Genomic DNA, 220671 nt, shown 5'->3' on the forward strand with positions numbered 1-220671 from the left:
GGAAAAACTCCCTTCTCCCTACACCTGAGGGGCTGAATATTCTGAAGAGAACACACCAGGAGGCGGGGTAGTTTCTAGGGAAACCCCAAGGGGGAAACCTCCACTAGGTTCTTAGGAGTTGTGGGCCTAACAGTCCAGGCCCATTTCATGGCCTGCTTCAACACACGGTGTCCTTCTCCCGCCAGCTGTCTCTAGGAAGGGAAACGTGGCTGGGGAGGGGCTCCTCCATTGTGTGGTGTCATCCATCGTATGGTCTAGTGGCTCTGGACACTTTACCTGGGGGATACCAGCTGGCGAAGAGGAGGAAGGCCCAGGGAAGTGCAGACTCTGGGGACTCTGGGTGCTAACGGGCTAACCCGGATGCAGACGTTCATGGATTCTCATCCTTCCCACCAGCTGGTGATCCCACCTTCTCCATCACCTCCACACTGTTTTACCTCCGTTAAAAACAAGCTTGTTTCTAAGCGGCACCTGATGGGGCACCCGCTGTGGCACCCGCTGCGGCACCCGCTGCGCACCTGCTGGGGCACCTGCTGGGCCCGGGGTGGCCTCCTCGGTGGGCAGGGCCTCCCCAGGCTCCCCAGCTCACAGCCACACCGGGTGGAGTCCTTCCCAAGCCTCCGATGTCTCTAAGGGCTTCAGGCCTCTGACTGGCTTCTGCTTTCCTCCTCGGCATATAAGGGCCCCTACGATCCCAGGGGGCCCGTCCAGTGACCCAAGTTCAGGTATTCGGGGCCCGCTGCCTGGCATCCTTAACTACGTGCATGGGGCTGCCCGAGGTCCCTAACCACGCTCACAGGCCTGCCCGGAGTCCCTAACTATGCACACAGAGCCTCCTCCCCAGGTACCACCTGGGCATCAGCCGCATCACCAGGGTGGACCTGGTAGGGACAGCGGCCACTACATTGTGAAAGGCCAGGCCCAATGCCTTCCGTGCACTGTGGCTGTTTAACCATATATATAACCAGGGGACGATTACTGTCACCAGCAACCAAAATAGCAAAACCAGCAATCTCTTTATTCTTTGTTTCCAGACTACCCACCTCTAGTTAGCAGGCTGCTTTCACGTATCTATTACCCTGGATTCTATTTTTCAAAGTTAAATGCAAAAATTAAACACTTGGGGCGCCCGGGTGGCTCAGCCCGTGAAGGGTCTGCCTTCAACTCAGGTCGTGACCCCAGAGTCCTGCTCAGTGGCAGCCTGCTTCTCCCTCTCCCCCATGCCTATGCTCTCGCTCTCTCTCTCTCAAATGAGCAAAATCTTTTAAAAAAATTAAACTCTTTAAAGGATATGTTTGCTGTATAAGCAAGGGACGAGGTATGATTTAGGTTTGTTTGGGTTTTTTTTAATCTCAACTTGCCTTTTCTCTATATGCTCATTTCCACAGTGTGGCCAAAAATCCTGATGCTGAATCCGTGATCGTGGCATTTCCATGGCAACACACCAGGGAACCTCAAGCATAAGGCTGCGTTCACTTAACAGCATAAACAATTCACCTGATTACGGGCTATTAAGGAGCCAGACATGAGGCCTTGTGAGTGGACGAAGAAAGTGGGAGTGGGGGTGCTCTTTAAACATACACTGGGACCAATTTGGGCAATCCCTAAGAAACCAAGATAGTAAGAAGGATGCTGATAAGACGGTAAAGGATTCTTCCAATTGGATTTTGCAGAAATTGGGCAGCTTCTCAGCTAGCTGACTTTGTTGTGTGCCTTTGCAAGATTCAGGACGGTTTCTCTCTGCACAAAGTGCAGAGTATGAAATCTCTCTCTCTCTCCTTCTCCCTCATTATCCGCCAAAAAAGTATTCCTTTCTCGCCACATAAAACACAAAAGTGTTTCTCACACAAAAGTGAGGTTATGATATACTCTTATTATGAGTATGTTATTTGAAGCCAAGACAGAGAAGAAAAAGAATATCTAATTTGGAATTTTACATCAGGACCGAAGCCCGGAAAGAGAACAGCTTCTCAAAAAATCATCATTCTCGATGCTTCTCTAAGTCCGCTGAAATGCGTGGCGCTGCCCAGACAGGCACCCTACCAATTGCCACAGCAGGCTGCCTCCACCTCTGAGTTGAGGTTTCTCCAAGCAGAGACCTCACTGAAGTACGTCCAGGCTGTCAGCCCCTGCTGAGACTTCGGTCTACCTTATCGCTTCTGGAAATTCAAACTCTCCTGGGAAAAGAAATGGGTCGAGTCACATTAAAGTTAATGAGTTTTTGTTAAATACAGTATCTTATTATCTGGCTTCTCAGTGCCCCCCACTTCCACTAGCTTTAAAGGAAAAAAAAAGGGGTGACTCAGTTTCCCTTTAGGTACATCCTCCCGATCGGCTCCCAAGGCTGTCCTTTTGCATCTTCTTCCCCCCATGGTGCTCTTCACTGCGCAACTCAAATTTTGGCTTCAACCTACCCCCCACCTTCCACCTCTGACCCTACATTCATTCCGCATGCTGGCTCTCGTTGGTCTGCTGGTTTACCTGTGGACAACGGTCCTGAGGCTACATCGCAAGGGTCTACACATTTGATAACCCCAGTCCTGGAAGTTTTAGCACAAAGGACTCTCTCCTCTCTGACAATGACACACTTTTATCAGAAACTAATTAGTGAAGTTATTACTCAGCAAGGTTGCCACTTTGATCTGATTGAGCCCCCCAGGAAGGCCAAAATAGTCAATAAAGGGCAAAATATTCAACACTGCCTTTCAATATCCTCAGAAACTTTGGGTGTGACCTAGCGAAGAAGGGCCTGGTGATCATCTGCAGAGCAACCACGTGCAGCGTCTAGCATCCATGAGCAGTCAGCTCAGCGGGATCTGAGCTTCCTCTTGCAAATGGAATTCCATCTTGTGTGGGAAGCTCAATCACAGTTATGACTTAGCCTCTGAAGACTAACAATAAATTATATGCCTCAATAGGCCAAGAGAGGGTCAAAGAGGCCCTGGAGAAATTCCAAAAATGTGACAGACACAACGTTGGTGCAGTGAAAAGAGCAGAGGTCAAATGTCTCTCAGCTCTCAACTGGCAACTTACAAACTGGTCACCTTGGACTGGTTGCTTCAGTTCTCTGGGCCTTGGTTTCCACAAGTATGAAAGGCGACATTAAATGCATTGTCCAAAGTAGGATATTTTGAACAGTGATGGGGGGGGGGGGGTCCTGTGAGCAATTACCCCAGGATAGCGGCAGTAAACCAGGACTGTCCTATGAAGTCGGGGGGGCCTGTGAGCAATTACCCCAGGATAGTAAACCAGGACTGTCTGGTTACCTGTTCAGGGTAATTGAAATTCGATGCCTTACACCCCAGAGTTGTCATAACCATAAATAAAAATGAACTCAACATTTACTATGTAGTCAGCACTGGGGGCAAAACTTTTCGTTTTTATACCTTTCTCCCTCTCCTATGGGAAATAGAAATATAATTTTGGAGCACCTGGGCGGCTCAGTTGGTTAAGCCTCTGACTCTTGGTTTTGGCTCAGGTCATGACCACAGGGTCATGAGATTGAGCCCAAGTCGGGCCCTGAGCTCAGCAGAGAGTCTGCTTAGGATTCTCAATCTCTCTCTCTTCCTCTCCTGTGTCCCTCCCCCTGCTCCCACACATGTATTCTCTCTTCCTCTCTCATAAATAAATAAATAAATAAATAAATAAATAAATAAATAAATCTTTTCTTAAATACCCTTTTTTGTGTTAAAAAAAAAGGTAAAGAAGAACACAGTCTGTTAGTACTCAATACTGCGTAATGAAGAGGTAACTTGACATCCAATAATCTTTATGGCTAAAATCTATTTGCCTATTAAAAATAGTCTAAATGAAAATATATTTAATTTATTTTCACCGTATATACTCTACAGTCCACGACTATAACCATGCTTGTTAAATGAGTAATTGAATGAGTAAGTCACAAACTCGTCTCTCATAGGTCGCTCTGCTTCTCTCTCTACCTTCTATCACATATGAATGGAGAGAGGACAAGATCTGCAGTCAAGGAGCCCTCGATGCCTGGCTCTAGCAGTTATGGGATCTTAGGAGAGTCACTTAAACTCTTGCACTCAATCTTCTTTGTCAAACTCGCAACCATTGACCCCTTTAAGATGATGGCTGGGAAATACCTAGTACCTCCCCTGACATGCAAAAACCGACAAATTAGATCAGTTTTCTTCCTTCATCCTTTCTCCCCCCTTGTGGTGTTGCCATTTGGGCCCTAAGTTTATATCCTGGCCCTCAGATATAAGCTTCTTTGAGATTTCTGGTGCGTAAAAACGGTTCCTGGTCATCACACACCGCAGTTCAGGTAGACTGGTCAATCCCTGACTACCAGCAGCGGTGATTTTCAGTCACATTTCAGAAATTTAATTACAAAAATATGGAAATACAGATTTTTTTATTGGAGTTTAATTTGCCAACATATAGCATAACATCCAGTGCTCATCCCATCACGGTACTTATACGGAAATACAAATTTTGATGCAAATTTTGGCATCCCTTGTTAAAAATCAGAATTTCTCATGCCTCCCAATAACCAGAAGAGGGCGCGCTAAGATTGAAGTCGAAACTGCAGCTTCGTAAAGTTAGTAACTATCAAATTTTCAAAATAAGTGAACTCTGAACCAAAAATACCTGAGTGATACAAAAAAAAAAAAAACAGAAAGACAGCAAAAAAATATATTTGAGTCTTTATTCAAAGATTTTTAATTTTTTAAAAAATGTTAAATACAATCTAACCCCCAAAGTGGGGCTTGAAATCACAATCCCAGGATCAAGAGTCTCACGTTCTACAGACTCGGCCAGCCAGGCACTCCTTTATTCAAACACTTAAATATGGACTAATTTATTATTTTTTTCCAAATGAAATACAAACTCTAATTTTATTACCATGAAATACTTTTACTAATGCATATTTATAAAACAGCACGTTCACTCATATCTGAATTTATACAAATATTTAAAAGGTTTCCCAAGGGATCCCTGGGTGGCGCAGTGGTTTGGCGCCTGCCTTAGGCCCAGGGCACTATCCTGGAGACCCGGGATCAAATCCCACATTGGGCTCCCGGTGCATGGAGCCTGCCTCTCCCTCTGCCTATGTCTCTCTCTCTCTTTCTGTGTGTGTGTGACTATCATAAATAAATTTAAAAAAAAAAAAAAAGATTTCCCAAGTGTACCATGATCTGTCATTTTTTTTTAAACTATTGAGATTTTAATTCAGATTGCTATGGATCTATACATAAATTTGGTCGTTATGTATTGACTCTTTCAAACCTTGGGTATAGTACATTACCTCTTCTCTCCATTTATTATATTTTATTTCATGTCTCTCAAGAATGTTTTGCTTGTTTTTTTAAGTTTTTATTTAAGTTCCAGTTCGTTAGCATACAGTGTGATATTAGTTTCAGGTGTATAACATAATGATTCAACATTCCATTATTTGATGTTTAAAAATATTGGAGGGTGGTGGTGGAAGGTGGGGTCATTGCTCCCTCTGTTACCCTCCTTCTAGTTTTCTTTCTTCTGGTCGCTAAAGTTTAGGGGTATATTCCTAAGGGTTTAAAAATGCCCAAGTTCTGTGATACTTAGCAAAACAAATTAGTCTTTTGTTCATGTATGCTCAAGCCTGACTGGTTCTTACTTTCTTGGTCGCCAGCTCTATCTATCTATCCATCTACCCAACTATCTACCTAACTATATCCATCCATCCATCTACCCAACTATCTACCTAACTATAATTTTATCAGTCAGAATTTATAACCTATACATTGACAACTGATGGGAGATCAACCAGAAACTATGAAAATCATGATTATTTCATGACTTATTTCCAGCAAAGTGATACAACAGCAGGCATACAAGATCAAGCCATGAACTGCTTCAATTAGTTAAATGAGATGAAGCATCAAAAGGAAGAAAAGTTCATCTCCATTCAATCAATTATGACTTAATCGTATTTGCTACAAGATAATCAAAGTAGGGGCACCAGGGTGGCTCAGCTGGTTAAGCATCTGCCTTCGGCTCGGGTCATGGTTGTGGGGTCCTGGGATGGAGTCCTGCGTCGGGCTCCCTGCTCATGGGGAGTCTGCTTCTCCCTCGCCTTCTGCTCCTCCCCCTGCTTGTATTCACTCTCTCAAATAAATAAATAAAATCTTTAAAAAAAAAAAAAAGTAAAAGTAAGGGCTTGGGGAATTTGAATAGAGTTCGGCCACTAACTATCCACGTGGCTTTGGAAGCAAGATTTCTCATATCCCAATTGTGAACGTAAATAACAGTCACTCTTCTACAAGGCTAGTTGTGTGCTTGCTTCGGCAGCACATAAACAAGGCTAGTTGTGCAGACAAAATGAGATACGACATGTGAAATTCCTCACAGAGCACCTGTAACATAGAAGTTCAATATAAACAGCTTTCTCTTCTCATTTTGCAAGACCTCTGTCATCAAAGTCTGCATTTTCATATCAATCACTCACAGAAGACTCTACTAATCCGATTTCCCTACAAAGCTATCTCATACATGGAACTGATAGTGGATTATATGATGACTGCACCGATGCAATAACAAATTCTAATAAAACTTATCATTTTTTGAGCAGTTTATCAAGCACTGTATGGCACAAGCTGGAGTTCATTCAGTCGTCGAAGTCTTTTGAGACAGGTCCTTGCTCTCATCCTTTTACCTTAGAAGGCACGAAAGAGGCTACTTAATTGAGTTAAACCACACAACTAGTGATCAACAGAGCAGAGGTGTTTGACCACAAAAGCCAGAATTCTTAACCATTGCCCTTTTTTGCTCAAGTATATTCTGAAACAGAAAGTTGGCCTAAAAGCTATTTGCAGTAGGGTTTGAACCAGTATATTTTAACGGATGGGTAAACAAATTGATTATATATGCATGTGTAACCAATTCTGCAGGTTTGGATGAGCTGCACTAGCCTGAGTTTTACAAAGAATTGGTCAATTCTTTTCAAACTGTCAAATCTATGAGGATAATATCATTTATAATGTTGTTTTATTATCCTTTGAATGGCTGTAGTGTGAGGAGCGATGTCACCTATTTCATTCTAGATATTGTGGATTTCTGTTTTCACTTTTGGTCTTAGTCATTCTTGCTTAGTGGTTTATCATTTTTATTGTTTTCATTTTGAAAAAAAAACCATTAATTTTCTCTGTCATTCTCCTACTTCAATTTCACCAATTTCTGCTCCTCATTATTTTCTTTCTTATGCTGCTTTGGATTTATTTTGCTCTTCCTTTTATAGTATCTTGAGATAGAAACCTAAATTACTGCTTTGAAAACTTTCCTCATTTTTCAGATAAGCATTTAATGCTATACTTCTCTCTGTCTCTCGGAACTGCCTTAACTACATCCCACGTATTTTGATGCGCTGCATTTTCATTTCCATTCTGTTCTTTTTTGTTGTTTCCTTTTAGATTCATTTTTGGCCCAGGCATTTTTAAGAATGTGTTGTTTAATTTACATGTGTTTGAAGACACCCCTATTTTCTTTCTATTATTGGTTTCTGGTATGATTTCATTATGACTAGAGAATATACTCGATACGTATTTGACTTCAATTCCTGGCATTAGGGCTCTGGCTTCCTTGATTACTCTTCCATGGAGACCTATTAACAAGTGCTTTCAGCTGCTCTTGACCAAAGTGCTCTTATCTGCCAGTAGGTCTGTTGGTTCATCATATTGCTCAGATCTTTTACAATCTAGGTAACTATAATTTTGGGTTTCTCTACTTCCTTTTTCAGTTCTATCAATTTTTGCCTCATGTCGTTTTTTCCTTCACCTATGTTTGGTGTGTGCAGCATTAGGTTTGTTATGTCCTCTTGGTTTTAGTCTAAAATCTAGCACTACAGGGACACCTAACTGGCTCCATCAATTGAGCATGAAACTCTTGATCTTGGAGTTGTGAGTTCAAGGCTCAAGTGCAGAGCTTACTTAAAAATGTAATGTCCTTCCTTTTCCCTAGCAATTTTCATCTCTCTGAAGTCTGCTTCATCATTCTTTTTATTTTTTAAAATATTTTATGTATTTATTTAGGACAGAGAAAGAGTATGAGAGAGAGTATGAGAGAGAGCAGCAGCAGCAAGAGGGGCAGAGGGAGAAGCAGACTCCCTGTTGATCAGAGATACCTCCTCCCAACACGGAGCTGGATCCCAGAACACTCGGATCATGGCCTGAGCCAAAGGTGGACCCTTAGCCAACTGAGCCACCCAGGTGATCCTTCACCATTTAAAAAAAAAATTAATATTGGCATGTATATCCTTTTCCATCTTTTTCTACCCACCCATGTCATTTAATCTGAACTGCTTCTTATATAGCACGTAGTTGGGTTATTCAGGAAGTTTTTACGTTCATTTCATTGGCTTAAAATCTACACACAATGTGACTAATATTCATTAGAAGGCTGCTTTGCCTACTTATATTTTTGCAGGTGACACTTTTTCCAATTATGGAACTGTAGGGAATAGAATGTTCCTGTCACGTGCCCCAGGCTGACAGATAAAGATTTCTCTGGTCCCAATTTCATAGCTTGTGCAGCTCTTTGATGCTTCTAGCTTTATACAGAGAGCTTAATTTCAGGTCTTCATATGCACCTGTCTTTATTATTATTATTATTATTATTATTATTATTATTAAGTAAGCTCTACACCCAACGTGGGGCTTGAACACATGACCCTAAGATCAAGAGTCACATGCGGGGCAGCCTGGGTCGCTCAGCGGTTTAGCACCGCCTTCAGCTCCCTGGCGTGATCCTGAAGACCTAGGATCGAGTCCTATGTTGGGCTCCCTGCGTGGAGCCTGCTTCTCCCTCTGCCTGTGTCTCTACCTCTCTCTCTCTCTCTCTCTCTCTCTCTCTCTCTCTCTCTCTCATGAATAAATAAATAAAATCTTAAAAAAAAAAAAAAAAAAAGAGTCGCATGTGCTACCGACAGAGCCAGCCAGGCACTCCAATATGCACGTGTCTTAAAGCTTGGCTTCTCCATGTCTTGGTGGTTGCAAGCCCCTGGTTTGAGCACTACTATGTGTTTTGTGTACCTGTCCCACTCACTGATTATTTCAAGCTCACCTGTGTTTTAAGAAACCTTGTTGTTTTATTCGGAGTCCTCTGTGCCTTGGACCTGAGGATTTTCCTTCTGCATTATTATAGACCACTCAACTGACTGGAAGGCTTAGACCTGATGCTCCTCTCTGATCCACAAGAAAAGCTGAACCTGAGTTTTGTCTCCATGTCATCCACAATCTACTCTATATTATCATGTAAACCAAGACTTATTTTTCATTATTATCAATTCACTCTTGTTATTTAGCCAACACGAACTATGTGCCAGGTACTCTTCTAAGTGTAAGTTGACTCATGGAAACCTCACAACAACTTTGCAAGGCGTGTGTCTTTACCATCCCCATTTTACAGCTGGGAAAGTTGAGGACACGTGCGAAGTCGCAGTAACTTTCCCTGAAGTCATAAACCAGTCAATAGCAGAGGCGAGATTTTAATCCAAGCAGTCTAGCTCTAGACTTCATCCTTTTAATGACTCTGCTCTCCTCCACATGACCTCCCAAACTAGTTTCCTAAAATGCAGAGTGAATGACAGGGAGCCGAATTCCTTGCCTTACCACACGAGTTCCTCCAATAGACTTCCCCTGCCTGCTTCGACTGGTGCTTCGCCACCTGCACTTTGTCTAAACCCTCTTCAAAGGCTCTGGTCATTCTGGACTTCTATTTCATGAATATCCCATGTATCAACTCTTTGCAATTTCGGTTCTGCTACCTACAATGACCCTTTTTATTGTCTCTGTCTGGCACGTTTATACTCCTTCTTCCAGTCTAAAGTCAAAGTTCCTGTTTTCCAGGAAGTTTTCCTGGAGTACCCTTGCTAAAGTTCATCACCGGGGTCCTAATCACATTATTCATTTATTACTACTGCACAGTTGCATTATGACTCATTTATTCAATTGCTGAAAGCCTTGCTGCTTGAGAGTAGAGTCAGAGTACTTTTTATTTCCGTGTCTTCACCACCCAGCCCGCATGTTGATCCCGTACAATACTAACAGCGGGCAGCTTGGACCAGGATACTTATCATGTGCTGAAATTTCAGTGTTTTTATACAAGCTCTCTTGAATACAACTAAATCTTTGAAAGGTGAATATAACTCCATTTTTTATATGAGAAAATCAAGGATCAGAAAAAGACACATGACACGTAAACTGGAGAGACATTTGTCCCCATAAAAGAAGTTCAGGCATAAGGAACTTTCTGCAGGGCTCTAGGCATCCTTATTTAGCAGAAACCAATTGAAGAACTACTTACACAACTGAAAATATTATTGTAATTGGATTTGAAGATATGCTTTTGAAATGTAATAATTCACTTCCGCAATGATACTAGTAGAATACCAAGGATGCACAGAGAATTAGAAATGAGAAACAATGATGCAAACCACCAAGTTCACGTTCCCTGCATCTGAGCAACAACCTAAGAGAGCTCTCTCCAGGGAATAACTGGTATAGCTCTGATGCTGGAAGGTCCCAGGACTTGAAGCCAGCCGTCAGAAACAATAGCTGTCACCAAAAAAAAAAAACAAAAACAAAAACAAAAAACCTGGTAAACAGAGACCTTATCTTGGTCCCTCAATAGCATACAAACAACATAAATTTATGTTATTAAAGGTAAGGAAAAAAAAATGGCCAAGAGGGTTAAAAGCAGTCTTCTTCCTTTCTCGTCACAGAAGAACATCGAGAGCTCCTTCTGAAAGTCTGGCCACTTAATAATTTGCTTATTCACTCCCTCATGCTTTCCTTCAATAACTATCATGTAGTCCCTACTCCACGCCAGGCACTGTTCTGTGGGCCTAAGACACAGGGAGAACAAGTCCAACAACATCCTCGCTTACGCAGCAGGCCCGTGTCCTCCTCCGTGGAGGTGAAACCTCCTGCAGTGGGAGTTCATCACCCGATGACTTTCTCGTTTCTCCTGCTTTTGCTTTGGCTTAGCGAAAATCCTGATTAGCTGATCAAAGAAGCCAGCTGAGTTTCCAAAGTGCCAAATGCCCCTCGAGTCAAGGGCCGAGATACTCGGTCAATAGAACAAGGAAGACGTATGGCCTTTAAAACCTTGAGCTCTGTGACATAAGCTTAAGCTGTCATGCTTATGCTTTCTAAAGTGACAGGAACAGCCAATCTGGGGAAATGGCTATAGAAAGAGAATCTGATCAAGGCAAGGCAATATCTGCAAAGAAAAGGAATAGGACAGCGAGTCCCATTGGATACCCAAGAGCCACCAGAGACAAATATAGATAATACAAAGGGCATGAGTTCGTGTCTCTGAGTTACAGCAACAGTGCTTCCTTCCAAATAAAATTAACTTTTTCCAGAGCAATTGATTTAGCTTGCTGATTTTTCATTCCCAGGTGGTCAAGAAGGGCTCCATCCTTCTCGAGGACTGAATACATTATTACGGCTGGAGCACAAATGGCTCCAAGTTACTGGAGAAGAGATGGGCCACTGGATTCCCCTTTATAGCACTGACTCACCGTGTATTCTTAGACATTCTGGGTAGTTTCCTTATTTAAACCATGGGGTCCGTAGCACTTGTCGGTAGGAACGTGTGTGAACCCTCAAGGAAAGTTTAGTACATGGGCCTCGTGCTCAGCGTCATATTATTCCCCCAATTGGAACTGGCTCTGTGACAGATTTCAAATACCAGGATCCTGCAAAGCAACTGCAACAAGTCTGTGCATTCCTGGCAAAGCTGAGAGCACATTCAAAATATTGGTGCATCTGGTTTTCCCTAAGGCAGCAGCTGCAGCTGCTCCCCTTGCTGTGGGCTCTGGAGTGACAGCCCCGGTTGCCAGGGTCACTGTCCCTCAGGAGAGAGATCACAGGGCCAATCTCCTTTCTGTTTTGGCCACGCAGCTCACAGACGTCAACGGGAGACCCGACAGCGTGTCGGGCAGGAGATCAGAAGCCTCTGAAGCAGGAATGCCTTCGTCACATGGAGAGTCACCTGTCCCTCGTGAGACCAGACAGCCCCAGGAGGGAGAGAAAAATCCATCTGAATCTCCGCCTCTCTTGGTTCTCATCAGTGAAGACAAGCAAACCCTGAAATATGAGCCTTGGTGCTGACATCCATAGCTAAAAAAAAAAAAAAAAAAAATAGAGTGAGAAGACTGAGGCCTTATTTTAAATGGCTCTGGGGGTGGGACAAGGGCAGTTTAAGAAAACATAAGCAGGCAACATGTTTTTCCCTCCTTTCCCGCAGCTGTTTTTTCTACACAGGATTTCCTGGTCACATCATGGGGAACTATGTAAATATGCCCCCTTTGACTTAGTGGCAGAAATCCATTTCCTTTCAGGCAACTTCAAGGAGGAGAAAGGACCCCACCCCCCACCCCCCAAACAGCCCAAACCAAAAAGCTACGAATTGTCATATAAAATTTGATGGGAAAAAAATTTTAAAGACACGCAAAAACATCATTCTATAATCCATTCTGGGTTGCCTGAGTTTTGTTTTGTGTTGCTCTTTGGGTCAAACCTCCCATTTACACTGTGAGACACCCTGGACTTGACATCTTGTAATCGTCGTTCAAGGTAAATTCCATTTCTTGAAAGGTTTCGGCCTTGTGTGAAGCCTGGGGTGATTTGCCATTAAGAGCACATCCTCTTGCGCTCCATCCTCGTTCCCACCTTGTTTTATGTGTCGTGAGAGTAAGGGATCCTCAGCTGATGCAGACGTGGGTGCTTAATTCAAGAAAGGAAAATGTTCTACGATGTTTTTTCCACACTAGAAAGGAAAAAATAAATAAATCCATGGAGCTAAATGGATCATTTACATTCTTATCTAGATGATTCTCTTTCTGATCCTGTCTCTCTCTAACTCAGAACATTTAATACTTCTACATCAGCGCGATTCAAATCCTTGAGCAGTAGCCTGAATGTCTCAGCTATTTCTGCCTACTTGAAGTGTCCTTGGCATCTGCTGAGCTCAAAGATGCCTTACAATTATTCAGTTGTTCACCGCTTCTTGGGCAAATGGTCTCTCCTTCCCTCTCTCTTGCTTTTTCTCTCTCTCTCCCTTTCTTTTTTTTTTTTTTTTTTAATTTATTTATGATAGTCACACAGAGAGAGAGAGGCAGAGACACAGGCAGAGAGAGAAGCAGGCTCCATGCACCGGGAGCCCAATGTGGGATTCGATCCCGGGTCTCCAGGATCACGCCCTGGGCCAAAGGCAGGCGCCAAACCACTGCGCCACCCAGGGATCCCCCTTTCTCTCTTTCATAACAGGAGTAGTTATGAGTTGTTATAAATAGGAGGTACTACTGTTTAGTGGAACATTCTTTGGAAAATGCTGTTGTGAAAAAAGAGCTTTATAAGATTGAGTTCCCTAGGACTATACCACGTACTACACCAGTTGCGACACTTTGTGTGGAACTGACGTGTGAATAAGCACTAAGCATCCAGCCTCCTAGCTTCTCACTTCTCCTAGGCAGGCCAGAATGGACTAGATAATTCCAAGGATGTCTCTCTTTTTTTTTTTTTTTTCCCCAAGGATGTTTCTTGAAAGTCTCATAGCATCATGTAACATCAGCCTGTGTTCTCTGAAACACCCTTTAGAAATCACAGATTTAGGGGCACCTGGGTGGCTCAGCGGTTGAGTGTCTGCCTTCAGCTCAGGGCATGACCCTGGGGTCCTGGGATCGAGTCCCACATCTGGCTCCCTGCATGGAGCCTGCTTCTCCCTCTGCCTGTGTCTCTGCCTCTCCCTCCCTCTGTGTCTGTCATGGATAAATAAACAAAATCTTAAAAATAAAAGAAAAGAAAAAGAAATCACAGATTTAGAACATAGCTAAACTGCACGAAAAGTTTCGCAGGTTTTGAAAAACACTTGACATTCATTTTCCAAGGTCAGAGATTATGTAGATTCTCCGTAATCAGCCCACTGCCTGGGCTGCTATGCTTCTGTGGCCATGGCACTTGCCACCACTTTGAATTACGTTTTCAAGTTCAACCCAAAAGACATCACTGCTCTTCCATACAAGTCCTTCCACCGAAGTGATTCAATGATGCTACGACCACACATGGGTCCTTCAAGTCCTCCAGAACACAAGGTGCTTTTTCTCCTTCTCAGAGCCTGAGACACCAGTTGATATCCCACTCGTATTCAACTGTTCATCAACTCAGCTGTGTGTTTGAACATGGCAATATGAGAGCCCAATTTTTAGACATCAGCACCTCTGGTTCCCCTACCACTCCTTAAGCCAGTGGCCTCCTACCTCAGCCCCCTCCGATTCACTCAACTCCTGTCATACAGCAGTAGCTCTCGTTGGTGGGCACCTCGTCTATAAAATAAACCATGCTTGGTATTGATATATTTGGAGGTCACCTAGCCACGAAGGTTACTTAAGGCAGCATCCTTCACCTCAATGAGCTCAAAAACTGGGGATGGAGAAAATGTGGGAAGAAATAACGACCGAACCGAGTACCGAATATCTTAGAAGGGTCACCAGGAAGCTTCGCTGAGCACTGAGGAGAGTGACTCAGTCTCAAGGAGTTCTGGGAAGATTCCCACAGGGGACGAAGTGTGAGGTGGGGCTTGAAGACAGGTTTCTGTGAGGTTGAGATGGAGAGTACAGGTTAGGGTTGACAGGAGATGACCCTGGAAGTGGACGAGTAGGGCGAGGACAGCAGATGAAAACACCTTTCCACCTCAGTGAGAGATCTAGACTCTTCCCTCAAGGAGATAAGGGCCTTGGGAAAGTTTTAACCTTTTACCCGGAGAAGTGACATAATGAGGTCCTGTTCATCCTCTTTAAACTGTTTGCTGGGGATAATGCAAGGTTTGCCCCCAGTCTTAAAACGCTTAAGTCAGACTTATTGTCTCTGACTCTCTTTTTACATTATTTTACACACACGGCAAAAATAGAAATGAAAACAAGTATCTAATCCCGGTCTCCAACGGGAGTGAACTGCTTTTAATTAAAGCTCTCAACTAAAAAGCTTTGCCCTAGTTTGTTCTTGAAGAAATATACTTTTCTCAATAGTTTGTATGTGGGAACGGCTAGTAAGGTGTAGCTTCATCTACATGTAACCTTCCTCTGTCATTCCAAAGTCTGTTTCTAGCAACAGGAGCTCAAACTCTGTCTCTCCTCCTGTGACAAAATGGCCTCATTTTGGTCAGAAAGACATGGGGCGTCTGGCTGGCTCAGTTGGTGGAGCATGTGACCCTTGATCTTGGGTTGTGAGTTCAAGTTCACCCGTGTTGGGTGTAGAGATTGCTTAAACATAAAAAAAAAATGTTTTTAAATCTTAAAATAAAAAAAAGAAAGACAAAATTTATACTAAGCATATGATATTTCCAGTAGGTCTGAGCCAAAACATAAAGCTAATTTTTGACACAGGCACATAGTCATGAAAGCACCTTTGAAAACTCTCTTATTTCTTTCCTCTTCCTGGACAAGGGTGAACTTTTAAGGCATCACAAAGTCCTAAAGCAATTAGATTCAAGTCAGCAAAATTTGATGGCTGGTTCAAAAACCAGATGGGTGGAATCTGGTTGTTATTGCAAAGGAAACATGTTACCAAACCCTCCGGTGTGCCCGTGGGAATGTGGAAGGCAGAATTCAAATGGCCATGTGAGACGGAACTGATAGTACCAGACAAGTAAGCCCCTTCTTGTCTCAGTTACTTCATTATCCACGCGTGAAATGAGAGCGTAGTGCCTTCTTGACAGGGTGCACGTTGGCGCTTAAGCGAGAGGGTATGCGCAAGAAAAGCACCCTTGTCTTTCACACATTTTAGTCATTTTCACTGAGTAACTCTAAACATGTGACTCAGCTCTTGGGAACACTGGCCTATAGAACCACATCTCTTTGACTGTCACCCCATGAACCAGGGTGCATGCCCTCCTTGCAATTAAAAAGTCCTGATTCCAGAATTTGCTATGTGGCCCACCAGGCCCCGGCACCAAGGCATTTTCTTGCCCTCTTATAATGAAGTAGCATGAGAAAGATTTTTGGTGATGTCATTCATAATAGGGGTAGGTCTATGTGTTTTCTAACCTCAAAGTTTTTTCTACCTGCAGGTCTCTGGGCCATTATTTTCCCCCTAAGCTCTCCAGGCTGGCTTTCAGAATTGTTCCTCTTCTGGACTCTTCACCCTTACCGACCCCTTCGTCCGCATTTCTTTTGGCATTGCTCTTCCTTCCTCTCCAGGAGCAAAGTGCCCTCCAAACAAGGAATGGCTGGTTATTTTCTTTCTTCCTTGAGAAAGCCCATCTGTTTCAGGCTTGAGCCATGTTTTTTGTTTTTTGTTTTGGGTTTTTTTTTTTTTTTTTTTGGTGTGTGTGTGTGAATCATTTACCCACTGACCCCTGACCCCGCATCTCTTCCTGTTTTCTGATGGTGACACCCTCCGACCATCCTCTCCACCTAAGCCTCCATTTCCTCCCAAAGTGAGTCCAGACTCACAAACAGGACACTTGCCAGTTGCCCGGACTCTGAAGTACCATCTCTCCCATCTCCTGGCAGCTTGTTTGGCCATCACACCTCATCAGTGGCCAGGCTGTGCTGCTACTTCCTCTGCAGGACCTCAGGCATCTGCTTCTTCCTCTTGGGGTAGCAGGCAGACACCTGAATTAGATCTTCTTGTCTTTGACTAAACTGGTGCTTGTGTTCCTTCCGTGCCACATGTTCCCATTTTCAAAATCTTGAATTTATTGTTACCCGTTGCTATCACTGTTTCCACCCACCACTTACTCGTTCACATTTTCCTCGGGCCTCTTCACTCTGTCCTCTGTCCTGTGTCATTTGTACCTGGTTTGGAAACCTGACTCCAAAGCATCCTGCAAACATATAATTTGCTGTCTTCATACTCCTTTCCTCCACAATCCAGTTGAGAGAACTTTCTCCCAATACTTCATCATTGACTTGATGTGTAGTCTGCAGATATAGTCAACGTCTATACTTCCAGGCGAGGATGGGCACAGATCAGCTCTGTCCAATAAAACTTTCTACGATGATAGAAGTGTTCCTTACCTGCATTCTTCTACCCGGCACCCATTAAACGCATGTGACTATTGGACACCTGAAATGTGCCTGGGGCATCTGAGGAACTGAATTTTTAATTTTCCTTAATTTTAATATAAATAGCCACACATGGCTAGTGGCTAGTGTATTTGACAACACAGTCTAAGCCTAGGCCCTAAACTATCAAATGATACTGTGAGATTTGAACCCATTAAAGCTTTACAAGGATATAGGGAAATTATATGAGAAATGAAAAATATTATTACAAAACAACAAATTTCAAAATCAAAGAATAAGTGATTAAATATCGCAAAATATATTTTGTCTGTTTTAAGAAAAATTATTTAAGAACTCAAGAAATTTGCGTTGTTTCCAAATAATTTGTTTTTCTTTTTCTTTTTTTTTTATAAGAATTCCGAGTATACTAATAATTGCCAAGAAATCAAATCACAGCCAATTGTAAATTAAATGAGTTTCTTTTGGCCAAATTCTATCAAAAACACCACCATAAAAACTCCTAAAATTTGTATAGCAAAAATAATGTTCAAAATGTACGGTTTAGCTGTGTTTGATATGATACCATGTGGGGACTCTGCAAGAGGGCCTTGTCTATATTCAAGCATAATCTCCTGATCTAACAGAAAATTTCAAACTATGCACCCAATCTCCCCATTCATCTACTCAGACCCATCTTTAACATTTCCAAGACAGAGCAGAGTATAAATGGGAGTTCTTGCCCATGCTCACTATCCTTCCCATTTCACTTCATCCTGTACCAGGAAAAACACCTTTCATGCTTATGGACTTGGTCCAGCCTCTTTGCTTTCAGAAGTCATCCTAGGAATGTGCATGTCTGTGGCTCATTTTTCCCTTTAGACTAAAAACACCATTAGAAGGACCTGGAAGTGAAGGGGTGTCTGGGTGGCTCAGTCAGCTGGGTGCCAGACTTTTGATTTCCTCTCAAGTCATGGTCTCTTTGGGTGATAGGATTGCACCCTAGGTCAGCACTGCACATAGTGGAGAGTCTGCTTGAGATTTTCTCCCTCTCGCTATGCCTCCCTTGCTTGTACTTTCTTTCTATCTCTCTGTAATAAATAAATCTTAAAAGAAAAAAAAAAAAAGGACTTGGAAACAAGGGATTCTGGTATTGCTGACTTGGCAATACCAAGGTACAAATGATGCTTGACCCCAGGGACTCCTTGCTTTGTGAGTAGAGATACAACTGGTGGGCCATAGTGGAGTCCTGTAAAGTATGGAGCCTGAGTAGTACTGTTTTTATCTTTCTATACTATCCAGAATATTATTTTGCTTGTTTGTTTTTTAAAGATTTTATTTATTTATTCATGGGAGACACAGAGAGGGAGGCAGAGACACAGGCAGAGGGAGTAGCAGGCTCCATGCAGGGAACCTGATGTGGGACTCAATCCTGGGACCCTGGAGTCACGACCTCAGCCAAAGGCAGATGCTCAACCGCTGAGCCACCCAGGTGCCCCTATTTTGTTTGTTTTTAAATCTACAGTTAAGGAAATATTGCTACCAGGGTGCCTGGGTGGCTCAATTGGTTAAGCATCCTACTCTTGATTTCTCCTCAGGCCGTGATCTCAGGGTTGTGAGATTGAGCCCTGCATTGAGCACTATGCTGGATGTGGAGTCTGCTTAAGATTTTCTCTCTCGGGCAACCCGGGTGGCTCAGCAGTTTAGCACCTGCCTTCGGCCCAGGGCGTGATCCTAGAAACCAGAGATCGAGTCCCACATCAGGCTCCCTGCATGAAGCCTGCTTCTCCCTTTGCCTGTGTCTCTGCCTCTCCCCCTCTCTCTCTCTGTATCGGTCATGAATAAATAAATAAAATCTTAAAAAAAAAAAAAAGATTTTCTCTCTCTCTCTTTCTCCCCTTCCCTTCCTCCCTTTGTAAAAACAAATAAATAAATGAGCAAATAAATAAATTGCCAAAAAAAAAAAAAAACCAGAAAAGAAAATATTGCTGCCACTGGACTAAAAGCAGACTTTGCCTGTTATGATACTAAAATAATAGGAATCTTAATGATAGAATAGCATGTGGCCTATAGCAGATAATAAGTAAATATTTGTTCAAATATAAGTGATGATTTTTCAAGAATTTTCTTACAAAAGGATGGCATTTATATAGAAAGAATATGGTTTTTGAAATTGGATAAACTTAAATTGCATTCTCTTTCATTCAGTTATTAGCCACGACCTCAGTTGGTAGGGATAAAACAAAACTCTAAGCATTTTTTTTCATTTCTTCCAAATTTTTTTGGTTTTTTTGTTTCTCTGTCTTAATGTGTACTCTATTAACTGTGGTTGGCCACCTGTTAGTGGCTACCCCCAGGCTAATTTAGCTCCGTAGTTCCCAAAGTGTGGTCTATGAGACCCAGGGGGAGCCGGTGGCGGGGGTGAGGAAGAGGATCACAAGATTTTTTTCAGGAGATCCATTAGGTCAAAACTATTTTCATAATAATACTAAATGTTACTTGCTTTTCCCACTGTGTTGACATTTTCAACATAGGTGCAAATGGAAGAGTGGGTAAAACTGCGTGCCTTTAGCAAAAATCAAAGCAGTAGCACCAAACTATACTAGTAAGCAGATACTGTATTCTTCATTGCAATGCACCCACAGTTTAAAAAAAAAATTATCGATTACATTTGGGAATGTCCTTGACAAAACAGTGAAAATAAATTTTATTAAATCTCAGCTTAAGGATATACCTTTTCAATCTTCTCTGTGACGATTGGGGAATAGTGAAGTAAAATGCTGTCTCAAGGAAAATTCTTTTGCAATTAAGCTACCAGAGGAACGACATACTTTTTAAATGACTTACCATTTCAACTTGAAAGAACAACTGAGGAAGTACTGTTATTTGGTCCCAGGTATTTGGCCACCACTATCGTGAATGTGAACAAAATGAGTGGGTATCACTGTTACCACTATTGTTTCTAGCTTTCAAAAATTGGAATTTTTGAAAAAAACTTGTATTTACCATTGAGAGCTTGATACGTCCTAATTTTTAATGACTTTTCTGATAAGATGAATGGTGATATTAACAAATGCAATTTTTGATATTATATAACACAATTTATAAACATTTAGAAAATCTTCATAATTCAGTAGACCAATGTTTTCCAAGTGATCCCTGTATGTTATGAAAACTCATGAATGGGTAAAAGATCCATTCAAAGTGCAAGCCAGGCTAACGGATTCTTAAAAAAAAAAAAAAAAATGCTAAAAATTCACTGACACAGTTTCAGATTTCATGATGTAATAACCTTTAAGAAACTACCACTCATTGAATTTGGTGTAGTAATAAAGAAAATCCACAATTACTTTCAAAAGGCTATTAAAATGCTATTCCCTTTTCTAACTACATATCCGTGTAAAGCCAATTTACTTCATCTACTTCAATTTAAATAGCACTCAAGTGAATACAGAAGCAGAAATAAGAATCTAGTTGTCTTATACCTTAAAGGGATTTGCAAAGATGTACAACAATATCATTTTCCACTAATTTTTGTGTGGGTTAAGGATATTTTTCATTAAAAATGAATTAACAGGGCAGCCCGGGTGGCTTGGCAGTTTAGTGCCGCCTTCAGCCCAGGGCATGATCCTGGAGTCCTGGGATCGAGTCCCACATTGGGCTCCCTGCATGGAGCCTGCTTCTCCCTCTGCCTGTGTCTCTGCCTCTCTTTCTCTCTGTGCCTCTCATGAATAAATAAATAAATAAAAATCTTTAAAAATAAATAAATAAAATAAAATAAAAATAAAAATAAGTTAACATGTAATGGGCTTATTATCATAATTTTTAGATAAATATTTTTCATTTTTCCATTTTACTTTATAATATGGTAAACATCAATTCGTATAACTTGCATAAATAAAAAGGCTTTGAGAATCCATAATAATTGTTAAGAGTAATAAAGAGCTCCTGAGGCCAAAATGTTTGAAAACCATTGATTTAATGGATCTTGACCAGTATTTTCTAAATGCAATAAAATATAAAACAGCATCGTATTTTTGTATTACCGAAATCATATTTTACATTAATTTTTTATGTTTTAGATTTTATGGGCAAATATCATTTATTAAAACCTTTGTTACAGTTGTGCAGATATATATAAGTGCATACTGAGTCACAGATAAAATTTATTTTTTACTATGTAGTCAAAAAGTTTGAAAAAGTAATGTACTACCTCAACTGCTCCTTAAAATCAGGGACTGTCCTTTTTTATCTTTCTAGACCAAGATACTTAGCACAATGCCTGACATATATGATGACACAATAAATATAGAACGAATCCTGTCTCTCAATTTGCACATCCTATGTGTCAGCAAATCCTGTTGGGTCTGTCGTCAAAACCTGCCCAGGATCTGACTTCTTGCCATGAAATCCATGCCACTCTCATTTCTACTTTGGATTATTGTAATGTTTGTATGGTAATGTTCACCCTTTATTCAATTTTTTTGCCTAAACTCTGTTCTTAACACAGATGCCAGGGCAAGACTGTCACCTCTCTCTGATGTCAACTCCTATTATTCTCCCCCTTTGCTTATTCCCAACTACTTTATCCTCTTCCTTATTCCCTGAACATTCAGAGCTTATCACGGGGACTTAGATTTCAGCATTATAAATACTCTATTTATACTAAGGACAATGTATTAACACCTTCTTCCACTGTTGCCTTTTGCCACCTGCTTTTCTGCATCACATTTTCCATATCCTTGGATGAATTTTTCTACAGTAATTTTTGTGTGTATGCATGTGTATTTATTTATTTACTTACTTACTTATTTTATAAATTTATTTTTTATTGGTGTTCAATTTTCCAACATGTAGAATAACACCCAGTGCTCATCCCATCAAGTGCCCCCCTCAGTGCCCATCACCCAGTCACCCCCATCGCGCCCATCTTTCTACCACCCCTAGTTCGTTTCCCAGAGTTAGGAGACTCTCATGTTCTGTCTCCCTTTCTGATACTCATCTTTTTTCGCACCGAGTAAATGGTAATGACCATTTGTCACTGAATCACCTTAACCAAATGTTAATAAAAGCGTGGCAGAAAGCAGTTGAGAAATTAGCAGCCCTTACGTTGCATATTGCCTGCAAATCAGATACCAACCTATACTAACAGGGAAGCTTAGCTGAAGTAATGTAAAAGTGTAATAATAACTCAACATTTCCTGGAATAAAAAAATAAAATTCTTCAGATGGACCTGTTCTAAACTAGCCACAGGAAAGTTAGGGAACAGAAATCTGAGGGCACCCAGGTAGCTCCGTCGGTTAAGCATCCGACTCTTGATTTTGGCTCAAGTCATGATCTCAGGGTCCTGGGATGGAGCCCCAGGATGGGTGGGCTCTGTGCTCAGGGAGCAAGTCTGCTTGAGGGTTCTCTCCCTCTGCCTCTACTCCTCCTCCTGCTCATGCTTTCTCTCTCTCTAAAATAACCAAATCAATCATTTAAAAAAAAAGAAAACAGAAATGTGAACTGATATTTTAAGGAAATAATTTCAGTAAATTAATCCATGTCTGAAGTAAAAGAGGGCTATGAGCTTATTGATAAAGTGGTCCTGGAAAAAGACATAAGACTAAAGTCACAGACATGCTGACTCTTTCCTTCGCATGAACAGAATTCTTGAATTTCCTCTTATTTGAAAAGGAACTTGGAATTTCGATGCTAAATTGTTTGAGCAACTAGGCTTTTAAAAGTTTTTTTATTTAATTATGTTTCTGTATTTTCTGAATATTCATATATACTTTTGTTAAAGGGAGATAAAATTTATTGTACCTAGAAGTGACGTATGACCATAAATTTAACTTCTGTGGTAATTGGAATTCCTTTCTTGGAAAAAAAAAAAGGTAAGAAAATCATAGGGCAAGGTAGACTTAGCAGTTACTTCCCAGATAGCAACAAACAGAAAAAATTTCTTTTCTGTCCATGACTGACTACTTGTCCTGCTCCAGCCACAAAATGATTGTAACTCCTGTCAGATTTCTGCGACATTTCTTCACAAAGTAATTGTACTTTGGAAATATTCTTATAGGCTCTGAGGGACAGGTAATAATGCTAGAATATGCTTTTATTTATGATAAAGGAAATGATCAAAGCCAAAACTGACATGCAAAAGAAAAAAATCACAATCAAATATAAATTAACATAAAAAATGCATCACTTAAGACAGCTAAAGATAAAAAGAAAGGGAGTTTATGATTCAAAGAAAATTGGCATCTTTGTCAAACCAGTCCCCACAGGAGTTTGAGGCTCACTGATGTCCCCTTAAGCCTGAGACCTAGTCCTGCCTACTTAGTGTATTCACTGTTACAACTCACTCGGGGATGTCCCCAAGCTTCTCCTTCCTCACCCATCTTCAATCTCTGACATCATCCAGAAAGGTTTTTTTTTTTTTTGAGATTTTATTTATTTATTAATTAGAGACACAGAGAGAGGCAGAGACAGAGGTAGAGGGAAAAGCAGGCTCCCTGCAGGGGAGCCCGATGTGGGACTCGATCCCAGGACCCGGGGATCGTGCCCTGAGCCCAAGGCAGATGCTCAACCACTGAGCCACCCAGAAAGTTCTTAATCAGTGATACATGATTGTGGCTAGGATTAATCTATTCTCAATGTCCAGTACTGTGGCTTTACTACCTTAACTAATTTTTTTCGAATGAAAGAACTCAATCAAATGATAGTACATGAAAGATGAATAGGAAATATACAATGGAGAAAGTAATCAAGGGCATAGCAATATTAATGAGCAATTAACGAGCAGTTCCTTACTTCTCTATTCTTTTATTTATTTGACCATTTAACAACCATCTATTGTGTGCCTACAAATACTGTTAGAAAGGTGTGGATGAGATAATGTTGTTTTTCTTAAAGTTCTTCTTACACTCTACTATCTGGCTGTACCTGCAAACCTCAAGCTACCATAGCTAATGAGTTTCTAGATGGCATGAAAAATTATAAATAGGTTTATTATTTAATGGTTTCTCATTCTTTCAAATTCTGTAAAGAATATATTACAATAGTATCTCTTAGCCAATTTCCTAGACATTTAAGACAGCAGTTTTGTCAACAAAATCCACTAAGAAGAAATTTTAAAAATAAGAGATTATAGCACAATAATTTTATAATTTTAGAGTTGTGATAGCGTAGCTGCTCTATGAATTTGGGATGCTCCATTTTTAGAATAAAAGAATCAGAAGCAACAATAATAGATCGTTCCAGAGGGACATCTAAAAGTGGAAACTGACTCTGAAAAGGCATATTTAATCCCATTTGTAAAACATTTAGCCTAATAAACGCCATGACCACTGAGAACCTTTTGACATTTCCTTTGCTCCTCCTCATTTTATTTTGCTTTTCTGTAGTGAATATAACAAAAACCCTTAAAATGAATAGGCCCTGTACGCTTGTTGAGTGACCACCAAAAACGGGGCATCCGAGAGAGGATGCCCTCTTGCCTGGCAGGCCCTCCGGAGAAAGGAGACCCAGGACGGACATTTAGACAGCTATAAGGGAAGGAAGCCACAAGGCCCTGAGGTCGGCCAAAGGAAAAGAAAGGTGTGGAGTCAGTTTCCAAGTGACCTTTAGACCTTGACTCAATCTTGGGAGTTCTTGCACAGCCCCCCCTCCCCAATTCCCTTTAAATGCATCTCTGCCCGGGCTCTCAGAGGACACCACTATTCCTCTTCAAGAATGTGTTCCAATTAAACACTTTCATTATGTTCTGATCAATTTATGAAAAGCAAGCAACCAAACAAACAAAAAAGCAAGATCATTCTTCCCTTATGGGATAGATAACTTCGGATCATGTAGGGCAAAGTCTAACACTGTGTGTGCTAACTCATTGAATTTCACAGGAGCTCTAGAATGGATGCCCTGCAATTAAATTCGATTTGCATCAGAGAGAAGGAAGCAGTTGAGTGCCCTTGGTCATGCCACTACAACTTCAGGGCGGTGACTGGGGTCAGAGGCTCAGAAATCTTCAAAGCCTCGAGGCCTCTTTAAGCCCCTTCCTAATCTTGTTTTTCTAATGGCTGTCTTGTTTACTGAATTTATCAGAACTTTGTTTTCCTAGCTAATATGATTTGCACGAGTAGTACCCAGCCTGTAAACCTTCTGGCTCCTGTAGAGCAGTGATGCCGGTGGACCCACAGCATCAGAGAGCAGCTGCGTTATCTCCTCGAGTCACGAAATCCCCCTGGGTCTCCGCATCTTTGTCTGTAAACCTAAGGAGTTAGATTTGATTATCTTTGAGCTCAAGGATTCTGTTGTTGATTTTCCATTCTGGGAAAAATTATAGATGTCACAGATGTTTCCAGAGTATAACTGATTAAATCTCATTAGATTATTTTTGTCCATAAACAAGGTCCAGAAAGATGCTAGTAAACATGGAAATAAGGAGGAAAAATGTCTCATTATTTCTCATCAGACCTATTTTTAGACCTCTAGGAAATAGAGAATATAAGACCAAACGCCCTAATTCAGATTTTTATAGTAAAATATACATAACAAAATTTACATTTTGACCACGTTTAAGTGCATTAGGTCCATTCACACAGTTGTGTAATCGTCACCACCATCCACCTTGTTCCATCTTCTTCTCCACCTTAAACTCCTTACCATCAAGAATGAACTTCTCATTTCTCCCTCTCCCAGGCCCTGTTGCAACCATCATTCTTTCTGTCCCTATGATCTTGACTACTCTAGGGACCTACCTCATAGAGGTGAAATCATATAGTTTAAGTATTTTTGCCATGGCCTTATTACTTATAATGTTTTCAAGCCTCATCCATACCATACGATGTGTCAGAATTTCCTTCCATGTGAAGATTGAATAATATTCCACTGTATGTGTACACCATGTTTCATCTTTATCCATCCATCTGTATGTAAACACTTGTGTTGCTTCTACATTTGGGATATTATATATAATGCTGCCATGAATATGAGTGTACAAATCTCACTTCGAGTTCCTACCTTGACTTTTTTGGGGAGTACATACCCAGAAGTGGAAATGCCTGGATCATATCTAATTATGTGTTTTATTTATTGAGGAACTACCATACTGTTTTCCATAGCAGCTACACTATTTTATGTTCCCATCAACAATATTCAAGGGTTCTAATTTCTCCACACCCTCCTCAACACATGTGATTTTCTTCTTTTTTTAAGATTTAATGTATTTATTCATGAGACACTCACACACAGAGAGAGAGAGAGAGAGAGGCAGAGACACAAGCAGAGGGAGAAGCAGGCTCCTTGAGGGAAGCCTGATGTGGGACTCGATCCCAGGACCCTGGGATCATGACCTGAGCTCAAGGCTGACACTCAACCACTGAGCCACCCAGGGGCCCCACATGTGATTTTCATAATAGCTATTCTAATGGGTGTGAGGTGGTACCTCACTGTGGTTTTGACTTGCATAACCCTAATGACCAGTGAGGCTAAGCATCTTTTCATGGACTTATTGGCTATTTTTAGATCTTCTTTGGAGGAATATCTTCATGTTTTTTGCCCATTTTTAATCAGATTGTTTCAGGTTTTTTTTTTTTATTAAGTTAGAGGAGTTCTTTATATATCCTGATATCAATCCCTTATCATATGCGGGATATGCAATTTTTTCTACCATGCTGTGGGTTGTTTTTACTCTATTGCTAGTGCCCTTTAAAAATTAAAATGTGCTTAATTTGATGAGGTTGAACATTATTTTTTTTGCATCTATATGTCCAGTTTTCCTCACATCATTTGTTAAAAAGACTGCTCCTTTCTCATTGAGTGGTCTTGGCACCACTTATCTAAAACATTTGATCATGTACATGAGGGTTTATGTCTGGGATATTCTATTCCATTGGTCTATATGTCCATCTTTTTTTATTAGGTTTTTAAAAAATATTTTACTTATTTGTTCATGAGAGACACACGGGGGGGGGGGGGCGCGGGCAGAGACACAGGCAGAGGGAGAAGCAGGCTCCATGCAGGGAGCCCGAATCAGGACTCGATCCTGGGTCTCCAGGATCACACCCTGAGCTGAAGGTGGCGCTAAACCGCTGAGCCACCCAGGCTGTCCTATATGTCCATCTTTATGCCAGTACCATACTGCTTTGATTACCTTGGCTTTGTAGTACAAAACTTGAAATAAGGGAGTGTGAGCCTTCTAACTTTATTCTTTTTTTTTAAAGATTACTTTGGCTATTCAAGAAAAAGTAATCTTTTAGAGAGAGAGAGAGAGAGAGAGAGAGGGAGAGAGAGAGGAGAGCAGGGACGGAAGGAAGGCAGAGGGAGTGAGAATCTTAAGCAGATGCCACGCCCAGCACAGAGCCCTACGTTGTGCACACAACCCTGAGATCATGACCTGAGCTGAAATCAAGATACAGATGCTTAACTGACTGAGTCACCCAGGTGCCCCAGAAAACAGTAATTTTTAATGCAGAAGTAAATGGACTTAAAAGTTTAAGATATGCATTTTATGATAGACATTCAATAAGATATTCTATTCATGAATAAATGAGAACTTGTTTTTAAGGAGCTAGTTCTCTGGTCAGGGAGATGTGTTCTAAATGTGATACAAAATAAAACCATAATGAAGGAAACTAAAAGCTATGCAGATTTCAAGAAAATGAGATACTGTTTCTGATGAAGGTTAACAAGGAAGACTTCTTTGAGGAAGTACAATTTAAACTAGGTCTAAAAAAATGGGAGAACAAGTTGAGGAAAGGTATATTTATTGATTAATTAGTTCTTCTATCTTCTATTTCTACCTTGTTCTATGTGCAATGTAGAATATTTCCAGCCTGTTTTTACACTCTTTTAAAAGCTGTGATTTAAAAAGAAAATATAAATACCTGCTTAGATAGTATTCTATACTTTGTCTCATTGTGTACTTTCCTAACTTTGAGGAGTAACTGCACAAATCTTTTCAACAGACTTTCTGAATTAATGATGTTTTAAAAAATCTTGCTAAAATATCTGTTTTAACATTTTATCAGGGAAGTTATAGAAATAGCAAATAAGCATACGAAAAGATGCTCCAGGTCATAGGTCATCAGGTAAATGCAAATTTGAACAATGAGATATAACTACGGTACTTATTACAATGGCCCAAATCCCAAACACTGATAGCACCAAGTGCTGGGAAGAATATGGTGCCACAGAAAGGTTCATTCATTTCCAATAGGAATGTAAAATAGCACAGCCACTTTGGAAAATAGTTTGAAAAAACCAAACATACTTTCACTATATGATTCAACAATCAGCAACTTGGTATTTACCCAAAGGAGCCGAAAACTTATGTCCACACAAAAACCTGCACTTGAATATTTATGGAAATTGATTGATTGATTGATTGATCTTTAAGTAAACTCTTGGCCTAATGTGGGGCTTGATCTCATGACCCTGAGATCAAGGGTTACATTCTCTACCAATTGAACCAGCCTGCTGCCCCTGGAAACTTTATTAATAATTACCAGAGTGAGCTTCTTGGAAGCAATCAAGATGTCCTTCAGTAGGTGAATGGATAAATAAATTGTGGGTATATCCAGATGCTGGAATATTATTTGGTACTAAAAGAAATAAGCTATCCAGCCATGAGAGGACATGGAAGATTTTAAATGTATATGACTAAAAATGAAGCCAATCTGAAAAGACTACATACTGTATGACTCCAACTATATGACACACTCTGGAAAAGGCAAACCAATGGAGGTAGTGAAAAGATCACAGGTTGCCAGGGGTTGGGGTCAGGGAGGAATAAATAGATAGAGCACAGGGGATTTTTAGGGCAGTGAAAATACTCTGCACAGTACCATCATGATGGATACATGTCATTTATACTTTTTTTTTTTTTTTAAGAAAGCTCTACACCCAACAGGAAGTTTAAACTCATGACTGGAGATCAAGAGTCATATGCTCTACCGACTGAGCCAGCCAGGCACCCCATGTTATTTATACTTTTGTCCAAACCCACAGAATGTACACCAAGAATAAAACCTAATGTAAGCTCTTGACTCTGGATGATAAGGATGTATCAACCTAGGTTCATTAAGAGTAACAACTGTATCACCCTGGCGGGAGATGCCGATAACGAGGGAAGTTGTGCATAAGGGTCAAGGGAGCAATATGTATATAGGAAATCTCTGTACTATCTACTCAATTTTGCTGTGAACCTAAGAATGCTTTAAAAAACTAAAGTCTGTTTTTTTTTTTAAATGGTCTTTTTTGAGTTTCTCTTTGGGATATTGAAAAAGTTTTGGAAATAGGTAGTGGTGATGGTTACGTGACATTATGAATGATATTTAATGCCACTCAACTGTACACTTAAAAATAGTTAAAATGTTAAAATTTACATTATGTGTATTTTATCTCTACTTTTTAAAAGGTCTGTTTATTGTCTGGTATAATATTATTCTAAATAGGAACTTTTACAGATGTTGTACAGAAATTTAAAAAGTACTGTAATCTAGGGCTTATGGGAAATATGGAGGCCATGATAGAGAACCAAGAAATATTGGTAATTGATGTTGTATAAGTGCTTTTTATGCTCCAGGGTAGATAAACTGATGATGTGGCATTAGAAGAAACAAAAGAGCTTCCAGAAAATTCTGGAAAGTCAACTAGCAGATTTTAATTTAAATGATATGTTTAAAAGCAATTAAACAGGGAGATAATTCTCTAATTCTTCAGGATAAATCCCAGAGAATACATGAGGCTGGAAAATCAAATTAGCAGAGCAATTTTTAACATGAAAATAAAGGGATAGTGCCTTGTGCCCAGTAAAGATTTTTTTCTCCTCCAAGAATCCAGAGGAATAGAGAAGAGAAGTCAATCCAGGCCCAAGCCCAAAAAGGACCCTGGAGACCTTTGGCTTTTTCTCAACCATCAGTGAATCCTCTCTCCCTTGTGGTTTTTCTCAAAGATGAGTCATGCATCTGGGCATCAGCTCTCCCTTCCTTAGTAGTCGCCAAACATCCTTAATCTAAAATTTCACAAACAGTTAGAAAGAATTACTTGGTGTTTTAAAATAATGACAGCTGACTTAAGAGAAATGAGGCTGTGAGGCTCTCATTCCACCCTACAATGGACCTTCAGAAGTTGTTCCTTCAGGACCCAGGCAGTAAGTAAAGGAAGAAAATACTACAAAGGGTCACAAAATAAGACGTGGAGCATGATGGTTATATTCACTATCCTGACTGAAGTGATGGTTTCTGTGACTCATACACATGTCAGTAGTCATCAAATTGTTCAACTTAAGTATAAATAGCTTATTATATGTCAATTATCTCCAATAAGCCTCTAAAAATAAACTAAAATAAAATAAATACATCTAAATAAAATAAATTTTTAAAGTGTTTTTAAGATTGTATTTTTAAGTAATCGCCACATGCAACATGGGACTCAAACTCACAACCCTGATCAAGAGTTGCATGTTCTATCCACTAAGCCAGCCAGGAGTCCAAATAAATTAAAATGTTTTTAAAGAATTTGCTCCCTTAGAGACTTTCCCACTGAAGTAAAGATTAGCTCTGTCTGGCTTTCACTAAATTAGGAGCTCGCCATTATGTTCAGCAAGTATTTAAGAACCACTTTGTGTCATGAAGGGAAGAAAATGAATAGAACAAGAGGCCCTGTCTTTGAGGAGCTTTCAACATAAAAGGAACTTGATATACTCTATCTTTGTAGAGAAGATCTACATGTGCTATGTGTTAGACTTATGGTGTATTCATGATCCATGGTCACTGATCAAGCACTTTCTATGAGCTATGGCTATTTCTAGGATTAGGATTTGGGACAATACAGATGAGTGACATGGGTTTGTGTGGTCATGGAGCCCGGAAAGTGAAAGGCCACGCACGGGAGAAGAGAATGCGAGTCAGATCTGTAGGTAACATCCAGCATTTACTGCACCCTTTCCATGTTTCAGTTTCTCTGCCAAGCACTCGGCTTTCATTAACTCATCAAATCCTCATCAAACTTCTTTGAAATAAGAATTAACGACCCCAGATGGAACTAGAGGGTATTATGCTGAGTGAAATAACTCAATCAGAGAAAGACAATTATCATATGATTTCATTCATATGTGGAATTTAAGAAACAGAAAAGAGGATCATAGAGGAAGGGAGGGAAAAATAAAACAAGATAAAATCAGAGAGGGAGACCGACCACCTAAGACACTTTTAACTCAAGGAAACAAACTGAGAGGTGCTGGAGAGGAGGTGGGGGGATGGGATAACTGGGTGATGGGGCTTAAGGAGGGCATGTGATGTAATGAGCACTGGGTGTTATATGCAATTGATCAATCACTAAACTTTACCTCTGAAACTAATGATACACTATATGTTAATTAACTGAATTTAAATAAAATTTGAAAAAAATTAACAACCCCATTTTAAAGTTGAGAACACTATTAATCCACATAATTGCATAATTTCAGTAGAAGTATCTCTGTCAAATAAATGAAATCCCTTTTTTTGTTAATAGAAAACAAATCCCTTTAAAATCCCTTTTAAAAGGAGTTCTTTAAGGTCACACAGCAAAAGTAATTCAACCCTCGAGTTTTTTCCTATAAATGTGATAACCGGAGGCATCACATTGTTTTGTATCCCAACTCCAGTATAAAATATGTAAAAGTCTTTACTCCTCTATTCCCTTTTGATGAATTCATCAGAAAAAGTTCTTAAGCCCCTGTATGACCATAATGAAAGAAAAATAAAATGTCCTAGCAGCATTAAAATATGTTCAGATTCTCCTAGTGAAGCTCCTGAGACTGGAGCTGGCAGTCCCATAGGAGCACCGAGTCGCACGGGAAGATCTTGCCTCGTGACAGACACAGTGCAGAAATTATGCTCTGGGAGTGCACAAGCAGAAGGTCTGCATCATTCTTTCCTTGTTTGTTTGGTTTTGGTTGTATTGTCTTGACAGTTGAAGCAATTCATCTATATAATTCTCTAAATTATTTACAACTTCAGTACAAGGCCTACAAAAGAAGAAAGCAAATATGGCAAGTCTTTACATTTGCAGAATTATTTTCTCTGCACAAAAAAGAGAAGGCTATTTCTTTTGTTTCCTCATCTAAGTTAGGTTAGAGTTATCCTCCCTTATAAATCAAAACACTGGAAAAAATTAATAAATAAATATAAGAATATTAAATTTGGGAAGCCCATTCACTGGTTCCAACCATCAAGTCATTCTTTTTCTATATTTTGTTGTTAGAAGAGGGATTTTCATTGGACACACACACATAAGAAAGGATTTTTAAATATTTTATTTATTTATTCATGAGAAACACAGAGAGAGAGGCAGAGATACAGGCAGAGGGAGAAGCAGGGGAGCCCAATGTGGGACTCGATCCCAGGACTCGGAGTCACGCCCTGAGCCGAAGGCAGACGCTCAACCCCTGAGCCACCCAGGTACCCCTGAAAAAAAAGGTTTTTAACAGAAAAAGCCAAACTACAGCTTTCAGAAAATTGGGATATGACCCCCTTTAAAGGACAGTAACACTAGTTCTTAAATGGTAAACTTTTTAATTCATTAATAAGCTTAGAATTAGAATACCATAGGCTCACTTCCCTTGAGTGTCCTTGCTCTGCTTAAGTAAAAGCCAGCATCACCGGATACATTTTCCTTTTCCCTTGAGCTTGCCTCTCCTAATTAAGAGAGATAGTAATGGCACTTAGATTTCATCTAATCTGGCTTTAGGTAATTATGGTTCATTGTAGCAATTACAAGTTACATTTATAATGAACAATAAAGGGAAAAACCTTTCAAATTCAGTTTATTAAGCTTTGCAAACCTGCTACAAAATGGGCAGTCAAGATATATTTACTGGGCAATCAAATTCTTTTGTGAGAATGTCGAATTAAGTCTAAGAAATTTATGCCAAAGGCTCTCTTTCCATTGTAACTGAGCCCATTTCCTCCACAATTCTCCCATAATTTATCCCAAAATAGCACTGCAGTCTAATGCTTCCTTAGTTTTGTATAGAGATAGCCCACAATATTAACTTGCACTGCCCATAAAATATGATCTTAAAAAATATTTCATGGTATTTTTTTCTATAGTCCTTCATTTATATGGAAATGTTATGAGAGCCAAAACCATCACCTCTATATCTTTTATTTCTTTCTGTAGTTCCTATCAGCAGGTCTCACTTAAATTCCTTCACTAGGAGGGCCCCTCAATTACATTGAGATCCAACTGGAACCCTAATATCTTTTAGAAGTTCTTCTAACTACGACCAGATCCTTTGTCAAGTGTTACTTACTTAAGAGTCTCTCTCTCTTCCTCTCTTCTTGCCCCCCACCAAAAAATTTTAAAAAGTAAATAAATAGATAAATAATAAAAATAACTTGATGGCTCTGGTTCAAGATGGCAACATAGGAAGATCCTGAACTCACCTCCCCCTAGAGTCACACTGAATCTACAGGCATATGTGGAACAATTTCCCCTGAAAGAAACCCTAACAATGAGCAGAGACCCCTTCACATTGAGCAAGTGAGAGAGAAACCACATCAAAGCAGCTGCTGCCATAGGACACCTCTACTTCGCCTGGCTCTGATGGCCAGAGGGCACATGCCTGTAGGTCCTACATAACTATAACCAACAGGGAAAGAGTTCTTGAACAGATGCTACCACCAGGGCACAGAAAGAAGCAACACCCAGAAGCTCAGTCTTTCCACAAAACGGGGCTATTAGCTTATTATCATAGCTGCAACCTGACAGGCATACTATAAACCTTTCCAAAGACCTCACAGGGTGCACATGGTCTTTGTGCTCTGCCTCTGCCATACTCCAATGCATGAGCATCTCTCAGAGGGGAACTCTTATACATGTCTTGTGCTCCAATTCTTACTTCTGCTACCCTGGTTTTTGTAACTGCCACCTTGGTCACTTGGCTCTGGTAGGCAGTGGGGCTTACATTCCTAGGTCCCACTGGACTATAACAATTGGAGATACAATTCTTGGCAGATGACCACCCCCTAGGGTGCTGTACAGATAGCATCCCCAACCTTTCTGTGAAAGAAGCTTACTTGTTTCTTCCATAGCATTAGCCTTAGCGGTAGGCTTCAGGTTTGGCACCCATCTAAATGCTACAGAGCTGCTCTCAGGGAACATAGGTCAGGGCATGCTGTCTTTGTGTTTTCTCTCTACCTCATTACAGCTCACGAGGTTCTTCCAGAAAGGAGGTTATATGCTCATTTGGAGTCTTGATTTTTGTGACACTTAGGGGACACTTCCAGATTGCCTGGCTCTGGTGGCCAACAGGACTTATGCTTGTGGTCCTACAGGAGTGTATATATTTGGGTCTTGTTAAAGCTGCTCCCTGAGGGTCTGACTTCCAATCAACTGAAGCAAAGTGATGACTGTGGTCCTTCCCTTTAAGACACTGATTAGTCTTGGCACAATCTCAACAACTGGAAGATATTAAAAATGAAGTAGTCTGCTTGGACAATCACAAAGATTTGAAAAACAACCAAGAACTAGAGCACGGGTGAACAATAAGGTTTACTCCCTACACAAGGCCAAGCCTTCAAGACTAGGAAAGATGGCTATTTCATTTAATGTAGAGAAACCAATACAGATTATAAACCAATATACAGACACAGAGGAATATGTTCCAAATGAAAGAGCAAGATAAAACTCTCAGAAAAAAAAAAAATTCAGGAAATGGAGATAAGTAATTTACCTGATAAAGATTTCAAAGTAGTGGTCATAAAGATGCCCACTGAACTTGGGAGAAGAATGGATGAACACAGAGTTTCAACAAAGACAGAATATTGAAGAAGTCACAAGAGCTGAAAAATAGGGGCACCTGTGGCTCAGTGGTTGAGCATCTGCTTTTGGCTCAGGCCCTGAGCCCAAGGTTCTGGGATCGAGTCTGCCTCAGGCTCTCCACAGGAAGCCTGCTTCTCCCTCTACTGATGCCTCTGCCTCTCTCTCTTTGAGTCTCTCATGAATAAATAAAAATAAAGTCTTTTTAAAAAAGAGCTGAAAAATATAACTGAACTGGAAAATACAGTGGTAGACTAGAAGGAACAGAAGAGAGGATGAGTGAACTTGAATATTAGGTAGAGGAGCTCACCCAATCAGAGAAGCAAAAAGAGAAGAGAAGGAAGAAAGGTGAAAATAACTTAAGGGACTTATGGAACAGCATCAAACAGACCAGTACGAGCATTATAGAGGCCCTAGAAGGAGAAGAGAGTGAGAAAGGGGCAGAAAATTTATTTGAAGAAATAATCACTGAAAACTTTCCTAACCTGGGGAAAGAAATAGACATATAGATCCAGGAAGCCCAAAAAGTTCCAAATAAAATAAATTCAAGGAGACCCACACCAAGACACATGTCAAAAGTTAAAGACAAGGGGAAAATCTTCAAATCAGCAAGAGAAAACAACTTATTACATACAAAGTAACCTCCATAAGAAGACAAACCGATTTTTCAGCTAGAACATTGCAGGCCCAAAGGGGATGGCACAATATACTCAAGGTGCTGAAAGAAAAAAACCTCCCAACCAATAGTATCTTACCCTGAAAAGCTGTCATCCAAAGCTAAAGGAGATCACCACTGCTAAACTAGACCTATAAGAAATGTTAAAAAGACTTCTTTAGGGCAGCCCTGGTGGCCCAGCGATTTAGTGCCACCTTCAGTCTGGGGTGTGATCCTGGGGTCCTGGGATCAAGTCCCACCTCGGGCTCCCTACATGGAGCCTGCTTCTTCCTCTGCCTGTGTCTCTGCCTCTGTGTGTGTGTGTGTGTGTGTGTGTGATGAATAAATAAATAAATAAATAAATAAATAAATCTTAAAAAAAAAAAGACTTCTTTAAATGAAGAAGAGGCACTAATTTGTAGCAATAGAACATCCAAAAGTCTAAATCTCATTGGTTAAGGTAAATATATTGTAAAGACTGTGGATTAATCACTTATAAATCTAGTAGGAAGGTTAAAAGACAAAAATAGTAAAAATAACTACAATATTAGTTAAGGGATATAACAAGATGTGATATGTGACATCAAAAACATAAAATGGGGGGAAGGATTTAAAATGTAGTGCTTTCGGATGTGTTCAAACTTAAGTTGTTATCAACTTAAAATGGACTGTTAAAAATATAAGTTGTCATATGGAAGCTCATGGTAATCACAAAGCAAAACCCCATAGTGGATACACAAAGATGTTGAGAAAGAAATCTAAGCAAACCAAAACAGTCATCAAACCACAAAGGAAGAGAGCAAAGAGGAAAGGAACAGAGGAACTACAAGACAGCCAGAAAACAATCAACAAAATTATAATAAGTACACGTCTATCAATAATTACTTTAAATATAAATGGACTAAATTATCCAAATAAAAGACTAGAGTAGCTGAATGGATAAAAATTAAGATCCATCCATATGACGTCTACAAGAGACTCACTTCCTATGTAAGGATACACACAAATGAAAAGCAAAAGGTTGAAAAATGATAATCTGTGCAGGTGGAAATGAAAAAAAAAAAAGATGTAGTAGCAGTACTTACATCAGACAAAATAGGCTTCAAATAAAGACTGTAATAAGAGAAAAAGAAAGGTCTTACATAATTATAAATGGGTCAATCTAACAAGAAGAATATTTACACATTTTTATGTACCTAATATAAGATCACCTAAATACATAAAGCAAATGTTAACAGACGTAAAGAAAGAGATAGACAGCAATACAGTAATTGTAGGGGAATTTAATACCCACCTTACATCAATGAAGAGGTCATCCAGACAGAAAATCTGTAACATCAGTCTTAACACATTAGATCAGATGAAAAATAGCTTAATTTGTAATATTAAAGGCATAGAAGCAAAATAAAATGCAAGGGGCCTACTTAACACAGAACTTCTGAAGAGCAACATGAGTATAGCTTATTCCCATCAAACTCCAACAATGCAATCATTGTGGTAATGGTTTGGAACTGCAGTGGTGATACGACTCTAAGAGGACTTTCTAGGTAAGCAAATCACATTCAAGGACACCAATAAGTGACTTTAATAAATGGTTTAGGGCAGCCCGGGTGGCTCAGCAGTTTAGTGCCACCTTCGGCCCAGGGGGTGATCCTATCCCAGAATCCCAGGACCCGAGTCCCATATCAGACTCCCTGCATGGAGCCTGCTTCTCCCTCTGCCTATGTCTCTACCCCTCCCTCTCTCTCTCTCTCTCTGTCTCTCATAAATAAATAAAACATTTTTAAAAAGTAAAAATAAAAATAGTGTAATCTTTAAATCTTTTAACTGTAGAATTTAAGTCCTGAAGCAGTAAAATGACAACGAAAAATACGCGGTAATTTTACTCACCCTTCCACTTTCAAAAAAATAAGATAGTTGAATCATACCTACCTCACACAACACCGGCTTCTGTTTGCCATCTTTCAACCCAGAATCCTTCAGTTTTAGGATTACAAGCAATTATTCCAAAAGAGCTGAAGGTATTTTTCAGTCACCACCCTTGTACTAACACCAGAGGTAGTAGTATTGAGAATCATTTCCTACACTCCTGACCCTGTTCATACATGCAGGGCCACTGAATTGAAGGGCATGGCTCAATCCAGCTCACCCCCATTGCTTCCTAGGAATTAAGATCTCCCAGTAGTCATCAGTCATCCTATCCTCACATGCACCTTGCTGAACATTGGAACACACTCCCCTCTGGAAGATAATCTAGTTTCTATAAACACCCGTCTCACTGAACTCAGAACTCAGAATATATCTAGGTAATACACCTACATCTGCATTTAAATCCGTTGGCTTTGTAATTCCATTGAAATGCAACAGAATCCAGACCCCTTAAACAAAGTGTGCCTGCAGTCAAAGCTGTAGAAGTAAAATAAATGGATCCCACACTTAATTGCCTGCAGTCCATAATGTAGAAGAGTGGAAGGGAGCACTCCTGGCAGCACTGAGGTATAGCAAAGCTCACAATAGGGTTTCTTTCGAAAATGTGTGGGTTGCTTTTTTGCTCTGCACTCCAAATACCCTGCAGAAGGTCAGGATTTAATTTGCCAGCCTTCCATTTCAGGGTAATTTGAAGCATGCTTCTTATAGTTCACCCCTCCCCCAATATGATGAAATTTAGCCCATGGAGCATATTTCCATGAGAAAGAGACATCTGTAGTTCTGGCTTTACACAGGCGTCACCTCAGCATTCCTTTCTACCTACCAAAAACTTTTTGAAAAAGGGATTCATTTAATCTCCTTTTTAATGTGACCCAATATGTTTTCACAAATGGGAGATTTTTCTCAAATGTGGCATTCATAACAGTCTGCGTGGGTGTATGTGGCATGAGTAAATCAAACAGGGAACCTCACCATTTTGACGGTCTGATTTAACTGGACCATTTTAAAGCACTATGAGCAGCAAGAGCAAATACAGACAAGCCAACCAAGGAATTTTTCAGCCAGTCCAATTGAACCACATAGTTATTCACACAGACAACCCAAATCACCTGAAAAACTCTGAATTTAATTATATTCCATGCTTTTAGGGATTTCACTAGAGATTTTAAAGACAGGAATTATCCCATGCCCTACAAAAGGAAATATTTGTGGTTAGTAGAGATGTTCCTGCACGGTCTAGCTCCAGCGCTCCCACTCCTAATCATTACATCATCTACTCAAAAATCTCTGAAAGCACGTTTGGGCCAGTACTAGATATAATTGGTTAATTCCATAGGAAGCCTGATTCACTGGTGTTAATTTGAGCCAGTCTACACTATTGATTTTCTATTTAAGCATCAAAAGGCAAACGAGCCAGTTGAGTTTCATGTAGAATAATTAGTTTATAATCTGTGCATTTAAACAGAAGGCTGAATTGGAGGGACTATCTTTGACTAGATTTTAGATTTACTCAACTAAAACCTATGCAATCTTCCATTCCAGTCCTGTAATTTGCTGACTTTGGTAGTTAATACCACAGTCTTCGTGCTTCCAGGACTTAGTCTTGTGAAGGTGTGCTCCAGGATACCTGAAGATCCCAAAAGGATAACCGAGGAAACGTACTTACTCCAGAAACCGGTTAGCAATTTCCCAGCTGCTTCAGAGATGAGAGAAATTCCCTCACATCTTGCATCCAGCTCTTCAGCTCCATGGTTCAGGTAAAGGGAGATATTGGTTACTGAGCAATCAAAGGGTGGCCTTACACTCAGTAGAACTAGATAGACGTTCTACTGGATAGGAGGACATCTATAACCAAGATGAGTTCTGATGATGAAACACGCATCTATTGCTCTCCCAAGTCCACAAAAGAACTCACCAGAAGAAAGAAACTTTATTCAGAAAAATTAAGTACAGTTAAAAGAAGAAAGAATTCATTTGATGAATAGGAACAAAAGAAAAGTCTACTCCAGGAAGGAATGATTTTTTCGGTATTAGCTTCAGGGAGGCAGGAAGCCAGCGTATGAGGTCTTAAAACAGTGTCCACCTAAGGTATTCATAATTCTATCTTCAAACATGATGCCGTAATTGACTTGATAATAGCCATGAATAATTTTTTTGCATCAAGTAAGCACATATTTTTTAAGCACTTACTATGCGTTTAGCTCTGTTTATCTTAGGCAATGTCATATATATTTTTTAGTGGTCTCTGTAAAAATTCTCTTTGTGATTCTATTCTCCGAGGGTCACTATACTTGCATTCTGCTTCAACTGTATCACTTTGGATATATAAGAATGCTAATGCCACCCACCTCCTTTGAGACTGCATTTCTCTTTCTGCTTCCACTCAGTATAGAGCCAAAAGGTCTAATGTTTGAATCCTGTCCCAAATATTTAATTCCTGTGTAACTCAAGGCACATATTGTAACGTCTGCAAATTTCAGTTCTCCTGCCTGCCAATGATGATGATAATGGCATTTTTCTAGTAAGGCTATTATGAAAATAAAATGAGGACACGAATGTAAAGCACTTATAATGCAGTCATTACGGTAAGTGCAAAAGAAATCTTACTACTCTCCTAAAAAAAGCAAAAGCATGTATGTTCTTATAAAGGATTCGTTTCTGCTCTAATAGAGGTTATCCTCTCATGGAAAAAAACAGACAATAGGGCAAGAGTTGTGTGGGAAGGACGTTCTAGATAAGGAAATCTGCTCCGCCAGGGCAATACCCTAGAGAGACCCTAGGAGAGCGCGGGCATCAGTCAGACTGATATCTGGGGGTAAAACATGAAAGGCAGCCCAGGAGAAGTGCATAGGCCCTAAGGAGGACATGGTTTTGGGGAAAAAGAGCCAAGGTGTTCACAGCAGAGTTGGAGGAGAGAAGGGTCATCCTAGAGAAAGTCTCCTGATCTTCCAGCCACGGTAAAGACTTTTTGTTTCACTCAGCTGAAAAACCAATGAACACCTTTGAGCAGAGCAAGACATAATCCAATTTGTTTTTTAAAAAAATCACTCAGGGGGGCTTCCTTCCTATTCAATGACAAAGGATAGCTTTGTGTCTGTTGTTTTCTTTCTTTCTCTTTCCTGTGCCTTTAACCAAACTCCTATTTTCTTTCCTAAAGGACTCCTGTTTCTATCTTGAAACACTTTCAAAGGAAAACAAACCCATTATTTTTGACAGGGAAATAGGCTTGGCTTCTGTTTGTCTTGGGGCAAAATGGAATTTTTTGCTATTCAATGGGACTCATTAACATTTTAAAATGAAACTGATCGTTTTAATTATGCCAATAAAGTTCTTTGGTTTTTCTTCATATTATTACAATCACAAGTCCACTCAAATACTCATATCAATGTATAGACTTAAGATGTTACCAGAAGCTAATTACTCTACAATCATATATGTAAAAAATATGCTCTCTAATCAGAATGCTGCAAATTTATAACTATTCTTAATGTTAAGATTTTTAATGTTTATTGATTTAAAAGGTGTTTAAAGTATAATTTTTTACTATGTGGTCTACTTATCAGTAGAGCAAAAGCCAAGAAGTCCGTCCAACCATGCCAGCTATGTGTCAGCAAGTGAATCTCTTACCCATTTACGATCTGGGTTCCTTGTCTACAATATGAGGATCCTGGGTAGAAAATGATAGGTTTCTTTCTATGAATGGTATATCTAGGTAAGTTGTAAACATTTCAACTTAGCATTTATATAGTGTGTCACTCGGTCTTTTCATTTAGTCTGAGTTTCCAATGTGTGTCCCTTAACTTACTGTTTTTTAAACTTTTTATATAGGATCTTCCTTCATAGGCAATACCTGACTAGCTCCATGTAGAGTACAAATGGATTTTGAAAATTAATAGTATTTGTTTATAAATCTTCATTTCTTTCCACTGCAATGAACTTTTGGTTTTTCTATATGTAAGTATATTGGTTTTAAATTCTCAATGGAAATTTACTTCTTAAGTCCCTGGGAAATGATGTAACGGTATTGTATCACCATTGAATAAACAAGTTTTGCCTGAACTTAAAAATTTCTTTCTATGCTGTTTTATATACCCCTACCAAAGTGTTTCTTATTTCAAATGGCAAAAGGGGTTGTATTTTTAAAAGTTAAAGCTTATTTTAACTCATCGTACCATAGGCACATATTGAACATCTAAAAAAATGTGTCTTGAAATCTTGTGCCTGGAAAATTCTTACTGCTGAATTGCTTCTCCTGGAAATCTGGCCTTAATTTGCATTGAATTTCAATGACTTCCTTAAGCAAACACCTGGAGTTCCTCCAGTCTAATGGAAATGAGGGTCCACAGACACAATTGTGCAAAAACAGTGAGTTCTTTGGCAGTTTTAGAAAGGTTGAACTCTGGCCATCATCCCGACCACAAGCAGTTCACACTGTTATTTCCAGACAGGCAGTGCAAGCAAGGTACAACATTGCCCTTGCTAGAGCAAAAGGATTAGAGCTCCGATACTGGTGCAAACTGGTATTTGTACAGTGAAGCAGTTTCATCGTCATGATGAGTCATGCTCATGACTCGGGAGGCTTCTAAATAACTGTGGTTTTGGACCTTGGCCAAGTCTCCCCGTCCCAAAATGGCATTCCCTCCAGAACCACTTGGATGATCTAGATTTTAGAGCATGTCAAGTATGGTAGAGAAGTACATACTCCAAAGACTGCTGTGCCTCTCTGCTGCTACCCGAGAAGCCGAGATCCAAGGATTTCTTAATTTCCTTTCTACCTCTATTATAAACCAGCTACAAAAGTTGGAGTTATTCCAAAGAAAAGCAGTCATTGGTAGTGGATTTAGAAAAAGGAGAATTTAGAAGGCCAACTGCTCAACAGCAACAAAAAAGAGGAAATGAAGCAAAGTTCACTACATGTCTGGAAAATATTAAATGATGCAGAACAATAGGAAATTCAGATAGAATATAAAAGCATAAGAAAAGGAAATCGACATATAAGCAGACTAGATTTTGGAAGAACATTTCCCAGCCATACATGCTGTACTCCCCGGTGTTATTGGAAACTTGAGTGTTTTGTATGGTACTGTGAAATTTTTTCTAGTGGGAAAAATTTCTGTTAGAAATGAAGCTACATAGTATTACAGCATGAACAGCTAGATGACTAGGTTGACAAAATGAGATATGCTGGCACTAAGGAGAAGATAAGAGGCTTATTGTAATGGCCATTTGGTGTTAAAAGAAAAATCATGTGTTGAGACACAACACCAAGGGGTCAAAGAGTTCTCCCCTCTGATGTAACCAAGGAGCTATTTAAATGCTTCTGAAACACGGGTACCTGGCAGTAGTTGTGGAGTCTCCTGGATGGATTATTTTACTCACATTATATCTGAAGGCTGGCTAAGAAGGGGACATTTAAATTTCGTGCAATTCCCCTAATTCTGTCCAATCGGCTTCTAATGTGGAGTTTTGAGCTAATCTTGCCAATGGAGGGTAAAATTTTCAAACATTTACCGTTTATTCTTTCAAAATATATAAGTTTTGTAAGTTAGTATGCAAGATGTAAATGATGAGCCCTCTGTGAAGTGAATTAAATAAACATAGCCTCGCAGCCCTGGAGTTCAGTCTCATACAGAAGACTTAATCTTCCCTAGGAAAAAAAAAAAAAAAAAGATGCAGGCCAGTAGAAAAATAGGCAAGGGGTAAAAACAGGTGATTCCGAATAAAAGGACAATCGGTCATAAAACAAAAAAAGAAAATCGTGTGTTGACAAGGATAGTCATGAAATTTGCTCTGTGAGTATATGACAGAGTGTAGAGCAGTAACGAATTTTTCTCAAAGGCATATTTCCAAAAGCCATCAAATACATAATGTGGTTTTCATAGATACTTTTCTAAATTCTGTGGGATCTTGTTATATGCAGGATGTTTCTACTGTAAATTTTGCTAATTTGTTTTGAACCTTTTCATTGTTCCAAATTTCCAACAACATTTTTGTATTCAAAAGGATGTCTCAGGGGTACATAGGTGGTTCAGTGGTTGAGAGTCTCAAGTCGTGATCCCCAGGTCTTGGGATTGAGTCCCACATTGGAGTCTCTGCAGGGAGCCTGCTTCTCCCTCTGCCTGTGTCTCTGCCTCTCTCTCTCTCTCTCTCTCTGTGTGGTCTTATGAATAAATAAATAAAATCTTTAAAACAAAAGTGTGTCTCAAATACAAAAAGTTTATGAAGCAATGACTTACTTACAAAAATGATTTTAGTATGAGGTGGGGAAAAATCACCCTAGCTTCAGTTTCTGGGTATATACCCCCATGGACCATGTCACCAAGACCTTCCCCAGAACTGTTTACATGTGCTGAAAAAAAATTTTTTTTGAGAAAAATTTAATCTAAAAGTTATCTCTAATATTGTGATTAATCTTACAGTCATTACCTGGCCACAAAATGATGCTTTTAAAGACATTAAATTGGGGTACCTGGGTGGCTCAGTGGTTGAGCATCTGCCTTTGGCTCAGGTTCTGATCCCAGTGTCCTAGGATGGAGTCAAGCACCAGGCCCTCTGCAGGGAGCCTGCTTCTCCCTCTGCTTATGTCTCTGCCTCTCTCTCTCTGTGTCTCTCATGAATAAACAAATAAAATATTTTATAAATAAATAAATAAATACATTGAATTGGGGCACCTAGGTGGCTCAGTTAAGAGGTTAAGTGTCTGCTTTGGGCTCAGGTCATGATCTGGGGGTCCTGGGATGAGCCCCAAGTTGGGCTCCCTGCTCAGCAGGAAGTCTGCTTCTTCTCTCCTCCCCCCTTAAAAGGGGGGAGAATCTGTTGCTATGTCTCTCTCTCTCTCAAATAAATAAATAAAATCTTTAAAAAGAAAGACATTGAATTATTTAAAATATAATGTAAAAGATATCATACATTATACACCCCGGGGATTAAGCTATTTATAAAAAATAGTGAGTTCATAAAGTACAATTTTTTCCTTATTATTCATTGATGATTTAAGTTTTGGATTTATAACATATGAAGAACTAACTTTCAAAATTTAGCTACTAATCCATTATTTGAAGATTCATTACCAGAGAAGCTCTGCAGAATAACGTGAATTTCCTTAGGAAACAAATGGATTACATGAAGTCAGGTGAGGAAAGTTTTTTTTCACCTATTCACATAAGTGTTGTTTTTTGTTTTCTTTTTTTTAAAATCTAATTCTGAAATTTTTGCCCAAAGGAGAAGAAAAATGTAATTAAACGGCAAACTTGACCCCATCCCATGAATCCATACCCATTGATCATATTTAATTGCTTAATTTGATCATCTTCCAGAATATTTTAAAATTATTAATAATGTAAGACATTCATTTAATCCTGAATGATTAAATGGGATTTTGCAATATTACTTCTCTAAATGAATTTTTTATAAATGTTCAGTGCTTAATAAGCCTTCAAGTAAGGGAAAAAAAAGATATAAAAGAGAGATGATAAGCTTTTCTGCTGAGTGTTATACATAATCTAATTTGGATAATACAGTGACTTAGTGTTAATTTATCTCAACATTCACTTGTATATTAGAATGAACAACTGGTTAATTTAATAATTTGTTATAATTCCTTTGTTTCTTGGGTATAGTTTTAGTTTGCCTATTGTTATGTAATACTATGGAAATATTAAATTGTTAATTTCAATATGGCATAAAAACATTTGCCCAGTGTTTTCCTCTTTATAAAACAAAAAATTATTCTTATTATGTGGATCTTTCTCCTGTAAATTGGGGGTTCTCAGTAGCTGTCGGTAAATTAGGTTATCATTTCATACATCTCTAAAAGCTTTTGCAAAGAACATAAAATTGGGCAATCTGTTCATTCTGATTCTACAATTCTGGTTCTAGAACTATGCTTTTATTTTATAGGATACTATTTTAGTTTTAGTGGTCCCGTAAAGTCAAGATAACCCATCTATAAAATTCTCTTCCATTGCTTTGCCCTCATTGCCAACACCCATTGCCTTATATCCTTTATTTTTTTGATGTGCCTGCTAAAATTCTGGCACTTTTAATCCTTATAAATTTTTGAAAGATAAAGTCCTGCTTGCTGGAAAGCATTCATAGAGTAAGTATAACACATAAAAATGACTATTTGGGAAGGGGTCATGAGGTATACAGAAGCAGTAGAAGCCAGCCTAACAGGATTTGTGGTGGAAGTACTATGCTATAATCCTACAGAGTAAGTTAGTAACGGGAGACTCTAAAAACTATAGCTTGTTGGAAAGACCAAGATGTGAGACCTTTAAATACATTTCCTATGTCTACTGACCTATAGGCTGATACCTGATTTGTTTCCCCAGGAAAATCATGGGTGCCTATAAGAAATCATTGTTGAATAAAATGAAATGGTAGTGCCTGACTGGTTCAGTCCATAGAAGAATGCAACTCTTGATCTCAGGGTCAGAGTTCAAGCCACACCTTAAGTGTGGGGACTACTTTTTAAAAATTTTTAAGAGGGGAGGGCAGAAGGAGAGAGAGAATCTTCACCAGGCTCCACATCTCTTGTGGAACCCAACACGGGGCTTGATCTCACAACCTTAGATCATGACCTGAGCTGAAATTAAGAGTCGGTTGCTTAGCTGACTCAGTCGCCCAGATACCCCTGGGGTAGAGACCTCTTAAAACAACAACTATGTACAACTAAAATAAAATGTATTTGACTGTCATTACCTGGCTGATCTATAAAGCAAATTCATATATCTATCATAGACAATTTAATATCTTTAATATACACCAATCAATACATAGAAAGATGGCTAAATATTATGATAGGAGAACTACAAATAGTGAATAAAGATATATAAAAAACAGTCAGTATTATCAGCAATAGAAGAACTACCAGCTGCTTGGCAAAGGGAGGAGGAGCTTAGTAAATTGAAAAGACAGGCCATTCTCTCATGGTCTGGGGGCCTACATGGAAGGAATATGTGTGTCTCTCTATACAATGTCACATCATTTATGGAAATCTTTTTTCCTATTATCCTTACAGGAACCAAAATTATCATCTCAACTCCTCCTTTTGCTTTGACTCTGAAGTTTTGGTCTTTAACAACTAATATAACAAAAATGAACTGAGTTGGAAACTTTTTGTTTAGGCATTTTCTTCTTTTTTAGTTTGGGGGATTTTTAAAAAATGTATTATGTGTTTACTTTATTTGGCAGTAAAGAGAAGAAATATAGAATTAAGTGTCTGCGTTCAGCTCAGGTCATGATCCCAGGGTCCTGGGATAAAGTCCTGCTTTGGGCTTCCTCCTCAGCAGGGAGTCTGCTTCTCCCTTTGCCCTTCCCCCTGCTAGTGCTCTCTCTCTCTCTCTCTCAAATAAATAAATAAAACCTTTAAAAAATTTCTCAATGAAAATAACTGAGAAATTAAGAAATGGTTAAGGGATTTAGAAATGTGGAGACCTTAAAAAAAAGATTGTTCACTCTATCTAGATGCAAAAGCTAGCAGGCTGATTTTTCCATTTATTTTATTATTTATTTTGCCATATTCACACTTTCTTCTTAGGAATCACAGAATATTAGACGTCAGTGAGACCTTATAGGTTACCATATCCAACCCCTCTTCACTCAACATGGGAACAGAAGACACAAAAACTAAATGACTTGTCCAAATCATTTAACCAATGCATGCCAGCTTTGGCACTAGAAATCATGATCTTTTCACTAAACCTCAAGTTGATTGGATTGACAAATTAATTGCTTCTATGTATTTTTTCACACTCATATCAAGGGTCTAATGTTCCTGAAAAGGGTCTCATATCACTTTCCCAAGGGCAGTTCAACATTGGGTAGCTCTTCAGCAGACATATCCTTCTTTTTCTTTTCTTTAACGATGTTATTTATCAGGGCGCCTGGGTGGCTCAGTTGGCTAAGGGGCTGCCTTTGACTCTGGTCATGAATGATCCCAGAGTCCTGGGGTTGGGCCACATGTCAGGTTCCTTGCTTGGTGGGGAGCCTGCTTCTCCTTCTTCTCCATCTGCCCCTTAGCCTCCATGCTGTCTCTCGCTCTCTCACACAAATAAGAAGAATCTTTTAAAAACAAAACAAAAAAAAAGATGTTATTTGTCTATTTGAGAGAGAGTGAGTGATCTGGGGGAAGGAGCAGAGGGGAAGGAAGAGGGAGAGGGAAAGAATCTCCAGCAGACTCCACACTGAGAGTGGAGCCCAAAGCAGGGCTCGATCCAGGGACCCTGAGATCATGACTTGAGCCAAAACCGAGAGTGGATGCTGGACTGATTGAACCACCCAGGTGCCCCCTTTCTTTTCTTAAGGTGAGAGTGGAGCTATGTTATCTACTGCATCTGACCTCTTTTTCTATGGTTTTTAAATGCCTTCTCTACCATCTGCTCTGCATTTCTCAGAGAACTATCAACCTCACTGGCCATTTTAAAATTACTTTAGGAGTAGTGTGTAGAGTCAGGACTATGACAAAAGGAAAGACTTTTAAAAAGTATGAAGTTATCAAGAAAGGAAATGAATAAAGTGCATATTAATGGAGAACATCCAGATATAATTACATTTGAAACCAGTAAATTTAAGGTAATGGAAATAGATTTGTGTGGATGTTCCTTCTGGAAAAAACAGGTCAGACAACTTAGTCCATTTAATTATAATAATTTATTCAATATTTTGCTTGCTAAGAAAGCAAAGAAGGATTTTTATTTTTATTTATTTTTTTTTAAGATTTTACTTATTTATTCATGAGAATACACAGAGAGGAGAGAGAGAGAGAGGTAGAGACACAGGCAGAGGGAGAAGCAGGCTCCATGCATGGAGCCCAATATGGGACTCGATCCCGGGTCTCCAGGATCACGTCCTGGGCCATAGGCAGCGCTAAACCGCTGAGCCACCAGGGCTGCCCCTAAAGAAGGATTTTTAAATGCTAAATAATATGGCTAAATACCTTCTTCCAGAACACTTTGTAATCATGTTGTGATCCCACAGGTTTAGTGAAACTATTTCTTCTAGCCAAATCCACTGTTATTAATTAAATTACTCCTTAAAATTCTATCTTCTGTTATATCCTACTTCTCCACTCTCACCCTCTGCTCTTAGCAAGTGGGTATGCTTTTATTTTTAATAAATACCACCTCCACTGAGCTCCTGGCTAGAATTCTCTGCACTTTTCCTTCTGAACTTAACTGTCCATGAGAATTTTGCCCCATAGCTCCACTCCTTTGTTGAAAATTCCAAATTGAATGCCTTCTTCCTTATTGCAGACTAGCTCCATATTTCCAGCTATCTAGAGGGCATCTCCCCTTGCTCAACACACATTCACTATTGAGAAGACAAAAGTGTAGAGTTACAAAGAAGAATAAAGAAAAGAATCCTAACCTCAAAGTATTTACAATTACCCAGTGATCACAATGAATAGACTTGCAGAGGAGCTAAGAATTCATTGAAGAGATTAGTGGGTGTTAAAACTTTAAAGGTAAGGAGGTTGTAGGCTGCAAATGTTCCTAGGACTCCAAAAATCAATCTAAATATCAACAGCTAATGGAAGGAAGCAGACTCTTTTATCTTTAGTCATTCTTTACACATTTTTTGTGGTCTACTATGTGTTAGATACTCTTCCAAGCACTGGAGCTGGTTTTACAGCAATGAAGAAAATACACAAAATGCCAATTCTTACAGAGTTTGGTATTCACATGGAAAAGTCAATGAACAAACAAGTGAGATAAATGAAAAAGAAAACTTCAGGGCAGCCTGGGTGGCTCAGCGGTTTAGCAGTGCCTTCAGCCCCCGGGCTGTGATCCTGGGGTCTGGGGATCCAGTCCTAGGTCGGGCTCCCTGCATGGAGCCTGCTTCTCCCTCTGCCTGTGTCTTTGCCTCTCTCTCTCTCTCATAAATAAATAAATAAATAAAATCTTAAAAAAAAAGAAAAAGATAATTTCATGTGGCAGTAAGTGCTATGAAGAAAATGATTCCAGGTGATGTGACTGAGACGGTTACATCTGGGCTGATATTCCAACAGGGAGAAGAGATAGGCACAGAAAGGGTTTAGGGGAGTATAATCCAAGTAGAAGAATAGCAAGTGCAAAAGCCCTGAGGTCAGAATAAGCTTGGTGTATTTGTTGGGACAATAGAAGGCTTACTGGTGTGGCTAATTAGTGTGGGAAGGAGACATTATGAAATGAAGTTGAGGAAGTGGACAAGAACCAGATATGTGAGTCTTAGTCTATCAAAATAAGAGAGTTAAATATTGACTCTAACTAGTCACAACAATAAATTGATAGCACTTTATTACACAACATAAACACATTTACTGAACTTGTCATTGAAAACTGAACAACTGGCAAAAACCACAATATCTGTCAATATTTAACTAGTGTTATTTAAGACTCAGAGACAATGACTCCGGGGACATGAATATGTTCACTAGAGAAATGTGCTCTCTGCCGACTAAGGATATTTTCACAGAGGCTATGTTCAATATCTTTTGGTTGAAGCTTCGGCTTTCCAGGTACCTACATACAAGGAAGGAAGGTGCCCCCAGAGAAGGCCCTCATACATTAGATAGAGATTCCTGGAATTTGGTCTTTGAATCCAATTATAAATTAATATTTACTTTGTCCCTGTTTTTGGTTAACTCCACTCTGAATCTACTTGGCTTTATTTCATCATGGAAGAGGCTAGTTAAATCTATGTGAATTAACAAAGTGTATTCATTTATTCATCAATCAATGTTTATTGAGTTTCTTACTATTCAGTTGATGCCATGCTGTGAACTGGGGATATAAAATGTGTAAGTGAAGGCCCTACCTCCAAGGAGTGTGTGTGGTATGATGGGAAAAAAAAGATGAACAAACAAAAACAATTACAAGACAGTGAAATAACTGCTATGTTACGTGTTGGCAATGGCCAGTGAAAGTGAATATTGATACAACCCAAGAATCCCTTTTGTGTGTGTGTGTGTGTGTGTGTGTGTGTGTGTGTATGGAGGAGGACACTTGGTGTGATGAGCACTGAGTATTTTATATATGTGGTGAATCACTAAATTCTACTTCTGAAACCAATATTACACCATATGTTAACTAACTAGAATGTAAATCAAAACTTGAAGCAAACAAACAAAAACAAAAATACTTTCAAATCAAGCCAGAGAGAACAGGATAAACTAGGGAGTTCCTGCTTAGTTAAAGACCCAATTATCCCAACTCATTAAACTGTTCTTTCCCTGAAACTAAGAATACAGTGCTACTGATAAATAAAAAAATAGGGTGAAAATATAATTAAAATCTTTGTCAGGAAACACATATTTGGAGGTTAATAATGTCTCTAAAAACAGTAGCATCATAGTGAATATTAGTGTTACTTAAAATATTTTACTGAAAATGCTCTCTGAGGAAGGCTATATACATATCCTATGAGTGCTCAGGAATAGGAGTCATCTGTTTAGCAAATCATTCATTGTCTTCAAAACTAATTGTAAGATGGTTTAGCAATAGCTGAAAAGTTCCTTTTCAAAGTGGTTAATAGAGCCACATGGATGTAATTATTACAACATGCATGTTTTTAAAAACAGAATATATTCCATGCTTTCACGTCTAAATTCCTGAAGAAAGCCAGATACAGTAAGAAGACATTTATTACTGGACAATGTGTTTCAGGGGCTTGGAGCTTTCTCTTCTCTCTCTCTTTTTGATTTTATTTATTAATTCATGAGATACAGAGAGAGAGGCTGAGACACAGGCAAAGGGAGAAGCAGGCTCCCTATAGGGAGCCTGATGTGGGACTCAATCCCAGGACCCCGGGATCACGACCCAAGCCAAAGACAGATAACTCAAACACCGAGCCACCCAGGTGCCCTGGAACTTTCTCTTCATGTGAGAATCTGGTCACATTTCTCCTGGAGCCATCTTCTCAAGTTTCCACTCTGGATTAACTCTGAACTTCTATATAAAGCTCTTAGGCCTAGTGTCTTAGTCTGCCTGCCTTAGTCTAGGCTGCCATAACAGAATTCCATAAACTGGATGGCTTATAAACAGAAGAAATTTATTTCTCACATTTCTGGAGGCTGAGAAACCGGAGATCCAGACACTGGCAGATTCTGTGTCTGGTGAGAGCCTGCTTCTCAGTTCATAGCCTTCTCAGTGTAACCTCACATGGTAGAAGGGGCAAGGCAGCTCTCTGGGGTTTCTTTTATGAGACTACAAATCCCATTCATGAGTGCTCCCAAAGCTCCGACCTCCAAATGCCATCAAATCAAGGGACTAGATATCAACATATAAATTTTGGGGACACACAAACATTCAATCTACAGCACCTTATTCAAGCTTTCTTCTCCCTTTCATAAAGAATTTATTTTGTCTTTATCTGTAAATTACTGAAGAGGTTGCTGATGTTAAAATAATATGCTAAGAATCAACTTTAAGACTCTATTGATTAATAGGAAATTGATCTTTTTCCCAAATGCTTATGTAGATGCATGGGGTATAAAGAGACTTTCCGAAATGCCTTTAAGTAAACTCAAGACTTCTAAGTAAGATGAACTTTTGTTTATTTACACAATGTAATTCCTGGTTTCAATTTTTTCTCTCACATTTTATTTTAAAAGTTTTCTGGTGTACAGAAAATTTGAAAGAATATTATAGTGAGCACCATGAACCCAGCACCTAGATTTTACCATTAACATTTGACTATGCTTATTTTATCACATATCTATTCATCTGCTCACCTTTCCATTCCATCCATTATGACATCTGTACATTTCCCTCAACTATTTGAACATTCATATTCAAATATGTTTACATTTTCTCTTAGTTTCTGGGCTTTGATAAATGAATATACTAATGTAATCTAAGCTTTTACCAAGACATTACCTTAGAAAATGTCCTCATGCTCCTTTTCAAGCAATTTCTCCTTCTATTCTCAAAGCCAACTATTTTTCTGTTTTTTGTTTTTGTTTTTGTTTTTTTTATAATTTTCCTACTATGTATTAGATTGGCCTGTTTTAGAACTTCTAATAAATGAAATAACATACCAGGTACTCTTGTATCAGTTATCTCTCACTTAGCATAATATCTTAAAAATTTATCTGTTAATGTGTGTATCAATAGACCATGCTTTCTACTTTTTTAGTTTTTAGTATTTATATTATATAATTATACCGTATATTAAATACATACATTTAAATAAATTCCCTTTACTTCCAATTTGGGTTATTATAAATAAAACTCTTATCATCACACTTCTATTAGTCTTTTTGTAGACAGATATTTTTTGTTTTCTCTTGGGTAAATACCTAGGGTTGGAATTACTAGGTCATAGGATAGACACATGTTTAGTATTACAGTAAATTGTTATAACTTTTTAGGAAGTTGTTATACCCTTTCACATACCAGCAAGTATGTATGAGAATTCCACTTGCTCAACTTTCTCATTAACATAATTCTAGCCATTTCAATGGCTATGTAGAGGGAGCCCTTTAAGGTTTTAATTGAATTAATTTACCTGGCAACTAATGATGTACACATTTTTTCTTGTGCTTACTAGTCATTCATATACCCTCACTTGTGAAATTTTCTCTTCAAACTCTTTGCTCGTTTTTTTTTTTTTGTGGGTTTTTTTTTTTTTTTTTTGGTTTTTGGTTTTTTACTTTTTTATTGTCAAGCCATAGGAGTTATTAATACAGGTTGGATACTTGTATTAATACAGTACAAGTCTTTTATTATTACATACATGTTTTAAAAATATTTCCTCCCAGGCTTCAGTGATCTTTTACATGAGTCTTTGATGAACAAATTTTAAATTTGATAAATTGATACTTCACAATTTTCTTTTTATAGTCATTATTTTCCATAATCTAAGAAATCTTTGCCTATGTTCGAGTCACAAAAACATTCTACCATGATTTCCTTAAAAACCCAATGATTAAGGCTTTTAGAGTTAGGCTTAAGAGCAATATCCAATAAATTATTATGTGTGGTATGAGAGTAGAGGTCAGGGTTTATTTTCTCCCAAATGAATAATTCTTTATTCTAGCATCCCTTATTGAAAATAGTTCTTTTCTTTGTTATATTGTTTTGGATCATTTATTACAAAATCAAATGATAGGCAGCCCCGGTGGCCCAGTGGTTTAGCGCTGCCTTCAGACCGCGGTGGGATCCTGGACACATGGGGTAGAGTCCCACGTCAGCCTCCCTGCATGGAGCCTGCTTCTCCCTGCTTGTGTCTCTGCCTCTCTCTCTGTGTGTGCCTGTCATAAATAAATAAATAAAATCTTAAAAAAAAAATCAAATGACTCTATAAATCATGGGTTTATTTCTGAGGTATATATCTGTTCCATTATTCTGTTGGTTAATCCTTAGGGGAATACCCATATGGTCTTGATTTATTAAGAATTATGTAGTCAAAAAAAAAAAAAAGAAAAAAGAATTATGTAGTCATGTTAATCATGAAATCAGATAACATGTATCCTTCAGCTTTGTTTTTCTTTTCCAAGATTACTTTGCATATTCAGATCCTTTGCATTTCTATATAAATTTTTAAAACTATTTGTTAATTTTTACCCAAAAAAGCCATTGAATTATGATTAAAATTGTATTAAATCTATAGATCTATTGAGGAGAATTAAGTTCTCCATAATATAGCATCTTGGAATCCATGAACATAGTATATTTTTCCATTTACGTAGTTTTTCTTTAATTTGCCTCAGCAATATTTTGTAATTTTCAATGTAGTGGTCTTTCATAACTTTTGTTAAATTTACTGCCAAGTATTTTATGTTTTTGACACTATTTAAAATCATTTTTAATTTCATTTCCTAATTGCTGCTAATACATGAAACACAATAGATTTTTACATATTAATTTTGATTCCTATGATATTATTATATATGCTCATTACTTCTAAAAGCTTCTTTGCAGATTTTATAGAATTTTCTTTGTAAACTATTGGGTTATTGGTGGATAAAGACAAACTAACTTCTTTTCCCCTAATATTCCTTCCTTTTCTTATTGAATTAGCTAGCTTCTTATATTAATGAATAGAAATGGTGAAGGTGAACTCTTGTCTTATAAGATAGGACACCTTAAAACTAAAAATGAAAGAAAAGAATAAACTCAGAATAAAGAAATTTTCCAGAAAGCAATATGTCATTTTTGCTTTAAACACTCATATGAGTTTAAAGAAATAAAAACAAAAAATATTTTATACTTATAACAATACAACACTTTACATTTCTGAAGCTCTTTTTTTTAAGATTTATTTATTTATGATAGACATAGAGAGAGAGGCAGTGACACAGGCAGAGGAATAAGCAGGCTCCATGCCAGGAGCCCGATGTGGGACTTGATCCCAGGACTCCAGGATCGCACCCTGGGCCAAAGGCAGATGCTAAACCGCTGAGCCACCCAGGGATCCCCCTTCTGAAGCTCTTAATGTCATCATCAGTAAAAGATTGATATCTAGTATCATTTCTCCTCAGTCTGAAGAACTTTATGATCACTTATAGTATGGTAGGTTTTCTGGTAGTAATTTCTGTTTTTTCTTTTATCTGAAGTGTCCTTACTTAATCTCTCTCTCTTTTTTTTAAAAAGATATTCTTTGATTTTCAAATAATCCCTCCATCTAATGTAGGGTTTGAACTCACAATCCCAAAATCAAGAGTCACATGCTCCACCAACCAATCCAGCCAGGCACCCCTAAGCTTTATTCTTGAAGGATATTTTCACAGGCTACACAATTCTGGATTGACATTTTTGTATTGTTGTTTTAACACTTTAAAGATACTGTTCCAATATCTTTTGGCCTTTACAGTTTCAGATAAGTCAGTGATTATTTGAAACAGTGTTCCCCTGTGTGTAACACATCATTTTTCTGATTGCTTTAAAATTTTTCTTTTTTATTTAGTTTCCAACAACTATGATGAGCATAGTTTCTTATTTATCTTGCTGAAAGTTGGCTGAAATATTTGATTGCTAAATTGGGGGGAATTGGGGGACATTATTTCTGTAAGTATTTTTCATCTCCAAGCTTCTCTCCTCTTGAGACTTCAGGTACTTGGGAATTAGATATTTTGCTATTGTCTCACAAGTACCTGAGGCTTTTGCTGTTCAAAAAAAAAAAAAAAACGTTTCTGGGGATCTCTGGATGGCTCAGCAGTTTAGTGCCTGCCTTCGGCCCAGGGTGCGATTCTGGAGACCCACATCTGGCTCCTTGCGTGGAGCCTGCTTCTTCCTTTGCCTATGTCTCTGCTTCTCTCTCTCTCTCTGTGTCTCTCATGAATAAATGGATAAAATCTTAAAAAAACAAAACAAAAAGAAAAACAAGAAAAAAATGTTTCCTCTTTACAGATTAAATAAATTTTATTTATGTATCTTCAAGTTTAACTGACTCTTTTCTCTGTCATTTCTATTCTGATGTTATACCAATACAGTAAATTTCAATATTTCAGATATTGTATTCTTTCAGCTAGAATTTTCATTTGGTACTGTTTTGTGGTTTCTGTACTCTTACTTAGTTTTCTAAATTCATTATGAAGAGATTTTCTTTATCTTATTGAGCATAAATGCTATCTGTTCTAAAGTCCTGGTCTTCTACTTCTAACATCTGGGTTATCTTGTGTGTGGTCTCTGTTGATGGTTTCATCTTCTGAAAATGGGTCATATTTTCCTTGTTGTTCATGTCAACTAATTTTGTATTGCATCCTGAATATTGGGAATGATGCAGAAATTCTCAAGTCTTTTTATTACTCCAAATTGTTGATTTTTAGAGATATTTGGATTTGGATATTTATTACTTGTTGGTTTTGTTTTAACAAGTAATTAACTTGGCTAGATTAAAACTATAAATGCTGCACTTTGTAGCAGCTTCCATCTCAGTTTAATTATTTTATCTTTAGCTTGGCTGTTTGGTGGCTGCCCCGAGCATCTGTGTTTCAGGGTCTTCCAGAGATTTTGGCAGAATGAATTCACAGAATTTGTGGCTTACCCTTCTGGCTCTCTCCTTATGGGATTTCCCTTTTACTTTTTGGCAGTTGATGTTGCACTAAACAGTCCTCTGGCCATTCAAACCTCTGAGTTTTCTAACAGATTTTCTGCCACTCTGTTCATCATGGACAATGGTCTGTCCTTAGGCTTACGGCATAGAAACAGGAGACGCATCATGAGCCAGTTCCTTCTTTCAAAGTCCACTCTTTTCCAGAATCTCCTGCTTGGGCTCATAGTCCGAGATTTCAGGTAGTTTTTTTGTTTTGTTTGTCTTTGTGTTGTTTCACTTTTGTTTTTGATGTAGAGTTTATAGCTGTTATATAAGAGAGGCTCAGTCCACTGGGAACTGACATGGCTATAGAAGCAACACTTGTGGTTCTAATTTTTTGAAATTTTAAAAACACATAGAACTCTTAAGTCTCTAAGAAAAGAAGTTCAATTATAGTGGCTATCATGTCAAGGAAAGTAGATAAGTATTTCAAACAGTTGTATTTTCTATTGAATTCAATCCTACTTTATTTTCATTGCCTTCAAGAGAGTCAACATCCTAATATAATTCCACTGCTGCATTTTATTGTTTTAACTGCTGGCATGTTTTAAGCCTGGAAGGATGTAATTATCTACAGTTTAGCTAGTGGTAGTATTTCAAACTTATAGCCCTTAGAGATGGAATAAATTGAAGTGATCCAGGTAAACCCTCTAATTATGCAAATGAGAAATTAAAGACCAAATGATTATGTGATTTAAACATTAACACAGATGGGAATTAAAGATTCCTGATGTTGCATGTCCAATGAAAGCTATTTGGATTAGGGGCACCTGGCTGGCTCATTTGGAAAAGCATGTGACTCTTGATCTCTGGGTCATGATTTCAAACTCTACATGGGGTATAGAGATTACTTACATAAATATAAACTTAAAAAGGTTTATTTGGACCATATCCTTAGGGATTTTACTTCCGTAGTATATCCTAGGGATTTTACTTCTGTTGTATATCACTACATATTACTAACTCTATCTACTCTTTCTGTTGGATATCTTTAGGACCGTATTACTTCATGAGCTACTAAGAATCACAGAGGTTTCTGAGTAGTTGATATGCATAGGGCAATACTGGTATAAGTTGAAAATTAAGTTAGATAATATTTATAAAAGCACATCTTAAGAGTTCTCGGTACAAAGTTAGTGTCCAATATATACTTATTCTTCATTTTCTTCTTACTTCTCATCTTTCTTATTATTAATTGCTCATACAAGAGATTTGAATTCAGGGAAACCAAGGGTAAGTATCACTCCTATTCTTTTTTGGAAACTTTGATTTTCAAATATTAGTGCAACTCTCCCATTTTCCCATCCTTTCTTCTCCCCTTGTCTTGTTTACTTACTATTTCACTGCCTTCTCACAACAACTAACTTCAAAGAGACAGGTAAGTAAGCAGGGTGAGGTCAGCAGAATCTCAAGCTATGGTTAGTGAGAAAGGACTAACTGTTCTCACTCCTTTCTAAGCTAAAGAAATTGAGAAAGAAAGAGAAATAGAGAGAGTGCAAGCAATAGCACTGGTTTAAAAATAGATTTAAAGTCAAAGAGCTTCTAGCTCATCCCTGTATGTAGCTTTGCCTCTGTTTTAATCACCTTTTAATAAAGATTATAATACTAATCCAGGGATAGGAAAACTTCACCTATAAAGGGACAGATAGTAAACATTTTAGACATTGTGCACTGTTTCATATTTTTCTTTTTTAAACAGCTTCTTTAAAAATGTAAAAACTATTCTTAGCTTGGGAGCTGTACAAAAACAGGTGGCAGGTTGTAGTATGCAGACTTCCGTATGTTAGACGTTCTATTGTCTAATGTTGAAGAACGAGATGACATGATACACATGAAAACACATTGTAATTCATAGTATAGATAGGAGATATGTGTGGTATTATTATTAATGACAATAATTGCCCCTTGTCATTGCGGGTGGGGGGGGGAGCCAAAGGCCTGAGGGAATTGGACATAGGTAAGGTAAGCTTTGATAGAAGGAATAATGGAGAACAATTCTGAGCCAGATTAGTATATGGGTGACACTGTTTTCCAAGGACCAGCATAAGATCCCAACCAGAATACCATGCTGCAAGGCAAGACAGAGGAAGCACCAACACACACACACACTTCACAATGTTTTTCCACAGCTAACCTTTGCATAGCTAATCTGGCTGCTTTGGAATTAGAGGAAAATTCATGTAACCAACAGTCATAGTCCTCCCTAGCAAGGAACATGCCATGATTTGGTGTTTATTATAACTTAATTGAAAATAATTCTTAAATAAAAGTTAAATGTCTAAGTTCCTATTTTTAACAATTCACTTAATAGTCTTTCAAGTGATCATTGCAAATAAAACGAATGAATGATCATACACTCTCAGTTTTCACTGCTGCATTTTAATGAGCATAAATAGAAAGAATTATATCTAGACTTTAAATGCCTTATTAATCATAAAATTTTTCTGGAGGAAACAAAGAAAACGGTTTCCCAAGAATCAAGTCTTGCTTGATTCAAGTTCATGGACAGTTATTTATCACTGGTAACATTAAAAATTATACTAATTTTATTACTTTATTTTCCCCAGGAACTAAAAAGGTATATTTTATTCTTAAAATAATAACATCCTCTCTGAAGCATAGGGTCTGAGAGGATTTGCAAATCCATGACTCACTCTGACAACTGGAGGTCAGCAGATTATGTCCCCGTGTGCCCGTAGAATTTCATACACAGACGTCATTTTGAGCAGTGCTGGCATGATGCTGAACGGTTTCTTAGGTATTGGAGAGCCTGTGCCATCCACCATTGTTGAGTTGTAATTCACATTATCTCTTAGTCATGTCTAAAATTGGAAGCAAGTAATTAAATAACAAATATCATGCATCACAGAACAGGCTGGATAATCATGTTAAACACATTGACTAATTCCCTAACTTAACTATTTGATGTAAAAGAGGAAGCACTGCGTCAAATGATGAGGCATAGGCATCATAAGTTATATGAAGTTGAGGGAAAGGGGGAAAATGTGCTAGAATTCCCAGCCACAACCCCAGACAGAATAATATCAATAGAATCTGATGGTAGAAGAACCTAATACAAGTCAGAAGCACCGTCTTAAAAATGTATTTATGAGTCACAACCTATTCACATTTCTCATAGGATTTACTGACTTGTATGACTAACATTAGGACTTTTAAAATGACATTGAAAATGAAAGATTGACTTTTTCTCCGAAATGTAAAATGCAAAAATAACTAAATTAGGCCAGCAAATCTTCCTGTTTATTAATGCTTACTCCGTGGCCTTGATCCACGTTCTCTCTGCTGGGGATGCTGTTTGTCATACGTGTGGCCCCCTCTCTCTTTCTTCTGGTTGCTGCTCAAAATGTTCCTTTGTCATTGAGGCCTTCCTTAACCAAAATATATCAAAATATGTTTAAAAATATATATATAATCAATATATGTATAAAAACAAAAATATATCACCACCCTCATATACTTCATCCCCAGTCATTTCTAGCCCTTCGCTCTGTTTTGTTTTCCTCATACTACTCAAGTGACATAAGCTATGTTTATTTCTTTGTTTCTTAACTTTCTCCCCCTTTCTTTTTTTTTCTCCCCCTTTCTTAAGTTCCACAACAACAGAGTAGGGTTTTTGTTTGTTTTTTTTTTCTATTTGTCCACTATTCTGCCCCCAGTGGATAGAACTCGGCTTGGGGCATAGTAGATGCTCGACAATTATTAAATAGTAGTCACCATTAGAGATAGAATCTGTGGGATATGGCAATAGACGCAAAGTGGTGAAGGGGGACAAAAAAAGTGTTTTTGTTTTTCCTGATTTCCCATCAGTAATCTTACGTCTTTCTAAAACAGGAAGATTTGCAGTTAATCTAAGGTCACACTGGAGTGGGATGGGCCCATATCCATTAAGACTGAGGTGCCTCAAGGAAGAGAAGAAACACAGAAACATGTGGGGAGAAGGTGGCCGTGTGACAACAGAGACAACAATTGAAGTGATGCTTCTACAAGCCCCGGAATTCTCTCCTGCAGATTTCAGGGTGAGCATGGCCCTGCGGTTGCCTTGATTTCAGACTTCTAGCTCCCAGAAAGATATAAGACAGTAAGTGTTTGTGGTTGTAAGCCATCTAGCTTGCAGTCTTTTGTTACAGCAGCCCCGTGAAACTAATACTTCTCCCTCTGGCCCGAAGGGAGAAATGCTCAGAACCCAGAGATGATAGCACCTATGGCCTTTGAGGGAGGGTACAGACAGCCTCCAGGGACTTGGCAGATTGAGAGTCAGAAAAATAAACATTCCAATTCTCTGATCACCTGCTAGCGCCTTCCCTTGGTTGAACTTCACTGGGTGGCGGAGGGCAACTGGAGCCCCTGGTGTGTATCCCTAGGCAGCCAGGCAGAGAGACACTGTATCCCTAGGCGTCAGCCAGGCAGAGAGAACACAAAAGCAGAAGGGGACTCAGGAAAAATACGATATCCAACACAAAGTTGCTGAACAATTTTGCGACACCTTATCTTTCTTGCCTCATCTCCTGTCCTTTTTCTACATGCCCAGTAAGATCGGACACCAGGACTACTAGCTGCCACCCAAGGCACCATCATGCGTTCTGCTATCACATGTTTGCTCACATGGTTTCTTCTACTGGAATATTTACTATCCTCACAATAAATAAATATTATAATAAATAAATAATAATAATAATAAATAATAAATAAATATTCTACTGGAATATTTACTATCCTCCGTCTCTCAAAATATAACTTGTCTCCCAGGCCCTCTATGAAATGTCCTGAGATCCACCAAAGCGGAAACCCCCTGCATTGTAGCTCCAGTACTTCTGAATTTATAGTTCTACAATCACACCCACCAAAATCACCTACTATTGTAGTTAGACATCTGTCTTCTCTCTTTAATTGAGATATTCCTCAGGGCATGGATCATGATATATGCATCGTTTATGACCGTTCACCTATATATTTCATGACGATGTGCACAAAGTAGGGATTATTATCTACTGGTTAAATAGAAGATGATAATTTTAATATTGGAGTGAAATTTAGTGCCATCCAGTTCAATCTGCCCATTTCACAGAAGTAAAACTGAGGCCCTAGCATTAGACAATTAATGGCAACATGGGACTAGGATACAAACATAAATTTACTTAGTCTGGAGCTTTTCCATTATATAATTATGGGATTAAAGCCACCATCCTCATAAAGCTCATAATAAGAACTTCAAAGTCTTATCAAGATAAGAAAAATAAAATGCAAATGAGTTAGCAAAATGTGAATAAAGAGCTTTTTAAGACACTTGCATATTGAGATTTTTTTTTTTTAGGTATTTGAGAAAATATTTTGAGCTTTATTGATTCCACAATGTTTGAGAAACAGCTTGTGGTATTTAACAGCCCCCAAAGGCAGTTGGGTTCTCCCATTCCAACCTGGTAGCAAGTGTGTTAAGAAATAAATAGATAATTATCTTCCATAATTTAAGAATAAATATAACCGAATGGCTTAAACTGTCAGCTTAAAAAGTTTCAGAATCATTTAATCCTTTGCTAGATGTTGCAAACAAAATGGAAAAGCCAACTTCAAGCAGCCCGCAAATCAGAAGGGCCCATTCCTTATCTCTGTTATATAAGGCAATCAACTTTCTTGTGTGACAAGAACAAGATAATGCGTTTCTTTTTCTTTTTTTATTAAAGATTTTATTTACTTATTAGAGAGAGAGAGAGAGAGCAAGCATGAGTGGCAAGAGGGGAAGAAGAAGAGAGGCAGAGGGAGAGGGAGAAGCAGACTCCCCATGGAGCTCAACCGTGGGGCTCCATCCCAGGCCCCCAAGATCATGATCTGAGCTGAAGCCAGATGCTTAACTAACTGAGCCACCCAGGGGACCTTATTCCTCTTTTTTTTATATATATATATATATATTAAACTTGGCTTATTCTTGCAGTAATTGATACCATACCTGCTCAATGACAGGTATTTCTGCTTGGGAAAACAAAGAAAATGAAAAACCTATAAAGCGAATGAACTTTCACTTCTGTAGTGATGTAGTTCAGGAAGTTTCCAAGGCCACCTTCAGTTTCACTGATTCTCTAGGACCTTTAGAACTCGGCAAACATGCCTACTCATGGGAAACGTTTATTACAGCGCAAGGACACACAGATTACCATCGGTAACAGGCAAACCTATACAAGGCACACTTCCAGAGAGACCAGGCATGAAGCCACCAGCTGTCCTCTCCCAGGGGAATTGCCCGAATAGTGCTTATTTCTCCCAGCAACCACGTGTGACAACATAAATGGCATACTGCCAGCCCCGAAAGCTCACCAAGCCTTGGGGTCCAGGGTTTTTATTGGAAGTCAGTGATGTACACATGGCTAACCACCCAACCACCCATGTGATTACTCTTAGTTCCCAGCACCTCCAGAGGTCAAACTGATATCACGTGACCTAAGACCTCCCACCATAAATAACACTGTTCACATAGACTATGCGGCATGGCCTAAGGACTCCAGGTCAACAAAGAGACTCATTTCCTGCAGGCGGAGCCTAGGGGGGACTCCTAGGAGCTGGGGGCAAGGATCAAGTCTTTCTGTAGGCAAGGTTAACCTTGACTACATAAGTGTCTCTTGTAAACTTAGAGTATAGATTTCTAAGAGTATAAGGTGCTTATCCTGTTGTTTCTGCCCTGAGCCTAAGGTCTTCAATCTGAGCTTCCAGGCCTTCTCAGTCCATGGCAGCAGGCTGTGTCTGTTATTTTTCATGGTGCTCTATGGGCGAAAAGAAATCCCTACTAGTAATTAGGTCCAAACAACTTACCAGTAGTTGTTTTCATGGTGTCCAAGAAGAGGTGATGCTGTGATTCCTTGAAGAATTTTATTTTACTTTATTATTTTTAAAGTAATCTCTGGGGCACCTGGGTGGCTCAGTGTTTGAGCCTCTGCCTTTGCTTCAAGTCATGATCCTGGGGTCCTGGGGTCGAGTCCCGCATCGGGCTCCCTATGAGGAGCCTGCTTCTTCCTCTGCCTGTGTCTGTGCCTCTCTCTCTGTGTCTCTCATGAATAAATAAATATAATCTTTTAAAAAATAAAAATAAAAAATAATCTCTACCCCCAATATGGGGCTCAAACTCATGACCCTGGGATCAAGAGTCACTTGCTCCACCAACTGAGCCAGCTAGGTAACCCAAGAATTTTGAATATCCCACGGTGCCCCTAGGAGTTTGCTCTTGTGCCTCAGGGCAAGTTGGGACATAATTTGAGAACCATAGTTCCATATAATGCTTAAGTCACTAAGGAGACTATTTTGTCATTGTTTCTGTCCTTTAGAGATGCTTTGTTGAAAAGTAATATATGTGCCGAATGCCAGGAACTGAGCTTCCCCATACAGGTAACATATGCTCTGGAGAGTTTAAAGTGTTTCTCAGATGTTTTAAACTTAATAATAAAGGAAAATTGGGGGAAAGGATTTTTTTTCTCCATTGAACGAATTAGTAAGCTAAATTTTCCAGAGCTTGACATAGGATCTAATAGACATTAAGAAAATGTTTCTTAAATTGAATTGTAACACAAATAGGAAAACTTGCTTAGCTTAACTGTCACAAGGACACATGCAAATGACATCTATTAACACTAAGCCTATTTCTCTGTTCATTAGGATGAATCTATTTTACTCTTTTAAAAAATCTTTTTCTCTCTTGTCCAATCTAAAAGCAATAATATTTTGGAAATTTTAGGAAGAAGAGAATCATAACAACATCAACCTTATACAATAACTTCTATTAATTTTGTCCTTATTTTGTAATATATATGCCTACATAGTTGTAAGCGTATCACACACTACATGGTTGTTGGTTTTTTTTTTCTTTTGCCTTTTTTAACTTAACATCGTTTTGTAAACATTTCCCATTGTTCTAAACAAATCTGGTCTGAATAACCTTTTACTTCTTCCCTAATTTGGAAGCGATTTCCTCTTGCTAAGAAAAATCTCTATGCTTCAGAGTTAAAAGTATTGTTTTGTACAAGTGCATCTTTGGCTCTGTTACTTTGATGCTTGATTATACTTTAGTTTGCACAAAATTATTTCCTTCACTGTGAATCACCTAGCAACGGTGGTACTGGGGGCTGTACAGAAAGATTTATCTTGCTCTTGCTTACCGAACCAGTGAAGCATTCCAGTCTCAGGTCCAGGGAGGAGCCAGGGTGTAAATTCTCCTGACTTATGCTATAAACAAAGCCTGTCAGGGGAAGGCTGTGACTTGACATCCTTTTTAGAAAGAGAAGCTAAGGAACAAAGAGAACATATCTCTCTATTCATGTCGCTATATGCCTTGGGAAGAGGAGGTTGGGGATTCCATATGCAGAGCCAGGGCTGACATATTTCTGGAAAACCATAGCCACGATCATAGAAAGTTTGAGTTACCTTTAAACTGCAAAGTCTTGGTGACTCCTTCAGTGGGGAGGGAACCGAACCAGTTCTCTGTCCAGGAAGGGTCAATTTTGCAGTTAGCGGACCTCTTTTTGTCTTAAGGAGCTTCCACGGTGTGGGTTGAGAGACGGGATTTCCTTGGCAGAGTACTCGTCTGGGAATGAGTTTGTGCACTCAAATAGATGAATGAATCTGTGTTTTAAAAATCAAGGATTGGTATTATGGATGTAGAGGTATTAATTATGACTGAGTTTATCTCCGAAGACTTTTAGATCACTATTGTCACTTTGGAAGAGGCAAAGAGGTAACTCAAGAAGAGTAAGATGAGGAAAGGAAGCTGTCAGAACCATAACTTCAGGAATAGAGAATCGTAATGACGTAATGCTACATTGTAAATATCCAAAGGGTAATTGACAGTCAATATTTGATCTTGCCCTTTTTTAAAAGAATGTACTTATTAATTAAAAAGTGAGATGTTATTTACAGCATTTTGAATTAAAAAAAAAAATTCCTTAGAATGTTTAGAAGAGTAGACTCTCTTGTAGCCTCATTATTGATGGGACTATAAATCGGTGCTAAGATTCTGTGATAATGGGGATCCCTGGGTGGCGCAGCGGTTTGGCGCCTGCCTTTGGCCCAGGGCGCGATCCTGGAGACCCGGGATCGAATCCCACATCAGGCTCCCGGTGCATGGAGCCTGCTTCTCCCTCCGCTTGTGTCTCTGCCTCTCTCTCTCTCTCTCTGTGACTATCATAAATAAATAAAAATTAAAAAAAAAAAAAAAAAAAAAAAAGATTCTGTGATAATATGTGCCAAGAGCCCCAAAAGTACATCTACCCCTTTTTTGAAGCAATTTAATTTTTAGGACTTTATGCTATGGTATATTAGGAAGGTAACAAAGGTTATATGCTAATATACGCAAATATTAACATATGCTAAATATTACATATCTTTTTAGAAAATTTATTAAGATTTATTTTATTTTATTTATTTTTATTTTTTTAAGATTTATTTTAAAGAGAGAGAGAGAGAGAGTGAGCCTGTGAGTAGAGGGAGGGGGAACGAGGGCGAGGGAGAGAGGCAGACTCCCTACCCAATGGTGAGCCTGACGCAGGACTTGATTCCAGGACCCAGAGATCAAGACCTGAGCTGAAATCGAGTTGGTCACTTAACCAACAGAGCCACCCAAGCACCCCTAAGTGTTATATATCATAAAATCATAAGTAATCTAATTTGAAAAATAAAATAGAATTGATTAAATACATTATGATGCATGTATGTTGTAAAATTCTATATGGTCATGAATCATGCTGATGTACAGATGTTTTGACTATATGGAAAATATTCAGGATATATTACTAAGGGAAAAAAGCAGAAAAAGGGAATATACCACTTAATATATTCTTATACACATAGATGCAAACACTTGAACGAAATATCTCAATACAGTAACGATGTATAAGTGGTTATTTTGGGTAGTAATAGATAAACTTTGTCCCCTCGTTTCTTGCTGCTGTCCTTCTCTTCTTCCCTCCTTCCTTTCTTTCTTCCTTCTCACTTTCCTCCCCTTCCTCCTTTCCTTATGTTCCTTGTCCTCCTTTTTATTCTTGGTTTCATCTACATTCCAAGCATTTAGGCTTTTATCCTAGAAGTTGAAGGAATACACTGTGTGGTTTTTTTTTTGTTTTTTTGTTTTTTTGTTTTTTTTTTTTTAGCTTTATTTTATAAAAGCCTGTTACTTGGATTTAGGGAACTTAAGGTAGAAAAAGAAAGGGAAACCATTGTGTCCCTTTCTTTTCTTCTTGGTGCTCTTTCCCTTAATGTTCCAGGCTCTCTTCCTCCACAGGTGAAGAAGAGAGAACAGGAAAGTGAGGATCAACATTCCACTGTGTCTTTCAGGAGCAGACCTAGAAGACCACTCCATCCTGTTCATTCCTCTTCAGGAGTGAATTAGTATGTGTGGATTTTTAAAATATTTATTTATTTATTTATTTATTTATTTATTTACGTATGTATGTATGTATTAGAGAATCTTAGGCAGATACTGTGCTCAGCAGGGAGCCTGATGGGTGGCGGGGGGTGGGGTGGGGGTGCTCTATCTCACACGGAGATCGGGATCTGAGCCAAAACCAAGAGTTGGATGCTTAACTCACTGCACCACCCAGGTGCCACAGGAAATGAATTTGTTTTAAAAATTAAATGATTTCTATTTCTTCTTGCTTGTTTGGATATCTGAAAGACTGGTAGAGAAACAAGTCAGGTGTTTGCTATATAATTATTTTATAATATTTAAATGTTATGCATTTCTTCTCCACAGCAGGCAAGAAATTAGTTTCACCTTTACCGTGTAAAATTAAAATGAATCATAGCTTTTCTGACATCTCATAACATTTTTCTAATAAGTTAATAAATCTCAGCTTTTTAATGTTCAAATTAATGTCTGAAGAAAAATTTTCAAGGGCACCAAAAGTAAGTCATGTTTAAAGGCCAAGATAAAAAAGGGGGGGAAAAAGGAAAAAAGGGGGGGGGGGGGGCCGGGCCCGGGCCCGGGGGGGGGGGCCCCCGGGGGGGGGGAAAGGGGGGGGGGGGAAAAAGGGGGGGGGGGGCCGGGGGGAAAAAAAGGGGGGGGGGGGGGGAAAAAAAGGGGCCGGGGAAAGGGGGGGGGGGGGGGCCCCCAAAAAAAACCCCCCCCAAGGGGGGGCCCGGGGGGAAACCCCCGGGGGGGGAAAAAAGGGGGGGGGGGGGGGGGGGGGGAACCAAAGGGGGGGGGGGGGGGGGGGCCCCCCCCGGGGGGGGGGGGGGGGGGGGGAAAGGGGGGGGGGGGGGCCCCCAACCCGGGGAAAGGGGGGGGGGCCCGGGGGGGCCCCCGGGGGGGCCGGAAAAAGGGGGAAAAAGGGGGGGGGGGGGACCGGGGAAAGGGGGGCCGGGGAAAAAAGGGGGGGAAAGGGGGGGGGGGGCCCCAACCGGGCCGGGGCCGGGGGGGAAAGGGGCCGGGGGGGAAGGGGGGGGCCCCCCGGGGGGGGGGGGGGGGGGGGGGCCCCCCCCCGGGGCCGGGGGAAAGGGGGGGGAAAAGGGGGGAAAAGGGGGGGCCCCCGGGGGGGGGGGCCCCCCCCGGGGGGCCCCGGGGGGGGGGGGGGGCGGGGGGGACCGGGGGGGAAAGGGGCCGGGGGGGAAAAAAAAAAAAAGGGGGGGGGGGGGGGCCCCCGGGGGGGGGGGGGGAAGGGGGGCCCCGGGGGGGGGGGGGGCCCGGGGGGAAAAAGGGGGGCCCCCCCCCCCCCCGGGGGGGGGCCCCCCCCCCTTTTTTTTTTTTTTCCCCCCCCCCCCCCAAAAAAAAAAACCCCTTTTTTTAAAATTTGGGGGGGGGGGGCCCCCCCCCCCCCCCCCCCCCCCCCCCCCCCCCCCGCCGGGGGCCCCCCCCCCCCCCCCCCGGGGGCCCCCCCCCCCCCCCCCCCCCCCCCGGGGGGTTTTTTTGGGCCCCCCCCCCCCGGGGGGGGGGGGGGGCCCCCCCCCCCCCCGGGGGGGGGGGTTTTTTTCCCCCCCCCCTTTTTTTTTTTTTTCCCCCCCCCTTTTTTTAAAAAAAGGGGGGAAGGGGGAAAAGGGGCCCCCAGGTTCCCCGGTGGGGGCCCCCCCCGGGCCCCCCCCCCCCCCCCCCCCCAAACCGGCCCCAACCCCACCCGGCCCCCCCGGGGGCCCCCCCCCCGGGGCCCCGGGGAGGGTTTCGCCTTTTTTCCCCCCGGGGTTTTTTTGGGGGGGCCCCCCGGGGGGGGGGGGGGGGGGCCCCCCCCGGGGGGGAAAAACCCCAAAGGGGGGGGCCCGGGGGGAACCCGGGGGGGGGGGGGGGGGGGGGGGCCCCCCCCCCGGGGGGGGGAACCCCTTTAAACGGGAGCCGGAGCCGGAGCGGGAGCCGCAGCGGGAGCCGGAGCGGGAGCCGGAGCGGGGGGCCCGGGGCCGCGGCGGGGACGGGGATGCCCCGCTGCACGCGCCCGCCGAGCCGGAGCCGCAGCCGGAGCCGCAGCCGGAGCCCGGGCCCCGCGCCCGCGCCGCCGACGAGCTGGTCCTGGACGTGCTGGGCCCGCGGCGCCCGCTCTCCGCGCGGAGGCAAGTGCTTTGCTCCGTGTTCTGCGTGGAGAACGACCTGCCCGAGGCCCCCGCCGCCGAGCCGCAGCGCCCGCCCCCCGCGCCCGCGCCCGCGCCCGCGCCCACGCCCACGCCCACGCCGCGGGCGCCCCCGGTGACCAGCGCGCCCCCCGCGCCCCCCGCGCCCCCCGCGCCCGCCCCCGACGGCGGCAGCATCGAGCTGGACTTCTACCTGGCGCCCGAGCCCTTCCCCGCGGCGCCCGGCCTGCCGGGGGCGCCCCCCTACCCGCAGCTGGCGGGGCTCGGGGACCCCTACGGGCCCCTCATGGTGCTGATGTGCCGGGTGTGCCTGGAGGACAAGCCCATCCAGCCGCTGCCCTGCTGCAAGAAGGCCGTGTGCGAGGACTGCCTCAGGGTCTACCTGAGCTCCCAGGTGAGCGCCCGCCGCCGCCCCCTCCGCGCCTTCCCGCGCCCCCCCCCACGGCGCCCCTAACCCGACGCGACCTCCCTCCGCGGGAGCCTCCGGCTTCAGCTGCAGCCTGCTGCAGGGGACTGTCGCCTGTTCATGTCTTTTTCCCCCCCCCTTTTTAAAACTAAACTGCCAAGCAGGAGCTTGGGCGACAAGGGTGCCTCCTGGGCCTGGTGTCCCGGAGACCGACAAAGAGTGGCCCCAAAGTGCCTTCAGGTTGCATGGAGTTGGCCAAGCGAAGGACTGGAATTAATATTTTAGGCCCTGTCCCCTGCACCCCCCCCCCCATGAGGGAGTTTTTGATGCTGCTCCACTTGTATGTGGACGAGAAGTGTTACTTACTTTTTTCATTCATTCATTCATTCATTCATTCATTCATTCATTCATTTATTCATTCATTTATTCAGGCCTGGGCCCTTGCCCACTAGCGGCTTCCTTCCTCCCCAGCAAAGTGAGGTACTTCTCCTCCCCGAAGCTGGGCCCAGGCGGTACTTTAAGAGGGAACAGAACCGAGCAAAACAAAGAGCAGCGAGGCCAAGAGGTTTAACAAAAAACAAGCAGTGCTGACACTCTCCTCCCCAGCTCCTTATTTGAAAGCTTGTTTTTTTTCTTGGAAAGCTGCAGAGTGCATGAGACCAGCTTCCCCTCACCGGTGGGGAAGGACTTTTTCCAGCAGTTTCCAGTCTGCCGGCCTCTGTCGGTGTTGAGCACCATCTGGAATGCCCTTTGATCCCCTGTCCGATTGGCCTACTTGGTCTTTGCCAAAACCCTGGTGGTTCAGGTGCCAACTTTTTTGGCAAAGTCTTAGGCCCCTGCTTACATACTTGCAAAACACTTCCGCGTGTGTTGCACGCACTGCAGTTGTTCCTTCTGTATCTGTTTGCTTGGCCGGACTGTGAGGTCACTGTCTCGTATGTGACAGTTTTATGTCCACTGCCCTTCCCGTCATAGGGTTTCATGACACTGGTCGCAGCGTTCGGACCGGGATCCCACACGGGGAGGTTCCTCTGTGTTTGGTGGGTAATCCACGCTGCTGTGTGGACTCAGAGTGTGTCCTGTGCCCGACCAAAAACCCGAAGGGAAACTTGGAATGGAACGTTACACAAACAGTAAGGTGGCCAAGACGGTGGAGATTATCCAAACGCCTGGAAGAGGCCGGTGTCTCTTTCATGCTTTAGCCCCAAACAGATACTTAAACCGGCAGGAATGTCTGCTCTCATTGTGGTAGCTGCTCTGACATCATCGGCAAGCAGATATCGGTGCCATCCCGGTGCAGATCCCTGGGGTGGGATTCAGACGTTCCCAAGATAGGGGCCCTGCTCCAAGGAAGTCACCAGGGGAGCAGATGTGTGAGCAAGAACAATACAAGGTAGCTCCTGATGAGATGTGGACAGGGTAACAATACTTAAAGGCTGGATACAAATGCAGGGGTTTAGAAGTTCAAGGGAGGTAGCCGGAATTGGGGGTGGGGGGGTGGGGTTCTGCATTGCAGTTTGATTTCCTTAAGGTGGGCCCTTTCCCCAAAGCAGATTTTTTTTTTTTTAAATCTCCATAAGTTAGTTTGAGGAAGTCAGCATTTTGATCTGTAGTGGAGAAGAGAAGGAATGGGGAGTGGAGGGGTGGCAGGGTGAGTGTGGCGTCCTGCACAACCACTAAAAACTTCTAGGAGGCGAATCTGAAGCTTGCCTGTCGTCGTCATTAGGATTGTACGAACGTCCCTGATTTTCTTCCAAAGTATGGGACAGAACTTTCAATAAAGAAGAACATGTTTTATTTAAAATAATAAACAAGAAAAATATGAGTCATGCAGGCCAGGCACGCCTCTACCTCAGGGCTTTAGTATTTGTTGTTCCTTGTGCCTGGAATATCCCCCTAGATACCATTCCCTTTGCTTGCTTACTCCTCCCCCTTCTCTCTTTCAGTGGTGCATGCAAGTGTCATCCAAATGGCCTTCCCTGGCCACACTTTATAAAGTTTAGCCTCACTCCATGCTCCGATCTCCCTTTTTTTTTTTTTTTTTTAATTTTCTTCATGGTATTCAGATACTGTATTATACCAAAAGAAAAGAAAAAAGTTTCTTTCCAACGAAGACAAATTGATACATGTTTGTTCCCTGCTGTATCCTTAGCACCTAGAATGCTGTTGGAAGTAGAACAGACACTCAACTAATAGTTAATCGAATTTAGGAAGAACTGAGTGACAGAGAGGATGAGGGTCACCATGGCCAGAAAGTACTATTCTGCTTAGGCACCGAATTCTACTCCGAGCTTCTTAATGTTTAAGACAGAGGACAAAGTCTTACAGCAGACAAAAAGAATAGGTTTGCTAAGTTTGCTATTAAACTTAGAAATATTCTAAGATTTTTTGTTTAGACAGATTTTTGGTTTATATGAAAGTGGCATTTTTCCCAGTTGGACAAAAATGCAGGCCTGTGGTTGTAATATTTCTGGTCTGTGTTAATGCTAAGGTCCCTTCTACTCAAAGGGTCTGTGTTTCCATGTCACTTCACCTCTCTAGGCCTTAATTTCCTCATCGGTGAAATAGAATTGCAGACCATGATCTGCACTGACATACCCGTCCTAAAGCAAAACAAAATCAGACTACAGAGTTGTTTTGTTGCCTTTCTGAGCCAGATCAAAAGGGCACAGTGAGTGCTTTCTTTCTCATTTTATAAGCTTTCTTGGGTTTGACCGACTAAAATCTGTTAAGCCGGAACTTGTGGGGCCCTTACGCTCTTTTAAAAGAAAATGATATATTTGAAAGAAAAAGTTATCAGTGACATTTTTCGTCATTTTTTGAATTTGTGTCCAATAGTGCATTGTTTAGCATCATTTAAGAAAATAGAGGGGAGCCGCCTCTCTTCAGCGTTTTATACAAATATCTAAAAATGCATACTAAATGTGAGTTGGACTATTGCCTGGTTACATTCCCGTTCTTCTATAAGGAGATGCCGAGTTCTTTGAAGGAAGGTATGAGCTTGGAAGGTAAGGACACAGATTTTTAGATGATGTCTTATTTCCACGAGTGCCACCACGGGCTGGATGTGCAACGAAGGCCGGAGAGGAGATTGGGCATTATTTCAGCACAGAGGAAGCAGATTGGGCCATGACTTAAGTACCTACAGACTGAGCATTAGAAATAATTGTTTTATTTCTCAAAACATAATTCTCCAGTCATCACGGTGACTGGGTCTGCAGGGAACCCCTCTTTGTGGGATGGCTTTACAGTGTGGTGTGTGTCATCCACCCTTCACGTGCCATGGTGGAGAGGTGAACTGATAAATCATAATCCTTGGCACTAACTACATGGGTATTGTCGACTCGGAGGCTCTAGAGCGCCATGACCCAGGGGAAGCTAATATATATATATATATATATATATATATATATATATATATATATATATATAATATTAGTTTATATTGCCTGCGTACATAAATCATCGATACTTTCATTGTGGAAGTATTTCCCCGTGACCTGTGGCTAAAGCACACAGTCCCGGGGATGTCTGCAGCCCCTTGCAGGTCAGTGAGCCATTGTCAGCGTTGACCTTCTCAGCTGGTTTGGCCTCTACCACATGTCCCTGGCAGGAAAGGTGGTTGCCTACTTTATTTCATAGAGAGATACCGTGCTTGTTTCAGAAATCCCCCTCTGCTGTCTTTCCTTTGTGATTTTGGTTTTAGACAGGAAAATATGTTACAACACAAAGTATTAATATTTAGCTCTCTGGGTAGAGGAGAGAATTGAGCACACCAAGGCCTGTCTAAAGGTAACAGCTGTCGTGGCTTTCATCGCTCGGCTTCAGAGCGCTCCCAATTGGCAGATGCATATGAGTTGGAATGTATACACCTGTCAGGGGAGTATTAATAGAGACAAGCAACACATTTCTTCTACAGATTGTGAACAAAACAGCTGCGAGATGGTGATGTCTTAAAATGGCAGTTTACTATAGTCACCCTAGAATCAGTGACCTAAGGGTGACATCTTATGTATCCTATTATTAAACTCTGAGTCATGCAGACCTTTATGGGTACAAGTATAACCTACTTTTCCCCCCCGTTGAATCTTAAACCAACCTGTATATTTTTAGACACTAACGTGTTCAACGTGGAGTTTGAATGCAGCCGTCTTCACACAGGTGAATTTTCACATTCCGTCATGCCAGGTGTGATTTCGATAGCCCTGAAAATGTGAAGAAGAATGAGACCGAAATCTGTTAAGCCACTCTCCACATTTGGAAAGTGAGAGTTAAGGCATATGTCAACTTAGGCTTCCGTGCACGGATTTTTGCCTGCTTGTGCTCACGTGTGTGTTTGAAGGGTGCGATAACATTTGCGTTCACACCTCACTGACTCATGCCCTTATTTCTCTCTTCTGTTTCTAATAATAAGTCTCTGATAACTTCTTCATTCCTCTTTAATAATCTTTTTCCTTTTACTTTTCAAAATCTGATTTTAGCTGGCATTTGACTTCTGCAGAGGAGCCTCCTGGTGAGGGCTGTGTTCTGGGCCAGCAGGGCCTAGTCTGTGGGCCGCCTGGGTGTTTCCCTTCCCGTCTCTTCCAGCTGTCTGGAGATGAGGCTGGGAAGCAAAACCCGGCGCTGTGCTCCCCTGCCTAGGAGATCTCAAATAACACGGCGAGTAGGAGTATTACTACTTACCCAGGGCGTCAATGGAAACCTTTAGAGTGGTGATTTTTTTTTTCCCCTTCTGCAGTAGAGCTCAGCTTTTATACTGGAAGCCTCTTTCTTATTCCTGATGTGAGAGAGAGAAAAAAGAGAATTAGGACTTAAGCTCCCAGCTTTATATTGAGTTTGTCATGGGCACTGTCGACAGACACCTGATTGGTAATTTCTTATAATTAATGTATTCATTTATTAGTGTGCCATTTATGCATAAAACAAACATCTCTCGGGTACCAGTAGGCCAAGTACCATGAGATACTCTTAAATGCATTACGTTCCCTCAAGGAGCCATCTTAGGGCCTTCTACATTATGCATGGTGTTTTTTCTCAGCTTTATCAGGTGGTATAAATAAGCTTCTAAGTTGCCAGACAATTGTGGGTCCCTTTTTCTCTCCTTACTTTTTGGGAGGATTTTATTAAACCTATTCTGGAACACCAGTTTACCGTTCAGTAAACATATTACAATTCCTCCTATTATGTTTAAGCCAAGGTAATAAATTCATCTGTTATTTATTTCTTAATATACATATTTCTCAGGGCTTTAATTGTTGGAAATAAAATATTATCAAATAGCTTGCTCCTCTCAAAATATTTACTACTTTTACTTAAAACATCATTTTGCTAAGTTTGTTTTGGATCATTCATGACATTAAGGCAAATCTTTATATTTATAATATTTGAAACATTTGTGTATGTTGTTCAAATTCACTTTGTCAGAAGAGCTTCATCTGATAAACTAAATGAACCTTCCCAAATCAAATTACGTCTTAAAATCAAAAGCGTCTACAGGAAAATTATTTCCAAAGTATGTCATTCTCTTTCCACGGTATCAGTATTATTTGCCTCATCAACTTTGGGGTTATTACCCTTGAGTTTTTAAGTTTCCACAAATAATTTACTTTTAATTCACTTATATATTAAATACCTATTATATATCAGTCGCTGCTGTAGCTGTTGGGGATTCAGAGAACTAACAGATAAACAGATAAAGAACTAATAGATAAAGTCTCTGGCTTCATGGACCTTATATACAAGGCTGGGGGAAGATAGATAATAAAATAAGGAAAAAAATTAGTATATTAGAGGATAATAAGGACTTTGGAGAAAGAGACAATAGAAGGATGATAAGGAATGGTGGAGAAGAGGTTGTTCTGGGTATACTTACAATTGGGGGGGTGGCTATCAGGGAGGGTCTTACAAGGTGACCTTTGGGTAGAGATCTTCGTCGGGGCAGTCAGGGAACAAACCACGAGGCTATTTAAGGAAGGAGTAAGTATAGAGTTCCAGAGATCAGCACGTGCTTGGGGGTGGTCCAGAAACGGGAAGGGGATCCATGTGGCCGAAGCATAGGGAATCAGATGGGGAGTGATAAGAAGCAAACAGCAGGTGTGGGAAAGCTGGTCAGAGAAGACTTTAGGACCCTAGACAATGTGTGTTTCCTCTGAGTGGGATGGGATGCTACAAGACGACTTTGAGCTAACCAGATACAACTTAACCTTCAAAAGAAATTTACTGTGGCTCTTGTGCAGAATATACCATAGGGGTCAAGAAGGGAAGACATCAGGAGACTATGGCAAGGATCCAGAGAGATGGTGTAGTTCAGAGTAGGGTGCTAGAGGTGAGGAGGGCTTGAGCTGGTTAAATTTTGAATGTATCGTGACAATGGAGCTGACAAATATTGCTGATGACTGAGTGTAGGATGAGAGGGAAAGAGCTACGGATGACTCAGGTTTTGAGCCAAAGCCATGAGAAGAATGGGGCTGCCATTTAATGCGATGAGGAATCGTAGGAGGACTAGGTTTCGGGAGAATTGGGAGTTCGTGCTAAGTTTCAGAGGCTGTTTAGACATTCACAAAGGGATACCGGGGAGGCAGTTGGCATCTGGCATTGAGAAGAGGGATGGGAACAAAAGAATAGACATCTGAAAGTTCTGGGCGCGTAGATGGTATTTAAAGCCGTGAGACTAGATGAGATCACCTGGGAAGTGATAGCAGTTAGAGGAGGACTGAGTCTGGGGCCACAGCGACGTTTACCAATATGGAACCTGGGACATGTGAAGGAACCAGGAAGGAGTCTAAAAGGGAGTGGGCCAGTTAGGCAAGAGGGAAACCAAGGTAGAGTGGTTACCCAGAAGCAAACCCATATGGTGCTTTGAAGAGGGAGGGGTGATCAGCTTTGTCTAATGCTTCTGATAATTTCTGCAGGATGAGGGTTGAACTTGACCATCGATTTCCCAACAGGAGGTTATTTGCAACCGTGAACAGTACTGTTTCCATTGGCACTGGTGGGGTTGACTTTCTGATTATAATGGGTTTGAGAAAATAGGAACAGCTCCATTTCTGGGCCGCAGGTAATAGAAGGCTACATGGTGAAGCTCCAGGTCAGGGAGATTGAACGCCTTGCCTTAAAGCACGTGGCTGAGAAATGGTGGAAGTGGGATTTAGGTCCATATGCCTCTAAAACCCATGGGCTTTTTACATTGTTTACATTTATCATCTTATTTCTAAGCTAAATATAGTTGTTCTATTTTTCCTTTAAATTTATATTTGTGTCATATAAAAATCACAAGCCTTCTAGTCCAAGAAGGAGAAGAAACTTAATTACATATTTTGAGGAAGTGGAGGATGCTTGCCCAGGTCCAGGGATGGGATGGCTACCAAACCCGGCCTCATCTTCACGTAAGAAAATCAGGAGAAATTGAGTCAAGAAAAGCTATAGTTGGGCTTACTGTCAAGTTTTAATGGCAACATAATCTCCTATTTCTTCCTGACTCCCTGGCCATTCCTTTTGTTTCCATTTGGGCTTTCTCTTATATTTCCATCTCTTACTGTTGGCCATGTCCTGACCCCTCTTGGTTCACACTTTCTACTCTTAGTTGGACCAGCTTATCCACTCCCAGCGTTTCAGGTAACACCTATGTTCTCTTGACTTCCAAATCTTTTCCTCTAGCCTGCATCATTCCTCACCTTCAGCACCTGTAACCATCTGTCTCCTGCACATGTCCCTTTGTCCCACCCACAGCCACCTTCAACGTCTCAAAACTAAATCTCCCTTTTCTCATTGTCCTTCCCGCACCCTGAAGCTCTGCTCCTCCTTCGGGGTCTCCTTTTCCATCAGCTGTACCCAGGTCAGAAACTTGGGAGTCATCATTGAGTTCTTCTTCTCCCTCACCTCTCACACCTAATTAATCGCCAGGTCTTCTCAGTTCTACCTCCTAAACATAGTTCTATCCTGTTCTCTACTTCTCTCTATTTCTCTGGACATCTGCCTGCTGAGGCCTCCACCGCTTCTGTCCTGGATTCCAACAGCAGCTTCCCATTTGGTCCCAGTGTTCCAATCATGACTGTTTTCCAGTCTGTTCTCCACACGACAGCCAGAGTTCTTTTTAATAAGATGCTCGACTGGTCTTGGCACTCCCCATCTTAGCCTTTCTGTGTCTGCCTCTTACTCTTAGAGTCTAAACAGAGGAGTTTACGCGTGCCTGAGTGCGTGAACTCCCATTTGCTGGTCCCCTCTCAGCCTACACCCATATAAAACTTCTTTTTGTTCCCTGAACACTCCGTGACTCTCTTCATTATGAGCCTTTACCTTCAGTGACATGAGGTTCTGTCTTAGGAGGATCCACTTTTTTTCCTCATTCCCTCAATTCTGTTTGCCTTTCATGTTTAACTGATTTTTCTAGTCTCAGCTCAGGCACCTCTTCCTTTGGGAATTCTTCTAGGTTCCCTATATCTGGATTAAGCATCCTTCCAAAATTTGACAACCCTCTGTACCTCTGGTAAGATTTTCCTTTCACTTTTTTTTTTAAAGGATTTTATTCATGTATTCTTGAGAGACACAGAGAGAGAGGCAGAGACACCTGCAGAGGGAGAGAAGCAGGCTCCTTGGGACTCGATCCCAGGACCCCAGGATCACAACCTGAGCTAAAGGCAGACCGTCAACCACTGAGCCACCCAGGTGCCCTCTTGCACTGTCTTTAAATTTCCCATTTCCTGCTCTATGTTCCATTAGACCGTAGAGCTTGAAGTATGTAGAGCTCATCTCTTTTGCTAATTCGTTTCTTACCTCTTGACATGTTGGAGGCATGAAAGGAATATCTGTGGAGTGGACTTATTATTTACTCCATAGAGAATTAATACGCTGGAGGCTGGTGTTGTCAACGTTGGAAGTATTGCATTAGATAGCTAAAGCGATATTTTAAAATGAAAATCTCAACATTTCATTATCTTGCTCAGAAACCTCTAAGACCTTCCCGTTGCTCTCTGTAAAGATCTCAGTTCATAACACTGCTGCTGGGGTTTGGCCTCTGTTCTGCTCATTCGTGCCTTCTCACTTCCAGGCCTGCTCTCTCCTTCCCTGGCTGAGTGAATTTCTCCTCATTCTTCAGAGCTCAGCCTTCCTTAAGTCTCCAGACTCAAATCAATCTGCCGTGAAGGCTTTCAGAGGCCTTTGCCCCTCTGCAGTCATTGTATTTCTATCCCCTTTTGTAATTATATGTGTAAGTGATGACTTGATGTTTGATTCATTTTTCTGCCCCCAACGCTCTCTTTCAGCTGTGTTGACAGTAAGCAGTCAGCTCAGAGCCCAGGATGAAGTAGGTGCACAATAAATATTTGTGGAAAGGCTGGGTGGATGGTTGAAAGTAAATTATAATAAGTGTAGCTTGGTGGAACAATAAGGTGAATATTTGAGCCTGAATTTCTGGTATCTTATTCCACGGTATATTTAAATTTTGAGTATGATGGAAGGCTGCAGCCTGTGTCTCTATCCTGACATCCCATTTATCCCCAGAGGTACCTCTTTAATTATAAAACCTCTTCCAGTTATTGTGTCCCCTGTGTAACAAATTCCTCCAGGACCGAGGGAGTTCAGACTACCATTTTATTTTGATGGTGGTATACCAGCCAGAGACTTGGGGAGGGCTCAGCTGGAGAGTTCACACCTTTGACTTCTCACGCAGTTGTGGTCAGATGCCAGCTCATTCACGTGGTGGCAGCTGGAGCTGGCTGTGGGCAGGGGGCTCAGCTGGGACTATCCGCAGGAGTCCCTGCCCCTGGCCCTGCCAGCATGGTAATCTCGGGGCGACAGGCTTCTTACATGGGGGGTGGCACCTGCTGGAGCCAGAGTCTCCAGGGAGCCAGGTAGGAGCTGCATGATCTTTTCCACGCAAACCCTGGAAGTCACTCTGTGTCACTTGACAAGGCAGTCCCAAGCCCGCCCAGATTCAAGAGGAAAGAACTGAGACCCCAGCTTTTTTTGTGTCTGTGTGCAAGTGTCAAAAAATTGGGGACTGCATTTTTAAAGCATCACATTGCTTCAGACAAATAAAAAAAATGTTGTTAATTCAGGTAGGAAATCTTTTACACCTGAATTTTAATTCTTTTTATTTAATGTCTTAGCGATCATTTCATTAAATAGTTCCAACTCATATGCTTTGGTGTTGTGTTTTCGTGCTTTATTCTTGAATAATTTAATAAAGTTTTATCTAGTTTTAAGCAAAGCTTTGGTAGAAGCCATTCTCTTTATTAAAATTAAATACTGTAGAATTAAATTAATTCCACTGTAATGGAAATATCTCAAGGTCGGGATCAGCTTCTGGTTAGTCTGAATATTAACCCCAGTTAGAATTATTCTATAGAATATAATTTCCTTTCCGTCGTATCAAAATTTTAGCTTCAGTAATAGTTAAATTATTATTTGGAAAAGTTACGTATCTTTTTCTGAGTAAGAACAGTCGAGGTAACATATTTTTCTGTAGATCGGGCCCGTCCTGTACGGAAATAATACTATTTCTAATGATGCCTTGGAATTGACCACCCTCGTTAATCTTTGTTAGTTTGGCCCACTGTTGGATATTTATTGTTTGTGATATTCTAGTTTGATTGGGTTATTCTATCATTTGATCAATGATTTCTAAATTTCAAGTAGCATATATATTTTTCTTAGAAACCTCTTCCAGACTGAGGACCTGCATACCCTGAAACAGACGGGTTATATGGCTTTTATGAGGTGCCTTTTTTCCCCCCTCTGGTTCAGGTAACTAAATTCTGGGCTTATTCATTCATGTGAATGACTAATCCCTTTTTAAATCTTCCTAAGCTATTTGCCTCAATAATATTCTCTACTGTAAGATTCAGAGGCTAATTATAGGCTACCTAGCAAATTACTTCCCTTTTCCTGGTGTCGATTCTTGCTTTATTTCCTCACATGATTATATTCCTCACACTGGCCATACTCAGTGTTCCTGAAGCTCATTAGCTCTGAGTTGTATGTGGCAAGTTAAACCACTGCAGTCTTTTCCTCTGGTTGCTGAACAATTTGAAACAGCAGGTAAAGTAAAATAAAATAATTGCTCATAATATTTCACCAGCATTTTGTTTCTTTTGATGATACTATTTTTTTTCTGATGTTCCCTGTTTGGTTAATTAGTTTACGTCTCTGTAGAGTGGTAGGATCAATTGAGACGTGACCTTGATATGGCCTACTCTCAGTGCACCCCTTTTAGGTAAACATCTGACCTTGGTGGGGAAAGTGAACTTCTTCCCATAGTTCTGTACAGAGTAGGTTTTGTTATGTTTTGTGGTGTTTTAATTCTCCAGCTGGAGATGCCCATGGTGGGAAATGACAGGTGCAATCCCAAGAGCTCTCATTTTATCCTACGTTTAATAAGTTATACCCTTAACTTCAGTGTTTCTTAAAATTTCTTATGTTATCATTTTTCCTCCTCATGATTGTGAAAGCTACACTTTGCAAAGAATAGGCTTCTAAAAATAAAGAAAAATATTATGTGTCCCGTGTGTTGGCATTTTATGCTAAAATTGCATATGTGTGTGTGAAGGTCTCAAGATTGTTTAATGATATATCATAGGAGGATTATTTGCTGATCTTGATTTGTGAAAATCTGAGTATAGTCATTTATGGGTAAATTCATGTATTTCAGGTCTAGTTTAAATCAACCAAAATAGTTATCCCTTGGGTTTACCTTTTTAGTTATTCGTTTTTAGTGCCACCTTGTGAGTCATTGAGGCTTCAAGGTAAAGGGAGAGCTTAGGAGCTTGGAAAGAAAACACTTGAAAGAACAGTAATTTTTCCCAATACTTTTTTTTTTTTTTTTTTTAGATTTCAGGATTTTTGAAAAATACTTTGTTCAGTTATGTCTTTTTCTTTAAAAAGTAGATCAGTAAACTTTAAAAACTTGGAAACAATTTTCTGTCCTGCTTAAAAATCATCCAAATGAATTGCTTCCCAGGTTTTAACCCATTTGTTTAAAAATTTATCGTTTTCTGATGAGTTGTAAGGATAGTTCATTGATAGGGATCCCTGGGTGGTGTAGCGGTTTGGCGCCTGCCTTTGGCCCAGGGCGCAATCCTGGAGACCCGGGATCGAATCCCACGTCGGGCTCCCTGCGTGGAGCCTGCTTCTCCCTCTGCCTATGTCTCTGCCTCTCTCTCTCTCTCTCTTCTCTCTCTCTCTCTCTGTGACTATCATAAAAAAAAAAAAAAGAATAGTTTATTGATACAAGGGAAAATGTAAATCTGTTGGCTGAATTTCTGCACCATTCTTTGTATAATTGGTAGATGAGACCCAAAAATAAGGATAATGATTTAGTAAGTACAGGTAACTATGCTTTTTGCACTCTGTGCCCACATGGAGGTGTTTTTTTTTTTTTTTCAGCCCTGCCAGTCATTAAAACAATGTATCAAAAGGAACACAGACCTTAGAGCATCAGTATCACCAAATGCTGAGTGAAAAGCATTAAAAATAAGGAAGCTAGTTCTAACCTATTCCTTTCATAATTATTAATACTTTTATTAGTAATAGTAAGATGTTCTGCATCATTAACTAGAAAAAATAAAATCAGGATACTGAATAATTTATTGGAACTTTTGGATTATTGTGTTTGAATATCCTTTTGGCTTGTTGTAATCTAGATGGATTGGACAGATCCCTGTTAGTTTGCTCAGGGTGCTAATGAGGCCAGGACCAAGCAGGCAGTCTCCTCCCAGGGGGGTTAATGTCACGCTGATCTGTGGCCATAAACTGCCCTTAACTCTGCACAGTCATATCACAAAGTGACCGCTTCTGAACATAAGACTGTGGCTGAGACAAGATCAAAGAATTACTGTTTATCTCATCATTAGTTCTGGAAAAACAAATTGAAGCGCGTGTTCCAATAGATAATCAGTGAGTTACAGAGATGTTTACGTAGAGCAATCTTTTCCACTGGCCGAGACTTTCTTTCACTGTGGTCTGAGCTATAAAGATCTGCGCTCTAGTAGGCAGTTGGGTTTAAAGGAATCAAAGGAGAAAGGGGGAGCTAGAGTACCCTTATTCTATTAAAAATATTTGCAGAACACAATATTTGCTTAGCACTCTGCTGTTCTCTATGGGAGGTGACAGTGTATTCCCCTTAAGTAGTCTGTGATCTGTCCTTGTGGCAAATTTAGGAATTCAGTAGATGAAAAATAAACTCTCCAGGCAAAGATTAAGGGATGTTTATGACTAAATTGTGTGATGCAGACTGTTGACTTAAGTGGTTCTAGGAAGAGAAAACTGTGTTTATGGGAATAGGAAAATGTTTGACCTTGGCTATTGTTTTAAAAATGGTTTTTAATACATAGGGAGAGGAGAAGAGGGTTAGGGGTAGGGCATCTCTCCAAGTGAGGTGGAGTGAGCAGGCATGCGTGTACACTCAGGAACACACTTGTGGAAATAGGGTGTGCAGGCCACCATGACTAGAGAGAGAAGCTCAGATGGATAGTATGGCAAATAAGGTGGAAAGGTGAGAGCTGAATGGTGAGCAAGGGCTAGCAGAACACAGACCTCAGCACAGAGCTGAGCACCATAGGCAGAGGGTCCCAGTGTCCTTCTGCAAAGCCAGGACCACAGGCCTACTGTGTGTCAAGGACAGAGAGCCCCGGGGGGAGCGTGGTTGGAGATGGCTCACAGAGGTCCATGCAGGCCAGATCCCGTAGAGTTGTGTTGCCCTCTATTGATACAGAATTGATACGTTAATCCAAATGTGATGGGAAGTCATCGGGCCATTTGGTAGAACTGTAAGATGACGATTAATGCTGTAAAAAATTCTGGCCTCTTTCTGGTGAAGGAATTTAGTTTGGGGAGTGGGGTGGCAAGAAGAGCAGCGGGGAGGTAGGTGGGGAGGCAACTGCAGGAGTTCAGAGCAGACATGGCGGTGGTTTGAACAAGTGTGACTGTCTGCTGTCCTATCACTTTTCGAACCTCCCTCCATTCCACTTGGTCTCTTCTCACATTTTACCTGTCTGGGATGGATTGGTTTGGTCGGTTGGTTGGTCTTAATTGTTTGACTCCAAAGACACCATGTAAAAAGTCACCAATCAAAAAATACGAAAATATCTCTCAAACAGGTGTACATAATTATTACTTTACTGATGGAAAGAATCAATTTATCAAAGAAATTGAGTTGTCCTCTGCTACTTTTTTGCACTTTCCTGTTTTTAATCTTTCCTCAATTTATTCTCACCAGTTCACTTTTGTCATTATTTAAAACAAACAGGAACTGAGACCTCAGTTTCCCACAGATCACAGAGGTCTTACTGGTCAACCTTCAGCTGTAAGAGGAAGTTGTTAGAATTTTTTGGTAATTCTACTTTGTTCTTGTTCTTACTTTTAAAAATGGTTTTGAACGACTGTCATGTGCTTCCTCAGTCAATTCCTACCTTATTACACATGCCTGTCTCTTCTAATTCTTATTTTCCTCACAGTATTCTCTTTGGGTGTCAGGTCTAGTTCCTCTGCCTTTCCTGGGAAGGGCTCTGGGGTCCGGGCTTACCCTTGCAGGGGCTGTTTTATTTTGGCTGTGGCTGTCCTTTTCCTTGTTTTTAGTATGAGTACCTGAGAAAGCAGCTACTTAAAAAAGAGATTTGCTTTGTTGATTTTATGCAGAGTAACTGAGTTCCCCCTCAGCCTATACTTTCATTTGTTTATTTTAGAGCATCCTGAAGTGTTTCCTCTAGTGACACTCTGTCGTTGATCGTAAAACCAGAAATATTTCAGTTGAAGTAATAAAATGTCGATGTGATTTTATTTTAAAAATTATGAGAAAACCCTAAGTCTTTATCTTTAAAATAGATTTGATTTGTTTCGTATAGGGGTTGCCTAGATTTTAGAAGAATATAAACCCTATACATTTGTATTGTGACAAGCTTTTCAGTTGTCTCTCCATTAACTGTTACCACTGGATAAGAGTAGTTTACAGAACAGTAGTCTTTACTAAATTTAAAATATTTTCAAATTAGATAGAGTGACTAGTCCTACTGGGTGGCGTACAGGAGTACGCCATGGTTATAAAACAATTTGAGAAAAAGTAAAGTAATTTAACAACTGGACTTTATATTTTATGGTTAGAATATTCAGTTTGTAATGCCTTATTTCAATTCTTTGCAAACAATTTCACTATCTCACCCCCCGTATTCATCTTCCTTTCAAGAATCAGATCACTTCCAAGTGAGTTCAGTATTTTTCTTCTATAAGTATGAATGGGATTTGACTTTGGGATCTCAGTACTTTAGCATTTTATTTTTCTCAGAAGTATTTATTTTATTGAAAAATAGAAGCTAGTTCATATGGTAATACAAAATATTTTTCCTTTTTTTTCCTTTTTTTAACGTTTTTTTCAATGTTTATTTTACTTTATAGATACTTTAATATTTTCTATAGTAAAAAATGTGGTTGATACTCATTTTATGGAAAAGTCCCATAGTCCAAACCCCATCCTCAGCCACCCAAAAAAGTATTCCTGCATTGCATTTTGTATAAATAGCACATGTATACAATAATTCATAGCCATTACCATCTTGTAGACTATTTATTGCTAATAATAGATTTGCATATGATGCTACGGTAGGTCCTACCTGAAAACAGTTGTTTTACTTATGTGCCTACAGTCTAAAACCTTTAAAAATTTTCTGTATGATATGAAAACATTTGTTTCCCAACTTAGCTTGGATACATCATTGATTTATCAGAAAAAAAGTGTCATAAGTTGATGCTGTTATGGTACGTGAAAGTAATTTCCTTGTTTCTGATGAGAACAGTGGAAATGGATTTGGAGTACTTGGATGTTATCTTTGAGTAAGATTGAGGAACTGCGAAGGGAAGTCATTCATCTTTCCTTGGCTAGCAGGTTGCTTTCTGTGAGAAAAGGGAAGAAGTAGATGTGTAACTGTCATAGTAGAAGGTCCACTTTTTAGAGTACTTTGTTTTAAAGGAAAAAAAAAAAAAGAATGCTTTCTGTCTCTTGTTTGCTGCTTCAGCCTCCTTGCTCCTCCCAAATAGTTCTTTACTTGGTAGTCTTATCAATTTATAGATCATCTTTAGAATAGTTATAAATGCCCTCCCAAATAGTTCTTTACTTGTTGGTCTTATCAGTTTATAGACCATCTTCAGAATAGTTATAAATGCCCTAAATCTTATGCAAAATCCTTTCCCTGGTGAGTAGCTCTATAACATTTATTGAATTTTCATGCCATTTTCCAAAAATGATTTAGAGCCACTAACTTTGAAAGGTTTTTTATGTCTTGGGAGCTAGAGTCAGTCCAATTCTTGTGATGATTTGCTTTTCATGATAATCAAGGTATTGGGCTAGAGATCTGAATAGTCATGTCTGTTTAGTATAGAGAGGAAGGCACAAAGACTAGAGGACTGAAGTAGCACATGAACTATGGCCAGGACAAATATAAATTTAGAGCCTGAGTAGTGGCCTAGTGGATTTACATCCTACACTCTCAGTCCTGGAAAGGACCTTGGAGGTCATCTAATTTGAGGTAGACATCAGTGTATCCAAGCTACCTTTTTTTCCAATCACACATTTACATGAACAGAGATGACCAGTAAGAAATATTAATACCCATACTGGCCATTCTAGTCCATCTTCCATGATCACCAACACTTTTGTAAAGGGGGAGGTGCATAATAGTGATCTTTTATCCCTACTAAAATTACTTAGTTTCTTCCAGTGTCTTGTGGATCTGTTTCGGTGTAGTGCTTACTTATGGGACCAGTAAAAAGAGCTTGGAGTTAGGAGATTTAACTTCAGTTTTTGCCATATAATAACCATATATAACTCTTGGAAAAGACATTTAATGGGTCGGTGTATAGGAAAGCTTGCACATTGCACAAGGTGTTTATATCATGAAGCTCATATGAGTTTCATAAAGGGAGACTTGCATAATACAAAAACAAGAAATAGGATATTGTAGCTCCACTTCCCTCATTAATACTAACTTTTAAAATCCTAAATAAAATGCAAGCAAATAAAATTCAGCAGATGCATTTCAAAAAGCCACTCTTACCTCACAATCAAGGAGAACTTACCTTAGGAATGCTGATATGCTTTATTTGTTTATTTATAATTGTTTGATTTTATTCTTTTTTTAAAAAAAGATTTTATTTACTTGAGAGACAGAGAGCATGAGCAGGGGGAGGGGCAGAGGGAGAAGCAGGCTCCCCTCTGAGCGGGGGCCCTATGTGGGGCTCCATCCCAGGACCCCAAGACCACAACCTGAGCTGAAGGCTCAGGACTGAGCCACCTGGGTGCCTCTGCTCTGCTTGATTTAACATCAACAAATCTATTTCATATTATTTATCATATTAATAGATCGAAGGAGTAGAAACCATATGATAATTTTAATAGATGAAGAGATAACATTCATTCAAATAAAAAGTAACATGTTTCTTAGGATTTTAGAGATATATAAAAAACTTATACTAAATATCAAATTTAGTGGTGAAACCTTAGAAGCAGAAAAAAGACAATGAATCTTGCTTCTCCTGTCACTGTTTAGCTTTATTGTGGTGTGGATACCCCAACCATTGAAATAGAAAAAAGAAAGATATATAGTTTGGAGAGGAAGAGAATAATCTCCATTTTTTAGAGGATAAGATTACCTAAAGAGAATATGCAAGAGAATTCAGAGATAAACTATTAGAACTAATAAGAGAGTTTAGTAGATTAACTAGCTATAGCAGCAACCCACAGAAATCTTGGGTATACTATTCACCAGCCAGAACCAAGGAGAAAGAGAAATTATGTTCAAACAGGTTCCTAGAAGTAAATCTAAAGACATGCATGATCTTTACACAGAAAATATTAATCATTGAGGGAAATACAAGAAGATCTGAACTAATGGAGAGATATGTCCCATTGGGTGGGAAGGTGCAGTGTCTAAAGATGTCAGTTTTCCTGATTAGCCTATAAATCTAATGCATATCAACAGATTTATGTGTTGAAAATAAAGGTTTGAGATTAACAAAGAAATTTTTAATAAATAGGGAAGGAAAATTTGCCCTCCTAAATATCAAGACATTTTAAAAATAAGCTAATTAATGCTATACCTTTTTTCATAGATATACACAATTAAATCAATGGAACAGAAAAAAAAAGAGCTAAGAATGAGAGCCAGTAACTTGTATTCGGGGACATAATGAAGATTGACACATAAATCAATGAGGAAAGAGTAGACATTTCAATAAATGTATAAGGATGATTGGCTTTCCGTATGAAAGTTAAGATCTCATCGTGTAGAGAAATGAAGCCCAGATATATTAAAGACCTCTATGTATAAATCAGTTTTTAAATCTGTTAGTAGGATAGATTTTCAGAGTATGTGTAACCTTGGTATAAGAAAAGATTTCTTAGGTAGCTCTGAGAAATACAACTCTAAAAGAAAATGACTTATTTCATCTCAGTGAGAAATCTCTGAGGGGAGAAAATAAAACTTTAAAGTAAGGTAAAGGACAATTCACAGCTTGGGAAAATGGTTTTGGAATATATCTCATAAAGGATTATTTTCCCTCCTGTATAAAAACTTCTTCAGGTCAATGAGAAAAAGATCATTCAATAGAAAAATGCAACGTTTAACACATGGCCAATAACATATACCAAAAAGGTTCATACTCATTATTAGGACTTTATATGATTCATACCAGTGAGGGAAACAAGTTAATAACAACAAAATGAGATATTTCACACTTAAGAGTGCCAAGATCAAAAAGTCTGATGCAAACCAAGTGCTGGTTAGAATATGGGGAAAACAGAATGTTCAGGCACCACTGGTTTCTAGAAAAACTCCTGCACATGTGTGAGAGGGATGTACAAGGCTATGTTTTGCAACATTATTTGTAATAGTGGAAAATTGGAAGTGAATTTCCATCATTAGGAAATGGATGAGTGAACTCTCATATATTCATAAAGTAAAATACCCAACTGCACTTAAACCTAAATTAACTAAATCTGTATATATTAACATAAGTATATGTGTGTGTGTGTGTGTGTGTGTATATATATATATAATACAACTTTACAAAACAACCATGTTTCAGAATTTTTTTAAAAGATTTTATTTATTTATTCATGAGAGAGAGAGAGAGAGGCAGAGACACAGACAGAGGGAGAAGCAGGTTCCATGTAGGGAGCCTGACGTGGGACTCGATCCCAGTTCTCCAGGATCACACCCTGGGCCAAAGGCGGCGCTAAACCACTGAGCCACCTGGGCTGCCCTGTTTCAGAATTTAAACTGTTTCAAGGCAGTGACATTTTAAAGCGCACCGAAAGTCATGACCCATTGTTCAGAGATATGTTTTTTGTGTAGTATAAAAATAAAAACAAAGCTGACTTTCTAGAGTGTCTAAAGAAGAGAAGGATAGTAAGGAGTTATATTTTTATCTGTAATGTTTTATTTTTTTTCATAAAGTAGGAAGCAGAAGGATAAAATGTTAATACCATTTACTAATAATGTGTGTTGTGAACATGTGTATGTTACACAAATCTACTTTTTAGTATGTGCTTGATATTGGAAAGTAAATATTTTAATTTTTTTTAAGTTCATTTTAAATACTTTGAGGTACCCTTATGGGATCAGAGATAATGAACACTGCATTCTTGAGGACTGTCCTCTTTTTTTGTTTTTTGTTTTGTTTTGTTTTTTTTTCAGAGTGGGGGCGGGCAGGGGAAGGGGAGAGGGGCAGAGGGAGAGAGAGAGAATCTTAAGCAGGTTCTATGCCCAGCACAGTGCCCAGCACACAGCTCCATCTCCCGACCCTGAGATCACGACCTGAGCCAAAACCAAGAGTCAGATGCTTAACCGACTGAGCCCCCCAAGCGCCCCAGATGTCTTCCTTTCCTTTATGATGTTGGTTTTGCTTGTTGCCACGTTGGCTTTTTTTTTTCCCCACATTGGGAAAGATGTCGTTTTGTTGTCAGAGGAAGGGGAGGACAACTATCCCTTTGATGTTTTCATAAAAGGATCTCAGGTACCTTCTGAGATATTTTTACAAAGATATTATATGCATGCCTTCCATCATCGATGTCTTTCCTCCAGTTGTCCTTAGCCTTTACTTAAATCTATTTGATTATTGTGTCTCCTTGTTGTAATTGGACCTAATCGTTTCAAATAGATTTTTTTAAGTCTGAATTAAACCAATCTCTGGACTCATTCAAGAGCTTCTTTGCCTTGCTTACTGAAAACAATTTTCCAGCATCAATTGCTTCTTTCTTCTATATCATGGGTTGGCAAATATTTTCAGTAAAGAGCCAGATAGTAAATATTTTAGGTTTTGCAGGCCAAGAAGCAAAATCAAACATATTATGTTAGAACTTATAAGCAGAAAAAAAAAAAAAACCACCAGGTTTCCACATACATTTTTATTGACAAAATTGAAAACATAATAGTTTTTTATATTTGTAATACAGATCTATGAAGAAGAATAAAATTCTTTCTTTTGGGGTAAGATTTTGCTTCACTGGGGTTCATAATATCCCCTGTCATCAATACTAATTGCCAGTATTCATCTGTTACAGCTAATCTCTACTGACATTGTACATGTTTCATCTTTAAAATATCTTTTCACACAGATAAGTATTGACAGACACTGATACCATCCCTCCAGCATGTATGCATATTCATTATTTGGAAGTCCTTGATGGGATTCTATTAGATTTTTCTCTTGATATTTACCCTTTAGAATGTCGCATTACACACTAATTACTTCCAACTTGAGGGTGGGGGGAAGCTTCTCAAATTGCATAGTTTCAGTGCATTTTTAAAAACATCTTTATGGAAATACATTTAACATGTCATACAGTACCCCCATTTAAAGTGTATGATTAAATGTCATTTAGTATTACAGGGTTGTGAGACCATTACCGCTAATTTTAATATATTTTAGTTCCTTCTTAGAGGACCCCCATACCTGTTAATAGTCACTCCCTGCCCCCTCCACTCCATGCCCCCTGTCCTAAGAAACCACGAATTTACTTTCTACTTGTATAGATTGCTTATTTCATATAAATAGTGTCAAACAATAGGTGTTTTTTTTGTGACCGACAAATGGATTTTGAAATATGGAGATTTCCATTGCACTGCATCACGATCCAAAATAAATAGTTGTTGGAATTATAATTTGAGTTCAGAAAACATATCTGCTGTGAATTTGTGTGGGAATGGAGACCTTGTTTTAATTTTTGGCAATGCAAGAAGTTTATAAAGCCATTTGACATTACTTGTGACTCACATGTTAGTTGTCAAAATGATTTTGCTGCATTATGTCTTCTGCATATAAGTGCTGTAGTTCCTGCGGGTCTAGGTTGAATTCATTAATAATTATTGTAAAGTTTCCAGCAAAAGCTGATTTCCAAAGATGGTTAAAGATGATTCTTTTCATTCAGCGAAGTCTCAACCTGACTATTCATAAAGTCCAATTTTCCTATCACTTCAAACTCAGCATTGACTCCTCAAGTGACAATAAGTACTTTTTGACGTATAAAGAGCCGAGGCAAATGACTTGAAATCATTGGCTTTGTTTTTAAATTGACTATTGATTTTGCCTCCAATTTCTTTAATTCTTTGTGAGCAGTGTTCTCACCAAAAGGCTGTCTAGAAACCTATTTTTGGCAGCCACAATAGAACATAATTTAATTAAGTTACAGTTGGTAAACAGCTTTCTTTGGTTGTCTAACAAAGATGCCATTTGAAAATAACTTTGGCTACAGCGAGTTTGGTCTTTACATTTTGTGAAGACAATCTGCTGTGATGTGATAATTCTGCTTTAAATTTTCCCAATTGTCTAACCATTGTTCTCCTCTGAGTTGGGATTATTTCGATGAGTCCTTCGGCTGGTAATGTTGACATAGAGCGTATTCTTTTAGAATAGCTGTGGTGTTAGCGCATGACAAACAAAATGCTTCGTCGCCTAATTCAGTAACAAAATAATCCACGCTCTATGGTGTTTTCCAAGCATGACATTTGAAGTCTATTTTCTCGTCTTTTGGCATATACATTGGTAATAAAAAATAAGATGTCACATTACAGCAACACCTGGGGCACTTGAAATACTCTCAAGTTATAACTATCATTGTGATTCATGGTGCCCTGAGCAGCAGTGGGAATCAAAGTGTCACATATGATCTCTTATCACAACTCAGCTCTGCCATCGTTGGAACAGAAGTGGCCTCAGGCAATGCATAAATGATGAGCATGGCTGTGTTCCAATAAAGCTTTATTTGTGGACACTGAAATATGAATTTATATAATTTCCCCCATGTTGTGATATATTATTCTTCTTTTGATATTTCTTTTCTATCATGTAGAAATGTAGAAATCACTTATAGTTCATGGGCTGTATAAAGCAGTTACCACGCCAGATTTGGCCCAGGGGCCAAGTAGTTTCATGAACTCTGTCCTGTATCATTGATTTTTTCCCCCCTTTATTGGATCTTTTTCATCAGCCTACAAACCAGCAGTTAATTGCTGTTTTCTTATTTATTTTTAATTTTTTTTTTTAATTTTTTTTTATTTTTATTTTTTATTTATTTATGATAGTCACAGAGAGAGAGAGAGAGAGGCGCAGAGACACAGGCAGAGGGAGAAGCAGGCTCCATGCACCGGGAGCCCGACGTGGGATTCGATCCCGGGTCTCCAGGATCGCGCCCTGGGCCAAAGGCAGGCGCCAAACCGCTGCGCCACCCAGGGATCCCTATTTTTAATTTTTTAAAGATTTCATTTGTAAGTGATCTCTATACCCAATATGGGGCTGGAATTTACAACTCCTAGGTCAGGAGTCACATACTCTACCGACTGGGCCAGCCAGATGCCCCATTACTATTTTCTTTTTTTTTTTTTTAAGGTAACAAAATAAAGAAATAAAAATCTTTGTATGGCCCCATTTTCCCTAGGAGCTAGTATTCCTTTTCTCTGCTCACCAATTCTTTGCAAAAACTTTTACTCCTCCCATTCCTTACTTCTCTTCTTTCCATTGTCTCTTGGAAACACTTTAATCAAGCTTAGCTTCTACCTCTCCCCTGTAAACTGCTCTTGTAAAGGTCACCATTGACCTTTATATTGCTTAATCTAATGGCTATTTTTTTTTTCACTCTTACATTGTGTACTTGATTTCTCAATGGTATTTGACATAATCGATCACTCCTTCCCTTTGAAACACTTTCTTCATGTTGCTTCAGGGGCACCCTAGTCTCTTGATTTTTCTCTTTCCACACCAGATACTGCTTTTATGATTCTTTGTTAGTTCCTTCCTTTCTGAGTTACTTCTTAACTTTTAACTCTCAACAGTCTTGGTCCTCTTCTCTCCTCCGTGTATGCTCACTGCTCTTGTCATCTTACCCAGTTTCTGGCAAATACGCCGTTGATTCTCCGCTCTGTGTCTCCAGCTTGGGCTGTTGCACTGAACTCCAAACTGCTTTGTCCATCTGTGCGATACATTCCCCCTTGACTGCGCAATAGGCACCTCAAGTTTAGCATGTCAAAAACTCAGCTCTGTAGATTTCCTTCTAAGCCTGTTCCACCCATAGTGCTCTCCGTCTCCCTTGATGGCCATTCCACTTTTCCAGTTGCTGAGACAAAAATTGGGATCAATTTAGACCCTTCTCTTTTTCTCACATTACATTCTTCTATTTAGCACGCAGTATTATTATCAGCTCTGCCTTTAAAATAGATCTGAAAATCCAGGCTTCTCACCATTTTCGGCACAGTCACTGTGGACCAAAACACCATAATTTCTGGCCAGGTATCCAGCAATAATATCTTAACTATTCCCCCTGCTTCTACCCTTACACCTCTGTAAAGTGATCTCAAGAATGAAGCCACAGGGATCATTTAAATTTACTATGGTTCCTCAGAGTAAAGGTTCTGAAGGCCTGACATGATTTGTGACCCTCTGATCGCTGCAGTTCCCCTTTTGACTTCTCTGACTCCTTCTCCCCTTACTCCTGCTCACTCAAGATCCCGTTTCCTGGGACACTTTGCTGTTCCTCATTCACATTCAAACTCTTGCTCACATTAGGACCTTGCAGTAGCTGTTGACTCTCTCTAGATGCGTTCTTTCCCTGACACTTACGTGGCTAACTTCTGCTTCCTGTCCTTGCTCAAATGTCAGCTTCTCCTGGTGGCCTCTTCATAGCTCCCCATGTATAAACTCTCACCCTCATGCCCACATGAGCACTTTAAATCCTTTCTTAATCTGCTCTATTTTTCCGTAGCCTTATTACTTTCTAATAATGCACATGTTGCTTACTTATTGTATTTATTGCCTTTCTCTCCTTGCAAGATGGTAAGCCATGAGGACAAGGATTTTGTTGTGTTCATTTTGTTTGATGAGGCTTGACTACTTGCCATGTAGTACGGACTCAAAAGATGTTTGTTTTAAGTACAGTCCCTAATATGATTTTGTAAATTATTTTTCTGGCTCTAGAATGTTAAGATTTTAGAAGAGATTGTAAGCTGGAAGGGATTTTATCCAGTGATCTCTAGATCTGTGCCGATAATGGCATGATGCTATTTAACTATAAATTTAAATTTATTAAAATTAAATAAAAAATTCAATTCTTCTAGTCTCCATAGCAACATTTCAAGTGCTCATGTGACCAGTGGTTATTACGTTTGACAGCACAAGTATGGAACTTTACCGTCGTCACAAAAAGTTCTATTGGATGGTGTTGCTCTGGGCCCTTGGAGCCAGGTAGTTTTCCCAAGGTCCTATAGGTCGTTCGTCCAGAATTAGGAATGAATGTAGAGGACCCAAATGATTTATGAAAATTACAAAGCAGTGCTTGTCACATGATATCCCTGGGGATCTTGTTAACATTGCAGATGCTGATTCAGTAGGTCTGGGATGGAACCCAAATTCTGCATTTCTTCCAAGCTCCAAGGTGATGCTGGTACTGCTGGTCTAGGACATCACACGTGCAGTTGTGAGGCTGGAGACCACATTACAAAGGTTAAGAAATAATTCCTTGTGATACTTTTTTAGTAGGAAATTTATTAATTTTTATCACAAAGATACACTTTTGTAATTAGGATCATGTTTCCTAAATAAAACTAGCTGGTAGCTTTAATACTGGCCTCACACACAGCTACATGTAGTAAAACACGTTCCCTATTCTCAGATGAAAGCTTCATAAATAATACATAGTCAAGCAAGAGAAAGCAAGAAACTGAGATGTTGTAGAACATTCATTTTAAGAATGTACCTGACATAGGATGCTTTGTGATGCTTTATATTTCCAATGGTGTGTAGATGTAATGCTATGTAATAACTACTCTGCTGATCCTAGAGCAAAATAATGGATTATATTAGTTCATTTGGGTTTGTATAATTAAAGTTTAGAATAATGTCAGGATGAAAGAGGTTTCTCTAGTTGAAACTGGGTTTTTATTGTTATTCAGAATTGGGATTTGGTTTTGGGAAATATAAAATTAACTTTTTTTTTTTTAATTTTTTTTTAAATTTTTTATTTATTTATGATAGTCACAGAGAGAGAGAGAGAGGCAGAGACACAGGCGGAGGGAGAAGCAGGCTCCATGCACCGGGAGCCTGATGTGGGATTCGATCCCGGGTCTCCAGGATCGCGCCCTGGGCCAAAGGCAGGCGCCAAACCACTGCGCCACCCAGGGATCCCAAAATTAACTTCTTAATGATAAAATTACATTGGGGATTTTTATTCCAAATCTTTGTGAAGAATAATTGTTCAGCAGGATATTATGCTTTTTTGTAATATAATTTGTGGTTAAATTCTGACTTTAAAGTACTTGGAAGTTTAATAAATTTATCCTTACTTGCTAATAAAGCTGATCGGCTTCTTTTGCCTAAACCAGTTTGTTTCTTTGATGATGAAGTCATGGTTAGGTATAAATAAAAGACACTGCTTCACAGCCTTCTAAATTCTCCAATTTAATGGAATATTTGTGCATTCTATAGGCTGAGAAGCCAGTATCGCTGACCCTGCACTACACTAAGATTATTTGCAAATTTATGGGATATCATGGAATAATAGATATAACAATGAACTTCAAAATGAAAAATATATGTGATATCATATAAACTTTCTTTTCCTTTGTATCATTGGGCCAGTTATTCCTAAAGCTGACTTAACATAAGAAATGTGTGAGGCACCTATTAAAAATAGATTCTGGAGCCCTGCCCAATGAAATTCTGGTACAATAATTCTGGGATGGGGCCCAGGAATCTGTATTTTAACAAGTGTCTTTGGTTTTCTGGCGAATAAATTAGTATAGAGTACTTAGAATAAAGTTATAAAGCACTAATGGGGCACCTAGGTAGCTCAGTTGGTTAAGCATCTGACTCTTGATTTTGGCTCAGGTCATGATCTCAGGGTTGTGGGATGGATCCTCACATCAGGCTCTGCACTGAGCACTGAGTCCGCTTGGGATTTGCTTTCTCCCTCTCCCTGTGCCTCGCCCCCTGTTCACTCTCTCTCTCTTTAAACAAACAAATAAATAAAATCTTAAAAAAAAATCCCACAAAGCAGTAATAAATATTAGCTCGTTTCCTCCCCTTTCTCCCTTCCTCTACTTCCTATTGGTAGTAATAGCAATATTAAAGTTATTAGCTCATCTATTGACCAGCATGTATTTAGTTCTTGTTTTTTTTTAAAGGGAAAGGCTGAGGAAATATTCTCTCATATTTCATATTAGATTATTCTCTAGCTACACAAATATTCACTGAGTGCTTTCTAGATGTTACATGTACTAACTAACTATTCAAGGTCTTGGAGATGCAAAAGTGGACATGCCATATTTTTAAGTCAAGGAATTGTGAGCTATACAGATAGGCATATAAGTAAAAGCATTTGCTTGCAGTGTGGTAGGTGCTACCTTTGGGGGGGGCGGTGCAGATGATGGGAGAGCACCTAGGAGGGATAGGTAGATGTTTGCCACCCGCTGGGGCTCTGGAGGTATCAGCAGGTGTCAGGTACAAAGATCCCTGTAATTTAGGGCAAGAAATTTGGGCCTTTTTCCTGCAGGAGTGAGGAGTCCTTGAAAGTCACTGAAACAATAAATGTTTTGCATTTTGGAAAACAAATAATTGTCCCTGGACTAGGGAGTAGGGATTGGAGAAAGGGAGGAAGTCATGATGGGAGGAGGAGGAAAAAAGCAAGCTGGAAGAAACGTTCAGTGTAAAATGAAAGCCTAAAGAAAAGGTATAAAGGTGTGTGTGTGTGTGCGTGTGTGTGTGTGTGTGTGTGTGTGTGTGTGTGTGTGTATGTGTTGAATGAGTATATGCATCTTTTTTATTATGGAAAATTTCAAACATAAAAAATGGACAGATTAGTATAATCCTCATGCTCCTCGACTACAGTAACTCATGACCAATTTTGTTTCATCTCTACTCCCACTCACTTCCTCTCCCTTTATTATTTTGAAGCAAACTCCAGACATAATTTCATGCAAATATTTCAGTATGTATCTCTATAAAGTAAGGACTCTTTCTTCTTGACATAGTTATAACGTATTATTACACTTAAACAATTAATAATAATTTCTTACTATCATACATCTAAGCAGTGTTCAAATTTCCAGTTGCCTCATAAACGCCACACACAGTCGTGTAAGTGAAGTAACTGAGACTGTCCCAATTTCTGATGCCAAATCTGTGAGTCTTCTCTCTCATTCAGTTGCACCTGTTGCTTCCAGTTTCTGTTGTTGTTGTTGCTTCCAATTTTAAAAGTTAGTTACTAGCATGATATAGGTAAGAAACAAAAGTTTTTACAATCTACTTTTTTTACATGTATCCTGAAATGCTGTATCCCAAACTGCCCACTGCTTTTCTTCAAGGCCACTAAGCTACAATAGACACCTGTATGACATTATATTTCCAGTTATGCCTTCATTTTCTAAGAAGTAAAAATTATACTTGAATTTACAATTTGCACCTGTTACTTGAATTTTGCAGCTTTGTGGTTGACTGTTGGAGGCTTCAGGGATCTGGAGCTCGCTCTCTGAGAGATAGCATGGAGATAGTCAAGGATGTAGTTATAAGCAGGAATTTTTGATGAGCCAGCGGCATACAATATCATTTGTAAATCTGGGCTGCTAGTATTATGCAATAAAGGGGATGTTAAGTACTCAAATATTACTAAGGAAAACATAAATTTCCATTAAGAAGGAAATGAAACAAGATTATTGCTGTATCTTGGTTGTACGTGTAATCCTGAATAGGGAGATCTTTGTGGCTTGTGATGTACTTTTACTTCTCCAGTCACAATTTTTTCAAAGTATACTTTTATTGCCTTTCTCTAATCTCTTGCAAATTTTGCAAGATACCTTACATATGATGGCGCGTGTATAATACATGGTTAGAGTTTAATAAACGATACTAACACGAATGCTTTATCTACTCACCACTATGCATACGACACAGGCCAACAGTGCCTCTGTCCTGTTCAATTCATCCAGAACACGCTCCTCACTCTCTGCTTCAGAGGCAATCAATGTCCTGGATTGTATTGAGTCATTTATCAATATAGTCTCGTCACAAATGGGTGCATCCCTAAACAGCATCGTTTCTCTTTGCTTAATTTCATCTTCATATAAATAAAAACCTAAGTGTTCTTTTATGGCAGGCATTTTTAACTCCCAAGTTAAATTTCTGAGATTCATTCACGCAGAGGCCTAGGACAGCCATTGGGTCATTCCCGTGGCTATTTGGAAGTTCATTGCTCCAATTTACTTAGAATATACTGTTGACAAACATTTGAATTGTTTCTGTGGTTGTTGCTTGCTATTTCTGTAACAGACAATGCACATGTACAGGAGTTTCTCTGGGGTTTATATCTGGGAGAGCTACTGGTGCTTCACGAGCATTTGCATCCTCAGCTTGGCGTGGTGTTGCCACATTGTTTTCCAGAGGGGTGGTGCCAGTTTATACATGCTCTCGCAGCTAATATACGTTTCTGTTGCTCCATAACCTCAACAGTACTCTGTAGTATCGTACTTTCGGTGTTTTGCAAATCTGATGAGTATGAAAAAAGATTCATGGTTCAGTGTATGCGTATCACACATTTAGGATGAGTTTGAGCTTTTTGTTTGTTTGTTTGGATGATGAGAGTTCATTCATGTTTTCTTTTTTGTGTCTTTAGCACATTTTTCTGTTTGTCCCTTGGATTGTCTCTTCCTTATTGATTCATAGGATTTCTGTTTTTACACTCTGAATACCAGGCCTTTGTTAGTATCGGGTGTTGTAAGTATCTTCCCTCAGTTTGGGTTTTCTTTTTCTATACTTTTCATGATGTTCTTTTTAGGAAGAGTTTTAATTCTCTTTGATCGATTGCAACCTCAGTTCTGCCCCCAGCTTCCTACTGAAAACTGCTTTCTCGAAGGTAACATCTATAATCAGAGGTAGAGCCAGGTTTTGCAGAGTCCGAAGCTTTTACAGTGTGGGTCTACTCTTCAAGACAAAGAATCCTAAGTTGTGAATATAAAATTAGATGCCAAAGAAAATGGCTTGACTGAAAAATAAATCAAATTATAATTAAAGCTGACAAATACTACAAAGCCACGTACTTTTAAGACATAGCATTCCTATTAACTGCCTCATACATACATCTCCATATGCCTTTCTCTTTTTTTTACTGCATTCACTTTGATTGCTTCGGTAGGACAAGAAATTTGTAAGTTTAGAAGATAGACTATAAAGATGATCAATATTTTTCTCAAGTAGTTAATTGTAATATATTTATACTATTGATAGCTGGGTTGTGTAAAATATGTACCCTCTCATACAGACTAGTTGCCTCTAGTGCTATAGATATGTTTCCTACAAACACAGCCATGCTGATAAATTCTATTTCATGTCATTTCTATCAAAAGAGAGGAAAAAGCAGGATATGTTTCTGTTAAACTGAAGTTCTGTTGTGACCTAGAGAACAAAACCTCTGAAATGTTTTGTGTATGATGATGATGATGAGTTTTGTACAGATAAATCTATGGGTTCACATATACTTCGACCCTTGTTTCTCCTCCCCTGTGCATGTATTTCTTGCCTTGTAGGAGCATGATCCATGTTGTGATATAATCCTTGTACTTTAGTGTCATGACTCCAAGTGGGTCAGTACAGAAGGAAGTAAGACCCGGAAGTCATTTCTATCCTGCGGTCTTACCAATTAGTGAACTGTGTTCAGAAATGCCTGCAAATCATGTAGACATATCCCCAAAACTCAGACTTCTTAAATTCCCAACTCAGATTCTCCCTAAGGAGAACCTGAAAGTGCTCACTTGTAGATGTAGTAATGCCCGCAGACACAGAGGTGGAGGAGGAGCCAAAGTGGAAAGTGACAGTGCTCTTGACCAATTGCAGTTAAAATATCTTATTTCTGCAAAAGCATAGGACCATATGAATATACCCCTAGGACCTTGAAGGGAGCCTGGCCCAGGGTGGGCCCCTGACATTGATTTGAGGGTCCTGGCCCGTCTTCCATCTGCTCACCCCCGCCCCACCCTCAGCACTCCTGTCCTGGCTTGCTTTCTTTAGTTCTTGTCACCTTTAGCTTTATCCCTGCCTTGCCCTTGATGGCTTCTCTGGACCCCATCTTCTTAGTTAACGTAGGTATCCAAGGTATCCACGAATGCTTTCAGACTATTATTTTTCCACCCGGAAAGTATCCTTATGACTTCATCGATCCCATCACTTGAGCTGCCCTTATGCAGACATGACTCCAGAATTTCTGTGTGTAGCCCTGATCTGTGTTGCTAGCTCTGGGGTCCCTTTTCTGGTAGTGGACTGGGAGCATCTCCTGGGAGACAGTCCTCCTCATGTACCTCAAATAAAATATGTCCAGCAGGAGATTTCCTCTATTTTCTCCAGAACATTCACCACTTCATCCTCCTGTGTCCCTTGCTCACTGTCATCTCCGTCCTCCCAGTTGCTTTGCCTCAAATCTGGGTCCTCTGACTTGAAACTCGTTTTTCCATACTTCCCCTCCCCTCCGCCTTTTGCTCTCCCATCATTATCCCAGCCCTTGGATGAGACCTAATGTGTCACTTCCATCTGCCTTTTCCTCTCAGTTCCTTTGCCCTGTTTCAGACTTTTTAACAGGTACAAATTGTCATAGTTTGAGGACAAGGGAATGAAGGCAAATTCAACTGCAGTTTTCTTAAATGCTAATGTAATCTCAGAAGCTTTCTTTGTCCAACATGCCCAAATTCAGGATTCTCAAAATACCATTTCCCCTACACATTATTTGTATATTAGTCATAGCCTTTATCAAACATCCAAGTATTATCTGTCAACCTAAGGCTGTAAGTACCTAAAGACTAGAAGCCTGTAGTTGGCAAGGAATCTATATTCTCATTTTGGTCGAGAGCGATACCTTACATATAAAAGACACTGAATAAATTACATACTGAGCTGAGTTCCTCAAAAGTGCTTTTTGCTGCCACTTTTTCTTTTCTTTTTTTTTTTTCACTTTTTGTCTTCAAGCTTAAATATATCAGCTTGCACCTTTACAGATAGTCTAGAACCAGCAGTTGGTTTCTAGAAGTATTTGACATCAAACACAATGTCATGGCTCAAGGTGACTTAGATGCTCTAGTGAGCGTGCAAGGAAAAACACTGTATGCTATGATGAAGACAAACAGGGCCTGCTGGCTCTTGCTGGCTCTGGTTCTGGGTCTGCTAGTCTAGTCCTCAGACTGGTAGGCCTGGGATATTTCATTTCAGATTTCCTCTTGGAGGAGTGCCATTCCAGTTCTCGCCCTCTCACGACATCAGTGGCTAACCGCAGGGGCACAGGGAGCTTGGCATGGGCGCTAGCTGGCAGGGATTCATTGCCTCCTTCGTGGATGTGCCCAGCATGTCTCTTCCCCAGGCTCGCTGGATGCCTTCTGTCTCAGGAACACCTACAAGTGTAGCTCTTCTCTCACCTGTCCCCCATCTTTTAGAAAAAACAGCAAATACAGATGACCTTTCTTGGTCTTCTCCTAAGGTTTAAAATCGTAGGCCAAGCTCCCTGATATGTTTAGCGTGGTGTTGTACAAAAAGCACTGTGCTTTGCTGGAGTCTGAAGTGTAACTACAGCAAGTGTCACCTGTGCCTACTCTTGAGAAGTGGGGTGAGCCCTGTCGGGCTGCTCTGAGGATCTGGCTTTGGAAAGTATGGAGCAGTGTTTCTTGAAGTTGAGCAATACTCAAACCACCTTTAAAGGAAAAAAATTGTCCTAGATTTCCTGGTGTTGACTTGACACCCTACCGCACACACACATCCTTCATGCTTTTCCCATACTTCACACTTCTCACACTGCTCTTCAACTATCAGACTGAAACAAATTGTAACCTAGATCCCAACACGTTACATAACCAATAACTCAGCTACAAGATCAGTGTAGTGTGATGAACATTTTTTTTCCCCCTGAAACTAAGTGCGGATGAATCGGTTATGTGATGACTCAGTTATTTCAAGCCTTTCTCCATCTGGACTGCTGCCAAACCCTGCCTTCAATACTGGGGTCTCATCAGATAATATTTACTTTCTGCATTTCCATCCCTGTTCCTTTCCCTTTCGCCCTTGGCAATCAATAGTACAAAACTTTGTCCCGTTGTGTCATTATGTTGATCTTACAGTATTTTGTTTATTTTATAAAAAATTAATTTAATTTATTTTATTTAAAAATCTAGATGCTTAAGACATTTTATTTAATCATGTAAATCACAAATAATCACTTTTAAAGGAGTTTTTTCTTTAAAGCTTTTTTTTTTTTAATTCTGAGTACATTGGTGGTCACTGTATACTGGATTCCAGTTTGAGAAACACTAACATGTAATGTGTTAAAATATGATGTGTTATGTGTGACACATAATGTGTAAATGCAAGGGGAGGTATTAGCAATGTCAGGCAGTGGTTATAATTTGTTCACTGTCATTTTTATACGAATGCAAATGCTCTAAAGAGAACTTTTTATCAGTTTTGAAAAATACAGCTGTTGATTCTTTCATTTCTAAATATTATTCTTTCATGATTTCCTGAGGAAATTTTGATCCCTATGTTAATCAAATCTTAGGAAAACATGGCACATTTTTTTTATTTGTATGCAAATTAAAGGCTTAGGTCCTCCAGAATATATTTTATCCATGTACATGTTAGCTGAAATATAGGAGTATCTGCATGTTTTAAAGGGAATAGAAATGATTTGTGACCCAGTACAGTTTAAGGAAGTCTTCCGTGTTCCTGTTTGAATCATGCTTTATAGTCCAGGACCGTGCTTCATCAATGGGAAGAGAGAGTCCTGATACAGTAAACAAAGATTTTTATAAAATACAGTCAGCTTAAATCTTAGATTTGAAGAGTAACATACTTATTTTAAGCATTTTTTTGTTCTCCGCCCCCCCCCCTTATTTTTTTTGAGAAAGAGAGAGAACAAGCGGTGGGATAGGGGGTAGGGTGCAGAGGGAGATACAGAATCCCAGGCAGGTTTCATGGCCCACACAGAGCCCCGCGCGGGCTTGAACCCAGGACCCTGGACCATGACCCAAGCCGAAACCAAGACTTGGACGCCCAACCAACTGAACCACCCAGGCACCCTGTTCTTCCTTTTATTTTTAATGCTCTAAGGTGTTTCTAAAATATAGAGAGCTAATGAATCTTTTAATTAGTGTATAATTTAAAAATTCCAAGACGACTTGGGGAATATAGAGTGTTAGATTTTCAATCATCAACTCAAAGATTACCTTTTACTGATTTGGCGTTTTGCAGAATATTGATATTTAAGTGGTCCTTTGGCATTTTGGTGTTTCTTGCAAAATATTAGCCTTTGAATTGTCCTTTGATTTTGCTATTGATTAGTTTTCACCTATTGCTGTTTTATGAGATTTTCCTCATGTGGGAAATAAAAGAAGGGGAAAATCTCTAGCGATCAGAGTTGTTAGGGAATGCTGAATTCAGTATTTATGTGAACCTTTTAATACCCTTTCTTGTATCCTTAATGTGTTTTTCTCTTGTTCTCAGTCTGTGTATTCAGTATCCCCTGTACTCCAGTCCTGTTACCGTATTTATTTTGAGAGGCTACGCCTCTGGGGTCAGTGACAAATGGAGTTGTGCTTTTTGGTTTGTTGGACTTAATTTGAGAACTCAAGATGGAAGCATCTTGTGCGGGCTGAGGCACATGGAATCCCACATGAACGTTACCGCCCTTTGTATCCTAAACTGTGGTAGATGGAGGTGTAATAATGTGTCCTGTTGAGTAGTAATTTTTTAAAATGGCAATAGAAGTAAACTGAAATAAATTAGCTTCTACCTAATTATGTGTGTACTCCCTCAGTGTGGAAATAGGAAGTTCAGATTTCAATCGCCGTGGTTAAAATCAGGGATTATTGCTTGCTAGTCCAGAATTCACACTCTGGTCTTGGTTTTCTCCCTTAATTTTACGATTTTGAACAAAGTATAGGATTTCTCCCTTGTGGGATAGGAATACGTTGTAATGGAATCCTCCACGCATCACTGCATGGATTTTGTATATTTGTGCTGAGAGAGGGAAACAAAATGATTATCTTTTAATGCTGAGTGGTGTGATTCAAAGCAACGATAAGTGAACAAAAAATGCACAGCAGCTGAAGAACAAATGTTACTCCCATCAATTATCCCTGACAGATGAGGGAGTACTCTGAGGCAGGCCTCTAGAATTGCGGTGCTTCCATCTAGGCAGGGCGTACTCAGATGGGTTTTGCAGGTATAGATCTTCAGTGTTTTTTGTATTCTAAACGTGAAATAAGATGTTTCGTTACGGAGACCTTTACAAACTCCAACTCCTCACGGATGGCACACCCTCAATTATTTCAGTGTCGTTAGAGAGTAAAGTACTGGAAAGAATAACAATCCCTGGAGTGGCCTACTTTGATGATGGCACTCGGGACACCTTTGTGTAGTTGTGAGCTTCTAAGTGAAGCGTCTTTCTGTCTGGTGTGTTGATACTGAGCGTGAGGGAAGCTCGTTTGGCTGCTGAGTAATTCAGTTGCCACTTTCCAGGCACTGGAACAATGTGCTCATTTGTGGATAAAGTAAACCATGACCTCAAGTCTTCTAATCCTGCCCCTCACAAGCTTCATGGTCTCTAACTGGCCCAGGGCGCTTTGAATTACTGTCCCACTTTTGCTTCCATCTCAATACCTGAAAGGCCCTTTTGGCCGCACCTCATGTCCCCAAGGGACTTAGAAGCATTGCCGGCTGGCCTGGGCTCTGCTTGGGTTTCATTTCCTCATTTATTTCCACTGTGGACACCTCCCCTGACTTTCATCCCAATTCTTATTATTTCTCTTGACTCTATTATTTACTCCCTACTGCTGCCCCCTAGTTTCCTCTGTTGCTTTTCAAGGTCAGCCTAGCTCTGGGCCTGGGCTTTCCTGCGGGAAGCCTCTCTGCCTCCTTGCCCTCTGCTCTGCTTTCTGCCAGTGTCCCCATGACTTTGGTGCTGGCCTAGGAAACTTTATAGCCCTCCTCCAAGTGGAATCTTCCCGATTGTGTTATTTTTATAACCAGGACTTGTATATTGTGGAATCTGTGTGGTTCTGTTACACGCAGATGAAAGGCCGCAACTTGCCCACTCTCTTAGTCAGAGGAGGCGACTTGGTATGTTGTAGTAGTTCTGAATCCACAGTGGAAGGCAGAAATACCAGGTAAATAAGAGCAAACACGATGCTATGGAGTCTGGAAACCCTATTGTAGGATAAGGAGAAAGTGAAAGAATTGGTTGTATGTTGGAAAGATTGATTTAGTAATGGCAGGAGCCAAGATTGAGTGGCCCACTTTTATATATAAAAACACATGCATATACACATTCATGTTCAGACACGTAAAGGCAGCTGAAAATCAGATATGTGGGTATAGTAGAGACCCACCTATGAGGTTTGATGTAATGAGTCTTACTTTCAGTGCTGCAATCATATTGTTTAATGATTCACATTGTTATTTAGTCTAGAGTGCCTCGATTGGAATGAAACAGAATTCTCATTTTTCAGCTTTTCCCCTTACTTGAATATATGTTTGTATTTGTCACCCAAGTGTGACATACATAGCTGTGATTGGCAATCCAGGATTTATTTATTTTTTTAATCAATCTAAAATACATTGTTACATACGCTGGGTTTATCCCAGTTCAGGTCAGTAAGAAGCAGAATGGAGAGGCTACAAGCTTCTACCATCACCGATAAGAGCCGGCCTATCGTAGTGGAAAACGGCACTGGTCCTGGTCAAACAGATATGGATTAAACTCCCAACACTGCCGCTTGTTGGCTTGTGACCTTGGCAACGTATGTCCCTTCCCCAAGCCTCGGAGTCCCCATGTTTTAATGGAGATACAGGAACTAGTGCATAATAAACACTCGCCAGTTGGTGGATAGCCACATCAGCAAAGGAAAAGCTGAGTATTTACTGTCTCTCGGTGGCTACAGTCAGATCTTGTACAGTGTCCTTTCATTGATGCTGTGCTTTAGCTCTCAGAATCTCCTTGGTAAATAGTTTTTGGAGAGGAAATTGAGGATCAGAGAAGTTAAGGAAGACCTGTGATGGGAACTCACAAGGAATCGATCCCAACATCTGTGTTTAGTCTCATTACTGAGCAGCCAAATAATGTCAAGGTCTGCAAAACTCTGCACTTGAAGTGCGTGTTTTTAAATTAGATTTTGGCTTCTGATCTTTCCTAATTGATGGGTTAAAGCTTTGTTTTGTTTTGTTTTGTTTTGTTTTCTTTAAAATTCAGTAACCAAGGTTACCTTTCTCAGAGATGGTTTTGGAAAAAAAAAATAAGTAGGAAAGCTTTAGATATATGTATAAATAACAGATCCAAAACCACTTATTAAAAGAAACAAGGCATACTGATGACATTATATCTCTTTTGACTCAGGGCCCACATCTGATTGTCACCCTGTCACTGAGGCCCAGTGCAGGTGTGGACAGGGGGCTGGTGCAGGCAGGACTGCCATCACGCTGAGGTCCCTCCCTCCTGCATCCTAGCTTTCCTGCTCTGGCTAAGTGCTTTTTCCTCTACCCTTACCCTCCAACCACGCCCGCCAGCTTCCAGCCAGGATAGTTTTCCTGTGGATGGGGAATCATCTGGTAAAGAGGGATGGAGGTGGAAGTTGAGGGGTGATAAGCAGAGCAGAGAAGGCCCTAGCCCTGAGGGAGAATACATGTCTGGCACATCCAAGATAATGAGAATGATTTTCTTGCCTGGCGAGGAAACTGTCCCCAAAGGCAGATACAGAAACGTTCTGAGCCATGATAGTGTCGCTCGTTGGAAGATGAACAAGAATCTTCAAGTGAGGTCCTTTGAGGTTCTGAATGTTTTTTAATGATCTTCTATTGTGTTCATTCAAGCTTTTTGTGGAAAGAGAGTGGTAAAAATACAAATGCATAAATATATACACAAAGGGCAAGGGCCACAACTCATGTTGAAATGTCCATTTGGATTTGTTTCTTAGAAAGTTAGTCTCATGACTTTATAGTTGCACAAACATTCAGGTTTTTTTTTTTTTTTAATAGTTGACCAAAGGGGAAACCAAAAGGTATCTTCTGAAAGCCTGTATGTAGGATTTACAGCTACAATGGAAAGGACTGATTTTGTAAACACCTCTACCTTGGGCCCCAGGTCACTCAGGGAAGTGTCTGAAGTTTCTTGATATTGAAATATCAGCATCTTGAGACAGCAAAAGAATAAAAAAATTCTGTGCAAAAATGTTGAGTCTGCAACTTAAAGACAGATACATCTTGCATAACATAAGGGTACAAGGTGAAACTCCCTAATGATGATGAGAAAGCAGAAAGACTTTTCTTTCTTTCTTTTTTTTTTTTGCAGGGAACAGAATGAGAAACTTGATCTCTGCAGGAAAATATTTCATCATAGAATTGGGTTTTCAGTTGTCAGGTGGTCGTTACCTAAGCCGCTTATAACAGACCTTCAAAGTCTCCTTTAAAAATATTTCAGGGCGCCTGGGTGGCTCAGTCGGTTAAGTGTCTGCCTTGGGCTCAGGTCATGATTCCTGAGTCCTGGGATTGAGCTCCATATCGGGGCGCCCTGCTCAGTGGGGAGCCTGCTTCTTTTTCTCCCACTTCCCCTGCTTGTTCTCTCTTTGTCAAATAAATGAATAAAATCTTTAAAAAAATCTTTTCAAATAATTCTTATCTTAAATCCAAATCTGTAATTCTTTTCTTAAATCCAAGTCTTTGAAATCTTCAAGAAACCCTTCATCTTTAAGAATTTTTAAGATGTAATGCTAAATATTTACAGTGTTACATTCCAAATATGATCGAGCGGTTCTTCTCTGTGACTGAATCATATGTGGTAGAAAACTTTCAAGTATAGATTGCCTATTAATTAAATGTGGTTTTCAAAAAAAAATTAAATGTGGTTTTCTAGAGAACATAAGACATCAAGCATAATCAGGAATTATAGGAAATTATTATTATGCATAAATTTAGGTTTGTGGACAGTTTCTAAGGATAGTCTTCAAAATGCAAGTGAAGTTGATTTATACTGTGTGTGCTAGAGTCTTGAGGAATGGGTGAGAGAAGGTGTCCATTATAAGGACCTCATGATGGAAGTTGATTTATACTGTGTGTGCTAGAGTCTTGAGGAATGGGTGAGAGAAGGTGTCCATTATAAGGACCTCATGATGGAATAGTAATTCAATAGATATTTTTTGAGGCATACAGCCAGGCCCAGGAAAGTGCTGTCAAAGTCTATATCGTCACTTGTAGCTCCTGCAAAAGACCAGAGGCCTGAGAACTCTTCCTAAGGAACTCCTGCTTATTTGAGAGTGTTTTTGCCCACAGTTGTGTCATTTGAAGTACAGATGAAGATGGAGCATAGAAGAGTATCCCTTCCTTTATGGTGGACATGCTTAATTTTATTTAATGAAGAGAAAAGAGGCCTGAATGTTTTTCTTGAGATTCCAACATTTACATTTACATTTACATTTACATTTACATTATAACTGCGATGTGGGAGTTGAGAAGTTTCAGGGATAGGTGTTATGTAATGCAGGCGACTGGTAGTTCTCAACTTCTAATTATGGAGCCACAGAAAGACTAAAGGAATACAACTTGACTTCATAGTGCAGTCACTAGTATGATGTCGTCTTACTGAATTTGTTATTTTTCTGTATATTTTCTGTAGATATTTTATATGGATATCATTGCAGAGAAATTTCTGTCCCTTTTTTCACTTAGATTTATTTCATATGCATTTCTCAATTTGCTCCACAGACTTTATAATTAATTTTAATAGAAGCATGCCATTCCGGGACGCCTGGGTGGCTCAGCGGTTGAGCATCTGCCTTTGACTAAGGGCGTGATCCCGGGGTCCTGGGATTGAGTCCCATGTCGGGCTCCCTGCATGGAGCCTGCTTCTCCATCTCTCTATGTTTCTGCCTCTCTCTTTGTGTGTCTCTCATAAATAAATAAATAAAATCTTTTTTTTTAAAAAAGAAGCATGCCATTCTTCCTTGTGAATGGCATATACGTAACATATATATGTGAATATATAACAATTTTATCATAGTCTACCAGTGTATGCTAAAATTATTTTTGGGCTTTGACTTTTATTATTAAAATTGAAATTGATGATGAACAACTTTGTATATATATCTTCTCACTATTTTGGATTTGTTCTGTTTGAATAAATATAATTATTTGAATGTATATGTATATTCAATATATAGATCCAACATTTATATAAAATTAAATTATAGATAATTTTCTGAGATCTATTGTCTGTTTCTCTAATTTCATCTTCAACTCTGTCAAGCCCATAAATCAACGTGTAGGTTAAATTACTTCAATGACTACTTTTCATCTAGCACTTGTATCTTTGGTTTTAGCTCTTTTTCTCTTTTTTCATGCAGTGGCCCCATTCTTTCCTAATAGCTTCTGTCCTTCCCTTTATCGGTTTGAACATTTTATTTTTTTATTTTTATTTTTTATTTTTTAGTTTATTTTTTTTTTTTTTGGTTTGAACATTTTAAACCTCCTGATTATAAAGCCCTTTCTCATTTGTTCAGCTGTCTCCAGTGGTTGGGGTACAGAAATCTCTTGTTGGGGTGACGAGCACCTCTTGCTTTAACCTTACCCTTCCTTACTGTTACAGGTGTCTTTTCTGGGATCATTGTCCACAGACATCCCTTGTGCTCCAGGTTGGAGAATCATACTTACAGGAAGTTAAGCATTAATCAGTTTCAGACCAGTCACTATATTCAGTTTCTGCCTGGGGTCCAGGAATCAGTGGGAGTCTGGACATCCTAGCCCTGAGCACAGCCTAGGCCTCAGTTTCCAGTTTCCCGGAATGGCTCTCTACCCTCAGTCAAGGCTGAAGGGACGTTTCTTGCCTTCGGTCAGGTATTGGTTTGTGCGACAAACGGAGCAGGCCTCTGTGGCTCTGTGTATTTAGTTTGGCTCAAGCTCTTGTGACTGGCTCCTTTCCCCTCCTTTGATTACCTTCAGCTCTTGGCTGTATCTGGCCCCTGCCCTGGAGATCCTCTTTCTTTTGGATCCTAGATTTTCATCTCTTGGTTTCAAACTTCATTAGGTGGTAAAAATGCTTTATCTTATTCGTTGTTTTTATGCGTTTGTGTCTGGTGGGGAGATTTTTTTCATTCAGCTCAGTTCATCCTATTGAACTAAAGTCTCCAAATTACTTTCCAAGAAAGATTGATAGTTTCCTATGTCACTAGCAGTACTAGAGAGTACAGTTGAACAATAAGGGTTTGGACTGTGCAGGTACAGCTACATGCAGATTTTTTCCAATAGATACGATACAGTACTGTAAGTGTATTTTTTCTTCCTTTTGACTGTCCTAATAATATTTTCTTTCTTTAGCTTACCTTACTGTTAGACTACAACACATAATACATATAACACACAAAATATGTGTAAATCGGCTGTTTATATTATCAGGAAGGCTTCCAGGCAACAGTTGACTAATAATAGTTAAATTTGAGGGGAGTCAAAGTTATATGCAGATTTTCTACTGTCCAGGGGTTTGGTACCCCAATTCCCACCTTGTTCAAGGATCAATTGTTTTAGTTTCTTCATACTTACGTTAGCATTCAGGGTTGTCATTTAAAATATTTACTGGGATCCCTGGGTGGCGCAGCGGTTTGGCGCCTGCCTTTGGCCCAGGGCGCGATCCGAGAGACCCTGGATCAAATCCCACGTCAGGCTCCCGGTGCATGGAGCCTGCTTCTTCCTCTGTCTGTGTCTCTGCCTCTCTCTCTCTCTCTGTGTGACTATCATAAATAAATAAAAATTAAAAAAAAAAATAAAAAAAATAAAAATATTTACTATATATATATATTTTTTTCCTGACTTAATGGTTGAATATGATACCTTCTTACATGTGTTTTTAATCCACGTTACGTGTTATTTTATATCACTTAGTTCACAAAGAACAAGAAAGTAAGTCGAGAATGCTTCCCTGAGCATAGGCATTAGAAAAATATTTGTTTTTGACCTTGCCCCATTATTTTTTATCACTCGTGTTTATGGGTCTGTTGCTGGAACTTGCTTAAAGGCATAGGATAGGAAAACCAGAGCTGTTGTGGAACTAGTTCTCTTCTCATCCAACACTCACAAGCTACTTCAAGAAAACGATAATCTTATGTAGATTAAGAGAGTAGATTTATTTATGCTGCGGGTGTCCTTGTAAGTGCTTCAAAACACTTCTGTCAAGCCCTCTCACAGACCTGGCACCTGAACAGACTTTTTTTTTTTTTTTTCACTTTCATAGAAGCAAAAGTGAATCTCTTTCAGATGATGCCATCTCTGTCTAGGAAGAATAAGGAGATGGGAGAGCCAGAGAAAGGGAAGGAGAGAGGGAAGGAAGGGAGGGAGGAAGGAAGAAAGGGAGGAAGGGGAAGAGGAAGGGGAAGGAGAAGGATATACCCTGCAGAGCTATATCTGTGCGTAATAATGCATCGTGATGCCACAAGACTGGTTCGTAACCACTGTCTCTTCTCCTGACATTATGATTAGATGTACTTTTTGTCTTTTGTTTCTTTTATCTCTTTTCTTCCTTCTTTCCATCCTCCTTTTTTTCCTTCTGTCCTTCCTTCCTTCCTTCCTTCCTTCCCTCCTCCCTCCCTTACTATCACTTCTATTGTGTTATTCTTCTGAAAACATAGACAAGTATCAAACCCTTACTGTCCTTACGAGCAGCAGAGATAACCTGCTGACAAGCTGCATTCTTTCTCTGCACACATTCATTAGAAGGAATTTCTACAATAACTATTGATGTCCTTGCAATTTTATTTCCAGGTGATCTCTTATCTATGCCATAGTATAGAATCTTTTAAAATATTCAGATTTCTATATTGTTTCAGATAATTTCGCTTATTTCTGTAAATAGTGTTTTTGGCTCCTGCTTGTCTGCCTCCACCTTCTTTTGCTGATGCAAACACAACTCAGCATTCTTTTTGACAAAATCCAAGGGTCAGATGGGTTTTCAGATTGGCAGGTGTAGCTTTCACAGAGAAGAGTTGGCTGGCCATCCTCAGGGGGTACTGTTTGTCTTCCCTGCATCTCACCCATTCCACATAATTGAATTATTCTCTTTGAGTATTATTAAGTAGCAGATATAAGGCTGCCAGTGTGACTAGAAGCTATTTCCTCTTAAGATAGGAATTTCCAGAACATAATGTTTTATCATGTACTTGTTTTATTCTTGGTTTACTAGTGATCAAATATGTTCAACTTTAGTTGCGATTGAGACTTCTTGTTGTCGTGTGTTCATTAAATATAATGTATGAACTGATTTCGTATAAAAAATTGTTATACAACATTAAATATCTGCATCACTGTAAGTGTCTTCTAAATAAGCAGTTCATAAAGTAGCTCAAGGGAGCATTGTGTTTTGCACATTTGAATGCCTCTACCCACCATTTCTGTTCTTCTGATGAAAACTGTATCATATTGAATCTATAGGAAATTTTGTTCAAAAATGCTTCTTTGGATTTTTTTTAAACTATTCAGTAAAAATAGTTCATTGTGTAGATAGTTCACTGGCTCTTAGACTTTAAAGGAAAAAGCAACTGCTTCTGTTGAAATATATATATTGCCTCCTAGACCGAGCTGCTTAATGTCTTATGCAAAATTTACAGCAAGAGGTGCTTTTTGTTCCTAGCCACCCCATTACATCACAGGTTAAACCAGGGACTCCGGGGTTCAGAGGGCTTTAGTAGTTTCCCTGATGCTGTTATGCTTGGGTGCCGTAGACTAGAGATAGGAGAAATGATTTAGGATCTGCCAACTACCATGCTTGGCCCTCCCTTGTCTGCCAGGCTACCTAAAATTCTCATTACTAAAGTGATCATCACTTTTTAAAATGATAGACAAAACATGGTGCAGTTGGTTGGGCATCCAACTCTTGGTTTCAGCCTGGATCATGATCTTGAGGTTCTGGGATCGAGCCCCATGACGGGCTCTGTGCGCTCAGCACAGCATCTGCTTGACATTCTCTCCCCCTCTCCCTCTGCCCCTCCTGGTTGTACTCTCTCTCTCTCTCTCTCTAGGATAAATACATAAATCTTAGAAAAATAAAAATCTTTGATAATGACTATAATTTAACCTGAGCTTCATTGATAAAGGTGGATTTATTATCAGAATATTTTACATATTCCTAGAAAACATTAATTTTCTGTTTTACTGAAATGTATTCTATTCAGAAATTTCCAAGAATTTGTTCCTGTGTTTTTCCTTGGTGTCTCCTTAGCATAGTATAGCAGCAGACAGCCTGTAGGAATTAAAGTTCTATTTAATCTTATAATATGCATGTGTCATTAATATAGTTTTTGAATAAATTAGAAGTAATAATTTGGTTTAATTTTATTTTTAGCTTCATTGGCAAATCTGTGATCATCTTTAAATTTCTCATTCATGTGCATTATATTTTGATGATTACATTCAATTTCCTTTTTAAATGCCTACTTCGTAATGCCTTAAATTGAAGGTATCCTTTCAGAGCTATGAGCAAAATATCTTTGAACCACACATCCATTTGTCATAGGGGTTTTTCAGATATAAAAAAATAAATGTTTGTTTCCTAAAAGTTAGCATATGAATTTTGAGAGAAGGGATATAACAAGAATATTCCATGTATATTCATTGTACTTCAATCAATCAATGTGCCATCTCAATGGGCAACTGGAAAGAGCACAAGATTTTTTGTCTGAGAGATCAAAGTTCAAATCCCTACTTGACCATTATTTACTCACTGGATAATGTTTATAAGGTAAGTAACATAAAAGCACCAATAGGTAAAGGCAGTTATTATTTATTGCTATATGATAGAAAATTAATTTGTGAAATGAGTTAGTATAAATCCTAGAAATATAATGCCCTCCAGTCTATATACGTAAGTTATACTAAGTCTGGCAATTTCTATTTACAAAAAGAATTATATTTATGATTTGTACTCATCAGCTTGTTAGTCTTTAAGTGGGAATTGTCACTGTATCAGATTTGGGGCTAATATATGCAGAGGTAGCCTCAGGTAGTCGTGTTGTGCTCCCTGCCCTTGGCAGAGTGGATGGCCCTCACTAAACCAAGTGATCCTGGGATACTCTGGAATCTCTTCTATGTTTCCACCAAAACACCACTGTAGAGTGGGTAGGAAAGATTTTGAATAATAATGATAGTAATAATTAACACTTAATTTGAGTTTGTACTGTATTCCGGGCTCTACTTTAAATGCCTTGCATGGATTAGCTCACTAAATCCTTGGAAAAACTTGATGAGGTACGTATAAATGATGAAACTAAGAGATAAAAAAAATCAAATTATAAATGGTATAAGGCTCTTGTCTTTTTTTTTCTTCAGTTCCTAAATTCCGCTCTTTTCCCTTTTTTTTTTTTTTTAAGATCCATTTATTTATTGGAGCGAGAGAGAGCATGTGTACACAGGTTGAAAGGGGCAGAGGGAGAGACAATCTCAAGCGGATACAATGCTGAATGCAGAGCCAGACCTTAGCCCAATAATGTGGGGTCTTCTAATCCTGAGATTGTGACCTGAGCTAAAATCAAGAGTCAGATGCTTGAGTGACTGAGCCACTTAAGGGCCCCAAAGCTGTTTTCTTCTATTTAATATTATAACTAAATTATGTGGTACAGCTATTAATTGAGCAGTGTCCTTTCAGATGATAGGATATGAATTCCTCTCTATAGAATTAGATCATCCAACTGGATAAAGAATAATCGGCTTCCATAGATAACTGAATCTTTCAGCCAATTATTGTGAGAAAGGGTTCAAAACCAAACTTGTCATGTTGGTTAGATGCTTGACATTCTGATGGATAGTAATAAAGACTTCTATTTCTCCAGTGACTCATTCATTTACCTGGGGTACAATTTTGTAAGGGATCTATTTTTTTAATGAAGGGAAATTACTTTTTTAATTAAAAACTAATACTACTCCAGATCAAGGTCATCTCTTTCTTATTTTATAGTATAGTACTGATGGGGGGACTTAGTCATTTGCTTGCTTTAACTTTTGATCATACCCATAGCTGATGGATTACTGACGAATCATGTTGACCCTGCTCACGATATTATGTAGGCCACCTGTGCCCTGAGATGAACCAGTCCTGTAACTAGACTCATTTATGAGTCCTGTGTTTTTATTTTCATGGAAAGCCACCAACACTGAGAACATTGAGATTCAACATTGAACATTGAGATTCAAATACCTAGTGCCGAAAACACACAGACTTCACCTAAACTTAGCTTCCACTTAGCAGTTTCCTTGATATAGATGGGTATACTATTTGGTTTTTACTAGGTCACCAAAAAGGGGCACATGAAGCGTCCTGTATGAGGTCATGTATTCAGAAAGCTACAAACCTGAACTTCATTATTTTCATGCTTGTAAAAAAATCTCTTCATAGAATTACAGAGTCAGTTTTTAAAGTAGCCATCTATTAGATGTATCACATGTCTTTTAAAATGTTCATATTTTCAAACAGCAATTTTATGGGTTTTCCTAAAAAATAATCAGATATGCATACACATACTTATTACTAAAATGATCATCACTTTATTAAATAATAGACAAAACATGGAAAAGTTTAGTGAATGGTAGATGTTGGTTAAATGAATAATGGCACATCCATATATGCGGAACCTTTATATAATTATATTTTCTTTATTTTTTATATTTTCACATCATCTTTTTATTTTTCATTTTATTTTTTTATTGGAGTTCAATTTACCAACATATAGCATATCACCCAGTGCTCATCCCGTCAAGTTTTTCACATCATCTTAAAGAAAATAACAATGTAATAACATGGTTCCCCGAAGACTCAAGAATTTTACTTCTGGAGGGCCGCCTAGATGGCTTAGTATTTGAGCGGCTGTCTTTGGCTCAGGGCATGATCCTGGGGTCCCGGGATCAAGTCCCTCATTAGGCCCCCAAAGGGAGCCTGCTTCTCCCTCTGCCTTTGTTCTCTGCCTCTCATGAATAAGTAAATAAAATCTTTAAAAAAAAGAATTTTACTTCCAGAGATACTCATTCACACATGATATAACCTGTGTAAAGATATGCATTGCTATACTACCTATAAGAACTAAGATTTAGAAACAACTTCAAAAGTTCACCAAAGCCAGATTGGATTAATAAAAATATGACATATTCATATGATGAAATATTATATAGCATTTCAACCCCCCAAAATTAAATCTTTATCTGCCAACATAAGTAGGTCTTAAAAAAGGCTAAATGAAAAAAGGCATAATACAGAACAATGTGTCATCTATATATTTGAGTGACTGTACCTGTACATAAATGTAAAGAGTATTTGAAGGAGGCCTGCCCACCTAATGACAATGAATGCCACTAGAAGAAGAAATAAGAAAATCAAAGTAGTGGGGCTGATTAAAGGGGACTTTGGTATTTGTGCTATTTTATTTCTTAAAATAAATAAAAGCATAAATTCATACACAAATGGAAGTTTAAGCAAATATAACAACTTAATGGGTATTATTACTAGGTAAAAGGGATATGTTTATCTGATAATTCTTTATACTTTCTTAGATTTAGAAATCTCAAAAAAATAAACACTGAATTGGAAGTGCAAAAGTAAAGGTAAAACTTAGAGCATTCTGACAAATTTTAAGTGAAAAAGAGCAGAGAAAACAATCACAAGCTTTAGGAGGAAGTGTGGTGTCAGTAGAGGGATTTTTGTTTGTTTGTTTAAGATAGGATACATTAAAGCTGTGTTTTCAAACTGAGTCATGACCCTTTCATGGGTTGTGAAATCAATTTAGTGGGTCTTTGGTGCATTATTTTCATGGAATCTGTGTGAAAAGAGTTAAATTGACATTGCTCAGAGTTAAATTGAGGCTGCTCTATTTAGAAAACCCTTCTTGCAAGTTGGACCCTTGACTGCTATAGGGAAATGTAAGTGGTAGGCATTTTCTGACGTTGGTGGGAAACTTCCCCAGTACGATAAGAATGGATCAGTGTGCCTAAATTGTTTGTATACACAGTATGGTTTATTCTGAAAAAACTTCTTTTCTCCTTGGAAAAAACTCCTCTGGAATTTTGGTACATGCTAGGCAGAGAGAGCTTGCATGAACATTTCTCCGTAGAAACCTTGGGCCATGCGTCTCCAATGAACTACAGCATTTCACATGCATTGTCTGATGCTGGAGGGGTTATTTACATTCTGTGGGATTTTACTCGGAGAGGACCCTTGGAAACTAGCACCTGGTTTGCTCTGGACTTTGCTGCATATATCTTTTCCCTATTCTTATTTTCCCTTTTGCTGTAATAAATCTTCGCTGTGAGTACAACTAAAAAAATATATATATATTATATAAAGAAATATATTTTATATATATAAAATATATATCCATATGAAAGCATCTTTTGAAAGCTACTTTTGCACTGCCTTTCATGGTATTCAATATGTTTTATATGAAGAGTCATACAAATTCTCTTAGAATTTCATGTTGGAAAAAATGTTTTTCTCTCTCCCAGCGAGTCGGCATGGATTCCTTTATTGGACAATAACAGCTGTTTACCCCATTGTTTTTCCAACTTGTGTGTACACTGGTAAGCACAGAGCTAAATTTGGAGATTCACTGTAGTTCTCCTTATCAAGGGTTTTAAATCAACAACATTAGCTCTTCAATAAACTGGCAAGTGTTCTATTGCCCCTATTTTGCAGTTTTATTGTGTTTATCTTATCACAAGCTACTTTAGAGTTATGTGGAATTAGAAGTTAGGTGTAGAAAAAGATGTATGAATGCATACGATAACAAAAATAATCTATCATGGAGTAAAAACGTTTCTGGATAGGTAATGTAATTTTGGGAATGTACCCATTTCTTGCCACTTAGTACTAAGATCATGTATTTTAAAGGTCTTTAAGCTCAAGTGTATGTAATTCTGTGATTAAAGTAGGGAATAAATTCCTTCCCTAATTATGTATATTTAAATGCCATCAACTTTTTTGGAAGTTATTAATTTTAACTGAGCATATATTTTTGCAGTGTGGGCCCCAGTCACTTTAATCTTCTATTTAAATTGTGTTCAGTAGTTATCCTGGCACAAGCATAGCATTATAATGAAGTAACATATTTTGTGGTGAAAGGTTAAAATAAAACATACAGATTTTCAAAGCCAGTGATACAGAGAAGCATTTATTCACTTTACAAAAGAAGTTACCACATACTTCCCTTAATCAGATTTTCTGATGCATTTATACTATTTTTGGTTATACCCAAACTTGTAGTAATACAGAACCAAAAGAATTAGAGTTTTTATAAATATAACCACTAGCCAGTTCTACTGGCTGTTTGAGAATTGTAATAGACTAAGATGTAAGTATTTAAGAATAGCTTTGTATTCTTCATAGAGGCATGATAAGGGGCCTCCTTTCTCTGATATTTGCATCAATAATGAAGTACAGAACCAAGAAGTGCAGCTGCTTTATATCCATATTTTGTTATAGTACTTTCATTAATTTCTTAGGCCTTCCACCTCACATTTAAGGAAAGTTGTGATTATCATTCTTTTCATAAAATTAAGTAACTTGTTGGAACTCCATGTGGGGACCTGGTGTTAAGTAAAAAATGAGAATTATTTGCAACTTTTTTCAGAACTGAGCTTAATCCATACTTCATTTTGATACAACAGAATGAGCTCATTGTATTATTTCAAGGACATATCTTTTTGAGTGCAAAAATTTTCATTGAAAACATAATATCTTTGCTTTAGTTGAAGGTTTGTCAAACACATTAGCATTCACAGAACTTGGGTTTTGAGTCACAAGGACAATGAGAACAAGAGAAAAGAAAATAGTAGGTCAAGCATCCAGACCCATTTTTAGAATGAGAGCATACATGGAGGGATAAGTGACTTCGTAGAGCGATTTGGAAGTTAGGTGATTACAGAAGGGTTAGAGCTTAGTCCACAACAGTGAATCTCAGTTTTTAGAATATGAGGCACCAAAATATTTAGAAGATGGTGATCAGTGGTGGGCCTGGGATCTGTCCTTGGGAACCTGAAGCTAAGTCCACATAAGGAGTAATGAATGCCCCACACCCGGCTTGGCCACATGCCCCGGCACTGGCAACTAATAAAACATTATATGTCAACTACACTTCAATTTTAAAAAAAAATGCCTACATCCCCAGGCATAACACTGGGGGATTCTCCTCTGGAGAAAGTGTATAGCACCAGGGGAAATACCTAAGGTTACTGGTTACTGACACTTGGTGATTTCCCAGAAAAAAGGCCAGTCGCCACCCGATAACAGTGATGCAGGCAGCCAATGAGGCTGGATCACAGACCTCCAGTCAGCTTCCTGCTGCTTCACTTTGAAATAGGGGTTGCATGACATCTCCACAAGGATGTTCTCTGTCTAAACGGGGGAAATAAATGAAGCAAGATAAGAGTAACATGGAATCCAGGAGACTGTGGACTCCAACACAGGAGAGAAGCAGCAGGCCTGGCTCTGGTTCATGTTAGAACACAGGGCTCCAGAAAGTGTGCTCTAAGGAAGAAGAAATGGAACTTGATAAACTGGTTTATCTGCTTAGGTGGGAAATAGTCTACAGGGGAAGTTTACAATTCAGTTGGAGAGTTGTAATAAATATTAGTACTAGGGATTTTAATTTAAAAATTTTCAAAATGGGTAGATGGAGGGACGAAATAGGTGAAAGGGATTAAGAGGTTTAAAGCTCCAGCTATAGAATAATTATGTCTGGGTGGTAAAAAGTACAGAATGTGGAATATAGTCAATAATATTATAGTAACTTTGAATGGTGACTGATGATACGCACACTTATTGTGGTGAGCATTAGGTAATGTATACAGTTGTCCAATCACTGGACAACTGAAACTAATAAAACATTATATGTCAACTACACTTCAATTTAAAAAAAAACAAGGAAAAACTAAAGTTCTAGGAATGCAGTAGTTATGTAAGAAATGTCTTCATAATGTGTAAATATTCCTTAGGTAGTCAAAATATTCTAAATATGGATTATTAACGAACAAAAACTTGTGCTATAACTCTATTGGGAGGATGGAAATAAGTAAAATGGTGAGAAAGTATGACTGTTCTCCATTCTAATCTGCTATGGAAGAAATCAACAGATAATCTCTGATGTAAGAGCATAAGCATATTCTTTACACTCATAAAGGCAGTAACAAAAGCAGCTAAAAGTTGAAAACAGCTTGCCTTTCAGAAATAGGGGTTAGTGTATTGGATGTCCGTTTTTAGTATCTACCTTGTAAGAATCATTTGACTTTTAAAAATAACATAACATGGGGGTGTATTTTGGTTGGGGGTGCACAGTTGGTTAAGCCTCTGATTCTTGATTTTGGCTCAGGTCATGATTTCAGGGTCATGGGCGAGCCCTGCATTGGGCTTTTTGCTCCGTGCAGAGTCTGCATGAGTTTCTCTCTCTCTCTCTTTCTCTCTCTCTCTTTCACTCCCCCTCTGCCCCTTCCCCTACGCTCACATGTGTGTGCTCTCTCTCAAATCAATCTTAAAAATATATGTATAAAAATAGCATACATGTATAATATTGAGAAAAATAGAGTGGACAATCACATAGTGACTGACCCAACTACTTTTTAAGTTGTCTAGACAACTGTGTCCAGTTCTGTGACCCTGGGAAAATTACTTTGCTTTTGAAAACCCTTTGTTTCATCACTTTCAAAGTGGGGATAATGACAATAATTATAACAATAAAAATAACCTCATATGAATGTTATAAAGAGAAAATGATGCATACAAAGCACTTGTTGTAGTGCTTGGTACATATTTTCAGTGTTGGGTATTATTAATACTATTTTAATGTGTTACTACAAATGTATTTGGCTCTCTAACTTATTAAGGTTTTGATAGGCGATGGGAAATCAGGTAACATTTGGATAAGCAGTTTGGCTTTATTACCCTTAAAGCCAGAAGTGATCATGTCTGGATATTTAATCAATTTCCAGCTAAAGGTCATATCACTAACAGCATTTTTACTTCAAAGGCCAGGAGAGTTATTTATTAGAGCTTTTTAAGTTTTCCATTTTATTATCTATAAAGATTAATCTATAGATTTATTATCTGTAAAGATTAATCGATGTAATCTATAAAGATTTTATTTATTTACTTGAGAGAGAGAGAGCACACATGAGCCGGGGGGAGGAGAGGCAGAAGGAGAGGGAGAAGCAGACTCCCTGCTGAGCAGGGAGCCGGATGCGAGGCTCGATCCCAGGACCCTGAGATCAGGACCTGAGCCGAAGGCAGGCCCTTAACCTACTGAGCCATCCTGGCGCCTCAAGTTTTCTATTCTAAAGTGAAGTATTAGCTTGAACGCTCTATAAGCTCTAAAAACTGAGTTTTTAGCTTATATCTACTTCCATTGCTAAACATTAAAAAAAATTTAATTCTAAGGAGGGTGTTTGTGATTTCCAGTGTCCCTAATGTATAATGATGACTCTTCCTTCTTGTGAAGTGCACAGCATGTTGTTAGCGCTCATTTGATGGTTAAGAATACATGCTCATAATATCTATAACTTACTTTACCTAATTTTGAAAACCCTGTTCTAATTGTGTTATGTATTTGGTAATGCAAAACATTGGATATGTATGGCTTTTTAAATTCTGTGCACGATTAATCTGTCAGCATCTGTCTCTGAATACGTCTTACAGATGTATTGAAGGTCACCAAAAGATTTAGTACTAACATATCCAATTTTTGGACTACTTTTGTCACCAATATCTTGCCTTCTATTTTTTTAGACCTAATTGTTATATGATATTATATTAGTTTCAGGTGTACAACATAATGATTTGATATTTGTATACATTGTGAAATGACGACCACGGTTAGTCTAGTGAACAGCTGTCACCACATATAGTTATAAATTTTTTCTTGTGATGAGTACTTTTAAGATTTGGTCTCTTAGCAACTTTCAAATATACAATACTGTTAACTCTAGTCACCATACTGTACATTATATCCCAGGACTTATTTATTTTATAATTAGAAGTTTGCATTTTGCCTACCACCCACCCCTTGCCTCTGACAACCACCAATCTGTTCTCTGTATGAGTGTTTTGCTTGTTTGTTTTAGGATTCCAGTATAAGTGAAATCAGTGTTTATCTTTCTCTGGCTTGTTTCACTGAGCATATTTTCCTCAAGACCCTTCCTTGTTGTCCCAAATGGCAAGATTTCATCATTTTTTTACGGCTGAGTAATATTCCTGTGTGTGTGTGTGTGTGTGTATACACACCATGTTTTCTTTGTCCTTTCATCCATCAGGAGATATTTAGGTTGCTTCCATGTCTTGACTGTTGTAAATAATGATGAAACAAACATAGGAATACAGACATCTTTTCTAGTTGTCTTTTTGTTTCCTTTGGATAAATACTGAGAATAGAATTGCTAGACCATATTATTATTTATTAAATATTACTATTAATTAAATATTACATATGTAATATTTTGAGGCACCTCTGTACTGTTTCCCATAGTAGCTGTGCCAGTTTACATTCCCACCCACAGTGCAAAGCATTTCCTTTCCCCTGTATGCTTGCCCTCTCCTGCCACCCTGTTAAAGCTGGGAGATGTGCCCTGCCCCTGCACTATCCAGAGGTGGGCATGTGAAGATGGGCAGATACAGACCACACCAGAGACTTCCCTTGATCACTTGGCTCTGGTAGGCAGGGAGGCTTGTCTTTCTGAGTCCCAAAGGACTGTCACAATTGGAGAGACAGTTCTTGGCAGGCTCCCACCCGCAGGACATCTCACAGATAGCGGACTGAAACACACTCCACACCTTCCTCTGAAAAAGACCTATTTACTTGTTCTGGAGCTTCAGCCTGAGAGGCAAGCTTCAGGTTTGCTCCACATCTAAAGGATACAGAGACGCTCTTGGGTAACATAGGTCAGGGGATCACATCTCTGTGTATAACATGTTACTGAACTACTACTGGGTTATAGAAGAAATCAAAGGAGAAATCCAAAATACCTAGGGACAAATGAAAGCAGAAATATGACATACCAAAATCAATGGAATTCAGTAGAAGTGGTTCTAAGAGTCATAACAGTATAGGCCTACCTCAAGAAACAAAAGAAATCTCAAGTAAATATTTTTTTATGCTTAAAAGAACTGGAAAAAGAATAAGCAAAGCCTAGAGTTATTAGAAGGAAGGAAATAGTAAAGATCAGAGCAGAAATAAATGAAATAGAGACTAACAAGACAAAATAGAGACTAAAAGCTGGTTTTTTGAAAAGATAAATAAAATTGATGACCAGACTCCCAAAGAACAAAAGAGAGGACTCAAAAAAAATAAAATTGGAAATGAAAGAGGAGTAGTTACAACAGATACCACAGAAATACAAAGGATCACAGAGACTACTATGAACATTTATACATCAATGAGAAGAAATTGGGTAAATTCCTAGAAAATGCAGTCTTCCAAAAATGAATTACGAGGAAATAGTAAAACTGGATAGACTGGTTACTGGTAAGCAGATCTAACCAATAATGAAAAGCCTCTGAACAACCAAGCCCAGGACGAGAAGGCTTTGCTGATGAATTCTATCAACCATTCAAAGAAGATTTAATACCTATCTTCCTCAAACTCGACTTATAGAATAGGAGAAAATATCTCCAAATCATGTATCGGAGGAGGGGTTATTATCCAAAATATATAAAGAACTCATGCAACTCAGTAGCAAAAAACAACACAATTTAATTAAAAAGTGGGTAAAGTCTTTATTACATAGCTGAGCAGAACATGTGCTTAATCTTTGGGATGCTGAAAGAGATGAATGGGCTTTGGAGTGAAAGTGGCAGTTTAAAAAGTACCTTCATTTTTTGGACCTGTGTATTTAGCTGCTTGGGAACTCAGTTGTTTCCTTCCTGAGTTCAGATATGAGACTGAGTAACATCACAATATCCAATGTTGAAATCTCATTTGTCACTGTCATTCCTGTTCTTTTCATTTAGAAGCAGAAAAGTCATAATTATTTTCTTATCCCTTTTTTAAAGATTTTAAAATGGGGCTCGAACCCACAACCCCAAGATCAACAGTCCACCAACTGAGCCAGCCAGGTGCCCCAAGTTGTATTTCAAATTTTTAAAAAGTGGGCATAGGATCTGAATAGACATTTCTTCCAAAGAAGTCATGCAGATGGCCAATAGGTGCTTGAACAGATGCTCAATATCATTAATCATCAAGTAAATGTGAATCAAAACCACAATGAGGCATGAGCTCACATCTGTTAGAATGGCTGTTATCAAAAAGACAAGAAATAACAAGTATTGGGGAGGATGTGGAGAAAGGGAACTCTCGTGCAGTTTTGGTGGGAATGTAAATTTCTGCAGCCACCTTGGAAAACAATATGGAGGCTCCGCACAAAGTTAAAAATAGAACTACCACGTGATCCAGTCATTCCACTACTTGGTATTTATTTAGCTGAAGAAAACAAAAGCCCTAACTCAAATGTATATGCCCCCCTTATTCACTGCAGCATTATTTTTAATAACCAAGATATGGAGGCAATGTAAGTGTCCACTGATGGATGAATGGACAAAGAAAATGTGATGCACACATACACTGGGAATATTGCTCAGCCATAAAAAGGAATGAAATCTTGCCATTTAGGACAAGAAGGATGAACCTTGAAGGAGATATGCTAAGTGAAATAAATCAGACAGAAAAAGAGAAATAACCATATCATTTCACTTATATGTGGAATCTAAAAGACAAAACACAACTGATAGGTGTAGAGAACAGAACAGTGGTTGCTAGAGGGCAGGGAGGTTGGGGAGCGGGCAAAATAGGTGAAGGGGGTCAAGAGGTACAAACTTTCACTTACAAAAAAAAACAAACTTTCACTTACAAAATATGTATGGGAAAAAAAAAATATGTATGGGGATGTAATGTATAGCATAATCAGTAATATTGCAGCGCATACTTGATAGTTGCCAAGAGAGTAAATCCTGAAAGTTCTCAACACAAGACAAAAAAAGCACCACTTTGTAGGACGGTAACTAGATTCACTGTGGTGATCCTTTCACAGCATATACAAATATTGAATCATTATGTTTTACACCTGAAACTAATATAATGTTTCAATTGTACCTCAACTTTTAAAAAATCAGTAAATTAAAAAATTCCTTTCTCTTAATAAAAAGAAGAATTTCAGCTAATAGATGTAGGAGGAATAATAGAACTAGAAATATGGCCATTTTGCAACTCCAGCACAATGTCTGATTGATGGAAGGATCGTCAGTGGATGGTGCAACCATTGGGTAAAGTATTGTTGGGGAACAAAATACAGTCATATGGCAAGTATCATTTGCCATCAGTAAGATTACATATTATTTACAAAAGGAAAATGTACTTTTACAAGAGAAAGGCCTGGGAGACATCACCATAACTGAATGATGACACTTGTCAACACCAATAATGTGTAAACTAGAAGTATGTGCTTCTTGATTTGACACCATGGGAAGTAAACATCATCAAAAATGTTTAACTCAGATTTGATTCAAGGGAAATAATGAACAATTTTAGATGGTGGGACATCCTACAAAACCACTGGCCTGAATTTCTCAAAATGTTAGTGACAAACTATTTTTCTAAAAGCTGAAGGATTAAAAGAGATGAAAGAGAAATGGCAGCCCAATGAATTGTATGAGCCTTGGTTGGATCCTAAGTAATCTAAGGATCAGCTGAGAAGAATATTTTGGGAACACTTGGGGGAAAAGTGAATATAGGATATGTATTAGGTAGAAATATTTTATGTATGCTGTTTCCTGATACAGTGATTGGATTGTCATTAAGTGAAAGAAAGTCCCTTTTCTCTTAAATGGTTAGGGAAAACAACAACAATAATAATGATAATGGGGTGTGTGGGTGTGTGTGTGTGAGAGAGGGAGGAGTGAAAAGAGGGGTGTAGAAAAACTTGAGATGCTTCAAAATTGAAAGCTGGAAAGAAATAACTTGAGGAAAAAACTATGCCATGCATTATTTTTTAAGAAATGAGCTTTAAGGGCAGCCGGGTGGCTCAGCGGTTTAGCGCCGCCTTCAGCTCAGGGCCTGATCCTGGGGACCCGGGAACGAATCCCAAGTCAGGATCCCTGCATGGATTCTCCCTCTGCCTGTGTCTCTGCCTCTCTCTCTCTCTCTCTCTGTGTGTGTCTCTCATGAATAAATGAATAAAATCTTAAAAGAAATGAGCTTTAAAAAGTGCTTTAATAAATACTTTGCCAATACAAGAACTCAGTGAAGATTTTGATTTTGCCAAAGAAACAATGTAGAATGGAAGGCAATAAGCATGTTTCCTACAGTGTGGCATAGGTCTTAGTTAAATGTAGAAATAGCCATCCCATCCATCCATAGTCCTGAGACAACAAACTGAAAATCTCTTGAGGTTGCTAATAACGGTGGATGCCCCTTTCTTTTCCTTTGAGAATTACCTGTTACTGTCTCTCTATTGGGAATAGGAAAAAGAAAGTCCTCTGATTAAATAATGCACATTAAAATAAGAATACATTGCCGTGTTGCCTATCAGATTAAACTCCCAGATTGCTTCCAGGCTTAGTGAGCTTTATGGAGAACCTCAGAGTCAAACTGGACTGGGACCATGGTGCTGTGAAGGCACTCCACCTGCCTCAGAAAAGCCAAGTCCTGTCCTCTTCAGGTTGCTCTTCCCAAGCAGTGCGTTGTCCCCGCGCCAGACTTCCCACCATCAGCAGTCCTTTAGACAGAGCTGTTTATCATAAGGAGAAACAGCTACCAGAGCAATTAAGAGACACCCTCTGGCTTGGGGGCAAAGTCTGCCGAGGCTCTGATTATTTGATTGCAATTTATTTCTACAAACAAATACTAAGTGCTTACGGTATGCAGGGCAGGGTCCCGGTACTACCTAGGATACCAGGGTAAATAAAATGTGGCATGTGCCTATGCGAAGTATATATCCCAGGGAAAGAGGGCTTGAGACAGCTACATCAATACTATTATTAAAAGGGAGAGAATGAGAAGTGATTTAAGAGGCAGACAAACAATATCCTATGAGCTTTTGGTTATTCAGAGATCTCTTGGCTTCCAGTGCTATCATGCAAGTCTTTCTTGAAATGGAGGATTGAAGCCCAGTCATCCAGATGGTTTGGGACATTTACAGAACCATGATTCATAGACGTGAGATCTGGTTGTATTTTTTTTTTAATTGCCCTGCTTTCTGATGTTAATTATTGCAACGAGGCTGCCAAGCAAACATCTGTTCAAGGTTGGATTCTGGATCCAGGCTTGTTGCTTTGGCTCAGCTTGCTGGAAACTATTCTTCCTTCACATGGAATATTGTATAATCTCTATAAATATTGTATAGTGTGTATAGAGCATCAGACTATCACAGGTCAGTACATGACCAGAAGATTTACATACAAGGAGAAAACAAGTAAGTGAACCGATCTATATTAAAGTCTACAGTTAGGAAAAATAAATTTTAAACCACATGCATTAAAAAAAATGTCATTTTTGCTTATCACATTAAAGGCAGAAGATTTGGAGGTCTCTGGTGTTGTTTGAGTTTGTACGTTTGTTTTTTTAAGGAGGCTACTCCTCAGAGCAAGGTCTGGTAAAATGGCTACTATCATGGACCATAAATAAATGTAGCTTTCGGAAAGCAGTTTGGCGTATGTGTCACGAGTCTTATAATAATCACATACTTTGATCCAATAATTCCAATTCTGGGACTCTAGCCTAAGGAAATAACCTGAGATACAGAAAAAAGCTTTATGCATAAACTCTTTCATCACCACATTATTCATAATAACATAAAATTAGAAACAGCCTCCACAGGTTAGCTGTGGCTCCTCCACTTTCTGAAATACTACACAACATTGAGAAACAACGATTAGATGGCAATACCATGGAAAATGCTTGTGTTGTATTATGTGGAAAGGCAAGATACCAAATTGAATGTAGAGTGATGTAGAATATAGTCTATTCTAGAAGGAAATATCTGAGTAGATAATATTGGTCATATTTGAATAAGACAAAGCCAAATTTTTCCCTTTTTCTGTTTTCCAAATTTCCTTCACAAAATCATTTCTAGTTGTCCATGCTCAGTTGCACTCTGAGACTGCCATCAAACACCCCCCCACATGCCAGGCCCGCAGAATGACTGACCACTCTTCTCGTTTTAGCAAGTGAGGCCCAAACCAGATCTACTTGGCATAGAGGGGGAAAAACATATTTCTACTCTCAAAAAACGATAAAGATTATTCAACAGATAATATTTATATAGTTCCACTATATATAGTAGGGATCCAGCGAAATTCTGGCCAACCAGTAGCAGTTCTGACAACTGGTGCATTAAAAATAAATAATTATTTTAAAAAATTTAAACATCCGTGCTCAAGTGAGAGCAACTGAAGAACACTTTGAAGGACTTGGACAAGGAATAATGGGCTGACAAATCCTAAGGGCCAGAAGCACTTCTTTCCCCACATCCCAGCCTTTTTCTTTCAGTTAGCACAACAGCTGAGCTGTGGCCAGCAAAGGACGTGGCCATACCCCTCAAGTGAGGCTGGGCTTCTGGCCTGTGTGAGGTCTCTGCCTGGGTAGCTATGATTGATCATTTCTATCTTCTTAGAACTACTGATAAAGGCCAATTAGGCTGTCACTCCCTCTCCCACTCCCAGGACCCCTTAAAATAGTCCAGAACAGGACATCAATTATTCTACCTACAAGGCCACTTCATGCACTAGACAAAACAAAATCACATTTCCTCCCCTGTAATAGATGCTATCCTTGGACCAACGGCTCCAGGCCCTCCATATTCATCAGTATTTCTGCTTCCTAGCTGACCTGTAGCTTTCTGAGGCTGGAGACTGATCACTTGATCATTACCTAGAAAAGCAACACTAGCTATTTTCACCTCTTCTTGAATTTCAACAAATGCTTATTGAGCCACCTACTTGGTGCAAGGTGGTGGGAGAGGTATTTGAGATGTAAGAATAAATAAGGTGCAGTTCCTGCCCCCAAAGAGTTTATGGGATAATGGGGAAAGCAAGCCATTACTCTGGAATGGGATAAATAAGATGATTGCTAGCACAGGTTAGCTACAGGTGAGTAAGAATCACATGATGCAGTTTTGAAGGATTAGGAAAGTTTCCCCAAAGGGGTTTGACATCAAAGCTAAGACCTGCAGTGTTTCAGCAGGAAAAGTGTGTGTGGAGAATGTCCCAGAAGGAACAGCATGTTCCAGGGGCAAATAGAGTGTGACCAGCATGTAGTCTGCAATGGCAGGAAATGGCAATCAGCAGTCCAGAAAAGTAGTCAAATCATCACGTGGGGCTTTATTTCACAAAGTAGGGAATTTTTGCTTTATCCTGAGCACACAGAGTATTATTAAAGTACTTTACCTAGTGGATTATCATGATCAGATTTATGTTTTAGAAAGAGTAACGGCCCAAGCCTGGATTTAGAGGCAGTGGAAATCAAGAGAGGTAAATGGTTCTCTGAAGTGTGACGACAGTAGGATTCCGTTGATTGATTTGCTGAGGGAGAGATGATGCAGAAGAGAAGTCAGGAGGAAATACTTTGTTTTCTGGTTACTGTGCCATTCACTGTGACGAGGACCATGAAGTGGGCTGTCAGGAAAAGATAGGGAGATGATGATTTGTTTTAGACTGAGTTTGAGGTATTTGGAGACATGAAAATAACCTATAAGTATCAGAAGCTCAGTAGAGAGATCTGGGCTGGGGGCCTACATGGGGGAGCCTCCGTGAATGTGTAGAGTTGAAACCGTCCGTGGCAGTGGAGGAATAGCACTCAGGTCAATGAGCACAATCTGTTATAAACAAAACCTTGGAGACTTGGGAGGCTTTAACAGATAGACATAGGAGGAGCCCACAAAGAGGAAAGAAGGTGGTATCAGGAAACAGGAGAGTGTGATGCACTAGGGGTCAGGAAGGAAGCAGAGGTCAACAGTGTCAGAGATGCAGAGGAGACGAGAAGGCCAGGATTCACAAGGGCATTTAGTAACAAGAAGGTCATTGGTAATTTTGTAGAGAAGAGAGACTTCAAGTGAGAGCTGTGAGACAGATAGTCGTGGGTTTTTAAATGTGGACACAGAGAAAGTTCTTTTCTTAAAAAATTAAATATTAAATATTCTATCAATTAGCTTGGCTGGAAATAGAAGGAGAAATAAGACATGGAGACTAAGGGACTTGGTGTCCCAATGACTTTTTATTTTGTTTTGCTTTTATGATAAGAGAAGCTTCAGCATGTTTATATGCTTCATTGTCTGAAGTTACCAGAGAGAGTTGAGATCCCTGACAAAGCAGTTTTGTAATATATTCTTCTTGAGAAGCTTGAGAGGTTCTGCTTTCTACCAAAGAGGAAGGACGGATGGAAGAGAATGCACCCCCTATGTGTGGGGAACAAAAAGTTGAAGGGTTCTCATCTGACCACATTAGCTTTTACCCTGCAAGTGGGAGGTGAGGTTACTGATTGCATGTGTATCAGCCAGCTGAAAGGGAAGGTTGAGGGTGAGGCCCTGAGGAGTAAAAATTAGAAATGGTTCACAGGTGAGGAAGGGGTGACTCCCCGCCACCCAGAGAAGGGCTGCTGCTCAATGATGACAGCACAGACAAGCTTGGAGACCACCTGCTTGTTTACACACTGCAGCCGGTGGACTCAGGTAAAGGTCAGACGGTTTCTGCTCATGCAAGTATCATGTTGAGAAAGGCATCTGCTGCTTTTGATGAAGCATTTAAGAACCCTCAGTGGCCACTATTAATACCATGTTAATACTGAACCCGGGTGGCTCTGTGGTTTAGCGCCACCTTCAGCCCAGGGCCTGATCCTGGAGACCTGGGATCGAGTCCCACATTGGGCTCCCTGCATGGATCCTGCTTCTCCCTCTGCCTGTGTCTCTGCCTTTGTGTGTGTGTGTGTGTGTGTGTGTGTGTGTGTGTGTGTCTCATGAATAAATAAATAAATTTTTTAAAAATATCATGTTATTAGTCAAAATAGCTAATTTTGCCAAGTTAGGGTAAGATCTGCAGGGGCAGAGTGACACTGTCCAGACTCTGGTAGTCATGGTGTTTGAACTGAAGCTTTAGTATTTTCTTTCTGTGTGGCCTTGGGCAAATGACTTTCTCTTCTGTGCTTTGGGATCCTGGTAGGATCTTTATCAGGAAAAAATGAGGTGACTGATAGGAAGTGCTTAGTACAGTATGTGACTGTTATATATCCAATAAATGTTACCCTGCTGCTTTCATCATCATCATCATCATCATCATCATCATCATCAAGTTCACTGTGACAATACCAGAAGTTTCTGGAAAGCTTACAATTTAACCTTTACTATAGAGCAAGAAGTAGCCTGGATAGATCAAACTAGCCACAGCATTTGTTTAAGCCAAAGCCTAGTCCAGAGCAAGGCTCAAACTCTCTTCAATTCTGTGAGGGCTGAGAGAAGTGAAGCTACAGAAGAAAAGTTTGAAGCTAGCAGAAGTTTAAGGAAAGAAGTCATCTCCATGATATGGGAGTGTAAGACAAGGCAGCAAATAATGATGTAGAAGCTACAGCACATTATCCAGAAGATCTAGCTCAGCTAATGAATGAAGATGGCTATACTAAACAACAGATTTCCAGTGTGGATGGAACAGACTTATATTGGAAGATCGTGCCATCTAAGACTTTCATAGCTCCAGAAGAGACTTCAGTGCCTAGCTCAAAGGACAGGTGGACTCTTGTTAGGAGTATATACAGCTGGTGACTTTTTGTTGAGGCCAATTCTCATTTACCATTCCAGAAATCCCTTAAGAATGGGATGACCCTTAAGAATGATGCTAAATCTATTTCACTTGTGTTCTATACATATAACAACAAAGCCTGGATGACAACACATCTGTTTACATGGTGTACTGAATATTTTGAGCCTTCTGCTGGGAGTTATTGCTAAGACAAAAAAAAAGATTCCTTTCAAAATATTACTGCTCATTGAGAATGCACCTGGTCACACAAGAGCTCTGATGGAGATACCAAAGGATTCATGCTGTTTACATGCCTGCTAACACAACATCCATCCTTTAGCCCATGGATCAAGGAATCATTTTGAGTCTTATATTGAAGAAATGCATTTCATAACGATATAGCTGCCATAGGTAGTGATTCCTCTGATGAATCTGGGAAAAGTACATTGAAAACTTTCTGGAAAGGAGTCACTATTTTAGATGCCAATAAGAACATCTGTGATTCATGAGAAGAGATCAAAGTATCAACATCAATAGGAGTTTGGAAGTAGTTGATCCCAAACCTCATGGATGACTTTGAGGGGTTCAAAACTTTAGCAAAGGAAGTAACTGCATATGTAGTAGAAACAGCAAGAGAACTAGAATTAGAAGTGGAGCCTGAAGATGGGACTGGCTTGAATGGATAAGGAGCTGCTTCTTATTGAATTGCAAAAAAAAAAAAAAAAAAAGTGGATTCTTGAGATGGAATCTACTCCTGGGGAAGATGCTGTGCAGACGATTGGAATGACAACAAAGGATTTAGAATATTACACCAACTTGGTTGATAAAGCAGCAGCAGAGTTTGAGAGGATTGACTCTAATTTTGAAAAGAAGTTCTACTGAGATCAAACAGCATTGCATACTCTAGAGAAACCATTTGTGAAAGAAAGAGCCTATCAATGAGGCAAACTTCATTATTGTCTCATCTTAAGGAATTGTCACAGCCACCCCGGCCACCATCACACAGTCAGCCGCCACCAACATCGAAGCAAGACTGCCCACTCTTCCCCCATCAAAAAGATTATGGCTTGCTGAAAGCTTAGGTGATAGCTAGCATTTTTTTAAATTTATTTTTAAAGATTTATTTGAGAGAGAGACAGAGAGAGAGAGGGAGAGGGAGCAGAGGGGAGGAGCAGAGGGAGAGAATCTTCAAGCAAACTCCCTGCTGAGCATGGAGCCTGATTTAGGGCTTAATCCCAGGACCCATGAGATCATGACCTGAGCTGAAACCAAGAGCTGGATGCTTAACCACCTGAGCCACCCAGGCACTCTGGTAGTCACTGAGCCAACCAGGCACCCTGATAGTAAATTTTAGCAATAATGTTTGAAAATTAAGGTATATACGTTGGGTCTTTTAAAAAGAAATGTTATTATATACTTAATAAATGTATGATCTATCTATTATTGTATTAATATAATGTATGCTTATATACAGTATAGTGTGAACATAACTTTTTTTAAATGCACTCAGAAATAAAAAAATTCATTCAACCCACTTTTCTGCAATATTCACTTTATTATGATGGTCTGGAACTGAACCCACAGTAGGCCTCAGGTATTTGTAATACTATAAAAATACTGTACTGGCATAAATACTATATAAAAACCTTTAAATTATGTTATTATACTCATATTTGGCTTATAAGAGAAAGGTGGAAGAGTTCTGAGAAGCAACTCGATTTCCAGTTTTACTTCTTACTCTGTTAAAATATTGTGATGTGTTCTACTTTTTCCATATAGTTCACAGTTTTCTAATTAGTCTCTATCATACTGTCTTCCTATACTTTATCTTAGCTAGTTTTCTGAAATGAATTGTTATTTCAATTAAAAACCTCACACTTGAACTATCTCAGTTCCAAAACATGAGCTATATTTACCTTGTTGGCCAATAGCACAGTCAAGAGATTTTTATTGTTGTATTGCAGTCACCTAAAGAATGAAAAAACTCAGTTGAAGCTGGGTAGGATTTTCTAAAAATGTATTTGAAGTAAATCAAGACATCGTGAGTCTTCTTGTCCTTTTTTCAGTCTAATCACAAAACTTTTCACTGCGAGTTTACAGTATGTCCATTCACCAGGCAAGTCTTTTTTGGACACCCCTCTGTCCTACTCGTATTTAAAAAAAAAATATTTTGTTTACTGATTTATTTTTTAAAAAATATTTATTTATTTATTTATTTTAGAGAGAAAGAGCTAATGTGAGGAGAGGGGCAGAAGGAGAGGGAGAGAATCTCAAGCAGACTCCTCTTTGAGTGTATTGCCCGTTGAGGGACTCAGTCTCACAAACCCCTAAGATCATGACCTGACCCAAAAGTAAGAGTCAGATGCTTAATCGACTGAACCACTCAGGCGCCCCTAAAAGATTTTATTTTAAGTAATCTCTGTATCCAATCTCTGTATCCAACTCAAATTTACAACCCAAGATCAAGAGTCACATGCTCAACCTACTGAGCCAGCCAGGCGCTCTAGTATCCTACTCAAATTTTTAAAAGAGATTGCTTTACTCCTGGAATAAGATTCCTCCCTACTTTGGAAGTATTAAAATTCAAACATCAAAAGAGGACAGTTTTTTGAAAACATACATATTCTTTTCTCTTTTCATACTCAAATACACTTTAACTTTGTTTCTGGGAAATATAAAGGAAAATTTGGTCACTCTCCACTAAACAGTATTTTATATTTGGAAATAATGAATAGAAGCCAGGAAGAAGGAATTATATTTTTCTTTATTGAATCTAAAAACTCCAGGTAATGAACATGCTATTCCTAGAACTGGGTGGATGGTGCACAAAGATACTTTGTTTTGGCATGAAAAGGCTCTGTTGAAATTGCTCTTTTTAAGTTAAAGAACTATGTGAACTCGGTTTAATGTCTAGGAAAGCATTGATGCTTGCCAATACTGAAAGACCAAAACCTGTAGGAAAAACAATTAAATGGTTGTGAGTAAAAATATATAACATGTATTTTTTTTTTAAGTGTCAAACTTGGAGTATCTTCAAGTTTATAAGTAGTATTGTAAGAAGTGATTTTGTTGTTCTATTTGTTAAACAATTCTTAAGAAGAAAGGGTTTTGGATTAAAAAAAACCTGCACATAACTATTTTGACATCAGCTCCAGCTCCAGGAAAGGAACATTGCTTTCTGTGAATTAGCTTCAATGACAGCAGCACTGTGTGGGCGGGATACCCGAAGGGTTTAGTTTACTTAGGAAATGGCTACTTTCTCCACTGCATCCTACAGAGGGTTAGGGGTAAAGCCCAGAATTCATTACTGCCGTGGTACAGGATATAAACTAAGACTACCAAGTGTAGTCAGAGACAAACAAGTAATATTCATTAATTCAGTTTTGAATTTCCTCATAATTCTCAGTATCCTGTCTTGTTTTCAAGACCAACCCAAAGTTTGGTTCTGTCAATTCTGGATCTACCATTTACTATAGTTCAGAAAATACTTATGCATAAACAAAAATTCTGTAAAATCAAAATTTTAACAAAAATAATAGAGCATTAAGTAAAAAAAATACAACAGAATGAAAAATCAATTTTTATTTTTATTTTTTTATTTTTTTAAGATTATATTTATTTATTCATGAGAGACACAGAGAGAGGCAGGGACACAGGCAGAGGGAGAAGCAGGTTCCATGCAGGGAGCCCTATGTGGGACTTGATCCTGGGACTCCAAGATCAAGCCCTGGGCTTAAGGGGAGGCACTAAACTGCTGAGCCACCCAGGTATCCCAAAAAATCAAATTTTAATCATTACTTCTTCTCCCTCACTTAATGTTTTTTCACATATACCATTACTTACGTAAAACAATTTTTAATATTTCCTTATCTAACATGATCAGATGTCTTTTAAAATATTTTTCATATATTTTTCTATTTAAGAAATAAGACAGCCAGATCTACTCCTGTGGTCCTTTTTATCCATAGTTTAACTAAAATACCTCCTTTTCCATGAACAGTCAAAACTGGTTGTCCTTTGTGCTTCTCTGCCTGAAATGTGATCATTTATGCCCATGTTTCTCTCCCCTGATAAGCCAAAACCTACTTGAGGATGACATTTTATTCATCTATAAATTCTTGCCCATGGTAGGCACTGAAGAAAAATGGAGTACTGAGTCGAAATTCACCCACAAAATCATTTACAGCAAAGTGTTTTGCAAAGAAATTGAGATGAAAAGAAATGAGCCAAACTGTAGATGTTTTATGCCTATAGAAAGAAGGAAGTGGCAGTACTAATTTCTGATGAAGTAAAGGTAGAATTTGAATATAAAAATGCCAACTAGGGAGAAGACTTTTGACGAAGATAATGTCATAAGCTTGTGTGCGCCAAGAAACACTGCAGTTAAATATGTAAACCAAAAATACATAAATGAGAAGTACAAAAAAATTAGAAAAGATACATAGTAAGCAACTTTAATTATTCCTCTTTCAGAATCAGACTGAGTACATGAATACATTAATGAGCCCCATAGAAGAATTAACTTAAACCATTGAAACTGGGATTTAATAGAAATCCGTATAGAATCTTACATCTCTTGATTAGAGTAGAAGATGTTAATATCCCAGAAACATCTTTTCTAAATTATGTAATTGGCTAGAAACAAAACCTTAATATTTTTAAAATTAAGATTTTACAGATCACTTACTATATTCATAATTAAGCAAAGGTGAAATTAAATAGTAGAAAAAAGTTACGAAAAAAGAAATTGAAATTAACACTTAAAGAGGAAATGAAAACAGTTTATACAGTGCCTAGAAAAAAATGAAGGCGGAATATTTCATTCCAAAATGTTTAGAATGTAGTAAAAACTGTGTTCGTTACTAAGGAATAAAAGTAGAAAACAAGGGATTAAGGAGTTTTGTTTTCTTAAGAAATTAAGAAAATAATAATTGAAACAAATAAAAAGCATAGAGAGGATAATCCTAAACATAAAAACCCGAAGGAAGGAAAATAATAAAAAAATATATAAAGAATAAGCCCAAGAGCTGGTTATTTTAAGAAATACAAGATTAATTTTTGTAGGAGCCCAATTTAAGGATCAAAGAGAGTAAATGTAGACAAAGTGAGAAAGAGACAAGATGAGAATAACAGATGAGATGAGAAAAAAGAAAACCACAGAGAGGAAGAGGGAGAAGAGAATATTCTATGGCAGCAGAGGAGAAACCTGGGGAAGAGACACTTTCCTAGAAGATACCCTAAATTAGGTCCTCTCCTGTAATTGGCCCATTCAAATCTTCCACTTCTTCTTGGCTTAGTTTTAGTAACTTATCATTCCTGGGAGGGTTTTTTTCCGATTCCTTTCTTTCAGTTTTTACTGTGGTTGAGGATAATCCTGTTTCCCCAGCGGCCAGACCACCTGGCCTGAATGATGGATTTGGTTTCTGGGTGGTACACTTTTACCAGGAAAGCTAGGAAGAAGAAAAAATTCCAAACAATATATGAGGAACAGTTAGAGAAGTGGGGATAATTCAATTCCCTAGGAGAAACAACTGAGGGGACGTGACAACTATCTTCAAGTGTTTGAAGATCCCTCACTAAGAAGAATGAGCAAATGCTTTCTGTAAGACCTAGGAGAAAATTAAAAATATCTTGTGTTCAGGGAACAAATTGGAGAACTGCTCCGTTGCTCTTCTAGGCCAACAGGTCTGTTTTGCAGTAATTGTCCCTGAATCTATTAGCTTAAATATGTCCAAGATTTGAGTCCATGGTATTAATCTCCCTACTCCTAGATCCTCAAAATCACCTGCATTTGCAGTTTTGCTTTCTTGTTTTACTTTTCAGAGTTGTTAAGAGACTATACCATGATTTGTGGAAGGGCAAAATAGTTTTCCATAACTAGACCACCACTTGCTCTTGGCATTTTAGGATATTGAAGCATATTTTGAAGGCCAAGAGAAAGAAACCAATGAAGAGAGAGAGAATGAAGTTATAAAAGGTTTCTTCTGGGTTTTGTGTTTTAAAGCTTAAAGTTGTTTCTCGTCTCTGAAATTTTCACTTGTTTCTTTTTACTGAAATTAAACCTCGGGGTAGAAAATAAATAACTAAGCCTTCCCTCCTAAATGCTAATTATTACTCTGGTACTAGATCAACTAAAAATACCATTTCCTATTTATTACTATGAACTATCTATATTTCCATATCTATGTGTCTGTATTTCCATTCTTGGTTAAATTTTTAAGAAAATTTTTGGGTACTTTTGGTGTAAATCTATAATATCTGTTTTCCTTATGTACCTCAGCATTTTAATCCTCCTTATTGGAATACAGTATATTCATGTGATTTGTGCTTCATTTATCCTCCTTTAAATGTATGCTTCTGGAGGAAGAACGCTGAATTATGAATGAGAATACTGAATTATGTGGGATCCCTGGGTGGCCCAGCGGTTTAGCGCCTGCCTTTGGCCCAGGGCGTGATCCTGGAGACCCAAGATCGAATCCCACGTCGGGCTCCCGGTGCATGGAGTCTGCTTCTCCCTCTGCCTGTGTCTCTGCCTCTCTCTCTCTCTCTCTCTGTGACTATCATAAATAAATAAAATTTTTTTAAAAATGTACTCAATATCTATTTAAAAAAAAGAGAATACTGAATTATGAATTAGGAATGATTGAGGATTTAAAATGTTCTCAAATAAGACATAAGCATCATAAGAGCTTTTAATTTCTAAAATTAATTTTGTGAAATATTGTTTTCTAAATATCAAGGAAGAGAGATATCAGCAAATATTTTATTGAGTTTTCCCTGTCAGGTACTGTAGGAATTTTAAACAAATTAGCCCATCCAGTCCTCTACACCACCCAGTTTGGTTGGTATATTGCCATCCTGGTTTTACAGATGCAGATGCCAGCTGAGGAAGAGAGTAAGGAGCTAATAGTGAGAGGCAGAGCCAATCTCCGTCTGGACTCTGCTCTTCTAACTACTACACTCTACTGATTTTTTTTTTTTTTAGCTCGAGCTAAAGAAGCTTAAGCTGGAAAGCTTAAGTGCACTGTCGATCTTTTTGTAAGTTAGACCACACTTTATAATTACACAGTTTTGGAGACAGCAATGAATCCTAAAGGTGAACTCGTCGTTTCTAACACAGTTGATTGTGCGTACCCCTTAAACTCAAGGACACTCACATGAATAGCAGCAGAGTCTTACATCTGACTTCCATTTTGAGTTTCCTTCAATATATTGTGTGTGTAGTGTCTTTATATTCTGATTGTAAGAAATTGGAATATCTTATTTAGAACATAATGATGGGGAAATAAGAGTGGGTAAGATGTAAACAAAAAAGCTCAAAATTTTTCTTTTAGAAGTATTTCCCTCTCTAATGTGTGACCAAATATCTAGTCTGTTCTAAAACTTCTGCCTTTCAAAAAGTAAATTTTAACAGTTAAATGAATATGTACTCATTCTGTTTATCTGAGCACGTATTACATATACATTTTTCTTTCAGTCTAGATAGTAATCAGTGCTTCATTTTGAAAAATCCCTTTATACCAGTATTCTTAAAGACTGATTAAAATTTGAAAGTTACCCTCTTAAAGAATCTAGCATATTTATCTTACTGATATACTTGCCCACATGTGAATAATTTACACATAAGGGCATTCATTATGGCATTATTTGCCATAACAAAATATATCCTAGAAATAATCTAAATGTTCAACAGTATTAGAAATAAGGCTGCATACTACAGTGGAAATCTACTCAGTTATTAAAAAAAAGAAACAAAAACAAAGGAAGTCCTTCCTATGTGATATGAAAACATCTCCACAATTTAATTGTCAAGTGAAGAAAACAGTGATTATTATTTGCTAACATTTGGGTAAAAAAGGGACAAAATACATATACTTGCATTTCTTATATGTGCTAAAACATTTCTTGAAGGAAACAGCAACCATTTGGTAGGATGGATAGAAAATGAAGATGATTTTAAGAGAGAGACTTGCTAATTTTTATCTACCTCATACTTTTTGATTTTTTAATTATGAGAATTTCTGACCTTGATCAAAGAGCTGAATTAAAATTTAAATTTTTTTCTTAAGTGAATAAAGGAGCATGGAAATTTGGGTGAGAAGAAAGAAGAAAGAATTTTTACATAAGCAAGTGATTGTGTATAGAAAAACAGCTGCATGATTGAATAGAAAATAAATACTACATTAATTATATAGTTATTATTTTAGTTATTTAAATATTATTTTGCTGACTCTATAAGTGCTATGAAAACTCAGTTCTCAATTCTTTAAAATTACATTGTGGTGTTAATGTTCATTTCCCTGATACATTTCCCTGATAACTCATGAAGTTGAACACACTTTCATGTTTGTTGGTGATTGAATATTCTCTTTTGTGAAGTGCCTGGACTATTTTTCTGTTCAGTTGGTTGTCTTCCTTTTTCTTATTGACTTGGAGAGGTTCTTTATATATTCTGGATGAACAGAACTTTGTCTTTGCACATTGCAAGTATCTTCTCCCATTCTAATTTACAGTCTCACTCTCTCCACAGTATCCTGTTGGTGAACAGAGGTTTACAGTTTACTTCATCCAATTTATCCATTTTTTTGTAGGGAGTATGTTTAGTGTCATATGTAAGAAATATCTCCCTTCCCTGAGATCATGAAGATATTTTCCTAGATCATCTTTAAAAGTTTTATTGTTTACTCCTTTATAATTATAGCTGCAGTCCACTTAGTTTGAGGTAGAAGTCAAGACATATTTTTTAAAGGGTATTTAAGTGACCCAGAACAATTTATTGAAAATAATTATCCTCCATGCTGCTCTGTAGTGTCAGTGTCTCTAGTGTCCATATGCAAGTGGTTCTGTTCAGTACTCTTTTCTATCAGCTGTCATTGTCCATCTTCTCTGTCTCTTGTGTTAGTGTCATACTGATGCAATTACTGTAGCTTTATGATTCATCGTATAGCTGGTAAAACAAGTTTCTACTACTTTGTTTTTCTTGATTAGGAGTATCATGACCTGGTGCCTAGGTGGCTCAGTCAGTTAAACGCCGGCCTTTGGCTCAGGTCATGATCCCAAAACTCTGGGATCAAGCCCCAAGTTGGACTCCCTGCTCCGGGGGGAGTCTGCTTCTCCCTCTGTCCCTCCCCCTGCTCGCATTCTCTTTGTCTTTTCCTCTCTTAAATAGATAAATAAAATCTTAAGAAAAAAAAGGAGTATCCTGACCATCCATAAGTATTTTATGTTCAGTTTGTCATTCTGAACTCACTTTCTCCTCAACAAAAGGAGATAGAAAACTGCAGGAAATTTTATCGATAAACATGACTGCATTTACATTTCTATCATGTTGAAACTTTCAATTCAAGAACCTGATATATCCCTCCATTCATTTGCTTCTTTTTATTTTCTCAAAACTAGTTCACATATTTCTGTGGGGTAGTATTATTCATCTTTTGTTGGATTTATTATTACTTCATGTTTTTTATATTGCTATAAATGAGATTTCTTAAATACTATTTTCACATCACTGGTTACCAGTTATAAAAGAACATTTGTTTTTTTGTGTAGTTGACATATTCAGTAAACTTACTAAATTCACAAACTATTATAAATCCTAATAGTTTGTCTGTAGATTGTTTTGAGTTTTCTGCATGTGTAATTATGCAATCTGTAAGAAATGGAGGATTTTATATCTTCATTTCTTTTTTATCTTCATTTCTGATTGTTTTATTATCATTTCTCTTCTCACATTGGCTATGAGCGCTAGTCAATGCTGAATAATGGTGGCAGTGCATACTTGATCCATTTCAAATCTCAAGAAGAAAGTTTTCAGTATTTCACTGAGTGTGATGTTTATTACAGGTTTTTAAATAAATACTCTTTATCAGATTAATGAAGAGTTTTCATCTCTTTTTAGTTTGCTAAGATTTTAACATGAATGAATGCTGAATTTGTCAAATACTTTTCCTCTTTCTATGGAGATAATCATATTATTTTCTCCCTTACTAATGTGAGTTACACTAATTTGATCTTTGAATGTTAAACCAAACTTGTATTCTTACAATAAGCCTTCTTTGACCAGGATATTTTTTTAACGATTTTATTTATTTATTCATGAGAGACACAGAGAGGGTCAGAGACATAGGTAGAGGGAGAAGCAGGCTCCCTGCAGGAAGCCTGATGTGGGACTCGATCCCAGGACCCCAGGATCACAACCTGAGCCAAAGGTAGAAGCTAAACCAATGAGCCACTCAGATGGCTGATCAGGATATATTACCTTTTTCTTGTATTGTTCAGTTTGGCTTACTCATATTTTGTTTTAGGATTTTTGCGTCTATGTTTATGAAGAGGTTGGTCAGTAATTTTCCTTTCTTGCAATGTCTTTATCAGATTTTGGTATCAGGATTATGCTGACTTAATAAAACAACTTGAGCAGTAACCCTTCCCCCCCCACACACCCATTTCCCTATTGTCTAAGAGTAGTTGTGTAATATTGGTATTATTTCATCCTTAAATTCTCAGCAGAATTTACCAGCAAGGCACTTGGGGGCTGAAGTTTTCTATGTGGGAGTATCTTTCTCCTCTGTTACTTTCTTTTTTAAAAGATTTTATTTATTTATGAGAGAGTGAGAGCAAGTATGAGCAGGGAGAGGGACAGAAGGAGAAGGGAAGAAGGATAGAGAGAAGCAGACTCCCCACTGAGGAGGGAGCCTGATGTGGGCTCCATCCCAGGACCCTGGGATCATAACCTGAGCCGAAGGCAGACATTAACAGAGTGAGCCACCTGGGCGCCCCTCTCCTCTTGCTTTTAAGATACTTTTTTGTGTTTGGTACCTGTACTTTTACTTGGTGGGTTTAAATGTGATTTTCTTTGTATTTATCTTGCTTGGGGTTGAGAGAACTTCTGAGATATTTGGCTTGATGTTTTTCATTAGTTTTTTTTTTTTTTAAACTCAATAGCCACAATGCTCTGATATAGCTATTAAGTAAACAGAAAAGCATATTTATCAGTAAAGCAACCACTTTCCTATAACCACTGATGATAAAGTCATGGGGAATCTAAAAGTCATCCATTAATCTGAAAATGAATCTGCTCCTATGATGCTCCCCAAAGTAATTAATACACAGAAAAAGTTTAGAACAGTGCTTGGCAGGGGTGCCTGGCTGGCTCAGTATAGAGCATGTGACTCTTGATCTCAGGGTTGTAAGTTCGAGTTTCATGCTGGATGTAGAGATTAATTAAGAAAGTAAAATCTTAAAAAAGAAATAGAGAAAGAAAAAAGAACAGTGTTTGGCATGTAGGAGGAGCTGTGTACATTTCATCATTATTGTTGCTTTGGTTGTGGTAGTCTCTTCTCCTCTGTCATATTAACGCATTCCATCTTTAAGGAAAGAGGAAATTGATGTAAAGTGAACAAAAGTCCTAGGCACCCTGCAAACTATTATGACCAACACTTAAAACCAAGATCAAAATCATCAACCAAAAAAAAAAAAAAAAAACCAAAATCATCAACCATACCTTTGATAAATCGAGCTTTGAAGTCCAAGTTTTAAACTTTCTCTGTCCTTTTCTTTGGATGATTTAATCTGACACTTTTCCAGAGGCTCCCCCTCACCTGCGCCATTAAAAAACTTCTGAGTTGTCCCAAGTGGCAAATTAGCCTTTCAGCTTGAATGTCAAGTGGATAATAGTATCTCTTGTATACACTTGGAGATTGTTTTAATGTTAAGTAATTTTGTCTCACAAGAACGGACATGTTTTTGTCCAGAAGAATTGGGGAGTATATTTTTCAGTGATATGAACACTGGAATTAGATTGAACACAACGTAAATTTATTTTTTTTTCACAACGTAAATTTAAAATATCTTTGTTTGGGGGCACCTGGATGGCACAGTCAGTGAAGAATTTGACTCTTGATTTCAGCTCAGGTCATGAACACAGGGTCATGAGATTGAGCCTCAAGTTGGGCTTCAAGCTCAGTGAAGATCTGCTTTGAGATTCTTTCTGCTTTCTTGCCCTCCCCCTCTTGTCCTCCCCTACTTTCTCTTTCTCTCTCTCAAATAAATACAGTCTTTAAAAAGTAAAATATCTTTGTTTTAAATATATCAAATAGGGATCCCTGGGTGGCGCAGCGGTTTGGCGCCTGCCTTTGGCCCAGGGCGCGATCCTGGAGACCCGGGATCGAATCCCACGTCGGGCTCCTGGTGCATGGAGCCTGCTTCTCCCTCTGCCTGTGTCTCTGCCTCTCTCTCTATCTCTCTGTGACTATCATAAATAAATAAAAATTAAAAAAAAAAAAAATAAATATATCAAATACATTGAATCCTTGAAATAGAAGTTAGATGACATGTTATTTGACTGTTAAATTGATATTAAATAATTATTATCATTTGAGGAGATATTTACTATTATGGTTATATATTTTATTTATTTATTTAAAGATTTTAATTATTAGAGAGAGAGCATGAGCTGGAGGAGAGGCAGATGGAGAGGGAGAGGCAGACCTCCAGCTCAGCAGGGAGCCTGCTGCCGGGCTTGATCCCAGGACCCCAAGATCATGACCTGAGCCAAAGGCAGATGCTTAACCAACTGAGCCACCCAGGCACCCTGGGGTTATGCATTTTAAAGGACTAATTTTCTTTAGCTCCATACTGAAATTTTCATGAATGAAATGACATGATGTTTGCTGTTTGCTTCAAAATAATATGGGAGGACCATATGGGTCAGTGAACAAAAGAAACAAGATTGGCCAAGAGTTGATAACTGTTGATGCTGGAGAATGGGTACTTAAGGTTTCATAATCTCAATCTGTTTACTTTTTCATATGTTTATGATTACCCTAATAAAAGATGTTTTAAACAGAGGGTAAAATATTAAGTGAATCAGCATCATCAAATCATCAGTACCAACACAAATTTGATTGCTGTATTCTCGGGTTCCACAAGGGCAAGATTCACAGCTTAAGCTACTTTATATCTTGGGCCTATATCTTTTATTTGTAATATCATAGGAGCTAAAGATAGGTTTTTTTTGATGAATTAATGGTTTTTAAAAAAGATTTTATTTATTTATTTATTCATGAGAGACACACACAGAGAAAGAGGCAGAGACACAGGCAGAGGAAGAAGCAGGCTCCATGTGGGGAGCCCAACATGGGACTTGATACCGGGTCTCCAGGATCAGGCCTTGGGCTGAAGGAGGCGCTAAACCGCTGAGCCACCCGGGCTGCCCTGAATTAATGATCTTTATTCTTGTTACCACAATAAATTTGCAGTGACTCCTTTCCAGCAAATATCACATATCCATGTAGACCATATTTTACTAGAAACTCCTTAGTGAGTATCATCGCCCATTATCAGATTATTCAAGCCAAAATCCTAGAGTTGTCTTTGCTTCCTTCCTTTACTCCATTTTCAGTATCTTTACTCCATTTTCAATATCCATCACCAAACCCCATTGATTCCACTTCCAAAATGTGCCCCATACCTCGCTGCTCCTGTCAACCTAGTTCAGTCATCCATCATCGACTGGCTAGGGGGCTGAAACAGAGGCCACTGATAAGAAGAAAGCTACAATCCTGAGACTTATTATTCTCCCATTCTTCACTTTCATCTTTCCCCAGCGCATTCTCCAGGAAGAGCCTGGGTGATGTTTTTAATGTAAATCAAGGTGTATCACCCCTCCTCATAAAGCTAGTCAATAATTCTTGTTAAATTTAGAATACAATCCATGATTTCCTATCACAGCCAACAAGGCCTGTGTGTTCTGGCTCATTTGGTATGTGTCTCGGTCACTCATTAATGTTCTCTGAACACAGGCTCATCAGGCACCTTGTGCCCTGGGTCCATGTCCTTGCTTCTATTGCCTGCCGTAGTCTCTTCCCCAGTTTTTCTGCATTATGGGCACTTTAGTTCCCCATTCAGGTTCTCACCTCCTCAGAGATCCCTTCCCTCGTGGTCAGTCAGTTCCCTCTAGCACTGACCATAATCTGCCTGGCTTATTTAATTATCACAGATTTCCTGCAAAGAAGCTCTGTGTGTGTCTCTTCTCATTTCTCCAGAGTCCACCATGATGCCCAACCTGTAAAAACCACATTTCACTGAAATCTAAGACATGATCAAATTGTAGGATGCAGTATTATGTTATGTGCCACCAAGAAAATAAAAACCGCAAATTAAACTATGGGACAATGCTGTAGAGGCCAAGAGATTGCATTGGTCATGAATAGCATTTTATTATGAAAAGGGAGATATTGTTAGCATGAAGAACTATGAGTAATTCAAAGAACTGCATGAGTAATTTTTCCAAACTGCCCATTACTAGCTTGATTACCAGCGATGATTCAAATTTTATAGGTCCTGTGTGGGCCATAAAACTTGAATTCTCAGCAAACACTTTAAGAGACTCAGGCAGCTGTCCTAGAAGTAGAGTCAGGCCCTATACTTTAAAAGGAAGGAGGACAGAAAAGATGGGGAGCAGACATAGATTCTGAGAGAGTTGGTAGTGGGAAGACGAGGAAATATCATATTGCTTCTATCTGCTTAATAAAATAGGGAGCATTTGGTTCAGCGCAGTGGGGTAGGGATTTGGGAGCTTCCAGAAAGAAGAGAGTCATGGAAAAGGCAAAATGCAGAGAGCTTGAGAGCATGAAGAAACTGTGTGTTCTATGGAAAGGGATTGATATGCAGGCAGATTTGAAAAAGTGAAGATAAGGTCCTCTGGTTGGATGTTGGATGGGAGGGTAATGCCCAGTGTGGTGTGGTAATGAACACTCACTCCTGCAGGGGTAGCTGTAGGGGTAACAAGATAACCAGCTCCCTTGAGCTACCTTGTTTTGTTCCCCAAACTACATCCCATTTGTTCAAGACCTGACTCTTCCTGGGTGGCTCTGAACGTACTACTTCCGTTATTATCATTTGCGTAGTTAAATCGGTAAGGGAGGGAGGCCAGGCTAAAACATTGACCTGGGAGCAAAATAACTGGCTCCTACCCTGCTCCCCAATAAGGAAGAGTCACTTGAAATGGCCCAAGGGAGCTCTTTCAATGTGGATTGAAAAGAAATTGTTTTTCACTTACTGAAAACTGTGGAGTTCTTTAATTTTCATATGAAAACATGCAGACTTTTAGGATGGTTTCATGCTCTGCCCTCGTGCTCTGATCCCAGTTCATCTGTACGCCCTTCTCTTTCTACGCTCTCACTTTGTGGTCCAGTCTTACTGGTCATCATTCAGTCCCTCTAAGGGTGTCCTCTTTAAGTTAGGATATAGGCCCCTTAGGGCAATATCCACTTGATCCAGTCAATGTGGGGAAAATACAGAGTACCCCTGCTGTAGCGTGCCATGTCCTCTGACTTCCAGGCCTTTGGCCATGTCCTTATCTTCTATCTGCTTGAAACACCTTCACCCTGTTTGGCTCAGTCCTACTCATCGTAAGATCTCACTTGAAACCCTCACTTCTCCCAAAAAGCCTCCCCTGAACCTCCCGAGGGTGAGGTTACTGCGCCTCCCGGCTCTGTGTCATGACTCCTCTACTGATGGGCACCTGCAAAAAGCTTCAGTGCCTTGCCCAGTACTGGCTCGGAAGCAGGCTTCATGAATGTTGATAGACTGTTAAAAGAGGAAACTTTTATTAATTTTTTAAAAAGTTCTATACAGTTCTTTAATTCAGCTTCTAATAATGTCATGCATGGTTTTTTTTTATCTGTTTAAAATCTTTGGAGGATTTATGTCCTGAGCTATATCTGAGAACAATGTATTATAAGACTTAATTGGGTTTATAATGACATTTCGTAACTATAACAAGTGTAATAATAAAATCCGATTGGAGTTATAAGCAGACATCATAAGTAGAAAAATTGTTTTGGGCTGATGTTTGAAAAACTTCTCTAGACTGTGTTTTGTGTAAGAGTAGTATAAAATTATGTAGCAATGGACACTTTCAGCAGGTGGATCCTAAGGAGGTTGATCTAAAGTCAGATTTCATGTCCTGAATTTCATTTCAGTCTGGTTCATGTCCTTTACTTGTATTAAATGTGTCATCCCATGTATCCTTCAGCCTGTGGCTTCTCAACTACCCATCTTCAAGTCTGTGCCAGATAAACAGCAAAGTTAAAAGAAAAGTTACTATGATGTTAGTTGTGTTTTTTTCAAATTGCTCCTTGTGGGGATGTTTCTTTCCCCCATTCCTCCCTCAGTTTTCAAAGAGGGCTTTTTCTCATTACAGTCAATGTATTTTGCCTTCTTGGAACGTCAGGTTCACCTCGGTGAAAAAGACCGAGATGCTTTGCCACTGGGAATGTTCACTGCCTCCCTTTGCCATGTAGGCCATGCAAAAGGAGCTCATGATGCCATAATATATAAAATACAATAAACACCTCTGGTTCACTACTTACAGAAAACATTCGTGGAACTCGTTGGTTCAAAGTGGTTTATTTTCTTCATCTTGCAAAATTTAGTTGTGTCCATGCTTTTGTGGACTTTTTGAGGATTTAATTAAAGTTTTTCTTTGACTTTAACCACGCTTTAATCTTATGCTATCATCCTTAATGCTAACCTTACTTAGAATCCCATACCAAATGCTAAGTGTAGCTAGCATGTACTAGTACATCCTCCTCCCCTCCCCTAAACTAATGCTGTGCTCCTGGGAAGAAATTCATTTTATAAACGACCTCAGTTGTTGCCAAATCTCATACAAATTAAAAAAAAATGTGATTGATGTCATTTTCTTACTTGTTCCTGTGATTCTGATGACATAGAAACTATTATATGTTTGTTACATGGAAGAGTTGGGGAAAATGAAGTTATTATTGCAATATTTTTAAACTACTAGGTGATGTGTATCTGTATACTTTCAAATCCTTTTTTTTCTTTAAAGTGGTTTCAGCTTCCCTAAATTTAGTGCTGAGGTACTCTGTCGTAAGGTTGAAAAATCTGAATCACCTTTTCATCCTAGCTGTTCCTTTAGCTGGCACGTTATCTGAATGCTGTTTTACCCTGAGATTTTCCGAAGGATGAGATGATAATTTGCTTCTTTGGTGAGCTGGTGGCTTAGATCCATGCAAGGTTACAAATATGATAGAGAATGCTTAAATATGCTGTAAATCATTTTGGAAACCTTATATAGTGATTCTTTTGGTACTGCCTAATGTAGGTACCAATGTGATTACCATTTATTATGGTAGAAATCATGAAAAGTGATGGACAATCCTTTACTGTAATCATGAAATAAGCAATAATATTTGGGAAAAAAGAGAAGAGAAAGTTAACCGTGCTTTTTTTTTTTTTTTTTTTGTCTCCCATGTGCTCTTTTACGCAGGTACAACTTGGCCAAGTAGAAATCAAATGCCCTATCACAGAATGTTTTGAATTCCTGGAAGAAAGAACGATTGTCTTTAACTTAACACATGAAGATTCCATCAAATATAAGTACTTCTTGGAACTTGGCCGTATCGATTCCAGCACCAAGCCATGTCCTCAGTGCAAGCACTTTACAACCTTCAAGAAAAAAGGACATATCCCCACCCCTTCCAGATCAGAAAGCAAATACAAAGTAAGCATGTTCACCAGAGTTGTGGGTTAGATGTCACATGATGCCAAATTAGGCCAACTTGTGGTGGGCATTAAGTGGGCTTCCTTCCCTTACCGAAGTCTAACGTGAGTATTTATTGGCTGTGATTCTGAAAATATGTAGTTTGGGGGAGGCTGATGATAAACGTGCACTCTTGAGGATTTAATTAAAGTTTTTCTTTGACTTTGACCATGCTTAAAATTCACTTAGTAGCCTAATTAAATGACTAATCTTTTAAAATAATTGTCACTAAATATTAAGTAAATACTAACCTTTTTTGTGTGTGTGAGTTTAACTTTTTTGGTGAACCCAAGGTGGATCTCCTCTGGCTCTGTCTGTAATAAGTGAGAATGGTATAAAATGCATTCATGCATTCAGCAGGTACAGACTGCCAGTATAGGCTAGACAGTATGCTAAGTTTAGGGGCTGCAGAGGCAAATGTGGCATAGTCCTTGCTCCAAAATTGTCTCATGAAGGTAAGAGAGACCTGTGTTCTAAATGTTCAATATGACTAGCCAAGGGAACAAAACAAACAAAAACAAGAACCCCAATACACTCATAGTTTGAGAACACTGATGGAGGAGTGGAGGCTAGGATATGAGGAAAAAGTTCTTGGAGAAGATGCAGCTCTCCAGGCAGGTAAACAGACAAACATTGGAGAACATGTCGGAGCAAGGAATGAGTAAGTCTGGCCCCGAGGCTGAGGCAGGCACCCTGGAAACCAGTGCTCGGTAGGGTGAGTGGGGAGAGAGCCAGGGAGAGCAGCTGGCCAGGTATTTAAAAGCAGATGGTGTTGAGTCTCACACTGTGCTCAGAAGTTGGAGTTTAATTCTGTAGGCATTACAGAAAGATCATTCTTGCAGCATTAGTAGGGCATGTCACAAGAGGGCAAGAATGGAGGCCGGGCATTGAGAGCAGAAAGTGTGGGAGCTAATCCCTGGTTCACAGCGCCGACTGTCCATTACCACCCCCTGGGGGGGTCTCTTAGACAACCAGGGCCCCGGGCCCACCCCTCAATCACTGCCTGGCACATTTTTGAGCTCACCGAGTATTGCTAGTGTGCAGCACAACTGGGAACCCTTGCAGTAAATGAAACAGGAAGATGATGAGGCCCATGGCAGTAGTTTTTCCATCCTTGTCATTACAGCAGAATGGCAGGGTGAAGTGGTTTCAAGGGCTGTTTGATGTCCTCTCCATTTGAGGTAAGTCTTTGCCCATGTTCCGGCCTTGGAAGCAGTGGTCGCTATGGTATTCATTCTGTAACTTTGAGGGAGTGTGGTTTAGCAAGTCCTTCCCCCGCTGGTCACGATGATGAGCTACAGTGGGCTAGTCTAGCCTCTTCAAGAGTAACTGGGCTTTGAAACTGCTTAGCTCTCATAGTTAGTTCTTTTATTTACTATCTTTGTGCAGGCTAGACTTATAGCTAGCAGGAAACCTTTTGTTTTCTTGTCTAAAAAGTACATTTTTAAAAAGATTTTATTTATTCATGAGAGACACACAGACAGAGGCAGAGGGAGAAGCAGGCTTCCTGTGGGGAGCCTGATGCGGGACTCGATCCCAGGACCCGGGGATCACGACCCGAGCCAAAGGCAGACACTCAACCACTGAGCCTCCCAGGTGCCCCTAAAAAGTACATTTTTGAGGTTGCAAAACTGTATAACTAAAATAATACATGTACAGTGATTTTGAATACTGACTTAATAGCAATAATATACTTTTATTTGACTCTGTATATTCTTAGGTAGTTATTTTTATTTCAATTTTATGTTACTGATGTGATCAGAAATTACCAGTTTTAGGAGGACTTCTTATGCCATAACTTAGCATATTTTTTCTTACTTATATTTGGAATCATATATGTAATATACATTTTTATATAATTTATTTGTTTATAAAGCACATATATTGATACAATTAATACAAATTTATAAAGATATATATATATATATATATATATATATATATATATATATATATGGGCAGCCTGGGTGGCTCAGCAGTTTAGCACCTGCCTTTGGCCCGGGTTGTGATCCTGGAGTCCTGGGATCGAGTCCCATGTTGGGCTCCCTGCATGGAGCCTGCTTCTCCCTCTGCCTGTGTCTCTGCCTCTCTGTGTGTGTCTCTCTCTCTCAAGAATAGATAAATAAAATATTTAAGTATATATATATATATATATATATATATACACACTCAGACTGCAGTATTTTGGAATTTAGAATAATTAAAAACATGTATGCATAATTGAGTCAAAATGGAAATCATTTAAAAATATATTGTTCTTATGAAATGGATGAAAGGCTTAAGTTGCAAGTATAGCTATGGTAAAATTTTATAGATCTCATTTTATCCCAAGTCACCAAATCATTTGGTGGTGAGCATTATTTATCAGAATTCACTTGTATTGAGAGGGAGATATGTAAAAATTGAAAAATATAAGATCCTATATTTGTATAATTTTGAGTGAACTGAGGGCACACTGATAATATTTCCAATAACAGGCTTCCTCCAATGTCCAGTTGGGTTGTAGGTAAGAAGAGATGTAGGGGGCCAATGGATCAAGACCTCAGACCTAGTAAGCTCAGTTTTTTACTTCTGATGAGCAAAGGAGAGAGGAAATTTGCTTCTGTGAGGGATGAAAATCCCAATATAAAGTAAAACTATTAAACAACTTTCAAGAAAAATAAAGCTACCGCAGAATTTGGGGATGATTACTGTTATTACTCACTTTACTCCGGTTGGAGAGAAGATCCCTAACAGAAAAGAAAAATAATCTCCTCATTCTAGGGATAATTCACATAGTTCCTGAAGCAATGGTTTTTACTATTTAATCTAACATTGACATAGCATTTTTCATCATTAAACTCTGTATGTTAACATAGATTCTTGGCTTATGTGCCCATGCCTGTCTGGATATTATGAGTAAGGAGAGGTCAGACATGGATGCTTCTTCAACAAACCAGCTGTGACATTCATGATTATAGTATAGCACCGTACACTGAGACTATGATCTTTGTTCTTTGTGGCAAATCAGTGACTATATTTTTAGGTTTGTCTGTTTTTAAAAATTCTGTTTCCCCAATAACAGAACCCACTTCCAAATCCATGTAGTTCATTATAACTTTCAGAGTATTGAATTCAAGTACTTGAATGTAATGAATTGGATCATAACACAACAGGAACAAACAAAAAGATTAATACTAACGTCTAACATGTCTGAGCAATTGAAAATCTCTTTTTATAATATATATTATAAAAATATTATATATAATAGACATATTATATTTTAAATATGTAAAGCCTAAAGTGTTTTTAAAGATTATTTATTTATTTATTTATTTACTTATTTATTTATTTATTTATGAGAGACACAGAAAGAGAGGCAGAGACATAGGCAGAGGGAGAAGCAGGGAGCCTGGAGCAGGACTTGATCCCAGGACCCCGGTCCACAACCTGAGCCAAAGGCAGACACTCAACCACTAAGCCACCCAGATGCCCCCTAAAGTGGGTTTTGTATCTTTTGATGAAACTCTTTGTAATATATATTTCAATATTATTCTTTTTGTGTCATTGAATTATAATACTGTGATCCAGGATGTCACACCTTGAACATTTATTATGATTTCTGTCAATTTAGAAGCGATTAAATAAAAAGGTTAAAATTGCTTGGAAATATCATGGCTATTTTATAGCCGTAAATACCTTTGGGTACATCTCATGTGATATTTGAAATCTAAAATGTCACATGTGGGGATTTCATTTGAATAGACTTATAAATACTACTTGTTAAATTTCATGTATTTTGCAAATGAGAAAGGGGTAAGCAGAATATATCACCAAGCAGTTAGAAGAGCTCTTAGGGGCCAGTACATCCTTCCAAGCCCTCTCTCAGCATATCCCCTCTGACCGAAGTTTGAGTACGTGGAGCTTTGCATTATGTTCTGAACTCCATTAAACTACTGTTGTATCAAAGAGAAGAAGTATGTTCCTGAATGGAGAGATTTACATTGAGACGACCTTGCCTTTGTGCAAATCTAGTCCTTCTCCTTCATAACATTTGTCTTCTTGTTCCTGCAACTCTTGTCATGAGTCCAAAATATTTTACCATTCCATTTCTTCAAAGTTAATTTCAAATCCAATAAAAATATCTAATTTCTAAGCTAAGCCATTCTTAGAATTTATTAATGCAACTGCATTATCAATACAGTGAACACATTAGCGAGGGGAAAATAAAAATGCTGAAGTCATGGCTTTAATGGTGCTCATGTGATGCCTGGTGACAGATATATCCCCAGCACCAGAAGTTTTTATCCATAGCAACTATCATCTGGGCTTTTATAGTGTTATGTGTGTGATTATTTGCTTAGAGTTTCTCCCACTGGTCTCTAAGAGGCCAGGTCCAGGCTTGCTGACTGCTGATAAGTTGTGTCAAGCCCTGCATCTGAAAAACTGTGCTCTCAAAATAGATTTGTTGGAGGAACTAAGAAATGGGCCAGTGCATACATAATAATGTGTACTGTAGTAAACATGGGTTGAAAATGCTGAGAACGCTTGGAGAAGAAAGGACAGGAGGGATTGTAAAGGGTTCAGTAAGAGTAAACTGAGCTTTGAAATGTTGAATTTGCCAAGCTGGAAAAGGTGGGTCAGAGCACTGGCTTCCAACTGTATTTAAACTCAGTCTGCCCCATATGAGCTCTGCACCCATGAGTACAGTTTTCACATCTCTTACTGGGGTTAGTAACAGTACCTGTCAGGAGGGCAGAGTAAGAATTAAACTGGGTCACACATGTAAAGTGCTTAGCACCATGTTTGATATATCCTGAGTGCTTAACACTTGCTGGAAATTCTAATGTTTGCTATCATTATTAGGCAGGGGCCACAGAATGAGCAACCGTGGGCTGCTAGGAAGGAGATAGAAGATTCAAGAATAAGATAGGTGGAATGAAAGATTGGATGCCTGATGGATGGTGGTAGTAAAGGGGTATATATATATATATATATATTAAGAAGGGATGATATGACCATATCTTGAAAAAGAACAGGTTTGGGGAGTAAAAAGCAAATTCGGTTTGAAATGTACTTGATGATGTTAAGTTTGAAGATCCTTTGGGGCTTCAGGGAGATATCCAAGAAACATGGATCTTCTGAGGAGGGATCTGATTGGCAAGCATTAATATTTGATGAGGTTGAAGCAGGGGCAGGTGACTACATTCACAGAAATGGATAAAACATGTTCAGAGGTAAAGAAAGTTACCATTTTTTCATGAAGAAGAGGAGAAAATTACAAATGATTAAATGTAGTCATTTTATGCCTGGGAGTTTTACTGAGGTAGGGGTAGTTCTAGGTTTCTCTCCCATTTCCAAGTGTAGACCAAGAAATGGTCCCTCTTTTCATACTGATTTGGACTAAGTTGAAGGGCATGCATAAATCAATGCAGGGAATGTGTGAAAGGTCATTTTCTTTATGGTTTCCTTGAGGCAATAACTCCACTCTTTTTCCCACAAATAATAAACAGAACCTTGAAAATTCACAGAATGGTACTTTGATTCATTGTAAGGTGGAAGAAAAAGCCAGTAAAATGTCATGGGGGAAACTCCCTCTGTGTTCTTACCTTATATAGTTAACAGTCTTTGCCCCCTCTCTTGTAATTATTAAACCCTCTGGGTAGAAATTGCATTTTCTAAAACTGTGCAAATACATTATTTCCTTGTGTAGTAAAAGAACCTTTCTAAGGTCTTTATAATCAAGTCAATGGGTTTATTGTTCCTAATTAATGTACTTTAAAATGTGCTTACGTGGAAGGCTGGAATTCTGGTAATACTCCATTTACCCTCTTCCTGTGTCTATTACTCAGCCCTCTCTGACCTGTCCTATACTCCAGAAAACTGCCTTTTTGAACGGCTTTTCCAGACTCCCTTACATCTCAATTCCTATTTGGATTCAGCCAAATGTTGGCATTGGCAGGAGACAAGAGGGTGGAAGGAGAACAGTAGATGCATTACTTCCTCACCCCCTTCCTGATTCAGTACGAAGGTCTGGCAGTAGCTGTGTCCCTCTAGGACTGTACCTCCCCCCCTAGATGGTCCCTCCCCCATATTGCTAATTCTCACTGGGCTGCAGAAACCTCTTTCCTCCTTTGTCTCTATGGCCCTAAGAGTCATAGTGGCTTCCCACTATTTAGGCTTCTGGGGCCTTGCCAATCCTTTGTTCAGATCCCAGCTTCACATCTTCAGTTGTGCCTCCAATAAACAATTGTCATTTATATAAATAAATAAATAAATAAATAAATAAATAATAAATAAAATAAATTTAAGGTTTCCTTTGGTAAAGATAATTTGAGAATTGTTTCCCATGTATAAAAATGTTTGAAGTTTCCCTGTGACAGTGTGGCTAGTATGCTACTTCGCTCTCATCCCCTCCCTGCCCCCTCACCATCACTTTAAGTTGACAGTGTTACAAATTGAGAATCAGGTGGTGCATGAGCCCTGCGAGATCAGTTCATCCTATTGCACACACCAGTTTCTCCTGGCATTAATGCATCATTGATGTTCAGGATTGTAGAAAACCAAGTGTAGCTTCCTAAATGATCATTGCTAGCATAGATTTGTGAGGGAGATAATGACAAAGGTGTCTAGTCTGGTTTAAAGAAGCCAGCTTAAACAAAGGGTGTGTTATATATGCTAACTTTGAAAAAATGTGTAACACTCAGCTATGATGCAGAGCTACTACATTTTATTAGGATGCATTTTTTCCCCTCTAGTTACTAATGAGGTGCTTTGCTAAAGTTGTTCTTTGTTTCCTTCATTGATGCATAAATTAGCCATAATATTTTATGGAGTCTTTACTTGAACTTCTAACAACAAAGGCCAAATATTAGAATTCATTTAGTGTCTTAATCTACATCTGACATTTTTAAAAAAATACAATAATTGTAATAATCAAGGCTCATAGCTACCACAAATTGACCCACAATGAGATTGAAAACTGTTGAGGTTTTTTGCTTCATCACATCATCTCTTGGATCTTCAACCCAAGAGACAAGTTGAAGAATCATTTCTCTCTGATGACATGCTAAAGAGTGAGTAAAAGTAAGCCAGGTCTGGTGCTCATTATAAAATGGTCTGGAAGACGTGAAGGGCCTGCATTTCTCACTTAAATACTGTGCATTCCTCCCTTGCCATATATACCCTCTCGGATCTGTATGGGAACCTAATGCAACAGTCTACATGAGCATAAGTCCTCTCTACAAAATACCTACAGGTGGCCATTCAGATGCTGGTTAAACACTTCCATTTTTAAGGAACTTTCTACTTATAAAATCATTCCAAAGAATTCATTGTTACCTTCAGGCTGAGATCTATGTCTTGCTTTCACCTCTTGGTCACAGACAATACTCCAATTTCCTCAGGTACGCTATATAATTAGATGGCCCTCCTGCTACTTTTGGTGGGTTGTCTCCACACGATGTTAGCCTTACTGTGTCGTGTTCAGAACCGACATCTTGTTGAGAATGGGATGATGCCATACTGCTCTGGCTAGTGAGTTGGGACTACACAGATGAGGGCAGACTCTTCCAGTACCATTTATATTCATCCATGAAGCGGTAGGTCCTCAGACAAGACATAAATTCAGACAGATAACTCTCTGAACCCTGTTTTCTAGGTTTAAAGGAAGAGTCTGTAAATGCTTAATGGTGTTTCCAGGTGGCAGAGACAAAATAGATTGGTATGAAACAATGATCCTCAAATTAGGGAGAGAGGACTCTTTTCAAAGGACAAAACCCCTAGAATAACATGCCTCCCACTTTAAAATGAAAGCCAGTACTAAAGTGGATGTATTGTGCAATAAATAGTGTGCTACATATGTCAACGGAGCCTAGAAACCAATATGAGGGATGTTGGTAAGGCCATTTTTATGAATAACCACTGTCTAACTCCATGTAGGTTATCTTGTCATGTGTTAACTGTTTTGGGGGGTTTTGTTTGTTTGTTGTCCTCATTTGATCCCTGACCTTTAGGAAAGTTTCCCTTTCATTTTCTGGCTTGGTTTCAGCAATGCTGTGAGAAATTAAGGCAAGGGTCGCTAGGCCACATTTGGACTGTGTTCAGGGAACGGTGCCTTATGAGGCCTGCGTGTTACTGGCATGGTGTTCGGGGAGATATCCCCAAGTAGGAGGGGACTCAGAGACTAATCTTAGGGATTAAGATTCGAGACAAGAAGTCAAGCCCATGTTTTCCCATGTGGAGAACCTCCCTCCACGGCACTCTGGCTTTAGGATTTGATCTTATTAAGGGAGCAGATAGTGCTTCTTTGAGGCCATGCATCAAAGACTACTTCTCTCCTCTTGATGATACCCTGTACTTCTTCACAATCATCTTGTCTTCAAGAAAGCCATCTTAAGTTATCACAAAGCTTTTTATAACCACAAGATTTCCCTGTTATTTACATATCGATCAGTTTCTTTAGGACACAGTGTAGTCTGACAGCCATAGTTTCTGTGTTTCATGAAAGAAGTTTCTGGACTACTGTATTTTGAAAGCCACATCAAGAGTATAGGAACATCCTTCAACGTGGATGGAACTGGAGGGTATTATGCTGAGTGAAATAAGTCAATTGGAGAAGGACAAACATTATATGTTCTCATTCATTTGGGCAATATAAATAATAGTGAAAGGGAATAGAAGGGAAGGGAGAAGAAATGGGTAGGAAATGTCAGAAAGGGAGACAGAACATAAAGACTCCTAACTCTGGGAAATGAACTAAGGGTGGTGGAAGGGGAGGAGGGCGGGAGGTGGGGGTGAATGGGTGACAGGCACTAAGGCACTTGACGGGATGAGCACTGGGTGTTATTCTGTATGTTGGCAAATTGAACACCATTAAAAAATGAATTTATTATTTAAAAAAAATTTTAAAAAAGAGTATTGGAACATCAACATAAGACTAATTAAACCCTGTTTATTGGACACCTCATCAAGGCTCAGGACTGAACCAGCTGAAGTGACATATCTCTTTGGGCCCCATTAGAACACTTGCTCCATTCCCGCTCTAGGATGCTTTCAGGCTCTCCAGGGCAGCTGAGGCTGGGCCAGAAGTACGACCCCATCACTGGCCCCAGTGACAGTCCCCCTCGAACTTCAAGGCCACATTCTGTCTAAACATTAGCCTTCCGGTCTTCCTGTAGCACCTTTCCCATGGAACTCACTTGTCTGAGCTTCTATTTTAGTGGTTATCACATGGTTTGATAGTTCTGTGGGTTTGTATCTGTTGGTCTTCAGTAAATTCCTTGAGGATAAGTATTTTATTCTTTATGTGGCTAAAATCAGTACACTCAGTATGTGCTACTCAAAGGTGCTCAATAAATATTTGCCAAACAGGCAAAAGAATTGATGAATATGTTTCATTATTGAGCATCTGTATTTCTAATAAAGCAAATTCTTTTCTTAGTTCATATTTGCAATGTTCCATTTATAAATAGATATTGTCTAATATTTTAATATTAAGTATTCTGTGATTTTAAATTATTATGTATATAGGAGTGTATAGAATTTAGGCCCCCCCAAATAGACATTTCTGGGGTGCTCTTTGGTTTTTAACTCTGTTTTTATATTGTGGGTGATTTTTTTTTTATTATTTGGTATGATTCTCAAGAGAAAATACCATTTGCTTAGGGAAAGTTGGTGGGTTTAACTTGTCATCTGAGTGTCATGGTAGCCCAGATTTCTGGAAAAACTAAAGGAATTCAGAAGTTTAAAGTATAAAGATTTTTTTTTTTTGGCCTTTTTTTTTTTATCTTTCATGGATTTGGGGACAAGTTAATCAAGATTCTTAACTCTGATAACTTTATTCTTGAAACAGTTGTAGCCCTATGTCTTGCAGAAGAGTTTGATCATGATCCTAATGCCCAGTAAAATGTCACATGTATAAAATATTTAGTAAACATCATCTGGTAATCTAAGAAGTAAGGATACCATCTCAGCCGTTCATCATAAATTGGATATGTGGGTTTTTCTGTGAATTCACTTCATGTTAGCCAATATGTAGTACATGCTGTGTGCAAAATAAGTAATTTTACAAATTGCAAAGTTCTATATTACTTATCTCAGGAAATACAGGTTGCCCGAGACAGCCTTTGTCCTCAGTGAATTTGTAGTCTGTTAGAGAGATTAGACATCTACATGTCTAATGTGAGTCCGAGAAGATGCTGAATCTGTTTGGGAGGGATAGGGAAGACATCTCAAAGCAAATAGCATTTGATCTGGATAAGATTTCAATAGACAGATTGTGTTAATTAGACTTTCTCCAATTACAAGAGGCAGAGATGTGCTTTCTTTCAAGCTACCTGAGGTCATGAGGTTTTACTGCAAGGCTCCAGAGGAAGGGCAGGAAAGCAGCCTCAGCAGCCACTGAGGCAGGCCTCACAGAGACTTGACACTCTCTAGTAGCACGAGAGCCCCTCTGTTGTGTCATTAAATGTAACTCTCTGTTGTCCCCTTCTCCTGTGATAAGCGCTGTAGACACTCAGCTTTTCTTTGTCTCCACAACAAAGGTAAAGTGGATGTGTTTCCCCATTTCACTCAGGAGAAAAAAATCCGCCTTGCCTCATCTCTGTTCAGCAATGAGCACCCTCCTGCATAAAGCTCAGGCCAGCCACCTCATGGGCGGCTGCCTACCCGCCAGAAGACACATGCTTTTGCTTAGGGACTCATCCCTGGTGGAATCAGATGGTACAGAGCAGAGCTCCTGTGACTTTAGCATGCATGTGAATCACCAGGAGACCTTGGGAAAATGCAGACTCTGATTCAGTAGGTGTGGGCTGTGACACGAATTTTTTGTTTCCAGCTAACTCCTGGGTCATGCCGATGTTGCTGTTCCTCCAACCACACCTTGAGTAGCAAGGATAGAACATAGCGACCTCTGTGTGAATAGAATTACTCAGAAGGCAGGCAATCTGTGTGGGAGGTCTGTGGTTGTGAGATGGCATCTCACGGGGAGGAGTACGTGTGAAAAAAGGAGTGGAGGAAGATGCAGCATTGATGCCGATACTGTTTTATATAAGGCCACTTTTGAGTATGGTTAAGGCCACCATGGAATAAGGCATCTTCGGACCAGAAAGTTCGAATTTAGACAATGCAGAACAAGATGGTTGGGCTTGCCTCTTAGTCCTTTTATGGTCTTAATCCAGAGCCAAGCAATAGTTATTTTAATTTTTTCAGTGAGAGACAGTAAGCAGTTGGGTCTGTATTTAAATTATTCATCTTCACTTGAGAGCTTGCTGCAAAACTTTGTTCACAGTTTGCCGCGGAGTCCGTGTTGTTGGTGAGGATTGGCAATAGGATCTGCTGTGGGACTTAGCTGTTTATTGCACAAAGCTGAGAGCCAGAGTCCCTGGTATAGACACCCCAGTATCAAGACCCCTTATAATTCTGGTGCCTTAGGAGAATCACACATTTCTGTCTTCTTTGGGAATCCATAGGGGTGATAGTTCAGCATTTGGCCACAGAGATCCTCGAGCCATTGTGATGTCTGACATCCACAGAGGTAATCCCAGTGTCAAAGTGCTGTTTCATTCACTCTTCTGTTCTTTTCATAAATGCAGTCTGACTGATTAAAAACCAAAGAGGTTTTTTTTTTTTTTTTGACAGAGCTAGAGGTCAGTGACTTAGAATTACTAATAATGTTGAACAGAAGAGAACTTAGTTAAATACTCAGGCCCTTCTGAGGTAATGGCAGGTACGTGAGGAAAAGCAAGTCTTTCTGACTTCTTCCCCATTTCATTCATGACATCTGAAAATTGTATTCACAGAGGGCCTGTGGGACATTTGCATTTATTCCTCATTGTTCAAGGACATGGGGGAATGATCGATTTATATCGTTTTATCTGGAGTTTACCCACTTCTTCTCATTGTTCTTACTTTAGGATGACTTATTTTTAACTTTAATGATGAGAGAAGGCAAAAATGTTTATTTTAAATGACCACGTAGTAACATGCCTCTTTTTTTTAACCAAGGGGTCTCCTGATGTATGTAAGTAAAATTTTGAAAAGGATTTTCAAAATTCACCGTATGTTGGTAGTCATATAGAATTCTGACTTACTGAATAGCTTAACCACATGACCTTTGACTTCTACATTTTGATTTTCAACTGCCAAAGAAAGAATACTGTTTAGTGTGAAGGAGTGTTTGGCACAGTGAAGAGAATGCTGGCTTCGGAGCCAGACAAACTTATGTTTAAGTTTCTTCTTAACACAAGCTTGCTATGTTAATTTGGGCATGTTATTTAATCTCTGTGAGTCAGTTTTCTTATCTGTAAACTTGTGACTGCACCTACATTTTAGCATTATTTTGTGAGTAAAAATAAGTACTGATGTCATGCAGCAGTATAAACATTACACGTAACAGAATTTCAACAAATAAATAGAATGTTTAAAATTTTATGACAAAATTCTGTTTTGTTTTGATATAAATTAAAGACAAAAGTACTTTTGTTAGTTCATATTTACATAGGAAGAACATTGCGTATTCTTGATGTTAGTGAAAACTGCAGTGCTTTGAGTTATAACCGTAAGAGCTGGGATTATAGTTGCTCCTTGGTTAATCTATATTTGGAACCGTTATTGTCCAAAAAAGTGGTTTCCCAAAAAAGCAAGTAGTGATATTGTCAACAGTCTACCAAAAGAGATTCTAACTAATCTTCAAAGTGTAGTCAGTGAATTCAGCAACGCTGCATCAAATAACAGGATCACAGAGAAGAATTGTAATCAGTCTTGGTCATAGTGAGACATTATATTCATTCACATTTGTCAAACAGGGCTGAGAAAGTCAAATTATGCCCCTATGCTCTTAGAGAATGAAGACCAGAAACATTAGATGAGAATGGGATACTTCACTATCATTCGGAATAAAGGAAGCCAGATAACATGTCTTCCATGTCAAGTGGAAGACAAATATTTTCAGTGAACATAAACACACGCTCTCACATGGTGAAAGTACAAAGACGTCTTTTTGATGGTTTCCTAAGTACAGGCCATATCACCATACGGATATATTTCTAATAGGATTCTTTGTATTAACTTTATAATTGACTTCCCTTAGACTAATAGCAAATGAAGCATATCCTTGACTTGAAATGGTACTTACTAGCAAATGCCAGAAGAGTAGTTTATTTCCCAGTGTGGTTTTCATTTGATGGAGTATCTATGAGGCTTTGGTTTTATAAAAGTGAATGAAGCCATTGGTAAGAAGAGCATTGGAAATGCCTGGGAAATTGGTTCAAGGGAAAGGTGAATCACAGGCAGCAGCCTGAGTGTGTATATTAGAGGCATTGTGAGCCTTCAGGTTTTACTTTGTGCTTTGATATAAGATTTTCATAAGGCCAAAATTATTTCCAGAATGGCCCAGTGTTTAATTCCAGTAGAGTGTACAAACAGCCTTATCATCCATACCAAAGCAATTATTTCCTCTTTTAATAATATAATCTTCACATCTTATTATAGTTCAATCTGGTAGACGGAGCAGTATTTTAAATCTAGACAAATGGTAACCTTTTTAGCTAATTTCCTCAAGCACCACCATTCTTATTCCTTTAAACACTTTCAGTAGGTCTACCAGTGCTTGATATTTCTTTTTCTCATACAGATCCAGTGCCCCACTTGCCAATTCGTCTGGTGTTTTAAGTGCCACTCTCCTTGGCATGAAGGTGTTAACTGCAAGGAGTACAAAAAAGGGGACAAATTGTTGCGTCACTGGGCCAGCGAAATTGAGCATGGACAGAGGAACGCTCAGAAGTGTCCAAAGTGCAAGGTGAGATAACAAACCTCTACAAAAGAAAAGAAACGTGTGCATCTGGATATCGCTGAGCAGTATTATTTACAATACTGAAGTGAATCACATGCATAACTTTCTTTTTTAATTAATTTATTTGTTTGAGAGACAGCATGTGTGTGTGAACAGGGGGAGGGGCAAAGGGAGAGGGAGAGAGTATCTCAAGCAGACTTCCTGCTGGGCTTGGAGCCGGTCCTGGGGCTCAGTCTCATGACCCTGAGATCATGACCTGAGCCGAAATCAAGAGTCGGTCGCTTAACAAATTGAGCCAGCCAGGAGCCCCAACGTGCATAACTTTCTTAATGCAGATGTGGAGAAAAAGAATATAGGCTGATTCATTTTAGAAGAGTAATTATATTATATGACTAAATGGAAGATTTTATATATAAACAATGTACATTCTTCTTAGTTGCATTATACATCAAAATTTAAGGAGGCTCCATATAATTACTGACTTTAAACTTCAGTTTTTATTTTCCATTTAAAAATGGAGATGTGTGTACAGGGAAAAGTCAGTATGGAAATGATTTAAAAGTATTATTTCTAGTTTGTCACATGCATTATAATCACTTCGCAATTAGGTGCTGAATCCTTACAATCCTTTGCTTTTCTTTCCCTCTTGCATTGCTTATCATGTTAGGATTACATTAAGCTCATCACCTGCTTTTTGTAAATCATAGAAACTAATAATGGAAGTCAGGACTTGGGGATTTTATGAATCTCATTTTTCATTTTTCTCTTGATTATCATGCAGGTAAATAATCAAGAGTTAACAGGTATTTAAGCTGAGATTTAGATGTTGAAAGCCAACCATGCAAACTGCCAGGGAAATCTCGCCTATAGAGAAATCAGCAAGTAAAGCCAGCCAGAAAACTGTGGATTTGATACTTAACAGGATAGGGAATCTGTTGAAGTTTGGAGTTTTTGGTCCTCAAAGCTCATTTTAGAAAATTACACGTGTGTGTGTGTGTGTGTGTATATATATGCATATATATACACTCTACCATAAATGTTTTCCACTTTTTGCCAAGTTAATCTTTAGAGATCAGTCTAGATTGGCCCAAGAACAATTCTGCAGTTCCTTCCGGAAGACTTAGCACCAGATACATAAAATTTGAGTTCTCAGAAAATAGTTAAAAATTAATTAAAATCAAACTTGAAGTAGTGAAGTATATTCTGAAGCCTGTTAATGAACATAAATATTATGCACAGATTCACTGTATTAGTTTCATGTCCAAGTATGTCCGTATAGTAAGAGAAGTATTGCTTGAAATAACATGTTGCATTCTTGGCAACTGAAAAAATTTTTGAAATAGTTTTGATGACCTGGCTTTCTTAGAAGCGTTGTCTAAGGCACTTTGAGCTAAAGCTTTCTTTGTTTTCCCTGTGGAAGGCAAATTCATCCACAATTATCCTTTTGATTTTAGGGTTGTTCCAGATCACTGCATCAATTGCTCAGTACACTTTTATTTTTCATCTATTGAAGAATGATGAAAAAAAATGAGGCCTTCCCCCTAGCTCTTGCCTTTCCAGTTTCTTCAAAGCTGCTACTACTCAGTTTCAACTAAATAAAGACCAGTAGGAATTTAGGAGTGCTGTTAAGTCACTCTATTTAACACTCTATCCAAAAGTATACTTTATATTTCTCTGGAAAGCTGTGAAAACAATTACCAGTTAGCCTGGCTCCAAGACTATATGCTGAATGAGCAATGCAGCGTTATACGTTGGGGAAAATCTGAATGAATGGAGGTAATACATAAAAACATACAGTGGTTACTGTAATCCTTCAGTCTAACATTAAATGGACTCTGATATATAGAAAGAAAAAGCAGCCCACAGGAAGTTTTCCGACTGCACTAACAACTTCCCACAGTTTTAAAAAATATAGATAAACAGTTGAGAGAAAGCATACGTGCTGGTTGCTTTTGAAGTAATTGCTGAAATGTTGAGGCTTGAGAAGGAATTCACTTTTAAATAGCTAGAAAGAAAGGAGCCAAGGAACCAAGGAATTAGTTGACATGACTGGTGTATAGCAGAGAATCTACTTTCTGGTAGGATTCAGGTTCCATACAATTTATATCAATTTAAGTCACATTTTAGGGCTTGTTTTGAATATAGATGGTTCAGTTTTTCATTTCTTTTAGGCATAAAACTTTGTATCTTTGCATTTTCTTAACTGTGATTTTGTTGTTGTTGTTGTTGTTGGACCTTAAAATTATTTTTCCCCCATGAAACATTTCTATTCCTATAGCAGAAATCCATGAGGAGATATTCCTTAATGACTTAATGTTTATCTTATACTACAAGGCTTTGCTTTCATAAATAATCCTTTAAAATTTATAAATACAGCATGTTGGAAAATAAATATATATGAAGCATGCTAGTAGAAATCACTGTTGAATTAACAAGTGAAAACAGGTATATTAAAACCATTTCTTTTAACTTCAAAAAATAAAATAAAATTTATCTTCAAGATAATAGATATTGGGAAGAGAAAGAGAAAAGATTTATTGAAAATCTCGCCACTCCAGTACACTCACTATTAACATACTGGTATCTCCTCCATCTAGAAACTTTTTGAAGTTTTAATTGTACTAGTTGGATAAAAATATTTTGTTCTTACATTTTGAATCTCCTTGTTTGCTTTTAGACTGAATATAAAATAAATGCATGTACTTTTTAGTTTGTAATGTGTCTTTTGAGTTTCCTGTGCATATTCTTTGCTCATTTATATGGATCAGGTCAGGTCATATTTTTTGTATCAGATTATATGAGGTCTTTGTTTGAAAGTATTAACTTCCGTTCTGACATTTTTCTTTCCTATCTTCTTATATCAATGATAGTTTGGGTGAGGTTTATTTTTAAATTTAATTTAATTTAATTTTTTTACTGTGCGTGTATTTTTAAAAATTTTAGTTTGACCAAATATATCATTCTTTTTCTTTTTAGGTGGATACACAAACACACCATATTTATACACATATTTTATATATATTTTATATATTTATATACCTTTTGTAAATATTTTGCTCCTAAGCTTAGAAAATTATATATCAGCCAGAAATCTAATAAACAGTTTATTTTCTTCCGTTTCTTTTAACTATTTAATCTCTAAATATTTTAACTCTTTAACCTAACCATAACTAATTTTGATGTTTACTATGTGTTAGATACCTATACTAATGTTTTACAAATTATGACCATCCAACCTACTTGTTTATTAAATAATTCTGCCCCCACCCATTGATTTGCAATTTTTCTCTAGCCACATGTTAAATTAATATATATAAAAGTCTCTCTTCTGAGACAAATACCACATGATTTCACTCGTAAGTGGAATTTAGGAAACAAAACATGAACAGAGGGGAAAGAAAAAGAGAAGAAGGCAAACCATAAAACAGACTCTTCACTATAGAGAACAAACTGAGGGGTGATGGAGGACAGGTGGGGGGATGGGCTAAATGGGGAATGGGTATTAAGGAGGGCCCTTGTTGTGATGAGCACTGATGTTACATGTAAGTGATGAATCACTAAATCCTACTCCTGAAACTAATATTACAGTATATGTTAGCTAACTAGAATTTAAATAAAAACTTGAAACAGGGGATCCCTGGGTGGCTTAGCAGTTTAGCACCTGCCTTTGGCCCAGGTCGTGATCCTGGAGTCCCGGGATCGAGTTCCGCGTCGGGCTCCCTGCATGGAGCCTGCTTCTCCTTCTGCCTGTGTCTCTCATGAAGCCTGTGTCTCTGTGTCTCTCATGAATAAATAGAATCTTAAAAAAAAAAAAAAGAAAAAAAAAAACTTGAAACAGAGAAAAAGAACTCCTTAATCTTGCTGCTGCTAATTTTTCAAGAAAACTCTGTGCTCATATTGGTGTTAAATGATTATGCTTTTGTAAAAGGTACCCATCCCAACATGGTTTGATAATCTATTAATTCATTATTTTAGTAGCATTCCAAATAAAACGACTATGCTTGTAATGTCTTCCCGAATGAGATTTTGCCATTTGCTCAAGTGGAAAGACCAGTTTAATATATGGAATAATATCATGAAGAGATTTGACCTATGCTGAGAAGTCAAAATTATTACTTATAATTGAATTTTGGCAGATGACCAGAATTATTATTGAAACATTTTTCTTCCATATGTGATTAAGATATTTATTCTTAGTGGGATTTTTTTTATAGCAAGGTAAAAGTTGTTTACGTGTAAGACATTTTTATAAAAAATTAATAGCAGCATAGTAAGATTAACTTTACTTAGCCATCTTTATTTCAATCTACTACTTCTTAGTTCATAGCCTGTGTGTCCCGGAGTGGGAGAGGGGATAGAGGGAGAGGGAAGGTCAAGCAGATTCTCCGCAGAGTGGGGAGCCTGAAGCAGGGCTGGATCTCAAAACCCTGAGACCATGACCTGAGACAAAATCAAGAGTCAGTTGCTTAACTGACTTAGCCACCCAGGCACCCCAACATTACTTTTTATCTTAAATTTTAGTATATGTGCTGCTGAAGTAAACACTATTTTTTATCTTAAAAAGGTGTTTTCGGGGATCCCTGGGTGGCGCAGCAGTTTGGCGCCTGCCTTTGGCCTAGGGCGCGATCCTGGAGACCCGGGATTGAATCCCACATCGGGCTCCTGGTGCATGGAGCCTGCTTCTCCCTCTGCCTATGTCTCTGCCTCTCTCTCTCTCTCTGGACTATCATAAATAAATAAAATTTAAAAAAATAAAATAAAATAAAATAAAAAGGTGTTTTCTGTCTAATATAAATTCTTAGCCTACAGAAAATATACACTAATTTTAAAATGTCTTTCTTGAGCATAGTTATGACATAACTAAGTCTGGTTTATGATCATTTTTAGTTTAAACTTAAAGCAAGTGGGGGATTTCAGTTTTGATGGAAGTATTAGAATATTTGTTCAATTTCATGTAAAAATTCATTTTGAGGCTGTATCTTACAGCACAGATTAGATATTAAACTCTGAGTTAATGAGGAAAAGAATTTCAAATCCAAAGAAAATGAAAAGTGAGATGCACACCTAAAAATTAACAAACATAAGATTATACAATACAGAACAAATGAGTAAACACATTTTGTAGACAATTTCACATACATACTTGAGATTTACATTGTAATGAAGTTTTTTTGGAAACTATATTGAGTCAAGTGGTGCTGTTTTATACTGTAGTGAAACCCAAAATTTGCCATCTCAGCCATTTTTAAGTGCAAATGGTATTTATGTTTTCATTTAAAAGTTCAAATAATTAATAATAATAAAATAAAAAATTAAAAAATAAAAGTTCAGAATATTTAAACTATTCTAAAGTGTATGTCATTATGGTTCCTTAATGGTAGAGTAATATATCACTAACTACGTTAAAAGCAAAAACCAGGGATCCCTGGGTGGCGCAGTGGTTTGGCACCTGCCTTTGGCCCAGGGTGTGATCCTGGAGACCCGGGATTGAATTCCACATTGGGCTCCCAGTGCATGGAGCCTGATTTTCCCTCTGTCTATGTCTCTGCCTATCTCTCTCTCTCTCTGTGTGACTATCATAAATAAATTAAATAAATAAATAAATAAGCAGAAACCAAAGCAATCTGTTTTATTGTTTCCTTTTTTCCCAGAAAGTGGCTATGCCAAACAATTTTATTGATGAACACATACTTTTTGAAAAGTCTGTTTATTTTAGGAAATTTCAAAATAAATATTTAATTTATTCGTAAATGTGTTGTCAGGTGATAGCAAAACCTCAGCTGGATATTTCTAAAGGCATGAATAATTGGTAGGTTTTAAAGGAATTGGAACTCTCTAACATTAATATTTTAATAAGCTTCATTATAGATAAAACAGTTATGGGGGATCCCTGGATGGCTCAGTGGTTTAGCCCTTTGGCCCAGGGTGTGATCCTGGAGTCCCGGAATCGATTCCCATGTCGGGCTCCATGAATGGAGCCTGCTTCTCCCTCCTTCTCCTCTCTCTCTCTCTCTCTCTCTATCATAAATAAATAAATAAATCTAAAAAAAAAGAAATAGTTATGAAGCCTTCAAGAATGTGGGTAAACACTTTGCAAAAATGATTAATGATCCAGTCTCCTGGTTGTTCCCAAAAGGTTTAATATTTGTCAGTTAGTATTACTTGTCTTAACCAAATTTTGACTGTTAGCCATATCATGTTTTTCCTTTGTAAAGTTTTGACTTATTAAAACTCCATTTCTCTAAAGGCCAGGTTTCCATCTTCTGAGTATATATTTTTTTAACAAAGGTACTTTCAGAAGAGAGGTGGACACACCTTCAGACCCTTTTACCTGATAATTTGTAGCAGGCCAGTTTAAAGCAAGCAGGAAGTTAAACAATTGTATAAAGAAAGGAACATATATAAAGGAAGTGTTATCTCTCCAAAAATATTTCTGAAGCAAATGTTATAATATGTTAACATTATTACATGTGGATGGTGAATCCATGTATGCCTGTTACATTATTAACTTTAATTTTTAAAATATTTAAAATAGTTCATGATGAAAAATAAGTAAAATCTAACAAGGGACCTGAAGGATAATAACAACGTAGCGTTTTGGAGACATTCAACCATCACTGTTTGAAAGCCCCCACACGTGTGTGTGTGTGTGTGTGTGTGTGTGTGTGTGTGTGTGTGTGTGTGTAGGGATGTGAGAAATGCTTGGAGAACTGCAGGATTATCTATGAAAGTCATTATCAATACTCCAAATTCTTTCTTCAGCAACCACAGGACCACATAGCTACGGTTTGGATATTAGAGCCCGCAGACATAGCTTTTGAGTTAATTTTATGTGAACAGGAACAAATTAGTCATTTTCTCTGAATCAATACATTCTTGCCTGTAGCATCCTATTAGAGGATTTAAGAGAATAAAATATTTGAAGGGAAATATCATGACAGGTAAATTCCCTTAATTCCAAATTCACAATAAATTATGAATGAGCATAATTCACTTTCCCCTGCCTCCTTTTTTTGGCCCAGTCGCTTCACCTTGCTGAAACAGTGTTTACATTTTGGAGTGTGGTAATTACCTCCTCCTCACTACTTTCTTTGGAGATTTAAATGAGACAACAGATGTAACTTACGTACTACTGAGCCTATCATGTTATTTTTATTGTGTAATACCTTAAAGTTTTATCAAAAAGCATTGAATAAGTAATATCTGGATGGGCACACCGAAATGTATCAGCTTAGTATCATATCTGAGGATTCTGGAATTTAAGAAACAAAACAGATGAACATATGGGAAGAGAAGGAAAAATGTTTAAAAAGATGAAACCAGGGAGGCAAATCATAAAAGACTCTCAACTCTAGGAAACAAACTAAGGGTTGCTGGAGGGGCGGTGGGTGGAGAGATGGGGTAACTGGGTGATGGGCAGTAAGGAGGGCACATGATGTGATGAGCACTGGGTGTTGTACTCAACTGATGAATCACTAAATTCTACCTTTGAAACTAATAACACACTATATGTTAATTAAATTGAATTTAAATAAAATTTTAAGAAATAAAACTGGGTATATATTTTGCAGCTGAAATAGAAAATTGTCAAATGAATAAATGTCATTTTTCTTTCCTCCTCATAGAGACTTTTAGTGAAAGTCCATGACATACTCTGCAAAACGTGGGCCTTTTTCTCATGAAACTCACTGAAGGGAGACGCAGCTGTTACACTGACAATGATCAACCAGTGGGGCTTTGTAGAGAGTATTATAAGAAGGCTCGTGGTGAAAGGGATAGCTCATTCATCTTGAAGAATCCGGGGGGAGCTAGGTTGTTGAGGATTGTTGGATGGATTGTGGCGTGATAAAGGTATCCAAGAGTGAGATTATATTGGGCAGCCCGGGTGGCTCAGTGGTTTAGCGCCTGCCTTCAGCCCAGGGCCTGATCCTGGAGACCCAGGATCGAGTCCCATGTCGGGCTCCCTGCAGGGAGCCTGCTTCTCCCTCTGCCTGTGTCTCTGTCCCCCGCTGCCCCGTGTCTCTCATGAATAAAATCTTAAAAAAAAAAAAAAAAGGAGTGAGATTATGAAAGTACAGAAGCGAGGCACCTGGGTAGCTCAGTTGTTAAGCATCTGCTTTCGATTCAAGTCAGGATCTGAGGGTCCTGGGATCAAGCCCCACGCAGGGCTCCCTGCTCAGTGAGGAGTCTTCTCCCTCAGCCTCTTCCCCTCATCCCGCTCATTTTCTCCCTCTCTGCTGCTTGCTTGCTCTCTCTCAAATAAATAAATAAAATCTTTAAATAAATAAATAAAAGTACAAGGGCACAGAGCCAGGAAATGTGTGCTTTGTGCAGGAGCCACAAGCACTTTGTGGTTCCCTGACAGTAAAGTTCACAGAAGGAAGTGGTGAAAGGTGAACTGTAGAAGCAAGCAGAAGTCTGAGCTTTGTATGCAAAGTAAAGAAACCTGTATTTTAGCCTCCAGGCAGAAAAGCTGTAGGCAAGGGATAATAGTATCAGATTTACATTTTAGGTTGATTGCTATCGATTCTATGAAGGTAGTTAGAGAAGTCTAGAATGTTGACATTATGAGCTGAGCTAGTGGTCAAGAGGCTGGAGAAGAAAAAGATTAGATAAACATCTTGCAGCTAAAGCTGACCGCAGTGATTATATGCGGCTGTGCAGTGTAACGAGAGAATAACCACCAAATACTGAGTTTGGGTGTCTAAATGGATGGTGATACCATAAACTGAGGTAAAATAATGAAGCTCAGCCTGGTTTTATTTTGTTGTTGTTGAGATAGGGGGCCATGAAGTGATGATGAGTTTGGTTTGGCTTATTTGACTTTGAAATGGCTGGAAGTCACAGAGGTACGGGTGACCCACAGACAGGTGTTATATGAGTCTATAGCCCAGGAGCCAGGTCCACAGTGTAAGTGAAGAAATGAGATCCGGCAGAGGGAATTGGAACCATTTGAATAGGGGAGAGATCCCCCAAATGGTATGTGCAACATGGTGGGTCATGGATAGAAGTAAGGGATGAGTGAAGAAATGGGAACTTGAGGGAGAAAAGAGAACCTGGAAGAAAGGTGGCATTGGAGGAAGAGCATATCAAAGGTCAGAAGGAAGTAGTGATCAACCAGGTAAATGCCATAAGCGGTACCATGAGATAAGAATTTAAAACGTTAAAAAAAAAAAAGAATTTAAAACGTTGATTGGGGCCCCTGGGTGGCTCAGTCCATTAGGCGGCAGACTCTCGGTTTTGGCTCAGGTCATTATCTGGGGGTCCTGGGATGGAGCCCCCACGAAGTTGGGCTCCACAGCCGGTGGGGAGTCTGCTTGAGGATTCTCTCTCTCTCCTTCTGCCTCCCCCACCAACACACGTTCCCTTGCTCTCAAATAAATATATAAATCTTAAACAAACAAATGGATTTGTCAGTTAAAAGGTCATGGGCAATATTTATTTATTTTTTATGCTATGGTACAGGATCCGTGCCAGTTCCTTTAATAAAAGAACAAACAAGAGATACATGATCTTGGGCCCTTTTAGATCTTATTAACTGGGAGAGTAGAGCGTTTGACCAGAGGAATACGGATAATTGAGAGTTTTAAAATACAGAATGAGAAATGCTGTGAAGACTCTGGACAGGTTGTTTCTCGTTTCATGGATATGATGCCATGAAGATGCTGTGCTGGGGATGTATTTCCTACCTCTGAAGCCTCTTAACTGCTGAACTCCTACTTGTCCTTAATCTTTCAGCTCCATGTCACTTTCTTGGAGAAGCCTCTCCTGACCCTTAAACCAGACCATGCTCCTCCTATTAAGTATTCTCTTCACACCTTACCCTTTTTCTTCGTAGCATTTGTCATAGCGTATGAGTGACTGTTTATCTGTATTATTAATTAATATCTGTCTACACCTCAGACAACAAAGTCCTTAAGCACAAGAGCCATGTCAGATTTTATCAATGAGCAAAGAAATACTTATTGAGCAAATGAATGAATGAATCTTTTCTGGAGAAAGACAACTGACCTGGATGTTTCAGTAACATGGGGTTTGCAGTCAACCAAAGAAGGATTAAGAGGTGAATAAGAAAAGGAGGGAGTATATTCTTTTAAGAATCCTTGGAAGGATGAGGGCAATAATCACCGGTCAGAAGGTCGCTTAGAAGTACAGGAAGGATTTTTCAGGATGGGAAGACACCAGAGCTATCGGCAGGCTAAGGGGAATACTGTCTTAAAGAGGAAGGGTTGAAGAGGAATGCAAAGGAGAAAAGGGGGAGAACTGGCATCTGAAGATTTTTGAGCACATGGGGCATGGGATCAAGGGAAGTATGGGGAAGAAGAAGGAAGAAAATTAGAGGCTAATTTATAGTACAGGTCTCCCCCGGGGAATCAGCAGTGGCCGGTACTCTGCATTCCTCAAAGACGTGGTCACGCACCTGGGTGACTCAGTTGGTTAAGTGTCCGCCTTCAGCTCAGGTCATGATTCCCAAGGCCTTGGATCAAGCCCTTTTGGGCTCCTTGCTCAGCGGAGAGTCTGCTTCTCTCTCTCTCCCTCTGGCCCCCACGCTCGTGCTCTCTCTCTTTCTCTGTCTCCAATAAATAAATAAAATCTTTAAAAAAAAAAAAAACAGCTTTGTCATCATGAGTCAGTCCTAAGATTCAACTTGAAATATGTGTAACATTCTCTATACCAAGAACATCAGTGCATCAGAAGGCAATTAAAGTTGTCAGAGTATTGGCTTTAAGAAGCTAACAGAGCAGGAGACGCCAAATAATTCTGCAGTCAGCATCTTGTTTGTTTTTTCACCGTAGTCCACCATCATTGAGGTGACCACTCTTGGTTCAATACCAGAAATGAGGATTTATTTCACTTACGGATCCCCTTTCTCTCTTCTTCCAATTTTTGATAAGTTACCACTTTAATTCTTCTTTTGGTGACCTTTTACCTTTAAATAATGTATTCAAACATGTGTTCGATATTCTGACAACTTTAGATGATATATGAGGACCTAGCTCTCCTGTAGTTCTTTTTTTTTTCCTGTAGTTCTTTCTGCTTATTCTTTATTTCCCATTCTCTATAAGCTGTTACTTTGTTTTTGTATTTTTAAATGTAATAGCATTCACATTCTAGTCTAACATAGTATTTAATACTTTGGGGTTTTTTTCTAAAGGATGATTCTAACATTTAAAAACCAATGGCATGTTTCCGCAATCAAGAACATGTAATTATGGAATTAGGATTACATTTGTCTTTTCTGTGAGTGCAGAGCTTCTAGGAAAAATGCCTCTAGCATCCTTGCTCACTATCAATTACTCAGTTGGGCCATATTTTGTTACACCACATATGTGGAACTTACTTGTCTTTTGTTCTGTTTTTCCTGAAAGTCCTCATTGCTTTTCTTTTTCCTCTACTGAGAGTAGAAATGCCCACTTTATTTATCATGTTATTTAATATTTAGCTCCTCAGGAATTTCAGTGCTTGGTGTGTATTCCATTGTTATTTTTCGGAGATGTTCTTGAAATCAACTGACTTCCTATTCTAAATTGGACTAATTGCTTTCCAGCTTTTTCTCTGAGATTTCTTACAACATTTTTTTGTATGTTCCTCAATGGCCTTTTCTTGAATTTCACATTCATTCATTTACTAAAGTGCTTCTAAGTGGTGGCCTCAGAGGAGTCTTAGCAGCTCTGGAAATGTTTTATTTCTGCCCTCATATATTATTTATTTTATAGTTGGACAAGAATTCTAGGTTCATAAGATTTTTATCAAATATTGGAAGGCTTTGTGTTTATGTTTGCTTTCTTAAAATTTCCTATTTTATGGAGAACTGGTGCAGTCAGCTAAGTAAAGAACTGAGCATTATTTATGGGATTTTTAAAAAAAAACTTTTCTCATATTTGTTGCTTCTAATGAGTTCTTCCAGATATCAAAAAAAATTAAGGCAAATACATATATAAAACTACTTTTAAACATCAGTGAATTATGTTTTGGTGACAATAATATGTAAGTTAATTTAGTTATTATTTCCTGCTTAAGGAATAAAATAAGCCTTCATTTCTTGGTGAAGATAGAGAAAAATACTTATGGGCAGATGTATACTGATTTTTATTCATTTAATTTTATTTTATTATTTGATTTTAGAGAGAGACCGAGAGCATGCACATGAGTGGTAGGGGAGAGGCGAGGGAGAAAACCCCAAGCAGACTCCCCACTGAGCACAGAGCCCAACTCCGGGCTCGATCCCAGGACCCATGAGATCACAACCTGAGCAGAAACCAAGAGTCAGACACTCAACAGACTGAGGCACCCAGGCACCCCAGGGATCTGTACTGATTTAATTATAAAACAGGTTAGATATCCAGCAGTTCGTTTATTGTTAATCTCCCACCTGATGATAAGTGGAATCTGTGTGAAAATTAATGGCTGAATTCTTCTTCTGTTTTTTAGATACTTTGTGGGCATTTTACTAAACAAAATGTAAACAACCCGAGGATGGCAGATGCTTGAATATATACATATGATTTTTTTAATGAATATCTTATTACAGGTGCTAATATGCCTTATGAGGAAGGCCATAGACTCAAAAAGGGTCCATGTTGTCATATCTAACCAATGATAAGTGGACTTAATATCAAACTCCTTTTATTTTTTTTAAGATTTTTTATTTATTTGAGAGAGGGAAAGAGAGCACGAGCAGGTGTTGGGGTGGTGGAGGGAGGGGCAGAGGAAAAGGGAGAAGCAAATTCACTCTGCTTCTATGCAGGGCTCCATCCCAGGACCCTGAGATCATGATCTAAGTCAAAGGCAGACGCTTAACCAAGTGAGCCACCCAGGTGCCCCTCAAGCTCTTTTTAAAGAATTATCTGGTATATTCTGAACATTTCAATATATGATTTATAAGTGTAGTGTTTAAATATTCAGCTTTCTAAGTATCAGCCACTCTTATTTATTATAGATGCAGAGAAGAAATCCTGTGAGTAATAAATCAAATGACAGTTTTGGTTTATGAGTCATCAGTTTGATCCAATGGATTAGGAGTTTCTCGTCTGTCATACTCTATCTCTTAAGTAAAACCAGAATTTTGATGCCAAATTAATGTTTTGTTAACAGATAAAATGATGAATGTTTTAAAGCTATAATACCAAGTAAATGTAGCTTCACTGAGAAATAAAATGCACTATATGTTAATATAATTTAAAGCTATGTTTTCAGGCTTTAGGTTCTAAAACTAAAGAGGGCGGGACGCCTGGATGGCTCAGTGGTTGAGCGTCTGCCTTCGGCTCAGGTCATGACCCAGGGATCCTGGGATCAAGTCCCACATCAGGCTCCTGGCATGGAGCCTGCTTCTCCCTCTGCCTGTGTCTCTGCCTCTCTCTCTTTGTCTCTCATGAATAATTTTTTAAAAAATCTTTAAAAAATTATAAAAACAAAGATGGCATTGTCAAAGTATGACCTTTAATGATATACTTAGGGAACTCATTTAGCACATGAAATTTATTATCCCCTGGGTGTTTTGACTTGCTTAGCACATGTGAAAAGTAATGTCTCCTGTTGCACATTCATTCACATTGTGTCAGTTCATTTCTCTGTAATTAGCAAATTGTAAAATATATATAATCAAGAGATAGTTACAATACTATGAAAAGAAGCACTGCATACTTAAAGGCTGATAAATTATGAAACCACTTTTTCATAAATAAATCTTTGCCTGTCTTGTGTAAGATATTCGCGTTAATCTCTAGAACCATATAATCCTCCAATGTACAAGGTTACTATAGAGTTTAGAATTTTATCAACTTCCTGTGCAGAAAGATTATCGGGCTAACGATATTTTAGTTGCCTGCTGTGTTCAGAATATTATTTTAACAATAAGGAAAGTGGTGCCTGAACTGGCTCAGTCAGCAGAACATGCAAGTCTTGATCTTAGGGCTGTAAAGTTCAAGCGTGATGTAGGGTGTAGAGATTACTTAAAAAATAAAATCTTAGGGCAGCCCCGGTGGCCCAGTGGTTTAGCGCCGCCTTCAGCCTGGAGTGTGATCCTGGGAACCCGGGATCAAGTCCCACATCGGGCTCCCTGCATGGAGCCTGCTTCTCCCTCTGCCTGTGTCTCTGCACCCCCCTCTCTCTGTATCTATGAATAAATAAATAAGTAAAAAATTTTAAAAATAAATAAATAAATAAATAAAATCTTAAAAAGAGAGAGAGAGAGGGAGCAAGAAAGAAAGACTGTTCCAAGCGACTAGAAATTACTGTCTTTGCTATTTAACTGAAATAATGAACATGCCACATAAAGATTTTAGAGCCCAATGAAGCCATGTTACAAGCAGACAAGATGGCAGTGACAATTGTATGTGAACTTTTGAGGCAAGTGAATGTCAGTGACAAGCTTTGCTTATTAGTACATGTTTCCTGTCAGAAAAAGTTGTGATATTGTGTTACAGGAAGAATGTAATTTGGTCCAGAGAGCAGCTAAAACAAGCAGAAAGACTCAAGATAGGCCTGGTGTGTGAGAGCAGACATGTACGTTTGACCAGTACAAAGATTATGCTGTCAATTAGCAAAAGATACTCTTGGCCCTCTGGTTTTAGCCTTAAGTTTATACTAAGAGGCTGCTGAGCATAATAAAGAAACAGACGTGAAGCAAAATCCTTTCTCTGTGCACTCAAGCAGATTACTTTTCCGAGCTCAGGTTATGAATAAGGGTACCAGTCTCATGGTGCCATTACAAGGCTTAAAGGTGCTAATCTATGTACAATACTTGGCACGTAATGGGCTCTAAACAAATATTAGTCCTTTCCCCTTTATGGTTCACATACAACACTCTGTTATGTGACCAGGAAATTTGATAAGGGTTCTTATTTCCACTTAAAGATCAAATACAATATACTGTCAAAAAGTTGAGTTGACAATGAAGTAAGCTTTATTTTGGGTGCCCAGCAGTTGTCTTTGAACATGGTTGCTCCTAGTGCTCGGGGGTTTAAAGAAGGATGAGCAATGGTTCAAGGGCCCACGAGACCCCTTGGCCTCTGGTATTGTGGAATGCCATTACTACTAAACGGCTGTGGTCCCAGGAATCATTCACAGAAACAGGCACAAGAGAGAGGAAGTGCTGGACTGGGGGAGAAATGATCCAGAAGCTAGAGAGAGCTCAAGCTGTAGAGACCTCACCCATACAAGTCCCTTCCTAGGCCTTGTATCTAATTCGTGCGGTTGGCTCTTGAACAACACAGATTTGAACTGTGCAGATTCACTGTAAATACATTTTCTCTGCCTTATGATTTTCTTAATAGCATCTTCTTTTCTGTAGCTTATTTTATCAGAAGAAAACAGTATGTAATACATACAATAGACAAAATATGTGTTAACTGACGATTTATGTTATCAATAAGGTTTTAAAGGTCAACAGTAGGCTATTGGTACATTTTGGGGGAGGAGTCAAAGTCACAGGCAGGCTTTTTTACCAGAGAGAGGATCAGTGCCCCTGACCCTGGTGTTGTTCAAGGGTCAAGTGTATTTGTGATTTACATTCTTCTCCTTCGGGACGGCCCCTCCAATTAGGTAATCTTTGGGTCCCACAAAATCTGGATTTGTTCTGACTGGATTATCAGGTAAAAGAAAAAAAATTAAATTTAATAAGATTCATTTAAAGATAAATTTAAATATTAAATTTAAAAATTAATTTAAAAAGATGAAGTGGCCAATAGCAGGAAAGGAAGTTTTGCTTTTATCAACTACTAAAAGGATTTATTAGTAACCCTGGACCAGAGATGCTCATATGCACCTGACCACAAACTAGTCCTTGCCTATCTAGGAAGATACTCTCTAGTTTAGCATCAACCTAAGAATCCCCCATATGAAAACATAAGAAAGGGGACCACCCGGCAATCAAGGGCTGTGCAGTTACATTGATCACATAATTTGATTTTTCACATTTTTAGGTGGGGAAAGGGAAAGGGATATATGGAATCGATATACTATTGACCTGACTCAGTATGTGCCCAACAGTGGGTTAGGCACCACATATATAATCACATTTTTATTCTCATGTAAGTAATATTATCTAAATTGAAGCAAGAAGTAACCTCTTTTTCTACAGCTTGGAGACAGAATTAAAACACAGGGCTCTGTGAAGTCAAAGCCCAGATTTTTTTCGACCTCCCTATGAGCTGAGGCTTACCTGCCAAGAATCAACCACTGGAAGGGAATGGACATTTAACCTATAATTAGCCTAATGATTTTCAATACCGAATATCCTGCCAACCACTTAGTACACTTTTCTTTCTCAGTTCATCCAGTTATCATTTATTAAGTGCCTGCTGTGTGCCGGTCATTGTGCTGCCTGTAATGTGCTGCCCTTTATTTAGTTATTACTTCTTCAAAACTGTCATCATTGCCTAGAAACTCTCCAGTAGATAGGTAGATGAATGGATGGATGGATGGATGGTAGGTAAGTAGATACATGGTTAGATGGAGGGTGGGTAGGTAGATGGATGGATAGATGAATAGATGGATAGAGAATGGATTCACAAATATATGTATTATCAAGTGAGACTTTCACGATTACTATGATTACTATGTATTGTTATTTTAAAACATCCTCAGAAGTCCTTCTAAAAATTCATATTGTTCTTTTAAATTGAAGTTCAAATTTTTGGCTATTTAACCACTAAAACTGAAATACTGCATATGCTTTGGAGTTAGGAATTTCAAAATTTTTATTTTCAAAAACTGAAATAATGTTATATTTTATTGTGGACAGCTTGATCTCTTAACTTTTTAGTTTCTTTTTTCACATTAAACATCTTCTCTTTTTCCTGGATGATTTTTATCTCATTTCCATAATCATTGAGGGGGTTTTTGAGAAATATAAATATATAACTGTACTACTGCAGAAGTTCAGGGGAAGTTCTACCTTGTGGATCAGGGAAAGGAGAGTCAGATTCCAAATGAAATGTGTAAAGTTGGCACACCTGGCCGCCTCAGGCAGTAGAGCATGCGACTCTTGATCTTGGAGTTGTGAGCTTAAGCCCCATGTTGAGTGTAGAATTTACTTTTAAAAAAATGTGTAAAGTTGTGGACTGCAGCCACATATTCACTGAAAAGAGCAACCAGTGGTGTGGGCTTGGCTCACATGTTAATTGTGAAGCTCCCAATTACATTAAAACGCTCCCTGACCCACCCATCCCGAAGCCAAGTCATGGATAGAAACTTAATAATAGATTGGTATTGGGGACACTTTAAATACATTTTCTAAGCAAGGAACTTAGATATAAAAATAAATATATAAATAAACAAGAACGGGATGGGGCTTCAATGTCTCAAATGGGACATTTCTCTATAGAGAAATGGGAAGACTGTGTCTGGTGATCCTGTTTTAATCACATAGAGGTTGGACAATGTAACTGAATATTCTTCTTCTTTATGAAGCGACGTTAGGGTCTCTTTCATGGTTATCCACCCAACGAAGGGTGCACATACTCGGTGGCTCCAATTTATATCGGGGTCCATAAGGATTCTGAGCCATATATCCAATTATATCTCAAGGAATAATGTCTTTATTATAACGCGGCCTCAGTGCTTGAGGCTGGCCCCCATGCTGGGTACCTAGTAGACTATCTTAGTACAATCCGTGTGACATTGTGGGTGAAGCTGTATTTACGTGTAACTTGATGGCAACAATAGAGGGAGATGCTAAGTTTAACAGATGGCGTTGTATAAACAGTCCTGGAAACGAGCTTGCAAATGATATTAGAGTTGGCAACTGAAATGGTATTGTGAATACACTTACAGCTGCTATCATTTCCTTCCTCAAAGAAAGACTTCTGCTCCCGGTGCCTGGCTGGGTCAAGTTCGTGGAGCTGTGACTCTTGATCTCAGGTTGTGAGCTTGAGCCCCGTGCCGGGTGTACAGGTTACTTAAAAATAAAATCTTAGAAAAAAAAAAAAAAGGATTTCTGTGCTTTCCTGTTTCTATGCACACAAAGCTTTACATAATCCTTTCTTTTAAGGAATGTTTTTCATCATCTCTTCTCATTCCTCAGTTACCTCATTCTTGTCGATCAAAGCGTAAGCAAAATATACTTTCGCAGCGTTTTAAATTGCCTGCTAACCACTGAGTTAGGCATAGGTCTAGAGAGAGAAGTGGGTTTCCTTTGGGATGTGTCTGCTTATATGTTGGTCCAAATGAGCCAATGAGCTTAGTACGTGAAATGTCACTGAGATTAAAAAAAAAAAAATGTCACTGAGATTGACACAGGTTACAGTGTTTGATTCAAACACTGCCTTGGCAGCAGTGTGATCATAAGTGAACCGATAACCTCAGGAGCGCCCTAGGAGGCTTTTGTGCTGGTGAAACTGGTTTGTTCAATGCCATTTGCTGGATTTCACTTTTAAAAAGAATTGTAATAACTTTTCCTTGTCCTTCCCTCTGTCGCTGATCCAGATCCACATCCAGAGAACCGAAGGATGTGACCATATGACCTGCTCACAGTGTAACACTAATTTTTGTTATCGATGTGGGGAAAGATACCGCCAGCTTCGTTTCTTTGGAGACCACACATCAAACCTCAGTATATTTGGCTGCAAATATCGCTACCTCCCAGAGAGACCTCATCTAAGGAGATTAGTGCGAGGGTCGGTCTGCGGTGAGTATCTGACCTGATCCATAGGAGTGCTTTCTGGGAGGGAAGCAGTGATAAGAGAACTCAAATGTAATAGCCCTGGTAATTTCGAGCACCTGTCAGGTATCCTGGGGGGTGGGGGGGCTTTACCCAAAAACAGGAGGAAGATATTTTCTCTACTTCTGAGTTTAAAATGGAAATTTAAGTTTGTAAGCAAGGGGCACATGGGGGGGGCTCAGTAGTTGAGTGTCTGCCTTTGGCTCAGGTCATGATCCCAGGGTCCTGGGACCGAGTCCCTCACTGGGCTCCCCGCAGGGAGCCTGCTTCTCCCTCTGTGTCTCTGCCTCTCTCTCTCTGTCTCTCGTGAATGAATACATAAAATCTTTAAAATAAATAAATAAATTTGTTAGGACACAACTTCTCTGAGCAAGCAGATTTTGTTGGAAAGACAAATTCTTTATATTGCAGAAATGTAAATTAGTTTTTTAAATTTCTGAAGCCTCACTGTAAAAGCCGCTTGATGAGAGGGACAAGGTTCCATTTATTTTTCTATTGACAATACCTAACAGCAGGTCTTACACATAGCCTCTCTTCGTCCATGGAGGCCATGTAGCAACAGCTTTTGAAAATCCCTATGAGGCACCTGGGTGTTTCAGTCAGTTAAGCCTCGGACTCTTGATTTTGGCTCAAGTCGTGATCTCGGGGTGGTGAGATCGAGCTCTACCTCCGGCTCTTGCTGTGCATGGAGCTGCTTAGGATTCTTTCTCTCTCTCTCTCTCTCTCTCTCTCTCTCTCTCAAATAGATAAATAAATAAATATCCCTATGTTTCAGAGCCCTGTACTGAGTCTTACTGTATCTATATAGTTGCTGCCATTGTATGTATTTTTTATTGTATCCTTAGTTAATATTAATAATGAACAGTTAATGAAATGAGTACCAGATGCTCTCATTGTATACAAACCCAAGTTCAAATATCCAAATGCAATGCCTTTTTGAATTGAGGTTTTACGCCCTTCCCTGTCCTCAGCAGTACAGGGTCTTAGACACAAACACACCAACATGAACACAGGCTCCTGCTCTGGCCTCATGCTGCCCCTTTGTGTGATGCGATGTTCTTCCGACCTCATCCTGCTTCTTCCAGTAGCTCCTCACTTCCCTGGAAGAGATCCGCTGTGGGGTCTCTTACTCTCCTTTTCATTACAACTCCACTATTTCCCCCCTTTGAGAGTCTTCCTCATGTATGTGCAGTACTTTCTAACATCATCCACATTTCCCCTGTTCTACCTACCTTTGCCTAGTTACTTCATGAAAATATTTTTTATCTCTCTTTAACCTTCATTTACTTTATTACTATTGTAAACCACTCATCTTACTAGAATCATACGATGGCTAATCAGAACAAAGCTGGTGCCGATGGGGCGTTTCTATTAGGGAGAAGGACATATGTTTTAAAGTTCATTTTAACTTATGGAAACCAGGGCCATCATTTTCTAAAATCTTGTATGACCGCTATAAAAATGTCCTTAATATTTTTGAGCTTTTAATTAAATGTAATTCTTCACAACCAATAGCATGCAATATAGTCAGGATTGGTTTTTAAGGATATATATATATATATATATGTAGGATGTAATATATGTAATATAATTATATGTAATATATATTTGCTTGTATATATTGTAATTGTATACCCAGTATTTACTTCTTAGTTAAGTAGACTTTGGAGGGATAACTAGGGAATCTAACCCCTATTTATAACATTACTACCATGAAGATATTAAGCTGTAAATTAAGTTTTGAGCTGTAACCCATTTGTAAGTCTGTATATACAGAGAGCAACCAAAAAACACAAAATCCCAATTTTTTTGCACTACTGCTTTTTTTTCCCTACTTCAGTGACATTTTGTGGCAAGCTTTTTCCTTGCATGTTTTATTTTAGATGATCTTTTATTTGGCCATATTTCTTTTTCCTTTTTGTTATTTGGTTTAATCATTCTTAAGTAAGGGAAGTTATTTCCTGCCCTATTTGTCCAGTGATAATTGGAACACAGTCTCCTTGGATCCATCCTCGAGATGCCACTAGAATCCTCTTCTCGGGTCATAAAATAGAGTTGAGTTATTTAACAGCCTGTAAAATGCACAGCCAATGAACATTGTCAGCAGAGAAACCACTTCTCTGCGCAGTCTCTTCTGTTTTTATTTAAAAATTTTACAGGGCGCTTTCTGTAAATGGTTTTCTTTGGGGCCTATTTCCTACTCCGTGTGAACCTGACAACGTGGGCAGCAGCTGGCTTTCAGATAAGCTCTCCCTCCCGCATGTTTTCCCACCTCCAGGACAGCTGCCTCTAACTGCTCTTGGACCAGAACTCCAAATGGGGTGGTCCACACCTCTCACATCCACACAAAAGGGTAGAAAAGGAATTACTCTATGAGTCACAACCCTAGTTTCTCCCTCCCACATAAGAGGGAAGAGGGATCATAGCAAAGCCCTGCCACCCTTCTTCTCTGTGTGATGTAATCCAGTCTGCTCCATCAGCCTCCAGATGTGCTTGGGCACAGGCAGAGAAAGGGCCTGATCTTCCCTCCTAATCTGGAGGATGGCAAACATGGTTTGCATTCCATGTGACCATGTGCCCAGCTATGGATCAGAGGTTCTACTCCTGAAGAATGAGGGAGAACAGAGATTTGAGGATGAGTTTAGCCCAGGTGGGAGTTTGCAGATTCTTCAACGAATGGTGCTGGGAATAAAAGTGACTGAGAAAAAATACTTAATTCTCATAACATTACGTACAAATGCTCAAGGCATTAAATTAAAACATAAAATTGTAAAGAAAATGTAGGTCTTCGACTGATTTCTAGATAGCAAGTAATTTATATGAACAAAAGCAATAGACCCTTCTCCAAAAGTAAGTATCCAGGTTAAAAAAACAACAACATGAAGTCTGGAACCAGAATTGAAGAAATACAAGTAGCCGATAAACATTTTTTTAAACATTTTATTTATTTATTCATGAGAGATTCAGAGAGAGAGGCAGAGACACAGGCAGAGGGAGAAGCGGGCTCCATGCAGGGAGCCTGACGTGGGACTCGATCCCGGGTCTCCAGGATCACACCCTGGGCCAAAGACAGGCACTAAACTGCTGAGCCACCCAGAGATCCCCCAATAAACATTTTTTAAAATAGTCAATGCTATTTGTGGTCAGAGAAATGTAAACTAAAGTTTGAATACTCAACACTGGACTTTAATCCTACTGAGTGAATTAGAAATTTTATACAATTCTTTTGCAAAGAAATTGGATGATAATGTGAAAGACATTTTAAAATATGAGAAACCTAGACTGACAATGGTTTATTCACAGGTATATTCTAAAATGACAGAAAAAGGAACAGAAAATTGCATGAATATTTAAACAAGATATATATATGGATATAATAGACTTGTTTCAGTTCTTGAGAATAATATTTCAATGAATTGTTAATAATCTAAGAATAAGAGAGTATATGCTTAATTCCTCAAAACAGATTCAAAAGTAAAATTAAACATGTATTAAACATTGATTACATGGTTGAAATAAGTTCATTACTTCCCAAAGAAAGAGCACATTGGTTCTTTGAGTTCTGTGATGTTTGGGGGGGGAAAAATCAGTGCTGTTATTTCTCAATCATGTTTCATTGTTACTATGAAAATATATTATTTTAAAAAAAGAAACATGAATGAATGCACTGAGTGATGGATATAGGAAAAAACAGATTCCTTTAAAATATGCAGACTCGGGATCCCTGGGTGGCTCAGCGGTTTCGTGCCTGCCTTCAGCCTAGGGTGTGATCCTGGGGACCTGGGACTGAGTCCCACGTCGGGCTCCCTGCATGGAGCCTGCTTCTCCCTCTGCCTCTCTCTCCCTGTGTCTCTCATGAATAAATAAATAAAATCTTTAAAAAATAAATAAATAAATAAATAAAATTTTTAAAATATAAAATATGCAGGCTGGAGGTGTCTGAGGGGTTCAGTCGGTTACATATTCGACTCTTGGTTTCAGCTCAGGTCATGACCTCAGGGTCCTGGGCTGAAGCCCTGCAGTGTGTCCTGCTCGGGGAGGAGTCTGCTTCTCCCTCTCTCTCTGCCCCTCCCCCTGCTCTCTTTCTCTTTCTTTCTTGCAAATAAATTAATCTTTAAAAAAATAAAATATGCAAGCCAGTGCATTCTAAACTCTTAAGCTTAGCTTTCAGAATGTAGAAAATGTCATTGTTCGATAGGATTTCGTATTACTTCATTGGATCCTGTCATTAGCAAAAAAATAAATAAAATAAAATAAAATAAAATAAAATAAAATACCCATGGTTCGATGTTGTGTCAATTAAAAAGTGATTTTTTAAAATTAGATATCAAAGACGGAATTTTCTCTCTGTCTGGTCATGGTTCCAAAGACCATTCCTTCAGCATAAAAAAATTTAAAAAGTTGATATTTTGACGAACTTCCAACAAACGGCAGCCTTGTGTTTCTCTTTTATGGAATTGCTTATTCCAAATTACTGCCCTTACTTTGTCGAGTAGTGTTGCTGGTTCATCCCCACAAGGCCAAGCCCCTCTGTTCCTTGTCGTCTCCTGCTGTTTTGGCCTTGTGCCCCTGTACCACCGGGTCACGTGCCTTCGGATCAAGATCACTACACAAGATGTTAACTACGATCCTCTCTTTTTGTGTGCTAGCGCCTTTCAAAGTTAGTGTAATGCTGACCATGAGCTCTGCGCCCCATTTACGTGGAACTAGTACTTGATCACTGCTCAGGTATTTTTTTAGGAAGAAAGTGCTGGTTGATGCCATCCTTTGGCATCGTGAAGCGTTTAGCTTTCTTATCACTGCTTCCTTTTTTTCCTCTCTCTCACATTTTATTTTACTTTTTCCCTGGGACCAATACAGACCTTCCAATTTATTTTTTAAATGCCTTTTGGCTACAGTTGACACACAACGTCACATCAGTTTCATGTGTATGACATAGTGATTCAGTCTCTCTGTACCTTATGCTGTGCTCACCACATGCTTAGCTGCCACCTGCCACCATACAACGCTCTGACAGGTATCACTGACTATATGCCCCGTTGCTGTGCCTTTTATTCCTGTGGCTTAATTCATCCCATAACTGGAAGCCTATATAACCCTCTCCCGTTCACCCATTTTGCCCATCCCACTTCCCACCTCCCCCATCCCCTCTGGCACATCAGTTTGCTCTCTGAACTTATTAAAATGATTCACTCGAATAACCTTCAAGGTACTGTATGTTTTTTAGTAATTTTCTCTAACGATATTCATTTATTTATTTATATTTTTAGAGATATTTATGTATTTGAGAGAGAGAGAGAGAGCAGGGGGTGGGGGAGAGAGAGAGAATCCTCATGCATATTCCCCACTGAGTGCAGAGGGGAATACGGGGCTCCATCCCAGGACCCTGAGATCATGACCTGAGCTGAAACCAAGAGTCGGACACTTAACCATCCGAGTCATCCAGGTGCCCCTCTAACAATATTCAAGCATCCCAGTTATAGTTCAGTCGGCTAGGTATTTGTATTATTACTTTTCTTTGGACCCAGGAAGTAAGTCAGTCACTTTTTCAGGTATGGGCTTGGAGGTAAGCCCTCTGTAGCACCTGTTAGCTTTCCATTTTGTGAACTAATTAGATTTTCTCCTGCCAACCCAGAATGTGTCATTCCTTTGTTGATCTTTCAGAATCTTGAAAAATGAAAATGAAAGAGATCTAAAGGAAAAGCACAAAGATGACTGGTCCTGGTAGAAGAAAGTGAGCCAGAACTTTGGATTTTTTTTTTTTTTTTTGGTTATAAAGTTTCAATGATTTATGAAATGTTTGACTAATGTGCCCAGGACTTCTGTGGAGTTACTGAATTTACATAAGTATGTTTGTTCTACACCTGATACATTTCCTAAGAGAAATATTTGCCTTAATTATAATCAGACTTCTCAAAAAAACAATATACTCCGTGGTATTGAAAAGCATTGCTGAAATTGTTGGATACATTAGTTTTAAGGCTCTAAATGGTTTTGCCTTTTGTTTTCCAGCTGGAAAATTATTCGTTGCACCTCTAATCCTGGTCTTGGGATTAGCACTAGGGGCCATAGCAGTTGTAATCGGTAAGAAACACTTAACATATCCTGAAAGTATAATTTCCTAAGTGGCATAGAGAGAATATGAGTGTAAATGTAATAATATGAGTCAGTTACTAAGTGGATGTAACTGTCCCATGCCTGCCTTAGATAAATAATCATTGTAAGGTTTATAGATTCAGAAGAATGTGTTTCATGTAGGGTGTATTTGTGTGACACTTCTGCGGTCTATAAAGACGTTGATTCGTGTATTTTATAAAGCATTGTTGATCCCCTTTCAATACCAAAGTTAATACAACCAGTATTTTAATTAAAGAGTGTAGTGGACTAGAACCTAGATTTTCCGATTCTGAGTTTAGGTTGGAGCATGAAGGAAAAGGACTCTGGTATACCCTTGGGTAATTGGGCTGTTCTAGTAAAAGGGTCCCTTGGCCAAAAAAAGATACCTTCAATGTGAATGGGAACTGATACCCAACATAGACCATAGCACTGGCAAATGGAAAATGGATGAGTGATTTGTATAATTTTATTCATACAAGTATATTGACATACGTGTTTTAGAGCAGTGCATGCTGTAGAATAACCTTGAGGACTGGTTAAAACACAGGTTGCTGGTTTCTACCCTCAGTTTCTGATTCCATACCAGGGCATGGCCCATGGATTTCTAGTTCTGAGAAGAGAACGGGTGACGCTGATGCTGCCAGTCCAGGGAACAAACTTTGAGAACCATTGCTTTAGAGAATTTTAAATTCAGTGCTATAGATAGAGATTGTTTTGATGACTGTTCCCCGCATAGTAGTCGGGATTTCTTTTTTCTATTCTAAATAAAACAAATGTTCATATGTGAAGTTCTATTTAGCAAGCAATTTACATGTACAGGACACATAGAATTATAAAGTAACTGGCATTCAAGTCCTTACAATCTAGGAAGGACTTTAGGAGGTGGATAATGTTACTATTTACATTTAATGGTTGAGGAAACCGGGCTTACTAGGAATTCATATGTGGAATTGAAGAAGAACCAGGAATTGAACCTGGCATTTGGCTCTATGGCCATGTGCTATCCTGCCTGAAACCAAAGTGTCTTATCAGGCTGCAAATGATGCAACTAGGGATAGTAAAGAAGTCAAACCTAGGATTAGATATTTTGACAGAAAACACAATTCCGTGTTCAAACTGGTGTCATAGAGGCTCTTAGAAGGAGGAGAGAACCACAGAGAACTAACACGGAATGAAATCTTACAGAAGTAAAGAACATTTCATGGCATAGGTATCTCCCCCCTGTTCATCTTTATGCATTGCTAAATGGCGATTATTTGTAAAAGACTGCAAGACAAAAAATGGAAAGTGGGAACTGTTCAACTATGTAAACCTAAATGCCTCTCCTAATTTGTTTTTGTCTTTTTCCCCCTCAGGTTTATTTGTATTTCCTATCTATTGCCTTTGTAAAAAACAGAGAAAGAGATCACGGACAGGAATGCACTGGTAAAATGCGGATGATTTCATGTAACTAGGCCAGGCCGGGTAGGAGCCACACAGAATGGCACACTCATCTGAGAGTCACATCTTGAGAAACACTGCGTCCTGTCCCATCTCCCTGTGGTTCTCTGCAAGCCACAATGCCTCTCGTGCCGGTGCACTCCCTACATGGTATCCTGTCCTTTCCTTATACAGTTTGCTGCTTTTGAAAAATGGTCACTTTCATAGACTATAAATATCTGTATCATAGCTCTGACCTTCTTACTGGTTCTTGGAAGAAAATATTTTAATTAAGAACCAGTTATCCTCAGAATTGTCTGAGCATGCCTCTCTTAAGCGTTGTTTGGACCCTCTTTGTACCTAAACCTCCTTGCAGGCCCTCTTCTGAGACTTGGTGTGAATAGCTGAAATCATCCCACCTGTACAAACAAGCGAGGCCACTTTTCAGAAGATGAAGGCTCACCATATGCACCTGTTTTTACCTGGGGCCCAAGCAGTATAATTCCTCCATCCTTTGGATGCTGTAATTGTTAGAAATCTCAATGCCCAAAAGGGAACTAATGAAACAAAATTACTGAGAAGAATCATGAGTTACTGAAGTGTATATGTGCAGGGGTGTGAATGTGTGTGAATATAAGTATCTGTATTAAAACTAGGTCCAATAACCTTGTATTTGTCAACTTCTATGCCTCTACACTATTTTTCCATTTTTTCATAGACGTATTTGAAGAGGACCGTTCCTTTCTGGGCATATTTTGGTAATATGCTGAATTAAAGTCAATGTAGACAACAGTCTATTTTGATGTTGACCCTTTCTATTCCTTGCTCTCTCTCTCTCTCTCTCTCTCTCTCACACACACACACACACACACACACACACACACACATACACCAGAAATTTGTGCAAGGTCACCTCAAAGATCATCAAACTTTATTAACTGATGAAACTGATAGGCTGCTTTTAGGAAATTCTCAAGGCCAGAATGTTCAGTCTTTTCAGATCTTCTTATATTTTGGCATACATGCTTTACTAAATGAACAAATCCTTCAGATGGGATTATTTAGTTTAAAAAACAAATTCGCTGTAGCAAAAACTGCTTAAGCCTTTAAACAAATCACTGTTCTAATTTTTTAATCAACTTGTAATTACAAATAATTCTGCTTTAGGTCAAGTTGTGATAGTATTGGTAACCCCACCCACTACCCTCAGCTCTCTTTCTCTCTCTCTTTCTCTTTTTTATCTTTTTAACAGTCCCCAAGATTTTCATTTAAAAAAATACAGTTTTGAAGGGTTTTTCTTATGCTTACTGCTCAAATACTATCAAATGTGTTGATATCTTTATGGATGGAATAATTTGAAAACACAACTTTTTGTGTGCATGGGTTTTTCTGAAATAGAAACAGTTTTGGAAAAATGAAGGAAATATCTTCAGGAAGTTTTACCAAACTGAGATGTCTTTAAAAAGTAGACAAGGATGAGCAACTGAACTGTTATTCCTTTGTTTTCATCATGAAAGTTCATCAGAATAATGGGTAAAGACCCCTAAGAAGTCTGAAGTTTGTGCTTATCTCCAAATCCTTAGAATTACCCGTCTGCATCAATGTAGCATTATTTGTCAGCAGCCTTATCTGAATCATAATAAATTCTGTGATAAAACATGCATTAACATGGATAGTTTGTCTTGGGCTCTGAAATAGAAAAGTACTTATCATTTTTATTAGGCCCAAAAAGTCCATGATAGTGAAGTTTGCTTGCATGGATAATGAGCTAGCACAATTCCACTTCTTCTGAGTAACACTCAGAATAGCTATCCGGTGATTTCTGGACTAGTCTACGTTCAGGTAGAGGAGAGGGTGCCATTTATGACTCTACAATGGCATATTTCTAGAGCATGACATGCTGCAAGAAAAAGTGATGCTCTAGTTTCACGAATTCATTTTACCATTCATCCATCCATCCAACCATCCATCCATCAAAGAAATAATTTTGAGTGCCTATTGTATCTGCTCCAGTATTAAAACAAGAGAATGAAAATTCCTATCCTAAATCCTTGTCATTCTGTCATAAAAGTGCTTAATTTTTGTAAATTCATTTTTTCTGGACTTAGGTCTTAGCTTGACAATATGTGAATGTTATGAATTCTAAATCTAGTGGATATGTGTATGTATCGTGTGTGTATATATATATATGTAATCCTACATACACACATATATAATATTTCCTTAGCTGCATATAAATACAAATGCCACATACATATATACCAACTGGCTAAATAATATACTCTCTGGTCTTAGATAATCTATTTTCTTAGGTTACTGTATCTCTTGTCTTTGACCTACTCAGGGATTTTTATTCCTTCCTTTGAATAACTTATCTTTTGGAGATACTTTTATATTATTTAGAAATGTTCCAATTTCCCAGCTACAAACTGGTATCTGTTATCAGTGAAGGCTCTTTCACCAATGCTTGAGATACTGTACACAGTGTTGCACAGGATTTTCATTTTTCTATTTCATAGATTTTTTTTAAATTAATGTATGCATTTTTCTCTTTCAAAGTTGGTATATATTGGGCTTTTCCCTGATAGTGACTTAAAATAGTAATTTGTAAACGTTTTTACTAAGTATTGTCAAGATCTTAAAAAGAAAGAAGAAAATAAGAAGGATTATTTATATGTTGGTGCCAACATTGAACGTAAAACAGTAGTAACTTTTGGGATAAATTCTAAAAGCTACTTTAGAAGAAGAAGCGTACACATAAAATAAATAGCATTCTATCCAAAACTTGTCACTTTTTATTGTAAATGTAATATATACTCCTTTAAAAAAATCAAACCCTATAAAATTATAAAATACAAATTCATCTTCTCTGCCCCACCCCTTATTTTCTAGGGGTAACCACTGTTAATGTTTTGATATGCATCCTTCCAGAAACTTTTTGCAAATATGTGTGTTTGTGTATGTCCATGTGTATTAGTTTTATACAAATAGAATAGTAGTCTTAATGTTCTATGACTATTTTTCACTTATTATACATTAATAGACACCTTTCCATAAGTGTTTAAATAGAGTTACCTCATTCTTTTGTAAATTACTACATATTCCATTGTGGGGCTATCCTTTACTTAATTAGTCCCTATTGAATGGACATCGAGATTGTTTTTACTTCTCTAGTACAAAGCATCAGCGAAGAACTTTTACATATATTTTTATCACTTTATGTACACATTTCCATAACTTTTGAAATTTGTTTTTTATAAGATATTTGTAATAAAATTTTACTGTGTTTTCAGTGAATGAAACCATATATTTGAGACCCTTTTCTTGGAGAAAAAGAAAGATTATGTAGGAGTTTTTAAAGAAAAGCATCTTTTGCAGGATAATTTCCCTCCTGCTTGATTAGCCAAATAAATATATGGCCAAAACTCATAAAGGAAAGTCCATATTATTCCAATAAAGAAAATGCAATGAGATGTCTATAAGATAATGTGGGATGCCTATAAGATCCATGGATATTTGGATTGCCCCTTTTTAAAATTTGAGGGATTTAAAGGAAATAGCTAAACTGATAATGTTTGGCACATTTTTAAAACACTATCCATGTTCATGCATGTTGCACCACAAAGGAACTTAATTATGCCATTGTGAGAAATAGGAAGCAATATATTGGAAATCATGAATGATCGCAGTTATCTACAAAAAATAAATCTGATTATTTGTAAGGTTTGGTAGTTTGTTGGGATGCTTATAAGTCTGGAAGAACATGAAACACTCATTTTATGAAGAATCCCAGAAGCTTCCTAAGACGTTCTGCATGTGGAGTTAAGAAGAGAAGAAGGGTCAAACCTTTTGGTACAAGCAACCGCTTGTTGCCACCACTTTGATTTTCTGATAGGTGCTATTGATCCTAAAGATAGAACAGACAGGAAAGCAATCAAAGATAATTAAACACAACAAGATCACAACCTTGTTATCTCTCACTGTGCTTTCTGGACTGTGGTATCAGGATTCAGCGGTGTCTATCTGGAAATGGCCTGTCCTCTGCCACCCGCCATCTCTTGAGCCCCAAGCCCCTAGCTGAGCCTTTATCATTCAGTACTACCACCCAAATATATGGCCCCTGGCTCCCCTAAAATATCATCAAACCACTGTAATCTTGTCCAGTCAGTCTGGCTTTTCTCCATTCCTCTGCTGACTCTAATTAGTTCCTCTTCACTGCAAAAGAGGAGGAAAAATGAGACAGGTGAAAAGCTCGCTCTGGCACTTGCAAACCATCAATATCCCTTCTTGAGCTTCGTCAAATTAAGTCCATCTGCCAAGATATTGATCCAGCTTCTCCCTTGTCAAACATCGCAGTTGTGTTTAACATTTGACTTTATGCTGCCTGTTAAATTTATAATTATAGAAAAAGCTAGTGGCCTAAATGAGATTGACATCCTTCATTAAGTACAATTTTTTTAAATCATGCCAAAAGCCATTTTATTTTTTAATTTTATAGCAAACTGCCCATATGCCTTAATGTGAGTCTTTACAATGGATTACATGCATATCTTTTTTTACCTGCTGCTGAAATCTGAGTTATTGAAAGTAATTTTTCTTGTTGTCAGCTTTATTGTTTTGTGTTAATGTCTATTATAAATATAGCCTTAAAATTCAATAATGCACTTTAAAATACTTGTGCCATTTAAGTAATTTGACAGAATTAAAGAAGGGGTTACATATATTTTGATGGAGACAGTAGAATGACAGTATTAGTAAATATAAGTCACCTCTTTAAATTTGGGGTGAGGAGGAGGGTAGAAATCAGAGCCAAAAATTTAAAACAAGTAAAACATCCTCAGAAAAAAAAAACATAGCTAAGTTCCTGAAATTATACTAATTCTAAAAATTGATATCAGGAGCTCAAACATAACAGGTAATTAATAAATGTTACCTAATAACCTAGCTGTAATGTTTGTTAAAATCTTAAGTTCACTTCTACAGCATTTTAACTTCATTTTCATTTTTCATGAAAACTATAAAAATTCCACTGGCTAGAAATGTAGTATATCAAAACTATCACCAATAGCCACCTTGAGCATTATTTTTTTAATTTCTGTAATTTAATTATGATCTCCTTCCTCTGGAAAATAAGTTGCAAAATCCCATTTTTCATACATACATCTAAATTATATAATAAAACTGAAATAACTTTAGAGAAGCATTAACGCGTGGTCTGAACCAGAGTTCTAAACTTTGGGATTTATTCAGGATTGTGAAATGTGACCTTTTCAAATGCAAACCGATGATGCAAATCCTCAAAGGAGAAATGCAGTAGAGCTCCTTTATAACTCTGGGTTTGAGGATGGGGCTAATACACATTTCATAGCCAATTGTGAATATGGGACTGCTACTGTAGATCCCTGTTATGAGAGTAGTACTTTAGCCGACTTTATCAAAATCCAAGAAGTAGAGAGTCACATAGTGTGAGACTTGTAATTGTCTGTTTGGAGCATTAGCTGAAGCCGTCATAAATCACACAGCTCTTAGATCCTGGTACTGATTGCCAATTATAGAAGGATGTAATTATGCATATCACGATCTATATTCTTTTTAATTTTTATTTATGTTTTGGCTAAAAAAGTGACTGTTTTGAGAATAATATTACTTTAAAGGCAAAAAGGATTATTTTTTAAATACACAAAATATTACCACTGCCTCTTTTTTTGTCACTTCCTTTCAGCTTATAAAAGAAATTTAATTAGGTATATTTAACTCTGCAGCACTTAAATCATACAGACTTACTGGCATAGAAAATATTTTTGTTTTTCAAGTTTATCCCACATTTTTGTCACTGTTTTATTTTTGTCACTGCCATTATTAAGTGACTTTCTTCCCTGTTTTTGAAGTAATGCTCATATACTTCAACATGAAGTTCCCGTTTTCTTTAGATTTCCTAGTAATCTAGGTTTTTCCCTCTTCTGTCCCCTTCCCGTCTTGGCCAACTGTGGATTAAATTCCATCTCACCATTAACTCTGTTGACTAGTGAAATGAAATTCAAATTCTGAAAGGACTCCATAGTTTGGCTCTGGTAGTAAATTCACCTTGGCGTACTTTGTAAATTGAAATATGTGAGGAGCACCCCTCTTCTTGATGGGATTTGGAGACCCCTGCCTAGCCCCTCTGACAAGAAATAAAATGAACAGAAGATGTCAGTTGGATCAGAGAGCCTATAATACTCTAAGACCAAGCTTCAGAAATTGCTTCATGAATGTTGTAAAGTCAGTGTTGTGTTTGCTTATTAATTGGACAGATAGCGCATGTGGATATTCATCAGACCTGATCCCACCCAAGTCATTTATGATTCATCCAAAATGGCCACGTGTCTGGTTTTGGGTCTTTGTGTCAGCAAAAAGTCCTACAGCTTGGACTTGGGGCTGGCTTTAAGTAGTATAGCATTTGTATATAAGATTTGAGCACGGGTTCATACTCCGTGAACATTATTAGACATTTTGATAATATAAAGTAGTAACATTGAATGTACGTGACATTAGCCTTATTCTAGAGAAACCATTTGTCATTTGCAAATGTTCAACATCTTCAGTGATATGATTTAGGTATAAGTAACATTCAGGTATATTTAGCATAGGTTGGGTATATGTTATGGAAGAGTCCAAGGGAAAGTCAAACTTGGGTGTTAAGGGCCCCAGTAATTGTTGAAATAATGTTATTTCCAATTTCTCCTTCTAGCTGAGATCCTGTGCTGTTGATCATCAGTTCCCTGGAAAGTTGTTAGGTATTCACCTAATGAAATTGTCTCAATAATCCAGTCAAATTCTTAAAAATAATATTTTTTCATTAACATATTACTTCCTCTATGTCCAAATATACTTTAACTGCTTCTTTCAAGTAAAAACTATCTAAATGTTTTATATAATATATTTGAATTTTTTAGTTTTTAAAAAAATAGGTGGCTTTATAAAGAAAATTCTAGACGAAGTATCATGAGTTTTTATCAGCTGACTACAAACATTTTCCCTCAGGCCCCTTTTTTAAGTTTCATATGGCAATGCTTTAATTCTGTTATTAGAACATTTTCATCATAATTAAAATTCTGTATATGGCATTGAAAAGAATAGACCAATCATATTTCTTATGACCCAGAACAGTAATTGGTTTATATATGCACATTACCATGTACCTTGACAAGAACGTCTTATAGATTTTTAATGTAAAAATTAATTGGCAAACTTGTTGCTTATTTGAAATCAATTATTAACAAGTAGTAAATTCTGAAAGATCACAGAAATAATGTGTAGAAGGAACACAACAGTGGCATTAAAATGTTAATACATTATTAAGAAACTACAAGTTGGTTTTGTTTTTATTTTAAATAAAATTGGGCATGAGATATATTCATGAAACAAATATATTTATATGTGTATATCTATTGCAAAACTATGGGGCAATTAAATTATTCATATTCTCTTTTTTCAAAAGAGTGTAAAATGCTAAAAAGAAATTTCAGTGTTTAATCTGTTATTGCTATATATTCAGAAATTACAGCTCTAGATATAGCCATTTCCCATTCGAATTATCATAATATGTCCATTTTAATTATATTCTCATGAACAATAGCAAAGGAGAAGAAATTTCTGAATTTTAAAATGAACGACTCTCACTAGTGGTTTCTAACGATCTTGTCCATCATTTCATTAAATTGTGTATTTTTTGTTTTCTGTAAAATTTGTAACCAATTTCCAGGTAATATAAATTACAATATTTCTCATGTTTAAAATGAGCCTAGCTGAAAAGAGATTTTCTCTTTCAATGATATTGGAAAATGTGTATGTGGTTTTATTTTTTATCTTTTTCTACATTTCATTTGTCATACTATTAACTTTGGTATTCATAGAACTATGTGGAGGAAACTATTTTGAGTATATTTTTTAAAAGAGGCAGGAGAAATAAAATGAGAAACTAGATGGTAATATTATGTAGAGATCCCTGAAAGAGAATTGGAATAGGAAGTAACAAATCCCATTGAGGTGAAAATGTTGGAAAATAGGGAGTATTCGAAGACTTTAACTTCTTACATTGTTAGAGTAATCAGCTTATTTCCAAATGAATATTTCCTGCTGTTGTCTCCATGAGTTGTGATTTTTGTATAATATATAATTTCCCCCCCCTACCGTTTCAATGTTTATGCATTAATTACTGAAAAGAAAGTAAGGAACGGGGAATAAATTCCCTTTTCCAATAGCACTAATGTATACTTCCTTAACCTTCCATATGGTGCTTTGTGTGATGAGAGTATATAACATTTATATATGTTATTAGTGCCTTATTTTTTTCACTTGACTTTATTTCTTACCTAAAGAGCCATATATTTTTTGTGAGTGTTCCTTGGCCCCTGTATTTAAAGTGCTGATGAGACAGTGTATCTTTAGTCTTGTATATAGGCTGCATTTGCTACCTTAACCCACTGTACTATCTCTGGAACAGCAGGTTAGCCAATATATTTTTCTTAAATTCAGTGTTTATTTTTAAGCTAAAGAATTTTTTAAAAGGATATTAAACATCATAATTTGAAGCCGTTATTATTGAAATGTACTTTTAAACTGCAAAAAAAGAAAGGAATGCTGATTATTAAAATTTGAAACGTAGGTTGGAACGGCTGTCAGCCTTTATAGCTCCAATTAGGACAAAACTACTTTACAGAAAAGCATTAAAAATAAAAGTAAATATATGGAGCTTCAGGAATTTGATCTGTTTCCTACAGCTTATCTTTGGCAATATGTTATATGTAATCTACATCTACACAGATGTGGAACCACATGGTGTTTGGCTATATACATGTAATCATTCACAGTGGGCTTTATCAATACCAAGATATTTTGTATAATGTTATTTTGCTCTTCTTGGTCTTTGCTTTTATGTTAGCTTTATATAAAAAGCCGGTTTTGTTGTATTCTTCATGTATCATAGTATATAATTGAACTTTTCCTGATGAATGTATGGTGAATAATTAAAATAAATCATGTGCTTAGAAAAGACAAAGACACAGGTTGTATATGAAAATATGTGTACATATTTGACAAAGATAAAAAGAGGAAAAGAATCTTCCTGCCAACAGATATGTCCTGCTGGACAGGACTTGGAAATTAACAGATTTTTTTTTTTAAGCAGTAAAATTTAAAAATCTATTACCTCAAGAATTTTCAGTGGATACGTGTCAGTGTACTGCTCCTTGTTAGCAAATACAGTCTCACTTGCTGCTGGCAGTAAAAACAACCCAAGTGTCAGATCACACAAATTTTAGGGGCAAATCTTTCAAAAGGTGGATACTTTGTGATATTCTGGAGTCAAATTTTGGACTTTTGGTCATGTCCCTATGGCCTTTTGTTGTGGTTGGGCTTCTTTTTTTTTTTTTTTTTTAATTGTTTTTGGTTGGTTGTTTAGAATGGAAGGGTAATCTTAATTATGAGATCAGATCTCATGGAAGGATATAATGACACTCTACTTGGATGAAAACTGTAATGGGAATCAACTATTTTTATTGTCACTGTATGAGCTGTTGTATGGATTCCTGTGGAGTGCTGTTTACTCGCATGATGTGTGTGATACATCATGCAACGTCATCTAGCAATGCTTAATAAACGTTTTTAAAAGAGAAGACTCTTGTCCTTTTTTCAGTACATTTGGAATTTAAAGAAATGAAAAGGTAAAATTTGACAGCGACAAGATTATTTTCTGTCTGACTTATTCATTCATTGAAAATCCATTCAATATTATTTATTCAGTTAATTTTTTTTTTCAGTAAACATGTACTGAGCTCCTGCTGTGCTATAAAAATCACTGCACATGCATTTAGGAGAAGGCTAGGCTCCAACACTGGTGCCAGGCAAGGGTTTCGACAATGGATTCCTATCTTGAATTTTTTGACTAATTTGGTTGGTGATATTAGGTTAGCCACATACCTAAAATAAGGAGTGCAATGGCGATCTCTAAGGTCTCTTTCAGCAGTTCAATTTGGATCTGTGCAACTGATTTTTAAAGTTAGTTCAAATGATCCAATTCTAGCCTTTCTCCAACCCGGACAGACCATGTCAAGCGCCTGTGTCTTTGTACAGGCTGGTTCCCTATCTTCTCCTGCTCCACTGAACATCTCCTCCTCCATGCTCCTCAGGCCCAGCATCCTCTCCCACAGAATACCATCCTGGCCGTGCCACACGGGACACATCACCATGGCTTCCTCTGTTGAACATTCTTTGCAAATCACTACTGAACACGGCACTTTGTATTTGTTTCCCAGCGCTGACATAACAAAGTACCACAAGCTGGATGGCATAAAACAACAGAAACGTATTCTCTCACATTTCTGGAGACCGAAGTACAAAATTAAAGCATCAGTGGGTTGGTTCCTTCTGGAGGCCCTGAGGAAGACTGTTTCATGCCTCTCTCTCGTGTCCGGCAGTTGCCAGCAATCCTTGGTATTCTTTGACTTGTGATGTCTTCACTTCAGTCATTGGATTCAAGGCCCACTCTTGTCTAGTATGGCCTTTTAGGGGGCTGAATTGTATCCCCCAAAATTCACAGGTTGAAATCCTAACCCCCAGCACCTTAGAATGAGACCGTATTTGGAGGTACGGCTTATAATGAGGTAATTAAGGTAAAATGAAATCATATGGGTGGGTCCTAATCCAACATGAAATAAAATTAGAGCAACATGATGACATCTTGTTGCTTCTTTGCCAGCCAGGAGGAGACTACAACCCTATGGTTATCAGACTGAATATAAGACACTTAATTAAATTTTAGTTTTAGATGAACTACCATTACTTTTAGTATAAATGTTTCAAATATTTAATTTATGATATATATTATACATATCCTATATCATATATATGTGTGCCCTTATGCATATGTATATACATGTATAAGTATGCATACCATGCATAATAGAAAGAACATAGACATTTGATCCAGATAGACAAGTTACAAATTTAGGCTCTCCTTTTTAGCTCAGGGAACTAGAGGTTACTTAACCTCTTTGCACCTCAAATTCATCTGTAAAATTAGAATATGCTTACCTAGAAGGGTTGTTGCAGGATTAAAATGCCTGGTAGGTGGTGCCTCAGTAATTAGAACACTGTCTGATATGCAGAGATCAATGGCTCAACAAATATTTTTGAGGAAGTAAAAAAATACTTTCCCCTCTTTCCTATATGGCGTTCTCTAGAAACTTGAGATATTTTCTGGTCAGCCCTAAGACAGGATCCAAGCTAGGCCACCATGCAATCTATGGAGTAGCCCAGACTTCCACTTGGAAAACCCGCTCCACGTCTGTTTCCCAGAATAACCTAGTTTTAGGATGCAGGGAATTCTTTACGATGAACAACCCATTTGATACAAGCATTGTTTTCCTTCTAGAAAACGTGATTGCTTGTTATAGTACAATGGCAGCAACATTTTACATTAAAATTGGAAAGTCACCTAACCTTTCAGAACCTGACTCCAACTGTTCGCTTTTACTTGTGGCGGTGATCCTAACTAATTTAAGTGAGTCTAAGCAGTTAAATAGCAATACAGGTGGACCCCATCTCTCTAAAAAATCCTTTGAGTGGCACATTTATTACCTAGAGCTGGGATCATATTTTTCTATCTCCTTTCACAGTATGCACTTTTGTGTAGTCACTTGATAATAGTGAAAAAATAAAGATGGAAGTACTGTTTATGGACCTGAGGCTGTTTCTTTGCAGAAATAAAAATCATCGTAAAAGAAGATATTTTTTCTTCATGTTTCTATTGCAACGAGGGGTTTTGTTCTTGGCTTGGATTTCTAACCATGAAATTCACATCAGCTAAATGTGATGGTCTGGGTAGTGTCAAGAGGCCTGGATTCTACTTTCTGTTGGTGGGCGCTGTGACCTTGGCAGCAATAGGTAATAGAATCAAACTACAGCAATTAAAAACCTCCTTCAGCATTTTACAAAGTTAGATCTTACTTTAACAACTGCACAATGGAAATAAGTATATACTGTGGATACTGTTCTTACAGGAGGCCCAGAGGAGTGCACACTGAACGGAAACTCCCTTCTCCCTTCCCTCAAGCAAATTACTCTTGACCCAGAGAATGTTATTAACAGTCCCGGGGTTGTAATTGTGACCCTAAATTAATATGCTTCTTATCCGGACCAGTAATTCAACATCCAATTCACACATCTTGGCTTGCCAAATTAGAATTTTGTTTTGCCAAGTTAGACGAGATTGCATACTTTAAGACGTTGTAAAGCTAGTTTCTCTTAGCTGATCTATTATTTAAATTGGGTACAGGAAGTGCCAGGATGAGGAGGACAGCCCCCAAGAAATCATCCAGGCCTTCCATGGAGGAGGTTGGATGATTTCCCCCTTTCCCCAGCGGCACAGAGGCCCTTTCAAGGGCCAGAAATAGATCCCCTATTGAGTCTCTGTTTATCTCCTCTGACCATAAAAAGCAGCTGGCCCTGCAGGAAAGGCTGGCGGCTGCAATTAACTCCAGGAGGCCTTAAGCCGAATCCGAGCAACAGAATAAAGACTGCTCAAAGAACTTTAGGAGTCATGTTGCTAGCTCCTTGCTAGAACCATTCAGTCCTCCTCTAAGGAAATCTGTGACCTAAACCCCACACATCACTGTAAAATTTCCTGTGGCCACCAGAAGCACTCAGAATCATTCCATTATTCTTGGAACTGCTTCATGAGGACTATTTATTGACGATCCACTACACAGCTAAATACCAATGCCATTTGGTTTGATGAAAAACATTTTTGAAAGACTCCATTGAGGGGTCCCTTGTTGGCTCAGTCAGAAGAGCAAGCAACTCTTGATCTTGAGGTCATGAGTTCAAGCCCTATGTTGAGTGTAGAGATTACTAAAAACTAAATAAATAAACTTAAAAAAAAATGGATTGATCCAGTTCTCACCTTCCATTACTTGGTATTTAAACTTTGCTCAATATTAGGCTATAATTAATAATTACAAAAATAGAAAGCAGAATCGGGGGTTTGTGTTTTTGTTTTGCTTTGTTTTGTTTTTTAGATTTTATTTTTTGAGAGTGCACACAATTTGGGTGGGGCGGCAGGGGGGAAGGGAGACAGACAAGCAGACTCCCTGCTGAGTGTGGAGCATGACTCCATCCCAGAATCCTGAGATCATGACCTGAGCCTAAGGCAGATGCTTACCCTTCTGACTGAGCCATGCGGGCAACCCCAGAATCAGATTTTTTAAGGCCACTGAAGTCAATAAGAGGTTTCTATTGGAACACTTCACACATTATTGCTAAAAAATTATCAGGTCGTTAAGACACAGCGTTAAATATCTCTCATATCTTTGCTAAGAGCCCTTAAGAACACTCTTCTTGTTTATATACCATACAAATGAATTAATATAGGTCTGAAAAATTGCAATAATCCAATTCATTAGACATATGACCAGGAGCAGAACAGAGAAGTATCAATTGCAAACAACCTGAAACCTATTTCTAGATGGCCGCTTCAACTTAACTTGGTGCTATTACTCTTAAATAAACCCAAAAGGATTTATCAAAAACTGCTTTGAGGCTGAACAAAAGTGCTTAAAGCTTCAGGTAGCCATGTTTTATTATAAAATTCTAGCTCTTTGCATCATACTTCTATTCCATCTACCTAAAATGTGTTTTATAAGACAAAAGTAGGGGTGCCTGAGAGGCTCAGGTCTGCTCGGGGTCCTGGGATCGAGCCCCACCTTAAGCCCCCTGCTCAGCAAGAAGCCTGCTTCTCTCTCTCCCTCTGTTGTTGCCCCTGTTTGTGCTCTCTTCTTTCTCACTCAAATAAACAAATAAAATTTTTAAAAAATAAAAATAAATGTTCTGAGGGGTACTAGTGTAAACCCCCTACAAGGGATCCTTTCTCGTGGAACACAAGAAAAAAATCCAACCACCTGAAAAAGTTGAGAATAAACAAGATCAATCAGAATGTGGTGGGGAGTCAAAATGTGGAGATGCAATCCTCACGGTAGAGAGGGTCTCAGTTCTTGTCCACTAATGATTTTGCTCCAAAGGCATGCTTGTAGAGGGCAGCTGCTGGCATCCCAGTGGAACCGTCTGCCATCTTTATCTGCCTTCAGAACTACAGAAAGAAGACAGCGCAAAGGGGATCCCTGGAGGGGAGAAAGCTGGAAAAAGAAGAAATGAATGAAAAGAGGAAGTCTCAGCAGAGAAACAGAAATCGTTAAAAACAGAACCAAATGAAAACTTCAGCATTGAAAAATGTGGTATCTGGAAAAATCTACTGGATGAGTTCAAGAGTGTAATGGAAATAGCAAAGGGTCAGTAAACTTGAGGATAGGTTAATAAAAATTATTTTATCTAAAGAACAGAAAAAAAGAAGATTGAAGAAAAATGTATAGAATCTTAAGGATCTGTGGGACAATATAAAAGTTCTAATGTATATGTACTTGGAGTTCTAGGCAGAGAGAAGAGTTTACAAAGGAACATGACAAAACTTCTCGGAAAATGTTAATTAACTCAGTGGTAAATGATACACTTGTGGAAACTCATTGACTTGTATACTTTATAATTAAATATAGGGCTTTAACGTCAATTGTATGTCAATGAACCTGTTAAAAAGTTTTTAATTTACATATACCCGTAAAAAAAAAAAAAGAAATGTCTTTCTTTTGCTTCAAATTCTATTTTTTTTTTTAATTAGGAAAAATTGGGGGCATCCGCGTGGCTCAGTCAGCTAAGTGTTTGCTTTTAGCTCAGGTCATGATCTCTGGATCCTGGGATCTAGCCCCTGGTCAGGCTTTCTGCTCAGCAAGGAGTCTGCATTTCCCTCTCCCTCTGCCCCTCCCTCCTGCTCATTCTCTCTGTCTCTCACACTCTGTCTCTTAAATAAATAAATAAAATCTTTAAAAAATATTTTTGATTGGGAAAAAATAAAATTATTTTGTTCTATATAAGTAACTTAAATATGATATTACTCATCTGGTTATGTATTGGGGTATTTTCCATTAAAAGTTTAAAGACTTGAATTTTATATTTGTCTTCTTTATTTTGTGTGGTTAAAGTATTTCTTTTTTTAAATTTTATTTGAATTAGCATGCCTCAGTATGAAGTTTTTGATTCCTGACTATTTGAAAGAGAAGGAAAAACACAAAAGTACATCAATCAGAAATAACTGTCTTATACTTAAAGAGTTCAAACCTAAGTCAAAAATTATATGACCCAACCTATAATCCAGAATGAATATGGAGTAATTCAAATACAGATATGATGGGATCCCTGGGTGACGCAGCGGTTTGGCACCTGCCTTTGGCCCAGGGTGCGATCCTGGAGACCCGGGATCGAATCCCACGTCAGGCTCCCGGTGCATGGAGCCTGCTTCTCCCTCTGCCTGTGTCTCTGCCTCTCTCTCTCTCTCTCTCTCTGTATGACTATCATAAAAAAAAAAAATTTAAAAAAAAACAAATACAGATATGAAAATTGGCTTAATCAAAATATTTTGCTATTATAATATTATGACAATTGTTTCCATAACCATTTAAACACTGTTTAAGAATTTTGTGTGTTGGGGCACCTGCGTGGCTCACCAATAAGCATCTGACTCTTGGTTTCTGGCTCAGGTCCTAATCTTAGGATCATGAGATCGAGTTCCTCAATTGGGCTCCATGCTCAGCACAGAGTCTGCTGGAGATTCTCTCTCTGCCCCTTCCCCAACCTGAGTGCTCGCACTCTCTCTCTCTCTCTCTCTAAAATAGATGAATAAATAAATTCTTTAAAAAAAAAAGAATTTTTTGTATCCTTAAATGTATTACCTCCACGATGTGACAATAAGAACTCATATTTTGTGGATGTGGGTGGGAAAAATACGGTGTACTGATTAAGCATATTTTTGTTTGTCTTTGATACTTTGCTGTTATATAAACCTTAAATAGAAGAAGCTCAAGGCAATTAATTTTGTATACCTTATATCACAAATATTTTCTCTTTCTTACAGGAACTGTTTGGATTTTATCACATTTAACTGTCTTTTTCTCTATTAGAAGTTATAGTCTAAGACAAATAATCTTCATTTGCTGTTAAACCAAAAAAAAGCAAATTTAATATATTGTAGATAAAAATTTGATAGCCTCGTCAGTATTGCTGGTGCTAATTAAAATTCATCAAATCATCATCGGGTAGCCTTAGTAATAAGCCTAGTCTCTCAGGCTATACCTGGAAAAAAAGCAGAGCCCAAGATTAGATCTTCGGTAAAAGTTCTTGAAGGTAATTAGATCTTGAAGGTAATAGTTTGAGAAGTAAATCCAAGAAACAGAGGTGAGTGGCTGGTGGGATGACACAGGAAAGAAAGGAAAGCCTCCTATTCACAGACGCGTTGTCAAGGTGGTCGTCTCTGCAGGCGCTGTGCTCAATCCCACAGGACACTCTAAGAAGCCATGAAGAATGAGTTTCAGAGTTGCCCACCCAAAGACAGAAGAGGAGATCTGAGTCCACCTTCTCTGATCCCCATTTGTCGAGGGTTGCTCTCTGGAACAATAACTCCTTTATCCTTTCATGTTTGTACATGAATCTCAAGGGCCCGGCAGTCTCCACAGAGCATCTAAAGTAGAGACTCCCAAGAGAACTCCCAAGATGGAAACCAGGTTACGCTTGCCAGCAGCTGTTTCCCTTTGGGTGGTGGAGGTGAAAGGATGGGCTAAGGAGATGTGGGAACATGAGAGGCATCGATACAGAGTTATGGGATGAATATACCAACAAGAAGGGAAAGAAGACAATTTTTCAGACATTTTAGGCAAGAAAAACTACACTAACCTTCAACACACACTCATGTATGTGTTTCTGTGTGCATGTTCTGGAGCTGGCTTCCATCACCTTGGGAGAGTCGATTATTTCACTTTTTCCAAACTCCATGTTCAGTAACATCAAGTAGATAATTGGAAATCAGCAAAGATAGGAGTGTTTATGTTACAGAATTGGAAAACTTTGCAAACCAGAGCATTTTGGAAGTTTTTCAGAGGGTGGGAGTAGGGAGGTGGTGCAGAGAGCTGGTTTAACAGCACAGCACTGCTGTGTGTGTCTGTGCATGTGTGTGCATTACACATAGACTTACATGAAAAAGATGTAACTTATTTGTACATCGTATCTGGTAAAATAATAAAAACAAAAATTTAAAAATAATGATCTCTTGGTTCTGTAATAGAAATTAGCCATGGGAACATTTCTGTGAATAAATAGACTTGAAAATGTGAATAAATAGTAATGCTACCACCCACCAACCCACAGATTAAATAGGAAAGAGAACAAGAACATTAGTTCAGATAATAGTCATAATTCTTACCCCTTATTATGGGATTAATCTAATCATAGTCCTCTGAAATTCATATGTTGAAATCCTACCCCCCAGGATCTCAGAATATGACTATATTTGGAGACATGGCCTTTAACAGATTAAGTTCAAATGAGGCTATTAGGGTGGGCCCTCATCCAACATGACTGGCGTCCTTATAAGAAGAGGAGATGGGGACACAGGTATGCACAGAGGGAAGACCACCTGAAGGCACATGGAGAACAGGGCACTCGGTAAGTCAAGAAGAGAGGCCGCAGTAGAAACCAATCCTGCCAATACCTTGATCCCAGGCTTCAGACTTCCAAAACTGTGAGAAGATAAATTTCTGTTGTTTGACCCAGTCTGTGGCTATTTTGTATGGCAGATCTTCCCACCCTAACAAACTCTTCCAGTCCATGTCTGCCTTGACAGTCAGAGGTAGGGATAGCACTTCGGGGGCCAGCCCCACTCAGCCCTGGAGGGAAGGCCTGAGACAGTCTGTTTCTGCCTGACTGGTGCACTCATGAGAGTTACCATCCCTTCAAGGTGGGGACCACACAATCCAACTAGTCCTCCAGTCCTTTCAAGTTTCTCATTATATAGCAAGCGTATTGGGTGCCTGGGTGGCTCAGTTGGTTGAGTGTCTGACTCTCAATTTTGGCTCAGACCAGGATCTCAGGGTCTTGAGATCAAGCCCCACATTGGGCTCTGTTCTCAGTGCAGAGTCTGCTTGGGATTCTCTCTCTCCCTCTCCCTCTGCTCCTCCCCCAACTTGAGAAAGCATGTGTGCTCTCTCTCTCTTGCTCATTCACCCTCTCTCTCTCTTAAATAAATTAAATTAAACTTAAAAACCCAACAAGTATATAATTAGAGAAATTCAAACCAAAACCACAGTGAGATACCCCCCATGCCTGTTAGAATGGCTATTACCAAAAAGATAAGAAATGCCAATTATTAGTGAAGATGTGTGGAAAAAGCAGTACCTGTGAGTTGTTGGTAGGCTTGTAAATTGGTGCAGCCACTATGGAAAACAGTATGGAGGTTCCTTAAAGCATTAAAAATAGGACTACCCTCTTATCCAGCCACTCTACTCCTGGAAATACACCCAAAGGAAACAAAAACACTGCATCAAAGAGATATCTGCACTCTCATATATATACCAGAATTATTTACAATAGCCAAGACATGGAGACACAACTTCAGTGTCTACTGACAAACGGATGGAGAAATAAGTTGTGGTATATATATGTACAACAGAATATTATTCAGCCATAAAAAGAAGGAAATCCTGCCATTTGTGACAACATGGATGGAGCCTGAGAACATAATGCTACATGAAATAAGTCATACAGAGAAAGACAAACCCTGTATAATATCACTTTCGTGCAGAATCAAAAACAACAAGCAGGTCATAGAAAAAGAGATCCGATTTGTGATTAGATGAAGGTGATCAAAAGGTACAAGATTCTTCTGGTTATAAAACAAGTAAGTCCTAGGGAGGTGATGCACAGCATTATAACCATAGGTAACACCACTGTAGGATATATTTGAAAGGAGTTAAAAGAGTAAATCTCGAGTTCTTGTTGCAATGGAAAAAACATATATTTTTTTGGTGTCGAGGGAGAGGATCTACATGAGACGATAGATGTTAACTAAACCTCTGGTAATCATTTTACGAAATATATAACTCAAATCCTTATGCCATATACCTTAACCTTACACAACGCTGTAGGTCAATTATATCTCAATAAAACTGGAAAAACAAAACAAGTATGCTTTTCCTGTGCAGACATAACCATTTTTGGCCTAAATTCAAACAACTGAACTCATCATATTGCTTATAACTTCTTATAGCTTGTAGGCTCTTGCTTATAACTTAGGATCTACACATTTCAAAACAATTTAGAGGACAATCTCATTACCAAAGGAGAAAGGCTTGTTACAAGGAAATATTTGTTCAGAGCGCCAGAACACACAAATGGGACAAACCTGTGCAAAGGCCAATGCTTCGGTTCTATAGTGATCTTTGCAGTCAGGAACCAAGGCTGCTCTAGTCACGTTTTTTTCCCAGACTATTTATTACTAAAGTAAATATTCTAATGTAAGACTACTATCACATTTAAAATTTTAAAATTTAAAATTCTTGCATGATATTTCTACTGTAATATAAAATAAAATGGAAGTTTTTGTGGCAAATACCCAAGATTCTAGTGAAATGCTCTTAGCAGCATAAATATTGGCTGAATCGAGACATAGTTATTAAACCATAATAATTATAGCTATTACCCTGGAATCTCTCTTTGGTTCATTTTCTCTCTGTCTTTTTTAAATAGAGCACCCACTTTCTTGGTCTTGAGGCAAAGGTATTTAATCCTCGCATCTCTAGAATAACCCTGAGTCATGTGATCAATGATGGCTTTAGGTTTTTTCCAGTAGGAACGAACACCAGAGGGCTCCCAATCACAAGCTAGTGGCTCATTCTCTTAATTACTTTTTTTCTAACAAATATATATAAATACAGACATTTTTCTCACCAGCTCTAAGCACATGAATTTGTGATGTAAACTGTAAAATTACACTGCCTTAACCATGTAATCCTGGGCAACATTAGTCTCTCTAAGCCTCAGTTTCTTCACCAAAAATAAGGAATGCAATATAATCCACAGGATTACAGCAAATTATAATTGAGATCTCCTATATCAAAGCCTTCCTTAGCACAGGGCATGAAACAATGTGGAATTCCAAAGATCAGATCAAAACAAAACAAAAAAATAAACAATGTCCTTTATCTGAATTGCTTACCCATACGATGGAGGTGATAACAGCTCATTTTAAGGGGTATTGTGAGGAATACATGAGTTTAAGTATGTAAGTTGCCTAGCAAAATGTTTTAGAACAAACTAGTAGTCAAGGAAGTATAGCTATTAACCCCTGCTGGATTTGTTTCCCTTGAGCTAAGGCCATCTTTTACAAGCATATGTTTTCAAGTGCTTGTGATTGGGAGCCCTCTGGTGTTCCTACTGGACACTACAAATCTTGAATACGGAGGTGTTAACCTGATTTCCATCAGTATTTCCTCAAGGCCTTATCATTTACAAGCTATCTTGCCATAACCTAATGAGCCGTTACTTATTTACTATTTTTTTAAACTCATTTATTCCCTAAGGAAAAAAAAATCAATATATTTTTTCAAAACCAGGTTTCTTTTATCATAAATGGAAAACCAGCGTGCTTTAAGCACGTATAATTACACTTCATATAGAATTATTAATATAGAAGATTTCAATTTCAGTAGCAACCAGAATAATATCTCTTACAACAGTTTAGGGAACCTTATTTTTTATCAATATATTTCATTTATTGACAAAGGAAGGCTTCACAAAAGGAACCAGTTAAAAAAAAAAAAAAACAGAATCCTAAACAATTATGAGACATTAATTGGATGGACAAGCAGACAAAGACCTTTCCCAACACAGATTAAAATACAAGTAAAGTGGCACCTGGGTGGCTTAGTGAGTTAAGCATCTGCCTTCGGCTCAGGTCATGATCCCAGGGTCCAGGGATAAAGCCCTGTGTCAGGCTCTCTGCTCAGTGGGGAGCCTGTTTCTCCCTCTCCCCCTGCCTGCCTCTCCCCTTGCTTGTGCTCTCTCTCATTGTAAAATAAATAAGTAAAATCTTTAAAAAATAAAATAAAATAAAATACAAGTAAATATACAAAGTTGTGGAAACACTGAGCCATCGGGGAAGCTGCAAGATGTTACAAATGCACCTGAAGTGCAAGTTAGTGATTGGTTGGAAGCAGAGGGCAGGAAGAGAGGGAAGGCCTGACCATAGCAAGGAAGGCCCCCTGTGTCATGCAGAAGACTGCAGACTTATTTCATGTAAAGTCTCCTTTTCCCAAGAATAGAGTTCCATGAGATTTTAGTAAATGTTTTCCCTCACCAGCCCCTAAATATGTATGTGGCTGGTGGGAGTGGGTGGGTGTGTGAGTATGTGGTGTCAGTTTGGGGAAATTCTGAGTTTGTCCAATTTAAGCAGCATTTTCAACTGCAGGAATTGTCACAGCACTGTAAAACTCTAAGAGGGAATTACAATATGCAGATTTCCCAATATGTTTAATCTTGGATTAGTTTTTTAATATTGTCTTATTTGTATGTATTTTTTTAAATTTTTTTATTTTTTAAGTAGGCTCCATGCCCAATGTGGGGCTTGAACTCATGACCAGATACCAAGAGTCAATATTCTACCAACGGACCCAGGCTTACATGTTTTTATTTATTTTAGGGACAATGTATATAATATCAGAGGGAATAAATTTTGAGAAATGCCCCTACATGATGGAGAGTTTTTTTTTAATATAAAAACAGTAATAACATGATTAGATTTGCATTTTAGAAAGATCATTGGTAACAGTATGTTGACTGAATGGAAGGAATAAAGAAAAACCAGAGGCTGCCAAATGAATTAGGTTATGGTTGAATTACCAATGTTCCACGTGTAGAAAACATAACACAATCACTACATGTCATGAATTTTAAACTAGGAGAGCTAAATAGTTTCGGGGCATTACAAATTTAAAGGCAGCAATTTGTGCCACTAAAAGGAAAGAATACTTGTGAAATAAAATAATGGACCTCACTGGAAGCAATGACAGCCTCGACTTCTCAGAATGATGTAGAAAGCAAAGAAAGCATCGTACCTTCTCAGCAGGATGGCCAGCAGATCTGAGTGACAGCAAATAGAGACTCATGAGGATAGAAACGAAAGGTCTACCAAATGCCCAACGGCAACACACAGATAATAGACAAAATTATTTCCTTTGTATCTGAATAACTATGTTGTGTCCTTCAAAATCCTCTTGCTGCTTCTGGAGAAGATGACAGATGTAGTAGGGGCAGCAGTTTAGCTTCCGACGTAGAGGACCGCAGTTGTGAATCTTCCCGTTGTGAGTGACCAGAACGAGAGTGAGCCTGTGAGTGTGTGCGTGTGTCAGCCTGGGGCAGCGCTCTGCACAAGTGGGTTGGAGATCGGGGAGGTGGAGTGAAAAAGAATAATAAGGCAGAAAACAAAACTCCTTGAATATAGGAGTAAAAAGGGGAGGAAATCTTTCTTTCTTCTTTCTTTCTTTCTTTCTTTTTTTTTTTAATCTCCAGGACATTGAATTGTTCAAGCAGTTTGACAAACCCTATTTGTTCTCAAATTGATTTTATTCCCCAGCATTTAGAGGGGCAGCTATACTCACTTGACAGTTAAGGGTAATAATTGCCCGTTTTCCTTACTAAACCAGTTTGAGATGGCACATTGCTTGAGAACTCCTTAGGCTTGCCAGGTCGTGTTCATTTTCCAAAGGAATACTTTAGCTGTTGACCCAGCTCACGGACACAGCAGTCCTCTTCTTGCTTCTCTGAAAAAGGTGATTGGTTAACAGATAGCAATCTGTTAGATGCACAAGAAGCGAAGAATCTTAGTACAGATGTAAAGTCAGCATTTCTTTCATCAAATTCTTCAGCTGATAATATGCAACCCTTATTTCAAGTGAAGTTAATCCATTAAATTTGGTTTTCAATGTACATTTTATTGAGTATTCCTTAATATTATTCCAGAATAAACTTTGATAGTAATGTTTTGACGGTCCCCAGGAACGGAGAGTAAGAAGGTTAGAGGCTGTCTGGTATGTGTGTTTAGAACAGAGGCTAAGGAATTGAAGCTGGGTTCATATCCCAGCTCCACTGTTAGTAGCTGTCTGACGTCAGCCAGCCAAATAACCCGAGACTCAGTTTGTATGTCTGTAGATGAGGATAATAATAGCAGAGACAATAGAAGAGAATTGGTATTTAAAATGATTAATGATAGTATTCTCCAGGCTTGATTGAAGAATAGCATCACAAACCCAACCATAAACATAATGAAATCCAAACAGAGACAAATATTGAGAAGTCTCAGAACAAAATGTCAAAGAAACAGAGATTATTTCAAAAGAGGCCAGAATAAAAACAGAGGTGACTTACCGAGAAATAAAATTAGTGTAGTAGCTAACTTTTCAATTGGAGCAATAAAAGCCATAGACATGGAATAATATTTTAATAGGCTGAAACAAATTGATTTTCAACCTGGGATTAAAAAACAAATTTTCTTTCAGAAGCCACTGAGAAAGGGACTTCTAAAAATGTACATGATCGCAGAGGTAAGATCTGAGAAGCAAAAAAAAAAAAAAAAAAAAAAAAGAATTAAAAAAATGAAAAAAAAAAATAAAACAGCAATAATGTTTAACCTAAAAGTTAAAAATAACATGACAAAGCTAAAATAATGGAATACAATTGATATAAAGTGGATAGAATTGATTGGTTAAAGCTTTCTAAATTCTCTGTATTATGCAAAAGGATAAAGGTATTACCTAACATTAGTTTTTCTTAAATATACGTGTTAAAATATGAAAGATAATCTCTAAAAGAGTAGAAATGTTGTGTATGTACTGCAAATGACAAGGAAGTGGAATAAATAGAAACAGAAGATTCAGAACAAAAATTAGAATAAAATGTATACAATAAGATGACAGAAATAAATTAAAACATGAATAATCACAACATTAAGGGAATAGATTCTTAGGTATAAAGAGAAAACCATTTGGCAGCTGGGGCAGCGCTCTGGCACAAGTGGGTTGGAGATTGGGGAGGTGGAATAAGAAAAGAATAATAAAGATTTTTTATAAGACACAACAGCAAAAGGTTGAAACTAAAAGTTGGAAAAAGTTATATCAAGTAAATACAAACCCAAAGAAATCTAGCATATTAATATTTGTTGAAACAGATTTCTGAAGCAAAATGAAGAACACTTATGTCAGGATAAAAGATTAAATTCACTGGAAAGATGTAACAACTCTAAATAGGAGACATTAGCCACTATATCACGATAGTGAAAAGCTTTAATACACAACTCAGTAAATACTTGAATGCACAGAAAAGAATCAGAATATAAAAGATCTTTACAACATAATGAACAAGTTTGATCTAAAGAACGTGTAGATATTAATGAATGAGAGTACATACATTCCTTTAAACATATGTGGAAAATTTACAAATATTGATTATACATTTGTTAGGTGATATAGTATGAGACAACAAATTTCAAAGCAGTCAAGTCCTAAAGACTACATTTGTTAAACACAATATAGTTACACTGGAAATAGAAAATACAAAGATCATTTAATAAGATCCCATATATTTAAACTTTAAAAACATAATTCTGAAAAAAGTCTTATGTCAAAAAAGAAATAAAAATTAAAACTTAAAATGATTTAGAACTGAATCATAATAAAAACACTGGATAGCAAATTTCGAGCTATCAGTATAGTGATGTTTAGAAGGGAATACACAACTTCATTTGTATGTGTTAGAAAAAAGAAAAGCAAGCATGAGGAGCTACTCATTCAAGTTGAGAAGTCAGAAATACAACAGAGAATAATCCATGATGTGGAAGAAAGCAATTCCTACTAATAGCAATAGTAGGAATTAATGAGGGAGATCACCAAAAGAAACACTCTATTTAGATAAAAAATATTCATGGAAATAAGCAGACTGATGAAATTTGTGCAGATAATTATGAAAATCAATACTGATAATATTAGCTCATTCTATTACCTAGCTTTTACAATTTACAAAGCATTTTTACATATTGGCACAGATACAGAGAAGAGTCTTAAACACTGTTAGAGAATATGAGGAGAAGTGAAAACAATCTTTAAAGTAATTTAGAGGGTTTTTTTTTTTTGGTGGGGGAGGGTAGGGGAAGGGCAGAGAAACCTAAGCAGGCTCTGTCTACACCCAGCACAGAGCCTGACTCGGGACTGGATCCCACGACCCTGAGACCGTGACCTAAGCTGGAACCACTTCATTGACTGGACCATCCAGGTGCCCCAAATAATTTGGAGTTTTATCATCAAATTGAATATTTTATATCCTTCTACTCCTGAGTATACACTTCAACAACAATGTTATAAAATTACACCAAAATAAGTTTACAAAAATGTACATAGTAGCCCTGTTTTATGATAAGCAAAAATAAGAAACAAATGACATTGGAGTGAAAAAGGAATATAAAAATTATATTACATATTTAACCCAACCAATATAACACCTGCTTCTTTCCTTAATGTAATTTTTAAAATTTAATTTAAAAATTAAATTTTTGAATTAAATAAATTAAATTTAAATTTAACAAAATAATTTTTAAATTAATGTTTTAAATTTAATGTAATTTTCTAAGCTTTACATTGAATTTTTAAATTACATTTTTATTTATTTAGTATTATTTTTTCTATTGGAGTTCAATTTGCCAACATGTAACATATCACCCAGTGCTCATCCTGTCAAGTGCCCCCCTCAGTGCCCATCACCCAGTCTTAAATTATATTTTTAAATTAAAAATTACATTTTTTAAATTAAACTTATATTTAATTAAATTTTTTAAATTAAAAACGAATACGTGTTAATTAAAGCATAACTAGAAAAACACAGAACCCAAAGCACTCATAACACAATCATGATTAACATGGACTTCCTTCAGTTGTTTAGACACATAGTTTCCCCAGCTTTCAACATGGTTGGACTACATTTTGGTTATAATTTTATGTTGGTTTTTTATTTAGAGAATCTCGTATCATATTCTTTTGCATGCTACCATATAGTTTTTATTGTATTATCAGTTCCTTGGAATTGTAATTTTAAAGGGCATTCCTCTTGCTCTTCCTCAGTAGATCCGCCTCCTTCTTAAGTTGGTTGTAGGTGCCTGATGTCTTGTTGTGATGACAATTTGCATTTCCTTGATTTCCAGTGAATCTGAATAGTTTTTATTGATTTGTTGGTCATTTTTATTTCCTCTCCTTGAATTGCCTTTTTGTTATGTTGGCCCATTTTTATTGAGCTAATATCTATTTGTTCTGTTTTGTGGGTGCCTAAATCATTCATTCTAACTCTAAGGTTTGATGGTGATTTTACTCTCTTCCCAGACAATGTAAGAAACTTAGAATGCTGAAACTCCTGACATACATAAAATTGTGTGCTATTTTAAAATGCCATACATATGTTAAACCCTGCAGAGCATTATTTTTTACTACATTATGCAACGTTTATTGTGCTTTATTACTCTTATTCACCATTTGTTTTTCATTCCATTCTACATTTATGACCTATCATTTTGATTCATTTTCTTTTTTCCTGAATAGCATCCTTTCCTATTTCCTGAAAATTTGACAGTCAGTTCCCATAGCCAGTACAAGCTAGCTCCAGCACTCCACTGGTTTCATTTCTATATTTTCTGAAGTACAATCATCCATGGATTCCTGGGTTCAATCTTGATTGATTAAGTATTGCACACACTCACACACACATGCACTTAATATACCATTGAATTTTATTTGCCTTCCTTTTATTTATAACTTTTACATTAATAGTAATAATTTTGCATAATTTTCTTTCCTAGGACTGTCCTGTTGTGTTTTGGTATCGAGGTTATAGCTATATAGATCTTTTCAAGTCTAAAAAGTTCATACCTTTTCCTATTGTTCTTATTGTTAATTTCAAACTTGCTAATTTGGCTTATTTTGATGATTAGAAGTTTTAATTTTTGAAGCCAAATATGTTCCTCTTTTTCCTTATAATTTCTTTCACATCTAACCTTTGAAAGTACTCCACAAACCTTAAATGTTAATGAGTAGTCAGTTATATTTTCTTCTAGTTTTTCTTTTTTTTTTTTTTTAAGATTTTATTTATTTGAGATAGAGAGTGATAGAGAGCACAAGCAGCAGGAAGGAGCAGAGGCAGAGGGAGAAGTAGGCTCCCTGCTGAGCATGCAACTCAATCCCAAAACCCTGAGATTACAACCTGAGCCAAAGGCAGATGCCTAACTGACTGAGCCACCCAGTCACCGTCTTCTAGTCTTTCTTAGCTTAAAAATGTTTGGTATTTTAGTTTCCACAGAATTAATTTTGATGCATGAGGTGGAAAAAATGTATTAGTTGAAATTTTCAAAGTTCCTCCTCATCAGAACCTTAAGAAAAATGATAAAAATTCTTGGATTTTTTTTTTTAATTTTAAAGATGAACTTTTAAAAATGTACTAAAAACCATTTCACAGATTTTCACAATAAAACAGGATTATTTTATGCTTAAACAACTTTTCCCAGTTATGAGATTAATTTATAACAATTCTGTATACATGAGCAATAAAATAAAATGTACAGGGGCATCTGGATGGCTCAGTCAGTTGAGTTTTGGACTCTAGGATTCGGCTTAGGTCATGATCTCAGGGTGGTAAGATCCAGCCTCAAACCCTGTATGGGGCTTGCAGCTCAGTGTGGAGTCTGCTTGAGATTCTCTCCCTCCTCCCTCTCTCTGGCCCTGTCCTTGTGCATGCTCTCTCCCTTCCCCTCTCTAAAATAAATAAATAAATAAATAAATAAATAAATAAATAAATAAATAAAATCTTTTAAAATAAGATAAAATTTACAGATTTTTTTATTGGTTTTTTTTTTTTTTTATGATAGTCATAGAGAGAGAGAGAGAGGCAGAGACACAGGCAGAGGGAGAAGCAGGCTCCATGCACCGGGAGCCTGATGTGGGATTCGATCCCGGGTCTCCAGGATCGCGCCCTGGGCCAAAGGCAGGCGCCAAACCGCTGCGCCACCCAGGGATCCCTACAGATTTTTTTTAAACCTATAATATGAGTTTGACTGGAATTAGTAAATGTAAAACGTAGATAATTCCTGAGTTAGTTATGACTTAATACCACATAGGATGTGTTTGACTTACTAATTTTTCCCATACAATTTGCTTCAACTTATTGCAGGAAAATTCTCTAGAGAAATAGATTTCCTCTCCCATATGAGGAGGACTACCTACCAAAAAACGAGAACTTCTAAGAAAGATCTCATGAAAATGTTTTTTTCTCTGCACAATTCTGTAAGCACAGTTTCCCTGGTGGCCTTCATTTAAAAGTGTAAATATTGGAGTATTTTTAAAAATATTTTATTTATTTACTCATGAGAGACACAGAGAGGGGCACAGACATGGGCAGAGGGAGAAGCAGGCTCCATGCAGGGAGCCCGATGCGGGACTTGATCCCGGGACCCCGGGATCACACCCTAAGCCAGAGGCAGATGTGTAACCGCTGAGTCACCCAGGCATACCAAATATTAGAATATTAAATATTAAAATATCAGAATATTCTAGGAATTGATATTTATGGAGTTTCAAAATGATCCTTTTGAATATGGGTTTATTTTCTCCTTCATCCACAGATACGTGAGAATGTTGTGCAATATGCCTTTCTTCAAATTCAAGTTTAAGTCGTTTCATCCCATTTTATAGATTGCCAAACCAAATGTTAACATTGTTCACTTACATCCCTCGCAGAGCTTTCTGACTGGGTCTCCGTTGAGACACGCGTACCTACCAGGCGCGTCCTTGACCTGGGCCTAAGCTGGACTGAGACCATCGGACACAAGGAATCGAGAGCGTAGAAACAAGCCTAGGCCTGCACCAGTCATCTTGTCATTAGCACGTGGCTTTCATAGGTTCCAGAACCTATAGTTTGCAAAATTGGCTCTTTTCAGGCTGCTTGTATTACCTTGGTTTAACTTTGGGTATTTTTTCCTGCTTAGCATGTAGTATGTTTCCTTCAGAAACATTCGACTCTTTCAGTAGCACTAAGGGAAGAAAGAAAAGCAAAGTGCTGTCACCAGGACTAGACCAGCATAGAACTTGGCGGGCGTGATGGAGACAAGAGAACTCCAAGAGGGACGCACAAAGGGTCAGGAAGAGAAGCTGAAGGCCTCTACCACGCAGCCAATTCGCTCACCACTCGGTTTGCTCGTTCTTTTGAAGATTCTTGACTTATTTATTCAAAAGTGCAATTTCTTTCCAGCTCGCTGGTGAGTAGAGGGCTCTGGCGGTTAGCGGCGGTGCTTCTAGCGGCTGCCCTCATGGAGCCTGACCTCTAGATCAGTGGGTATTGCCACACCGTTCTCATTCAAGAACAACAGGAAGTCAGGTGCTCTCCAATTCTTTTTCAGACACAATGTGCACCCCTGGCTTCATTGTGTATGAGTGACATTGAAAAATTAGAGAAAGGTTAAGTAGAACCTCCCCAAGAGGGGAGGTGGTGGTGTCCGATGGTCTCAGTCCAGACTGAAGGCCCACATAAGTAATGTCTTCCCAATCCTCTTTGATTCCCCTCTCTCAGGAGAAGAGTTTGGGCTCAAAACACTGTCACTCGAAGGTCAAGTGTATCATTGGGGGACGCCTGGGTGGCTCAGTGGTTGAGCGTCTGCCTTGGGCTCAGGGTGTGATCCCAGGGTCCTGGGATCGAGCCCCACATCAGGCTTCCTGCAGGCAGCCTGCTTCTCCCTCTGCCTGTGTCTCTGCCTCTCTCTGGGTTTCTTATGAATAAATGAATAAAATCTTAAAAAAAAAAAAGGTATCATTGGGCAGAACTGATAATGGATTGGTTTAACCTTAAAAATAAACAAAACCTTCCGGTACTTTCCTTGTACAGAGTTACAGGGCAATAAGCACATCATTCCTCCTGCCTTCTCCTCTTCTTCTTCTTTCTCCTTAGGAATAAGGTAAAAGCCCTCTCAGTCCTTTCTCAGACAATGCATCTGTTTAGGCAGTAAATCAGGAATGACTGATGGACGGAAAGAGACAAGACATTTCTTTGTAGAAATGATGGGCAAAACCCCTTCCTGGTGAAGCCTGGGGGCAGAGCTGTACTGTAGGCCTCACTATACCACGCGGGGCAATCACTTTTATTCAGGATGATTCTGCATCTTCAAGGGAGAGTTGAAGCCATGGGTCTCCTCTGGGGATGACTTTGGAGGAGAAATTCGGCATCTTCTGGAGCCACTCTCCGTAGTCACCACTGAGGAGTCGCTGCTGGCATCCAGCGAGGGGAGGCCAATGATGCTTCTATGCACCTTCCAACCCAACCAAGTGGGTCACCAAGTGTCAGCCATGCCGCGGGTGACAAGCCCTGCGCAGAGATCTTAGAAAACTAATACGTTTCGCAGTGTTTTAGAGATCGCTATTTAAAACTGAGTCTGTATTTTAAAGTTGTAAAGGCCTCGGGAGTGAGCTTTAGTATTCACGTGTGGAGGAACCGGAGAGGATAGGCCCCTTCATAGCGAAGAAGAAGCGTCTGGATCCTCTGAGCGTCCACGCATAGCTTAGGCTCCAGGGCCTGTCTCTGGAAATCCTGGAGGAACTTGGAAAAAAGCAGATGCGTCCAACAGGTTTCTGGGAAGAATTTTATATGGCGTAGCGATTTATTGAGGGGTAACAAGGTTTTTGAGGGATAAACACAAAATGTTTGTGCTTTTCCCTCAACTGGCTTGGAAATGGCTCCTTTATGGGCAGCTGGTTCTGGTTCTTCCTCTCCATTAGCTGTGGCGACCAGAGCGCTCCTATGTTGGTACATGATCTTCTCTTCTTCTGAGTCTCTAAGTAAACCTCTTCTCCCCACTCTCAGCCCTGCTTGGAACCGACCCCCCCCCCCCCCCCCCCCCCCCGTGTTGGAGAGTTACAGGGGAAAAGCTGGTCTGATGTGCTTGCCCTCCTGTCTTCCAGGAACCAGCTCCTCTTCGCAGAGTGTGCGGTGGGGACGGACAGGACGACCCATAGCTCAGTGACTCTAGATTTCAGCGGGTGAGGCTGCCCCGTCCCCGGTGGCCCCTGGCCGATGGCCTCAGGCCGCACTCCTCTGAGGTTCACTTCTTGGCTCCCTGCTTCAGGGGTCCTGGCAAGACCACACCTGCTCATTTCCAGAGGCTTCCACGGCCAAGCCCTGGCAGGTGGACCAGCGTGGGAGCCACAGGGCAGCCCCCCTGAGGCCTGCGGCAGCACGATGAGGGGCCGCCAGCGCTCCTCCAGCAGGCAGAGCCCCCACAGAGCCCCTGCCTCTCCCCAGGGCAGCCCTAGAACCTTCCCCGGGGATTTGGCTGCACTGCTTCCTTCGTTTGCAGAGTCTCTGTCTCTCCAATCTCCTGGGAATGGTGGCTCACTAGCTAGTTCTCTCTCCCCCAACGCACGTTCAGAAGTACTTACTGGATATATTCAAGAAGTAGTCAATATTCACACCCCACATGGCACTCACGGGGACCCCGAAGGATCTTCCTATACCACTGGGGGGGGGGGGTTGGAACTTC

The 220671-nt window shown here is 38.7% G+C and overlaps 1 protein-coding gene across 1 annotated transcript; it reads left to right on the plus strand.

Annotated features, from left to right (window-relative positions):
- The first annotated feature begins 360 nt into the window (after positions 1-360).
- RNF217 (ring finger protein 217) lies at positions 361-198805 on the plus strand. Its single transcript, XM_041732879.1, has 9 exons — positions 361-556; positions 62377-62572; positions 63729-63789; positions 68714-69337; positions 148909-149142; positions 162794-162958; positions 181379-181580; positions 187626-187697; positions 189086-198805. The coding sequence occupies exons 1-9, from the start codon at positions 361-363 to the stop codon at positions 189157-189159; spliced, it is 1824 nt and encodes a 607-aa protein (XP_041588813.1). The 3' UTR covers positions 189160-198805.
- The last annotated feature ends 21866 nt before the right edge of the window (positions 198806-220671 follow it).

This window comes from Vulpes lagopus, chromosome 2 (assembly GCF_018345385.1).
Source record: "Vulpes lagopus strain Blue_001 chromosome 2, ASM1834538v1, whole genome shotgun sequence".
In the NCBI taxonomy this organism is placed as follows: Eukaryota; Metazoa; Chordata; class Mammalia; order Carnivora; family Canidae; genus Vulpes; species Vulpes lagopus.

Coding starts and splice junctions, on each gene's coding strand:
- RNF217 (XM_041732879.1), top strand. CDS start 361: ATGCAGACGTTCATGGATTCTCATCCTTCCCACCAGCTGGTGATCCCA. Junction 557..62,376: donor GGCCCGGGGTGGCCTCCTCG/GTGGGCAGGGCC, acceptor GCTCAATGACAG/GTATTTCTGCTTGGGAAAAC. Junction 63,790..68,713: donor AACTGAGCTTCCCCATACAG/GTAACATATGCT, acceptor TTTAAACGGGAG/CCGGAGCCGGAGCGGGAGCC.